This window comes from Phoxinus phoxinus (genome assembly GCF_949152265.1).
Source record: "Phoxinus phoxinus genome assembly, chromosome: 3".
Taxonomy (NCBI): Eukaryota; Metazoa; Chordata; class Actinopteri; order Cypriniformes; family Leuciscidae; genus Phoxinus; species Phoxinus phoxinus.
In genome coordinates this window covers 4,968,602-5,208,071 of record NC_136878.1, presented here as the reverse complement: position 1 = coordinate 5,208,071, position 239,470 = coordinate 4,968,602, and the positions used below count along the sequence as shown (strand labels likewise).

Sequence of the window (239,470 nt, the reverse complement as noted above, 5' to 3'; positions counted from 1 at the left end):
GAAGAGGCCGCAGTTGAGTTTCTAGTTTGGGCAGTAAATGTAGAAGTCCTTCACAACTAAACTAACCATTGACCATTTGGATGTTTCGAGATATGCCTACTTTATTTGCGGGTTTGTTTATCATACTACAGTGTACAGTATACATAGGTGTGATTTGGTAGCACTTCTTAATATTTGTCATTAACAAACATTGGGCAGATCCGTAGCTGATGTGTGAGGGTCATTCCTGGGATTTGGTAGGCTAATATTTCAGTCCCCCAGACAATTTAAAGTGTTGGTTCACCAAAATGAAATGTTAAAAGCTTTTCACAACACTTTGGTATAACAAATAAACATAATTATTACATTTAAATCTTTTTATTATCATAAAATAATGCATTTTGTCATGTCATGTCACAAGGCACGTCACTGAATTTGTTAATATTTAACAAAATGTGCTAAGTGTCTATAATTTATGGCAATATTGTAAGTATTTATTTGTGTATTCATATGTTCATATTTTTGAGACGTATTATAGTCAGGGAGGGTAATGCCAAGCTTGACAACTCAACCCCATCACATACAATTAAGTTGGAAAATGGTTATTTTTCACATTTTTATTTTAATCCATAAGTAGCCTATATGTTTCATTTCTGCCATATATGGTCTTACCTACACTACGAGAGGAGCAGTGGCCATTTTGAGCAAAAAACTCATTGTTTCGGGGTTGTAGGCTACTGTAAATTTGTGACAGACAGGGTTGAGTTTTTCCACTTTTAATGGTTATGGTTTCAGTAAAGATAAACTTACCAAAATCATGACAACTCGTAATTTTGATATAAATAGAATATTTGATGCAATCAGTAGGATATTTGAATCTCAGGAATGACCCATCTTCCAACATGAATAAGTAGGGCAAAAATATATTTGAATCAGAGTAAAATGGCATTTTTAGTACTTGAATTACAATTTACAACTAATCGTCTGTTAAGTTATAGGCTATATCATGTAATATTTTTATTTTATAAAGTGCTACTGCTATATGTTCTAAGACTGTTTTGCTAATGTACCCATAAAGTGATTAGCCTACATTTGTTTCTGACATTCAAATCGTCAAGTTTTTTTAAAGAACGTTTTTACTTGGTTATGTGAACGTTGTATCAATTTTATCAAACGTTTTGCAAACGTTACGTTAATGTTCCCTGAAAATCTAAACGGTTCATCTATAATAATTTCAGAAGAATGTTCCGTTAACAATGTATAAATAAAGTTTTTGTGCTAACATTTTGATAATGTTATTAAAGAGAGACCACGTAACGTTGAATGAACGTTCTATTAACGTTACTAAGACAGTTTGTCCATAGGAGATCCTTGCTAGAACGTTAGCCAAAGTTTTGAGAACGTTCCCTATTCGCACGTCAAGACTTTACAGTGATTGAGCTCTGCGTAATTAGCTCTACGTTTAGTGGTCGCACCATTCAGTCATGCGGCTTCTCCTCCTGGTTTGGGCCTGTACACCAAAGAGAGCCGAGCGGATCAAACAATCTCACTTCCAAAATGATCTGCTTTTATTTTTGTACTATATTATCTTCCATTAAGTTATGAAACATCAGCTCTCATAAGGATTAAGGATGATTGGGGGAAAGAAATTGCAGGGAGAGGCGCTCGAGACTCCTCCTGAGCGGGCTTAAGGCACTAACAATGACTGCGTCGGATGTCTGCTTTCATCTGTTAATTAATACTTATTGACATAAGACATTTCTCTTCACTTCTTTGACATAATGGCCCGGATTCACAGACAGGGCTTATATTATGCCAGGATTAGGCCTTAGTTCAATTAGACAATTAAGTAGCTTTTATAAACCTGCATTAGAAAAAAATTAAATAAATACTGGTGTGCATATTCAGACAAAACAATGCACTGACATATTTTAAGATATGCTTTCAGTTAAAACAGATCAAACATGCATTTTAGTCTGGGACTGTATGTCTGTGTAACCGTTGGTTCATGTTTTATATAATAACCTCACAGAAAGAGAAAAAGAAGGGAAGACGACTGAAAGAAAGAAACATACACATCTTATGAGAGTGTCCTTTATTTCATGTGTACATAAATATCGCATATCAAATAAACATTACTTTATTATCAAAATATACACAAATACTAAGGAAATTATATTTGTTAATAAATAGGTAAAAACAATAAGTTACAACAGGGTTTATTATGTTATTCTAGTTGCGTACCAAATGACGCACTATACACTAAGCACTTATACACTATGTACTTGTGCACTCATATACTCAACCAAGTAGTGTATGGATTTTATATGGTTATTTTATCATTCAACATCTCAGTCTGATGCCCCTCTGCTACGTAATTAAAGCTTCGACACGTCCACACGTCGTTTTTTGGGGGTTAATTAAGTGCTTTTTTTTCAGTGCATGCATGCTACTCGCACTGTTTATACTACAAAACGGCATAGTGTATAAGTGTGCGAATTGAGACGCACCTTCTGTGCAATATATCTGTAGTGCTATCCACACCAGTGACATCAGTGTGACTTCTACCTGAAACAAAAACAATTTTCCATAAACAACACACCGATCAAAATAAATAACGTGAAATTGGGGTTTGTAGATGTTTTAATTGTAGCCTACTACACTTGAAATGAAAAAATGAAAATTCTGTCATCATTTGCTCGCCCTAAAGTTTTATCAAACCTGTATGAGTTTCTTTCTTCTGCTGAACACAAAGAAAGATATTTTGAAGAATGTTGATAATTAAACAGTTGACGGTAGCCATTGACTTACATGGTATATTTGTTTCCAACTATGGAACTCAATGGGATCCATCAACTGTTTGATTACCAACATTCTTCAAAATATCTTTCTTTGTGTTCAACAGAAGAAAGAAACTCATACAGGTTTGAAACAAGTTGAGGGCGAGTAAATTAAATGAAAACTGAATTTTCATTTTTAGGTGAACTATCCCTTTAAAGGAACACTACACTTTTTTTTGGAAATAGGCTCATTTTTCAACTCCCCTAGAGTTAAACAGTTTTACCGTTTTCGAATCCATTCAGCCGATCTCCGGGTCTGGCGGTAGCACTTTTAGCATAGCTTAGCATAGATCTTTGAATCTGATTAGACCGTTAGCATCTCTCTCAAAAAAATTACCAAAGAGTTTAGATATTTTTCCTATTTAAAACTTGACTCTTCTGTAGTTACATCGTGTACTAAGACCGACAGAGTTGTGATTTTCTAGGCCAGTATGACTAGGAACTATATTCTGCTGGTACGCCTGCACAGTTCCTTGATTATTACGCAGGAATGAGAGTATAGTTCCTAGTCATACTGGCCTAGAAAATCACAACTTAAAATTTTCTGTCGGTCTTAGTACACGATGTAACTACAGAAGAGTCAAGGTTTAAATAGGAAAAATATCGAAACTCTTTGTTCATTTTTTTGAGAGAGACGCTAATGGTCTAATCAGATTCAATGATCTATGCTAAGCTATGCTAAAAGTGCTACCGCCAGACCCGGAGATCGGCTGAATGGATTCGAAAACGGTAAAACTGTTTAACTCTAGGGGAGTAGGAAAATGAGCCTATTTCCAAAAAAAAGTGGAATGTTCCTTTAAGAAGGGACTACAGCCATAACTAGAGACATGAATATAAATAGAGAAATCATAACATTGTGTCTTGAGTCTATTTTACATTAAAAAAACTTACTTTCTCTTCACACCATAATGTTCTTCTTCTCTAGTTTCTCTCTCTCGTTAGTGGAGCTCAGGAAAGCTGCCTGAAAGCGATGGTGTGTTCTGTAACTGGAATATAAAAACAAAACAACACTAAATACATGTACAGTTCTCCAGAATACTCAAATCTACTTACTTCTTAGCTCTTATATAATAATAATGTAATTGCTTCCCAATGTACTTGAAGAAAGTTGAATCTGACTGGTCAATCAATCACAGAATCATTCAGGAACGTAAATTGCACACAGTCACACCCCAAAGCCCAAACTGTCTTATCTAGTAACTTATTAGAAACATACGTTTTAAAAAATAAACATAACTGCAATTTGCGTTTTCAGTATTGGTGTGTGTAATTTACGTTGTAAAACAAAACGTCCATATATCGTCAACCTATGTTTACCACAGGCTTTATTTTACTCATAAATTGAAAAACCCCATAGGAAAATCTCTAGAGAAGCATCATTCATCTTCAGAACACAAAATCTTTTTGATGAAATATGAAATATGGAAATCCCTCCATTGACAGCTATACACAACTACCACTTTCCAGCCCCAGAAAGATATCAATATAATTAAAGTAATCCATGTGACTCCAGGGGTTTAACCTCAATTTTACGAAGCAACGCAAGTGGTTTGTTTTTACAAAAAAAGCATTTTAATTTACCACATTATTTACAAAATATTAATCTCCAATGCGCGTGCGTTCATGCAACAAAGTCTGCTGATGATTGACAGCTACACAACTACCACTTTGACACTTCAAAAAGTTCATAAAGAGATCGAAAAATTAATCCGTATGAATTGAAATTTTCCACATTTTCTGAAGAGACTGTTGAACAGACTGAATTAAGGCTTTTATCACATATACACAATATAGTTTTACAATCTCTTTATGAACTTTTGGAAGTGTCAAAGTGGTAGTTGCGTAGCTGTCAATGGAGGGGCAGAAAGCTCTCAGATTACATCAAAAAGATCGTCATTTGTGTTCTGAAGATGAACGAAAGTCTTACTGGTTTGGAACGACATGAGGATGAGTACTGACAGTACTCGGGTAATTAATGACAGAATAATCACTTTTGGGTGAACTATCTCTTTAATGAGCGCATACATCTAGTGCCATCAAGCATCTCAATTGTAACGTAGTGAAAATGACCTCACAGGACTTCATCACTGTAATAAGCCGCGTTTCCACCGCGGGAACTTTCCCCAGGAACTAGGAACTTTGGGGTGGGAACTTTGGGGTGGTACTCGGTGTGTTTACACCGCAGGAACCAGGGTCTAAATGAAGTTCCAGGTAAATATTTCCCCCTCCGAAAGTCCCTGCTGGCGAGGTAGTTCAAGAACTTTCGGGGGCGGGACTTGTGCGCTGAAGATGCTGATTGGTTGTGTTCACGCCGTATTTTGATTGGATGACTCCACGCAGCATTCTATTTTAACCGGCATTTTTAAAAATCTATTGCGGTTCGTGGCTTCATGCAGTAAGAGTTGTCTGTCTGCAAATATGGAATTTAATAAAAAATAAAAAAAAATAAACACAGCTGGACCGACGGCGAGGTTCAGGCTTTATTAAGCGTATTTGTGTAACAGGAAATTTTCTGCGCGTTCGTCCTAGCCGTCTCACGGTCAATGTCCGCATCGTCTAATTTTATAGCATTACAAGCTTTCTGAACACGCTTTAGTATCAGTGCTCGTCTCTTTTCTGCCGTTTTGTTAATTACCTCGTTAGTAAACCAATACATCACAAACAACTGCAGCAGAGTTTGAATCTCCTCCATACTTATTATAAATGTGGCGCTCAAAACTGATTACTGTCCGTCGCGACTGGGAGGAGTTGCGCGCAGTTTACATAATTTTCAAACAAAACAAAAAAAGTTCCTGGGAAAAAAGTTCCTGGGACAAATTGTTCCGGGTAAATTCGGTGGAAACGCTTGTCATGTTGGGGTCCTGGTCTTAATAGTAACGTCACTGCATTCCTCACATATAAAAACCTTTTGATGCACAGGCTTTTGCGTAAATGCTTGAAATTAAAAAGTGCTTGCTTACATTACTTATGAATTTTTCTCACAAAACTTAAATTTAATTGGAATGATTTAAAAAAAAATGGATACTGGACAGTGGAGAAAGAAATGCATGTGAACTCCTTCAAACGCCTCCGAAGATACACCTTGCTTTATGAATATCCAGTGTGAGACTGGAAGCTCAAACCGGCTAAGAGAGTTTTGTTTCCCACGTTTTGGTCTCTACATTATTTCCATACTTCCATTTGTGTTATCTCATAGTTTTGTTGGCTTAGTATGATTTACAATAATAATGATATAGAATGGGTAGGTGTGTCCAAACTGGCGGTGTATAAATCTGTCACAATAGGTGCCTATTATATCCCAGGCGTGTTTTGTGAGTGAAAGATGATTGAGTGTGTGTGTGTGTGTGTGGGTGTACTGAATATTTAGCAAGCGTACTCTGAATGGAGTGCGTACTTACTGCACGCAGACCATAAGCAGGATAGCTAGACAGCTGATGATTGACAGGACGACAGCCATGATGACGAGTGCGGTGTGTGTTGTTTCAGTGCTGCTCTCGTCCCGGGACGTCCCAAGGAGCTGGATCCCACAGCGTTCTCCGTCATAACCTCGCTTACATCTGAAACAATCATGCATTCAATACTTTGCACAAACTAATTTACCGTAAACTCTTTATTTGAACCCTCTGAGTGCACGTGTGTGAGGAGATGTGTGTGTCACTCACACACAGACGGGCTCTCTCAGGCCGTGCAGGTACGTGCAGTGGCCGTGGATGCAGTAGTCCACGTGAGAGGTCAGGCAGGGGTCAGCGGTGGTGCTGTGACTCGATGTGTGATTCGGCTGAAAAGGAGTGATATTTTTAATCTTTTTTCGTCCTTTGTTCTTTTTGCGCCCGGACCGCTTTTGATTCTGCTCGTCTCTGCTGACTTGGGCTACTGAAAGACATAAGACACATGAGAGACTTTGATGAGTGTGAGAATATTTGCTTTATATACTTTTATTTATTTAATTAAAAGATTTTCATGTCATTCTTTTTCACCTAATATCTCTACGCTTGCTGCTTGATCAATTTATTGAAGCTAGTGAAGCACAATTGAACCTTCGCAGGGAGCTTGATTGACAGGTGATCTGACCAATCATACTTCGCCATCCGCCATTTTGTCCGACAAAGCAGTCAGGAGAGTTAGTAAATTAACATGGGAGGATTTGAACTTGAGAAGCGGAGTGTACTGACGCCTTTCCACGGTTAAAACAACATTCCTTCTGATGTTCATTCATGTTTATTTGATGCTATAAATGAACTAGAAGAAGAGATGATCGGTTCACGAGCAGTTTTAACTGAGGCGACACAGCGATCTGTCACGACACATTAAAGAGCCACAAAACGGTATTTATTGTTTAAATTTCTTTTTTTTTTAATTACCAAACTTGAAAGGTGAGACTTTGTTTAATATGTTTAATATCAAAAGTATCCGAAAAGTAACCTGGTCTGTCCTGTCAGTGTCCTCTCTGCTCCGCGATGTGTTTTTCACTGCGTGAGAACATGGTGTGGCGTGAGAGCGGCGTAGCTTGTCGGGCATAGCGACAGTAACTAAGGGGGGCGAGTCTTTGCGAACGGTAGAATAAAATATAGATTGCACACTCCCTTTATCAATTTCAGCAATAATGCAATTAATTTAAGTTTCTATTATAGAAGTTTACTTTTCTCATTTGCATTGGAAATAAATGAATTTATTAAAAAAATTGCCATTAAATGCAGTATTGCTGAAATTGATAAAGGGACAGGCACTAAGTGTGCAATCTATATTTTCCTTTTTTTCTTTTTTGAGTAAAATATGAACTGATCACACTTTTAGTGAGATTCACCAGTTGTTATTATTATAAAACTGTGTATGTGTACCTTTGTGGTTTATAGATGATGCATGTAATGTCCTTATTAAAATCCCAAAAGGTGTTAGTTTGGGTAGTAATTATAATTAGCTTCATTTAAGAATAATTGATGTCTGTGTGGAGATTTTCACAAGTAAATTGACCTTTAGGTACAAAATGTAACTTTTGGCCCGCTAGCAGTTGAAAACATGGATTGGTTTTGCGGAAGAACATTGATTTGGTTGTGTTTCGTCTCTGTGTGACTGTGTGAATGAATATGGTTATCTGACTGCTCATAAAACATTCACAGGCTTAACCCCTTATATTGGCCACAGCCATTACATATTTAAAACAGTAATATCCTATACTAAACCTAAACTAATCTTGACAAACTATATATCTTTTGAAAGATTATAATCTCTAGTTTACATATTTTTGTATTTTCAAAATAAATTACAGAGGAGCCGTAATTTAACAATTTGCAACAATAATATGTTCATACTCCTAAGGCGTGTTCAGACCTTTATGTGATGAACATGAAAAATCATGAAAGAATGGTAGAAACCTCAGTTTTTTTTCATTGATAAAGAGTTCAAAAGATAGCATCCATTTAATTATTTTAGAAAAAAAGCTCTGAAAATGTTTTGAATATAAAGAAACAAATAATAGATTCAGCATTTGTGATGTGGCAGCGAGCAATAATGCACATACGGGATCTTTATGTGTTTCTTAGAGGTTGAATTAATTTCAAAATATGCCAAACTTCCAATACTACTTCTTAATAGGATGTATACTTCATATATTTGTATGAAAATTGTAAAAATAATGGTTCAGATCACTCAAACAACATATGGAAATGGAGGCGCCCTTATATGGGCAGTAATGTCAACTAGTGGAGAAGTGTGGTACTGTGCCCAAACAAAATCTTACCGAAAGCTTATTTTTTGAGATATCAAACTAAAATTTGAAACACAACTTGTTCAGATTTTTGGCTTTGATTTTTTAGCATTTTCTGTTTCTGTTAACTTTTTTTCTGTTTAACTTTCTTAACTTCTACAAAAATCTGCCAAATGTCTTCTTTAAAACAAGACCAATCTTACATCTATATTCCAAAGCATTCTTAATTACAGCCATTTAAGTTCGGAATGTGCATTTTCATGTCTATTAAAAAAAGGGGGTGCCGCTTAAGGGGTTAAGAGATATAACCAGTTTAGATGGAAAGGATCTCAAGCTGTCTAGCTAAAGATGTTACTGTATCTTCACCCGTTAATAGACACGCTACTTCCTTGGAAATAAATTCCAGCACAGCTACACCAACCATAATGAAATAAGCCTTCACAATAGATAATGCTTTACAATGAACTCTTGCTAGAGATCTACATGTGGCAATATATCTCTTCAATAAAATACCTTACTCACCTGTTGAGTAATAAAAACACCATCTTCACAACTCTTTTAATATTTAAAAATCCCCCAGTTCTCTATAACTACTGTTCTGTTTTTTTTTTTAAACGAGTAATTCCCCAGAGGTTCGAGATTTAGCGGTAGCACTCCATGTGTCAAAGTAGCCTGAGCAACTTTTCTCTATTTATGGGTATGACGAGACACACACGGGCAAGTGACGTATGTACTGTAGGCTTCCGTATTTTCCGGAAGACTTGACAAAATGTCCACAAAACTTGAAAATGTAAAAACACTTATACAAATATAAACACTTATGTGTGGTATAAACACTTGGTTTGTAGGGAATTACAAACCTGCGCACATATATTCAAATGCGCATAACTATATAATTAATTCTTAATGCGCACGTGAGCGTCATCAGCATTTCTCACAGGTTCGCGTTTAAAGTCTGTGTAAGAGAGAACGGTGTCATCTTAGCGGCCTCTAGTTTAATAACTAATGATCGTTGCGACGGAGGTTAATCATTTAAAACTAACTTTAGCTGGAGAATATCTTTATTCAAGAACCGTTATAAAGACAAAAGAATCTCCGTTACCTTAAATTATACGTTTATCACGGTATAATGCCACTTTTGAAGAATCTACATTGTTAAAAGCGCTATATAAATGAAGATGACTTGACTTGACTTATAATAGGCCTACCATAGTGAATCAGGGTAAGTCAGCGTACGTTTTTTTTTTTTTTAACAAAAAAGTTACATAGTGTACCTTTAAACAAAGATGGATCATTGAACATTCCTGATGGATCCTGATCATCATCAGATTCCAAATCTTCACCCACGGCACTCTGAAGCCCCTCCCCTGATGATGACATCACGGTCACATGATCCAGCGCAGATGTGTGAGTGGCTGCTGTTCTTATAGTGAAAACTGCACTGCAAGCTGCACACAGACACACACAAAATGAATCAGTCTGTTATATCACATTAGAAGTGTAGTAACTTCGTTTTTTTTGTGTGTGTGAGGAATGCTGTTTCGGCCCAGTTTGCAAATAATAACAGGATCAAACACTTCATTATATTACAATGACACATTAACCTCAATTAGGGTTTTTAAATTGAGGTTAATCTTCTAATGTTGCGGTTAAGGTTGAGTCATCCTGTAAACACCCCATGTATATTGTACTGAGCAAACTAGCTGTGTATGTGTGTGTGAGAGAGAAAATGAGAGTGAAAGACATAAGCGAGTGGAAATGTTGAGGTTATATGAGGGAACATTGCACCTGCTGCAACTACAATACAAAATAAGAGTCCTTTATGTCTCCTTTTCTTGTTTGGGCACCTTTTACCTGGTTCTTTTTACAAAATACATAGTTTAGGAACTGATCTAATTAATATAGCATTCCATTCATGCTAAAATGTACAATATAATAACATGTATTATGTGGGGAAAACTGGTGGTCTTGTTGGTGTGAGTTGTTCTACATGCACATTATGTGGGTTTGAATATGTGTCATGTTCATTTCTACACTGAAAAAAAATGGTGTAAACCATTTTCACTCGGAAATCGCAAGTGCATATCACAATTAATCACAAAAAAACAGCAAACACAGTGAATTAAATGTGAAGTTTTGAAGACTGACATAGTATTTTCATGTAAAATGGCTACTCCAATAATGGTTTAGTTAAAGATTCAAAAATATATTTTTTTACAGTGACAGTCAGTTAAAAAAGGGCAAAAATGCAGCAATTTTTTATTTATTTGACGTCAACATCGAAAGGTTGCTATATTGATCTCTGCATGGAGCAAGCAATGATCCATTACTACTGAAGTCTTCATTTAATGTCAGATTATTTTAGAGAAATAAATTACGACAACATACAACTAAGCCATTACTAAGCTGTCCGCAACCTCTTCTGTAGTGTTTTATTAATTCAAGATACTCAGCCAGAAAAAATGTAGGCCGGAACTTGGATTTATCCATCAGGAACTAATTGGGATCAAGTGGGCGTTATCATGCAGAATGGAGTCAGACCTGATGTGAACATGGAGGACTACTCCCTGAAACACAGCCAGCATCTGTTGGCTGAAACTAAAGCCATGGTAATGTTGTAGCATAGGTGGGGTAGTTTTGATGAAAAGATTAAGACAGGCATGTTTTTGTTTGGAATAACATGCAAAAAGATGAGGAACAAGTAGGATCTATTAGATGTCCTCTTAGCTTAGTAATCTAAGGTGCCATTGTCTGAAAATTGCAGGAACAAATTCCACCTGCCCTGGGTGTGTGGCAATAATTCATAATAAATTGATCTAGTCTATCGAACAATAATTGTATTTTTTGCATGCTATTTTATACCGCACATATTCTGTTCTCCATCACATTAACTATTAGCATATTCCTTTAATATGCAACTATTAAAGGTAGTGTAGGCAATTTCGGAGAAGCTAGCAATAGCAAGCTAGCTTTGAGAGCATAAGATCCCACCCTCCCTTCAAAACACATCATGCAAAGCATCACGAGAGACGGTGTTAAGTTAACTCGTCTTCAACAAAAGCACATAACATTGCAATACTAATGAACGTAAACATCTTACAGAGCTCTTAATCGTACGACCTGACGGCTGCAGATTCGTTTCGGCGTTGATAGTGTTGACATAGAAACGCATAAATCCGAGTCTGAGGACGTGAACGGGTTGCCATCTCGAATTACGGTTATGACATGCTGTGAACGCAGCATGAGCTTTTGTTTTGGTTCAGGAGGAGTCTGTCTGTCTACGGGTGTTTCTCAAATGGAAGGCTGCATATCTCGGCTGTCACGTCATCAAATGTTGCTGAAGGGCATCTCAATTTGAAGGATCCTTGAAAGCCAGCCTTCATTTCACGTCCTTCAGTCGGCCTGTTTTGAAGGATGCATCGGATGTATCCTTCGCTGCCTTAAATCACCCACAATCCTTTGCACAAATTCCAATTCACAGAAATAAACGGAAAAGGAGTCGGTACTGAGCTTATAATGAAATATAAGACAAAATTAATGTTTTCAGGCATGAAAGCATAGATGTTATCTTTTTTTTTTGCTGTAAATTAATCACTAACGCTAAACTGACAATAATGTAAGCCACTGGGAGACCGCAGTCGGCTGTCATTCACTGTATTGCATTAATAAAAAAAATTGTAATACAAACTATATATTTCCAAAATGAAGGTGGCGGGAACATGTGTGAAGTAGCCATGCACTCTTACTAGACCGTCTCATTCTAGTGTTTATTTGCTGAGGCGGACTCTAGCCTACAAGCCTCAGAATGACTGGACTAGGACGGACGCAGCCTCACTATTCAGCTTTCCGTTTGAGAAACACCCAAAAACTCTGCATAGTCTCATGGAAAGCACTGATGACGTGTGATGTCTGTGCGAGCAGGAGTTCAGGGGAACAGGCATTCAAATGCAATGATTGGAACAACATTTTTTGGTCCTGAGACTTCCACAGAAGATATGTGTAAAAAAAAGAAAGAAGATATTTTTAGAAGGGCATGAAGTGTATTATATATAGGTCTATATATTTTTAGACCACTTCTATTATTGATCACTATCAGGATGTTAAGAGAGTCTCAACCAGTATAACCAGTATATATATATTATATATTGTATTATATATATATATATTTTTAGACCACTTCTATTATTGATCACTATCAGGATGTTAAGAGAGTCTCAACCAGTACAACAAAAAGACAATTTAACAATTGAAACTTTGTCGTCAAATATTTCGCATTCTTTCTAATGAATACTTTGCTATTTGGTAATTCAATGACATTCAGACATTTTAAAGTTGCGTATGTGCCCTTTTATCACAGGCATGATCTGGCGACTGCTGCAGTCAAACAAGTCTGCGCCGAGAATGTGAGTAAATCTGTACACTCCTACAGACTGGAATCCTACGTTTAATTGTCAAAGAAATTCCTCACCTAGAAACACACACACACACACACCTATTATTGTGTACCGGGATGACCTTTTAAACGTTATTTCAGAAAGCTAAATATATATATTTAACACAGCAGTGTGACGCCCTAATCCTCCGTCCTTTGCAGTGAACAATAAGCGCTTTGTGACGTTGAACATGACAACAGACAGCCGAGATTTAAAATGTGTGGCATTTTGGCATACACCTATATGGGAAAAGCCAGAGCTCACAGCTATTCAGAGGCATGTTACTACAAGCCGAATCAATTTCTCACAGCCCAGCCTGTCTGGAGACATAAACACACTATCTATACTTCACTCAGCTAGAGAGTTCATGCTAAATTTGGAGGAAGTTTACTATCCTAGAGTCAAGTCAAAGTGAAATTCAAATACAGTAAGTAACTAAATGCCAAAAAATTACACTGAGCATGGAAGAGAATATGTTGTAGTTTTACACACTTTCTCATAATTTTACTTTTGGGGATTTTAAAATTAATTCATAGGATTTGCAATCAAAAGGAATAATTTTAAGCAAACTAAATACTTCACCACAAAGCATAATTTAGACACATATTCACACACACACACACACACAAACAAAACATTTATGATTTAATACATTTTTAAGGACTGAAGTTTTCAGGACTGGAAAGCACAAATGAAATTTTTTTTTGTGTAATTTTTTCCAGTACCGAGTCAACACTTCGACACAGGCTGACAGGTCAAGAATAGGATGGAGAAAAGCAAACTCACCGACACAGAGCAGCAGAGAGGAGAGGCGCTGTAGGTTCATGGCAGCTGACAGCTGAGTTCCGTGTTGAGTTTCTGTTTGTCATGTACTTATCGTTCAGGAGGAGCTTTTATAGGGAGGTTTCCCTTCACACAATTCAGAGATAATGTGTGTGTTTGTGTAAGTGCGTGTTTGTAGGAGCCTTTTGTAATGTAAATGATTGACGAGAGTCCATCTGTAGAATTCAGAATGGTCAAGTCATTATTTTCCATTCATTTTCCGTTTCACGTCACTGATGCTGAATGTTTATAATACTGTATTATGCTGTTGAGATTCGAATGGGATATAACAATTCTTCTAAATAAGTAAACATGCAAATTATTCGTGTTTATTTTTTATTTGTATCAAAAACGTGATAATGACTTTACATGCGGTTTTGGGACACAGAGTCACTGGAATTGAATTTGGCCATGGAATATTTGGGATGGAATATGAGATGCATCACGTCTGGAATAAAAAGAATGAAAAGAATGAGACATTTGGGAAAAATGCAATGAACCGATAGAGAGAAGCCAAAATACTACCAGTACACATACTTGGTTTAGTGGAAGTAATGCCTGTGATGTGTGAACACGGCTTCATGGGTCATTAATTATGATTACAGTCCCTGTAATTTTAGGCCAAATTTTTATTACGGAGGTACGGAAGCTGTAGGAACGACCCGTTTCTTTGAGATTGCCATTATTAAACGTGTTTGTGCATCTTAAATTCTGTTTCGGCCGCCTGCCGCGCAACATGTCCCTCACATCTGCATGGTAATGAGTTTCTGAAGAGCTCAAAAGGAAGAGAAATAGCTAATGACCCTGAACCGTTAACACATGCAGAACAAACTTAGCACTAAAGACCTCATTAAATGCTAACCAGAATTTAAATAAGAGTAAAAGACGTTTTGAGGCACTATTGGATTCATAAAGCAGACGTTTCCCTCCGTTCAACTGTCAACTAAAAGCAATGCATTTAAATGGTAAATTGACTGCATTTATATAGCGCTTTAACAGACCATTGGCCACCAAAGTGCTTTACATATTGCCTCACATTCACCCATTCATTCACTCATTCATACACCGACATTGTATGAATGAGGCTTCAAATATCAAATATCAAGCAATGCGTTTACTACTGCACTGTGCTAGATATACACTGCCCGGTCCAAAGAAAAAAAGTCGCTGTTTGGATTTAAATAGGCAAATTGCTTAAGAGTCTATGATTGGAGTGTGTAGCTTTTCATTTTTTAAACAAACATGCATGAAGACACATCATGGCCATATTCCAGGATGATAATGTCAAGATTCATCCGGCTCAAACTGTGAAAGAATGGTTGTGAGGAGCATGAAGAATCATTTCCACACATGAATCGGCTCCTCTGAGTAAACTCATTGAAAGTGTTTGGGAAGTGCTGGAGGAGACTTTACAGAGTGCTGGACTCTTGCGTTGACAATACAAGACCTTGAGCAAAAACTGATGCACCTCTTGATGGAAACAAATGTTGTGATGTTATTTTCATCAATTGAGGAGCATTTTTTAAATGAACATGTTATGCGTTCATGAAATATGTGTACAATTTCACAAAGGTAAGTTCGCATTCTGATAATTTTGAAGACGGCTTAAATTTCTATGTACTGATAGCTGATCGTAAGTGTTCAATGTCATCAAACATCTGTTTTTGGCTCAAAATACAGACAGGTCTGCTATGGGTAATGGATGTAATGCTATCATTTTTAAAACAGAAATGAGCAACAGAAGGAGACATACTACACATGACATGCTCCTTAAAAATTGCCTGCAATGTAAACCAACTGCTGCACTGTTATGTGTGTCCTCAAATATGACACACAAGTCTAGAGGATTAGAGCATAGAGGCCAATGTAAATGTACCACAAAAAAAGTTATAAAAATAAAAGAATAAAATGTATTTATATTATTTACTTGTGTGTGTCTGGGCAAATTGTTTTTCAGAGCCTTTTTCTGTCAACTTTTTTCAGCTATTTTTAAGCATATAAGGGTAAGATGCCATGCATCATCATCCTGCACATGCTAAATTACTGTATATCTAAATATGTTACAACTGAAAGATAAATCCTGATTGTCTTCAAGGGGGGCATATTCCCACATCTTATACCGTTTTTTTTTTTTTTTTTTTACTTTATATGACCACTATTGAGCCATGTAGTCTCAAAAAGGCAAGTTGTGTTAAATCCATCTTTTTACTTGGCAATATTGTTGTTTTATTGTCTATACGTATGTTAATGTTTATTGTGTAAGTGGTTACTGTTTGTTAATTTTATTAATAAAGTCTTATAAAGTGTAACTAATGTTTAGGTTAATCCCCAAAAAATAAGACTTTCATCATCAAACCCCATTCAGTCATTTAAATAATTACACAACTAAAGCAATAGACATGTGGTTGGTGACAACAAAACTGAGTTTTTCCGTATTGCGACAACAGAAAATGAAACAATTATTTCCTTATGTTTGCAGTTTTGTGAGTATTTTTAGTCCTGGACAACAAAAATCATTATTGAAATTATAAATATTATAATAGGTCTGCTGTTGGAATACCTATCACTGCCAAATGGTTTTTAAATTTGTAGCAAATAAATTTATATCGAAGTTTGAGATCATTTTAGATGCATTTTATTTCCTGAATCCATAAAAGTAACTTGTTTTGGGCAAGCAACATGGCATTTCGTGGTTACCATGGTAGTACACTTTTCGTAAGGTCGTAGATCAGTGGGCAGTAGCCTGCGGAATTTCAGACGACTTGACAGCGCGCATGCGCAGTGCGACTTTTCCGCATTGGTCTCCTTCACGCTTCCTCATTGACAGCGCCTAAAGGAAGAAAGCAGCGTTCCCCTGTTTCATTTGCAGTTTTATACCGCTTTTACGCACTATTGACATCTTAGATAACTCGGGAGACTTCTTTAAAAGTCTTGGAAAGTTCAGAAATGTCAAAGCCTCCCCCCAAACCAGCTAAACCAGGTAAGAGGTGCGCGTGGAGGAAAACGCCTCGGCAAACCTACTAAAGTTTCATTATATATTCACATAGTTTTGCGTTGTTTCGTTGTTTGATAGATATACAAACACTCGGATATTCGATGTCATACAATGAAATCTATATAAGAGCATGCAATTCTGTGTCTTAGTGAACTTTCTCCTGCGGGTGGAGTTTGGCGTTTCTCCAAGCGCAAAGCAAGGCAACTTTCTTTTCGCTTTTAGAAGCTTTTCAAACGATTGTTAACATGCGTAAAACCACCACCACATCTTAGCTTAATTGTTCAATGAACAAGTCATAAAGAGTGAAACGACTTTCCACAGATGGCAGGATTGAGTTTGGAAAGAGAAAATCACTCACGCCAGCCATTATCTGTGTTTCAAAACTAGTGATCCGCCTACCAAGACAAGACAGTGCATTTGGTCAACGTAGACGCACTCACGCACACTGCATTTTTGTGCGTAATCGGTGCTTTCTGAGTGAAAAATGATGCCCAAAATAGTTTGCTCAACGATTTTGAGTCACTGACTTCCAGTGACCAGTTACTTCCCTAAATGAAAGAGCAGCTTCACTCTGCTTAGTGTGCAAAATAGCACGACATTTGGACTGGTGATTTAAGCTGATGTTGTGCACACTGTCAGTCAGAGATATGTGCTGTAGGAAGAGGTAAACTAACATAGTTCACAATTGATACAAACCATATTTTGACTACAAAATTTAAATACGAGGTGCATTATGACTATTATTTGTATTATTAAGAATGCAGTTATTTTATTGGAAATCATTTGAATGGTCTTAGTAGCCAAATATATTTGTATTTAAGTTGAAAACTGAATATTTAGATGCTTAATGGTCTCTAGCTGTACAGTAGGATGTCCTCTTAGTAGTTTACTCCATATGTGGGTCTGCGACGTCCACCATGCAAATTTTACCATTTGCATAGCATGGAATATTTAACATATGATGTTTAGAAGTGGCCAAGGCTGCCAGAGTGTTTCCATGTCTGAGCCTGATCTTTAGGGAGTTTGTGAGGGGCCGGTTGGATCCCACAACTTTAGGTTGTTACAGGCCGAATGGAAACACCTCTGCAGCCAGGAAATGCCCTTTGTTGGGCTTATAATGGTTTGTTTATTTATATATTTTGGCCTCAGGGCTTGGGTTCCTCTGGCTCCGAGGCATACATACGTTTCTGTGTCATGTGGTTTGCCCTGCATTTGAGCTAGTTTCTGAATCTGACACTACCTGGATGTAGATGTGATGGTGTTTTGCATATGGATGGGATGATAGGTGAAGATAAGGATTTAACAGATGAAGACTGTTTAAGCAACACTGGACCTAAAATGTGTATATAATGCTTCAGTGTACAATTATCAGATTTCCTGTACCCTATATTATCATTTTACATATAGAATAACATCTATATGTTATGTGTTTTAAACAGGTCAGATCAAGGTGTTCAGGGCTTTATTCACCTTTGACCCAAGGACGGTGAGTGTTATATTTCAACCTTAATTTGACCCATTTCCCTTTTTTTTTCTTTTTTTTCCGCTAGACTGGATTGAGCTCATGTATATTTTCCTCTTTTTCAGCCAGATGAACTATTCTTTGAGGAAGGAGACATTCTGTACATCACAGATACCGTACGTTTATAATCTCTCTTGCTACTGTTTGGAAGTACTGATACTTCCTCCTGTTATTATGAATATGCAGATATTCATGACTTCCACGATTTTCTATCTATTTCTGTGTTTATTTCCAGAGTGACAGTAACTGGTGGAAAGGGACATGCAAGGGAAGGTCTGGTCTTATTCCCAGTAATTACGGTAAGGAAAGCAAGTGGCAAACTAAAACCTGTGCAAACCATCAATCCTTAACTAGTACACCTAAAATAATTTGTAGCTTTTGTTAAACAAAATGTGTATAATATGTGATTTTTACAGACTTTTATGATGTCGGGAAAGTTTTATTAGAGATAATCAGTGGTGTAACTATTACTAAACTATTGCACATATATTGGGGTTTGGATTGGAACGAATCCCAGCCTTAAGTATCAAATCTTTTCATGTGTTATTATTATTTATAAGTGAACAGACTTTTGCCTGGCAGAAAATAAAATGGGTAAAAATATGTAGTCGTCTCAAGGCATTGCCATTAGTGTACATGCATCTTTCAGAGTATCTTTTTTGTGTTGATGGGATTTGTCTTTTCTCAGTGGCTGAGCAAGCAGAGTCCATAGACAACCCAATGCATGAAGCAGCCAAGCGAGGTACTCCAATACAGACCCATCTAGCATGTTGTTTGTTTGTTAACATGGCGAAACAATCAAATGTTTTGTGTGTGAATGCAGGTAATCTGAGTTGGCTCAGAGAGTGTTTGGATAATAAGGTTGGCATCAACGGACTGGACAAAGCAGGGAACACCGCTCTCTACTGGGCCTGTCACGGAGGGCATAAAGGTAAAAGATGCACACATTGGTAAAAAAAAAATGCTTTGACTATTTTCAAATGCTAATGTGTGAGGCGCAGCAGTAGCGCCATGGCTCCAGACTGCAACCAAACCTGCCGGTGCAACTCAATTGTGTTAGAGGTCGCACTGGTGCCACCACCACGTTGCCCAACTGACAAGAGCTGCCTTTTATGTTGAATATGAGAAACGGCAAACAAAACTGCGCTACTCGTTTAAGGTGCGCGGACGGTTTATCAGCTCGGAGCAATAATAACGCAGCGCGAGTTCAGAACAGGTATTCGTGCGCTGATCTGGATCACATGACACTGTTACTAATGCTAAAAATGAACAACATTGCAGCAAGATTTAGTGGGAAGCATTTCAATTCAGCACAAAATTCTCTGTTAAAAACCCCAGGTATCATATCAAACAGCGCTGATGTGGAAACCAAAAGAAAAATTGTGCCAGGAATGAAAAAGTTATAGAAGTCTTTTCAATCAACAAATAGCCAACATCTGCCGTAGAGTTAATGTAGAAATACTTTCTAGAAATAGACAAATGTTTTTTTTACGTTATTCATCTCAGGATACGTACTACCTTTTAAGAGTGAAATTCAAGGGCTTCACACTTTTTCCAGCACTTCAAAGCTCTAAATATGATTTTTTGTTGTTGTTTTTAATGTGATGATTTGTAAAACTAAAAGTTTAAAGTTGTAGGAAAACTAAAACTTTGTGGCAAACAAACACTTATCTAAAAAATAAATAAAAAATAAAGACATGAAATTACCACTCTAACCAGTAGATGGCGGCAGAGGAGCACTTATCAACTTGACTACCGGTAATTAGAAAACAAAAGTAAGAGTAGAATAGTTAAATTATCCCTATAACTGTTGTTAATAAATGTTGCTACTGCTCTCAAATGTTAGTCTGGAGCCCTGAGCGCACAAGTTTACCCCAAATAGGAATAACTTTTTGTCTAATAATGGCACATAAAAGCACCATAGATACATGTTATGCAAACAAATGAGTAAAATGAATAAAAACGTTTGTTCTTAGATGTGGTGGAGATTCTGCTGAGTCAGCCGAACTGTGAGCTCAATCAGCAGGTACGTCTCATGTTGGTTCAAATGTTTGACAAATCACTGCTCTTGAGATCAATGTCATTTCATTTGAATGAGTTAAAATGCACAATGAGATCAGCTTACAAAAGGTGTGTATGCAAAAGTGATGGCGCAATTTTTTTTTTTCCGTAAATGGAACCAATGCTGAAAGTTTGTTTCTTTTTCTTTTTTTTTGACTCGATGTATTAATTAAATGACGTGTTCATTTCCACAACAGAATAAACTGGGAGACACGCCTCTACACGCGGCTGCCTGGAAGGGTTATTCAGATATAGTTGAGATGTTGCTCAATAAAAGTAAGTAAATACGATTTTCCTCATAAACGCATTCATTTGTGATCCAAGTGTATATAAGTGTAGGTTGGTAAACTTATTCATACGTCAAAAATCGTACTACAAGTGATCTAGTTTTGTTGCGACACACGTTTGTGATGTTTTTTTCTGCAGCTGCATGTTCAATATTGTTTATATTGCGTCTGTGTTCATATTGTAGATGCCGGGACAGATGTCCTCAACAACGAGAAAAAGACCGCTCTGGAAATGGCCACCAATGCACAATGTGCCTCTCTGCTGAAGAGGAAACTGGGAGGAGGTGAGTCAAAAGGCGTCTCCTTTCAGTTACCTCCTTAAAATATCACTTCCTGTGAGAACGATTCCCTCACACTCTGTCTGTCTGCTGGTTTTACAGTGATTCTGCGCACCCACAGTAACGCAGAGGAGTATCTCGACGACGAAGACTCCGACTGAGAGAAGAGCAGCACTAATGAAGTCCATTCATTCCAGCACAAACCATCACATCATGTATATAGTTCAGATATCTGTGCGAGAAACATTACTAACAAAGGTTGGGAGGATATGAAAACTGGTTGTTGTCTGATTGTCTCAGCTTTCTTCTTTATTCCAGTTCATTGTTAAAGTATTGCAGTACTTGTCTGTTCAGTACACGTTTAGGATGGACACAGTGAACATTTGTTCTTCTATTTGCTGCTCCTCTCTTAACTGTATTTATTCTGTAGAACTGTCTTTATGATTTTAAAATGCCTTCTTTAACAGGGAGATCGCCCAGAACATCTCAAGCCCTGGGTCTTTTTATTCCAATAGTTTTATGTACGTGTATGTGGGTAAGCGTGTGTGCCCCTGAGCATTTTACCTTTTTAATTGTGTTTGTGTATCGAGATGTTCTTGATGATAGAGTGGCAGGTAAATCTAAACATTACAACTATGCAAATAAATCAGTGGCCTTTGCTTGATATACAAGACTCAAGCTTGGAGCTTGAATACATAGTTATTTGAAACTGTCCTCTTTTGACCTTGAGTGCATTCATCTAGCCTTATTTTCTCAGGTTAAAAAAAGGTAGTTGACTTGAACAAGCTTTTTTTCAATAAAGTTTTTTTTAACAAGTTTAGATGCTGCCATTTCAAAATATTTCACCACTTTTAATATAAAAATCATGTATAAAGGGAGGCATACCAGGGAAGAATTAATGTCAGTCTTACTCTCCAAATTGCATGATGAAACTGAGGATGTTGAATGATAATAAAAAATTCAATTGGGAGGAAAATTAAGACATGAAGTTAGTTTCAATTAAAGTCATTCAAATACCTTAAAAACAAGAGTGTTTTTGCTATGGCCCCTTTTACTAAAATAATAAAGCGTAAAATTAGCATATAGCTAACTGCTAGTTGGTTTTTAGAACGGTTGTATTTGAGATTCATGCCAATAAATATATTAGGGGAGAGCAGGGGCGAAAGTACCATTTTTCAGAAAAACATAATTTTAAAAGATGATGGTTTAGACATATATTTTTGCTGTGGTCAGTCACTCACAAGTGTGGTCTATCAATGCAAGGTGGTATTTTGTAGAACGACTTCAGTATAATTTCACTTTGAACTTAAGACTGTTCATGTTACTTTCGACCCCGTCAGTTGGGACGAAAGTAACACAACAATATACAAGGTAGATTTTTTGTGTTACACAGCAAAATCCCCAGTGTTAAATTTACACTGCTCAGTGTTTATATGAGTCCACACTCAGAGAGTGTTAAATGAACACTGAAGCAGTGTTAAAGTTAATGAGATAATTAAGTGATTAATTGAGTGATGATTGAGCATTATTGAAGTCACCTGATGATTACAAGCAGAATCACTGAAGGAGAAAATTAATGTAATAGGAACATTGTTTTGTTTAGTTGGGGTCTTGACCCTTATTTTATTAACTTACAGTTTGTTTGGGTGCTGTAATTCAGTTATAACAGCCAGTTGAACAAAGAGATTAAGTGATCAGATGGTTATGTATTTTAATGTAATCAATAGTTGCCCTGAAGCCCTGAACTCATTGAGAGCATAGTCTTGTTATCATCAGGTGTCTTCAATAATGATCAATCATAACTCAATTAATCACTTAATTATCTCTTTCACTTTAACACTGCTTCAGTGTTAATTTAACACTGGGGATTTTGCTGTGTACGCTTGTTTTTTTTTTTTATTAGCCTAAATATACTTGAGTACGACCTTGTTAACATGTAACTGTTAACATATTTTGGCCTTTATCTTTGCAAAAAAAATTCAATTTAAAATGAAAATGTAAATTAACAGTTTCATCAAATGTTTCAAAAGTAACCCAACAGTACAAACTTGAATTGTTTAGAATATATTTGTATTGGCAATGTCAATCCATTTTATAAAATGTTTTTTCAACATGAAAAATATCTACATTAAATTAGCATAATATAAATTCTCAACATAACAATAGTCATGTTTCCATCCAGCTGTTTGTATGCATAAATTGAAAATGTGCATACAGATATCTGGATGGAAACCCTGCAAATTCATAGGTGGAGGTGGAAAAGCTATAAGGTAAGGCTATGTGTAAAACCTAAATGGGACTATAGGGTAAATGGATACAGATTGAGTGAAAAAAAAATGGTGACAGAAATCAGCTGATTTAAATGTGACTTAAGCTTTAAACGCCCTCTCATAAACATCTGCCATATTCTGTTGGTATAATATGACATAAACATGTTTTAATGAATGCTGCAACACACAGAAAGTCACCACATTAGCAGAGGGACAAAAGAAACACTTTTCACTGTAGCGGGACAAAAATAACAAGTGTTACTAACATTTAAACCTAATTTACTTTTATACTGAAAAACTCTGACAAGGCAAACTTCAGGATGTGTTACAGCACTAAATCCTGTAGATTGATCATTACTGTGTGACACATGAAACGAAAAACACAACTTGTAGTTAGAAAAAAAAGTAGGCCTACGGCTTCAGTGTTAGTCTACCTTATCGTACTCGAAAAGAGCTTTCCGGACCTAACCACGGGAAACGATGACGGAATCACGGGTTGCGTACTGGACGTGCTGTCATAGCTTGAAATACTAATATAGTCAGGGTGAGAAAATCGCTTTTACTTTACTACTTTCGTCCCGCGTTACTTTCGCCCCGGTTCTCCCCTACAATCGCCCTACTACTTAGTTTATTTATCCAGCTTAACTTGTTAAAGTCCATCTTAATTCAATGTTATTAATCAATTTGCTTTAATTTTTTAAAGAAGAAATTATTTCATTTGTCGTGAAAAGACTCACCTCAGACTCAAGCCATTTTGCTGTTTGACTCACGTCGCTGCTGGAGACAAAGCTTGCGCATTTAAACATTAATTAGCAATTTACTTAAATAAAATTATAAGGAAGTGTTGAAAATAACCTAACTATAAAATTCAACTGCACAGCTCTCACAGAAAAACTTCGTATGAAACTATTTGTGATATAAGCTAGAGCTAGATTAATCGATTTGAACTAAATGCTTGCGTGACTTTCTTCTTTACAAATCTTTTAATGGAGGAGTTGGAGATGAAAGCATCAGCAAGAGTTCAACATTTATGCATGGATTTTTACTGGTTAGGCTATTTAGTCTACATAATTCTTACATAAATTTACATTGGTGTTATTTAATAGTTTTGATGGCTTTACTATTATTCTATAAACGTGCAAGATAATAGTAAATAATCTAGGTGTCTCCAGTCTTTTGAATGGTTTTGTGATTTTGGATTCAGAGAATGGGTTGAATCTGAAGTTTTAGTTTTTTCAACTAGCAGCTATCAGAAGGTCATTGACCCTGCTGACCTAAAAACAAATTCAACATAACTGTTCAGTTATGCCTAGTCTTGTTACAATTTACAAATTCAACAAGTTAGTTCTGAAATAATTAGCTGACTTTCCTTTTTGTTCTACCAATCTCAACTGCTGAACGTGCAGTTTCGATTATGATACTGAGCGATACTCTAATGAATGACACAATGTCAAATCAAGTTTTAATGTGTATTAATTATAACCACAGGCCTGAGCTCAGACATACAGTAATATTTAATACATATATTAACAAAGGGCTTTAAATTTAGCCATACGGTGGCGCAACAGAGCCAGACAACAGGCAGTTGCTCTCAAAATTTTAGTAAATTACAAATTCGACATCTGAATGTATCCTGTAAGCTTAGAAGGATGAGTCTTACCCCTTAGCAAAAGCAAAAAAATCATATATGAATGGTCTTTAGCATACTATAAAATGTAATTCTGACCATTTTTAGTAGGCTACATTTATGTTTTTGGCAGACACCTTTATCCAAGGTGACAAGGTGAATACATATCAGTTTATGCATACAATATGAATTTATCTACAGCATGACTTTAATACAGATAGAAAACATTGCATTGAAGTCCTATTAACAGCTGACAAAATGTAAATAAATCACATGAATCAAGGAAGCATAAATCAGTTAATGAGATTCTGGTGTTTATTCAATGCATTTTACATTTGTCCATTTAAACCCCATGTTTTAAATACAATGTGCATGTCATCATTCAATTTAAAATAAAATATGACATCACCCTGAAGAAGAAAAACATTAAATTACTAAAACGGGGGAAAAAAAGTTAAAGCTTTTGCCATCAATTATAATTCAATAAGACTTCAATATATTTACTTGCATACAGTAGGAAATCTGATGAATGGAAAAGAGGAGAAATGTCTATCACAAAATTATTAAAACTTATTACAAACGAGAACTTAAGACAAAAAAACATTGTAAGAAAATCGCACATTATGCCCGGTGGCAATAGGCACATTGTGGAACGCCACATACTCAAGGAAATGGGCATCAGGGCCCACACTGGTATCTTTAAGAAGGCTTTTTATAAGAATAAAATAAGTATTATAACAGCAGAAGTGATTCGGTTCCACAGTCAAACTCTCGTAAAGGCATAAGGATGGAAGTTAAAACCATTCCAGCCATCCAGAAAAACAGAAACAACCCATTAATATAAAAATAGAAACAATCAAAATAAAAAAATGCATGCACAATAGGGTCAGGGCTGAACAAACTCTCGAGTACCAAAAATTATAAAAATACACAGAATATGGCATTAAGATTTTGATGATTTCAAGCTGTTATTGCACCTTTAAGAAATGCCAATGGAGAAAAGACGCTAAATAAAATAGTGTGCTGTTATCCTAGAAAGCAGCGAAACAGAACAGGGTTTTGCCTGAAATGTGCAAAGAGATGTGTACACAGTTACGTTCAAGTTAAGCTCAATGTGTGTGTAACAAGTACAAAAATAGATCTTGATTTGTCCGATGCAGTCGATAATATCGAAAATAGCTCCACGCAATTTAAAGACCTAGTCTCTGATAACATCTGGATCCAGGGGAAGCGTTTAAAAAGGCTGTGAAAAATCGTAATGGCCTCCCTGAAGATCTACACTTGTCTGACAGTGCTTTGGCACAGGAACAAGCTGGTGTAATGCTCACTATCACCACAAGATGACACAATTTTAAAACTCGACCCTTGGGCCTCTGATATTGGCGTGTGATCGCACACACACTTGAACACCGTCAGATTCTAGCTGAAGAGCTTGACGAAGCAGCCTTGGCAGTAGGGTTTGTCGTTCTGCTCTTTGAACGTGCCCTTGTTCAGCTGTTTCAGGCAGAAGGCGCAGACGAAATGCTCGGGGTGAAACTTCTTGCCCATGGCAGTGATGCAGCGGCCGGTAATGGGTTTCTGACAGCCGGAGCAGAGAGAGCCGCGGTGCTCGTGGTAATGAGCCTCACAGTACGGCTGCCCTTCGTGCTCGAAGAAACTACCGTTCACAAATGGAGTGAAACACTCCTGTGGAGGAGAGAGAGAAGACAGAAATCAGTCAGTTATACACACGATTCAAATAATGCTACACATAACAGCACGGATAGTACATGCAGCAATATAGACACATCTGATATCAAAATGAGCTAGTGTATAAATCCAAAACACACAGACAGCAACCTAAACACCCACATTTTTATTTATACACACACACACACACACGATACAACTGTTTGTTGTGACATTCCTCCCGTAACCATCATTGACATTTTCTGTGACTTGTGCCACAATAGACCTTCAGTCATGTTCGAACTTCGGACCAGACTTTGTTGTCCTTTTACATCAATGTCGCCGATTTGTGGTTTGTTTCTCCTCGGACAATGTTGGTAAATTCTCACCACTGCTGACCGGGAGCAACTAGATACTCTTAAAGGTGCAGAGTTTGCGTTGGTGTTTGAAATGAACTACAAGCAGGTCTCTTACAATCCATCTTCTACGGAGAATGCCGGCGAATACACAAACCTGCCAGACATAGCTATGTGAGCGTGCCGTGAACGCGCATGACGTCACGCCCAGTCTCAAATTCCGGCCCGAATCCCTCTTATTTATTCTACTTTACAGGATTATAGAGACAATCTCAGTGATCAGAGAAGGGCTTATTCAGCCCATCAGGCAATTGTTTAAGCATGTATGGGTTAGAAAACGGGTATTTTTAACATGAAAAGTTGCTTAATGCCTTTAAGGCCTCATCCACACTACTGCGTTTTAGTTTAGAAATGGAGAATTAAAACGAATACGATCTCTGTCCACACCAGCGTTTTAGCTGCGTATTAGAATTGATCTCCGTCCACATTAAAACGACTGAAAACGCGGATCACGTGACCACTCACCAACACTGGGCATGCGTGTGCCGGTGTAACCAGCTGCATGTAGGCAGTGATAGCATTGTAAAATGCAGAATTTACTTGCACAACAGCTGCTAGCAAAGACATCAACGTCAGTAATGCTTGTAATTCGTTATCTATGTTGCAGTCACTAACGTTACGTAGTCCAGGCTGTTTTTTGTATGTTTTCTTCCCGGGGACGGGTCATATGATGGGTGGCTGACGAATCAGGCAAGGATACGCCATGACTGATGACACCCAATCATAGAGCCGAGCGTGAGCCTCTGCGTCAGCGTTTCTAAAGTCCTCCGTTTTGACCGTCTTCACTAAAACGCCCTCCGGATATTCAAAACGCAAAACGGGGTCGGCAGCGTTTCTAAACTTCTCCGTTTTAGGTCTTCGTTTTTGCCGTTGTAGTCTGGACGGGAGGTGCAGACGTAGCGAAAGGTCTCCGTTTCTAAACGAAAACGCAGTTGTGTGGATGGGGCCTAAACCAGTCGCCTTGCCATAACAATTCCTGCACAGTTCTCCTGCATCAAACACATTGATTACGAGAACTGATTGTTCCCTTACCATCTGATCTACCCAGACAATAATGTGTGGCCTTGTTAAGAGATAATCAACTTTTTTCGCTTGTGTAACTTTTAATTTCTTAAACATGTATGAAGAAACATCATGGCCATATTCCAGGATGACAATGTCATGATTCATCCGGCTCAAACTGTGAAAGAATGGTTGTGAGGATCATGAAGACTCATTTCCACACATGAATCGACTACACAACATTTAACACACAACACACAACATTTACTTCCATCAAGAGGTGCATCAGTTTTTTCTCAAGATCTTCTTAAAGGTCCTGTTCTTCGTGATCCCATTTTTTAAACTTTAGCTAGTGTGTAATGTTACTTTAATAATACCTGTAAAATTATAAAGCTCAAAGTTCAATGCCAAGCGATATATTTGATTTAACAGAAGTCTCATTTCAAAGCCTACAGCGAACGGCCGGTTTGGACTACATCCCTCTACTTCCTGCTTTAATGACGTCACTAGAACAGTTTTTTGACTAACCTCCGCCCAGGAATACACAAAAAAAGGGCGCGTGGTCTTGTTGCGCTTCTACAGAGAAGAGGAAGAGTTGCGTTTGTAGAGTGTGTTTGTCACCATGTCGTCGAGACGCTGTTATTTTCATCCCAGAGTCAAATCACCTTTACAATAACACTGAGCGCATGCATCTCCACGTTATGGTAAGAGGCGTGACCTTTCCGGGCAACGTGCGCTAAGCTGCTGTCCAATCACAACACAGGAACCGCTGGCACAATCAGAACTCGTTACGTATTTCTGAAGGAGGGACTTCATAGAACAAGGAAGTCATCAGCCCGTTTTTAGGACAGTGAAAACAGCGGTATACAGATAAGTAAATTTTGTGAAAAATACTGTTTTTTTTTACATGCGAAACATGAACACGTTATATTGCACACTGTAAACACAATCAAAGCTTCAAAAACACAGGAAAAACGGGACCTTTAAAACAATTAAAAAATATATAATTCATTTAATTTACTTAAATCGCATGTCAAATACTTCAATATTCACTGGCCTAGCTGATTTAATCACCCTATCATCAGGCACACACACGCCTCCATCAATGGCATGCTTACACAGACACCAACAAACACACATACACATACTGACCCTGCAGACAAAACACTCAGGGTGCCAGAGAGAGTTGAGGGCCGAAATGTAGTTCTCCAGGATAGCACGGGCACAGCCGCCACATTTAGGGGCAAACATGTCAAAGTAGTCCTTCCTACAGTACGCCTTTCCCTCCTTCTCATGGAAACCTGCAGGAAATAGAGACAAACAGAAAAAGGTTGCCAAAGGCTTCAAACCTTTTAAAGAAAAAATAGCTTGGTAGAAAAGAAGGAAAGGCCAGCTAAAGAGAAGAAAAGAGGTTGAACTTGAGGAGAGAGGAAGCAGCTTACCCTCAGGCCCAAAGAATGACCCGCACTGGGCACAAAAGAAATGCTCTGGATGCCAAGTCTTGTCTAATGCGGTCACCACCCTCTGCAGGACGAAAGAAAAGCAAATGTACAATTCATTACAATGACCTGATGGCGAAACATGCAAAATTGTATGCAATGTATGCACAATTAAGATAAAAAACAAAGAATAAGACCATTACTAATTGTAATTACTATTTATTAGTAATAGTGTTAATTTCCCACTACATAAACAAACATGTGAATCACATACTTCTGTTTTAGCAATGTTAACTACTCCAATCCTAACTACATGCTAAACTAAACATTAATTTTGCAATATATCTATGGAAAACGAAATTCCATTATGGAGAATATTGTGCCAATGTGTATATTTATCTATATGTTATCATATAAACGTACAGTCATAAGTGAGTTGTTAATGTTAATGCAGTAATTCATGACTGATTAAAACTAATATAATTAACAACTTCTCATGAGAATCAAGCATGCAGCCAGCAAATACATCAAATTAATATTAAAGGGCACCTATTATGGAATTTAGAAATGTACCTTTCATGTAGTGTGTAACATAGATCTAAGTGAACAAAAACATCCTGCAAAGTTTGAAATATGAAAGTGCACCGTATATAAAGTTATTGTCTTTCAAAAGTAAGAGCCGACTCTGAGTCATTTTTATGAATCGTTAGAAGACCGAAGCTTTTTCTCTGACTAGATGACGTCAACTTGTCAAGTTATTTGAATACGATACGCCCACTTATTGCGCTCCAAGGCCAGGGAAAATATCATGGCGACGAGACGCTGTGTTCTGAAGTGCGACTCAAAAGCAAACTTTTTTCATCTGCCCAAGGAGGAGCATTTGAAGACTAAGTGGCTACAATTCATATAACTATACCACAGAAGTATAGTCCGAGCCTTGTGCTTTGTTCGTGCCATTTTGAAGACGATTGCTTTTTAAATGCAATCAAACTGGGATTCGCGAGCCGGCTGATATTGAAGGAAGGTTCAGTTCCAAGTGTATTTGCATCAGCTTCCTCCTCCGTATCACAACCTGTAAGTGTTATTAATAATTGTCGCTTTTATATTTTATGTAGCATGCTTAATAATTATTTTGTTTGTTGTGTAAGCACCGTTTAGCTTCTAGGTCTTCAATGGCAATTGTATTGAGATATAGGAAGTGTTTGTCGTTGTTTTCGGAGTTGTCTTAAAGAATAGAATAATACCTCGTAGTAACGTAACTGCATTTTTTTTTGTAAAAACGTTATGTTTATGCATCGGGCTAATGCAAATAAAGACTGATTGTGCTTTTACAATATGAACTCTGGGCTATGCTCGCTAACATAACATTAAATTATTTATCTTATTTTTCGTTTTTTACTACAAACTATAAAGCAGTGGACTATAATCATTATTATAATACAATTTAATTGATAAAAGCATCATTGTACTCCGTGTTAAAAATAAGTATTATCTCTGTAAACACTGCTGGGTCATCTGACCAATCGCAGATTAGCGTCGCGCAAAGGAGGGGTTTGGAAAAATGAGTCGTTGAACGATTCATTTGGGAGTCGGTGAGCAAATCAGGTAAAAATAAATGCATATTATACGACAACAAAAGTGTTTTTTGTCATTGCATGCATGTAAAACTGTTGTTGGGGACTCCCACAACAACATTAGGAACATTTTAAATGTCATAATAGGTGCCCTTTAATATGGAGAATAGTGTGCTAATGTGTATATTTGTCATATAAACGTACAGTCATAAGTGAGTTGTTAATGTTAATCCAGTAAGTCATGACTGATTCAAACTAATATAATTTTCAACCGACTCAATAAAAATAAAAAAACCTTCTAATAAGAATCATTAGTCAATCAGACAAAAATCATGTTTTTGCATGCAGCCAGCAAATACATCGAATTCTAAATAAAATAAAATAAAATGAAAATGTGTGTATTTATTGCCTTTGTATTATGCTATGGTAGATCATTTTGTATCTTGTTTTAAGGATGCCTAGTCATTTTATTCAAAAAGACTATCTACATGCATGTGTTGAGTTTGACTGCAAAGACCGATTTAGACAGTATTTAAGTGACTGTTTATGTTTACAGGAAACCTGAAGCCAGAGGTAAAGTGTGAGCAGCTATAGTAAGCACCATCACGTCTGGCTGGTGACATACGAGACACACACAGGCCTGTGAATGCCCCGTCTGTGGTGATAGGAAGCATAATCCTCCTTACGTCCAGAATGGGTCCGTTGCAGTAGTAACAGCGTGGAGAGAAGAGGCTGTGGTAGTCCTTTTCACAGTACGGCTGGCCGTCTCGCTCAAAGAAGTTTTTGGAGCCTATCTCCTCCTGACAGTGAGTACACACGAAATGTTCTGGATGCCACGTCCGGCCCATTGCTGTCACCACCTGAATGAATCAAAGAAAACGAGGATGGAAGTGTTCTGCTTCACTAACAACAAAAGACATAACTGAATACCAGTGTCTTATGATGCTATACAAGCCACAATATTTTTTATTTTATCATAATATTAATATTTTTTCACAATGTATTTTAAATGTTCTTAAAAGTCTGCATTTATTTCATCAAAAATACAGTGAAAACCAGAAATATTGTGAAATATTACAATTAAAAATAACCGTTTCTTTATAAAGATTTGTTTAAAATGTAATTTATTCATGTGTAGAAAGTAGGGCTGTCAAAAGATTAATTGCGATTAATCGCATCCAAAATAAAAGTTTGTGTTTACATAATATATGTGTGTGTACTGTGTATAATCATTTATATATATATATATATATATAAAAACACACACAATCATGTATATATTTAAGAAAAAATTTTGTTATATTTATATATAAAATATTTATATAGTATATAAATGCAAATATTTCTTAAAATATATACATGAATGTGTGTGCATTTATACATAATAATTATACACAGTTACAATGCACTGAATTATTAGCTGAATTATGAAACATTTTTTAGATTTATATCTATACCTATCTATAAAATGACTTGAAGATGATGTCAAGATACTATACAAAAAATATTAACATAACCTTTTATTTTTCCCCTTTTTTAGTCATTACAGTCTGATGGCTGAAAAGAAAACCACCCCCTTATGGCAGCGCTTCACCCAGCCAACACCAGAGAAGGCCAAATGCAATATAACAGAAGTTTGATAAATGCTGCTAAGTGCACTAAACTTAATTTTTTTCATTGAAAAGTTTATTTGACAGCTTATTTTCTTCTTACCTGTTTCGTTTATTTAATATATTTGTTATACATTATTTATACGATGTTTTTACATTATACATTTTTAATTTAAGTGTACAAGTTCAGATTGGTGTGTTAAATAAAGGTTTTTGTTGAGAAATGTTGTCTATCTTAGTAATTATTTGTGTACTTAAATTATATCTTTCAAATAGAGGTTAAAAACAAGCAAAAATAAACATATCGGCCAAAATAAATCGGCAGCATTTATCGGCCATCGGACGACCTGGATTTTTAAAAAATCGGCATCGGGCTGAAAAAACTCATATCGGTCGACCTCTACACAGTACACACACATATATTATGCAAACACAAACTTTTATTTTGGATGTGATTAATCACGATTAATCTTTTGACAGCCCTTGTAGAAAGTAATAATTTTTTTCCCAGGATGCTTTCATGAATAAAAAGTTCAAAATAACAGCGTTTTCAACATCGATAACAACAAGAAATGGTTCTTGAGCAGCAAATCATCATATTATAATAATTTCTGAAGGATCATGTGACACTGAAGACTGGAGGAATGATGCTGAAAATTCAGCTTTGATCACAGGAATAAATTACATTTTACAGGAATATATTCAAATAGAATATAGTTATTTTACATTGTAAGAATATTTCACAATATTACATGCATTTTTGATAATAAATGCAGCCTTAGTGAGCATAGGAGACAAAAACATTTTAAAAAACACTGACATAAAAATATACCATTGGTGTTTTTTTGTTTTGTTTTGAAACAGAGCTTCTGTACTAGGGCATAATATCCTAAAAATCCAAATGGGATGTATGTCAGGATAATGATTTGGCCAGTAAATGAGCTCCTCCGCAGATCTCTTACCTGGCCAGCGATTGGTTTCTTGCAGGCTCCACAAACGCCTTTGGCTACGGTCTGGACACCCAGGCGGTTGAGGTCTGACTGCAGGCTGCCTAACATGTTGTCCAGTTTATTCCCCTGCTTGGAAACGCTGGTGGGGGAACTCTTGCCCTGAGCCATAATCTACAGCAAAAGGAAAATCATTTTCATGTTTTAAAGTCATAAAGCAAAGAATATGTGGATGCAAATCCCACTCTGCAGACGCAGACACAAAACAAGCAGCTTTGTTTAGGGCTGTAAACGATTAATCGAATACAAAATAAAAGATTGTTTACATAATATATGTGTGTGTATTGTGTATAATTATTTTGTATATACAAATACACACGCATGCATGTATATATTTAAGAAAAATGTGTTATTTATATATAAAATAGTTCTACTTATATATAATATAAATCATATAAAAATATATATATATATGCAGTATATAAATGCAAATATTGCTCAAATATATACATGCATGTGTGTGTATTTATATATACAAAATAATTATACACAATACACGTATATTATGTAAACACAAACTTTTATTTTGGATTCGATTAATCGTTTACAGCCCCATAAATAATTACTTCCAATTAATCATTTAGCAAATGCATTTATCCAAAGCGACTTTCAATACACTTTACCAGGTCAATCTCCCTGGAGAAACAGGAGAGTTAGTGCCTTGATCAATGGCACAATGTTGATAATTCATGGCTAAACACATGCAGGATTTGAAGCCACACCAATCCACTGACACTTAACTTGTTTTGGAGAACTCAACAACACTGAGAAGTGCAATATAAATGTCCCCTTATATGGAGTGTAGTTGTTCAGATATTTTTGTGTGCTCAACAAACTTTGTACCACGAGTATGCTCTAGTCTCCCTTGGCTGAAAACGCTCTCAATATAACCGTTGCGACCTGAAAAAGTTATTTTCAAACTCTTAAAGCATGTACATCAAGAGCTTCTTTCTTCAAACAAACAGGACTGGAGATGTTGAATTGCACACATTTACTTGCAACATTTATTAGTCAACCCATTACAGGATGTTAGTGGTTTATAAACTACACAATTCACAACACTTAAAGTAGTTCTCAGCTTCCCTGAAACACTTATTTTGAATCAACGGAATTAACAGCAATGCATGGATGGAAATGTTTACTGCATTCGTCTTATTTCACAGCCTTGAAAGTAAACGGCGAATCGACAGCCAGCAGAGATACTTGATCCTGCACAAGCATGCAATAGTTATTATATTTAAACACCAAATCTGGTTAGATATTATGCAAAATTGGCAATTTTATATTTTAATTTATTTCACATAAATGGAAAGGTTGTGAATCATGTCTGTTTTACTAATCTAAGGAAACCAATCTCATGCTCCCTGCGTAACCTTCCCTAAATACAACAGGACCAAGAAGGTGTTAAATACATAATCAGATGACAGACCAAAGAAGGCTATGGGTCAAGAAGTTCTGGTGTAACAGTAACCCCATCTCTGTGCTCGCAGTTCAAAGAACCGTGACACAGAAGCATTATTCACAAAGCAAAATTAGCAACCTATTAATCCTCTGTTATTTCTGCTTATGATCTCACACTTAAACAAGCTACTCCTGACGTACTGCAGCGCAGCCCTGGAGTCAATTCAGGCAAAAAAACAGGAAGTGGAAATGAGGCAGTCAGTCAGACTCAAGTTATATTATTTAGTAAATGTGAGTTTGTGAGTTTACATCTCGCAATTCTGAATTTATTTCTTTATTTATTGCGTGAAATAAAGTCGCAATTGTGTGTTATAAAGTCATTATTGCGAGATATAAAGTCAGAATTGCATGAAATAGAGTTTATATCTCTCAATTCTGACATCTTTTCTCAGAATTGTGAGAGGTAAACTCGCAATTGCGAATTAAGTCCAATTCTAAGGGAAAAAGGACTGACTTTTTTTTTTTTTTTTACCTCAGAAGAATAGTTTATATCTCATAATTCTGACTTTATAACATGCAATTCTGACTTTATATCTCACAATTGCATATTATAAAGTCAGAATTGTGAAATATAAACATGCAACCCTGAGAAAAAAATCTGAATTTCAAGTATATTTCTCGCAATTGCGACTTTATATCACGCAATTCTGAGATAAAAAGTCAGAATTGCGAGATGTAAACTAGCAATTGTGAGGAAAAAAAAGTCAGAATTGTGAGATAAAAAGTCGCAATTACTTTTTTTATTTTTCACTCTGTGGCGGAAACAAGCTTCCATAAATATTAGATCAACACAATAAACTTAACTATTTAAAAGAAAAACAATGTTATGTTATAGATTATTTTGCATGGGTGCCGCAGTCTTGTAGTACTACAACCTGTGACGTCAAGGGGTTGGTTGCCTTCCCGGAGTTCAACAGATACAACGGTAGAGAGACAGTTAAAGACAGACAGTGGAGGACAGAGACAGTGAAAGATGGAAACTGGAAAGCCGCAGGGCATCAGAAGACAAAAGGAAGACCACTATTGCATTGCTCCTGGATGCAAGAAATAATTTTACAGTGTTAAAAGCAAAGGACAAGTGCAACAGCCACTGAAACAGAGAAGAGTTCGGCTTCACTTCCAGAAACAAAGTCCCACTGCCTCAAGATTTCCATAGTTAAACTTGGATATTCATTTAATTGACTGTCAGAAATTAAAATGAACCACAACCATTATAAACACATGCAGAGCTCAAAGCTGATGCAAACCGCAAAATAAATCTTTCTTTACCAAGCAGGACTCCAAATGTTGGATAATCTCCAAACATTATCCATAATCCTGTCGTCTTCCTTGCCATTATCTTTTTGTGCACTCTGTCAAAGATTTTAACCAACTTTTCCTTCATTGCTGGATTCCTGAATTATTTTTGTATGCCAATTTTATAATCAGCCCATAATTGCCTTGCAAATAGAACTTGAGTCCTATATTGGCCGTTTACTTGGTGACAGACATTATGAGTTTATCTATTACTAGTAATGATTACAGCAACTAGGCAGAAAAATCAAAGACCAAAATCAAAACTATAATAATCTTTGTTAATCCAATGCAGCCAACCAACCAACTCTGTGAAGTTACAGGTACTACTGCAAGATGGCGGCACCCTTGCTACAAAAGCTATAATAAAAAATAGCCATGTTATATAATTTTTTTTATTAGAGTGGGAATCCATTTACTAAATAATGTTACCTTGACCGACTGCTTCATTTTCAACTGTAATTGATAACCAACAGAATTTGCTCACGTACCAGGAATCCAGAGGAAAAACAAGGGAAAACAGACTGTCTTCATGGGACATGTTGGTACCAGCAAACTATTTAATAAATGCTGAGACACTCCTAGTGTGAGCGCTGTTTGGAGGTCAATCACATAACGGCATATGCTCAATAACCCCCTGAGGTCGGCAAACGCGCGGGCGCGTTTTGCTCGTTTTTTTTTACATAGCAGCAAAATAGACCTAAAATACTCAGTCAGTTTTGGTCATACAGCCTTAAGAAATATGAGAAAATAAGCTGTTAAATGTCTACTTTTTTATGTGTCCACTTACAATCGAAATAAAACATTGTGCTTTTGTAAAATAAAGAAAGTAAACAGGGAGTGCTTTATGCCTCTCCATCTCCGTGAACTTTTTTTCTGAAGCACGTTTCTAAATTTAAACAAATCTCAGCGAATACTATTCACTCAGACATGAGCTATATATCTCTATAATCATTTAAGTGTGTAGTTTTAAATTATCTAATTCAAAACTAAAACAAATATTCTCTGTTTATGTAATCTATATAAAAAGAGCGAGAGATCAGCTGTGCTCATTATCTTTCTGCCACCTCATTACTCCGCTAATGTGACACGCCCATCGAGAGCGCGCTGCTATTCAAACGCAGATTATCTGAAGCAACACATGCAAACCAGTCAACGCCCACAACAGCTGGACAACACGCTCGCTGTGAGGAATAATAATATCGTGATAATTCTGGAAATTTTACCTCAAACGTGCTGGAGTAGCCGAACAACGGATCCAGCTGCAGATCATCAGTAAGTGCTTTGTTCTAATCGCGATATGAAATGGTGTCTGTAAACCGCAAAAGACTGTTTAAATTTGAATCGCGTTTCTGTGTTTGAATGAATGAACGGCACAGACGCATGTTGTTTACTACAGCTCGCGCGAGTTTCGCTTTTAGCAAACTATCTATATTGCCTACTGAGATGAGTAAAAATCAACTGAATACGTTGAAATAAAATGTATTTGTATAAGCAACATATTAAACTGCAAATTAACATTTATGCCCTAATATATATTATAAAAGACCATATGTTACAGACGAAATATGAAAGACAAAATTTCGTTTTGGATAGATTATTTATAAAGCTTTTACTGCCACATCAAAACCTAATTTACAAGGTGCAAACAAAATCTTAAAAGGTCAATATAAGCCTTCTCTATAAATTATTTTTGTGTTTTATTAGTGACAAATTTGGGGAGAGGATAGCCTACATAATCCAAAACTTTCTGAAAATACGAATGAGAATTAACTGCACAATTACTAGAAATGTTTACCTTGGATATTATACAATTTGCAAGCATACAGTTTGTGGAAAAATACACTTTTTTCAAGATGTTTCCAACTCTGAACCAATTCTGTAGTAATATATATATATATATATATATATATATATATATATATATATATATATATATATATATATATATATATACCGGTATATATATGTATGTATGTATATATGTATGTATATATGTGTGTGTGTTGTCTTTGCATTTTTTCTTGTAGCCACAGTGACACCTAAGGCTCATTAGTATGCACTGCAGCATTAGCAGGTCTTTGTCTTCAGGTGTGAATGAGGACATTATTCATGACCTTGTTGGATCATTCACGCCCACCTGCATATTGCCTTTCCAAACAAAAAGTGTCTTACAAAATTTAAATCAATCTATTGTTTAATGTGAACGATTAGCCCGGATGATTTTCAGATCATTTTGAAGTAAATACTCTAGCCGACAAGATCCATTAGTCAAAAGTATTGTGGGAATATGTGAAGTTGGTCGTTTGTGGTCTTATATCAGACAATTTAAGTTTGAGTTTTTTGAATAACCACGCATAAATAATATTCTCTCAAAAATGCAAACATGTACATATATGTTGCTCACATATTATGATAGCCATGTTCGTGCTAAATAGAGTGTAATTACACCTTTGCCATTAATGTTTATAAGCAACTGAAAAAAATACAAATATCAGGGCATTTCAAAACATCTCAAGGACCCCAAAAACACCTTAGACTCCAGAGGGATAAGCAACATGCTAGAAACCATGAAAGAATGGATAGAAAAGGCACAGGGTCCCCCCAACACTATCTGACCAATGAATTTTCAAAATGTCTTTCATGAGCTTTCCAGTAGTTTGTGATGACTGGGTGGGAATCATTCCCATTTACATTCATATTCTAAATGATTCACTAAAGATTCATTCAGACTGATTTGTTCAACAGATTAACTTGAGAAGAATCCACTCGTTCATTTAGGTTTTCTCCACTACGGTCACCTGGTGGAGTTTGCTTGCTCAGTTGGGGTTTAAAAAAACCCAGTTAATATTCAATAATATTATCGATTTAACTGCACCGACGCTATAAGATGAGAACGAAATTTGAACTGAACAAGCACTAACTTTGTAATATCGACACTGTTAATAAACTAAACTGACTTAATGAAATAATGACACTTGTCTTTTTAGAGCTCCTTTACACCTGAAATTGAATTAGTTTAATAATTTATGACTTCTGCATCATTAACACTTTCCTGTTAATTAATCTGAAGATGCTTTGCCACAATCTGTATTATATAGCTCGAACGTTCATTGTGTTCGGTCTTCCGGTTTGTATTTCCACAGCATGAAGGTAAGATCTTACAGATTTATGAATAAACCGCTCGTTTTAAAATCTTCTGACATCCGCTTCAAACATTACAATGCTCATGATAACTTCCGTTAACTCTACAATAAGTACTTTACCAGCTACTCTTCGGCAGCGATGCCATAGAAATATACAGAGCTACCGCAAAAACTAAAGTTCAAACACAAATTCGAAAGATGGCTGCGCGCTTGTCTATAAAGTGCTATACAAATAAATGTGACTTGTCTTGAATGGTTCACTATGGCTTGTGAACCAGTTTTACACCAACCCAATATACAATCAGCTTCCTATGACTTTTGTTATTAATTTCCATGACTTTTCCACTTTTGCCAAACAAATTCCCTGATATTTCCATGCTTTTCATGACCGTGCGGGACCCTTATGACAGACACAAATGCAAGCTCGGATCAGATGCAGATAAACAGAGAGAGCAAGTTCATGCCTGTACCGGTGGAAAAAGAGGTTCGTATTCCGTTTGGCAGCCCACAGATGATAAAACCTTTGGTGGAGGGGGTGGGGTCGCAGGTTTGGGTGGAGGGGATGGAGGAGGGGTGGGGTCTTTAGGTGGAGGCGGAGTCGGAAGTGGAGGAGGAGGAGGGGGAGGAGGAGGAGGAGGGGGAGGAGAGGGCTCTCTAGGAGGTGGAGGAGGTGGTGGGGGGAGAGGAGCGGGCATCTGTACCACAGCCACTGGCTTTTTTGGGACAGGATGGGTTAGGACTTTTTTTGGAGGACTGGGCAAGTCTGGAGGAATGATGATCTGATGGACAAAGAAATGTGAAACACAACACAAAATGCAAAATGCATAATATTGTGTAACAGTTCCAGAAGTAAAAAAATCACATTTATTTTCTCCATAGGAAGATTATTGTAAAAACAAAACTCACAACAGGTCTGTCTTTACAGTTGTAAACTTAACAGTTGTTAAACAATGGTAAATGCTTTAGCTGAAGCCATCAGTTTGCATTATTTCAACGAACTGTTTAAAGAATCGTGTTTAACAGCAGAATTCATGGTGAAAAACTACCTTACCCATGATGCTGTACAGAAAATAATCCACCAATCAGAGAATTGCGTCGAGTAAGTCGTGTCAAAAAGAGCTATAAAACACTCCAAATACTTAAATGTTTGTGCGTGTGTGTGTGTATATATGCATAATTTGCAATAAACTTAAAATATATTGTTTATATATATATATATATATATATATATATAATAAATTTTAAATGAACCATAATATATCTCCATAGTTTTTCATCCGATTATCGTTCATAATGGTTCATGGGATTGAAGTTGTTTCCCTCAGTAAAGTCGTTAAGTAGTCTTGAACCTGATTTTAAAATACTTTTTTTGCTTTAAATAAAAGTTTGTAATGTTGTGATTCACCTCTGTTTGGTTTGGTTCAAGGCTTTAACAGACTTTTTAAAAGTCCATGTGGAAAAATTCATGGAAAAATTTCTTCCTGAACTAACGCCATGGCAAAAGTGGACACGCACTGTTGCACTCTATTTGAAAATGCTTTATAAAGGGTTAAAAGCCAATTTTATATAACAAACCAATTCTAGAAATGTTTTTATGCAAGCTTTTGTTAGTGCCACCAGTAATCTTGTGACTTACACTACCTTATCAACCGTTGGTGATACACCACCTTCCTCTCTTAACCGCTGTGGGTTGGAACAGACAATGACCCCTTCCGTAAGCCAATCATCCGGCCGTTTTTGTGGCCGCCCAGTGCGACCGATTCCCAGTTTCCCTTGCAGCTCTTCAATGAGTAGATCTTGCGAGTTACTCTTGTTGAGAATGAGCGGGCCCAATTTTCTGTGCATATGGCCATCACGAAACATTGGGTGAACATTGGACGTTTCCTTTGTGCGTCTGATGACCGATTTAAGCTGCGGAGAGGCAGCATTAATGAAGTCACCACTTTAAATTTGTAGATAATGCCATGCTTTCTTTGCAAACGCCATTCAAGATCTCAGATATCCAGTCCAAAGGCCTTTAAAAAGCAGGCAGCAGGATAAAAATCAGCACTGTAACCTCACACCAATCAAATTTGGGCCAATGCAAAGCGTAGCTGGAAGCATCCTCTTCGTGACTCACAGAAAGAACAACTATAACCTTCTACAAACAATCTGAAATGATGCAAGAGCAGGTATAAAGACTACGAAGCAAACACAACATGCCAAAGCAATGCAAAATTGTCAAAACAAATATTTAATTGGACTAAAAGGCTAAAATTGCTATTACTACTAAAAATTTGAATTATTTTTTTTAAATTTGAAATTTGATTCAAAACTCTCTTTTTTTTCAAATTCAGAGTGAATAAATTTAATTTAAACAAAAAATGTATTTGATTAACAACAAATACATGCAATATATTTGTAAATGAATTTATATTATTATTAAAATACTTCCCTTTATAGGCAAGAAAAAGACAGACAAGCTAGTTTGGAAAAAGTTTTGCTGACAGTTCAAATGGAATCGATATCCCCCCAGATGTTGTACATTATTTCAACAAACTGCAATTCTTTCAATTTTAATCATTTTAATCTAGTTACTGGCGAACACAAATAATTAATAATTTAAAAGCTATACTTCATGATTGATGCATGTGAATCTGCATGATTTGAATGTATTGAGTAAATGACTCAACTGTCACACCCTTTAAACATCAAATTTAGCAACTGCAAATAATTTGCATCATGCAAGACCATCAGAGTATGGGACCACAGTAAATAACCACTTTGCAGAACATCTCCTGCAGCTATCTAAAAAGCATCACGTGCCCTGATGAAAGAAAGAAGTGAAGATGGAATGCAATTGCACAATGAAACCACTGCAAAACTGCAAAGAAACAAGCAAGCCTAGCCTTGTTGTCCTTTTAACGCCATACGCCTCATTGAGGAAGCGCGTCAGGGCATGCATTTGAACATCCCAAAGACTCCTTCCACAGAATCTTATCCATTTCATGCACCACACATACTTTGGATTCCTCAATTCTCAACCTTTCCAAAAACACGATACAAAGCAATGCAGCTGAATAGAGCAGCTACAAACCAAAAGAAATTAAATGACTAGCCCTCCAATTTTAGGAGCACTAAGTGACATTTGTACATAGGTATCGGGTTTTTGAGAGGCATATTTAACTTGCTAATGGTTGGTGCTTCTATCTGAGCAGGATGGAAAGGTTCAGATTGGATATCAACAGGCCCCTTGGCATAAGGATCAGGCTTGTGTATTTGAGAAAGCATAAACAGTCGTACGTGGTGCCGCATGCTTCTCAATCATGCTCGCTAAATTTAGGGGTGCAAATTGGAGACAGTCTAATAGAGTTGGTGTGCCTCATACTTGTCCAGAAGTGGAGAGCCTTTCAACCGCTGATGGCTGAAGAAGTGGAAGGTCCAGAGAAACATCTGACGCTCCAGGGTATAAGGAGTCGTCTGTCCAACTGATATCAGTTAAGGGGGTTTGTGTGTCTTTATAGCCACCCTGTGGCATCGATTGATGAAAAAGTGAGAGAATGTCATCGTTCATTTCTGGTGAGCCAGGATCTCCTTCAAGCAGTTTCACTGCCTCTGGTTGGGAAAGACTAGACGTCAACAGCTCGTCCAGAGCTTCCTCCAGAAGAGGCTTGGGGCAAGGAAGACTTTTATCCAATATGCCAGGTCCAGAGTTATCCGGTTTCTCTTTGGAAGGCTTGGGAGTTAATGTTAGGGTTGAAACTGGAGGAGCAGGTAGTGCAATGAGAGTTGGCACTGGGCTCTTGCTAGTAATCCCTGGATCAGGATTTGGGCTCTTGGCAAGGACTCCAGGGAAAGGACTTTTGGTTGCTCTAACAGCTGTAATAGGGCTTGGGCTCTTTCTGACCACAACTGGACTCGAGGTTTTAGCAATTGTTAGAGGACTAGAACTTCTCACGTCGACAATTCGATTTGAGATTTTCATAACCTCTGGTGGACTGGGGCTTTTAGCCACTGGGCTAGAAATCCTTCGATTTATAACTGGGGAGAAGGCCTTTGCTACCACGGGTGGACTGTTTTTGGAAACCAAAATCGGACCTGAGGTTTTCACGTTGAAGATCTTGGGTGAATTGACTTCACGTTTGTTTAAACTTGATGGCGGAAGGCTTGAAGTTTTTGCAGATGGTTCTGGTGATAAACGAGACTCGGGGACTGGACTCGTTGCGCTAGAATCTACCAGTAGTTTATCCGAATGGCTCTTGGAGGAAGTGAAGCGCACCGTGGAGCTGGACACTGGAGCTTTGGTTGTTGATTCCTCAACTATGTGGAGTTCCAGCAGAAACGATGCGCAATTAGAGGAAGGAAAGCTGTGGTCAGATACCTCTGCTTCTGGGACTGGGACAGAAGGGACTGTGAGGCTCTCAGTCACCACAAGATTGGGAAGTTCAGACCCTTTAGTGGATAATAAGTCCTCCTTAACGGACACAGAGCCAGACTAGACAACCAACAGTAAGACGACAACAATCAAAGAGAAAGGGAGGAAAGCATTTGAGTAGAATCACGAAGGCATGCTGGGAATGATCCATTATCTTATTCTCAAATAAAAATGCAAATAGTGGCTTAATGCAATGAGTTATGTAATCTTGCAAAGTTTGGCTTATTTAGTCAATAAAAAAAAGTATTCCAAGAACGCAACAAAGTACAAGTCGGATATTTGGTTTACCAACCTGAAAGCAAATATGATCACCAGAATTTCCAGATATAAACATGACACCACAACCACAGCATTCCAGATTCTCTCTTTTCAACCGCAGTGTGGCTCACGTCCAAGACAGATATGCTAACAAGACCTTTATAATGGACCCATGAGAGCTTGCCCTCATACAAGGCATATAAACCTTTATTCATTTCAAAGGCCTTGATTGATAATAATCTACTGTTTACTATCTGATTATCATTATCAGCACTCACAGACATGCATATAATAATAAATCACAAAATTAAAACACTAAACCAATGACAACTCATTCAAACAGCTCTTGTAATGCTACAGGCCGATAAATAAGATTTTTCTCATTAACCCTTATGTGCTGTTGTGGCTGTTTTCAGCCACTATGGGGTATTTTTGAGTCTTATTTTGGCCATAACTTTTCCCGTGTTTCAGCAAATGGAATGATTTTTGGTGACAAAGCTTATTTTTACACATATTTTAGGAAAATGCTTTGAAAATTTTCAAAAACTCAACAGTACACTCTGGGCAAATTCACTACCCTTTCGTTATGTTCGTGGCTGAAAACAGCCACTACTTTAAACTGCTGTAAAAATTGATCAGATAAATATTTTTTTGCCATTTTTTTTGCATAAATCTATTAATCAACCTCAGTCCTGTTCAAAACTACTAAATGTTTTTAAAAAAATCAAGATTTTAACTCTTTAATTGCCAAATTCATAAATTATGTAACTGATTTGGGAGGGGAAAAAACACAAAATTACTTATTTTCAATATAAAATGTGATTGTGGACTGGATTTTTTTTTACCTTTTATCACAGTCTTGGACATGTCAAATATTAGAAACAACATTGGTTTTGATGCATTGTTAGTTTTTGTGCAGCATTAGATTTTAACTTTTTCTCCCTCATTTACTGTTCGTGGCTGTTTTTGCCCCATTGACTTCCATTATAACCACATTTTTTGATTGCAAAGCCATGACACCATAAAATCATGCATTTTTGATTGTTGGTGGTTTTCCCTGTTGGGAAGAGGTAAAAATTTAAATTTTTACTGTTGATAACCAGGTGGCATCATTAACCCTTTAGATAGGCCTGTGCAAAAAAAAGCTTAGTTTCTGGCTTTTACATGGAGTTATATGGAGTATAATAGCATAATAAAGTGTGTGTGTGTGTGTGTGTGTGTGTGTGTGTGTGTGTGTGTGTGTGTGTGTGAGAGAGTGAGAGAGAACTCACCTTGATGCGTCTGAGAAAATCAAAATATGCACATCAGCTCTCAGAACTACATGGAGTAAACAAAAACAAAGTAAGTGTATTTATGCATCTGCCTTTTGATAATGAGAAATGCAGACTAAACAAAAACTAAGCAAGTGGATTTGAACACTTGCATGCAAGCCTGCTGGTCATTTGATGGTGAGAAGAGCAGCAAGCAACATGAGAAAGGGCTTGACTTGTAGTGAAGTTTTAGAGATGATTCTGCAGCCGGACCCCTCCAGCGAGCGGCAGGATGTATTGTCTTCTCCCTCTGACACCACAGACTCAGGAGAGGCAGATCCTGATTTGGATGTGGCACCCTCATCATCCTCTCTAGCTTCCACTGAAGGCGAGGGGGATTCGGAGGATCCTGGGTCTGGGTGGATTGGGAGAAACGGCGAAGTGTGGTTTTCCAACGCGGAGACAACTCCCTTTCTTCAGCCTGCCAGAGGCGTGACTCCAGGGCCGACGAGATGATTGACCTCATTGTCAGCATGACCAACCTCCAAAACGCAGAGCTCTGGTGATTTCTTGAATCTTGAGAGGGACATGGTGGCTCTAAAAATCGCACGACCACTGTGATCATCCCACAGGCAACGTGTGGACTCCCCTCTGGACCTGTAGACGCCGGCCAAAATCAGTAGCCCCATGTAGGCACGGAGATCTGTGGAGTCCACCCCGGTCCAGTTTCTCATTGTGCGGCGCCCGTAAAAAACAGATTGAACACAGAATCAATGTTCTGGACCCTTGCGATGGCATAGCGCGTCGGCCATGAAGTCACGCCTCTGGCAGGCTGAAGAAAGGGAGTTGTCTCCGCGTTGGTGGAAAACCAAACTTCACCGTTTCTCACAATCCACCCAGACCCAGGATCTTCCGAATCCTCCTCGCCTTCAGTGGAAGCTAGAGAGGATGATGAGGGTGCCACATCCAAATAATGGTCTGCCTCTCCTGAGTCTGTGGTGTCAGAGGGAGAAGACAATACATCCTGCCGCTCGCTGGAGGGGTCAGGCTGCATGATCATCTCTAAAACTTCACTACAAGTCAAGCCCTTTCTCATGTTGCTTGCTGCTCTTCTCACCATCAAATGACCAGCAGGCTTGCATGCAAGTGTTCAAATCCACTTGCTTAGTTTTTGTTTAGTCTGCATTTCTCATTATCAAAAGGCAGCAGATGCATAAATACACTTACTTTGTTTTTGTTTACTCCATGTAGTTCTGAGAGCTGAGGTGCATATTTTGATTTTCTCAGACGCATCAAGTTCTCTCTCACACACACACACACACACACACACACACACACACACTTTATTATGCTATTATACTCCATATAACTCCATGTAAAAGCCAGAAACTAAGCTTTTTTTTGCACAGGCCTATCTAAAGGGTTAATGATGCCACCTGGTTATCAACAGTAAAAATTACAAATTTTACCTCTTCCCAACAGGGAAAACCACCAACAATCAAAAATGCATGATTTTATGGTGTCATGGCTTTGCAATCAAAAAATGTGGTTATAATGGAAGTCAATGGGGCAAAAACAGCCACGAACAGTAAATGAGGGAGAAAAAGTTAAAATCTGATGCTGCACAAAAACTATCAATGCATCAAAACCAATGTTGTTTCTAATCTTTGACATGTCCAAGACTGTGATAAAAGGTAAAAAAAAATCCAGTCCACAATCACATTTTATATTGAAAATAAGTAATTTTGTGTTTTTTTCCCTCCCAAATCAGTGACATAATTTATGAATTTGGCAATTAAAGAGTTAAAATCTTGATTTTTTTAAAAACATTTAGTAGTTTTGAACAGGACTGAGGTTGATTAATAGATTTATGCAAAAAAAATGGCAAAAAAATATTTATCTGATCAATTTTTACAGCAGTTTAAAGTAGTGGCTGTTTTCAGCCACGAACATAACGAAAGGATGGGAATTTGAACAATGCACAAGGGTTAAAAGCATATTCAAAAATAAACACTTTTTTTATAAGACTCATATTCTACTGTGTGGCAAAGTAATGGATCATTGTTTAGGAAGTTTGTTTGTAAGGAACATTTAAATGAAACGTAAAAAAACAACAGTAAATATAATTTGTCTCTCTTGCGTCAAGACTTACATTGCTCTGAACTTTGAAGTCAGACAGTGAAGCCATGAGTTCGTCGAGTTCTCGTGTAGCGGAGGAGGCTGAGATTCGGGCCTGCTGCTGGGTGGGAGTCTCTTCCTGAACTTGTCTCAACTCAGGAACCATCGGCACTGATGGGGCGGGTCTATACATTGTACAATATTAAAAATGGGATGTAAGAAAAGGTCTAGCGCACAGATAAGGCACCTGGTCAAGTCTTCACTTCTTACAACATTCTGCTCATTTAAACATCAATGTTTACTACAGTGGAGTCCAAAAGACCATAAAGAAAATCTGGGATTTAAAGTCTTATTTAAACTCAAAACAGATTTTGAACTTATATTAGGGGTTGGCAAGATACAGAAATATAAGTCTCTCAGCAACAGTAGGTTTAATTTAATACGTAGTAAAGAATACTGCCTAAATTGAATAATCAAACTCTGCATTGTCTGAGAGGTGGCTTTCTGCTCGTGCATTAAGGCTTATTGCGTTTAACTCTTTTTTTTAACATCATGTACGCTCTTTATTTTCTCATTCATGCATGTTTTTTTATCACTGGAGTCTAAAGTGTCAATATCTTTAAGTCATACTGAGATATGCGGATATATTTACTTAATGATATAGGAAAATCTATAACAATAGACAATTTTTAATAATTTCCATGTTATATTTCCAGCCCTACAACATATCAACTTTTGTCAAGTTATTACCAAAAACGTTTGTAAAACAAATATTAAATATTTAAATGATAAAATACAAATATTCAATATTATGAAATAATAAAATGTATACAGATATTTATAAAAATTACATTAATCAAGTGTTTTCAGCAGTGTGTAAGCTTACGCAGGGGCCGGCACTGAGCTCTCCAAATCGTTCAACAGACTCTCCACACTGGGTCTGACGTCTTCTACCCCCCGACCGGCTGCACTGCGTTTGGGTTTCTCTAACTTTGCAGGCGGCGCTTTCACTACTGATGAAACACCGTTTTCTGGGACATAGCGCTGGGCGTTGCTGGCTGGTTTAGTTGGGTAGGTCTCTGTGAAATATAAAATAAAACATCCATATTTGTGCATGTTTTAACAACATGCAGTAATAATTTATTACATTTATATAGTGCTTTTCTCAACACAAAGTGCTTCACACATGGAAGGGGGAATCTCCTCAACCACCACCAATGTGATGCAATGATGCAACGGCAGCCATATTGCCACCATACACCAGCTTATTGATGGAGAGGAGACCGTGATGAAGCCAATCAGTATTTATGGGGATGATGAGACCATGATGGAGAAAAGCCAAAGGGTAAATTTGGCCAGGATGCCAGGGTTACACCCCTACTCTTTAATTCAAGGACATCCTGGGATTTTTATTTACCACTGAGAGTCAGGACCTCAGTTTAAAGGGATAGTTCACTTTGAAATAAAATTTTGGTATGTTTTAGCTTACCTCAAGGGCATCCAAGATGTAGGTGTCTTTTTTTCAGCAGTATTTTCAATTTTGATATTTTTAGGTCAAACCGTTTTTGTCCGACAGTCATATCATGCAGATCTATGGTCACTGTCTCAAAGAGCATACACAGAGTCCAAATTAAAACAATTCCCCATCGTCCAAATTAAACAATTCCCCATCGTAAGTACACATTGATGGCCTAAGACACGAAACGAGCGGTTTGTGTGAGAAAACGAACGGTATTTATATAGTTTTTACCTCTTGTAACACAGCCAGGTCCAAGTGATCTGAGGGCGCGAGCGCTTCCTTCTGTGTGACGTGTGCGCAGACTGGTGCATAGATATATACACACTAGATTTCGCATTAAAGACATTCGTTCCAATGAACTGCCGTAGCCAAGGCAACATCTAGCGTATACATCTATGCACCAGTCTGCGCACACGTCACACACCAGGATGTGCCCGCGCCCTCAGATCACTTGGACCTGGCTGTGTTACAAGAGGTAAAAACTATATAAATACCGTTCGTTTTCTCACACAAACCGCTCGTTTCGTGTCTTAGGCCATCAATGTGTACTTACGATGGGGAATTGTTTAATTTGGACGATGGGGAATTGTTTTAATTTGGACTCTGTGTATGCTCTTTGAGACAATGACCATAGACCTGCATGATATGACTGTCAGAAAAAAAATATCAAAATTGAAACTACTGAAAGACACCTACATCTTGGATGCCCTTGAGGTAAGCTAAAACATACCAAAATTTAATTTCAAAGTGAACTATCCCTTTAATGTTTCATCCGAAGGTAGTGCTGAGTTTTGAAGCGCTCACCTTCAGTAGCGAAGGAGGGTGTGCTGTGCTGTACGGCGTTGAGCTCCAGCAGCAGACGGTCCAGCTCCGACAGGTTACTGCCCAGTGATGAGCTCATGGCGGCAGTGGGAGAGTCAGTAGTCTTCTGCTTGTTGGGGAAACTATAGACGTGCTCTTCGTCAGACTGAGACACGCGAGGACTGGCGCTTTTCGGAGCCGAGCTGAAAGACTTGAGGAAAGAAAATAGTCGTTTAACATTTAAGCACTTTTACTTTACAAGTGGGAGCAGAAAGAGCAAATATACACATGTGAAACTCGAAAAATTAGAATATGGTGCAAAAGGTCATTTATTTCAGTAATTCAACTTAAAAGGTGAAACTAATATATTATATAGACTCATTACATGCAAAGTGATATATTTCAAGCCTTTATTGGTTATAATTTTGATGATTATGGCTTATTATCATAAGCTGTAAGCCATCATCATCAAAATAATAACAAATATAGGCTTGAAATATCTCACTTTGCATGTAATGAGTCTATATAATATATTCATTATATTAATATACATCATATATTCAAATTTTTTGTTTCACCTGTAATATAAAAAAAAAAAACTATGATACACCTGGGGTCTCAAGGACCCGCTTAATGGTAGCCTGGGAAAACCCAGACCACTTCCGGCAAATTTAGATTTGCTCTGCAAGTGGGTCTGGCAAAGAGCCCATTGAAACCCATTTCCAATCCGTCGAAATCGCGGCACCAATCAGAAACGTTGGGGCGGGCTTTACACGATGACGACAGAGCAGAGACGGTGACGCAGATTTTGTACATTACAGAGATGGATGCCGCCGTGGAACATCACAACATCACTCGTTCGAATCAGCTATCGCGTCTGTTTCAAGCGATTTAAAATGGTCATTTTCGTTAACACAAACAGAGAATTGCTGAGAGTCTCAGATGTTTCTCCGTCGCTCTGCATACGTCATGTCATTCATCGCTCTGATTGGTTTTAGATCTATCCGACGCCCGTTGGTGATGCCCCTGTGGAAATGAATTGTCTATGGAGCTTTGCCAGACCCTAACTCAGTTACAACTGAGAGTGGTCTGGGTTTTCCCAGGCTAGCTTAATGGTGTAAAAGACAATTAATAATCAGTAATACCGGTATTATGGTTAAACTGAACTGACACTATCAGATGAGAACAAAATTTGAAGTGGATAATGACACTAACTTTGCAACATTGGCACTTTTATTGAACTGTATCGAATCAACACTGAACTGACTTGAGCTGAATAATAACACTATAGTCTTTTGTAAAGCTGCTTTACAGCTGAAATTGAACTTGTTTTATAATTGATCAATCGTACAACATTAACACTTATTTTTCCGTTTATTAATGTGAAGCTGCTTTGAATAAAGCGCTATAGAAATAAATGTAACCTGACCTAACCTAATGCTGTCTCTCAAACGTTTTTTTTCTCAAAACTCAGAGTTGCAAGAGGATTTCACTCTAGGATTTTCACTACCTTGGGATACCTTTAATAATTCCTGCTTTTTGATTTGAACTCTATATTCGACCCCAAAGGGTGAAAACATGCATTTTAACATCCAAATGTAGTCTGTGTGACATAAAAAAAAAATGTATGTCCAGAAGGTTTACTGAAACTAAGCTACAAATACAACTGTGAGCTCAATAACATGAACACCTGCATTCACATATCAAATAATGATGCAACTGAAATTTTGCCATCCAAAATGTTCAGTTGACAGCAATTTTTGGTTTCGGTCTAAATGGTTTTGGAGCTGAAATAATTGACCAAAACAGTGATATATTTATTTACAGATTATCCGAGCAATAAGCTTTGTGCTTTGTTACCTTTAATATGACGTCTCAGCTTTTAAATTCTGTCAATTGTATCACATAATTCAAACAATAAATGTGGTTTGACGCACTTGAAAAAAAACTGCTTGTAAACAACATGCCACATAACATTACATTTACCCCGGGGACCCCAGGAACATAGACATAACTCTAGAGAGGAGAATTTATTGAAATATATGCAGTATATATATAATTTATTATATATTTACTTAACCTGCTGTCTTCATTATTTAATGTGTGTTTGAATAAATATGTCATGAAAATAAGTTATTATTACAGGCACTGTTTAAATGTTTATATTTCAACAACAAATTGGAGTAGAAACAGAATTTGGTTATTAAAAACTGCCTTTATGTACAATTTAAATGTGTAAATCAGTTTTTATTTTAGTTAATTATTAAAAAAGTATTTTAGATTTCAGTTTTTGGCATCAATTTATGCATTTTGGTTAAAAAATAATATTTTGATGAATTAGTAATAATATCAATGCATATTCATTATGGTCTTAAAGTTACAGCAGCATAAACAGTCTGGTTCATTTTTAGGACCATTGAGAGGGTGTAAAATGGCCATAAAACAAGACTACACTTCTACTGTTTTAGTCCCAAGTAAGCTTGACTAAATATGGACCCATTAAAGAAACCATGGACCCATTGCGCCATGAACAAGTTTCTGGAGCAACTGAAGCTTTGCTCAAGGGCACAACAGGCAGAAAGTGGAACAGGACGGCATCTGGTGTTTGTTGAAAGGTTAAAGGATAACCGAGTAGACTCATATAAAGACCAACACGAACCCTGTGGAATAAAGAAACCCTTCAGGAAGTAATGGTGCATTTTACCTGGGTTGAAGAGTGCTTTGATTCTGGCTGTTCTACCCAAGATCCATTCAGTGTTTCAGCAGGAGGGGAAGTTACTCGAGGTGGGGGGGACACGTCCTGATAAGAGTCACTTCCTGTGGGGTAGGAATATGGCGTCTCTTCTGGCAGAAAAACAGCTTGCTTGGAAATGTGGGAGGTTGTGGACTCCAAATCCGCAAGAAGAGCATCTGTAAAAAAAGAAAAGAAAAACACAGATTGGTTTCATTCTCAAGGAACGTGTACTGATAAAACTTTTGGATATAATACAAATCTAAAGCTATGGATATGCAGGTCTGTTCAAATCCATAACCTCAAGTGTTTGCTTCAGATTCACATTGCCAGGAGTTGTTCTGCGCATGAAGAACATAAATCTATTAGAAATCAAACGGGTTGTTGTTGTTGTTGAATAACCCGGTTTCAACGTGACTTTGTCAAGTCTGTTCAAAACACGTCTCTCTCGGCTGGAGTGAGTGGTTGTTATGAATCACATGACCGGGATGGTGAAATCACTGCAGGCTTCACTCATATGGGGTGTGGTGAGAGTGACAACCTCACATGTAAAGACTGCTCGAAAACGGCATGCCTACAGGGATAGATTCAGCAGGAAGTGCAAAATAAACGGACACACCTCTTAATGCACGCACAAATCAATATTCAAAAGCCATACGCTCAGGAACAGAACAGAAAGCACTTCCACACACACACACACACACAACTAAGTAAGGTTGTAAAACATGCTCTTGAGTGAACACTTTTCTGACCATCTCTGGTTTAAAACTCCTTTATATAGCAATTACTTCAGTGACATGCACCTTTGGATCTCGGTTGCATCACAGTCCGTCGTGTCAACACAGGAAGTGAATGATGATGATGTCACATTGCAGCATGACAGATGACACCACAAGGTTCTCGATACTTAAAGCAGCATATCGTCTTCATTTATTTGGTAAACTATGAGAAATGCGTTGTTAAAACATTTCTAGATAATTGAAATCTATTTAGTATAAAAATGGATTTTGCATGGGTTTTTGCAGAATAGCAAATTCATTTTATAGATAATATGCTCATATGTTTAGAATAATATATATATATATATATATATATATATATATATATATATATATATATTTTTTTTTTTTTTTTTTTTTTTTTTTTGGGAGCATTCACATATATAGCTTGTAAAATTCAGAGCAAACTAATTCATAAATATAAAATGCATACAATTCAGCACAGATTAATATATAAACATAACATAAAATTGAACAAATGAATTAATAAATATGTATCGCATAAAATCGCAGAGTAAATTCATTCATAAATATATAACATAATATTCAGAGAATATTAAAACATTAAAACATTTTTTAAACATAATTAATCAAATTCAAAAGACGATTAATTATTGAACAAAATTCAGAGCATAATAATAATAAAAATCTAAGGAAATTAATATATATATATATATTATTCAGAGCAAATTAATTCAAACATTTAATTAAATTCTGAGGAAATTAATTAATGAAAATAATTCTAAACTAAGAGCAATGAATTCATACATAAATCTAAATGATAAATAAAATCATTTCATTCCAGACAAATGGTAAAAATAAATATATCTAGAATAGCCATGCACCATATAAATAATATAAATGTCAAATGAAGCTTCATTAGTCAAGTGTTTGTGATTTGATTATAAGTGGAGTGATATAGTTTCTCAGACGCTTCTCAACAAGCCGGTATAGATGTCAGACATATGCTTTATCGAGTACCATATATGTTATAATATTCACTCTATATCTCACACAAGACACACGAGTGCAACAAAACACCAAACTTAAGCTGAAGATACATTTTCAGGAACAAACAAACACCACATTGTTAAATCACACAATATCAAGCGCCAATAACAACAGCACAGCAGATTTCAAAAATCCCCATTACAGGCACAAATCCCCAAAAGACACTTTCCCAAGAAACAACCAACTAACACCAAAGAACAGCCAGTTACTTACACTGTGAACGGGACAGACAGTAACGCCCTGCTGATCCGTGTCTTTACCTTCACACTTTATCTCAGACAGGAGGAGCTACGACAAGGAGTGGGGGAAAAACAGATAGGATAAGAGTGGAAAAGGAAAGAGAGATCTAGAAAGAAGAGAGAGAGAGAGAGAGAGAGAGAGAAGAACTTCAAGACAGGACAAGTATTGTAAACTCTGCCGTGTTCAGTGGCAGTCGTCCGAGGGGAGGGCGGGCTGTTTTTCGGCAGGTGCTAACTTTAACTACCCCTCCAAATACCAGATACTAAAAAGGTTGCAGAATATAACTGTGTACAGGTCACTAATCTGGACAAGTGCTATACCATTAGACAAACTTTCTAAATGAACTCAATATTCAGTCAAGAATCATAATTATGTCAGTTGCTAAATAAATGTGAGTATTACTACAGAAAGGAAAGCGGGCAGGAAGACTTTGAGGCTGGTCTCTGATGGTATCTGGACTGTTTGTTCAGCACTCGGCCTGATGAGGGAGTGGCAGAGGAAACATTAACCCATATTCTCTCTCTCCGCGGCTTCTTTATCACATACACTATATTCAATAGAAATCACTCTCCCACATGTTGAAATCAAGCATCTTTTGGCCTAATTTAAAAAAATCTGACATAAAAAAGCAGTATCACACTCTTTTTAACCAAAAGACAGCAATAAAAAAAAAATCGGATAAAAACACTTTATAGAGATTGCACAATTTTTTTTAATTAATATTCATTGAAATAAATTAGAGTAAATACTCTAAATTAATTTATTGTAACATACATCTGAGTGAAACAGCTTCTGGAACATGAACAAATGTAGGGCGTTTTTTTTTTTTGGTTGGTTTTGTTCAAAGAGAATTGATTGGATGGTTGTGGTTAGCTATTGTTTACCCCGCGCCCGCGCCAGTAAACACATCATAAGATGATGCTGCAAGAGGGAAGAGAAGTTATGTTGATTAAAGATTACGAGGATGCATGAATAAAAAAATTAAATAAAAGATTTTCACGGATAAATCCAGTAAATTCCAGTTGCATGGCTGGAAATCACAAGCCGACTGCGTTTTGTGACACTTCTGGTTTGTGTAAATTCCATTCAAAAACACTGAAACGAATCATTTCAAAATATAAACTTGCACTACAATTAATCATTATTTATCAGTTTGACTGAATGAGCTGTAAATTTCCCTTCATGCTCTATTTTCAGGCGTCAGTACGTAATAATGGTATTTTAATGTGACATGGTATCAAAAGAATATCTGCGAAGAGCTCTTTTGCGACTCTGCATTCTTTTCCTCCTGATTATTTTTATTTTTTACCCTTTGTATTCTGCTGTAACGGTATGAAAATAAGACAACATAACATACTGTGCAATTATGGTCTGTTCTACCGATTTTATTTACGATATGTCCCATTAATAATTCACTGGAATGCAGGATTCTCCCCAAATCCTCTTTTTCCAAGTTAGTTTTCACACAGATGCTTTAAAATGTAATCGTCTCATCTTTTCACTTTTAATAACAGCATTTACTGAAATGCTGTAAAGCAGGTAAATAAAAATGTTGTCAAAATGACCGAAAGCACTTCACACATTGCTAAAGTTAATGAACATTTTTGATTAAGGTAACGTATGTTACAAAATACAGATATTACCACGACCGTAATATTGCTGAGGAAAGAATCGTGCTTTTGGGGTTATTCATGGTCTGTTGAATGTACTTTGTTGATGCTTTATTACACATTTAAATTTCGATTGTTGAACAGTGGTGAGAAGAATATGTTAATTGTGACCAGTTAAAAAAAAAAAAAAAAGTGTAATATTGCGCTCATATAGTGAACACATCATTCACGCAAGGCTCATGGGGCGTAGGAAAAAGGAGGATATATTCCCTTTTTTTCCTGGTTTTCATGACTGTGGAAGACTGGCAATATTTCTGCACAAACATCTGATAAACATGTTAAAATGAGCACATTGTAAACAATAAATGTCACAAAACACTGTTCTCACATCCACAAGTGGAAGTTTAAAGGGGTGGTTGATTATGATTTAACTTTTCTAACTTTAGTTAGTGTGTAATGTTGCTGTTTGAGCATAAACAACATCTGCAAAGTTGCAATGCTTAAAGTTCAAAGCAAAGGAAGAGATTTGCTTTTAAAGAAATCACTTTTTATGGACTACAACAAACGGCTGGTAAGGAGGACTACACGACTTATAGATTATCATGTCAGAATATGCTAATCAATTGGTGCTTTCAAGTCATCTCGTATAGATCGTATTTACGAGTTGAACACCACCACCACATAGTCGTAAATACCAGTGGGAAGCTCGGGATTTTCTCTAAGCCCCGATCTTTACGAGTTGTGGGCGTGTCACTGAGAAACATGGCAGAATACCACAATACAAGGTATTTAGCTTGTCAGGCTTTTCTATTTACAGCGCAGGAAGCTAATCAACTGCACATAATATGATAGCATTATAAAATAACAATGTAATATGTAACAATAAAGTTTGCAGTGGCTTCATAAATTAACTAAAAACATAAAAAACCAAAGCACACCGTATGCAAATCTTTGTTCTTCATTTTCTAGAACTAGAGTTTAAGAACCTCGCTGTATTTTTGTGTAATTAACTAAGAGTAAGTACTCCGCCATCTTACTTGAACGCACCGGCCGTCGTAAACATGACTTCCCACATCGTGTGTACGAACTTCCCAGGAGGACTTGAACGCACCAAATGACTAGAAGATAGTTAACTCCTCATCAACTAAATTCAGAAATGTCCTGTTGCTTCTACATGTTGTCACTTCTTGAGTCGCTCCATCATTGTCTGACTCCAGTTTGAACATAAAAGGCTAAAAGTTTTTTATATTTTCAGTGCATGTGTGTGAGGTAAAATGACACGAGCTCTTGAAGCTCCGCCCCCTGTGCCGGGAGCAGCAGCTCATTTGCATTTAAAGGGACAGACACGAAACGGTGCGTTTTTGCTCGCCCTCTAAAAGTGACAACTTTAACATGCTATATAAACATATCTGTGGGGTATTTTGAGCTAAAACTTCACACACACACTCTGGGGACATCAGAGACTTATTTTACATCTTGTGAAAGGGCATTATACCACCGCTTTAAGTGTTGTTCTGCAGGCGAGCAAATTACACTGTCTAAATGAAACCAAACACACTGAATGGACACTGCAGTAGACATGGAGCAAATAAACTTCCACAATAAGATGCTGAGATGTGCAAAACTATATGGAAGAATGCCAAAATATATTACCCAAGCATGCTAACATCCTCTCTGAATCTATATTCGTCCTCTTTAATTCATTGCTACTAAAATATTAATGCTAATACAAAAAGAAACTAAAAGAAACCTTGATAGTCAACCACACTTGGAGGTTGGATTGTGAACTATTTTAATTGCTGCAGTGTATTTACGGTATGTTTTTGGTACATTAGATGTCTGCTGCCAAATTAGGCCACAAATTACTGCTGTATATGATTAACAAAAATATATAAATCTACATATCTAAATGTGCAACTGTGGAAGTTAAGGAAAAAGGAAGCATAACTGCATTTATGCTTCCTTTTTTCATACTGTTGTACTTGACCTGTACTTGCCACGAATCAACTAATCAAACATTGAAAATGCTAAATCGGGATACACTGATCAAGATTTTCCATGGTTTTTACAATCAAATGGGCCGATTCCGATACCAGTTGCCAATTTTTTTTCTTGTCATTGTTTCAGAGGATGCGTTTACAGACGTTGTTATATTTCCACACAAACGACACTTTGGGAAATTATTGTAATGCAGTTTGTGTGCAAGTTCTTAACAGAGATCGGCCAAATCGACCGGTGCATCCCTAATGCTAAACTTTGATTGTTGTGAAATGTCTAAAAGCTAATAGAAACCTCAGGTCATATAATCATCGCATTTTCACACTAAGTCTGAATAGTCAGGTACTTGTGCCCATCTTCATCGCAGATAAGCAAAAACTCAAGATCAAACAGACTGATCTGCAAGCACATGGAGGCTTTTGGGAAATAAATATGCACATTAACTTAACTGCACCGTGTCAAGACAATAAGAGCCAACCCTACCTCTCTCTGTCACCCAATCTGGATCTGGGATCATGTAAGTCCCATCTGAATCAGACATGCTGGTGGATTGAACAACAGAACCTGACATTGGGTCTCCAGCATGCGCTCCCTCAGTCTCCAGAGCGGTGTGTGTCTCTGACGCCTCCACCAGAGCTGAATCTGGGGCTGAATGTGGGTCACGAGCAGATGCTAATGATGGAGCCACTGAATCCATCTCTACATTTGAAACTGAAACAGATTCAGTGGCTAAATCAGAAACGGTCTCCTTTTCTAACATATCTTCGATGGCATCTGCCACAGAAGCCGAGTCGGGTACGAAATCATCAACCACGGTTAAATCTGGTGATGTCTTCTCTGCCGAAGTTGATATATTGGTCTCCGGCACCTCAGACTTTTGGGACTCTCCCGCTTCTGGTGTGAAATCCTGCATTTCGAATTCCAATAAAACCTTTTCAAACTCCTCAACAGCAAATGCTGAAGCAGTTTCTTCATCCATCGGGGGAACAACTAAAGGAACCGCGCCCGGAGGAATCGGGCACAGGATCCGGAAAAGTCTGGACTCAAGAGCGGGATGAAGAAAGGAAGGGTCGTTCCCGTTCCAAAGCATTCAAAACATTCCACAGGGCTCGATTATGTATACAGCCGGCAGTGCGCTAGATAACGGTCTCTCTCAGGGGGATTTGCTTACGTAAGCTATGGACACTACACAAACCCATATATGAGCACGTTTTAGGGTCTACGAAAACATATTACGGGGCTAAACATTCCCAGACGTTATCTAGAAAGAAAGTTATTCAGAAAATCCCTAGAAAACCCTGCAAGAACCTTCATTCCTTTGAAAGACTGTACAGGATGCCACTTATTTAAACATCGTTTATCTCTGACAACTCGTCAGACAATCTCTGGTTAGCTTCAAAAGGGGGACGGTCCACTCAAAATCAGTTATGAGAGTAAAAATCAAGTCAATCATGTCTAACTGTCCCCCCCACATAATCATATTCCCTTCTCAATGCATGCTTAAAGTCCACATGAAACAGAGGTTGTGGTAGTCTTTTTTTCCTATTGTAACATACATCTGAGTGGACAAAGTACACAACTTCCTTACTTGAGTAAAAGTACAGATACTACTGGTCAAATATTACTCCGTTACAAGTAAAAGTAGTAAAGACCGATTTTTACTTAAGTAAAAGTACAGAAGTACTCATTTTTAAAAGTACTTAAGTATAAAAGTAAATGTCAATGCATTGTTTTATTATTGTTGCATTGTTGCATGTAATAGCCAATTTACAGTACCTTATGCTTCTGAATCTCTGCCTGTCTATCTACCCTCATATCAATATCACATTTATTTCTAGAACACAGTTCCAGTAGTGGGATTGAGTAAGTCACTCAATAACGTCCACAATGGTTTCGGACACACAAATGGCTGTTCCCAGTTTTAGCCTTGTTATCTATAAGCTAGTGTGCTCCAAAACAATGACAAAATTCGCATTTGAAGACCAAACCCAACGTTGCAAATTAAAATCATGTTGATGTCAGAATCCAATGTCAGATTGACGTTAATCTCCAACGTTGGACAGACGTTGTATTGTGGCTGAAAATCGGTTGACGTCAGAAACCAACATCGGTTGAGTTCTGACGTCAACCAGACTTTCATTTCCAACCAAAAATGCAACCCAAATCATCCCTGACGTTACTACTTTCTACTCAAGGACCTTGACAGAAATGTAGTGGAGTAAAAAGTACGATATTTGTCTTTCAAATGTAGTGAAGTTAAAGTTTCCAGAAAAAATAATACTCAAGTACAGTTACTGTCCACCTCTGAGTGAAGCGGCTTCTGAAACATGAACAAATGTAGGACTTTTTTTTTTTTTTTTTGGTTGGTTGGTTGGTTGGTTTTAGGGGTGTAACGATACTCTCATATCACGATTTGATACAGATCACGATACTGAACTCAAGATACAATATTATTCCGATACTCCAAGAAATATGATAAAAGGTTAACAAAAATGTTGCTGTTATTATTTGTTTTGATATTACATTGTGGGTGTAAATGAATAGGCTTTGACTTGGTGACACCAGAATAAAAATATTCATGATTTTGAAGCTTAAAATACATAATTATTTTAGACGAATATGCTTGCACTCTGTCACTGACATATTTAAAATAACATAGGCCACTTTTTACTGGTAAGTTAACATATGACATTTGGCATTATTATACATTTGGCATTATTATACACTATATTCAACATTATATATAGTAGTTTAATGTAGTACTGACACTAAAACTCTGAAAACGTGAATTTTTTATATTCTATACACAATACATATCACTATCCACGATAAATATTGTTGGATTTTTGTAGTGCGATATTTTGTGACACGATTTATTGTTACACCCCTAGTTGGTTTTGTTCAAAGAGAATTGATTGGATGGTTGTGGTTAGCTATTGTTTACCCCGCGCCAGTAAACACATCATAAGAGAAGAGATGAGATGATGCTGCAAGAGGGAAGAGAAGTTGTTGATTAAAAGATTACGAGGATGCATGAATAAAAAAATAAAATAAAAGATTTTTATGGATAAATCGTTCATAATAAACAGTGCAATATTCCATAAATAATATTGAATTGTCCATTTTTATTTTCTAGCATGTTCTTCATCAAAAAAAGTATTTCTTTACCTGTTAGCTCTATGCTAAGCGAGATTGTTAACCGAAGACATTTTTAATTTGACGATTTCTATAGCTTCTATGGCAATATGATGTAGGGTGGTTTTCACACACACACAGAAAGCCGTGCCTAAGACTTTAAGTCTTGCGCTTGAACGGACAAATTTACACAAAAAAATATGGCTGCTGTCTGTATGTGTTTTTAATGTTAATCAAACAACAAAAGACAAGGAAATCAATCACTGCTCTTCCTTGAATAGCTTTAATAATGATTAGGGTAATCTTTATTTCACTTATACAATGAAGATTATATGCAATGTTGTTTTACATTTGATTAGGCTACTTTGTTCAATTTCTGTTCCTGAAAATTACCGTTAGATACCTAAATAACCTGGTAAGCACTCTTTATGTTATTTATAGCTTTGCTCGGTTATATTTTTGTTGTGCTGTTGCTTGTAGTTTGATTATTTGTTCTTATTTTCTTGATTTAACAGTAGTCATTTTCCCCCTGAATAGCACATAGGCTATAGAAACATACCAAAACATCCCATAATGAACCGTGGAGACCCTATTCAAACAGTGGTAGGAAAGAGCTTGACCAAAATTCAACCACTAGGATTATTAGTGGAAAAGCAGCGATTACATATCATAAAAAAGGCATTTCATAACACACCATTTCACCATGCACCACATTTATATGCTGTAGGTCAGTACATCATAACGGGAATAAACAAAGCTGGAAATACGAGTAGGGTGCCAAGACTTTGCCTTAAAGTTTCATAATTAATGCCCATTTCATAATTAATTCATCTCCACTCTCACATGTTTACTTATACGCCCCCATCTGGTCAATGAGTGGAAGTGCAGATAACACTTTCTTCGCATAAACACACACAATAATAAAACTCGAGCTGAGAAACAAGTCTCCAATGACTCCAACTGTTTACTTCAGTCTTACGTGCAGAAAACTCAATCTACACAGAGAGGTCAAACCTGATAGATAAAGTGTCTAAATTTGGCCACTTGGCATCTTGGCCACAAGACGACTCATTTATGACAGTAAAATATAAAGTTCTCAACCCCAAAGTTCTTCCTACGCTCTGACCTTCAGAGATTTGAGACCAGGGTGGTCAGCCAAGGAGGGAGACCCAAGACCCCTGGACTAAAATAAGAAGCCTCCAGTCCTAAACCTGCCACAGAGAGACGATGAAATACATCCCACGCTGTAAAACCTGATAGATCCGAGGGAGTTAAGCATTAATAACCCTGAATTCTTGAGCGTTTGGTTATTGACATGTGACACAGATGTCAACCCAGCAAGAATGAGGGAGAGAATTGCATTAAGGAAATGCCACTGTCTGATTTTTTACAACAGAGACAAAGTGACAGTTTGCACAACTTCAGATATTTAGCACAATGTCTAAGCTGTTTATATTTTATTTATTTTATTTATTTATTTATTATTACAGGGACAGTGCATATTAATAAACATTTCTGCCAATATGCCAGAAGGCTATTTTTAATCTGCAGTCCCCGGACAGATGTTAAAAGAGAATAAAATAACATATAAAACACCAAAAAAAATAAAAAAAAATAATAATAATATATATATATATATATATATATACAAATATTATGCTTCTTTGCACAAATAATGTATGTTGATTAATATTATATTAACCATATGAATTACTGCTCCAGTAATCAATTAAATTATTATTGTAAATTTTTTACACACACACACACACACACACACACACACACACACACACACACACACACACACACACACACACAATAATTTAAATAAAACAGCAATCAAATATTAATTATCAACGTATTGAAGAGTAAAAACTATTTCTCAAGATTTACCAAACCAACAATGTATTGCTCCACTTATAATATGCGGCAGTTTAAATAAGCAACCATTCAGCATAGGCCTGTTAATTACTTAAGACTGTGGAGATTGCATCCTCTATATTTAAGTCTGTGTGTTTTTAATTATTATTTAGTCAGAGTGACGCCATGTGGGACCAATTACCATCTCGGAGTGAATAACACACAAATAATTACAAATAATAAAGAGAATCTGCTGCAGTCTACAATGCATGTGTGTAACGTGGTCAAAAGATCTTGAAATTAACCATAAGCCAACGATGAAGCAATGCAGATGATGACACAGAAGCACAAATGATCCATCTTGAACATCGCCAGACAATAACAGCAAAAGCATGACTAAGGTATTACTGGCCCCTGTGATTGTGATTTTCACTCTTTAAATGTGAACATGGAAAGGTATTCAGGCTATTTTAATTCCAAAAGTAAATATATATATATATATATTTGATTAAAAATATATATATATTTGATAAAAAATAAAAAAAAAAATTAAAATACAAAAACACAAAATAATAAAACAATACATAAAAAAAAAAGGAAATATAAATAAAAAAGGAAGTTAAAAGAGTGAAGTTCTCTTTAGATGGGAAGTCAAAGCACACATGTAGTAGTGATTGTTCCAGCTGCCATCTACAGGTTTATCCGAGTGAACACAAGAGCACACGCCCAAACTCTCTCAATCGAAACGGCTCCATGGGAAAAACTGAAAGCACAGAAGCACATGCATTTTTTAACCCACCCAATCTTGGTCACGATATGCCTGGGATTCAAGGCCTATTCCAACAGAGAAGACAAGAGGCATCATCCAGACACGTGACCTGAGAGTTATTGTACTTTTTCAATAAAAAAAAAAGCACAAGATAAAAGTGCAAGTCTCTACTTAACATTCCTGCATCCAGCAGTTCTCCCATGAGATCTCCCACCCTCCCAATCCCTCCATCTCCCTATCTGATGGGCAGAAAGGTGTGCTGGGAATTCCTCGAATGCTTCGGCCTGTTTAAACTCGTGCAGATCGTCTCTGAACGTCCTGCCAAATGCATCACTTAAGATTCAGACTGAGAAAATGCAAGGCTAATTCTGGGCATATAGAAAGAGTTCACGGAGTCCTTACAGGAGGACTTGTCAGAGGCACGTTACATTTATCTAACTAGGTTAAACGAGATATCCACCTTTGCATGTCAGTCATGCTGTAATTTTACTTTGGATGATGAGATGCATTTAAAAAGACCTTCAATCTTCCTTTCTTTTTAAGCAATTTAAATGACTAACAGAAATGTGGTCAGCTGAAACTACTGGAAAAAACATTTGTTCACCAAAGAAAGCATTTCCAACTACATTCTGCACAGACCAGATCATATTATTGCCACAAATAATACACATGTATCTACACAATACATTTATTGATCACTATACAAAATAAATTTAATATTTTAGGAGAAAAATCAATATAATTCTGTTGTAGAATGCGGTTATGACTCTCGTAAATTACAATACTGTGTGTGTACAGAACAGGTTTAAACCCTAAAAGATGAATTGACGACCGAATTTAGCTGCAGTGTACGAGGCCTTAGATGTCATTAACGGGTTCATCTCCCCCAAAAGGATAAAAATTAAGCCTCTCAGGCACCATCAAAGCAATGAAAGTGGATCCGTCAATCACTTCCCAGCTCAACCAATAGCGAGAGTTTGGGGCGTGGCTACTTCACACTCACTGCTTCAGACCTTAGAGATGAATCAGGCCACGAACACATCAAAGCGAACAAGGAATTGTGATGGAAACACTTCAGTACCACACAGCATCATCATGCACCCGCTCAGAAAGACAAATGTACCCTTTTATAATGTTTACTTTGTGTCCAGTGTAGACAGCCTCAAACAGTTGTGGTGTGTCGTGTCAAAAAATGCAGATACAGGTGAAACATCGTGAAATATCGTGCAAAAGTTCATTTATTTCAGTAATTCAACTTAAAAGGTGAAAGTAATATATTATATAGACTCATTACATGCAAAGTGAGATATTTCAAGCCTTTATTTGTTATAATTTTTATGATTATGGCTTACAGCTGAAAACCTTTTTACAATATTCTAATATTGAATTTGGGGTTTTCATAGCCATAATCATCAAAATGATGACAAAATAAAGGCTTGAAATATCTCACTTTGCATGTAATGAGTCTATATATAATATATTAGTTTCACCTTTTGGTAACACTTTACAATAAGGTTCATTTATTAAACATTATTTAATGTATTAACTAACATGAACAATACATTTGTAACAGTATTTATGAATCTTTGTTAATGTTAGTTAATATGAATAAAGCTGTTCATTGTTTGTTCATGTTAGTTCACAGTGCATTAACTCATGTTAACAAGATTTTAATAAAGTATTAGTAAATGTCGAAATTAACATTAACAAAGATGAATAAATGCTGTATAAGTGCAGTTCATTATTAGTTAACGTTAACTAATGTAGTTAACTAATGTTAACTAATGAACCTTATTGTAAAGTGTTACCCACCTTTTAAGATGAATTACTTACCACCTTTTAAGATGAATTACCACCCCTGGCCGACTCCTGGCCACCCCACTGGCCACCCCAATGGCCAGTAAAAAATTTAGTAGCATCAGTTATGCATTTCATCCCTAATGCACAGCCAGGCAGGCAAGCTGATCTAGACTTTCGATCGCACACAGTAGCCCGCCCCTCCCCCGCCCCTCCGTACATGCCGCTGTTGCGCGCTCAGACAGCAACAGCTCAGCGCGTGCCCGTCGGTCAACAATTTTAAAAGAAGTTAAGAAAGAAGACGAAGACTACCGGTAAGTAAATAAGTAAAAAATATTCTTTAGTAAAAGAAGACGGGGAATTATGTGTCGTGACGTGCTTTTTAAGTGCCAAATGGTTACAGTATACTGTTACAGCAGCTTTTTGATGCGTCTTTGACATGTTTTGACAAGAGTTACCTAGCTAACGTCGTTAGCTGGTGCATGTATATGTGTAACAGAGTTAAAATAATGCTGTTAAATTCATGCATTAATTGGGAAAACTCGACATTGGCTGTTGCATCACTCGCATTTGTGTGCGTGATATTGCGGGCGGAGCTACGTCACCACCAGCAGAGTCTCACATCTCTCGTGCTGGGAAGTCGCATCAATAAGAGCTGCGTCATAAAAACAGAGTTTAGATTGTTTTCAACAAGTGCAAGGTTGGACTTTATAAACTACACACAAGTTTACTTCATGTGTCTGTTAGTTCCTAGTTTTGTCAGTCGAGTCATAGGCTATGTGTTATTTGCAATGATGAAATGGAGTGTGTGTATTATTATTAACCTGCTTGTGAACTCTGTTTATTTCATTTAAGAAATTCATGCAACGTGATGCACTGTCCGTTAAATATAACACAATAAACCAAAGTATATCAGTAGGAGTTTCCTTAAGTCTTTCTGATAGTTTTCTTCAGGCCGGTTTACCCATACGGAAATGTAATATATGTACATAGCCTAAGCCTAGGTATATGAAATATACATATATGAAATATATCCACATATATAAAATATATATACCCATATATATGCCCATATATAAAACCTATTAGAAAATGGAACAATTGACATATAAAACCAGCCCATATATTTGATGCATGTATAATAGTGTTTTTTTACATACATGTCACATATATAATTATCAGTTTTCAAATAGAATTTGTGTAGTATTTGTTTTGTTTTTATGAGCTGGTCAAGAAGAGGTAAAATAATAATAAATAATACATTTTATTTATAAAAGATTCGAAAATGAGATAGAAATTGAAATGAAATGTGGATATGTAGACTTGATCTGTAGACTTGAAATAAATAGTAAATAGTTTGGCATATATAAATTATACATATCGGTGACATATATGGTCAAAACATACAGTATTATATAAATAATAATCATATACATCATATTAATATATGTCAATATACTCATTTAATATGGCAAATTTATATATGTTAAAAACCTATATCAACATATATGTAGAGATATGTATATGTGATAGCAATATATTGTCTTATATTTAACATATATGACGGCGTCACTAGCGATATAGGGATATGTCATATATTACATTTCCGTATGGGTTACTACAACAGTAGAATACAATTCTGAAATTATGGTTTATAGTTTTGGTGTGCCACCCCAAGATTTTAAGTGGCCCCATCTGGCCACCCCTATGAAAAATTTCTGGAGGCGCCACTGCTGTACGTTGGATGGGTTTGTTAGAAGCGAGACGCTCACGTTCATTCTCTAGATAGATAGTGTGTTATCCTGCTCAGTTGCTTACTCAAGACACACATGCAGCTAAAAGTATTCCTAATATGCAGGACCTTTTACTGGCTTCACAAGCGCCCGTTGGAGATGTGTTAGAGATGTTTGAGTCGGGGGAGGCGTGATGTGTGAAAGGGGCATTTGCAACGTTGTTTCAAAACATGCTTCATTTTTGTAATTTCGCTAAGTGCCACTAGTGTCGCAGGAACTAAATACTTCACCTTTAAGAAAATAAATGTATATATATAACATTAAATAATGTCAAGGTCCTGATCATTTTTACTTTGCAATAATGAGTGCATAATAATAATTGTGTTAATAATACTAATTGTTTAGTATTTTATCTCAAACACAAAACCTATTGTTTATCATAACAGCATAGTATGTGGTATCAAGAAAGACAAGATCAGCATTCAGCCGTGAGAAACATGTGGCCTATGTGTTGAATATGATATGTGACTGTATCTGCCCTGCAAAAGGTGATGCTCTTGATAAATTCAAGTTAATCTGAGTCTGAAAGTCAGTTAAAAAAAACTAAAACTCTGCTACATGAAAAAGATTAGTGTACTTTTTTTACAAGAAAATACATTAAAGTCTTTCTACTTCACATTTCAAGTTTATTTCAATGTCTCACTTCCGGTTTCTTTGTAATTATTTGTGAAAATTGCTTCTCCAGCATATAGACAGGCCCTTTTTCTTGCTTTTTATCACCAAAATACATTAAAAAAACATCACAGTTTGACCATTTACATTTCACCATAAAGCCTGTGTGTGTGTGTGTGTGTGTTGAGGTTGGAGTGTTTCACCATTCACCAAACACTCTGTGTTTACACATCACAACCAAACGCTCTTTCCCAGAAAAGGAACCGTTGCGAGAGCATTTGCATTGTGACTAAGAATCACCAAGGGATGTTCATACAGTCATTTTTACTCATCCAGACAGACGAGCGTTAGTTTACTTTAAAACAATAGTTATATACATGATAAAAATGATTCACATAATACAACAAAAACAAACGGTGCTTTATATATACACGGTCGGCCACAAGTCAAAAAGTACAAATGATTTTTTTAAATATAAAAAGTGAAGTCATACAATAGCTTTGTGAGAGGAACATTGTGAAATTTAAAAGGTTAGTTCATCCACAAATTAAACTTCTTTCAACAATTATTCACCCTATCGTTGTTCCAAATCCAGAAGACTTTCATTAATGAACGAGACTTACTATTACATTACTGTCCAATGGCTCTAATGGCAATATATAAGAAATTCAGTAATTCAGTCATTTTCTAATGGCAAGTTAATTGTTTAATGGCAAGTTTCATTACTGAACAAGAATGAACCCTTATTGGTTCTTGCAGAAGCTCAAACGTGATGCGTAACACGAGAATGAACCTCATTGGTTCTTGCAGAAGCTCAAACGTGATGCGTAACACGAGAATGAACCTCATTGGTTCTTGCAGAAGCTCAAACGTGATGCGTAACACGAGAATGAACCTCATTGGTTCTTGCAGAAGCTCAAACGTGATGCGTAACACGAGAATGAACCTCATTGGTTCTTGCTGAAGCTCAAACGTGATGCGTAACACGAGAATGAACCTCATTGGTTCTTGCTGAAGCTCAAACGTGATGCGTAACACGAGAATGAACCTCATTGGTTCTTGCAGAAGCTCAAACGTGATCAGTAACACGAGAATGAACCTCATGTTTGAGCTTCTGTTTACCAAAATTTGAGTGCTATGTGAATATGTGGAGGGACAGAAATCTCTCAGATTTCATGAAAAATATCTACATTTGTGTTCCAAATATGAAAAAAAGTCTTATGGTTTTGGCGAGGGCAAATAATTATTGACAGGATTTTCATTTTTGAGTGAACTATCCCTTTAAGCCTCTGTTCATTGAAAACCTCCAAGTGACTTCAGAACACCTGAGACATCATGTAAGAGTTATATGGACTATTTTTATGTTACTTTCATGTATTTTTGTCCTAATATTCAGAGTCTGACAGTACAAAATAACCATGTACTTTCATCATATTGAAACAAGATATTCAGAAATTCTGCTAGACAACATTTCTCATTTTGTCTTTCACAAAAGAAAGACAACTATACAAGTTTGGAATAATATAACCGAGTAAATGAGGAACTTGCATTTTTGGGTGAGCTATTCCTGTCTCAAATATCAGACCGTCAAACCACAGTGTTGCATTTTAATGCAAGCAGCAAACACAATTGTATGCGTCTTCACACACCAATGATATGTGTCTTTTGAGACACAACCACAATTTCACACTTCACACATCAGAATAGTGCAGCAAATGTCTGCAAACTCACAAGATGGTTTAGATCAGACACAAAATAAAGCTGAATTACACACAAGCCTTTCTTATTCTCAGCGGATAATCGAGTTAAACGTCATGTTGCGCACACATGGTTAAACATCGCAGGCCTCATTATACAGACCATCATCATCATCATCATCATCATCATCAAGTTTGGACTTACGGACAGATCGCTCTTTAACCCGGGTGACTGGACCATTACAAATTCAGTGTACGACAACAGACGTCATTCAACAGTTGCTGGGTACATTAGGACAAATACTGTGCTATAATTCATGATAGGGCTGGGAAATGTATTCAATATTTTTTTTAAGTTGGCATGAAATCAAAATGGACCCTATTTACTTTGTTAGCGGATATTACTAGTCTTGTGGTGAACAATTAATCCGTGCAAGTTAATACACAGAAAAAAATTGTTTGCCGTGGTTATCTTTAATCAAAGTCTGAAAAGTTACTTCCGGTCTGGAATGGTTCTTTTTCTGATGACGTAGGTTTGACGGCTTGGGTTAAACGCTTAACCACTCCCCTCAAACCGTTACTCTGCTATGGGCGAGAGATGGAGAGGAGGAGCGCTGAAGTAAAACCCTCTGTTCAATATTCCGCTTCACTCGGAAATGCGTCACAACACTTGAGAAAAGTCGTTTGCAACTTCCGGTTCACGCGGACTTTAAGATTTTTTTTATTTTTTATGTTTTTGATAAAAAGTCTCTTCAAGCTCACCAAGGCTGTATTTATTTGACCAAAAATACAGTAAAGTAATATTGCGATTAGAATTTATGGTGTTTTCCATTTGAATATATTTTTCACGTGTAATTTATTCCTGTGATCAAAGCTGAATTTTCAGCATCATTACTCCAGTCTTCAGTGTCACATGATCCTTCAGAAATCACTCTAATATGATGATTTGCTGCTCAAGAAACATTTCTAATTATTATCAATGTTGAAAACAGTTGTGCTGCTTCATATTTTTGTGGAAACCATGAATAATATCAGGATACTTGGATGAATAGAAAGATCAAAAGAACAGCATTTAATTTAAATAGAAATCAAAATGCGCATAAATTACGTATGCGTTTGTTTGAGAAGGATACATTTAAAAAAAACATGCGTATAAACTATGATGGAAACACATTTCAATCATTCGATGTGCATCAAAAATAAATCATGTGACTGCGTGATGGGACGACATAACCATAACCAGCGGACCGATCTTTTTGTTCTCTTCAGCTCACTGGATGAAACGCTGCTTTATTCACAAATGTTTTATGCGATATTCCCATTTTGCGCAAAAGTTAAATTTGAAACTTTGGATGGAAACATAGCTGAAGACTGGAGTTATGATGCTGAAAACTCAGCTTTGATCACAGGAATAAATTATATCTTTAAATATTTAACTATAGAAATCAGTTGTTTTAAATAGTAATAATATTTCACAATATTACTGTTTTTACTGTATTCTTGATCAAATAAATGCAGCCTTGGTGAGCAGAAGCCTCACTGAACCCACACTAGGGATGGGTAACGATTAATCGCATCCCAAAAAAAATGTGTTTACATAATATGTGTGTGTACTGTGTATAATTATTTGTATATATAAATACACACACACATGCATACATTTACGGTTTTTTTTTACTATATAATATCAATTATATATTAATATATAAACAGTACATGCAAATATTTCTTAAATATATACATGCATGTGTAATGTATTATATAAACAAAATAATTATACACAGTACACATATATTATGTAAACACAAACTTTTTTTTTGGATGCGATTAATCGTTGCCCATTCCTAACCCACACACAGTGATTTGCTACAGTGAATCGCTTCTCTTCTTCATGAGACATACATGGACATATTTGTTTGTTACATCAAGTGTCAGGACACAATACTCCATCACTGAAAAGAGCGCTGACGTACAGGTCTTTTAGGTTCACACACAGTCGTCCACGGCCCACAATGCAGCAGGTTTTCGTTCACAGGAGAATGACCTGGCAGAAAGAAACGCTCACACCTGCCTCGATCTACGCTTCACTGCTGAGGATAAAGCCATCACTGTTTGCAGGCCTCAAGACAACATGAGCATATTCACTTTCTTCATGCACGCTCTTGGTCTTATTTGTGCACAATTTGCACAGAACTCTAATTAATAATAATTGTGCAGAGATGCACTGAATCAGACTGTGATGCCTTTATTCAAACCGCATTTTCAAGTGCACTTTAAGCTATTTCTAGAGGCCTGTTTCATGCTAACATTTATTGCACATCTCTTGGTGACACCTACCAAACCTCTCTTTATCATCCATGACAATCTGTGTCTAATGACCAGAAAACCAGCAGACAACATCAATGGAGCAAATGCATAATTAAGTTTCAGAATAGTCTTGCGGTGTAAAGACACTCAAGATGCCCCATTTATGCCAATCTGCATTACAGAGTTTTAAATGTGCCTGTGATCAGCAAGCGAACAGATGTTCAGAACGGGACAGATAAGTGTGACGGACATGGACACTAAAGCGCTGTCAGTATGACACTGCCATATGCTAAAAATACATTTTTGCATTCGAAAGACTGAAGCTTTGCACAGCATCCTGAGTCATTTTTGGTGACAATATTTTCTCTCCTGTTTATAATCACATGACGAACAGCTCATGCAAGACTCTGTAGTCGCAATACGACACCTAAAGTAGTTTAGTTGCTTTCATTTTGCCATTTTAGTGCGGTTAAAGGGATAGTTCACCAAAAAATAGTGTCATTTACTCACCCTCAAGTTGTTCGAAACTTGTAGAAGTTTCTTTCTTCTGTTGAACACAAAGATATTTGAACCAGAAAGCATTGACTTCCATACTTTTTTCCTACTGTGGAAGTCAATGGCTACCGGTGGCGTCAACTATGTGATTACAAACGTTCTTCAAAATATCTTTGTGTTCAACAGAGGAAAGAAACTGGAACAACATGAGGGTGAGTAAATTTCCATTTTTGGGTGAACTATCCCTTTAATTTCTGACCCTCGCTTGTTCCATGTTAATGTCTAAACTCTCTGAGCCAAACAAACGCTTGTTGTTCGTCCTCACAGGTTTACGAAAATAACTTTACTAAACAGCATGTCACTCATGAAGACTCAACTCAACAGCCTCAAGCCACTAATATTGAGATTAGTTAGATTAGGCAGTGCTGCTCTTTTTCTCATTGCCCTGGGCAACAAGTCAACAAGTTACAACACCAAGCTGTAGTTTATGGGATCAACTGTCTTACAGTAAGTGAACAACAACTACTAGCAGTTTTTGAAATATTAGCGTCTTGCCAACTCCTGCATTTAAGCCAATGCAATCATTAATGCACGCTATCAAGACCAACACCAGCAAGTTTTGGGCAATATTTGTGAAGTTTGGAGGTCGGGTGCGAAATAACACATTGTTGTTTTGTTGACACATTGCAGAAGTTGTAAAGACAGGAACTATAAATGCAAATAAATTAGCAATAACTATAATGTACACTTCTGCATTTAGGGACAAATAAGTTGTTTTGCACTAGTAGCAAGGGTCTGATATTAATCACTCAATGTTGCAAGAACAGCAGCTGTAAAGAATGGATCAATCTGACTCTTGCAACACTGCAGCATCAACGCAGAACACCAAACACTATGAAGATACGTGAATATAGCGTGTAAAAGCAGCTTTAAACAGGCATCCAGGCGCGCGAGCATGTGTTTTTCAGCATGTTGCTGCAGTCAAGCATCGGCGCGCGCTGACGTTGGCAACAGCACCGCGCACCATCCGCTCCTACAGCGTCAATTCAGCGCTCTAGCGTCGCGTCAAACTTCTCCTTTCACGGTTATCCGATGTAAAACGTCAAAGCAGCTCGTACTTACCTAAATCGTCCATGTTTTGATCCGGCAACGGGAGCAGGAGCCCGTGATTTACCGCTCGACTCTGTTTCGGGTCTCGTGTGCGCTCCGCGACCGCACGCGGAGAAGTTTTCAACTCAAGTGCACGAGCTGCGCGAGCCCGTGATTAGTCAAGCACACGCCGCGCCCGCTCACTGTCCTGTTGACCGAAAGCAAAGCGTTTAGAAACACGTCTAAAACTATATAAAAAGAATACAGAATGAACAAAAGCCAATAATGTTCAAAATAACACGAATAAATATAATGGGTGCAAATATTTAATAAAATAGTACAAGTATTCAAACAATTCATGTAAATAAAATAATAATATATATAAAATGTTCTTTATAGCTATATATGTACATATTCAAGCAATACAAAATTAAGAAATACATTTTAATAAATCATTATAATATATATATAGAATTTAATTATAACACAAATAATTATAATAGGTGTTAATATTTAATGCAATAATACAATTGCATAAATTACAATAAAATAATAATATATAATCATTAAAAAATATTATAACATGTTTACATGTAGTCATACAATTTAAGAGATATTTTCAAATAATAATAATGGGTGCTAATATTCAAACAATAAATTGTAGTAAAACAATACACCTATATAATAATATAACATTTATTATATACAACACAGCTGAATAATACTACAATTTAATAATAATAAAATTAACAAAAATGGGTTCATTTTTATCCTAATATTTCATTTAATAATTACAATTATAATTAAACAATACATACAATGTATCATATACAAAGAAAAATAATATATTATAATACTTAAATGGAAAATAAAATAACATACAATTTATGATAGAAATATATATAAACTAATATTAAGTACACCTAAAACAAAATGTAAAATTATAAAATAAATACAACTTTGTTACAAATACAAAAGTGTACAGACTATCAAAATAGTAATAAATATCTTATACATTTCAATTTAGCATTTTTCATATATATGTCCTATATATGGTCAGAAACACAATTTGATTAAAGTTATGTATATATGAACAGTATCTTCATGGGAATCTCATGCTTCTCTGCAGGTGTTTATCTCATTTGAACAGCTGTAATCGCCCTCAGATGAAATGTCACCCCATATTTCATGCAACACCACGTCAACTTATACATTACACAGTGATCAAGTCATCAGAGGATTATTGCACAACAGCTTACACATGCAGTTATGGATTCTGCAGAATTCCAGCAATGACAACAGATATGAAATGAATTTCCTTTAATCATCATTCTGTTATGTTGGTCATGTGCTGGTGTGCTGGCCCGTAATGGGGAGCTGTTGGCTATCATTAGACACTGGGATATCCCATCAACAGCTGTGAACGGGCTGCTGAAAGCTTCGGGATCTTTGGGAATCTTCTAAATTCACATGTTCATTTCCATCTCTGAAGTGAGCGGCGGTCACAGATGTGCTATTCCTGTACTCCAAAACAAACATTTTAATACTCAATTAAGACATGGTTTCCTACTTGTTCCATAACTGGTTTCTTTTATATAATGAATTATCAAACATTGTAAGAAAATGGCATATTTGTAATGATAATATAAATATGTGCTGTACACATTTAAAGGGGTCATGACATGAGAAACCAAATTTGCCTTGATCTTTTGGTATATAAGAGGTCTTTGTACCATTAAAACGTCCTGCAAGTTTCATAGCTTAAGACGTCCTCCCCATTATAAACGAATCATTTATTTAATCAAGCTCTAAATACAGCTCGTTCTGGATCCATGGTAAGAAGTGACGTCACGGTACGAAGTGACGTACCAGCGTTTGCATAATGACCGCCTCCAGCACAAGACAACTACGCTTAAAGCGCAAGACAACTACGCTCATTTCGTATCAACGTGCGCGCCTCACAAGTGTTCAGTCGACGGACAGCGAGTGGGTCTGTGTACAGGGAAATTACGATGCCACGCAGATGTGCTGTTCCTGGCTGTGGACAAACAACATCTTTGAATACGCTGCGAAAGATCCAGTCGTCAGGGAAAAATGGATGCACTTTATTTTTTGCGGACGTCTCAGTCACGGCAGTGTTAGTTTAAGGGTTTGTTCTATGCATTTGAAGGATGACTGTTTTGAGAACAAATCCCAAAATGATGCTGGCTTTGCCAGAAAACTGTTGCTCAAAGATAAGTCCGTGCCGACTATTCTGGGCTCAACAACGACGACGCAAACTGTAAGTAATGTATTTAAAACTTTAAACTACTTTTTTAATACGCTGAATCCGCAAATGTTCTGGCTGGGGGCATTAATAATTGATGTATAGGCACTGACGTTAGCCAATCATAACAGTGGGCGTTAACACTGAACTCTTAAAGGGGAAACACCCCCAAAACAGACTGTTTGAATCAGAGGATAAGAAACAGGGTGGGAAAAGGTCATAAATCACTACATTTTAAAAGTTTTTTGTAAAAAAAACTATAGTAATACTATAATTGCACCTAAGGGAACATAATAATAAAATTAAAAAAAACATGTCATGACCCCTTTAAAAGTTTCAGATCAGTAAGATTTTTTTTCAGAGTGCCATCTGAAATTTTCTTCTAGAATGATCATTTTTTATCAAGGTTGTATGTTTGTGTTCAGTAATTTCACTTTCATGACAGTGAACATCACCTATTAATTGTCATTAAAGTGAAATTACTGAACTTGAATAACGAGCTTGATAAAAATGCTAACTTTAGAAGAAAATTTCAGATGGCACAGATGCTTTTGCATCTGAAGTCTTCTTTTATTCATGCTTTACATTAATCAAAAGTGACATTTATAATGTAGCCTGAAAAATAAAATGTATCATGGCACAACATATATGATAATATGTTATCAGAATGATTTCTGAAGGATCATGTGACACTGAAGAACAAGAAACATACACTTATAAAATAAACATGTCAATCATTCTCTGAAAACATGTTCCTGTTCTTCTGCTGTTTTTAGCAACTGCATGTCAGTTCACGGAAAAACTCTTCTTCCTCTTAAAACCAGCGACTGAGCCGACACATCAGGCTAGAAGAAAACATTTATTTAAAAACTCATTTGAATAAATGTCACACATCTGTTCTCTTTTGCACAGAGGTTGTTTGCGGCACCATCTACAAACCACTTCAGAGAGAAAATAACGTTCTCAGTCATTTACAAGATAATACAGCAAAATATAAGAATAGAAAATGTGGATGTTTTATATAATAATCAGATATTTAGTTCTGGTGTATGTATGTATAACGTAACATTTAGCAGATTCACTCAGATATTACCAAACTAAACCCCAGCTTTGGTTTATTAAATTTTTATTTGAATTAATATTATTGAAACTAAATGTTATATATATATGTATATATATATATATATATATATATATACACTCTAAAAAATGCTGGGTTGTTTCAACCCAATTTTGGGTAAAATATGGACAAACCCAAACGTTGGGTTAAAAATGTAATGTAAAAATTTAACCCAACGGCTGGGTTTGTCCATATTTTACCCAAAATTGGGTTGAAACAACTCAGCATTTTTTAGAGTGTAACATTTCGTTTTAAAGGGGTGGTAAAATGCCATTTTCAAGATGTAAAATAAATCTCTGATGTCCCCAGAGTGTGTGTGTGACGTGTGTGTGTGTGTGTGTGTGTGTGAAGTTTTAGCACAAAATACCCCACAGATATTTTTATACAGCATGTTAAAGTTGTCACTTTTTGAGGGTTTGCAAAAACGCACGGTTTTGTGCCTGGCCCTTTAAATGCAAATGAGCTGCTGCAGAGGGCGGGGTTTCAAGAGCTCATGTGTCTGTGTTAGCAGCTGCGATTACCTCACGCAGACACACTAACATAAATTACAGAAACTGTTCTGCCTTTAAAGGTGCAATGTGTATTATTTCTGAGGATCTATTGACAGAAATGCAATATAAGATCCATAACTATGTTTTCAGTGGATTACTTAATGAACCGTTATGTTTTTATTACCTTAAAAATGAGTCATTTATATCTACATAACAAGCGCGGGCACCCCCTTAAATAGGGTTGCCAACCGTTCTGTATAATACGGAATCGTCCCGTATTTGACACATAAAAGTCTTGTTCCGTATTGAACCGATACGGAACGCACTTTGTTCCGTATTTTTGAGAATCAATTCAGTGCAAATCCGTGACAGACACACACATAGCTTCTAATATATGTCAGACTATGAACGAAGACATTTGTAGGCTATGATAAGAAAAAAAACAGACGGTGCGTGCGGTAGATACTAATTTCTCCCCGTTTGTCTATGATCAGCGTCGCGTTTTTAACATCTTGGAACATCATCAGAGAATGCCCTTTTAATTGGTCGTTTCAGTCATTGTGAGTCATGTATCGTAGCAACGATGATGACAAGTGACAACAGCGGGAAATGTAAAAATGACTTTACTTCCAAGCAGCCGGCGAAAAAGAGCACAAAAATATAGAATTGAATGGGAAATAGCTGCACAATGTGCTTAGTCTGGAGGTTTATTTGTTTCTGTGAGATTTTCCTTGTGCATATATATAATATTTGCTTCTCTTGAACCCCTCAACCTGCATCATTTCAACTTAATTGTGTTTAACAGCAGAATTTGTGGTGAAAAACTACATTAGCCATTTTCCTTGTGCATATACAGGTGTTGTATTGCTTGAATGCATTATTTGAGTGCAATATTTCCTTTCCAGTGCAAAACAACAATACATAAAAAAACAGGTAATATATATAAAATATATATTTTATATTTTCTTTATTAGCTGTTTTTTATGTACTATTGTTTTGCACTGGAAAGAAAGTTAACTAAAATGGAAGTATAATTATATAATATAAAGATATTTGCACTACACATCCTTAAAATGTTGTCAAATTAAATGTCACATGCTTTCTGTTTACAATTCGCAAACCTCACCACTAGATGCTGCTAACAATCACACACCGCACCTTTAATGTTAAAACGGAGTCAGACAAAGATGGAGAGACTCAAGAAGAAGTGACAACATGTAGAAGCAACAGGACGTCTCTGAAAGGTTAGTTGATGAATTTATGTTGCTGATGTGGAGTTAACTATCTTCAGTTAGGATATTCTGTCATGATAATATATAAATCGCTCGTATAGGAACTGTTGTGAGATGCACACAGAGTGACTTTCTATTGCATGTGAAAAGATGGATGCTAAAGTTTGAGCGGACTCACAAATATACTCGACTACAACAACTCTTCCTCTTCTCAACATGGACCGTGTGTTCCCGGGGGCGGGGCTTATGGACATGTTAGGGTTGGTGATGTCACTAACCCGTGAGGAATGTCGTGTAGTTTCTACCAGCCGTTTGTTGTAGTCCTTTTCTTTAAAGCAAATCTCTTCCTTTGCTTTGAACTTTGAGCGTTGTAACTTTGCAGATGTTGTTTATGCTCAAACAGCAACATTACTAACTAAAGTTAGAAAAGTGAAATCATACTTTACCACCCCTTTAATCATAAATAATATAAAATAATAATAATTAATTAATTAAAATAACAATGTAATAAACCAAAGCTGGGGTTTAGTTTGTTAATATTTTAGTGAATCTGCAAAATGTTACGTTTTATCAATAATGGTCTGTTGCACAATAATGTGAGGTTCACAATAGCTTGCAAAATATTTAGTTCAACATTTACAGTGAATATAGCAGAGTCTCATCTGTCAATTTCTTACCAAAATCTGCCTGTAGGCCTATAGTTTCACAAGGCCGTCTGGTTTGGTAACCTCATAGGTATGCCATGGATAGGCAATTTGGGCCGGCAGTGGAAGCTTGCCAGATTTTTTTCATCATCAGCCGTGATAGCAATGCCAAACCATGCCAAGCCCTGGCCACATCAGACTGGAGTTATTTCATTAGTTGTCGTTTTTGGAGGCTGCCACGCTTTGTTCTCCGTTCACATGACTCAGCTGAACTCCTGCCAAGAGCGAATGACTTACAAAGAGACAGGAGAGACATAAACACGATGAAAGGAAACGAAGAGAAATACTCACACAAGCACACCAATATGGACAATAGCTGGCCTATTCATTGATTTGAGAAATATAGACAACGTGAAGTCAACACAAAGAGCCATTCGCAACTCGTTTACCTTCATAATCAGATGTATTCATATCCTGAAACACAGAGAGCAATATGTCAATGCAATCCGTTTGATTACTGAAGCCAGGTGACTCTACACTACACCTGAGCTGGTAAGATGGCAGGTTCACATGTACCTGGTCATGTGCCAGGCGGCAACAGTGCATATTATGGCATTATAATATCATATGAGCGTATATCATATGTGAATAGCAATTAAAGAGACCACTCACCAGTTCTCCAGTGTAACAATTCCACGATAAGACCAGAACACAACTGTGTAGCACAAGCAGTTTGCTAACAAATCCTGCAGTGTCCATGTTTTTCCAGTGTTGAGAAACGGGAAGCTTATCCCCCCCGGTGACCGACATTTGAACTGCCTCCTCTCGATGAGCTCACATAGAGCATCACATTATGAGCATGATCTCACGTGTTGACTGGGTCTGCGGGGTTCATTTTAGTTACCTAAAACCATAGACATTTTCATTACTTGAAATAAAATGTATATAAACTTGATAATAATAAGCTATGTTTCTTGAGAAGCAAATCATCATATTAGAATGATTTCTGAAGGATCATGTGACACTGAAGACTGGAGTAGTGATGCTGAAAATTCAGCTTTGATCACAGGAATAAATTACATTTTACAATATATTGAAATAGAAAATAGTTCTTTTAAACTGCAATAATATTTTTACAATATTGTTTTTATTGTGTTTTTTTAATAAAGTAAATGCAACCTAGGTGAGCAGAACAGACTTCTTTTTAAAAGCATTAAAAAATCTACTTTTGAGCACTGATAACAATGTTAATGTGTACCTTGAAATGCAATGTAAGTCACTTTGAATAAAAGCGTCTGCTAAATGCGTAAATGTAAATGTGAGCAGTAGCGTATTATCAGTCTAGCAGAGCTAATATAAAAGCAGACACGAGCCAAAGGTCAGAGATCAAACCATGGGGCCGAGGCCTTTATTTCCAATGATAGACACACAAGAGGCAAGGCAGTCACTTTTGCTTTCGAGCTTTCTTCGCGGCCCTCTGAGCAGGAGCGGGGCAGAGGTCATCGGTGACGGGGCGGGACGCCCTCCTTCAGCTGGCGGATGGGGCAGGGGGAGCGGGGTTGGGGACGGGGTTGGGCGCGGGATTGGGACCAGGATTGGGGTTGGGATTGGGTTTGGGTTTGGGAGCCGGGTCGGGGACGGGGAAGCAGCCCCGTTTGTGCCACTGCATGTCGCGTACACGTCGGATGGACTGCAGCTGTGGTTCTGTGGCTCCCCATTCGTTCCAGTGTTTGTAGTCACCGTGTTCAAACACGAACTGCCGGCCGCGGTAGCCGGGGTACATGTAGCCCACCCACCTGAGAAAACAGATCGCAGTGATGCTTGAGTTTGACAAGCAATCCAGGATCTGATCCAGTCAGTGCAATGCCAGACAAAGGTCACTATAGCAATTAAGTAGCAAAAATGATATCTTGAGGAAATATATCATTCCAAAAGCAAGTTCTGCACAGTGATGCCATGGACTGTTTTCTTTGGCCCTGTTCACATCAGATATTAAGATGCGTTTTAATCGATCGGATCACAAGTGGACGACGCTAGATACAGGAGTAAACGGGTCTAAAGCGCTTTGAGCTTGTCCACATTTGACCTCTTCCAGAGATTGCTTTCATAGTGTGTAAACACTCATGTGGTCAAGTGTGTTCAAACAAACAGACACAAAAGGCCGTCTACTCTCCGTCTACTGACCTAATGAGTAACATTATGAGAAGAGCGCTAGCCAGACGGGATTTAAACTGTCGGCTGAAGACCCAAGTTTGGTTTGAAGATGAAAAACGCACCAAGCACAATGTTCTCTCACCATTCCTGATTTCTAACACACACTCACAGTGTTCGGCTGGTCTTGTGGCTGTCAGAGCAGAAACATAACTGATGTTCTCCGTGTTTTTCCCTGTTCATATGTAAATTCAGCTTTTTCATCCATTAGATCGAAAGATCTGAATAAGGCCATACATTTACCTGCTCATAGACTCTCTCCTCGAAGAAATCAGGACAGAAGTGTTTGAAAGTGGACAAAAGAGACGGATTAAAACACCAGGTGTAAACGGGAATGTGTCTCCTCGTCCACTTGTGATCCAATCGACCAAAACGCATCTTAATAACAGGTGTAAACAGGGCCACAGTATGAAGAACATTTTAATAATCTAAAGACACTTGACTTTTTCCACTATAAAGAGCCTTTTGTGCCAAGGAAAGATACCATGAATATTAAAGGTTCTTCATGAGACCACTGATGCCAAAAAAGAAAAAAATGTAAGAGTGTATTTAAAAGTGATAAACTTTTAATTAATAGGAATAAAGATTTCATGTAAGAATGGAGTAAGATTTTAGTTGTCTGTGGATTGTGGGGGAACTACCAGCGCACACTTTTATTGTGGAAACCGTGATACATTTTTTCAGGATTATTTGATGATAAAAAAGAACAGCATTTATTTGAAATAGGATTCTTTTGTAACATTATAAACGTCTTTACTGTCAACTTTTGACCAATCTAATGCATTCTTACACAATAACAAATTTCTGAATACAAACATCAAAGATCAAGACCATCTTGAAAAATGAAGGGTTCATAAGTTAACAACTCACGTTCCATTGACAGCTTTCGCACTGGCCACACGGTCCTGGAAGCCATGGACCCACAGGCTGGGAATGTCATCATCCACAATTTCCATCTTTCTGCCGGCAAAGCTGCTGTTCTCGAACAGATATAGCTTGTGGTCGCCGCTGTCCTGGGAATGGACCACAAACACAAGACTCAGTGGAGCGTGACAGCATCTCAGATCTATAGGAGTGTGTGAATGTGAACGCGTCTCTCTCCACTCTCAGGGGTTTGATGGACAGGAGACAGTAGCTCAGATCTATAGGAGTGTGTGAATGTGAACGTGTCTCTCTCCACTCTCAGGGGTTTGATGGACAGGAGACAGAAGCTCAGATCTATAGGAGTGTGTGAATGTGAACGTGTCTCTCTCCACTCTCAGGGGTTTGATGGACAGGAGACAGAAGCTCAGATCTATAGGAGTGTGTGAATGTGAACGTGTCTCTCTCCACTCTCAGGGGTTTGATGGACAGGAGACAGAAGCTCAGATCTATAGGAGTGTGTGAATGTGAACGTGTCTCTCTCCACTCTCAGGGGTTTGATGGACAGGAGACAGAAGCTCAGATCTATAGGAGTGTGTGAATGTGAACGTGTCTCTCTCCACTCTCAGGGGTTAGATGGACAGGAGACAGAAGCTCAGATCTATAGGAGTGTGTGAATGTGAACGTGTCTCTCACCACTCTCAGGGGTTTGATGGACAGGAGACAGTAGCTCAGATCTATAGGAGTGTGTGAATGTGAACGTGTCTCTCACCACTCTCAGGGGTTTGATGGACAGGAGACAGAAGCTCAGATCTATAGGTGTGTGTGAATGTGAACGCGTCTCTCTCCACTCTCAGGGGTTTGATGGACAGGAGACAGTAGCTCAGATCTATAGGAGTGTGTGAATGTGAACGTGTCTCTCTCCACTCTCAGGGGTCTGATGGACAGGAGACAGAAGCTCAGATCTATAGGAGTGTGTGAATGTGAACGGGTCTCTCTCCACTCTCAGGGGTTTGATGGACAGGAGACAGTAGCTCAGATCTATAGGTGTGTGTGAATGTGAACGTGTCTCTCTCCACTCTCAGGGGTTTGATGGACAGGAGACAGAAGCTCAGATCTATAGGAGTGTGTGAATGTGAATGTCTCTCTCCACTCTCAGGGGTTTGATGGACAGGAGACAGAAGCTCAGATCTATAGGAGTGTGTGAATGTGAACGTGTCTCTCTCCACTCTCAGGGGTTTGATGGACAGGAGACAGAAGCTCAGATCTATAGGAGTGTGTGAATGTGAACGTGTCTCTCTCCACTCTCAGGGGTTTGATGGACAGGAGACAGAAGCTCAGATCTATAGGAGTGTGTGAATGTGAACGTGTCTCTCTCCACTCTCAGGGGTTAGATGGACAGGAGACAGAAGCTCAGATCTATAGGAGTGTGTGAATGTGAACGTGTCTCTCACCACTCTCAGGGGTTTGATGGACAGGAGACAGAAGCTCAGATCTATAGGAGTGTGTGAATGTGAACGCGTCTCTCTCCACTCTCAGGGGTTTGATGGACAGGAGACAGTAGCTCAGATCTATAGGAGTGTGTGAATGTGAACGTGTCTCTCTCCACTCTCAGGGGTCTGATGGACAGGAGACAGAAGCTCAGATCTATAGGAGTGTGTGAATGTGAACGGGTCTCTCTCCACTCTCAGGGGTTTGATGGACAGGAGACAGTAGCTCAGATCTATAGGTGTGTGTGAATGTGAACGTGTCTCTCTCCACTCTCAGGGGTTTGATGGACAGGAGACAGAAGCTCAGATCTATAGGAGTGTGTGAATGTGAACGTGTCTCTCTCCACTCTCAGGGGTTTGATGGACAGGAGACAGAAGCTCAGATCTATAGGAGTGTGTGAATGTGAATGTGAACGTGTCTCTCTCCACTCTCAGGGGTTTGATGGACAGGAGACAGTAGCTCAGATCTATAGGTGTGTGTGAATGTGAACGTGTCTCTCACCACTCTCAGGGGTTTGATGGACAGGAGACAGAAGCTCAGATCTATAGGAGTGTGTGAATGTGAATGTGTCTCTCTCCACTCTCAGGGGTCTGATGGACAGGAGACAGAAGCTCAGATCTATAGGAGTGTGTGAATGTGAACGTGTCTCTCTCCACTTTCAGGGGTTTGATGGACAGGAGACAGAAGCTCAGATCTATAGGAGTGTGTGAATGTGAACGTGTCTCTCTCCACTCTCAGGGGTCTGATGGACAGGAGACAGCATCTCAGATCTATAGGTGTGTGTGAATGTGAACGGGTCTCACCACTTTCAGGGGTTTGATGGACAGGAGACAGTAGCTCAGATCTATAGGTGTGTGTGAATGTGAACGTGTCTCTCTCCACTCTCAGGGGTTTGATGGACAGGAGACAGAAGCTCAGATCTATAGGAGTGTGTGAATGTGAATGTGTCTCTCTCCACTCTCAGGGGTCTGATGGACAGGAGACAGAAGCTCAGATCTATAGGAGTGTGTGAATGTGAACGTGTCTCTCTCCACTCTCAGGGGTCTGATGGACAGGAGACAGCATCTCAGATCTATAGGTGTGTGTGAATGTGAACGGGTCTCTCACCACTTTCAGGGGTTTGATGGACAGGAGACAGTAGCTCAGATCTATAGGTGTGTGTGAATGTGAACGGGTCTCTCACCACTTTCAGGGGTTTGATGGACAGGAGACAGAAGCTCAGATCTATAGGAGTGTGTGAATGTGAACGTGTCTCTCACCACTTTCAGGGGTTTGATGGACAGGAGACAGAAGCTCAGATCTATAGGAGTGTGTGAATGTGAACGTGTCTCTCACCACTTTCAGGGGTTTGATGGACAGGAGACAGAAGCTCAGATCTATAGGAGTGTGTGAATGTGAACGTGTCTCTCTCCACTCTCAGGGGTTTGATGGACAGGAGACAGAAGCTCAGATCTATAGGAGTGTGTGAATGTGAACGTGTCTCTCTCCACTCTCAGGGGTTTGATGGACAGGAGACAGAAGCTCAGATCTATAGGAGTGTGTGAATGTGAACGTGTCTCTCTACACTCTCAGGGGTTTGATGGACAGGAGACAGAAGCTCAGATCTATAGGAGTGTGTGAATGTGAATGTGTCTCTCTACACTCTCAGGGGTCTGATGGACAGGAGACAGAAGCTCAGATCTATAGGAGTGTGTGAATGTGAACGTGTCTCTCTACACTCTCAGGGGTTTGATGGACAGGAGACAGAAGCTCAGATCTATAGGAGTGTGTGAATGTGAACGTGTCTCTCTACACTCTCAGGGGTTTGATGGACAGGAGACAGAAGCTCAGATCTATAGGAGTGTGTGAATGTGAACGTGTCTCTCTACACTCTCAGGGGTTTGATGGACAGGAGACAGAAGCTCAGATCTATAGGAGTGTGTGAATGTGAATGTGAACGTGTCTCTCTCCACTTTCAGGGGTTTGATGGACAGGAGACAGAAGCTCAGATCTATAGGAGTGTGTGAATGTGAATGTGAACGTGTCTCTCTCCACTTTCAGGGGTTTGATGGACAGGAGACAGAAGCTCAGATCTATAGGAGTGTGTGAATGTGAATGTGAACGCGTCGCTCTCCACTTTCAGGGGTTTGATGGACAGGAGACAGAAGCTCAGATCTATAGGAGTGTGTGAATGTGAACGTGTCTCTCTCCACTCTCAGGGGTTTGATGGACAGGAGACAGAAGCTCAGATCTATAGGAGTGTGTGAATGTGAACGTGTCTCTCTCCACTCTCAGGGGTTTGATGGACAGGAGACAGAAGCTCAGATCTATAGGAGTGTGTGAATGTGAATGTGAACGCGTCTCTCTCCACTCTCAGGGGTTTGATGGACAGGAGACAGAAGCTCATATCTATAGGAGTGTGTGAATGTGAACGTGTCTCTCTCCACTCTCAGGGGTTTGATGGACAGGAGACAGAAGCTCAGATCTATAGGAGTGTGTGAATGTGAACGTGTCTCTCTCCACTCTCAGGGGTTTGATGGACAGGAGACAGAAGCTCAGATCTATAGGAGTGTGTGAATGTGAACGTGTCTCTCTCCACTTTCAGGGGTTTGATGGACAGGAGACAGAAGCTCAGATCTATAGGAGTGTGTGAATGTGAATGTGAACGCGTCTCTCTCCACTTTCAGGGGTTTGATGGACAGGAGACAGAAGCTCAGATCTATAGGAGTGTGTGAATGTGAACGTGTCTCTCTCCACTCTCAGGGGTTTGATGGACAGGAGACAGAAGCTCAGATCTATAGGAGTGTGTGAATGTGAACGTGTCTCTCTCCACTCTCAGGGGTTTGATGGACAGGAGACAGAAGCTCAGATCTATAGGAGTGTGTGAATGTGAACGTGTCTCTCTCCACTCTCAGGGGTTTGATGGACAGGAGACAGAAGCTCAGATCTATAGGAGTGTGTGAATGTGAATGTGAACGCGTCTCTCTCCACTCTCAGGGGTTTGATGGACAGGAGACAGAAGCTCATATCTATAGGAGTGTGTGAATGTGAACGTGTCTCTCTCCACTCTCAGGGGTTTGATGGACAGGAGACAGAAGCTCAGATCTATAGGAGTGTGTGAATGTGAACGCGTCTCTCTCCACTCTCAGGGGTTTGATGGACAGGAGACAGAAGCTCAGATCTATAGGAGTGTGTGAATGTGAACGTGTCTCTCTCCACTCTCAGGGGTTTGATGGACAGGAGACAGTAGCTCAGATCTATAGGAGTGTGTGAATGTGAACGTGTCTCTCTCCACTCTCAGGGGTTTGATGGACAGGAGACAGAAGCTCAGATCTATAGGAGTGTGTGAATGTGAATGTGAACGTGTCTCTCTACACTCTCAGGGGTTTGATGGACAGGTGACAGTAGCTCAGATCTATAGGAGTGTGTGAATGTGAACGTGTCTCTCACCACTTTCAGGGGTTTGATGGACAGGAGACAGTAGCTCAGATCTATAGGAGTGTGTGAACGTGAACGTGTCTCTCTCCACTCTCAGGGGTTTGATGGACAGGAGACAGAAGCTCAGATCTATAGGAGTGTGTGAACGTGAACGTGTCTCTCACCACTCTCAGGGGTTTGATGGACAGGAGACAGAAGCTCAGATCTATAGGAGTGTGTGAATGTGAACGTGTCTCTCACCACTTTCAGGGGTCTGATGGACAGGAGACAGAAGCTCCTCTGGCTGTTGGTCCAGGTGGTCCAGCGAGGATATTCTCCTTTCTCCAAAACAAACTGCTCTCCCAGAAAGCCTTTCTGCTCAAAAGCGACCCATCTATGACAAGAACACATTCACAGACAAGCTCATATCATGATGGATAAATGGACGATTCCTATTGATTAAGCCGAACCCGTTTGACCTAAAATATATACTTGAAGTAGATTTTTGATTAATTTCGATAATTTAACAACACGTTCGCATGTTCACAATTCTCAGATCACATGACATGCAAGTAAACCAATGTTATTTTAGTATCATTGATATATTTTGAATTAGATATTTTAATATTGTCTGCTTTCATTTTAATTTGAGTTAAAGTCTTAGTAATTTTGTTGTGTGTTATATGTCTAGAGTATAGTTTTTTTTTTTTTTCTGTTTTAGGTTTTTCATTGCTAAAAACTATATTTTGTCTTGTTTTCAGTGCAAATATCTAAACATTCTTAAATCAACATTTACATGAGAAGGCAAAATTACTTGAGATATCAAGTCTTGTTTTCTGAAAAATGTATCAAAGTTAAGTGAGATTTTGAAAACAAGAAACAAATATGGGGTCAGAAATGTGAACTTAATGCAAAGGGAAAACAGGATTATTTTTCTGACCTCATTGGCATTTATTTTTTATCCTGTTTTAAGCATAAACTCACATCATTTTCATGCATTTTTCATTAAACAAGACAAGTAAGTTTGCTTCTCATGTAAATGTATCTTGATTCAAGGATGTTTAGATATTTACTGTAAAACACAACAAAAATACTGAGAAATAACTTTTTTTGCAATGTAGTTATTTAGTCCTTTTTTTAGTTGTAACTAAATGAAAATGAGAAATATTGCCATGGAAACTGGCTTTTTTAGCCAGGTTTTTTTACATTTTCTTTTTCAAGTAATGAAAATGTTTTTAGTTTAGTTAACAATAATAACCCAGAGGTAGACAAATAATATATATATATAATTATAACAGTGGTAATGTAATGTAATGTAATATTAACAGAACAATAACTATATATTATATTCAGAAACTGGCAGTTTATAGTTAGGTAAATTAAATATTGACATTTTGTGATTCCAGAATTTGAAGGAACTGTATGTTCTTAAGAAAAAACAACAGTAATAGCAAAAAATATGATTTCACTTTACACCTTTAGATTGTTTTAATATATTGTTTATAATATTAATTTACATTATATTAATAATAATAATCTATTTTATATTTAAATTATTTGAATTTTATATTTTAATTAAAACATAACAATGATATTTTAAGTCATTCTACAGTCCTGTTGAAAGTTTGCTGAGGCCTGCATGAGAAGCACTGATATCAGTAGTTTATTTGAGTCGTATGATATAATCATACCTTCTGAATCCATATGCTATCATTTGCAGACTGAAACTTGAACGTGTGCTGTGCACTGAAAACCCTGTCTTCCACCTTCTGAATATTTGCATATATTACACTTTTGCTTTCAAGAACCGTGAAAAATGTACATTTTCTTTTGGTGACCTGTACCTTTAAGAACTGTAGAGGTTCAAGAGGAGCAAGAGATCCACTTCCCCTGATCAAACTCACCTGACTGGAGCTGGATTCGCTTGTTCATGTGAGTTTGATCAGGGTTGCAGCAGAAACTTTGCAGGAAAGTGGATCTCTGGAGCCAGAGTTAGACAGACAACAGAGAACATGTACTGTACTCACGGGCAAGACTCGACTATGATCGATCCAACTTTTTCCAAGTTCTTCTCAATCAAGTCCTTGCATTCTGCTGACAGATCGACCTTTTTCCCTCGGAAGTTCTCAAATTCAAACAGTGAGACCTGTTAACAAAATTCAATACATTTAAATATTTTTTAAAGTTTGGGTTTCAGCATTTATATATATCCAAAAATAATAATAATATAGGACCCTCTTGAAAATTAGATGTTGCATCTCAAAAGGGCTATCCTATTAATAAATAAACAAAATATTTACATGTAAAACCATTTATACAAATTTTCACAATCACAAAGAAATAGGTTATTATCTGGCTCCATGAATGAGGCCCTTTTGCCATTTTTTTAATAGCCTCAGTTCAATATTTTAGAGTATGCAGGCTGACCAATAGATCACGGATCTGATCAAATCCTAAATATTTGCATCATTACAGGGAAGATCTTCCAAAAAAACAGACATTGCTGCATTAGATCGGTAACACTTTACAATCGGGGTCCAATTGTTAACAAGTAACAACTTTAGCACATATAATACATACTGTAACAAATGTATTGCTCATTGTTAGTTAATGTTAGATAAAGCATTTACGTTAACTAATGGAAAAGATACAGTTTTCGTAGGACAAACAACTCACAAATGAGATCTCTTTAACAACTCAATTGTTTCTCCAAGGCAGCCATGAGATACAATATAAACCAAATGGAGACGTTTGCTTAAAGGAACACGCCGACTTTTTGGGACTTGAGCTTATTCACCGTATCCCCCAGTTAGAGTTAGATAAGTCCATACATACCCTTCTCATCTCTGAGCGTGCCGTAACTCTGTCTGACGCACTCACCGCTAACTCTGGGGGATACGGTGAATGAGCTCAAAGAGTCAGCGTGTTCCTTTAAGTCTCCAGCTTCTCAGAACTTTCTTCACAAGAAGTAATCTCACATGTCTCCTCTAGCATGTCAGAAGAGATCTCAATAATGTCCCCAATTATTGGTGTGCAATCACAAAGTTAAAGATCTCATTATAAACTAAAATATTTCCTATCAAATTGTTCAAATTCAAATTATGTGAGATGCTCCACATTCATTTATATCACAATAATGAGTGCAAGTTGATACATAATGCTAACTGAGAATCCAGCAAGTCTCATAAGATTTAAAAGAGCAATTTCTGAGCAAAATATCCTCTGTGAATATTAACGGTATAAATGTGTATATTTGGACCTTGTAAACTGCTCCTGCTCCTCCTTGGCTCTTCCCAGCGACTTGCTGATTTGGGACTCCCTGCTGATCCGACATCTCTCTGCCTGTCAAACACACAAAAACACGGAGACAGAAAGAACCATACGCATGAGCACTGAATATATGAGAACAGCAAGTCAATCAAACCAGATGTTATATAGAGAAAATATAAGAGACCTGAACGGCATTGCATAACATCGAAAAAATAATAATATCAAATATCAAAACGAGTGGCATTTATTTTGAAGAAAGATGTATAAGCATTCTAGTAATGCAAAAAATAATAATAAAAAAATAAAAATATCTAATTGATAAGAACAATAATTTTTATAAAGCACAATTCCTATTGCCCAACATTAAATAGGTAAACATTTTTCTTGGCTGAGGTTTAATAAACATTGAAAAATGACTGAACACCATCCAAAAGGAACACGATTAAACACCGATAATTATGTTCATTGCAATGCACGCATTTGTGTTTGCAAAAGTGTTCTTAACAAAACAAAACTAAGATGATAAAACATCAAAACAAGTGGCATTTTTTTTTAACAAAGAAGCACAAGCTGAGGTTTAACAAACATTGAGAAATGACTGAAAAACATCCAAAACTAATTCAATTAAACACGATGATTATGTTAATTGCACGGATGTTTGCTAAACAAAACGGGGAAAAAAAGCATCAAAAGATCATACAACATCAAAACATGTGCCATTTATTTTGAAGAAAGATGCATAAGCATGCTTTTAATGCATAACATTTTTTTGGTTTTAAACTATGACACTATATATCTCGGGTTTAAAATGAAGTCAAAAAGGATTTTGGACACTTTCTTGTTTTAGCAATAAAAGTTCTAGAAGATCAAGAAAGAAGACCACATCCCTGTTTCTGATAAAGAAAAATCTATAAATCGTGCTCTCGGGAAAAAAAAAACGTTAAGAAATTCTAGGACAATTCATTAGATATTCAAACAATAAACACAATAATATATACATATGAAAAGTAAATCTTCACCTGTTTCTCCTGTCCGTGACCTTCAGCAGTTCTTCTCACCCCTCCAGTCTGTCTCTCTCTCTCAGCGCGAGTGCGAGTGTGTGTGTGTGAGTGTGAGCGTGTGTGGAGGTGAGGGTGTGTGTCGGGCGAGTGGAGGGGACCCGGGGGGTATTTATGGTTTAATTCCGTCCACAGCAGCAGAAATGGGTTGGCCGTGGATTGCTGTTGATGCAGCAAGTCTGTCGTTCTCATTTGTGTCCGTCAGACTGCCTCTCAATAGGCCGAGAGTTGGCAGGAGTTGCCCACAGCACCAGCCTGCTCTGCTGCCAGCGTGGGTACAGCGGGCACCCACAGGGAGCGAGCCAAGAGGATTCAGACAGGATCAGCTGCTGTCATCACAACCCTCTCTCTCTCTCTCTCTCTCTCTCTGGTCACTGCAGTCCCGTGAGCCGCCTCTGTGCCTTAACCCACTCCACCGTCCACACATTTGGGGCACTGATCCTTAGTTGAAGAATTTTCAAACTTTGTGATTTATTAATTAAAGTGTTTGCCCCAAAAAAGCATGAGTGGAAGACTATCCCCCGGTTTCACAGACTAGGTTTAAGTCTAGTCCCAGACTAAAAAGCATGTTTGAGCTGTTTTAACTGAAAGCAACTGGTATACCTTTAAATACGTCAGTGCCATTGTTTTTGTCTCAAGATGCACACCAGTAGTGTTTTTTTTTAAGATACGTTTATAAAAGCTACTTAAATGTCCTAATTGAACTAAGGCCTAATCCTGGCTTAATCTAAGCTCTGTCTGTGAAACCAGGCGTACAGGTGCCACTTAAATAAATAAATAAATTAAAAAATAAAATAAAAATCACTTCTCAAATTGACAAATAAATAGTAAAAGTTTTCATGTAAATTTAACAGAAGATTTTTATTTATTTGCATGACAAAATATTTGCCATTTTACTTTGAAATTATAATTTTTTACTCAAATTGACAAGTAGGCCTAATCATTTCACGACCGTTAAAAAGTTTGGGTTCAGTAAGAAAATTATAATATTACAAAAGACTTCTGCTTCCAATAAATGCTGTTATTTTTAACTTTCTATTCATCAAATAATATATATATTTTTAAATATAGGCTATCAGTTTCCACAAAAATATTAAGCAGCACAACTGTTTTCAACAGTAATAATAATCAAAAATGTTTCTTGAGCAGTAAATCAACAACATAAATTCTTAAGGTAAGAATACACTTTTTCAGTGCATGATCTTGTTATATTTTGCTGGAAGATTCTTACTTGAATGGCTTGTTAAAAAGCAAATAAAACAAAATAAAGTAGTAGACCTACACCATGGTAAAAACAAAACAAAACAAAAAAACACTGCATGCATTTTGCTGAAGAACATTGTTTTGGTTGTGCTTAGGCTCTATGACTGTGTGAATATGGTTATCCGACTGCTCATAAAACATTCACAGGCTGGGAAGGATCACAAACTGACTAACTGAATAAGTAATTTACCCGTAGGCTACTTCATTGAAAATAAATTCCAGCACAGCGCTACACCAACCATAATGAAATGATCTTCACAATAGATAATGCTTTATAGTGAATACAAATGTATATGTTCAATAAAACAACTTTCTCACCTGTTGAGTAATAAAAACACCATCTCCCCATCTCCGAAAAGCAAAGCCAAAGTTGATTATCGTTTTGAGCTCTGTCGCTTCTCTTTTTGCCGGCAGACTCACTCTCCCTATCCTCTGTTCAGTGCTTGATTCCCCAGAGTTTCGAGATAATTAATCTTACTCTCACACCAGACACACGTCGAAATTGCCGGTGCAACTTTACTCTGTTTACGGATATGACGAGACATAGGCCTACACGGGCGACGCAATTTCCCGCGAAAACCATCCCGACACAGGTCTAATGAAAGAGCGTATCTATACGACGAATGTTATTTCTCGTGCCATTTATACGCCAAAAATAGTTTTTTGCGTGCATATACGCACTTTATGGCGTGTGATACGCACGCACTCCCCACTAATCCTACCCAAGAGTTTTCAGTGCGTAGAATGCACGCAGAAACCATTTTTGGCGTATAAATAGTAGCCTACGAGAAATAACATTAGATACGCACTTTCATGAGATCGTGTTGCAATAAACACTTATAACAGCATAGTGAACCAGGATAAGACAAAAAACAAACAAACAAAAAACACGTTTTGGAATTAGGATTCAAGAGTTATATTGACTTATTATTTACACATTGTTAATTTTGAACAAAAGAAGTAGCCTATATAGAGTAGGCTAGCCTACATTTAAATAAATAAAAATGAACATAAATAAGCTGTACAGATCTCCATAGAACTGTATAACAACATCTAATCTTCCTGCTACTTGTATTTAATTTAAATTAAACTGAAGTTTGTGCTAAAACTCTAGCTTTACTGAAAAAGTAGATTTGAATGTATGGTTCTCGCACTGTAGCCTACATTAAAATGATAAAGTGTTTATTAGACATCTTGCAGCTCACTAGGCCTAAAAGTGTTCATAAACTTTTTTTTTTACAGCTATTTTCCACAAAAATATTATCCAGAGTGAGTGAAAATATATCAATGAATGACGGCCCATGATGGGACTTCACTACTTTTTCCATCTAACTGCGGTTTCCAAACAAGAACCTCTCTTTCGATCACTGACTTACTGAAAATTCACTTTTAGAAAGCTTTTCAAACCCCTGTGCTTGATCTACTGATATCTCAGTCCTGGCATACACAAGTAAATGGTACAGTATACAAAGACAAACGTGCTTCCCATTTAGAAAAATATTTAATGAAGATATCCCCTAATTGTAATTCATAATTCTTTTTTTTTATTTTATAAAATACAACTCCCGTTGCCCAACAGTAAACATTTTTCTCTAGCAGCAATTTACACAGCTGAAGTGAATAAACAAACATTGAAAAATATTCAAAAGGAACACAACTAAAAACACAGCTTATTATAACTTTTATAAGATTTGTGTTTTGTAAAAGTGTTCTTGGCCGGATTGTAAGGACATGGGCAAAATAAAACATCATAAATGATAATCAGCCCAATTATTAGCTGATGCTTCTCTGCTTATAGCTTTAATTCAAGTAGAAATACAGAGAATAAAATAATTATAATAAAAGTAAACAAGATCAAATTACCATCAAATGATGTTTAGAAATAGGTTGGAATGGCACAATGTAAACAGAACAAAAACAATTAAGAGAAAGAAAAGGGATGTTTTATATAGCAATGCCATAGTGAATATCTTCAGACTTTTAGAAACACAATATCTAAAATATGATTTAAAGAAAAATCGAGATCAAATGCAAAGTAATGCCTAAGACCTCAAGGCACAATTTCCAGTGGTGTGACTCATTTAAAGTGCATTGTAGCATGAAGCTATACTGATATCTGCTTTCTCCATGATCAGAGATGGTTGAACAAGCGCTGCTTGAACTGAGGAAACGTCTTTCAGATCAATTGCTTGTTTTACCATCCTGCTAAATTAATAAATGTAAACAGAATCAAAATGAGCTTGGGTAGACTGATAGTAAACAGCTCCTGCTTTTCAAAGATTATGATGCTGCAGACTTTCATGTTAACAAGTAAAAAGGTGCATGACAGGACATCATCTTGGCAAAGCCCACAAACATTTTAGTCCAGGGACACATATTTGAATCAGTCAGTATGAGAATGAAAGGCTCATTTACGCATGTCAGTTCCTTTGGCATCTTAGTTGCATCAAACTTCCTTCCAGATTTCCTCTCAACAAACTGCATCAGACCTGTGAGGAAAGACGGCAGAGTAAACGCCCGTCTAAAACTGGAACAAGTGACATTTGCAACCAAATTACTAAATCAAAGTGATATAAAAGTGGATTTTGTCTCCCTCTACTGGGGATGAAGGAGCAACATGCAAATGTCCCACCCTGATGAATGGACTGAACTTATGTAAAATATTGCTAGTTATGAACGTGTGATATTTAGAGCCTCAGGACGTCATGATTTGTTTATGAAAATATGGGGTCCATTTCTCTCCCTAACTGAGGATGTATTATAAGAAGAGAAAAAACTCTTCCAAATATGTCTTGTACCTCTGTGTTGTAACCTACTAGTCCTGTAAAGTCTAAACATTATTTATTTTTTTTCTTTTCTGAGACCTAACTCTTTATTGATCTGTGTAATTATTAATTATTTTCCCTTTTATCTGTGCTATTCTGTACTTTGGGGGGCATTAAGCTGGGATAAGGGGTAAAAAACTAAAACATGTCACTGTTAACACTTAATTTCTGACTATGTTCATGTAAAAAAAAAAAAAGTCCCTACACTCTTAGAAGAAAAGGTTCCACAGGGTTCTATATAGAAACGTAGGGTTCTTGACTCAATTTTAAGGAGAAATGACTGCATAATACTTTCATGTTTAACGGATTATTTCAACGCCTTTTCTAGCGATAAAGTATGTTTACAAGCTGTTTAATTCAAAACATTTAATTAAAGTTAAAAAAGAATGTCACAAAATGTATTAATTAAACCTAAATCCATAAATTGACTCCGGAACCCCCTTAAAGGTTCTATATATGAAACACCTGACAGAACCCTTTAAGGTTCTATATAGAGCCTTTTCTTCTAAGAGTGTGTGCTCTCTAATCATAATGAACATTGAAGCAAATATTATGTGAAAGATTTCAGGAAAACCCTCATCAGAAAGTCAGGACACTTCATAATTGAGGGAGGAGTCAGGAGTGGACGGGGTGATTTCTGGACACACACTCACCTGAGCTACACACGTTCATGCTTCACTATCAGGTTGATTCATTTTCTTCTTGGATTTGAGCTCAAGCAGCCATGAGGGTGAAGAGCCGGACCTGGATTTACATAAATCACAATTATTACAAATAACTAAAACTTAACAACATATCTATCTATCTATCTATCTATCTATCTATCTATCTATCTATCTATCTATCTATCTATCTATCTATCTATCTATCTATCTATCTATCTGCAGTGCGTTTCTGTATGTGCCTGCGGTCCCTAATAAAAATAAGTATACTTAAAGTTGTTAATTAAGTATACTTAAGTAAAGTTTAAGCATATGTTTAAGTATACTTTATGTCATAAGTATACTAATATCAATGTACGGTATTAGTAGTATACTTTTAAGTGTAGCTACTTTTTCAATACTAATTGGGAATAAACTGGCCCATTTTTTAGCGTATAAAAGCATACTTTTAAGTGTAACAGTAGTAGACTAGAGTACACAACTAGTTTACAACTACATTTTTTATTTCTGACCTTGGACCACAAAACCAGTCACATGTCGCACAGGTATATTTGTGGCAATAGCCAACAATACTATTGTTGATGTGTATATGTTTTGACCCATATAATATGGGTCAAAATTATAGATTTTTATTTTTTGCGAAAAATCATAAGAATATTAAATAAAGATCATGATCCATGAACATATTTTGTAAATTTCCTACTGTAAATATATAAAACATTTATTTTTGTGAGTGAATGCAACATAAATGCACAACTTTAAAGGACATTTTCTCAATGTTTCGATTTTTTTGCACCCTCAGATTCCAGATTTTCATATAGTTGTATCTCGCCCAAATATTGTCCTATCCTAACAAAGAAAATCAGAAAATGGACTGTTTGCGGCCGCACTCACGCGCTGCCCTTGGCATCCACAGGGGGCAGCACTCTGGGGCCGAGGGTCCTGGTGGGTATGCGGGGAGAGCGAGCGGGAACAGACGGAGGCGTCTGGGCTTCTGTTGGACTTTCTTTTTCCACCACTCCACTTCTCCGCTTTAGCTGTGCCTGAAGAGAAAGACGAGACAACCTTGTTAAAACCACTGAGACTAGAGATGTATGCTAGTTGAGGCTGATTTATGCTGGTTAGTGCTGGTCTTGTTGGTTTACCACCACACCCTCAAACCAATATTAAAAATATTGGTAACACTTTACAATAAGGTCTCATTTGTTAGCATGAATTAATGAATTAGCTAACACGAGTTAACAATAAGCAATATGTGTTTTACAGGATTTATTCATCTTTGTTGTTAAAAACATACTATTATTTATAGGCCCCATTGACTTCCATAGTTTTTTTTTTTCATACTATGGAAGCCAATGGGGTCCATCAACTGTTTGTTTACCCATATATTCTTCAAAATATCTTCTTTTGTGTTTAACAGAAGAATTTTTTTTTTTTTTTTCCAGGTTTGGAACAACTTGAGGGTGAGTAAATGATGACAGAATTGTTATTTTTGGTTGAACTATCCCTTTAAGGTCAAGCCTCCTAATGGAGAAACCAGCATCCAGAACCTGACATATACAATACAAGCAATACTGGTCCCAGCAGGCACATATAGTGTTTGATGCTCTACCATGAAGGCTAAAGGGTTCTTCATCCCAGGAAACATAGAGACTCTCTTCGGCTGGGAGGGGGCTGGAGAGCACACGGCGTCCCGGGACGGCTCTTCTTCTGATTCTGAGTCCCCTCCATTGGAACACTGATTTTTTGCATCTGTAATAGATTGATACATCACTGTTCAAAAGTTTGGGGTCAATGCTGCTCTTTTAAACTTTTTATTCAAAGGTTTCCACCTAAATAATCAGACATGTTTCTTGAGCAGCAAATCAACATATTAGAATGATTTCTGACTCTGAAAACTGTAGTAATGATGCTGAAAATTCAGAAGAGACTTCTTTAAAAACATTTGAATTATAGTGTCTATAATGATCCCACCTGTGGAGTCGCAGAACCTCCAGTCAGGGTTCGTTCCCTCGGCCAGCGTGGGCAGGGCGGCTCTCTGTCGGACGGCACGCGTCGGCCTGGAGCGCTTTATGCTTCGTTTCTTTGACAGATCAACCTTCGAACGTAAAACGCTGGAGTCCAGCAGAGGAGCTGCAGACTGATCATGCAGAAATATACACACATACACATTGAGACAGGTGCACAAGGAGCTTATACAATACAATACAATAATATATATATATATAGTGGTAACACTTTACAATAAGGTTCATTAGTTAACATTAGTTAACTACATTAGTTAACGTTAACTAATAATGAACTACACTTATACAGCATTTATTCATCTTTGTTAATGTTAACTTCAACATTTACTAATACTTTATTAAAATCTTGTTAACATGAGTTAATGCACTGTGAACTAACATGAACAAACAATGAACAGCTTTATTCATATTAACTAACATTAACAAAGATTAATAAATACTGTAATAAATGTATTGCTCATTGTTAGTTCATGTTAGTTAATACATTAACTAATGTTTAATAAATGAACCTTATTGTAAAGTGTTACCTATATAGTTAACACAGTCAAGTCACCTTTATTTATATAGCGCTTTTTACAATACAGATTGTATTAAAGCAGCTTCATATTGATAACATGTATAATATATATATACACACACACACAGAGATAATGTAATGATGCATTATGCATTGCATTACATTACTGTAATATATAATAAAGTGAACTGAGGCGGAAATGCACCTCGAGAACAGGTAGTGCCGTGGACTCCTCCTCATCCGGGACGTCTGGCGTGTCTGAACCAGTAGATGTGTTTCTCCGTCTAACCCGGGTCAGCCTCTGTAGGGCTTGACCGATTGTGCTCTCTGTGCCAGGACTGGACAGAAGAACACATGAAAACAAGCCGCACATAACTCTACAGTGAGAGAACTAAACTTTGATGCATTTCATTAGGAGACAGCCTGAGCAAAACTGACATCCACAAAACTCCTCTCATCAAATGAGCGATCATTGACATGAATGTTGAGTGAATATACGCTACCGTTCAAAAATGCTGCAAATCAAATCAGTAATAATGTGAAATAGTATTACAATTTAAAATAACTTTATTTATTCCTGAAATGTATTCCTGTGATCAAAGCTGAATTTTCAGCATCATTACTCCAGTCTTCAGTGTCACATGATCCTTCAGAAATCATTATAATATGATTTGCTGCTCAATAAATATTTTTGATTGTTATCAATGTTGATTTTCTTTGATGAATAGCGAGTACAAAAGAACAGTGTGTATGTGAAATAGAAATCATGTAACATTATGTATTGACTGACTGATTACAAATGTATTTACTGTCACTTTTGATCAATTGAATGCATCCTTACTGAATAATTATATTATATTATCTTCTTAATTTCTAATTCAAAACCCCCAAACTTTTGAACGGTAGTGTAATGGTTAGTCTAAGGGTAACAACAAACTATATTGTAACTTTGAAGTTATGTAAAAAAAATGTATGTGGCACAAAAACAATGTGTTTGTTTTTAAGGTGACAAACCATTAAGGTGACTATACGTCAAACTTGAACATGTAAATGTACATTAATAAAACTATAAAAGCCTAATTTCTGCAATTTAAATGTAAACATGTAGATAAACAGCAGTTTTTACCAAAATAATACATTTTCTACTATAGAGGATATGAAGTACTACTGAATGAATTAGTGAATACATTTTTTTAAACTCATTAATTGAAATTAATCTTTGCAGAAAAGAGTTCAAATGTTAGTTGAGGGCATTTCCAGAGACTTGAGACTTTTAGCACATTTACTCATTCGGCTGTGAGACTTTGTACACCATGTGTAAAAACACATAAACAGTGATTTTGTCACCCGATACCAGTGAAAATGAAAATAGCTTGTTACTGGAAAAGCAACATTGTTTTGAGAACAGCTCAGACACTGAAAATGTCAGCAGCATTGCTTTGTATTTTCGTAATGTCACCAAAACTGCTCTAACGCTGAAAGAGCGCACATGATACATTCTGCTTGCCGTCCTCAGATGTTCATAAGACAACTGAAGGTTTGTTGCTGCAGTGAACACGATGATACGAGTCATTTCTTACCCATCAACATCGTCGTTGTTTTCACTTTGTTCATCGGTTTCCCCGACCAGATTCTCAGTGTCCTGTTCCGCGACTCCGTCTTCCTCGGGTTCACAGTCCTTCAGCTGACCCTGACAGCAAAGAAAGACAGAAGGACTTCAATGCTCAGATTACAGTAAAGTCCTGCCATCTGGCGAGTGAAATGGTCAGCTGACCGCTGCAGTTTTTTGAAATTGTAACACAATACAAAATTAAATCACATTGTAGGAAAATCAGCCAAAAGCTACACGACAGTCAAACTTCCGATTAAAGAAGAATATCAGTGACACAAATAAAAGGTTAAAACAAAACACTTGCTAAAATAAAACGCTTTTATTTATGTGCATGTTATGTGATTATTAACAGACATTAGAGAACCATGAACCTTTGATTGTGTTGTTAAATTATTGAAATATTAACTTAAAATTTCAGGGGTACTTTAGGTCAAAGGGGATCATCTATCTATCCATCTATCCATCCATCCATCCATCCATCCATCCATCCATGTATCTATCTATCTATCTAGAAAATTCTCAATTCACATGCTATTAGAAAAAAATACAGCTTTCCTGAGCATTGGTGCTTGCAACGCCAAAGTCATGGGTTTGATTCCCAGGGAAAGCAAGAACTGATAAGAATGTAAAATGTGTACCTTGAAATGCAATGTAAGTTGCTTTGGATAAAGGCATCTGTCAAATGCATAAATGTTAAGAAATACAAAAAGTTAACCTATCATTGTGGTGCAGCATCACACAAAAGTGATTATTTCCAATGCAACACACAAATGACAATTCGAGCATGAATGTTTTAATGAGCTGGCATGGTCACAAGGGCGAAACTGTCCTTTACAAACACAACAAAGTGCACACACGCACACGCACACACGCACGCGCACGCGCACGCACACGCACACGCACACACGCGCACACACACACACACACACACACACACACGCACACACACGTTTTTGAACACAGAACAGATACTTTGCATTTCACATTATTACTCTGCTGCCCAAAACATGCTGGCGTACAAGAATCGTTCCTAGGAAACAAAACACTCCTCGTAAACAGACTCTCTGTGACACTGCGCAAATGTCCATCACGAGACAAGTATATATACGGTAAAAATGACTTCTGGACTATATCTTTGATCAGAATAAACAATTCTCTTCTATATTACCGACAGAGATGGAGGCTCTTAGGTTCTGTGTGTAATGCTTTTAATGTTTGAAGTAATGGAAACTAGGGGCAAACAGATATATATATATACACATGTTTTTTATACCAAAAAAAAAATAATAATAATATATATATATATATATATATAATTATTATTATTATTATTTTTTGGTATAAAAAACATGTTAAAAGTGTCAAAGTATAATGACAAAGACTAGATCAAAATATGAGGTCCCACTTTATATTAAGTGGCTTTAACTACTATGTACTAACATTGAAATTAATAATTTGATACAATGGACTTATTGTGTACATATATGTTTTTACATTGTACTTATATTTTAAAAATACCTGCTTGTAATTACAGCGGTAATTAATTTATGTAATTACATTTGTAATTACACTGTTGACATGTCCCTTACACCTTAAAGGATTAGTTCACTTTTAAAATGAAAATTCTGTCATCATATACTCACCCTTAAGTTGTTTCAAACCTGTATGAATTTCTTTCCTCTGCTGAACACAAAGGAAGATATTTAGAAGAATGTCAGTAACCAGACAGTTTTTGGTTCCCAATGACTGCCATAGTATATTTTTTTCCTACTATGGCAGTCATTGGGAACCAAAAACTGTCTGGTTACTGACATTTTACTAATTTGGTCATATTCCAATTATGTATACCTCTATTAAAGTCACCATGAAATCACAGTTGACACATCTTATTTTTGTAATGGAATATTGCAGTATTTATTATTAATTATTTAATTAGTTTTTTTTAAATGTAATCTTTTATCAAAATCACTTCCCCTCCCTCTTGCAGCGTCATCTCTTCTCTTCTCTGATGACGAGGCGGGAAAGCTGTCACTCACACAAGACCCACCAATAGCAAACCACAACCATCCAATCCATTTCCCGTGGACGAAATCAAGCCCCGCCTACATTTGTTCATGTTCCAGAAGCCGTTTCCCGCGGATTTACATAACAATGGGGAAGAAAAGATGATCACGACATCCTTTTCATGCCGACTTCAAATACACTAAACCATGTTCTGGTTTTTAGGAATCCAAATAAGACAACTGGAATTACAGTTTTTCGCAATTGTTTACACACAAATACTGCTACTTGAGACACAATGACCACAACATGTAACTCATTGACCAACCCTCTGAACCAGTTCTGCTAAACTACAAGCACAATTCCTGCTTTACACTCAAACTGCAGCTCTAAAACACACTTTTCTCAAAACACTACACACAATTCTCTGCGGTTGGCACAATTTTCATGCAGAAAATCTCTTGTTTTCACAAGCAACACACTGCCATTCAAATATGCACACTGACTCATCACATGATCAAACACCGTCACACAGTTTTACAGTCAGCAATCAGAGCTTTAGCATTAAAAGGGCATCAGGTGAGCTCTTCAATGGAGCAATGGATGCCAACATTGGATTTTTTTTTTTACTGTAAGTGTATACAGTTACTGTAATTCTTCTGTTGTTTTGTATGTGTAGACCCCTGTATGTACAACTATGTGTTGGGAAGTACACTGTGTACATTGTTTTTTGTGGGAAAAATAAAATATATTTGTTACCGTGTATTTGTGTGTTCTGAGTATAGAAACAATATTCTCAAATATTTTACAACACACTTATGTATGTACTGTCTGTAGTAAGTGTAACACTGAACAAAAAAAAGGCCCAAGTCATTATAATGAATGGAGAAGAAGTGTTTTACATTGAGCACATCAGTGTTCAACTGGTTCTTATAAATGTCTATTCATATGATGGTGTGGCGAGCAGGACGAGCTCGAGGGACGTGAGAGAGCGGCGTGAGACCGGTGGCGTGATTAATGGTGAACGACACCTGCACCGGTCTCCCACGTCCCTCGACCTCGTCCTGCTCCCCACAGATGGTTTGTGTGTGTCATTTGAAAACAAAATACCATTTTGAGAAGAAATAACATTGTTTTGAATGTAAAGTTTCATTTTGCAGGAAAATTGAGGGGTTTTGCCCATTGTGTGTGTTTTTTGATTAGAGTTCTGAGAATATGAGGCATGCTTTCAGAAAATGTGTGTAAACAATCGAGAAAAACTGCAACTGTCATGTAAAAACCTTATATGTAAAAGTCTTTAGCAATGAAATAATAATTGATATAAACTCATGTCCAAACACAAATGAACAAAAAAAAGTTTAAGAAATACTGTTTCATACAATACAATACTGTGCAGAATTGATAACATGCTGTATATTACTGTATATGGCTTAACAAAAATGTGCATACATCAGAACACACAAGGTCAATGTGCAGCTTTAGTTTGTGTAGTTACTCACTATGAGGACTACATTTCTGCTCTACTGTTCCAGGAGCAACAGAGGGCCGTCCCGTGATATTTTACTACCCATGAGTCATGCAGCAACTAGTGACTTAAAACACACCGTCAAAACCTCTTTTCCTGGAATTACACAAACATTAAAAGACACTTATATAGCCATCCGCTATCATACTCATATACAACTGTTGAAAAGTATGGGTCAAGAAATTAATACTTTTATTCAGGAAGAACGCATTACATCGGTCGAAAGTGAGAGTGAAGACATTTATAATGTTACATAAGATTTCTTCTCTTCTTTTGAACTTTATATTTCTATTCAGTTTCCACACAAATATAAAGCAGCACAGTCGTTTTCAACATTAGTTAGAAATGTTTCTTGAGCAGAAAATCATCATATTAGAATTATTTCTGAAGGATCACTGAAGACTGGAGTAATGATGCTGAAAATTCAGCTTTGATCACAGAAATAAATTACATTTTACAATATATTCCAATAGAAAACCATTCTTTTAGATCGTACAAATATTTCACAATATTACTGATTTTACTGTATTTTTAATCAAATAAACACAGTCTTGGTGAGCAAAAGAGTCTTTTTTCAATAACATTAAAAAAATCATATCAACCCCAAACTTTTCAACAGTCCACCTTAAACCTCTCTAGACATGCGCACGGCTGTGGATTGGGTGCCAAATTAAGGAAGTCCAATTAAATGTTTGGGTGGATCAAGACCTGTCATGACTGATAGAGATGCATATAGTCTAGAGAAACAGAAGACCCAGCATGAGAGGATGAGCAAATATACAAGTGAGTAAAAACAAGCCTAGACAGCTCGAGAATCCAAGCAGAAATTACATCCTGTTTAACAGTATTTCATGTGAACACACTGACTCATGCATGTGCGCTGACAGGAATTGTACTCAGATAATAATAATCAAAACCAATTAAATTCATTTAAAGTCCCCATGAAATCCATTTTTTGGGGCTTTTAGTATGAATATGTTAGCCATTAGTAGCTAGTTTGCTCCAAAACAACACTGTAAAAAATGTTACTGCTATTTAATTAAAAAAATCATACACAATATTACACATTATATTTTTGAGTAGTTAAGGCTTGGTTTATTTCATGGAATCTACCTGAATAAATCATGTAAAATCACCTTAATTATTTAGTCTATGATACAAGAATTTAATATATTTAGTGAAATATGCTTTTTTTATTTTAAGTTGACGCTCAAAAGTGTGTGAATTAGAGTGACTTTGAGTTATATTGCATTATTAAAAGACTGCATGCTGCTAGCACAGCACAGGACCAAACTTGTTACTGCACTAGCATTATAGCAAAGTTGTTACTCAACGAACTAAGCAACACACTCAGAGTATCAATACATGCAGTTATTCACAACCTAACTATAAGCCCTATTCTTTTGCACAATGGTAACGGTCAAAACTTTAACATAATCTTTCAAATGTCAAAATAACTGAACATTAAACATTAACAGATGTTTCCCTTTACTCAAAAACACATACATGTAAATGACACTTAGTTTCAATATTTCCTCTCCATTTCCAGCCATGTGCTAAGCATGCTGGGAACTAACAATGGTGTCTCTAAATAAAGCCGCATAATTGAGCTAATTCTCTTCAAATAAATAGGTAGCCTTTTTTTCCTTCATTTTATCCGCCTAATCGGTTCCTCAATTCAAGCCTCAAAATTGTGTATGTTTCATTAAAAAAATTAGGAAAATGTATGTCTTGGTTTTATTAGTGGAATGTTCTTAATATTTTCTATACAACACTGAACCACAATTTTCTTAATAAAATATGACAAAATTCGTATTTAGAAGATATAAGAGTTCAAAACTTAGTCTCTCACTTCTGCCTATATGGATCAATGATTTTGAGGACATCACTCTGCACTTCAACTTCTCATCAGATTTTCTGTCCAATCAAATGCTCTCTAGTATCTGAAGCTCCGCCCCCTACATTATAAATAGACGCTGAAGCTGCAGCTAAAATTACATTTACTATTTTCTACACAGTGAACAGCACACAGTGCGATAAATAGGGGATAGGGAACGATTCAGACAGTGATCTATCGGGGCGAATGAAGTCTGGTTTCACGTTAGTGTCACGCGAACCACCGCAGCTCCGGTCCAGAGACACGATATAACAGAGCGGATCATGTGATCCGAGTCGACACAGTCCAGAAAACATATCGGACTCATTTGAATTCTGCACAGAATGTTGTGTTTTAAAGCGATATGAAGGAGATTAAGAAGAGAAACGGTTAGACATACTCGGCATTAGCACTGACGAGTAGAAGAGATAACACCAACACTATAAACTTTTCAAACTACACATGCATTCTGGAAGCATGATCATGTTCACTGTTTTGCTTTAACATTAACAGTAACATTAAATCTAAAAGAGAAATCTATTACACTATGGCTGCCATAAGCTGTGAAATGCAACTTTACTGAGCTAAACGGCTCTGGCCGAGCTGTGAAACGCTATTGGCTATTTTAAAAAGGGGAGGAGCTGCTCGATATGTCCCGCCCTGTCTTCCTGTTTCAATGGAAATTACGTCAACACATTGAATAACGCTGCACGTTTCAAGGCACTTCGGTGGGCTTTAAATTATAATTAATAATAATTCATATTAATACCAAGTTCTGGCACGAAACACTAGATGACGCAGGTCCTCATTTAATAGAAATCGCATCATCATCTGCATAACGCAGCTGATTGGTTGCTGTTGCATCAGCGGCCAATGAGCTTCGGCTCAACATTCAAATACCGGTAGAGTTGCCGTTAGCAGTCTGAAGCATGCTTTCAGAAACCCTCCACCATCCCCAGCTCCACCTGTATAGATCTGCTGTGCTACGGGGGTTAAATCATGCATGTTACATGTGCAGCATCAGCAGTGTGTCTTACATGCTCACATGCTGTGAATGTATTGGCAGTAGCAAGTCTTACTAGCCTTTCTATTTTGACTAAGACCAAATACATTAACATTACCATATCCATTACCATTACTATGCCAATCTTTCCGAGAGTTGTCATGACAAAAATAATAATAATAATAATAATAATAATAATAACTAAAAATTCTAATTTTGGCCTCAAGGTCCAACCTTTCACAAAGAAAATCGCAAAAGCGACTTTCTAAATAACTGAGCATGCAGTAAAAAAATCATGATTGTTTTGGAACAGACTCAGTGTATTGAAGACCTGTCAAAGAAAGCACAATACCTTAAATATTGTCTAAAAAAAAAGCGAGAACGAGAAAGAGAGAGAGAGCAGAGTACACACACTCTTACATTATTTGAGTTTGGCGTAGTCGTGCGTTTGCGCAGGGAAAAACGCTGCCGGCTTTGCTGAGACAGAATCCGAAGGGACTGTCGACCACGAGAAGCGAAACTTCTCAGCGGTGAGACGGCCCTCTCAAACCTTCCCACTCGTTCTTCGTCCTCCTCCTCTTCGTCTACTACTCCCTCACGCTCCAGAGTGCCTGAAACCAACTCCACCGCCTCCTGCAATGAGCGACGCATGTTGCCCATCCAACCCGACACTTGTGTCTGCACCTCGGAGAGTTTCTCACCCAGGAACTGCATCTTGATTTACCCCCCAAATGACAAAGTATGTTAGGAAAGTCAGTGGTATCTGGTGGTAACGCGACTCTTTCAGTGTGTTATTGGGAATAAATCCCAGATGTGAGGTCTAGGGGGCGTTATAGCCAAAACACACTGGCATCTCTGTAGGCATCTTGACCTGTAAACCGAACTGGACCAGAGTTCATGCCGATCACACAAAAACACTTCAGGTTGTCTATCAATCCTTGACGCTCTTCCGGCACTTTCCTCCACAGAGCACATGTAACGTGTCAATCCATTCTGCGGTTGATCTCCTGTGAAATCTTCCTGTTTGGATGCAGTAGAAATACAAATCAGAGGAAAAAAATCTTCAGACATCCAATATTGAAGTCCAGTGAGCACTTGTTCTTGTGCACTTCTCCCAGATGCCAATGGAAAAACATAGCAGAACTCCGGCAAGCCCACCTCTAATACCTGTCCCGCTGCAGGTACGAACAGGTACCGGAAACAGGCACAGCCCTCAAATGAGTGACAACATCCCAGCTCGGAGAAACGGAGAGAAAAGGGGGAAGGGATGAAAGCTGATCGAGGAAAATCACGTGCCACTTGTAAATAATAAAAGGTAGGAGGACACAGAGAGAGAAAACAGGAAAGAGTTTTATGTGGGAACCTTTCTGTACCTGTGAACTTTGGGAGAGAAATGCTAAACCACAAAGCCCTTATGCAAACTACTGCTGAATCAGGTGCTTTGTGCTTCACTGTGCATTAGTTTGACTATTTGCCATGACTAACATGTTGTGTTTGTCTAATTTGAGCCATGGATTGCGTGTGCATTAGACTATACTCGACACCAGCTGTCACCCCGAGGAGACGAAACTTTGTAGTAGCCATTCATAAGTATAAAGTTAAATTGATTCACAACACATATTGCTATATATATATATAGTTTTAGGTCAGTAAGACTGTTTTGAGTATATTTATTCAGCAAGGATGCATCAAATTTTTAAACAATTTTTTTTTAATGTTACAAAAGATTTCTATTTTTAAATAAATGCTATTCTTTTGAAAAATATCATGGTTTCCACAAAAATATTAAGCAGCACAACTTTTTTTAACATTGATAATAATAAGAAATGGTTCTTGAGCAGCAACTCATCATATCCGAATTATTTCTGAAGGATCATGTGACACTGAAGACTGGAGTAATGACACACACACACACACACACACACACACACACACACACACACACACACACACGTCAGTTGTGATTTCATGGAAACTTGAGGAGCATGAATAATTTAAATAAGAACCAAATTCAAAATATAAAAAAAATGTTTGTGAAACCTCATAAGTGCAAAAGCGCCTTGATTTAAGCAATTGTGTTTTTGAAGCTGTATTGACCCCCGGTGGTTTAGAAAAGCACATCGCAATCCAAGTATTCTTCAACAAAAACACTCAGGAGTCACAACATCTATTCACACTACACTTCAGCATACTACAGGATAGAGTCGAACAGTATTAGTGAACTAACACAACATATCATGACTGAACACTGTTCAATAGAAGAGAAATTACAGACGTTTCTCCAGGCAAATGAAACAGATCCACGTGACATTACTGAGAATCATATTTCATAACCATTTACTGCTGAACAGCTCAAACAGCGTCTTTAGAATTACATGTGATTAAATCATTCCACAACAGCTTATTTACACTATAATCACAGTGAATTTCAGAGCAATCAAGACCAGGATCCAGGAAAACATTATGTTATGGTTTAATAGCCCACATTCAGGTGGATGTTTCAAACTTATTATTTTTAAAGAACAGATTTATTAAAAAGTTAACAAGAGTACATAAACCAAAGGAGGAGGAGGAGGTATCGCCACCTTGGAATTATAAGGTTCTATCTTCTAACTGGTTTTGAGATATTGAGCTTTAAAGTTTTTGCATTCCATTCGACTGTGTAGAAATAACCTTTTTATTTTCTAAATAAAAAGTTCCAAAATGTATACAACTTAAAAAACAACATCACATAATGTAAATAAGTTGTCACAGAATAAGAATATGTGAATAACTCAATTTTGACAAAAATGTCAGATAGAACCTTATAATTCCAAGGGGACGGTATGTCAAAAATTCCACACATGCACACATTTTCTCTTCTTTTCCTGGTGTAAACCATGATGAACTCTCAGTAAGACCCGAATCGGTGCACTAAAAGTTTTTCCTTTGCGTTTTTCACGTAGGCCTACAGACAACAACGTTTTCAAAACGATCTGTGAAAACAACTAAACTGCTACTATTCTGCTGTCAGGCCAGTAGTTGGCGATGTCACTTAGTAAAAAAAGAAACACTATGCTAGCCTGGTTCTACCAGACTCTCGTACATTTCATTTGTACAGAGACTCTGGCCTCTCTCCATTGACAAGCGTTAACTTGCTTGAAGGCGAGTCCTCTGTTGAAGTTTAAAACTATTGGATCTGCCCAGAGTCACTCTGGATCTGCCATAACCAATCGCTAACGTTTGGTCGCGACGTATGCCGACTCAAACTAGCGCACGCATCAGCGAACACATCAGACGATTTCTGTTTTTAGTTGAAAATGGCATTGTGTAAACGGCCTCTAAGTCTGTAGCTCATTAGATTCAGAAAGTGACAACCAAAATTTTTTATAAAATAAAATATATGGCAAATATATTTTAATCATTCTGCATCACTGCACATTTGCTATTTGTTTCAAACATTTTGAAGATTAAACTTTAGGATTATTTTTGACAACCCCCTTTACCTCTCTGCTTTGCATATGAAAGGAATACACGTCTAAACCTATAAGGCTTTGCAAATCATTTACATGAAGATCGGAGAAGAAAAAATCCCGTATGTTCCCATTTCACAGGAATCAATGCAAGTTCAACTCTCTAAACCATAACTAGTGGTGCTTTCTAAACTCAGTTGAACTGTAGCTCATACTTTCTGCTTGATCAAATCCAGGGCATTCTGTCATCATTTACTCACCCTCAAGTTGTTCAAACCTGTATGAATTTCACACAAAAGAAGATATTTTGAAGAATGCTTGTAACCAAATAGTTGACGGTATAGCCATAGACTTGCATAGTATGAAAAAAAAAAAAAATACTATGAAAGTCAATGGCTACCATAAACTGCCTGGTTGGTAAATGATGACAGAATTTTCATTTTTGGGTGAACTATCCCTTTAAGGAAGTGTAATGTTGCTGTGATTACATTACTGTGTATGTAATCAGAATATTGTGAATAATGTCATTCTGATCATAATTAGAGTAACCACAATCACAGTCACTGTGGTTTACTGCACTATACATTGAGTCAAGTAAATTCAATTGCATTTCTGCCACTCAAGAACCAGGGGATATTTTGCATTTGAAGCAGACAAATAATAAAACAGCAGCAACAAACAGGCCTACTGCATTTTAATTGAACATTAATGTTTCTGTGTACATGCGAATAGCGACAAAATGGCAGTAAAACAACTCACTGTAAAAAAATATTGTTGGTTTAACTTAAAAAAGTAAGTTACGTGGTTGCCTTAAAAAATTGAGTTAATTGAAATTAAACAATTGAGTTAATGCAATGATTGGATTAATTAATAGAAACTCAAAATAGTATGTTATCTGAACTACATTAATTATCTAAGTTGATTTGACACAAGATAAAAAGTTGTGATTACAAATAATGAAACATTTTTTTTTACAGTGTTACTTCTTAGTGAATAATGGCAAGGAGCATGTCATGTAAACATCCTAATAATAATAATAATTAAATTAGATTTAACTTCATTAAAATGACTCATTAATGTATTATTATATTTGAATTGAACATTTTGTGTTGCAGTGCAGCGAGTGGCTGTAAAACAACTATATATCTCAGGGAATAATCAAAATAACGGCATGGAGCATGTTAATACAATTGAAGAGATTTGCCCATATCATGTAGACATCCTCAGGATTATTGAATCAGGATTAATTGTGCAAGAATCAATCATAACATATTAGTGTGTATTTAATCAAAGGCAATGTCTGTATAATCTGTTGCGCAAATGCAAAATGTTACGGTACACTTTGACAGTCGATAGGTGTTCTTTAGAGAATTCCACAGGCCTAACTCAAAGACAAGTGTCGTGTAAGAATAAACACATCTACACCCACAAACACACACACACTGTGACACACACACCCAACACAAAACCATCTACTGCGGTGACATCACTCTGCCATCATTAAACATCAATGGGAAATTCCAACATGCGAATCAATGGGAAACAAAGGCCCTGCCCTGAAGACACTGGTCAACCCTACAGGAGCAACAGCAACAGAACAAGGCTTCTTACCCAGCCTGTTATCACAGAAGATTTTGTTTGTTGTCACTAATAAAATCATGCCATTCTCTATATGTAATATTAAAAGCAAGAACTTTTTGGCTTTGCGTGCCATTGTGTTCTTTTATTAAAACACAATGCAAAGTTTTGCAAATCCAGGTAGCTACTATCTTTTCCTCTGGAGAACTAGTCCATTTAACAGCTTGATAACTTCCAAGCAAACAAACACACAAATATCCACTGAGCAAATGGCATAAATGTGTCTTCATATTAGGCTATGCCATCACACGGAAGTACATTTTCAAGGATTCATTCACCCGTAACTAAGACTGAGTTGAACATTACTGCTAACAGATAAGATCTCATTTCAACAACAGGACAAAGTTTATCTTGTTATCAGCCAAACGAAAACAAAATCTACTCTAATATAAACATTTTATTGATCCAAGTTTCGCTAACAAATAATTGTAAAGTACATTTGAATGGCTGTGAATCAAGGCAGGTGTTGTTTGCACACAAAAAAACAAAAACATAATTTACCACTTTGTTTACAACGCACGTTCACAAAACTACATCTGCTCTTGCGTCAACACAACACGCATGCGTTGTCGGGGTGCTCTCATGAACGGTCGTTCGAGATACACATTTAGTAAATAAAGTGGTCATTTTTGTTTTTGCGCAAACAAAGCACTCGCGTCGCTTCATAAACACATGAACACAGTCACTACCTTTCTGGAGCCTGAAAGTGGTGGTTGCAGGATTTGTGTTGCAGTGGTAATGACGGGATTGTCATTTTTGGGTGAACTAACCATGGAACTAACCCTTTAACTGCTAAAGCTAACAAGCATGTGTGCATTGAACTACTGAAAGCCAAAAGGGACAAAATTAATGATTGTCTTTAAACAGAGTTTACCACCAGCTCAGACTAAGGTTAGTGGGGCCTATTTAGTTTTTGTTCTATTAAAATGTAAACATTTTCTTCATAAAAATGAATTTTACCAAATGTATAAAGTAAAACAAATACTTCTGAACTCTGATTGCATCAGCCATGTTTGAAATGCAGTTAAACACTGTGAATTTTTGCCTCGGATATTTAACATCTTGAAAATTGGTGCATTTTATAATATTGATCTTGGCACCATTTGATAAAAGCAATAAGTTATGCATTACAGTGATTATGGTTAAGGGAGTTTGGACTGTTTTACCTCATAAGAACACCATTTTACATTATATAAAATCAATGTAATGAAAAGTCCCTTATTAAAGCAACACTAAATAACTTTTCCTCTTCGGTCGCCCTACAGGTTGGAAGCGGAATTGACCCTTCGCAGGGAGCTTGATTGACAGGTGATCTGACCAATCATACTTTGCCGTCCGCCATTTTGTCCGACAAAGCAGTCAGGAGAGTGAGTAGATTAACACGGGAGGATTTGAACTTGAGAAGTGGAGTGTATTGACGTCTTTCCGCGGTTAAAACAACATTCCTTCTGATGTTCATTCATGTTTATTTGATGCTATAAATGAACTAGAAGGAAGAGATGATCGGTTCACGAGCAGCTTTAACTGAGGCGACACAGCGATCTGTCCGACACATTAAAGAGCCACAAAACGGTAGCCTATTTATTGTTTAAATTTCTTTTAAAAAATTACCAAATTTGAAAGGTGAGACTTTATTATGTTTAATATGGTTAATATGTTTAATTACAAAAGTAACTGAAAAGTAACCCGGTCTGCCCTGTCTGTCAGTGTGTTGTCAGTCTCCTCTCTGCTCCGTGATGTGTTTTTCACTGCGTGAGAACAGGGTGTGTGTGTGAGAGCGGCGTAGCTTGTCGGACATAGCGACAGTAACTAAGGGGGGCGGGTCTTTGCGAACGGTCAATTGTCCATTACCGCTGTCATCAATAATTTAGCCTAGCGCAGCTACTGTCGCACGCACGCTCGCTGTTTATCCAGCGCCGGCTTTGGAATGAACGATGTCCACAGACAAGGTAGAGTGTGTTGCATGACTTCATGAAAGTATGATGTATTGCGACATCAGAAACGAAGAAAAACTAAATGAGGACTATTGTAACGCTTGACGTAAAGCAAGCCAAATTCTCGAACATTCGACGAAACACGACCTGATCTGGCAAACTTATATAGTGCGGTTATAGCAGATAAAGGACCACAAAGCGGAGGCAGAAGTGCCTTTCACCGTTACGACTTGATGAACTGCTCATGCGATTTTGGAAACATTATTTTAAGATAAAAAAATATTTTTTAGTGTTGCTTTAAACCATATATCACAATATTCCAATATTATGGTCTCACCTCGTCAGATTCTGCTTCCGGCACCAGCAGATCCTCTGGTTTAGACTCAGATAAAGATGTGTGTTTCCAGGAAGAGTTCTGTGGACTGGAAGCTCCAGGCTCAAATCCCATCAGGTCCTCCACATTTCCCCGTTCTCCACATGGTTCTTGGGATCCAGGATCTTTGGACTCTGGTTCTGGCTGGAGACTCTGCTCAGGTTCTCTGGATGGAGACGGTGTTGAGGAACGTCTCGCTCCGGTTCCCCATCTCCGTGGTTTCACTGAGAAGTCGTCGTAAAGCACTTGGTTGAGTTGGGGAGAGACTGAGGACACGGGAGTCTGAGACGCTGCCGGTTCCGACGCATCAAACGATATTAAATCGAAACTCGTAGGAACTTCCTCTCGCAGAATCTCCACGGATTTACACCTCTCCATCTCCATCTCGTTCTTCAGTCTGTCACTCTCTCTTTCCTGTCTCAGCTTTTCTTCTTCTTTCTTTAGTCTCTCTTTTTCTCTCTCTCTTGCCTGCCCCAGTCTTTCTTCTTCCATTCTTTTGCTTTCCTCAATTTCTCTCTCTTTTTTAATTCTCTCCGTTTCTCGTTCTTCTTTCAGTCTTTCCATCTCCTGAAGTCTTCGTCTCTCTTCTTCCATTTCTTTTTCTTTCCTTATTCTCTCCATTTCTCGTTCATTTCTCAGTATTTCCTCTTCTTTCAGTCTCTCCATCTCCTGGAGTCTCCGTCTCTCTTCTTCCATTTCTTTTTCTTTTTTCAGTCTCTCTTTTTCTCGTTCTTGTTTCAATCTTTCCTCCTCTTTCAGTCTCTCTTCTTCCATTTCTTTTTTTAGTCTCTCTTTTTCCATTTCTCTCTCTTTCTTTAACTGCTCTTCTTTTTCTCTTTCCTGTCTCAGTCTTTCCTTTTCTTTCTGTCTCTCAATCTCCTGAATTCTTTGTCTCTCTTCTTCCATTTCTTTTTCTTTCTTTATTCTCTCCATTTCTCGTGCTTTTTTCAGTTTTTCTTCTTCTTTCTGTCTTTCCATCTCCTGAACTCTTCGTCTCTCTTCTTCCATTTCTTTTTCTTTTTTCAGTCTCTCTTTTTCTCGTTCTTGTCTCAATCTTTCCTCCTCTTTCAGTCTCTCCTCTTCCATTTCTCTCTCTTTTTTTAAGCGCTCTTCTTTTTCTCTTTCCTGTCTCAGTCTTTCCTCTTCTTTCTGTCTCTCAATCTCCTGAATTCTTCGTCTCTCTTGTTCGATCTCTTTTTCTTTTTTTAGTCTCTCTGTTTCTCGTTCTTGTCTCAATCTTTCCTCCTCTTTCAGCCTCTCTTTCTCCATTTCTTTTTCTTTCCTTATTCTCTCCATGTCTCGCTCTTTTCTCAGTCTTTCCTCTTCTTTCTGTCTCTCAATCTCCTGAATTCTTCGTCTCTCTTCTTCCACCTCTTTTTCTTTTTTCAGTCTCTCTTTTTCTCGTTCTTGTTTCAATCTTTCCTCCTCTTTCAGCCTCTCTTCTTCCATTTCTTTTTCTTTCTTTATTCTCTCAATTTCTTGTTCTTGTCTCAATCTTTCCTCCTCTTTCAGCCTCTCTTTCTCCATTTCTTTTTCTTTCCTTATTCTCTCCATTTCTCGTTCTTTTCTCAGTTTTTCTTCTTCTTTCTGTCTTTCCATCTCCTGGACTCTTCGTCTCTCTTCTTCCATTTCTCTCTCTTTCTTTAACTGCTCTTCTTTTTCTCTTTCCTGTCTCAGTCTTTCATTTTCTTTCTGTCTCTCCTCTTCCATTTCTCTCTCTTTCTTTAACTGCTCTTCTTTTTCTCTTTCCTGTCTCAGTCTTTCCTCTTCTTTCTGTCTCTCCATCTCCTGAATTCTTCTCCTCTCTTCTTCCATTTCTCTCTCTTTCTTTAGTTTCTCCTGTCTCAGTCGTTCCTCCTCATCCTGTCTCTCTTTTTCTTCTTCAGTCCTCCTTTTCTCCTCTTCAATCTGCCTCTCTCTTTCTAATCTCTCCTGCTCTTGTTGTCTCTCCCTCTCCTTTTCGGCCTGCCTCTTCCTCTCCTCCTCTTTTCTTTCTTCTTCAATTTTTCTCTTCCATTCTTCCTCTTGCTTTCTCCTTTCTTCCATCTGCCTTTGCTTCTCCTCTTCTTGTTTTCTCTCTTCCTCTTGCTGTCTCTCGATTTCTTTTGCCTTCCTCTCCTCCTCCAAAAGTCTTCCCCTTTCCTGCTGCTTCTGTCGTTCTTTCTCTAACTGCTCATCTTTTCTCTGTTTTTCTTCTTCTTCCTTTTGCTTTTTCTCCGCATCTATGCTCATCCTAACCCTTCGGTAAACAGGAACAGCGACATAGTTCTCCTTGTCCTCTTTAACTTTATCGTCTTCCTCTTCTTCTGCGTTCTCCAGACTAGCAGCAGAGTTCTTGATTTCTGGTGTATTTGGTGGTTTGTCAACAGGAACCTTCTCAGTTTCTCTGTCAGATGATCTCTCATTCATCTTCTCATATGGTGGACTGCAAATAGAAGAGTTTGGAAATATGTTACAGCTTTGAAAGTAAGGACAAAATAAGGCCAGAAACATATAAAGTTAAACATACATACTTGACAATATCCTGCCAATATTTTCATTGCCCACACCACAAAATAATGATCCATTTTTATCTTTAGCTATATGCATTCAATGATAAAAGTGATTCTGTGGGGAAGTAAATACTAGAGAAACCTGAATAAGTTAGTTCAGGCAAGAATTTAAAAAACAAATTAAATTCTATAATAATACTCAATTTAAGCTTTTTTGCAAAACCTTGCAAAAGAAAAATTACTTAAAAATTACTGTAGGATGTTATTAAAAAAAAAAAAAATTACATTTAAAATTTCACATCTAGATTATTCATAAATAGCAAAAATTCATAAACACACTAGTTAAATGATAGAATATGATGGAACATGTTACAGATTGGTTTATAGTTTTTTGAAAAACATTATTGCTGTGTTAGTCAGCTGTTATAGATGATAACGTAGAAAACATCAGTAAACATCACAGAAAACCAAACGTTTGACTTTGCAAAAGTGATAACCTGTGATAGTTAGGCTACTAAATAAAATAACATGTAATTTACTAGCGGTTCTGACAAAATGTTCTTTGCTTCAGAGTCAGACTAATTTAAGTATGTAAACAAAAAGTAGGAAGTATGTGAAACAAAATATGGAAATATGCATGGAAAAATGTAAATTGACATTCGAAACACTAGGCTACCGATGTGTCAAGTGTTTACATGCAAATATGATAATTACAAAAAAAAAGATAACATCGTGACCTTCTGTAAAGCTGCTTTGAAACAATGTGTATTGTGACAAGCACTATATAAGTAAATCTGACTTGATGAGTAATCATGCTTTAGTATGCAAGACATAAAATTTGATGAGCAAGATCAATTGACAGTTCAAGTATTAGTTCTATCAATTGAGCCTTGATATCTGTTAAAGGTACAATATGTAAGAATTTTGTAATAAAATATCCAAAAATCACTTGCACAGTGTGATATATTTCCTGCAGTTGTGTACTTACAATATCCCAAAAGTTCCCAAAGATTTTTAATTTCAGAGAAATTCCAATTTGAAATAATTGGCCGTCCCGGAATCCCTGTTCACTTGTCAATGAAGTAATATCCGCGTTATCCCTGGTTTCCCCTCGTTCTGCCATAGTAACCATGGCGACAGACGTGGACAACTGCGTAGTGTAACGTCTAGCTGCACGCTGTTGTTGTTTCATTCAAACACTATGGACCATGCACTGTAAAAAATGTGGCTGCGATTAGTTAAAATTTGTTGAGATAACTTAAATATCCAACTTAACCAAACTAAACTTAAGTTAACTAAACTTAATATTTTAAGTCAAGCTTGAACACATACTTTTTAAAGTTGAAACAATGTTGGATTTTAAGTTGTGCTAAATAATCGCAGCAATTTTTTTTACAGTGTGGCAAGCAGACTTTGGGACAAAAGGAGAACTAAACCGAGGATCAATATCAGTGTGGCGTTTTCGAGATGCCGAGAGCTCCACGTCCGCGACATACCTCGACTTGACAGAGCTCTTGCATGTACTTTATTAGACAGGTGAGCAAATGTACATGAAACTAATCAATGTTATATAGCTCAACATGATGAAATATGAGCAGTATGTTATTCTAATGTTAATCTAGCGTACTGCTAGTCTCATACAGCCAACAAACGAACACATAGAATAACATTATAACTTTCAACACACTCAAATGCAGTTTAGTGTGATAGTGTAGAGCGAGTGAACAGCACTGCGTTACCACACAAGTTTCATTCGTCTAATAAACTGACCTTTGTGAGTAGTAATTCTGCACTTGCGTGTAGTTCGGTAGAATTAAATGTCCTTATTCCTTTATATCTGCGGGACTCGCGTGTGACGCTGATGTGTCTCATATTAGCAAACGCGCCCTGCTTCATACCACAAACATCAATGTATTCACTCATCCATAAACATTATTAGATCCATCGGCTTGACGACAAGTTCCATAATTCCGCAGGAATTTTTGCGTCATCAACGTACGCCTTTGTTAATGTAAGAGGTTAGCGACCCCTAGCGGCGAAAAAAATAACATATTGTATCTTTAATGTCCTTGCATAGAGAATGTTTTGTGCTTAGAAAACACAGATATTATGAAATACTTATTGAGGGTCAAAAGGAGAAAGAGAGAATGCAGGCTTCACTAACCTTTTAGGAGCACTAGTGGACGGCAAGCTCAGATTCTGGATTCTCTGTTTAATGTCAATAGATATCTCAGCAGGTGTGATGTCTCTTTTGTTCAAGGTGTCCCTGCGCTGAGATGCTGCAGATCGATCAAAGAGGCTGATCCGTCTTTGAATGCTGGATCCCTCCTCTTCGTTCTCCTCCACCGGAGACTTGGGCTCAGACACTGCTGAAGGAGAAAGTGGTGGCTTCTCTTTCTCCGTCTTGCTGCTTTCAGCATCTCTCCCCACAGTATCGGGCTGAGACGGTGCCTGGAACTTGGAGGTCAGATCCGCGGAGAGACGGTTTCGAGCTGGCCAGCATCGTGAAGGCACTTTGACGTCTGCATCAGTGTCGCCGGCTGCTCCTTGTTCCTTCTGGTTGGGGATCTTTTGATCCCGAGAACCCAATGATTTTGCTCTGCTCCTGGGCTGATCGTTCTTCATATCTTCAGCGGTTACATCAAGCTTTGAGTTTGGAACAGTTTGGTCACTAGAACCAGTTGTGTCAGGACTCTTAGTAGGTTCTGGTTTAGGCTTAACCTGTAAATCAGGTTTTGGGCGGAGCGGGACGGGCTTAGGAGCTGCACTTTGATCAGACCCATTTACAGTGCCATTTGAGTCTGATGTTTCTAGACCACCAGCATGAGTGCCTGTGGCATTCAGAAGTGTTTCAGAAGAGGCGGCTCGATGGAGCTGTTTGCTGAAGTTGGTTTTGGGGGCCCGGATCGGGCGGACGGTTGCATTCCTTTGCAGGGAAAATGGTTTGGCTGTGAGGTGGGGTTTCGGGTTCAACGCTGGCTTCTCTGTGTCTCCTGGGACTGAAACTGAAGGTTTGTCTGGGTTAATGAGCGATTGGCCCATTTCCCTTGTGGTCGCCTCCACCCATGCAGCCATGGCTACACAGTACACCTGGAAGGGAAAACAAAAGAGAAACACCTTTGTGGGATCTCAGTGGTATAAATATACTTCTTTAGGATGTTATTACAAACACGCTTGGAAGAGATTGACATGTTTGAAAATGTGTGAACCAATGATTCAACGGCCCATTCATAAAGAGAGCCGTTAGGTGTGTTTGACTTGCGCAGAATGAATGGTGTATGACATCAAAGTCCATAAAAAATATTATTTCGTATCATCAGTGCAACGCTGCTTCAAGTTGAACACACCTATTTACTTAATTTCTGAATGAATCGGCCGTTTGAACTAATCAAATTATTAATGTTTCAATGATATTCCCATTTAGACATTTACCGCCACCTACCGGCAGTTTTAGTTTCTTATTTAGAGTATAATTTCATTTAAATAATAATGTAATATTTTGGGAATAGTTTGTCCAAAACATGAAAATTCAAGTTATTTACATTTACTCACCCTTGTGTCGATTCACACCTGTGTGACTTTCAGAAACTTAACATAACATAAACCAAGATATTTTGAAGAGTGTTGTTTAGAAATGCACGATATATCGGCCACCATATCGGTATCGAACATATATGTTAATTTTTTTAAGTTATCGATATCGGCCTAATTAGAAAATTTGGCCAATATATTAAAGCCGATAAATATTGGATTATTTCCTTCAGCTGCACACTGTTGTGATGGTTTTAAATTGCTTGAAATTCGATTGGAATCACTTCAAAAAAGGAAAATACAGTTAAGTGCAACATGTGCGGTGCAAGTCTGTCATATAGGCTACATACAATTATAATGAGAATTAAGAACATTATAATTGTGTGCTTGGGACGTGGCTTTGAGACTTTTTGCTTTTGTAATCAGGCTCTCAAAAATTATATAAAAATTCGGATTTAGATTTATCGGTCAAAATGTTCATATCAGTCAGTGCATCCCTAATGTTGGTAACCAAACTAATTTGGTCTGTAAATATATCTAAATACCAATTCAGATGCAGCTTCTGAAAAAAATCATGGCTATTGTAGCCTACAATTTTATGTGTAGTAAATTCTATGTCGAATCAAATAAATAATTCATTTCTAAAGCTACTTTTTGTAATGTCTATTTAATGCTTTTCTCATTTAACACAATAATGACTTTAAATCCGCTTTTGGGGGTAATTTCTCAGCCAAATTTGATGTGCGATTAATTTGCAATTAGTTCGATTAATTAATCGGCACATCATGTAATTCATTCAATTCATATATACAGTATATGTTAATTTACATGAGAAGCAAATTTGGATGATATATCAAGATTTTAGACGATTTAATTGACAAGTCATGTCAAGTGATATACATGTTGCTTGCAAAATTATTTATTTTAGTCACATGGCTACTTTTTCACTGTCAAATGGAGAAAGATGCTTCCAGATGATGCAGTTACAACATCTACGAGCACGGGTTTATGGGGCCATGCTAACCAGATCAACTTTTGATCTTTAGTAGCCCATAAAGTATACAGTACATGGATGCACACTTTGAAAATCCAGTGAAAATTACATACCATCCTGACACTTTTGGTGTACTATTTTAGGACACACTAAAGGATTTACTTGAAAATTTTAGGCAAGTGTGTAATAGGATTGTAGGTTAAATGTGACAGCCATATATAATAACAGTTTTTTTAATAAGAGAGTTTTCTATTCCTGTGTTTGGCCTTTTTCAAATTAGGTGAATTTATGTTTCTCCCTAAAGCTTCTTTCTCCCACACATTGTGTTTTTCACTTCAGTAGCTAGCTAGAAAAAAAAAAAAGCCCAGAACTATGAGGAAACATCTGAGCATCAATATAAACGCAGTACAAGTGAGATAAGGAAAGTGTTATGTAATGCACATGAAGTGGTCGAAGGTTTTTTGGATTGTTTAATCAATGTGCACTCTGGGAAATTTAGTTTGTATGTTCTGCTGTTCTGATTTAGTAAGTAAATAAATAGTCACTTAGCCGACAGTTTTATGTGTCATTCAGCATTTTCGCTTTCAATATGAACAAAAGAGTAGCTTGTTCTGAAAACTTGTCACATAGCACCTGTTAGGACTTTAGTTGAAACTTGGAAGATGTGCTTTATAAAGCCACCGCAATGGTTTGCCTGGTTAGTTTTACCAGTTTGTCAGTATCGGTGGATGCCGTAACAACCTTATATAAGGATAAACCTTGTTCATAAGATCAATACGTCTTAGTATTTAAACAGAATACAAGCTCGCTTAAGATAAAATGTATATTTACTTGAGAAGCAAAATCGTGTTTTCAGAGAATATAGCCTACTGTTTATATTTCTCACCCCATATTGGCAAGCATAAAACCCTCACTAAATATAGTTATAGATTTATGCTTAAAATAAGAAAAAAAATTTGCTAATAGAATAAAAATATATATTATAAATACATTTCATTCACAATGTAAAATAAGAAAAATATTAGAAATACTATTCATCAAAATAATTGAATTCAAGATATAGCATATTCTAATGTTTTTTTTTTTTTTACATGTTGTGCTATATGTTAAACAAGACAAAATGTTGATTAAGAAATTTAGTTTTTACAGTGTATATAGAATAAAAAATCTTTTTTCACCAGCGACACACCAGTAAAGCAAAGATGGCAGCAAGCAGGTTGTGTATTTCTGTTGCTGCATGTGCCGATGGATATGCTATGCATGCTAACAGAGATCTGAATAAATGAATGAACACTTCAAGGCAGCCATAAACTCATAAAATCAGTGCATTCTGGGAAAGACACAAAGGCCAATGCAGTTGGTTTAGCTCTGTGAGGCCATGCTACTCTGGTTGGGTTAGATTTTTAAGTTTTCCCATCCAACAAGAGTTACTCAAACAAGAAGCGACTAGACGTTTCTCTGCAGGCTATTTATCACACACCCTGCGTGACCCACAATAAATGACCAGTATCATGTTTGACTCTGAAATCATATCAAATGCCATCCACATGGAGACATTTCTCATTTGCAACAAGCTGCAATAGTCTGAAGTGAACTGGAGCAATCTGAATGTTGACATTTCGAAACCGTTGCCTATGTTCTCTTATCATTGTGCAAAACAAGTGGTTAGAGACTGGCTTGTTGTGAGTGTTTAGGACAAAATCCCTACGCAGACTGTAAGCCAAGTTAGGCAAAGATGAGTTCTTTCTGACTTTCAATGGCCACAAGCAACAAAAAATCCTTCAAAACGAAAACATTGAAACATTATCCACATGTGGAAAAAAATGCTCACTGGTTCACTTTGGCTTGACATAAATCTGTCTTCGTTGAACAAACCGGTCCAACAGCAAGCCAGTATTGTCAGATGAGATGTGTAGCTGGAGAAAATTATACTCAGATTATATTGTAATGCTAATGGCTGACAGATGTTTTGTTAGCAGCACAACAGGGTTATCAGACGATTCCTTATCGGCATTGGAGTTGCCACTATGCAATATGTTTATAATTATAGCTGCTAAATTCTTGAAAAACATGTTCACCTCATGGAGACACTTTAAATAAATTTGATTATTAAAATGCATACAAGCCGTTCTCCGCTTAATGAGATCCAATCATTTTGACACTCTAATAAAAGACCTGGTGGTCAAAGGACAGAGTTAATGTTCAAAGTAAGTAGGTTCAAAGCATATCCAGTTTACACTCACCAGGAACATATGCAAATTATTATGCACAGATTTGCATGCAGAGCTTATAACATCCCAGTGAGGATCCAGAGAGGAGCTTTCTTTTTTCATCAGTCAGGTTAAATATTATTTATATACCTGCGTTTCTATCATGCTTATCTGAATTTAAAATATATGTACACCTCAAAATAGCTTTTTATTTTAACATTTTACACTTTACCAATAAAGTGTCATTGTTGAATGAATTAAATGTACATTTAAATATAAATTACATTAAACTTGAATTTATATGTTTTCATATATGCATGAATGTAGCTAAATGAGCTAACTATTCAACTACATTGAATAGTAAGCATAGGCTATATAAAGTCATTGTCTTATTATTAATGATTTTGCATAGGCCTATATTATAAAATAAAAATAAAAGCTTATATAACAGGGGCACAGTAGGCTAATCTACACCTGTTGGTAATAAGTAACGTATTAATAAGTGTCTCATACAATGAACCATCTGTCTTTGAACCCTGTATAATTTCCAGCGGTGGAAAATATACACTATTTTTGCAGTTTATACAGAATAATTAACAAAATAAATATAACAACTTATTAACAAAAAAGTATAACCTACGATTTACTTACATTTGAGACAGAATGAATGTTATCATTTAGCATATTACATCCGCAAATAAACAACTTCAAACAATGTCCATTTACCTGTAGAGTGATATAAATTATTCCATAAGATTGTACATATGTATATTCCAAGCTCAAATACACGTCTGCGTCCTTTAGGGTTATAGGTGTGCAGTTCAAACTTTAAAGAAAGGAGGGCGGGTTGCACATTTACAAATCCTACTGCGACTGCTTATCTCATGAATATTAATTTGACGTTCCTTGGTAACCTTCCGGGAGTGTCCACTCACGCAAACTAATTAATATTAATAAGCAAGACGTGATTCGTTTATTTGATAACTGCGCTGCCTTTCGGCCAATCAGCTGAGCAAACGGCACATTGCGTAATTAATATTCATGAGCCAGGCCGGTACTGACGTTTCCTGTCATCAACACTCGCAGAGCCGCGGTCTCGAGGTGTTGCGCGCGGCCACTCCTCTAATAAACGTGCTTCTTCAACCGGAAAAACCAGTAGAGCTGAACGAAAGAAAGACACGGGGTGTGTAGTAGAAAACACTGTATAAGGTGGGAGACAGAAATATAGGAACATGTTCCATTGTTAACCGCGTGGAATCTACTTAATTGGCTTGACAACAGCATGTTGTTCAAACATTCATTCATCTGACAACTTTATGACTGTAGAGTTTCCGCCAAACTTTGCGCAGACCTGTAGACACCAATTATTTTTTTCTACATGATTGACAAACGATTTTTCCCACGGTGTAAAATCAGGTATTCCTCAAATCAATCGACTTCCATTGACAGGTTATACATTGTCTATACATTGAATACTTTTAAAACTTTACAATTCGAGACAGTACTTTGTCAGCCAACTTCAGTGCTTGTCTTTATGAACTTTAAAAACTTATGAAGTTAGTTATTGTTTTCATCTACTGTTTTGAGGATTTCAGATGAAATATGGCCTGTCATCTGTCCATATTTTGAATTCACCCATATTTCAATTAGAGTAGAGAAGCATTGTTTATTTCACTGTTGTTATTAAAGGCAGGGTAGGTAATTTGTTCCAGAAAGATTTTTTGTTATGCTGGTTGAAAGTCTACATCTTGATAGCAATCACTAAGTTAAGTAGTCTAAATGTGTGTATATATATATATATATATATATATACATACAATACACACACACACACACACACACACACACACACACACACACATATATGTGCGGGTTGAGTGCGCGGTACCCCATTTCACATATTATTATTTTTAACTTTGCGTACGGCTTCGCTGCCGAGCAGGTACGTTTATTCCGGCATCTTACCGGCACCCGGTTTGCGCTAGTCTAAATTAATCGCTTACATTTACAAAATGAGCCGACAATAACAATAATAAGCCTTTTTAATGAAAATAAGGTTCCACGTTTAATAAAAATGTTCATGATTATAAATTAAAATGTTGAATGAAATTAGAAAATATTTAATAGATTGTTGTTTAATTTAGTTTTATTCTTGTATCATATCCATATATTTTGTTCTATTGTCACAAGTAATAATCTCAAGGCTTACTGGGTTTTACAAGATTTCTTGTTCTTTTGTAGTGTGTAATAAAAACAAACATTGTTACATATGTACCTTACTTCTCACAGCTGATGGTTTGGACATTTACTCCAAATTGCCTCATCATTTCAAAGAAAAGTGCAACGGCGAACACGTCAAGTATAAACGGCCATAACTACTTTTGGAATACCCGTGACCTTATACTCGAAGCGGTTGTGACTCGAATGAATGCGTTTCAGTGCCAACACTATCAACGCTGAAATGAATCTGCAGCAGTCATGTGGTACAGGTCAGTGCTCTTTAAGTTGTTTATGTTCATTGTTATTATAATTTTATGTTTTTTTAAGACATGAGGTAGTTTAATGGTGACTCTTGTTACGCTTTTGTTTGCTCCCTGCTGTACGTGTTCATGTTTTAGAGGAGGCGTGGCTTTGTAGACGGCGCTCTGAAGGGAGGGTGGGATCGTATGCTTAAAGCTAGCTCGCTATTGATAGCCTCTCCGAAAATTACCTACCCTGCCTTTAATTTAACCATGCATTTATAAGGGATATTGTCAACGTCTAAATTTAGTGTGACAACACTCAGATAGTTAGACTTTGGTCATATACTTTTTATAGGTTAATATCTTACTAGAGTACAATGATTACTGTTAACCCTTACAGTTGGCACATTTAGCCTAAATGAGCAAATCGTTAATGTGGCCAAAGGGAATTATATGATTTATACACAATCCCAGTGAATCAGACTAATTTAAAACTATAAGCCTATGAAACTATCTCAAATTCACGTTTATAGTCCAGTGCATGTTCAATATATTTACCCCTTCGTTGCAGCCGTGTATTGATTGACAGATGATTTTTCCCCTTGTTGACAGAAGTCAGGGAAATGAAACCAATAACGAGTCAGGAATGTTAACACAACAGGAAACACAAAGGGACTAATGCACTTTAACAAAGGTTGATTTCACTAAATCCATATATGCATCAAATAAATGTAGCACTGTCATGTCAAACCTATAGATTCATGATCAATGGGTGCGCATGCGAGTTACATATTGCTGCTGTGTTGTGTCCGTGAGGCAGTGTTCAAGATACTATTGTAGATTGTTATTAATATTTTGAATTAGTTTTGATTTTTGCATTTTAATTTTTTAGCGACTTTAGTTTTAGGTAACTATAATAACCCATGCTGTAAGGTTCTGAAAACTGTCATTTGAAATCAGTCATTTAAAGGAATAGTTTGCATATGATTTTGCACTACATCACATATATTCTGAAGTCATATGATAGCTTTTTGTGAGGAACAGAACATAGGTTAAGTCATTATTTGCTGAAGGTCTTATCCATCACAGTTTTTTAAATCTCATTAGTGCTCATTTAATTTTTTTTTGTTTTACTTCAAATGCATACTTTTATTTTGCCGAAACCCCATGGTTCCATGTAGAACCTTTTTTTGGTTTTCCGTCGAGAAAGATTGTTAAGTTTGTCAAGTTCAACGTCTCTTCCATAGTGCGGTGCAATCTTGATATACCATGTTTAAATGAAATGTGAATGAGATTTAAGAACTATGATGGAGCGGAAGATTTTCAGTGCGTAACACCTTAAGTTTCATTCTGTTCCTCGGTCAAAGCGAAGTTCAGGAGACTTGGAATATAGCACACAAGCTCAACAGTTTATTTTCTGTTGTGTTCCACAGAAGAAAGTCATTGTGTTTGGAATTACACTTCTTTAATGCAGCATAAACATATGTATAGTAGGTTTAACGCGTGTTATTCACTCTCACTGAACCGAATACAGGAGAGAAACACTCTTTGCTTTGTTTGAAGAGAAACACATTCTGGTGAATCATTGTTTTCACAACAACAGGATGAAAATAAGGATAATACTGTAAGGACAAAGTTTCAGATGCCAAGGGTGCTATACACTGAGTGCTGTGACTAATCAAAATGATTCCACTTCCTGACAAAAGGGTTATTATCTTAATCACATACTTGCTGTTATCACGTAAAGTGAACATGACTCGGCCTGTGAAAGGGCATTTCAGGAGCAGTATAGCTATTCAGAGGCTGCATCCTTCGAAGGCCGATACCGTCACAGCCGCGTCACGGAGGCTGTCCCAATTTGAAGGCTCCTTCAAATGCAGCCTCCAAATTAGAGATGCACCGATTGATCAGACGGTGACCGGAATTGGCCGATTTTCACGTGATCGGCATGACCGACGACCGGTCAGTCAGTCTGACATGTCGCTTTTATTTCGGATGCACTCGGGCACCGCATGAATATGTAGGAAACCTCGTGAATTACATCCGTTTAACAACGCAAGCGTGAGCAGCGCGTATTTTTTTGGCGTGCATGTTAGCAATGAGTGCATTCACACCTGGAGCGCGAGCCGGAGTAGCACCTGAGCGTCAAGCAGGAGCGTCGCGTGAGAAGCAGTGAAAAATAAATATGATTTCACTCAAAAAGTGCCCAAAATGCACAGAATTTGCATGTCTAGTGCGTATTAACAAGAACTGGAGTAGGCTATGTCAGAAAAGAAAATGAAGACTCAAAAATATTTCTAGAAAATGTGCCTATTTAAACTTGTTTTTATTAATCAGTTTGGGTAAAAGTATATGGTGTTTTATAAAACAAATGTATAGAAAATAAATATTTGTGTGTGCTGTAAAGTGGTTAGAAAAAATTTAATCGGAATCGGCTAAAATCGGTATCGGCAGATCAACCTCAAACTCAATGAAAAATCGGAATTGGCCTAGAAAATTGTAATCGGTTCATCTCTACTGCAATTTCCAGTGCTATTTAGGAGACAACCGATGGATCCTTCGCAGCCTAGCTAACCCCAGATATCATTGCATGCTGATGACAGGATTTTTTTTGAAAGATTTTGCCTGATTACACTTTTAAATGCATGTATTGGATTTCAACTTACTTGTTTAATTCGTTTAATTAAAGCAACACCAAGTAGCTTTTGCTCTCGGGGTCCCCCTACAGTTAGGAAACAGTATTGTCTTCTACTATTGTCGCAAAATCTGTCATTTGTTGACAAGCCGATACCCCCGAACTCTGCAGAAGGAGTTCTCACGTCTTGGGCCTGTGTTGCGTGTGAAATGTCTTCATCCCAGGTACAGTGTCAGCATGTCATATGAATATAATTTCATGGGTTTTATTTTTTTCAAAGCCAAAAGATCGCGTAGCTCACGTTTACAAGCCAGCATCTTTATAGTAGCCTATTGGCTACTGTTTTACATAATGGATATGCTAATTCAATTCAATGTTTGTGTGGTAGCAGGTAATAGCCATATATCGTCAACATTATAATATCAAGCAACCATAGATGAATCTGCAAATTTCAAAAATCGATTTGCATTATAGCCTGAGGCAAGACACTTTCACCAGAAAAATAAATAAATGAACAAACATGACTATCAGCCTGCAGTCATTAGGATAGTTATCCTAAAAGATGATTTTGTCCGTCTAATCATGTAGCTATTACTAGTCCGGCCAAGTCAGCATCGGTCGGGCACCCCTCCTCCTCCTTTAGCTCACGCCTTTGCCTCCTTCGGTTTAGTTGCTGCTTCGGCCGTGACAACAACATACAGACGCTATACCAGCCGGCAAAGTCAAGTCAAGTCATCTTTATTTATATAGCGCTTTTTACAATACAGATTGTATCAAAGCAGCTTCACAGTGATAACATGAAAATAATACAAAAAAAACAATTTCATCATCATCCACCTTTAAGGCAGATCTATAATATTGTTGAATATTAAATGTCCCCAACTAAGCAAGCCAGAAGGTAAGGCAACAGCGGCAAGGAACCAAAACTCCATCAGGTGACAGAATGGAGAAAAAAACCTTGGGAGAACCCAGGCTCAGTCGGGGGCCAGTTCTCCTCTGGCCAATGAGTGAACAGTGTATGAAGTTCAGAATGAATCAGAGTATTTGTCCAGTTCCGGTTGGTTGAAGTCGGAGTGGAGAGGAGGAGAGACTGGTTGACACTTCAGGTCAGCGTCGTCGTCGTGTCCTGGCGCTGGTCCTTCATCAGATCTGGATACGGCCTGGTTCCGGTGGACAGCAGTAAACCTCGGGATAGACAGAGAGACTAATATTAGCGTAGACGCCATCCTTCTTATGATGTACCAAGTACATCAGGATTTACGGGAAGTGTTCCCGGTCCCGGCTGTTCTAAACTATGCAGCCTAATTATATAAGTCTATAATGTGTTATGTGTATGCTAGGCCGAAGAGATGTGTTTTTAGTCTAGATTTGAACTGACAGAGTGTGTCTGCTTCCCGGACAATGGTAGGAAGACTGTTCCAAAGTTTTGGTGCTAAGTAGGAAAAGGATCTACCGCCAGCAGTCGATTTTGATATTCTAGGTATTATTAACTGGCCGGAATTTTGAGATCGCAGTAGACGTGAAGGACGATAATGCGTTAAGAGCTCGCTCTTAAGTACTGCGGAGCTAAACCATTTAGTGCTTTGTAAGTGATCAGCAATATTTTAAAATTTATACGATGTTTAATAGGCAGCCAATGCAGTGTTGACAGAACGGGGCTAATATGGTCATACTTCCTGGTTCTAGTAAGAACTCGAGCTGCTGCGTTTTGAACTAGCTGTAGTTTGTTTATTAAGCGTGCAGGGCAGCCACCCAGTAGAGCATTACAATAATCTAGCCTTGAGGTCATAAACGCATGAACTAATTGTTCTGCATTATTCATTGAGAGCATATGACGTAATTTAGATATATTTTTAAGATGGAAGAAAGCGGTTTTACAGATACTAGACACATGACTTTCAAATGAAAGATTGGTATCAAAGAGCACACCCAGGTTCCTAACCGACGACGAAGACTTAACAGAGCAGCCATCAAGTGTTAGACAGTACTCTAGGTTATTACGTGTGGAAGTTTTTTGTCCAATAATTAGAATCTCTGTTTTTTCTGAATTTAGTAGTAGGAAATTACTAGTCATCCAATTTTTTATATCAGCTATGCATTCCGTTAATTTTGTGAATTGGTAGGTTTCGTTAGGTTTTGAAGAAATATACAGCTGAGTATCGTCGGCATAACAGTGAAAGCTAATTCCATGTTTCCTAATGATATCTCCTAATGGTAGCATATACAGAGTGAACAGCAGCGGTCCTAGTACTGAGCCTTGTGGTACGCCATACTGAACTTGTGATTGATAAGACATCTCTTCATTTACTGCTACAAACTGATAACGGTCAGATAAGTATGATTTAAACCATGCTAGTGCAATTCCACTAATGCCAACATAATGTTCGAGTCTATTTAAAAGGATGTTGTGGTCAATGGTGTCAAATGCAGCACTAAGATCCAGTAATACTAATAGAGAGATACAACCACGATCGGATGATAAGAGCAAATCATTTGTGACTCTAACGAGAGCTGTTTCGGTACTATGGTACGGTCTAAATCCGGACTGAAAATCCTCGCAGATATCATTTCTTTCAAGAAAGGAACACAGTTGTGAGGATACTGCTTTTTCTAATATCTTTGACAGAAATGGCAGATTAGAGATCGGCCTGTAATTGACTAGTTTTGTAGGATCAAGTTGCTGTTTTTTAAAAAGCGGTTTAATCATAGCTAGCTTAAAGGTTTTTGGTACGTATCCTAGAGACAAAGATGAATTAATGATATTAAGAAGAGGATCTATGACATCTGGAAGCATCTCTTTCAGCAGCTTAGTCGGTATAGGGTCTAACATACACGTTGTCGATTTAGATGATTTGACGAGTTCGCAAAATTCTTCCTCTCCTATAGCAATGAATGAATCAAATTTTCCCTCAGGGAGACTACAATGCTCTCGCTGATGTGATACTGTATTAGACGGTTGCATAGTTATAATTTTGTCCCTGATATTATCGATCTTATAAGTGAAGAAGTTCATAAAGTCATTACTGCTGTGTTTCTTGGAAGCTTCTGGGCTTGAAGCTTTCTTTTTCGTTAGTTTAGCCACTGTTTCAAATAAATACCTAGGATTATGTTTATTTTCTTCTAATAGGGTTGAAAAATAAGCAGATCTAGCAGCTTTTAAAGCCTCTCTGTAAGCAATCGAGCTCTCCTTCCATGAAATCCGAAACACCTCTAGTTTTGTTTTCTTCCAGTTGCGCTCCATTTTTCTGGCTGCTCTCTTAAGGGCCTGAGTGTGCTCGTTGTGCCACGGCGTTGGACTATGTTCAGCGTTGGACTAAACAAACGCTGGGCTCTCATGTACGAATTTGAGGAAGTGGGGGGTGGTGGGGGAAGTCAGGTATGCCGTAAAGCAGTCGAATATTGTAGTTATTTTTGTGCTTGGGTTACTACCCGAACCCCGAAGTTCTGTAGTGCCAGTAAAAGCGATACAGAACCCGTCAGGCTATGGCAGACGTATCATTCAACCAGTTGTAAGTCGATGTACCATCACAAGGGTCTTGGAAATGTATTATGAAGGTTGAAAAACTACTTAGTGTTGCTTTAAAGATGGATGAAGTTACAAAACAAAACACACAAAAAAAGAGAAAAATATATAGGACCACGTGGAACGTAACAATATCGAATGATACAAATGATAAGATGCAATTTTATTTAGTTTATACTCTTTATTATGTACAGAAATGGACCAGATTGTAAACCCTTTATTTGTTTGTCTTCACACTCTAAAAAATGTTGGGTTGTTTCAACCCAATTTTGGGTAAAATATGGACAAACCCAAATGTTGGTTTAAAAATGTAATTAAAAATGTAACCCAACGGCTGGGTTTGTCCATATTTTACCCAAAATTGGGTTGAAACAACCCAGCATTGTTTAGAGTGCAGACAGTTGAATATAACTTTTAAAAAAGTCTAGTACAAACTGTTACTGCTGCTCGTCAATGGCACAGTTGTTAGGCGACAAGAGCAGTCATCTGTAGGCTAGACCGTCCCGTTTAACAATACAGACCTTTGTAGACTTCGAAAGCGTGGTTTTTGAAGTAGACGTCCTTCGAAGGATGCAGCCTCTGAATTGGGACACAGCTTATGTGTGGGGTTACATGAGGATATGGACTTCACTGCCTTTTTCTTCTGCTGATTTCTTTTGCATTCTTGCTGACATCTGGTGGAAAGTGTTTGTTATTGCGGTTGAGTTTTTCTCTACAGGTAGGAGTCTTTAAAGTCCCACTCCGATCATATTTTGAGCTATTTTTAAACATTCCCAGTGGTCTATAAATTATGATTATACCATTTTTAGCCAAAATCTCAAAACCTGTGCCGTTTTCTGGGACTTCGCTTCAGCAGAGCGGCAGTAGCTCATTAGCAATTCGCCTCTGCGTTGTGGGCGGAGCCGTTGGCACGGAGAAGCATTACAGTATTATATATAGCCTACACGTTAATTATTATTATCCGAAGTTAATCAAAGTTATCACCGATCATTATTTCACTCCGAGACGTCGCGGTAAAAAACAGCTCGACTTCGCCTCAATATTTCATCCCTCCCACAGTGATCAATCAGGACACATTTAGTATCAGTGGATTGCTCTGAATTTCGGGATTATTATGATGCTAATGTCACCGCTCTATCTGAAAAACTGACTGACTCTCTCACGAGTGATGGGCTTGACACACGAGGGGACAAACGACTGCGACAGGTGAAACTCGTCGCCACCCGGCGTGTGCAAGTCTACTTGGACGAGCGCGGAATATTACATGCACAAATGTCGCCTGTTGCTTGGCTGGAGGAGGCTGGCTGCCCTCTCTCTTTGATGTAATTACTGACGGGATCAGTCTGTGCTCTCCAAACTTTAGTTTTGACGATTGATAGACGGTGAAAAGTGACTTATTTGTTACAGTAAGTGTTCCAATTTGAGTATGAGCTCGTGGCCCCGCCCAGTGGAGTTACTACGTCATAACTCCAGTCTATTTTAAACGGCATTTTAGCGTCTGCTACTGATTCACAGACATTTGAATGTAGAAATACTCAGGAATACAACTTTGAGCTTATTTTTTTCAAGATATGTCCTCTAACACCAGAAAAATGCCACAAGAACATGTTAACACCTAGAAAAACATGATTTTCATCGGAGTGGGTCTTTAAACTTTTTACTTGAAAACTGGAAACAGAGCAGGATCCTGTTAAAGTCCCCCTGTAGTCGATAATTGTATCCCTTACAACTAATCTTTGATCACCAAAATTACATATTTAAATGTTTTTCCCTTGAAAAAAAAATATTCATGCCTTAAAATAGCTTGATTGTAACTCTAAACCCTTGCCTCATTTAGTATGCAGTTCTATGAGTATGCAAGTTAGCCCCGTCTCCACTCACTCACACCAACTCAGAGATCCACTCGGTGACGATCACACGTTGGTTACAAAGTAGTTTGTGACGTCAGAAACACCAGCGATTTTAAACCGTGTTTGGTTCACTGCAGTTTCCGTCCGCCACACCCCGAGATCACAACTCCATTATTTGTTTGATCCTTTTTTATTTATAACATCCTGACAAAGGTCAAAGGAGTCTTATGATCCATGGCAGGGCACGCATTTACTGTTGCTTTTTGTGTGGATCCTATTGTGTGCTCGCCCATTGTTGCTGATACAAATAAATGAGGCATTGTTTGGAGAACAGTATATATAGGGCATTCAATTAGGCAACATTTCCAATACTTTTCGTCCAATAAATTAAATATTAAAAAAAATATTTTTACATTTTCTGAAGATCGTGTGAGTGGTGCGTGTGAAATTCAGGGTGTTGTCAGCCAGGGCATTACTAAGTGGTCGAAAAGGTTTTCTAAGTGGTTGCTAGGGTGTTGAAGTCAAAAAAGCCCAGTCTACACACCAAACCACTTTGGCCACATGGCAGATCCTTCTGGATAAAAGCGTCTGCTAAATAAATAACTGTAGATGTACCTGGAGCACTTCTGCCTTTGGTCAAATGAGGGCGCCAGAGGAGAAGAGACTCCATTGATCCAACTCTACATCCAGTGATTCCTCTGTGAATGAATCCAAATTGCACATGTACATTTAAGACGTGTTATAACTATGTGTAAACATATGCAAACATACTCTAAAAAATAGAACAGTTTATTGAACCTTTAGACAAAATCTAAAAGTTTTTGTTGAATATCATATTTGATACATCAGGCTGTTGTTTGATATAGTGAGTAGATGGAGCTCACAGCAAGTAAAAAAAAAATAGCTTAATTTTATTTAAAGGCCAAAACTGAGAAAAATATGCAATTTTGTTTGCAAAAATTAAAGCCAAAAGGTAAAATTAAATTCTGATGCTTGTAATGTAAATCAATGAGATCTTTAACAGTACAGCAGAAACTTACATAAAATGCATATAAATATCAGTCGTCGTCACTCTATATTATCTATATTATACCGTCTATATTATCTACCAATAATATGTCTTAGTAAGATGATATTTAAAGGCTTAGTTTTATGACCAAAGCTCAGTTGTTTTTATTGTAAGGGGAAAACGCATAATGCAATGACAACTATTGAGAGATGAACAAATACACGTTCCTCAAAAGCCTGGTGATCATATATACGTTATTCTTATGTTTACTTAAAATCAGTAAAGATTTCACAGCAAAAAGACACGTGAACCATGAGCTAGAGAAGAGAGTTTTTACAATTATACCAAAAGGCCTTTTACTTGCTAAAAAAACTATAAACTGTCATTCAGAGGACAAAAGGCAGGATTGTGAGCAACAGGTTTTTCAGTAAAGTTTTGATCATTTAAAAGCTTTAGAAATGTACTTATCAAATATGATGCAGTAAGCATCATATGATAAAAATGATTCAGGTTATGCCTTTCATTAGCAAATATCTCTGCGCAAACCCCTCCCTGTTCTCAGAAGGCTACTAAATCACTCATTCATACAGCGGTGATCCCGTCTTTATGTTAACAATTCGTCCTGTCTTCCTCTTCCCTACTCTCCCGTTTCTCTCTCTCGGCACCTTTGCGCCCCTCCCTCGCTCCGTCGTTGTGTTTTTCTTCCTTTCTTCCACTCTCACCAGGTAACCAGACCTCCTGTGGGGGGTGTTGAGTTTCCACTTTCCCAGAGAAGGAGACAATTTGAGCCTCACAAAGCCCACAAAAGCTGTTCGGCATCGTCCCTCCTCTCTCGCTCTCGGCCCTTTCTCCCTCTAATTCGCCACTGTCCCTGTGCCTTCCTCGCTATTCCCTTGGCATTTTATTTCTTTGCACTCTTTCTCTCTCTGTCTGTCTCTTTCTTTCAGTACGGATCAGATAAACAGACAAAAAGTAATTGCACGGCAAACTGTGAAACACATCCACACATTCACAAACATCACATCAGAACTCAAGTTGCTTGCAAGAGACTGGAAAGAAATCAAATGAAATAAACAATGATTGGTATCTTCTCTTCTGAGCAGTCCTGCTTCGCTCAATGCAAAACTCTGGTGTGTATGTGTGTATCTGTGTGCAGCTGGTCAGCAAAGAACAAGTGTAACTGAGTCGATGTGGCAGGCGGGTGGGGGGGGATCTATATGAGTGTTGGTTTACAGTGTGCTATGATGACAGCAGTGGCACCGTGAGAGACAAGCCGAGATTCACCCTGTGACCTCTCATGCTGTCATTCACTGAGTCAAAAACACGCGTCATTATGGCCATTTGCTCCCGCTGCAGGAGTAATTCACTCGGAAATCAAACTTACCATCATGACTTTATTTCTTCTGTGTAACACAAAAGGAGATGTTTTGTTGCACGTGTGCACTGCACTTTTCACTACAAGTGAAATACTTTAATTTTGGTCCGTGACTCTCAAAAGCTATATCTAAAACCGAAAAAGTTTTTTTTTTTTACTTCATGGTACAAAATGTGGTTAAGTTTTTTGCCACTTTCTGTGTGAATACACACACACACACACACACACACACACACACTTGAGCCACGTTTCCACCAAAATGACCCGGAACAATTTGTTCCAGGAACTTTTTCCCCCTGACCTGTTGCTTTCTGTGTTTCCACCGCGGTCTAAAGAACCTTGAAGATTAGGCAAAGTAGTCCGGTGACGTAGGACTGCACGTGACTTTCCCGTTCCCGCTGGATTCCGTATATAAGCTTAAAGGGATACTTCACCGCTGGAAAAAAGATGAATGTGTATTTAAATTTGGGTCATTTATGTAGTAGAAATGTGAAATTATTTAAGAAGTTGGTGCCTTCTAGACTGAGAAAAGCTAGAAAATTTTGTTTTGGCTCATGTGGACTCCCAGAATGCACTTGCTTCGCTGCCCTACAAGGCCACTCCCAAGCCACGCCTACACTCTAAAAAATGCTGGGTTGTTTTAACCCAATTTTGGGTCAAATATGGACAAACCCAAATGTTGGATTAAAAATGCATTATAAAAATGTAACCCAACGGCTGGGTTTGTCCATTTTTGACCCAAAATTGGGTTAAAACAACCCAGCATTTTTTAGAGTGTACCAGGGTAACAGAGGGCAGTATCGGAAGTACTAGTTGACTTGAAACTGAAAAGACACCTTTTTATCGTGAGTCTCGAAACAACAATATCGTGCGCTTGCCGCTAGCCGTAACGCAGTTGTCCACGTCTGTCGCCATGGTTATTATGGCAGTACGAGGGGAAACCAGAAATAACGCGGATATTACGTCATTGACAGGCGACAAGTGAACAGGGAGTCCGGGACGAGACATTATTTAAAATTGGCATTTCTCTGAAATTAAAAACATTTGGGAACATTTGGGATATTGTAACAAAACTGAAGGAAATATATCACACTGTGCAAATTATTTTTTGATATTTTATTACAAAATTCGTACATATTGTAGCTTTAAAATAAAATACTGCGTGGAGTAAACCAATCTTGCCACGTTTCCACCGCAGGAACTTTTCCCAGGAACAAGGGAACTAGGGACTAAATGAAATTCCGAGTAAAAAAATTCCCCATCAGAAAGTCTCGGAACTTTTGGGGGTGGGACTTGGGTGCTGAACATGCTGATTGGTCGAGTGGAAATGTTTGGTACTGCACTCAAACAAAGTCTTACGGAAAGCTAATTTTTTGAGACCTCAACCTCAAATTTGGAACACAACACAACACTATTGATTTTCTCACAGTTATAGATTAAAACTTGTTTTGGAAAACATATTTCATATAAAATTGTTTTAATTGCATTTACTTGGCATTGGAGTAATGATGCTGAAAATTCACCTTTGATCACAGGAATAAATTACTTTTTTAACATATATTGACATAGAAAAGTTAGATTTAAATAATAATATTATTATTTACTGTATTCTTGATCAAATAAATGCTGCCTTGGTGAGCATAAGATTTCTTTAAAAAACAAAAACAAACTTTTTAACAGTAGTGTGCATTGATCTTTTTTTAAGATGTTGTTTCTTTAGGATTTTTTAATGTGTTTTTACAGCTCAACGGCCCCTCATTCCATACTTCACTTTATGGAGGTAAAAAAAACAGCTCAGCATTCTGCCTGTGTCGTTTTGTGTTCAATGGAAGAAAGAACGGTGAGTAATTGCTAATTTAGTAATTTACTTTTAATAGTAATTTAGTGACCTAAACAATCTTTTTAGAGTTTGAGTTGTGGTTGATGTAAAAGTGTATTGGGAGGCTGTATTGAAGTAGTGGCTTTTCAAAAATAAAAAAAGTTTAGTTTTGGTTGAATAAGTCTGGGCTTTTTCAGCAGCCATGGCAAAAATAAACAGTCTGTTAAAACAGTCTCTCTGTAGATGAAGGGCACAAACTGCTTGAAGAAACTGGGGAAGAATACATATTCAGATTCAAATAATTATCAAGTTTTTGCATCTCCTGGAGGAGATGAATACATGAGTGCGTCCCAATGCAAACCTCACTGCCACAATAGAGTACATGTGGTACCAAGGTGTACTTTGCGGTTGGTTTGATGTTCTAGGATGTTGCTTTCTGGCCCAAGTCAAAAGAAGTCTGATATTTTGATATGATATATGCTATTTTGGTCTAGATATGACTCTAGGTCCCTCCTTCACGGTGTATATAGAAGCATGTGTTCACATACTTAGATACGTTTTGGGCCTTGGAATGAGCAATAGTTGTTTTCAAACATTAGCTGGGCTGAAAAAGGGAAATCTCAATAGTTTTTATTATACTAAAGATGGAAGAAAGGGGCCCTATTATAACCTGTCTGCGTCAATCATTTCTTAAAATTCTGGAAGATATATTTGTAGTATTATTGAAATTTTTCAATATCTGCAGTATAGAGCTATAGCCATTTGTTGAAATGTATTTGTTGATATGATTAGGGTTCTGAAGCCATGCAAGGAATAGTCTGAAATATTATTCATCATTAAACTAGTCATTATTATAAGACTTTCAGTGAATAATGACTTTTAATAATAATTGCATTTATGTTGTCTTTTCAGCCTTTTTGTATTTTGACAGCTCTTAAGCTTTCGTTATGTTATGCTTATATACGTTCTCTGTATACATGTCTTTTTATGTTCCACAGATGAAAGAAATTGATATGGAAGTCAGCAAGCAATGCCAGAATTTTCATTTCTGGGTGAACTGTCCCTTTAAGAGCACACCAAACTGATCCACCTGATCGGATGTTAAACAAATAAAAAAGTAAAAATAGATGTGCTTTGGTCAGTAGGGGGTTCCCATGTCCTCCGTCCTGACCCCCATCACTAACCCATTCACTAACCAGGCAGGGTGACGCTCCAAATGAACCCCCCCCTCTTCATCCCACAGAGAGAGGGAACGCTGTGACCCTATAAATAGAGAAGAGGAATGGTGGTGATATGTTGAAGGAAGGAGGGGGGCATGGAAAAAGGATTAAGAGAGATATTCGGCGGGTGGTCGGGCTGTGCAGCCCGCGGATCTCTGACTCAGGTAATCCGGATAGGAGGGATGTCACATGGGAGTTTCGTGCGATCTTGATGACCGTGAAATGGGCGTTGATGCACTCGTTCTCTCCTTCTGTTTACCTCTCTTCCTTTTGACAGTGCTGCGGCTTCCCCTGAGGATGGGAAGTGTTTTCATGATTGGAGGTAAAGGTGTGATGGCGGAGGAGAGACTGCATCGTGTTCAGGTGATTTATGTGCTGATTGGAAGTATCCTAACTTTCTGATTGTCTCATTGAACTAAATTGAACATTTTGAGGTATATAATCACTACTGCAATCACTCAAACAAACAGATACACGTTCAACTGTCTGAGTCAGAGAAGGTTTACTGGCATAACTGTAAACATTTACATTAAGGGCCTTAAATGAACACTCGCCAAGCTCCAAATGCGAGTAAAAAGCGGCGTTGGCGAGTATATAACCGTGTCACTCGCCAGTTGGCCGGTAACATTTTTCTGAATTCTAGCAATGCATGAACATGAACAAACGTGAACGCCGCTCGGGACAGTTGACGACGGGCCAGCGCTGCATCATCACGAAAGTTTAAAACCTTGCCTGACAATTTATTCAAGTGCAAGAAGACGCGAAAGGGAGCTTAGTCTGTTACTCGCACACTGTGTGGGAAGTTTTGTGCGCACATCTGAAGCGCACGCTCAGAAAGCCGCTTCTCATACAGTGCGCGAATACTAAACTAAGTTTTCTTGGACTTGAGCGGAATAATTTACACAAAATGATGTAAAAAATACAGAGTATCCTAGAAAACATAGTCGGTTATGTCTTAAGTGAACGTAAACATTTGAGAAAGTAAACGCATGTGTACAGTGTCAGTATATTGGATCTGTGCATTCGCTCTTAAAGTGACCGCAGCCTAATATTCCTGCTGTGTTTTTAATGTTAATAGAAAACATCACTCACACAACTTTTGCAACTTTAATAAGGATGTTTAATTTATAGATGACTATGCAGTGTTATTTTATATTTACTTTGGCTACTTTATTACATTTCTGTACCTTGGAAACTAATGTTAGAAAAACCTGAAAAGCACTGTTAATTTAGTTTGTGTCTTTGCTTTATTATATTTAATTGTGCTGTTGCTTGTAGTTTGATTATTTGTTCATATTATATTACTGACGGTTTACTTTCTTTAATAATAATAAGAATATATATATATATTAGTTCAAAAGTTTGATAAGCAAATCAGCATATTAGAATGATTTCGGATCATGTGACACTAAAGACTGGAGTAATAATACTGACAATTCAGCTTTGATCACAGGTATAAATTATGTTTTACATGAAATAAAAACCGGTTATGGTAAATTGTAATATTTCACAATTGTACGTTTTTTTCTGTCGTTTTTTTATATGCAACCTCAGTGAGCAGAAGATACTTCTTTTAAAAACATTTTAAAAATTCATACTTATTGCAAACTTATGAACAGTAGCATATCTTTAGCCATAATAGTGACTTTACTCTCTTTTGGTTTTGCAGTTTGTCAAAGTAGACAAGGGAGGAAAAGACAAAGAGGTCAAAAGTTAGGCCTCCTTCCCTACTTAACAAACTGAGGGAGGAGATCTCAGGGTTGAGCGAGGTTAGAGCGCAACAATAGCATGTGAGAACCTCAGTCAGAAGAGCCACAGGAGTGATGAATGACCAAGAAAATCACACTAGTTTTGGCCAAGTATGGAGCAAAACATTTCGTCATCATGTTTCATAGGACTTTTTTTATGATATAGTAAACTTTTATAATGCAAAGCTAAATCAATCAACATTTATTGTGGAAAAAAAGCATAGGCTAGTTGTGGCTCTTTTATTTAACATGCATTGCATGTTGTCACAATATACGGGGTAAGTTGTCACATTGGGTTGGCAAATGTAATATTATATCATGGGATATAGCTAATAATATAAAAGGTAAAATGTTTTAGCCAACAGAAAATATAATGAATAAATTGGAAAACAAATTTCAGGCTTCATTATATAGTTTACGCTGGCCTGAATGTCAGTGTGGCTTTATAATGTTTACTTGTTGTTAAACAAAAGCTACAGCAATATAGAATTCACAAAATCCAATCCTGTCCTTCTGACAGTTTTGAAGTCGATGTTTGAAACCAACATACAAAAGCACCGCTAGAGAAAACAAGCATTTGTGTATTTAAACTTCTGACTCAAAATGGTATAGTTACTGTCCCTGTGATAACCAGCCACATTCCCCCTATTAAAAATGGCTCTGTTGATCTTTTCTGTGCATAACTTCTTATTGAGCTTTTTCATCTCTTTTGTACCGTTCCAGTGCCTGCTTCATTAACCAACTTCAGTGTTTGAGACGCCAGCCAAGTGCAACAGAATAAAAGTTGCATATGAGAACAAATGCACGTCAGTCGTGTTCTCCCATTCAGGAACATGTCCTGCGCACTTCTCACAATGAGGCCTGTGCGAGGCTAGTCCAGATTCGTCATAAATGCATCTTGTCTCATCTTTTCTCTCATTCTGTTTTCAACCTCTTCTCAACCCCCTTTTCAAACTAATTCCTCCCCCTCCCCCTCTCTCTCGTTCTCTTTATTCAAAGCCATTGATCATGCATGCAGAAATTTAGCACGCCCATAGCTCCAGTCGGGAGCGCTGGGGCGCTGTCCTACATACTGCTTTCTACACACACTCATCCTGAGACCACAATCAAATACACACACACACACACACACAGGGCAACCGCGCTGACAAACCCTTGAGCCGTGATACATAAGCACGCAAATTTTTTACAAATTGTGGCATGTATTCTACCAGATCGGCCTATGAACTGCTCTCAAAACTTTTGGTGCAAGTTTTATTTTGGATCTGATCATTCAGTTTTGTTTCGCTTCACTTTGCATTATTGCATTTTTTTTAAAACTAAAATTATACCCTTTATATATCTTCCTTGTTCCCTTTAGATTCCTTTAGCAGGTGCACTTCTGCTCTTTTTTTATTTTCTTAAAATAAAAGTTTGCGTTTTTCTATCATTTAATATAAATCTAGTACAGATGCATGTTTTTTTGCATACAGTTGTCTTGTGTGTTACTCAAATAAGCAAACTGGGAAACATACAATCAACATTTTATTTTCCACATTTTAGATGCATTGTACAACAGATAGTTGTTTATGGGATCATCTTTTAAATTCTATTTCAAGTCCAGAGGAATATGTTCATCTCCTTGTCAAGCCGAGCCTCTGAACGTCAGTATACACTCATTCAACAAATAACGAAACATAAAAACGACAACAATACCACGTGAGATGCTGTTGTTTACGAGGAACAATGCACACCCCTCTGAGGACTACTGATGGTTGTGGTCACTCTGCCGGCCCCACCCACTCATGCAAGCCACCAATCACCTGCTCTTGACTTCGTGCCAATTCAGGCCGACTGGAATCAGACTACCAATCACCAAACTCACCCTGATGCTGAATGATACTGGCTAATGCTTGGCTATAGACGGCGCTGGCTTGGTTTGGTTGATGGTACACACAATAGATCAAGTCCAGTCACTTAGAAGTCATGAATATGCTAGACAGACACACATCTATCTATCTATCTATCTATCTATCTATCTATCTATCTATCTATCTATCTATCTTTCTGTCTGTCTGTGTTTATAAATGTATACTTTCAGTCAGTTTGACTATCTATCTATCTATCTATCTGTCTGTCTGTCTGTCTGTCTGTGTGTTATACATGTATATTTTTTATTATCTATCTGTCTGTCAGTTATACATGTATATTTCTTATTCTCTATCTATCTATCTGTCTGTCTGTCTGTCTATGTGTTATACATGTATATTTTTTATCTATCTATCTATCTATCTATCTATCTATCTATCTATCTATCTATCTATCTATCAGTCTATCTGTCTGTCAGTTATACATGTATATTTCTTATTCTCTATCTATCTATCTATCTATCTATCTATCTATCTATCTATCTATCTATCTATCTATCTATCTATCTATCTATCTATCTATCTATCTATCTATCTATCTATCTCTGTCTGTCTATATCTGTCTGTCTGTCTATATCTATTTATCTGTCTGTTTATAAATTTATAGTTTGTATTCAGTCTGTTTGACTGCTTTTCTTCCTGTCTAATTAATGCTATACATCTATCTGTCTGTCTGTCTATCTGTATCATTCATCCATCCATCTGTCTGTCTCTTTCTTCAGACTGACCACGTTTCGACTATGCTTCTGCTACTGTACAAGAGCACATGAAAGCAGGAGGGGGCGGGGCCAGGGAGAGCGAGAGGGCGGAGCCGACAACTAGAGTCCGGGAAAAGTCAAACGGGAGGCGGGGCCTCAGTGTCTGAGCAAACCCCGCTTGGGCCGTCCTCCTCCAGACGGGCCCCTCCCTCCCCCACCCCCTCGGGCCACCCGCTCTTGAGTTGGAGACTCCTGGCTCCCGTTCGGCTCAGTCCGGGCAACAGAGGGACACGGGAATGGACACAGAAGGGAGTCAGAGCAGCCTGTCGTCCTCCACGCAGGACTCCCCGCACGACCCCTGGTAAAGCTCCTTTCTGCGCGCTCCGTTTGACTTTTCCTTGCGAACGGGAGATCTATATACTATATATAAAGCTGAGAGTTTTGGGACCTGGAGGGAAGAGACCACCGGAGACAAAAGACAGAAGCGCGGGTCCCTTCACGAAAGAGCGAAAATGGAAACAATGTAACAGCCAGGAGCCTCACTGTTACATTGTTTCCATGTTCCCTCTTTCCAGGACGCGCGCTGTTACATTGTTTCCATCTATTACATTTGGAACTATTACATTGTTTCCAGCCTGTTATATTTTTACATTCCATTTCGCATTTTCAAAAGGGGATGATCGAACTTGTTACTTTTTAGAGGAGAGGAAATTATTAATTCTGCGTTTTCATTGGAAATAACGGCACACATCCATCATGGCCGAATTTCACTTTTCCACTTGATGTATTGTTATTCTAGCGGGTTGGTTACTGTATGTGCACATGCATCAGCAATCAATCGCGTTTCAGAAGACTTGCAGATGTCTGATCTGCCTCTCTTTTTCACCTTTCAGCAAAATGTTCATCGGCGGGCTGAGCTGGCAGACGACGCAAGGTGAGACACGCGTGATCTTCTGTCCTGCCTGATACTTCCACGAAAAACTCTCATGCATGGGTTGCTGTGAGCTCACACGAGCTTATAGGAGCATGTTTTCTTTCATAATGTTTGTTTGGCTAGAAACAGAAAGCAAATAGTTCACACACCGTAAAATCAAAGCATGCATTCAACGCACGAGCCTAGATATCCTTTACGTAGAATATGATTTATAGATCAATAGGTGACATGTTTTGTCGGAAAACTTCCTCGAAAGCTACAGATGATCTATATAATGAGCTCGTGGAGATTTGAGGTGAAAGCAAGGGCGCTAGCGAGGAAGCACTGATGTTCTTGAATATATGCAACATGCAGAGTGGAAAATCTCTCTGAGAGCAAGCGCACTATGTGTACCTGCGTTGTTATTCAAATACCCAGCTTAACTTAGAACATTATAATGAGAATGCTTACCAGAGCTTTATAATGAGCGCTATTGTTGAGATGCAAAGTGGTCACAGATGAGCAGTCTCAATGCTGAACTAGCAGCGAGCTTTTTGTTTAAGGTACATCAAACACGACCTGTGTCACTAAACTGCTGCTGTGAAAGAAATGCATTGTATTTTTTCTTTCTCCAGAGGGACTGAAGGAATACTTTTGTAAATTCGGCGAGGTGAAGGAGTGTATGGTGATGCGGGATCCGGTTACGAAGCGGTCGAGGTGAGGGGGAGGCGCGCGCACATCCACTGCTGACTTGTTGTTTGTGTGTTTGTAACTTAACTCTTATGCGTAATGTGTGTGCATGCACTGCTTTTGCGCAGGGGCTTTGGATTTGTCACCTATGTAGACCAGACCGGTGTGGATAAAGTTTTGGCCCAAAACAGACACGAGTTGGATTCAAAAACAGTGAGTTTTTTTTAAATATAATAATTCTTATTATGCTGTATATCAGTCATTTGTTTACTTAATATAGACTAAATGCGCGCACATTGCATGAAAATAATAATCCAGCAGTGTGACCTGTGGTTTTACTGGCTTATTCGTTTGTTTTTGAAGCAGTTCGCCTTATATTCTTTCGTTTGTTCCCTTGTAAGACTTAAGCACTTCAATGGTTTGAATGCTTTGCGGTGGTTTTCGCTTCCTAAGATCACTTTAAGTCCACATGCACGAGGTCCGTTCCAGCAGGTCTGACTGACGCAGAGCGCGCCACATGAAAGCGTTCTTTCTCGCTTTTCATCGTCATGGCAACCAGGGGAGCGAAACGGGGCAGAATTAAACTTTTCAAAAACTTCTAGGATTCGATCAACATTCCAAAAGTGTTGTTGTGTAGGCGCATGCATGTTCTTTAAGAACTTCGAGGATTTCGTTTTATTATTACTAAAACTATGCCATGCCCATGGTAATAATAAGATGTTATTATTTGATTATATCTATCAAAATAAAACTTTATTACCATCATTAAACCATGACACTGCCACAGAATTAGAATACGTTTTGTCCGTTTGTAGTCACGTTTGACAGCTGTATTGTTTTTTATTGTAAATATTATTATCGTTATACATTAAGAAGGTTTAGATACTAGCCACAATCTAGAAAAATTGTGAATTTAATTTGCATCAGTGTTTCTCAACTGGGTTTTCTTCAGGGGCCAGACTTTACATCAGACATCACTGTACCCAAATTGTTTACAATTTTTATTAAAATCAACCATTCACTGTAAAAAATTATATGATCAGTAAGTCATGCCAACTTAAATTTTTGCATTACTTTAACTTGTCAAAATAATTTAAGCAGTTAGGGTTGTTTGAGTTTCACTAAGACTGGTGGTACAGCTAATTTGATAATACTTAAAAACTGAAGAAATCCACTGACACTTGTAAGTTGAAATAGGTGGACATTTTTTACAGTGTTGAAATATATTAAATTAAGTGGATAGGTTAAACAAAATGCAAAAATTTTTAACATGTGTGTGCTGGATAGGAAAACTGACAATTTTGCAAATGCATAAACAACAGAAGTGATTTACCAGCCAAACTAACATATTGCTAAAAGTTATATATTAGTATTAGCCATAGTGAAAGCGATTTTATAGTGCTATAAAGTAAAGTTTGATTTGTCAAACAGCCTTTGATGTCAAATATAGAGCTTTTTGTCCTCCATTTTAACAGCTTAGCTTGTACATTTCACAATTACGATGAATATGCATGTTTGCATTTTATTATATTCATTTATTGTTTCATCCCTGATGTCTGTGACCCGATCAGAACATATTTTTGGGATGCAACCCACCAGTTGAGATCCATGACTACTATGGTAATGGCAGAGTATTCTTTGAAGACCTTTACAGTTGTTATGATATGTATTTGGTGATGTTTTAATATGTTTACCGTGATGGTTTTAAATGACATGAAAGTGGCCTATAATGCTATGAAACCTAATCCATTTTGAATTCGCTCCAGAACTTTTTGTCCACTTTTGACCACATTATCGTGCTAGCTAGCAGCTCTATTTGAATAAGCTCCCAGGTCGTGTTTGAATATGTGAGTCCTGGGACGTCATTGATGGTCCTTTGTCAGAACTGTGGGTGTGTCAGCAGACAAAACCAGCCAGAGCTTTACAACAGAGATGGGACAGACCATGTGTAAATGGGGTTGTATTTGTTTGTTGTAAAATTTGGGCTGTGTTGTGGCCTGTTCCTAGTCTTTTGACATTAAAGAATGAGGCTAGCCGAATCATGTTTCGACGCATTTATTTGCAGCAAGAGTATTTACAACTATTAATGGTGACTTAAACACCACTGCGCAGAGAGACTCAGCCTGGCAACACTTCAGTCTCTTGGGTTTGGTCGCCATGTGGGACTATCATCACCATAACAACTTTGTTGGTTATATCCGAGAGTGTCACACACTTAACCACGGCTATTAACCACTGTGGCCCTGCATAAAGGCCCTGTATACTCACATAGAAGTTCTTTTGGTTCTTTGCTTAGGGGTAAACCGGTTGAAAAACTGGCGGTGTTTAATGAATATGTAAATATGCGCTGCGCTCTTTCCTCTCAATAACAAAATAAACACACCATTAAAATGACAGTGGTAAGAAAACAGCAGTTAATAAAGAGCATCCGATCACAGCGATGTGGATGTTTGCACACGAGCTCTGCAATTCAGCACTCACGTAATTCACCTTTATTTAAATAGCATTTTCTACAATGGATTGCTTTAGCAAAGCAGCTTTACAGTATTAAACATAAAAAAATACGCCATTGACGTGTCAGTGTCCCTTTCAATTGGAATTACAACTTTAGTGTTCACTATAAATCAGCTCTCCAGTGTTCATGTTTCACATCTGACCTTGACGGACTGAACTGAAGAAATTAATACATATCCACGACAAAGAAGGCGGAGCCTCTGAGCCACACCCACCTATTACATAATCGCCACGGACCAATTGTAGTTTGAGTAACGCTTGATGGTGTAGAATTAAGTATATAAATCTCTTTATTTTCTGTTTTGAAAAATGGATGGCATCATAGTTGCATCCAGGGCTTGGTACACAAACCCGCCTCTCCTCACTCACTCGTTTCATTTGCTCCGGATTAATATTGTTGCTGTTACAGGGCTTGAGTTTCGGTGTGGGATTGTGCGTATTGTGCATAATTTTACTCATTCCCACAGATTTTGTGCTTTAACACCCAAAGTGCAGCACTAAAGCCGCATCTCAGTACTAAATTAAGGTATTTTTCTCTGTGTATTGCGCTTAAACAGTCAAATACTCACAAAATGATGTCAAAATGCCGGCCTTGGCGAGTATTCATGTAAACACAGCTAGTTATGTTTTAAAACGCATGTGTAACGGTATACTAGATCTGTGCATCAGCTCTTAAAGTGACAGCAGCTTAATATACCTGCTGCCAAATTATGAGATAGTAAAATATCTGTATGGCAGTTTTCCCCATGGTGTCAAATCGATATTTCCTCAATATTGATGTCAAAATTGTGGCCAGTGAAAATGCCGAGTGGCTAGTAACTTTGGAAAATCATTAGCAGCCACAATGACTGGTGAGCAAAAAAGTTAATGTCAAGCCCTGGTTGCTTCATATCAAGCAAATGTATGTTGTGAAGTTAAGTAATTTTTTGCATTAATTCAGTAAGGAATTAGGACAGATTGACACTTAGAGACACTGTTTTTTTTTTAATGCTCGAGAGCAATTCTGCTCTACACTTATAAAAATGATTTTGTGGTGAAGTAAATACTACAGAAAATGTAATTTACATGAAAAAGTTAGTTCAGGCAAGAATAAAAAAAACGAAGTAAATTCTATATTAGGACTCAATTCAAGCGTGTAGAAATGAAAGCGCAAATATCAACGTTATAAAATTATACTCAACTTTTCTGATACTGGTGTTCCCATCATGCACTGGGCCTTGAATAAATAATGAGGTTAATTTTTTCACTGTTTTCCAGCTGTATGTACACTGTTTTATCATTGCTTTTGTTGTTAGGATTAGTAACTTGCCATTTTGTGACATTTGGAGTTCATTTTCTACTCAAAATGACATATTCAAACACAAAAACGATCCATCAAATGTTACCGTCATTGTTTATTGTCGTCTCTGCGTTCACGTCATGCCCATTGCGCAACTTTTGATATGTAGATATGGTATCTCTCACAATATCTATTGTATTAATTACTTAAACGTTTTAAGCAAAGCATATACTTTAAAAGTGTGGTTTAATTCAATGTTATATTGTCTGAGTGAAATGTACTGCAAAGGAAACTTCAACTAAATCGATATTACTCAACGTTCTACTAGCCAAGTTCAGATGACTTATTATCTTTGTTACTTTCACTTAACTAAGTTAAGTAGAGTTTACTTAATTAATTCCATATGTGAAATTTACTTAGGCAAGTTTTTGCACAAATATTTTTCAAGTAAATTTTACTTGTTTTTTTTTATTTTATTTCAGTGTAGAATATATTACTTTGTGGCTACATAAAGTGGACATGAAGCGACGTTCACATCTATTTTCTTTTCGGAATGTGATGTACTGATAAGTGAAGCAGAATATTCAGTGGGAGAAAATGTAGGCTAGGACTTATCCTTCAGGAAATTGAGATAACTTACAACTAGAAAAAAGTATCTAAAAGAGAGCGATTCAAAAGAGTTTTAGGGTGACACTTTTTTCCTGTGGTATAACATTAATGTTAATCACATGTAATTTATCTATGAAAGTCTATCAATTATTTTTTTAATGCTTTTATTTAGCAATGATGGATTCAACTGATCAAAAGTGACAGTAAAATAACATTACAAATGATTTCTATTTCAAATAAATGCTGTTCTTTTGAACTTTATTAATCAAAGAGTCCTGAAAAAAAAACAGTATTACACATTTCACAAAAATATCAAGCAGCAAATCAACATAACAAGAATGATTTCTGAAGGATCATGTGACAGTGAAGACTGGAGTAATGATGCTGAAAATTCAGCTTTGCAATCGCATAAATAAATAAAATTAGTTATTTTAAATCGTAATAATAATTCACATGCATTTATTTTCGATCAAATATCATATCAATGCAAAAGTTGCAAATGAGCCGGATGATTCTGATAGCTGTGATGTACATCTCCACTACAGGTACTGTTAAGTAAAGCATGATTTTTGTGTGCTGTGATGCAAAGGCTAATCAGTGTGTTGATTGTGTATTGACGGGCTTGAATGAGCCTTTGGCGTGGTATTTGAGCCTCTGTTGTGGTAATGTTGCGGTGGGGGTTATTAGGTCACTGCAGTGGGGTCTGAAAGGCTTCGTGGGGAGGGATCCACAATAACAGGAAGCAATTTTGATAGATAAGACTATTGTGAAAACAGCTCCTCGTCTCAGCTGTGTTTTGAGATTCCAGAGGAACTGCAGAAGAATCGGCAACAGTCTGTAACACAGATGGCAGTATGCGCGTGTTTTATTTGATATTTGATGTGGTGCTTGTAGAGAACTGTAAAGTTGTGCATGTAACAGTAAAGCGTTTCCAGGCTGTCCGTCATTATTCAACATTTTCCATCCTTCTGTTGAGCGTTTTCCTGTTTCTTGGTTTCGCAGTCCACGCGAGGACATGAAAAAAAGATATTGTGAGAGTCTGTGTTGAAAACAGAAAGAATGTGCCATGCTGAGAGCGTTTTTTTTCATGCGATCGGCCCTCAGAAGAAAGAATGAAAGAGGATAGGTTGGTAGAGGGGTGTCTTGAGTGCTGGAAACGAGAGGTCATACGGTCAAATCTCGTAAAAATAAGGCTGAATTAAAACAGACATGACAGAATGTGAGTTAGTTAAGAGGCAACAACCGTGTGTCTGATTTGTGTGTTTTAAAACAAGGTGTGTGTTTGTGTACGTAGTCAAATATTTATAAACTAAAAAAAAAATTCAGGGCCGTATCTTAAAAAACGACTGGACGTCAAGTACATTGTCTTGAAATTTATAATATTTATATATTTTAAAAATGTCTTACCACCATTATGCTAAGGTATTATTGGTGGTTGCTAAAGTGTTGTTACTGTACATGGTATGCTAAGGCTTTCTAAAGCTGTGTTCCTAATGACACACTATACTTGTGCTCTATGTACTCAACCGTTTAATGTATAAATGTAATAATAAGGTTATTTTTGTCATTCAGCCTCAGAGCCTGACAGCCCCGTCCCAAATGTTATGTAATTAAAGCTGCGACAGTGCATGAAGTGCCCAACATTACATATTTATCAAGCATTATCCAGATATTTAAAGTACACCTTTTCTATTTTGGATTATTTTCTGTGTGAACCCTAAAACAGGATAGATTAGTGCATTAGTATGCGAATTGGGACGCACCTTATATAAAAATTAGGTAACACTTTATTTTACAGTGTCCTTGTTACATATGTTACATGTACTTACAATAGTAATAACGATAAGTTATGCATAATTACATGTAACTAACCCTCAACCAAATCCTAATCCTACCCTAACCCTATAGTATGGAGCTAATATTCTGACAAAATGATTTGAATTTGAATTGTGTAAATCTGAATTATTTGCAAGTGTAATCTAACAAAATTGAATTTTAGGTGGTAGTTTAAATAGTTCTGAATTTGAATTTTTTTAAACGAATATTGAACATTTGAAATTTAACAAATTGAAATGTTTTTATGGCTGAATTTTATAGACATGTATTTTCAAACAGTAATATTCAGTTTAAAAAAATTCAGATTCAAGTTTTCAAGATGAAGAAATTCAGAACTTCAAATTCAGTTTTCTAAAATTCAATGTCAAAAATTCAAGTTAAAAAATTCAGATCTGACAGAAAGTAGGTCACAGGTCATCCACAGGGAAGAGTAGATGATCTCAGAAAAGTCGAACAGAGCATTTTGGCCAATTGGGGACTGCGGAAGTTTTCCAGCGCGAACGTGGTGGTGGTTCAAGAGGTTGCCACTCTCTGACTCTTGTCATGAATCGCCCGGAGGTCTATTACATGTACGACGCAGTCTAGACCGGACGCGAACGGTGCGACGCGACCCGTGAAATCCCCAACAGCACACGGATTCCCCATCCTATTTCTGACCTAGTCCCAGCTCTTTGCAACAGTCGCTTCAAGCTGTGTTGCGTCGCGCCGCTCGCGTCCTGTCTGTGTAACTGAGGTCTAGTAGACAAGGTGGCGTTCTAATCAATTTTACACAAAATGTAGGCTACTTTAAAACAAACACCAGAGACCGCTTAGACAAATGTCCCACGTGCTGAGAACGCTAACCTAACATATAAACACAAAATCATTCATGTTTAAGAATCACTTACCTCCGGGCGATTCATGACAAGAGTGGACATTCTAAAACGCTTCCGTGAAAAACGCTTAACGTGGCTCACTGTACGAAGACAATATTAAAGGACCAAACTCAGTACAAATCATATTAATAAACCATACTTTGTATAAAAAATCAGATGAGCCCAGAATACCTACGCAACGCGTTTAATTGTGCGTTAAGCATTTCCTTACCATAGAAAACCGTTATAAGAAAACGCTTAACGTGGCTCACTGTACAAAGACAGTGATATAAGGACCATACACATCATATTAATAAACCATACTATGTATAAAAATCAGATGAGCCCAGAATATGAACGCAACGCGTTAAGCATTTCCTTACCATAGAAAACCGATAAGAAAACGCTTAACGTGGCTTACTGTACAAAGACAAGGACCAAACTCAGTAGCCTACGCATCATAATAATAAACCATGTATAAAAAATCAGATGAGCCCAGAATATGAACGCAACGCGTTTCATTACGCGTTAAGCAAATTCCTTAATAGAAAACCGATATGAAAACGCTTAACGTGGCTTACTGTATGAAGACAGTGATAGTAAAGGACCAAACTCAGTACAAATCATATTAATAAACCACTTTGTATAAAAAATCAGATGAGCCCAGAATATGAACGCAACGCGTTTAATTAAGCATGTTCTAATCATAGAAAACTGTTATAAGAAAACGCTTAACGTGGCTTAATAAACCTTAAATGGTCCTTAATAAACCATAGGCCTACTATGTATAAAAAATCAGGTTTAAGGTTTATTAAGCCACGTTAAGTGTTTTCTTATAACGGTTTTCTATGGTAAGAACATGCTTAACGCGTAATAATACGCATTGCGTTCATATTCTGGGCTCATCTGATTTTTTATACATGGTTTATTATTATGCTGCGTAGGCTACTGAGTTTGGTCCTTGTCTTTGTACAGTAAGCCACGTTAAGCGTTTTCTTATGGTTCTATGGTTTCTTTCTTTCTATGGTAAGGAAATGCTTAACGCGTTGCGTTCATATTCTGGGCTCATCTGATTTTTTTTTACATAGTATGGTTTATTAATATGATGTGTACGGTCCTTATATCACTGTCTTTGTACAGTGAGCCACGTTAAGCGTTTTCTTATAACGGTTTTCTATGGTAAGGAAATGCTTAACGCACAATTAAACGCGTTGCGTAGGTATTCTGGGCTCATCTGATTTTTTATACAAAGTATGGTTTATTAATATGATTTGTACTGAGTTTGGTCCTTTAATATCACTGTCTTCGTACAGTAAGCCACGTTAAGCGTTTTTCACGGAAGCGTTTTAGAATGTCCCTCAGAGAGTGGCAACTGGGCAAAATGCTCTGTTCGACTTTTCTGAGATCATCTACTCTTCCCTGTGGATGACCTGTGACCTACTTTCTGTCAGATCTGAATTTTTTTACTTGAATTTTTGACATTGAATTTTAGAAAACTGAATTTGATGTTCTGAATTTCTTCATCTTGAAAACTTGAATCTGAATTTTTTTTAACTGAATATTACTGTTTGAAAATACATGTCTATAAAATTCAGCCATAAAAACATTTCAATTTGTTAAATTTCAAATGTTCAATATTTGTTTTATAAAATTCAAATTCAGAACTATTTAAACTACCACCTAAAATTCAATTTTGTTAGATTACACTTGCAAATAATTCAGATTTACACAATTCAAATTCAAATCATTTTGTCATAATATAAGCTCCATACTATAGTAAGTACATGTAGTTAATTAATATTACTCAGTACTTGCATGTATAATTACACTGTAACACAGACACCTTAAAATAAAGTGCGACCTAAAATTATTCTTTTATTATATATATTATGTCATATTGATATATGTGATCCAATTGGCAAATAAGCACAGAAAACCTGGATTTAAAATTTTTTTTATTTTATTTATTTCTCAATGGTCTGCACATTCATTCATGAATCATTCAGAATGAGTTACACAGCTAATTTTAATATTTAGTGTTAGGAGTTTGTTCAAATTTAAATTAGAGGTCGACCGATAGTGGATTTTACCGATAACGATAGCTAGGTTGGGCCATATTGCCGATAACCGATTAATGAACCGATAGTTTTTAAAATTGATACGGGATAAAAACAAACATAACACTCCAAGTAAAACAGTGCTGAACTTTATTTAAAAAAATAAAAAACTGTATTGAACCATGAAAACATGCTAAATGAAATAAATATATAAATGTGAATAAATATTTCAGTCAATAAAAGACATTCATTCAAACTGAAACAAAAAGTAATACTCTAAATAACAAATAAAACCAGTTACATTCAAAATGTAACTATTTAACTGTTCTTTTCAAGCCAACTTAATTAATAAAAAAGTAACAAAATTTGTATTAAAGTGAAGATGGAAAAAAAAATTATAACCGAAATCGAATGCTTTTCTGATTCGTTTATGTTTCTGTCGGCTGTATGAACATATCAGTTTGCTTACGTCTCTAGCTTTAAATATGCAACTTCTCTGCATATTTAATGCATAAAAGTGACCAGCTGGATATGAACTAATGCAAATAGAGGTAACAATTGTGACATTAAACATTCGGGTCGGACTTACGTTTATGTTTGTCAGTGTTTTAACCGCTTGAGGTACTACTAATGTTAGGTCCTGTCAGCGTCGAAGGCAAACAAACATACAGTTGTGCTGTTCTTTCTCTACTAATGCAGCATTTAGTCAACAAATTAATCACTTTATAATGATATGACAAAATGTACTGTATACATACATTTGAGCTGTCGGTGCTTTAAACGCGCATCTGATGTCAGCGCTCTCCACGCAGCATGTGCTCTCAGTGCAGCACGCAGAATCACGTGTCGAGATAAACAACACGAGGCACGAGTTTTTATTACACCTCTAGAGGCCGCTCTTGTACTGCATGATGCCAGCAGACCCTTCTCAGCTCTTACACTGTGTAATGAATGACAGCGTGCGCTTCTCAGCCGCTCCAGCAATGGACGCAACCAGGAAAAACTATCGGTATATATTTTTGCCGATAACGATAGTTCCACCAGTCAACTATCGGTGCCGATTAATCGGCAAAACCGATGAATCGGTCGACCTCTAATTTAAATTATTAAACAAGATTGTATCAATGCTGCTTAAAAAGACAAACTGCAAATATCAAACCTGAACAAGTGCAAATGGGAACAATGTGGCTGAGAAATCTGCATCTGCATTTGTCAAATGAGGTTAGTTTGGCCGTGTGCCCACCAAAGCGTTTTTTCACGCGGCTGGCGTATTTTTTCAATTGTTTTCAGTGGGAGCGCTGCTTTTTTAAAAGGCCATGAGCGTAACGAGGTGCTGAGCGTATTTTTTCACGCTGAGCGCTCTACGTTTTTTACAGGCCGCTGAGAGTTGAAGAATGTTCAACTTTGGGTTAAACGCAGCGCTCATCACTGTCACTATTTACCCAACCGTCCAATCACAGTGGAGGAGGGGCGGGACTAATACCACACCGACTAACCGCCACATTCTGCTTGTACAACGTCAACGGATGACAACAACAACAAGCATAATAACGGAACAAAATAATTTTAAACAAGAGCCAGAGAAAATACGTTACATTGTATTGACGTTTTAATATAGACTCAACACAGAAACAAAATATGTGTGAAATGAGACACTTTCGCGGATATTCTGCATCATAACAAGCAAAGCGTCTCAATTGAAAACAATTCTGCGCTGCCAAAATGCTCTCAAGCGCCCATAGCTAAGCGCTTTCAGCAGAGCGCCTAGCGTTTTTAGCTAGCTGTGGTGGACACACGGCCTTAGGCTCAATATTTGCATAAGAACTTCAATTAAACGTATTCGTGTAGCAAAAGAGATTAACTCTTTCCCTGCCATTGACGTGATATTCGGTCATTTATGACACAACGCTTCCCCGCCATTGACAAGTTTTCCCGGCAATCATTTTTCTAAGGTAGGCGGCGCTATTACGCATCTTCTGAACTAGCACAATATCTCCAGATCCAAAAACAATACAGAGATGAAGATCTGTGTACAGCTTATAAACAGCATCAAAATCAAAACTGACTAATGTTACGGAGAACAATGTCGACCCAGGACGAGGACGGGGACGTTGATGTACTCGATCTACTCCATCTATGTTTTGAACATCGTTCTGAATCTGATCTGGACTACGTCTTTATGACAAAAATTAGATTTTCTCAGCTATTTGTTCAAAATGTTGCTTTTTTTAATGAAACACCCACTTTTAAGTGTTGATTAAAAAATAGTTTAAAAGCAGTCTCTGTTATTTTATTTATATTTACATATTGATTGTTCAGATATTCATACAGCTAAATATTCTGGGGGCCATAAATGCTTTGCGAAAATAATCAGAACATCCAGTTTTGCATTAAACGCATAAGAAATGTGTCTGTTCATTCATTCCTGAAATTGCTTTTTCAATTGTATTGTACATTAAGCTCAGAATGCTTGTTTAGCACGTACTACAAGTTGTATTGATGTGATCAAATCTTCTAGACTCAACGGCGTTTGGTGGAAATGAACTGCTATTATTCTAGCAGTTGACACACAAATGAAAAAATGTGTCTCTGATAGTTTGGGGCTCTGCGTTTATGCATTGACTTCATCATGCAATGTTTGTGCTTAATATGGCCTAAAATCTAAACCTTTTTTCTGGACAATTTCAGCTTAAAAAAAAAAAAACACATTTAAGTTCGGATTTCAAGCCCAGAGACATTCCCGTGTTGTGTGTTGCGCAGAACTGGTACAAGGACACTTGAAATGATTTGGATGAGAGTCCCGTTGGAGGCCTTGAGTGTGTCATTGACGTGCAGGAGTGTGTATGATGGTTTAGCGGTAGATTCTGAAGATTAGATCTGAAATGCTGACGGCATGAGGAGGTTCGGGCCGTGAGAGAGAGAGAGGGAGAGAGAGAGAGAATTCCCTGTCCGTAATTAGTATGGATCGCAAAGCAAGTAATCGGATTGAGGGAAACAAACTGGATTGCATTTCCGAGGTAGCTACGTGGCTGAAGCCAAAGCCTCTCCTGAGATTTTGCATCGTGTCAGCACACACACTCTCACCTTTGTTCCGTCTTGGTCACGGTGTGGGGTTGTTGAGCCTCATTAACGAGCATCGTTAGCTAATTGCTTTGCCATTGTTCACTCATGCACAGTGACCTTGATGGCCCAGGCCCATATACAGCAGCAGATCTTCCTCCTCCAGCAGCACACGTTCAGTCTCCAACACCTTTGGTTTTAATGCAGTCTGTATATTAATGATGCACTGGTGTAGAAATATTGGCCTGAACTGATAATAACCGTATTTATGTAAGCTTTGTATAAAATGGTTCAAATATGCGTGAGCTTGAGCACGAGGGCTTCCCCAGTTGAGTCTTGATTTAGCTTTCTTTCACAATTCACATTTATAGTGTTCACTAATCATTACCAATGTTCTTGGTAAAGCAGCTTAGGAAACTAACAGACAACTATCTGTCTGTCTATCATTTATGTAATATATTATAATACAAATATATATTGGCTGTGTATATGTATATATATATATATATATATATATATATATATATATATATATATATATAATGAACTTTATTTGCAAAGAGTGTATACTATATATGGATGCTATATGTGAAATAAAAATTATATCAAATTATTTAAAATGAATTATATATATATATATATATATATATATATATATATATATATATATATATATATATAATTTATATTAGTGCTGGGCAACAATTAATCACATCCAAAATAAAAGTTTGTGTTTACATAATATATGTGTGTGTACTATGTATAATTATTTTGTATATATAAATACACACATATGCTTGTATATATTTAAGAAATATTTGCCTGTGTATGTATATATATATACATAATTTAAATTATAAACACAAACTTTTGTGATTAATCACTGCCCAGCACTATATATGTAATTTTTATATTTCACATATTGAATCATATCTATGGTATACACTCTTTAAAACTCTTGCAAATAAAGTTCCGTTTAGTGGGCTTCAATATATAAATCTAGAGTTCTTGACTCTAATATAATATAAAATATTCTATATGTCTAAGGAGAAATGTCTTGCATGATTGCATATTAATATACTGTCATGTTTAATGTGTTCATTAAATCATTTTTTTCCCTGCTGATAAAGTATGTTTACAAGCTGTTTAATTCATGCAAATTTAATGAAAATTAAAAATTAATGAAAGAAAAATTAATTAAAACTGATCCCATGATGGGAACCCTTAAAAGGTTATGAAACGCCTGATAGAACCCTTTAAGATTCTATATAGAACCTTTTTTCTAAGAGTGTAACATTATAAATCTAACAGTTTCCCTCATAATTATTCATTTATTTTTTAGTGTATTTTTTTAAGTCCAATAAAGGGTTTAGCAAAGTAACAGAACACCTTGAGAAATCATTCATGTCTGTAGCACAAATGCTGCCGGATGAGGTGTACGCACAGAAGTTGACTTGTTATAGGTTTGTTCAAATATACTACAGTGTACTTACACTAACTACATGAGTGGCAATAGTGATGCTTAACTTGGCATGGAGGAACTTTAAAGAGTGTATGAGCTCTTGGGTGTAAAATGAGGTAGAAGCTGAGAAAAGAGTGAATAGGAAATATACTTGTGTAGTTTGGTTTGATTTGTTGATGGTTGTGTGGAGTGAGAGGCAAGCTGTGTGTGTGTGTGTGTGTGTGTGTGTGTGTGTGTGTGTGTGTGTGTGTGTGTGTGTGTGTGTGTGTGTGTGTGTGTGTGTGTGTGTGTGTGTGTGTGTGTGTGCTCGCTCATGAGGGGGTGGACCTCTCTCCGTCCCATCTGTTTGGGGTTCATCTTTGTCCTTATAATTAATGAAAGCAGAGGGGGCTTCATGACACACACACACACACACACACACACACACACACACACACACACACACACACACACACACACACACACACACACACACACACACACACACACACAATCAACACCCTGAGCTTTTCACTAGCAGGTTTTGTTTTAGCTGAATTGCGCCTTCTCTCTCTTCCTTCTCTTTTGTTGTTTTCATTTACTTTTTTTTGTTTTTGCTGTTTCGTGCTGATTAATTTGCCCTCACCCCTTCCTGCCTCTCTCTCTCTCTCTCTCTCTCTCTCTCTCTCTCTCTCTCTCTCTCTCTCTCCCCGTATCTCCTCCCTCTCAGCTCCGAGCAGAGATTGGATGGTGGGATAGGCTTTGCCTGCCCTCAGGCCTGAAAAGAGGATTGTTTGGAAACAGATCTGTTCCAGTAACCTGTAAAAGGAGTAGCCTTCGTCAAAACACACACACACACTTGTGTTTCTATCAGTTTGTTCTTTCTGTCTGATACTAAAAACTGTATCAATTTCATTTCTGACCTCATGTTGGATTCCGTAAAGCTTTAGATGTTACAACATATTTGAAGGAATATGCTCAGCTAAAACAACAATGTTCAGATATTTTTAGGAACTTATGATTTTCAGTAGTTAGGGCTACACATTTTTACAAATCCCTAACCCTACACTCTTAAAAATAAAGTGTCTTTATTGGCATTTATGGTTCCATGAAGACACTTTAACATCCACAGAACCTTTCCATTGCACTTTATAGTGGAAAAAGGTTCTTCAGATTCGTCACGCTAAGAGTTATTTTGAGAACCGTTGACTGGTTCTTTGGGGAACCAAAAATGGTTCTTCCATTGCTTCGCTGCGAATACACACTTTTGGAAACACACTTTTATTTTCACCTTTTTCACCATTGTGAATGATTCCTCAAATCATGCAGCTTGTTAAGAAGAGATGTGCTATTAAAATGACTGCACATTGCACTAAAAACACCACATAAGCATCCACAACATCACAGTATCACAGTGGACTTTCCCTGGGGCAAACTTCAGAAAATGTTAAAATATTAATAAAAATAAAAAGATAAAATTAAAAAGTAGTATTGTAATCTTGCACACTCAAATATAATGTGCTAACATACACTATATTGTTCAAAAGTTTGGGGTCAGTAAAATTTAAAATAAATAAATAAATACTTTAACCCTCTGGGTTACACAACCTGCACTGGCCAGAACTGACCCCAAAAATATACGTTTTTAATTTTTAGCTTTTTCGGAATGGGATGACACTTAGTGACTTTTGTCGCATTAGTGAATACACACATAAAAAAATCATGGACGGTCGAAATAAATATAAAGTGACACTTGGTACCTTCACGGTCAATAATGACCGATATATTGGAAATTAATGGGAAAATACGAAAAAATACGAAAACTCAGAGAATCTTTTGGTGGTACAAAGTACAAATCAGCCGTGATGTATCAAAACAAAAACAAACAACAAAGCAATTAAGGGGTTAATTTTCAAAACACGCATTTAAACTACCGTAGTATAATCGTAACAGAGCAAGATCTTGCAAATGTGTGAAGAAAAAACCCCAATGCAGAATGCACAGACAAAAATTACATTTTAATTGCAAAATGTGTGTATTAAGTGTTTTAAATGATCACTAACCATTCCTTATTTTGCTAGAATTTTTAATTATCAATCAAATACTGAGTAACAAAAATGCTATCCATGCTTTCTATCAAAATTGTAATGTTTGATTATAATCAATGCGAAACCCCTGATACTTATCTAACCAAAAATTTCTAAACTTTAACAAAAAAGTATAGTCTTTTAGAATGTTTAAATGTACATCTAAATGCAAAACCTAATAAAAGTAAGAAATTATGTCTAAAAAAACAACTAGGGAATCCAAAAGCCTCTCTATATATTTATATAGGGAGCTATACAGGTGGTTACACCATGACATTGCACAGGTTTCTATTTTTAATGTTTCCAGATGGCACTATTCTCAATTTTAAAGGCCTTCACTCTATTTTAATCTTAAATATTGCATTTATTGAAATTAAATATTATTTGAAAAAAATATTATATCAATTTTAGAGAACAAAATAGCTCTTAAAAATCATAGTATCATAAAATCCCCTCAACATTCTACATAACAATCGTAAAATAATATTGAATAAAAATATATGAAATCGATTCCCCCCCCCCAAAAAAAGAGACTTTTCACTGTGTGTGACTAAAAAATGAAGGGGCTCAGAATTGATCAAAAGTGCTTGTAACGATATGTGTATAATGTTACAAAAGATTGAACAGTAGTGCAAAAAAAAAAACATAACTATTACATAACGGTACATCAAAAATCACTTAAGGATGATCAATGCTTTACAGAATCCTGTGAAATGAGTCTAAAATGATGGTGGTCTACGAGTGACGTTTGCATTCGGTTGAACTGATTCACACTCGTATATCTGACGTGATGTTTTGTATTTCTCGTGCACAGGTTGGGACGAGGTTTGGGATCGAAAGGTGACTATGAGTGTAGTCTAGAGATTCTGAGCTGAAATCATAGCACTAAAACTGTAGACACTGCTAGAGTCTTGCTGGAGCGCACGCTGCTGTATGCTTCACGTATATGTGAATCTAGCTGGGGTAGAAGGCAGTGCATGGGGTGTCTAGAGATGGTTTCTAGAATTAGGATGGAGATAGTGGGACTAGTTGTGCTCATGGTGCTGAGTTTTGTTGATTAACAAATCTATACCTTCTATATTGCCCGGATACTGATCTATATTTTACTTTACAGGCTCTATTCTCATACAGTCTGCTGTAGGCATCTGGTCAAGTATGGTTTACTAATCAAATATTGCTCTTTTCTATTGATTTTAAGTTGTATCTTTTTTGGAATCAATATATTATGATCCTAAAACTATTAGTAACTTCATTTTAATTGCTCTAGTCTGCATTTTTTTGCAAATATATATATATATATATATATATATATATATATATATATATATATATTCTGCAAGGTTAATTTTCCCCCCTAATTGATTTCATTGTGCACAAATAAGCCAATAGTTTTGGGTAGCAGATATTTATCCAACTTTTTCATATTACTATTGTATCGCAATATATCCCAACAAATAGCATCAGTGCTCACAAACAATTCGAATGTCATTATTTTCAAAATGTATTGATTTAATTTTATTTCGCAGGATGTTTACAAAAGAGTGAATTTTTGGTATAAGTTCTAGTTAAATAGTGATAGTTTAGTAAATAGTTATGAAAATATAGGTGATCATATGTTAATGAGCTTATGATTGTTGTGATGTCATAGCATGATGATTTGCATATTAGTTTCTATAAAAGTACAACTTTTAAAGGAACCAGAAAAAAAAGAAAGAAATTGTGATATGTCTGTAATATCACCAAATAATGTGCTCTTGATATTGACATTTTCAACAACAAAAAGGATATGTAGGACATTTAAATAAATATGAAAATCTTTAAAAAAAAATTACTGACCCCAAACTTTCGAATTGTACAGATACAGATTTGAAAAAAAAAAATCATTATTTTATTATAATAATTAATAATACAATTATTATGTTATTTATAATTTTTTATAGTTGTATATTTTTCAAATAAATGCAGCCTTGGTAAAAAACTTTATTTTTATTCTTTAATTTTGCAGGATATTTGCAAAGGATTACATATTTTTTATTTATTTTTATTAACTTTTTTTTTTTTAAACAAGTTTTTAAATGCAATTATTTGCCACAATAGATATTAAAAAACATGGGCAAGTAAAAGCTTTAAGCAGAAGTTTTCTTTCCGTGTTTCTTGTGTTCCTCACATGACTTGCAGTGGTCAGATGATTCTGCCCTGAAACATGGTGGGAATTTAATGTAATTCCCTTTGAAATATTTCAGAGGATTTGTCTGTTGCGAAAGCTTTCATATTCTGCCAGGTCCTGCTTGCAAGACTGTGAATATTGTTCAAGTAAAACATTTTGTTGAAGTATTGAATGTTTTATGGCTTTCATCAATAAATGAAATTTAACAAATATAGTAACTTACATTGTCATGGTGTGGATTGCTTAAAGACAACACTGACTGAGATGATCTAGTTGACTTCACATGCACAGTTCAGTTTGATTTGTTTAATGTTTATTTTTCATATAATGATTACATTATGTTAACATCGGTAAATCTTTGGGAAACACTGACTGGTCTGTTTGTTGAACAGCTGTGATTGGACTTTGAGAATATTAATGAACTACTATCTTTGTCTTTCAAACGGATAACTGGCCATCTCTGCCATTACATGACGTTTCTTCTCACTCATTCCTCTCATTCCCTCTCAAGATCCAAAGAAGCTTAATCCACATGCTAAACAAATCTCTCTCTCTCTCTCTCTCTCTCTCTCTCTCTCTCTCTCTCTCTCTCTCTCTCTCTCTCTCTCTCTCTCTCTCTCTCTCTCTCTCTCTCTCTCTCTCTCTCTCTCTCTCCCTCTCCCCCCCCCCCCTCTCTCTCTCAGATTGACCCTAAGGTGGCCTTCCCACGTAGAGCTCAGCCGAAGGTGAGTGCGAAGTCTCAGTTCAGGTTAACATCACAGGTGTTGTGATGTCACACGTCACTTCTCATTAAGGACATGTGGGTTCTGTTCTGAAACCTGTGAGTGTTTTAAAGCATCATTGGTGTTTTCTCCACGTGACGGCTCTTCTATACCTTCTTTTCGGCCATATTGCATAGAAGTGGCTTTGAAGCATGGATATCCTGTAAAACTTTCCTAAGCCAAACAGAACATTTAGTATGACAAGTAAATAGAGACTAAACATGTTTATAAAAATTCTAAAGACACTTTCTTTTTGACCGCATCGCACATACTCTACTGTTCAAATGGTCGATAAGATTTGTCATGTTTTTAAAAGAAGTAATATTTTGAGATATTATTAAAATATAAAATATTTGTTTTGATATATTGTAATATGTAATTGTGGTCAAAAGCTGAATTTTCAGCATCATTACTCCAGTCTTCAGTGTCACATGATCCTTCAGGAATCACTCTAATATGATGATTGGCTTGCTCTTTATTATCAGCTTAAAGGGATAGTTCACTTTGAAATTTAATTTTGGTATGTTTTAGCTTACCTCAAGGGCATCCAAGATGTAGGTGTCTTTTTTTCCGCAGTAGTTTCAATTTTGATTTTTTGATTTTATTTTATTTTATTATTGTCTGACAGTCATATCATGCAGGTCTATGGTCATTGTCTCAAAGAGCATGCACAGAGTCCAAATTAAAACAATTCCCCATCGTCCAAATTAAACAATTCCCCATCGTAAGTACACATTGATGGCCTAAGACACGAAACAAGCGGTTTGTGTGAGAAAACGAACGGTATTTATATAGTTTTTACCTCTTGTTGTAACACAGCCACGACCAAGTGATCTGAGGGCGCGGGCGCATCCTTCTGTGTGACGTGTGCGTTTAATTTGGACTCTGTGTATGCTCTTTGAGACAATGACCATAGACCTGCATGATATGACTGTCAGACAATAACGGTTTGACCTAAACATATCAAAATTGAAACTACTGCGTAAAAAAAGACACCTACATCTTGGATGCCCTTGAGGTAAGCTAAAACATACCAAAATTTAATTTCAAAGTGAACTATCCCTTTAATACTTAGAACATTTTTGAAAACTTTTTTTTTCCTGGATCAGTTCAAAAGAACAACTTTTGTAACATTATACATGTCACTTTTGATCAATTTAATGCGTCCTTGCTGAATTAAAGTATAATTTGTTTTGGTAAAAATCCAAACTTTTGAATTGTAGTAGCTATATATCCTTCAAAGATAAGGTAAGCCCCAGAATGCATTGTGATGGACTCAGTGAAATTTCTTCCAAGATGGCGTAAAGAGAAAGAAAGTCAAATTAAAATAAAAATTAAGTAAAATTCCTGTCTAGACTGGACTGTCCTATAAAAATATTGTGGAAAAAAACCTCCAAGAATAAAATAGATATTGGTGCGGTGTATTTTTATGCTTTATGCTCCCCTGCGTGTCATGAGAAGTGTTACTTGTGTATCTGTCAGACAGAGTCTTCCAAATTCCAAATCCGAGTCCATTAAATTCCATTTCGGAGGTTCCATTTTTAGTTAGTATGTTCCCTTAGAAGGCAGCTGCGCACACTTTAAAGAAGCTCATAGGTTTTGGAACAGTCGTACATTACTCCTACTTGTGTAATAGACGCACACATTATTTTTTTATAACAAAAAATATGAATAAATGTTCAAATTAGCATGTCAATGCTGTTAACCAATGTCAACAAATAAAACCTTATTGTAAAGTTTGACCAAATACTTATTAAAATGGCACCCTAGTTTTCCTGTAGAACGTCCTGTAGTCTCATTATTTGTCTTGTCTCTGGTGTTCTCAGCTGGTAACAAGAACAAAGAAGATCTTTGTTGGAGGGCTGTCTGTCAACACCACCATCGAAGATGTGAAACAGTATTTCGATCAGTTCGGAAAGGTGAGTTCAAGGGCTCTTTTCTACTTTCTTATTTCTGCCATAATTTAGTTTAGTTTCTCATGAGCATCCCCCTTCCCCCCTCTCTCTGATCCTTAATAAACCGGCTGTATTTAGTACTGTAATTTAAGACTTCTGTTTGACAATCATACTTTTGCTAATCAGGGCAGGTCAAGCTTTTTAATACCATTTTAAGTTAATGGTTATGTAAATGTAGGTGGTTATATGTTAATGAGCTAGTGGTTGTGATGTCATGATGTCACATGATGAGTTGGATCTTAGTTTCTATAAATGGTTGTAAATATATTAGAGTATGTCTACATAGTACAACTTTATAGATGTATATGTAGACACACACACACCCGTGTTTACTTACCGGTAGCTATCTAAATATATTCCATAGACGTAATGGATTTTATACTGTACAAACTGTATATTATCTCCCCTTACACTAACCCTACCCCTAAACCTACCCATCACACAAAACTTTCTGGATTTCTACATTAAAAAACAAACAAACAAACTTGAATTACTTTATTTTTATACCAGATTTATTAATGAGGAGGTCCCTAAAGGGAGGTTTTTGGAGATTTTGTCAGGTTTTGGTCACTTCTGGGTTCAAATTTGTCCCCAAAATATAGTTAAGTAGGCACACACACACACACACACACACACACACACACACACACACACACACACACACACACACACACACACACACACACACACCAAAACCAGTTTTAAAAGAACCAGAAAAACAGTTTTCTGAATATGCCTGTAATATCACCCAATAATGTGTTCTTGATATTGGTCCTTTCTTTGACATTTCCAATAACAAAAAGGTCAGGTATATTTGTCTCTGTTTTGATGCACACAGAACACATGATATCTCTTTTATGCTCCATCTGTCTCCACTTGTTCCATTTGTTACTGTCATATTCGATGTCAGCGGTAAAGAATTGGTGTCCCAGTTGGAGTCCTTGTGTTGCTGCTTTTTCTTTGGTGCGAGAGCGGCCCGCTGAGTTGAATAGTGGACAACAGGGTCTAAAGAAAGAGAAGAGCATATGAGTCGAGGCAGGAGACGAGTGAGGGAGAGCGAGAGGAGGAGGAGGAGAAAGAGTAAGACACGCACTACAAAGGGAAGCTTTAAAAGTGGGTGTCCAAAATGGTCCTAAACTAGCCAGAACGATTAGAGTAAAAGGGACACTAAATAGACACAAAACAACTGGTCATGATCATGTTTATGGGGATTCTTTAATTGGGAAAACCTTCTGACCTTCAAATGTTGTAAACTACCCTTTAAAAGTGTAATGTTTATGTAAGAAGTCTCTTCTGCTCACTAAGGCTGCATTTGTTTGATCAAAAATGCAGTAAAAACAGTGAAATATTTGTACAATTTAAAGTAATGATTTTCTATGTGAATATATTTTAAAATGTAATTTGTTCCAGCGATCAAAGCTGAATTTTCAGCATCATTACTGCAGTCTTCAGGGTCACATGATCACTCAGAAATCAGTCTAATTAGAGCTGCACGATTCTGGATAAATTGAGAATCATGATTTTTAGTTTTTTTGTTTCAAACTGAGATCGGGATTCTCCCACGATTCTGAACTGACAACTTATTCAGAGCAGCTGCTTCTGAGCAGTCTATTCAAAAATTTGTATAATTTGAATGAACTATTTGAAACTAAAAATCAGTTTGAGTGAATGATTCAATGACTCACTCTTAAAGACTTGTTTCATTATTGGATGAATCAGCGTGTTTTAACGAATCTCGAATCGATGATTCAATGATTCAATGACAAACGTTTTTTTTTTTAACGGTGCTCTAACTAACTTTTTTTACCTTAACTGAACAGCTTCGGAGTCATTGGAATAGTTATATGACTTTTTTCGGGTTGAATGGTGGTCGTCTCGCACCCCCCAAGCGCCTGTGAGCGGAAAAAACGCACTTGCAACTTTGAGCCGGCGGGCCGCCGGACGCGGAGTCAGGAAGTATCGCGTGATATCAGGTCTCGCGATGTAAACAATTGCTTTACGGCAAAAAGAAATCTGCTAAAATTCTATCATTATTGCACTCCCTCACGCTGTTCGAACCCGAATGAAGACAACGTTGTAAAGAATGTCCCGTCTGCTCTGATTTCGTTGATCTACTAGCATCTGGTATCTGAGAGTCGACAGCGAGTTTTTCGACAGTGTTGTCAAATAACTATTCCGAAGCTGTAGGGGGCGCTCTATAGAGAAACCTGCGAGCAAAAAGCGACAATATAGCGAAGAAATTTGCGAACCTGCTTAGCCCTGCTTTAACAGTCACTTGTCGCCACCTACTGGTGTAAACGATGTAATTGATACAATCGTTATTTGAAACGAGATGACATAATTTTGGTGAACAGACAGAGGTGAAATTAACGTTTTTGAATCAAGATAATAATTTTTAAATTATTTAAAGTCCACTTGTGGTGAAAATCAAGCTTTTAATGTTGTTTATATACTGTGGTGTTTTTAATATGCTTTAAGACAAGCCACAAATTCATGTCAACAAAATTGCTGAGCATTTTCTCCTTAAAACTGCAGTGAACCAAAGTCTAAAAACGCTGATGTTTTTGACGTCACAAACTTGCAACCAATCAGGTCAACGTATGATCGTGGATTTTTGAGCTGGTGCGAGTGAGTGGAGGCGGGGCTCATTTGCATATTCATAGAGCCACGTATACTAAATGTATATGTGTAGAGTTACATTCAAGCTATTTTAAGGCATGAATAATTTTTTTTAAAGGAAAAAACTTTGAAATATGTCATTTTGGTGATCAAAGATGAGTTTTAAGGGATAAAATTATCGACAACAGGGATTTTAAACGTGCAGCTCTAAATCTGATATGTTGATTTGATGCTCAAGAAACATTTTTTATGTGTGTATTTATGAATAAAACAGGATATTCGATGAGGCAGGACTTAATTGTATGATTGGTTTGTGAAACATACCAGGTGTCATGTGATTGGAAGGGAAGGCCAATAACTTTTATATGTTGTATTTACCGTATATAAATAGGGTCAATTTTATGAGTTCACCTTTAAGAAAAATTATTTTGACTTTGATCATTCCACTCGTGTTTACCAAGACCATAATTCGATCATGACGTGTGGTAATGTTTATATGAAACATACCCTGAAGACATTTCAAGTAGTCCCTCACTACAGAATCACACTCATATAAAGTGACACTTACTGTAGTAAAGTGTGTGAAGGTAGGAGCGGGAGAACGGAGCGAGGGTGTGAAGGTGCTGTTGGTAAAGGGGGAGGGTCTCCGAATCTTAACTGATGCAACAGCTGCTGCCCCCCCACCCTCTCAAGCTTGTTTCCACGGTGACCTGCTGGGCCTATTGTCTCCGCACATCTCACTGTGACACCGGGTGCATGTGGGCTCTTTTTTCCCCCAAATATGTAAATGCACGTGTGGATTCAGTGGTGTACACTCTCACAAATGCGTATCAGTGGGTGTCAGCACCTCGTGCACCTGTTGGGCTGCTGGGAGTTTAAAGACAACATAAAATCAGTATTGCCCCTATTTAAACTATCGTTCAAAGGTTTGGAATAATTACCATGTTTTACTGTTTTTGAAAGTAGTCTCTTATGCTCATCAAGGCTGCATGATCACATGATCCTTCAGAACTCATTCTAATATGCTGATTTAAACAACCATAACTGAATGATACTACCAGAATCCAAGCTAACACAAATATTAACATTATTTATGAATGTTCTCTGAATGATTTTTAAACTTTTTCTTGGTTTTGCAAAGTAGTAACATTTAAAAATTGTTAGCCAAACGTCCAAAACATTTCAGAAAAAAACATTCCATGAACAATGTTTAAATAATGTTTTTATTAAAAGACCAGATAACTTTGAAGTTTCTTTCAAAAACATAACAAAATCGTAATAATTTCAAACTTTTGACTGGTAGACCGTACATAATGTCCCACTGAATGTTTTGTTTCTCTCATAAATGCATCAATATACAGAAGTTAAACGTGTTTCAAATTCCATTTTGGGAATTCAAGCACGGGGAAAGTATGTGAAAGCAATCTCGCTTCATCTTAGGCAAGGTTAAAGTTGACAAAGAAGGGATTTTTCTACATTTAATCTGTGAAAATATTGTGCTTCGTCTCCACACTCCTCTCACTCAGCGGTTGGATCGGTATCAAAAACCACGGTGCACATGCACTAGCGTATGTATCTGTTCGCAGTGTTTGGTGGGAGAAGCCCTTGTTGCCGTGAACACAATCTGGCCGGCCGAGCCCGTCCGGGAAAACTCACTGCCCTCCATTGTCCCGATCTGTTAGGCACAATCCAAAATGGTTGGAATATGATCAGCCTCACAAAAGCGAAGTACAGTGAGAGTCCAAGCGCTCCGACCCACAACAATGGATATAATGAAACGCTGAGAGGGAGAGGGCCAGTGGAACGGACAGACTGGAAAAGTTAGTCTCCAGTCAGCCATGAGAGGTGTCGATTAGAGAGCTTCACTGGACCTTTTGTCCGCTGGCCTGTTTAAAGGGAAAACGAGTGATGAGGAAGGCATAAAAATCAAGTTTTATCTGGAGATCTTATACCTTCTGCTTGTTTAATAAAACAGAAATGTGACACTTGGCGGGTTTTGGAGAGGACAGAGAGTGTGTGTTTTGTTTGTGAGATTTGATATGGAAAATGATTTTAGGTTGTGTTGGAGCAATAGTAGCTGTCATCTTTGAAGGACTGTCTTCTTAAACTTTTGCATTTCAATTTTTTCTTCCTTATCTTTTTTTATAAAATTTGTATTTCTATTTTGACAGTTCCTAAACCTTTTATTCTGTTTAGGTATGTTATATTTTTTAGTCCTTTTAGTCATATCGATTAATCGTATCTAACATAAAAGTTTGTGTTTATATAATATAATACATATATTATGTAAACCAAAACTTTTATGTTAGATGCGATTTAATTTTATATTAGCAATTTTCTTTGTTTTAAATTTTTTTTGGCATCAGTCTGATTAGAATGATTTTGTAATCATATATCAGTTTTTTTTTTTTTTGACGATTAAGATAAACTAACTAATTATAATTAAGTAAACTTTTTTACATGCCAGTTTACAAAAGTACAAAACAACTAAATATTAACTTTTTCAGAAAGCAAACACGAGTGTCTGTGTAAAACTCACTGTAACGAAGGAGGAGGAGGGAACTGGCGCAAGTTCAACGTTAAACTTTAATCATAACACACAAGTTGTTTGGGTGTTTTGGGTTCTTTCTTACTGGATCAAATCTAAAGAAACTCAATGAAGATATTCTAGTCTCTAGGGCCCTGTTTACACCTGGTATTAAGATGCGTTTTGGTCGATCAGATCACAGGAAGACAATGGAGACACATTCCCGTTTACACCTGGTGTTTTAATCCGTCTCTTTTGTCCACTTTCAAACTCTTCTGTCCTGATTTCTTCGAGGGGAGGGTCTGTGGGCGGGTAAATGTAGGGGCTTTTTCAGATCTTTTGATCTAATGGACGAAATAAGCTGAATTTCTGTTTGAACACACTCGACCACATGAGCGTTTACACTACGAAAGCAATCCGGTCGAATGTGTTTTCATCTTCCTCTGGAAGTGGTGGAATGTGGACAAGCTCAAAGCGCTTTAGACCCTTTACTCCTGTATTTAGCGTCGTCCTCTTGTGATCCGATCGTCCAAAACGCATCCTAATACCAGGTGTAAACAGGGCCTGTGTGGCTCGGGTCACTCTTCAGTCTAAATCCATGGGATTTTTCAGTCGTTTTATCGTCCGCCAGGTAAATCTAATTGCTTAGTAAAGTAACAACACACCTCTACTCAACAAGCCTCACAATTTGAGGTATGATTCATGTTCATAGAACAAACAGCGCAGGATTATATGTGCGCTAAAGTCTAATACTCACGGTTAGTGGTTTGTTGAAATCACTAACCTCAAGTCTGATCAATAGAGAGCCTAAGTCCCTCCCCTCCGCTTCCGGCTCATGGGACCTTATTTCGGGAAAAATATGTATGGTAGTCAATGGCGAGAGACAACTTATCTTTTTATTCCGTCCGAACTGTGCCCTGAATTACACACATGTCGTTTGTCAATTTAAAAGATAATTATGAAAGTCAAGAAAGTCGTAGTTTGTCATAAAACAGAAGAGTAACGTTTAGTTTTATGTGACAATCGCTCAATGAACTACATCTCTCGTCTATACGTCACCGTTGCACGTGTGTGTGCAGTCTGGTACAACACACTCAGGCATGACGGCATAACGTTACGATTATAACGTAAGACTATATAAAGAATTACAGACGTCAGCTTCAGTAAAGTTAGCTTCAGTAAAGTTAGCTTCATTCATTGAGAGAAAAGGTATGACGTGACATGTGCGCCTTTTCGGTTTGTAGTCTTTGTAATGACGTATTTTCACAGTCTTACACCTCAACAGTTTTACATCAAACTGCAACTTTCTTGACTTTAAAATGTATCTTTTAAATTGACAAACATCATATGTGTAATTCAGGGCACAATTCAAACGAGATCAAAATATTTGTTGTCTCTCGCCATTGACTACCATACAATATTTTTCCGAAATAAGGTCCCATTGGTGCTCCACCGGAAGGGGAGGGACTTAGGCTCTCTATAATAATAGTAATGTTCACCTTTTCAAACACCACACCACATTCAGTTCTCAAACTTTTAATTTTGATATGCAGATCTTTTAGGGATACACAATATATTGGTGACACCAATATATCATTTGTAATTTGGCATATCTGCAAAAAAGTTTTTTTTTAATGCCCAATTTAAAAAATTTAGGCTGTACATATATTTAAATAAAAAATATGAAGTTTTGATGCCTGGTTTCATGTCAGATTCTAGTTTGGAGCTCTAGTGTGAATGTTTTTAGGGACGAAAACATCTGAATCATCCAAAAATTCGACTGCCGGTATCGGTTTATCTGTTATTGTAATGGTTAATAGAACAAGTTTTCCATCTCGTTCACCTATTTTTACTGTGTCAGTAACTCATAAACACAAACATCACATTGATCATTTCTCACATCAATGCTAACGCTCACAGCAGCTGTCGGTCCGCGCTCTTCTCCTGACTTTGCAGTGTCATTGGATTTGGAGGATGGGGAGGGGGTGTTTGTGGGATTGACTCAATGAAGGGAAGGGTACGACCAGGTTTCAATAGGAGGGGGCAGGAGAGGGTTATAGTTAAATGTCAAGTCTAAGTGTGTGTGTTTGACAGCGGCCTATCTGGGCTGAGAGTGTCTGACCTTTCCCATGGTCATTTAACCAGGTGGCACTGAAAAGAGCTACTCGGTCACATAAATGTTGGCATGTCATGTGACTCTCGAGCGCTTCGGCTGGTGCCGTCCCGCCGACAGCTCTCGCACAGACTGAAGCGACGTGTAATCCTGAAGAAGACGCCAGCAGTCAGTAAATAATAAGGCCTCAGATCTGGACGTGAGACAGTTAACAGTCGCTTCACGATGCTCGTGTTACAGGTTGTGTTGAGTTTCATCGAAGGATCAAAAGCAGGATGTTACTGTGAACAAATTCACACAGTCATTATCAAGTCGCTGTTGCTCTGTGTACCATGGTGAAGGTGTGGTGTTACGCTAGGTGCAATTACATCAATATTGAGTTATTAATATTACTATAATCAATATGAATGTTGTAATGTTTAGGATATATATATAAAATGTAAATTGCGGGAAAATCTAATGAAATATTTTTTCTCTAGTGACGTTGTGACGTTGGCCATAATTATTGGCACCAAATTATTACACCCAAATATTGTCCTTTTCCCAAGATAACAGCTCTGAGTTTTCTCCTATAATGCCGGATGAGTTTGGAGAACACCTGACGAGATCAGATACCATTCATCCATACATAATCTCTCCAGATTCCCACATCCATGTTTGTGCTTCTCCTCTTCAGTTTTTTCTGTAGGGTTTAGGTCAGGGAACTGGGACGGTCAGGGCAGAAGCTTCATTTTGTGTTGATTTTGATGTTTGTTTTGGATCGTCCACGGCCCATTATAAGATTTCTAGCACAGGCCATCAGGTTTTGATTTTTTTTATCTGTTGGTATTTGATAGAATCCATGATGCCATGTATCTGAACAAGATGTCCAGGACCTCCAGCTAAAAAGAAAAGAAAAAGGCCCACAACATTTAAGATCCGGGCAGTATATTTAACTGTAGGCATGGGGTACTTTTTATCCCAGCGTGCACCATTTTTTTTTTAGGATTTCTGAGCCCAAGAACCCAAGAAAATCTCTGCAAGTGTCCATCTACGATCCTTGGAGACTCTTTGGCCACTCAAACTCTCCTCCTCGCCGTGCATTAAGACAATATAGACACACGTTTTTTTCCAGATAGATTTGTAACATCTTTAGTTGAATGGAACTTCTTAATTATTGGAATTGGTGGAAATGTGAATTTGCAATGCTTTAGCTATTTTCTAACAGCCACTTTCTATTATGAGGCTGAGTATTTTGTATTTTGCTGCACATCAGAACTATATTCTTTGGATTTACTTGTTGTGATGGATTATTAAGGGAATTTGGCCTTTGTTTCCTCATATTTATACTTGTGGAACAGGAAGTCATGGCTGGGTAATTTCATGCTCTAGTCACCCTGGTTTGCTAAAAAACTAAAAAAACATAAATATGAATGGGAATATACTTAAGAAATATTTTTCTAAGAGAAGTCCAATAATTGTGGCCAACATACATTGGAGAAAAACATTTATTTCATAATGTGATTCATAATTCCCCTCACTTTCAATTTTTTTAATGAAAGATCAATATATATATATATTTAATTTAATTTAAATAATAAACATATCTACATTATCTAACATAGAGCTTCAGTTTAGTGAAAGCGATGCTTATAAGCAAATGTTTGACAAAGTATTAATATTGTTTATTAGCCTAACTGTAGGCTGTTTATGGTTGCAACATTATGATCAAAGATTATTCTGTAAATGAATGACTGAAGCAGTAATATATCATTTATCTGATGTACAGTCACAGGTGAGCTTTAAATACAGCCAATCCAAACTGATTTTAAATCTATTCATAACTGTTTTTTTATTGTGGCGGTTGATTAACGTTTAATCAGTTCTGTCTACAGCAAATGTTATTATGCAGATGATATTGTGCCTGTTGATGGGTAGGACGGAGAGTTATAGATTTTTATACGGCAAACTGAATTTAAAGTTCTCTTTTCATTTGTTATCCTGACCGTTGCTTCATCACTGAAAACATATTCCTCTCTCTTGTCAAAGTTTATTCTTCCAGCACTATTCATAACGGCCATTATCCAGCTCCTCGTCTCTCTCTCTCTCTCTCTCTCTGTTCTATTCATGAAAGGAGAAGCGAGGGAGGGGGTCAATTCTTCTAATTGAAATTCTTTGCAGTCTCCATGGGAATAGTAAACTTTGGAGAGGGTTTGAAGAGAAAGGGGGGAACAGGACAGAGAGAGTTATTGAAAAGATTTACCCCCAAACTGTGAAGTCGGGAGGGAGCGGGACTGAGAGATTCAGGGAATCCGGCTGTTCGGCCGGTGGACACCGATGTGTTTAATGAGAGAGAGAGAGAGAGAGAGATATGTGTGTTTGCACCTTCGTTTTGTGTCTGAGCCGGTTTCACTGTTTATTCTCCACAAACAGTTTCTAGGGTTACTACAGTCATTAAAACCTAGAAATGTCAGGGGATTTTAAGACCTGGAAAAATCATATCGTGAATATAAATTTGTCAAGTTATGCTTCGCTCTAAAATATTTTACCAGCTTGAGTTGCTTCTTGTGGAATCTTTTTTTTTTTTTTTTTTTTTTAATGGGAATTTTAAGACTTGGAAAAGTCATGGAAATAAATATCTCTAGTTATATTTCACTCTAAAATATTTTATCAGCCTGAATTGCTTCTTGTGTGTGCAATCTGTAATTATTATATATTTTTTATTTAAATCACACAAAACAGGATTTTGGGAAACTTTAACACCTTGAAAAGTCATGGAAATTTTGTTAATCTTATCAATATATTTGTCTAGGTATATTTCATTCTGAAATATTTGCTTCTTGTGTATGTAAAACATTTTTTTTTAAAAACAAATTATTTTTTTTCATGAAAATCGTTGAAATGAATGGGATAACATGACGCTGATTTCTACTTCAGCATAGGTTCCTGCACCGTTAAAAATGAAGGTGCAAACTAAATTAAGCTTGATAGAAACTTTGAAGTTCAACGAAAGACTTTTATTTTGTACCCCAGACAGCCGTGGCACTCTTCTAGTTAGTTATTTGATGTCCAGTGTAACATCTGGGTTGTGAACCGCTGGTCTTATAGAAGCGTATACACTGAAAAAACTGCTCTGGATATAAACAGCGTTGTTTGCTTAACCTAAGGTGCTTTAAAGTATTCAAAGTCCCCTCTTTTATTTCACCCCCTTTATTTTCCTTCCATCCATATTGTCTTTCTTCTCTTTCTCTCTGTCCATCTCTCTCTCTCTCTCTCTGTTCCCTCCTCCCTCTCGACCCCTCCATCTGCTGCCCCTCTCTGTTTCTTCAGAGCTTCACAATAGAGCCTCATGCTGGGTAATGGCTTAGTGTGTCTCATCCCTCTCTTTTGTGTGTGTGTGTGTGTGTGTGTGTGTTTTGTCTGCAGGTTGATGACGCGATGCTAATGTTTGACAAAACCACCAACAGGCACAGAGGTAAGGCGGCATTCAGGCACACACACACGCAAATGCACACGCTCGCGTTCAAAGCCTTGTTGAGTCATATAATTATACAACAACAGTCAAGTGTGTACATGCTTCTGCAGCCAGTCGGGAGCTGATGTTACTCTTCCTTCTCTTCTCTTCTCTTTCTTCTTTTCTCTTCTCTTCTCTTCTCCTCTCTTCTCTTCTCTTCTCTTTCTTCTCTTCTTCTCTTCTCTTCTCTTCTCCTCTTTCTTCTCTTCTCTTTCTTCTCTTTCTTCTCTTCCTTCTCTTCTCTTTCTTCTCTTCTCTTCTCTTCTCTTCCTTCTCTTCTCTTCTCTTCTCTTCCTTCTCTTCCTTCTCTTCCTTCTCTTATCTTCTCTTCTCCTCTCTTCTCTTTCTTCTCTTTCTTCTCTTCTCTTCTCTTATCTTCTCTTCTCCTCTCTTCTCTTTCTTCTCTTTCTTCTCTTCTCTTCTTTTCTCTTCTCTTCTCTTCCTTCTCTTCCTTCTCTTCTCTTCTCTTCTCTTCTCTTCTCTTCTCTTCTCTTCTCTTATCTTCTCTTATCTTCTCTTATCTTCTCTTCTCTTATCTTCTCTTCTCCTCTCTTCTCTTTCTTCTCTTTCTTCTCTTCTCTTCTTTTCTCTTCTCTTCTCTTCCTTCTCTTCTCTTCTCTTCTCTTCTCTTCCTTCTCTTATCTTCTCTTATCTTCTCTTCTCCTCTCTTCTCTTTCTTCTCTTTCTTCTCTTCTCTTCTCTTATCTTCTCTTCTCCTCTCTTCTCTTTCTTCTCTTTCTTCTCTTCTCTTCTTTTCTCTTCTCTTCTCTTCCTTCTCTTCTCTTCTCTTCTCTTCTCTTCTCTTCTCTTATCTTCTCTTATCTTCTCTTATCTTCTCTTCTCTTCTCTTCTCTTATCTTCTCTTCTCCTCTCTTCTCTTTCTTCTCTTTCTTCTCTTCTCTTCTTTTCTCTTCTCTTCTCTTCCTTCTCTTCTCTTCTCTTCTCTTCTCTTCTCTTCTCTTCTCTTCTCTTCTCTTCTCTTCTCTTCTCTTCTCTTCCTTCTCTTCCTTCTCTTATCTTCTCTTATCTTCTCTTCTCCTCTTCTCTTCTCTTCTTTTCTCTTCTCCTCTCTATTCGTCTGGTCTCTTCTCGTCTCTTCTCTCTATTTGTCTGGTCTGGTCTCGTCTCGTCTCTCCTCCTCTCTATTCATCTGGTCTCTTCTCCTCTCTTCTCCTCTCTATTCATCTGGACTGGTCTCTTCTCCTCTCTATTCGTCTGGTCTGGTCTCTTCTCCTCTCTATTCGTCTGGTCTGGTCTCTTCTCATCTCGTCTCTATTCGTCTGATCTGGTCTCGTCTTGTCTCCTCTCTTCCGTCTGGTCTGGTCTCTTCTCCTCTCTATTCATCTGGTCTGGTCTCTTCTCCTCTCTATTTGTCTGGTCTGGTCTCGTCTCTCCTCCTCTCTATTCGTCTGGTCTGGTCTCGTCTCTCCTCCTCTCTATTCGTCTGGTCTGGTCTCTTCTCTCTATTCGTCTGGTCTGGTCTGGTCTGGTCTCTTCTCTCTATTCATCTGGTCTGGTCTCTTCTCATCTCTTCTCCTCTCTATTCGTCTGGTCTGGTCTCGTCTCTTCTCCTCTCTATTCGTCTGGTCTGGTCTCGTCTCTTCTCCTCTCTATTCGTCTGGTCTGGTCTCTTCTTGTTTCATCATCTCATCTCTTGTATTTGAGGAATAATTTAATGCTCAAAAGTTGCTCATTTACAACTCAGGAGATGTAATGAAGTTCTTATTTATACTTATTCTTCAGTATCAACTTCATCTCAGACATTTCTCTGAAAACTCTTTATTTTAAGAGAATTAATAATCAAGACTCAAATTTTTTAAATAAAAGTCAAATAAATTCTCATTTAATTGATCAATAGTTGCTCTTTCACAGCTCATAGTTCAGTAGACTTTATGGTCTTCTATTGCGTTTATATTTCAAGTATCAACTCAGTCTCAGATGCTTAAATAACTAGAAACGCTTATTTGTGATCAAAAGTTGCTTAACTTGCTCCATTTGTTGCTCAGCTTGCTCAAAGTTATGCTTCATTTAAGCTTTCTTTTGGAGAAATAAAAATAAAGGCAGATCAAACAGGTTCTCCTATTAAAGAAAAAAAAAGATCAAAAGATGCTTTTTCATAACTTGATGTGATATTTGAGATCTTGTCTCTTTTCTCGTCTCTTCTCATTGTCTCATGTCTATTGGCTCAGAGGCATTGCTCAAGTTCATGTCGGGTAATAGGGCTTTGGTGTTGGTGAGCTGGTTAGCAGTTCAGAGGTTAAACCGTCATGTCTGATAGACAGAAGGGGCAGTGGGCGGAGTCTGAGTGTGAGTGACAGATGAGTGGGCGGGGTCGAGTATAGGACAGGTGAGTGCAGCAGGTGAAGAGGTAATCTCTGGAGAGAATGGGCTGAATATATGAACAGATGTAAACAGAACAAAAGAGGGAGAACAGCTAATGAGAAAGTAAAGGGGAACATTGATGCCAGGATTGGACTGGGCAAAATAAACATGCTCTATGTTTAGATTCTGTGAAAGCAGCGTCATGTTTGTGATTCGTGTGTACTTGCTCTGCAGGTTTTGGCTTTGTGACCTTTGAGAATGAAGACGTGGTGGAAAAGGTCTGCGAGATCCACTTTCATGAGATCAACAACAAGATGGTGAGTGTGTGCTGCTATGACAAACTGTGTGAAAACACCTTTTTGTAAAGGTTTAAAAGACACTTCATATTCAGTAATAATGTCGAATTGACTAAACCGACTCTATCAGATTAGACCAAAACTTGAACAGGATAATGAACCTCTTGTTCTCTATAAAGCTGCTTTACTGCTGAATCAAATTTGTTTCATTATTGATGAATTTTGCGACATTGACACTGACGTTGAACCGAATTGAATCATCATTGAACTGACTCACGCTGAATAATGACACTGTTGTCTTCTGTAGAGCTGCTATTGAGCACATTTCATTAAACGAACATCGAACTAAATTGTGCTGAATAATGATTAATTATTCTCATATTTGTTCAAGTTTGCATCATCGATTCTTTTATTTGCTTGTGAAGTTGCCTTGAAACAATCTGTGTTGTGTAAAGCGCTATAGAAATAAAGGAGACTTGACTTATTTCTGTGTGTGACGACTGTCTTCGGCTCTGTTTGAAGGTGGAGTGTAAGAAGGCGCAGCCGAAGGAAGTGATGTCACCGACGGGTACGGCGCGAGGCCGCTCCAGGGTGATGCCCTACGGCATGGACGCCTTCATGCTGGGGATCGGCATGCTGGGTGAGTCGAAAGATGGAAAACGCAAATCATTTCAGTGAACTCGCGCACACGTGAGTAAATCAAGCGTTCAGTCTTGTCTGATGAGAGCTTGGCGCCACCTGCTGTTTACAACAGGGAACTGCACTGTGTGGTTGCCACAAATCAGAGCAACAAATGTCACATTACGCAAGATTTTATTATAGTTTATTGTGAAAATTAAGCTGCAATTGTGGCTGTGTGTGGGCTGGGTTACAAAATAAACTTTGTAAATTACATCAAATGTTATTTCACAACAGTTAAACCGGGGGTTTATTCAGAACATTCATTCACAGTTAATAATTTAGCAGACTCTAAAACAAATACACAACATTGCAAATTTCTTCATAAATTAGTGAAAGTAAATAAATAGAGAATTAAATTCTGAATTGGTAACAAATATTGTAGTAAAATATGAGACTAATTTAACACATCCACTAAAAACACTACTTGCTTAAAAGACATTGAGCAAAAATGACTTTTTTAACTTAATTGTCATTTTCATTAGTAACTATGGAAGAAAAGATAACCTATTCTTCCTCTTTGTTTGTAATACATTTGATTTTTAATCTTACTTTTTATTATTTTAATATTTTCTCCTTTATAAATGCTTTACAAGGCATAACTAGTCCTCACTTTAGATGAACTCACACAAATAGTTAACTGACCACTACTGAATACTTTATAACTACCTGAATTTACTACATTTACTTAAAATTATTTCTAAGTGATCTTATGAATCACTGACAACTCTTAAATAACTGTTTGTAAATAATGCTATACTTCATTTAGAAATTAGAAATTGATCATTAATAAAGTATGACAATACAATTATTAAACACATTATAGATATGCTTTTAAATCAAGAATCAAGCATTTATAGCTGTATTTATAGACTGCTTATTAATGTCTATTAAAGGACAATTCCGGTGAAAAATGAACCTGGGGTAGTTAACACATGGTTACCGAGTCGATCGTTCTCTGAGATGCGTTTTCAAGATAACCGAATGAAAAGAGTTTTATCTCTAAAAACAGATTAGCTTATAATTATAATTTTTTTAATAAGAAGATACTTTATAAAGACGTCACGTATACAGGCAGGAGCCATCTTGGAAAACAGTCTCGACTAGTCGAACCACAAACGCCGTGCTAGGTCGATAGGAATTACGTTTGTGAAATCTAACGTAGCACGGCGTTCGTGGCTCAACTAGTCGAGACTGTTTTCCAAGATGGCTCCTGCCTGTATACGCGTAATGTACTGTCTTTATAAAGTATCTTCTTATTAAACTGTCTGTACACTTACAAAGTTCTCAATGCTTCGGTTTGCATGTAGGGACCCTCATTATGCTACTGTGTTAGTGTGAGGCTATTTTGAGCCGTGTTAGTGGTATTAACTAGCGATTTACTTTTACCTATTCTATGCCCCATACACTAGCGTTATAAGCTAATCTGTTTTTAGAGATAAAACTCTTTACATTCGATTATCATGAAAAGACTCGGTAACCATGTGTTATTAATGCTTTATAAATTATGAACTAACTGTTTACTAATGCTCAATTAATGATTAATAGTTGTTCAGTTATTATAAAGTGTTACCAGTATTTTTTATTGTTATTCGTTTAGTTACCTAATGTTAACAAATGGAACCGTATTGTAAATGTGCTTTAAAAATAAACCTGGTCTCTGTTGATTTCCAGGTTACCCAGGGTTCCAGGCGGCCACCTACGCCAGCCGTGGCTACACAGGAATCACACCGGGATACACATACCAGTTCCCAGGTGAGTCCACCTTCCCTCGTTTCTATCTGTGCAGAACATCCACAGTCAGTCATCCGCTGCAGTGTCAAAATGCATCATTTAATACATTACAAACCCTGAGAAATTAACTATCTTATCTGATAATTGTGATGGATTTGATCAAACACACTCACACACACAGTAGTTTTTAAAGCTGCTTGTAGATTTCAGCAGTAGATTGTGCTTTTTCTGCCATGCTATCCCACAAGACATGTCCTCTGATTAAACAGGAACAGCAGAAATCACACTTGATCAGTAACATGACCTTTTCCCAAATGGCATTAACAATAATTGACAATTGTCGACTACTTGTCGCTGCCAATAAAATGATCCTTTGCCTCTTGTGGGTTCATTTATTAAACAATTTGATTGACTATTAAACTAGTTTGATAGCACTTTCAGCTATAACCTGTAATATATAATATACATACATACATATATATATATATATATATATATACACATCATATGTATGTACCAACAAAATATTAGTAACTGATTATGTTGTAGTCAACGTATTATTTTTCCTGCAAGTGTTTTGTTTTTCAATGGATTCTTTTTTTGCGTTGCATAAAATAAAAGTTGTAGATGTTTTTTTTTTCTGTCAAATAATTTATATATAATATATAAATATAATAATACATAATAAACTAATGAATAATAAAAATACCCAGACATAATTTTTGGCCACTACTATATTTATATATAATACAGTGAATTAAATACTTTCCAAATGAAAGGAACTTCTCATTTGATTATTTTGGTTATCTTGATGCATGCAAACCAAAAAATTATCCATAACAAATTAATGATCAGCGTAAGATCAGTGCAAAAACAGCTTCAAATTATGAATCAAAAGTCTCAAAAAAAGTCAAATTAATATCATAAAACCAATGATACAGAATCTAAACTATGTGACATCGCACCTGTAAACAACTACACTTATTCTTTAAATACTCATCGACTTGTGTGGGATGTGTCCCTCTCTGTTATTTTATATTCTTAGTCATTCTCACATGTAAATATCTGTGCAAATGTTTCTAACCTTGGCATCGCAAACTCTGTATCGTTGCATGGTGCCGTCACACTGCCCAGCTCTAATAACTTCAAGTTTTTCGCTCCATGTCTAACACTCCATACCTTAAGATCAGCGATCTAACGCCATCCTCCCGTTTCTCTCTCTTCCTTGTGCTTCTGTGTCCCTCGTGTTCCTCTGCACCTCAATCTGTCCCCTTCCTTTCCTCCTGTGTGTCAGCTGCACCTGGCTGTAAGTGTCTTCTGTGTGCATAGACTGTCCTCTGAAAACCTCCTTTCATGGTGAACGTCAGTGTGTTTGTGTAAATAGGACTACATGTGCACTGCAAAAAAATGTTCTTCCTCAGGATTTTTATCTCGTTTTCCAGTGCAAATATCTAAACATTTATAAATCAGGATACATTTACTTGAGAAGCAAAATTAAATAAGTCTTGTTTTTTTGTGAAATGTTTCAAAATTAAGTGAGTTTTTGCTGAAAACAAGAGAAAAAAAAATGCCAACAGGGTAAGAAATATAACCTTGTTTTCTCCCTTTGAATTAAGTTTCTATTTCTTACCGCACTGGCAGATAACTTAAAGTGAGACTTAAACCCGCTTCGTATTGTTGTAGTGTCGGTAGTCTATGTAAATGAGCAATATTCACTCGTTCTCTGTGATACCTGGCCCGAGAAATTCACGTTTATTTGTCAGGAAAAGTCTTTCGACGGCTCCGGGTCTTTCGTCAAAACTACATTTCTGTACCCACGGACGGTCGGATCATCAGAGGGTTATTAACTGAACTCCATGTGACTCCGGTGGTTTAACCTTAGCTTTATAAAGCGACATGATTGCTTTGTTTGCGAAAAAAAAGAAAAAATGTTTTACAAAATATTAGTCTCCAACCCATGCATGTTTTGTTGACGCGAGAGCAGACGTTGATGTGTGAACGCGTGTTATATATGAATATTTTGTAAATAAAGTGGTAAATTATTTGCGCAAACAAAGCACTCAAGTTAAATCACTGGAGGGACAATTAATTAATTGACAAATTATTAATTAATTACATAATTTTCATTTTTGTGTGAAATAACCCTTTGAGCGTAGGATGAATTCAGGGTGATTGCCATATGACTTGGAAAAAGTATAAGGTAACTTGCCCAATGCATTATGGGTGTTGAAGTTTTCCTTTCTAATTGGCGGAGGTAGCAGTGATTTCAAAAATGTATTTTGCCTTTCTGCTGCATAGGCAACCAAGTTTTATTGAAAACCCATTGTGCCAGCAGTGAAGGACACCTTTAATTTTCAAATATTTTTCAGAAAACAAGTCTTAATATCTTATGTCATTATGCATCCAAAGTAACTTTATCTTGATTTAAGAATTTTTTATATTTCTACTGGAAAACAAAAATGTATTTACTGGACAAAATACTAAGTAAGACAATATTTTTTTTGCTGTGTGTGTGCGTGTGTGTTGGTGTTTTAGCTCTGAGCTTGTTTACGCTTGTTTACGAGTTTATTCACAAACCACTTTTTTGCCGTTTGTGTTCTAGAATTCCATTTAGAACGGACACCGCTTCTGACCTCCTCTCACCCCCAAGAGATCACAGGTTAGTCCTCATCTGACACACACACACACACACACACACACACACGTCAGCCCAAGACAGAGCTGCTGGTTTTCATTTCTGCACTGCCACCAAATAAGGCAAAAATAATCCAAAAACAATCCTGTTTGAAAACCTGTGTTTCCTCAAACTAACGCCATTGGTTGAGCCAGAGGTTAACATGCCGTAATGCCTAAACAGAGAAACATTTAAAAGTGTTAGTCAGCGTACAAATTGTGCATATACAGGTGAAACAGGTGCAAAAGTTCATTTATTTCAGTAATTCAACTTAAAAGGTGAAACTAATATATTATATAGACTCATTACATGCAAAGTGAGATATTTCAAGCCTTTATTTGTTATCATTTTGATGATTATGGCTTACAGCTTATTACAACCTTTTCATAATATTCTAATATTGAATTTGTGGTTTTCATAAGCTGTAAGCCATAATCATCAAAATAATATCAAATAAAGGCTTGAAATATCTAACTTTGCATGTAATGAGTCTATATAATATATTAGTTTCACCTTTTAAGTTTATAAAATTATTTTCACCTGTACAGTACCGTTCAAAACTTGGGCAACTTAATACCAAGTGCATTAAATTGATAAAAAACTGACAGTTAAGACATTTATCATGTCATAAAAGATTTCTGTTTTAAATAAATGCTGATCTTTTGAACTTTTTAATCATCAAAGAATCCTGAAAAAAAAGATGCATCACGCTTTCTGTTTTCAACATTGATCATAAATAATCAGAGTTGTTTCTTGAGCATGAAATCAGCATGTCGTTAGCCTCATAGCATTGTCATTAACATTGAAATATGACTTAGGCAATTATGCTATGAGGCTAACGATATTATAATGATTTCTGAAGGATCATGTGACACTGAAGACTGCAGTAATGATGCTGAAAACTCAGCTTTGATCACAGGAATAAATTACAGTTTAAAATAGAAAACAGTTCTTTTAAAAGTCAATAATACTTCACAATATTACAGTTTTACTGTATGTTTGATCAAATAATATATATAACTCCTGTAATGTATGTGAATATTCAGTGTTTCATAATACATAATGTTAGGCAGGACTTGATTTTAGCCATTGGGATTTGATTAGATCATGACAAATTATATTATTAGTTCCTGTCCATGTGACAATGGTTACATCAGCAGAATAGTCTGAAATGAAGAAAGTTATTTATTACATTATTTAACTTTTTGGTCCCACTTTATATTAAGTGGCTTTAAGTACTATGTACTTGCATTGAAATTAATAATTTGATACAATGGACTTTTTGTGTACATACATGTTTTTACATTGTACTTATATTTTTTTAAATACCTGCATGTAATTACAGCGGTAATTAATGTAATTACATTTACAATTACACTGTTGACCCTTCCCTTACACCTTAAACCACCCTTAAACTTAACCATACCAGCACACCTGTCCCTAACCTTACCCGTATCACACCGCAATAGCAGCAAAAGTGTTTTACAATAAAACATGAACACAATAAGTACATTGTACTTATTTTTCGATGTAAGTACATAGTACTTAAAGCCACTTAATATAAAGTGGGACCAAATTTTTTTATTACATTTTGATGCATTTGGAAGTAAACCAGGATATTGTTGTAGGCTGTGACTGTGTGGTTTCTAGTCACCTGAATGAAGTGTCTCTGTGTCCTTCAGCCATTCCACTGACTGCCTATGGACCAATGGCAGCGGCCGCAGCGGCAGCGGTGGTCAGAGGTGCGCAAAATCAGCTCTATTATGGTTGTTGTATTATCTTTTACTTTCAGATTTTACGATTTGTTAAATTCTTTCCACTTGTAATGTACCTTGTGGGCGTTTGAGACATCTGCCTGTTGTCTGTTTTCTGTTGCCGTAGGTTCCACCCCGTCACGTGCCACTGGGTTCCTGGGCACCAGCAGCCCTGGGCCAATGGCAGACCTTTATGCAGCAGCCAATCAGGACTCAGTCAGCAGCTACATCAGTGCGGCAAGCCCCGCCCCCAGCACTGGGTTCGGACATGGACTTGGGGTAGGTACACAAACATTTAGAAATATAACTTACACAAGCATCATAAAAAGTAGTTTATGTGACTTGAGCTGTAAATTCTAAGACTTCTGAAGTTTTATTTTTAAAAAAGTACATAAATACTTTATTAATTTATGTGCCCTGTTAAAAGTGCATTATTATTTATTTTGGCAACTATTATATTGCAATTTATTATTTGCATTTATCATTGTTTTTGCCCTGCTATTATTTTAGTTTATTTATATACTATTGTAGTATTTAAAAATTATTTATCAATTAATATTTTAATTTTTGTTCAAGTTGTAGACGTTTTTTCTTTTTAAATATTTCTATTTAGCATTATTTGATTTTTTTCATTTAAACTTATCAGCTAAACTTAGATGCCATGGCAACATTTCAGATTTTGTTACTCAAAATAAAATAAAATATTTTTAAATAAAATCTTACTTTTTATTTTAGTTAGTTGTTAGGAAACATTTTTCATTTTCATTTAATTTAACTTGATTTACTAAAATAAAATTAAATAAAAATGTATAAAAGTATATGCACATATTTAAAAAAAAATTATGAAAATGACAAAAACAACAAAATTACTAAAACTTTAAATAAAATCAAAATGAAAAGGAAAAATGTAAAAATAAAAACTAATTCAAACTATCAATACAAACTATAATCTTAATGATACTAAAATATCACTGAACCCGCTGCTAAGAACAGACATATCATCAAAATTTTGGGTCACATCGCACTAGTACAACTTTACATCCCAAATAACACATTTTGTACAGAAGAATTACAAAATGTGATGAGGAATGTCTTGCCACAAAGACTTTCAAGTGCATTACGCTCTATAAAACCACTGGGTTAAAAACAAATATTAGAAGTAAACAAATAAAAATTCAACTTTTAGAAGCAATTAACGTGTAATCGACGACCGGTCTCTGTTATATCCGGTCGAATGCATGTTCGACTACCTCTGGAAGCGGACAAGCTCAAAATGTTTTAGACCCTGTTTACACCTGTATTTAAAGGAGCACTCCACTTTTTTTGGAAATAGGCTCATTTTCCAGCTCCCCTAGAGTTAAACAGTTTTACCGTTTTCGAATCCATTCAGCCGATCTCCGGGTCTGGCGGTAGCACTTTTAGCATAGCTTAGCATAGATCATTGAATCTGATTAGACCGTTAGCATCTCTCTCAAAAACATGACCAAAGAGTTTCGATATTTTACCAATTTAAAACTTGACTCTTCTGTAGTTACATCGTGTACTAAGACCGACAGAAAATGAAAAGTTGCGATTTTCTAGGCCAATATGACTAGGAACTATATTCTCATTCCTGTGTAATAATCAAGGAACTGTGCAGCCGTACCAGCAGCGCAATGATATTACACAGCGCCTGAAAATAGTCCCCAGGTCGGTAACTTCCAACGTGACGGGCACTAAGTTTGTAATATCATTGCGCTGCTGGTACGGCTGCAGTTCCTTGATTATTACGCAGGATTGAGAGTATAGTTCCTAGTCATATTGGTCTAGAAAATCGCAACTTTTAATTTTCTGTCGGTCTTAGTACACGATGTAACTACAGAAGAGTCAAGTTTTAAATAGGAAAAATATCTAAACTCTTTGGTAATTTTTTTGAGAGAGATGCTAACGGTCTAATCAGATTCAATGATCTATGCTAAGCTATGCTAAAAGTGCTACCGCCAGACCCGGAGATCGGCTGAATGGATTCGAAAACGGTAAAACTGTTTAACTCTAGGGGAGTTGGAAAATTAGCCTATTTCCAAAAAAAGTGGAGTGCTCCTTTAAATACAGGTGTAAACGGGGTCTAAAACATTTTGATCCACTTATGATACGATCGACCAAAACGCATCTCAATACCAGGTGTGAACAGGGCCACAGGAGTCTTGTATTGTACCGGAACATTCCTTTAAAATCCCTCTTTCTCTCCTCCAAGGGCCCTTTGATTGCAACTGCCTTTACCAACGGCTACCACTGAGGGTGTCCCATCAGCATCCGGCACGGGATGAAGAAACTCACGAGCTTGTGAAGCACGAGCGCCGCTGACCACGTGACGTGCTTACGGGACGCTCCCTCCTGACTCCACTCTGGAGTTCCCATCTTTTCTTTTCCCTCCCTTCTCTACTAACATCACTTTCCTTTTTCCTCATCCCCTATTTTCTTCCTGACGTATCCTGTTTATCAGCGACTCGTGTATGATATGCTGCCGTCTGTCTTTTGAAAGAAAAAAAAAAATGAAGAAAAAAAAAACATATTGTTTGATTGTACGTGCGGAAACACGCGAGGGATTCCGTTTCTCCGGATTTTTATTTGACAAGTTTTTTTTCTGCATTTGTTACGATGTCTTTGCTGACTGTGTTTTGATGTTTTTACTGTACTCATGCTGTAACGGATGATGTCCAGAGAGAGAGAGAGAGAGAGAGAGAGAGAGAGAGAGCAACGAAACTGGAAAAAAAAAAGTTCAGGATTTGTCTTCCTTGATGTTTATTAAGCATTACAAATCTAAACAACACCGAACAAAGACACGAGAATGAATCAAATTTACGGCAAAAACAAAACGACAGGACAAAAATGTATATTTTGGTAGTTTATACACAGCATTTGTAATGTTGTACGCTGAATCGGTTTGATATTTTTTCCGTAAAATTGGTTTTTATATGAGAAGCAATGGGCCTCGTTTAGGAACTTCCTGCGTGAATCGCTGGTTAATCCATTCTACATGTTCAGATTCACACGGGGGTTCGTTCTGCTCGTGCCGAGGCTCACTCTCCAGCTTCTTTTTGTAGATACTGTATATATTGCATGTGTTTTGGGAGGGTTGAGATGATGACGGACTGGGGGGGGGGCGTGCGGGAGGGTGCGGGTCCTTTGTGGGGTTTTTAACATGCAAACGTCTTTTCTTCACATTGAATCTTGTACTTCTGAGATTAGCGTCATGACCGAGTTGGACTGATGTGGGTCTCCGGTTGTGCTCCTCTCACTTTCGACTCCGTTTATACTGACAATTTCTCTAAGATAAATGTTTTGATGCGCTTTCGGAACAACATTTTTCCTTTCGGTTGCACAAAGTGCTTCAGTTTTTGCGTGAATTCGGAAGCCGCGTTTATGTTTGCCGTCACGTGACGAGGCGTCGAACCACATCCCTGAAAAACCAGTTTGGTTTTCCAAAAAAGAGCAAATGATTCGGTCCCATTTTAGGGAAGAGGAAGGTCGTAACCAGTTTAGTAGCCTCATTCGGAAGGGCACGGCTGCTAGGCTTCTTCATGCTGTTTTTGGAAATATATATTATATATATAATTTTGTTGCGCGGTGTACTTCTTTCAGTGTACTTTCCCTCTCCTTTCTCTTTGTTTTTTGACGGTACACTGCTGTTTTTAAAGAAATGAAGGACACATTTACAAAGCAAAGGAGTCTGAGCGCTGTTACATCTCCATCTCGTGGTTGTGCGTGTGTGACGGAGAGAGAGTGTGTGCACAGCGTAGACTGAAGTATGGATGGACACGTAGCTAGTTTACATGCGTTCAACTGCCACCTTTGAAACTGTCTCGTCTCTGCCGGTAATGGAGGAGGACGTCTGTGACATCACGGCTCTAACGGAGGCCTTCTGGGAAGAAAAATACATGAATAATACACATCCAGAGTGATTTAACAGTTCATTTAAGTTTGCAACATTGGATTTGATCATTGATTTCTCGACCTATTCGCAATAACATTGAGTCTTCCGTTTGACATGTGTAGCCTCTTTTTGGAGCAGTGGTCACCGTGACGATCCACAAACTCCAGCTGACAGGGACGCCTCACAAAACTACTGCACGGCACACACTGTAACTATTTAACCAACAAAAAAGCAATAAGTTATTTTTAAACTCAAGTAATAACGAACGCCGCTCGCGGTGGTACGAATACGGCGGCGATTATGTGGCATTAAGAATTATTTTTCAGAAAGAAAAAAAAAGCTATATTTTTCAAGATCCGTTTTAACCCCTTTGAAAGTTTCTGGGATTTTTACAGTATGTGTTTTGTTTGGATGATTTGTAAAAGGGGCGGGGCTTGGGGATCAGCAGCAGAACTGGAAAGCAACACTGTGACCTGATGCTCGATTACGCTGCTCCGCTGTCCCTTTACTGTATTTTTTTAATTTTCACCTCTGGAAATTTTCAAATAAAAAGATCCTAATAAATTATTTTAAAACATTCCATTTGATGGCATCTGTATTCATGTTTTTCTTTGTGGATTTGCAGAAAGTTTTGGCAGAGATTGTCATGTTTTGGTCGTATGCAGAACGTGCTCTTATGAATCTCACTTTATAATTAATTGTAATCTAAATCTAAAATATCATGTTTACAGTTAAATTGTGCATGTAGTTTTTCACAACACTCATATAATGTTCCCTTTATTCTTCAATATTGTAAACCCTGAACATTAAAATATTTCATAAATAAAAATGTAACTTGAAATAATACTACTAATATTATTATTTTAGAAAGCGTTTTAGTCAACACAATTTGGGAATTATGGAGAAAATATATACTTAACTATCCAGTCCAATCCAGAAATAAAATAAAATAAAAAATACATTTAGTTTGTTATATTAACAGAACATGAACAAAGATGTGTTCACAGCCACAATTAATATATATATATATATATATATATATATATACTGTATATATATATATATATATATATATATATATATATATATATATATATATATATATATAATTTTAGAATATTAGTAAAGTCATCAAAATTAAAGAATTATTAATCTTATTAATTAATTATTAAGCTTTTACCTAACTATCCAGTCCAATTCAATTTCAGAAATCACAAATATTTATATATATATATAGAATGTGTTACATTTATATTTTCTGGGTACTCAAAGCACTTTACATGGTAGGGGAATCTCTTCAATATATATTATATATTATAATTTCTTATTTTTAAATATTAGTAATTAAGGAATTATTAATAAAATGTTGGCTGCTTTTCCCAAACTACTAGTTAAATTCCATTTCATAAATAAAAATAGAGTCCAAACCTTTGCGTTCTAGTCTATAAATTACAAACGTCTTTAACATTTGTTGTGAATATTCAACTTCTGTATAGCTTTTAAAATTGGTTTATACAAATTAGCAGGAACATACAAAGCACTAAAATTCTGAATATGTTTCATAACCACATTTTTATGCTGTTTCTGGTGTACTCATTTTCAATGAAAAATATAAATGTAGATATTTCACATCGCCAAAATGTTTTCTATAACATGTCAGCCAAAACTGTGTGTGTTTCTCAGCTGGTTTGCAACATTTAACATTCACAGTAGATTTCAACCATTTCATAACTATCAGATCGAAATACTGCTCAAGTCGTTGTCCATGAAGCAAACAAGTGAGACGCCAAGATTTGGAGGCATGGGAACAGACGTGTTTGACCTGCACCCCCCCACTCTGATATGTCCATCTCTGTCCCATAACACACACCTGATACCCTGTGACCCCAATACCACACGCCCACCCATGTGGAACTGCACACACACACACACACCAGTTTCATCAGCATTTCTGCATTTGACCCTATTATTAGTTTAGTTTTACGAGACCGTCCTGGTGTCATTTTACAGATTGATTTGCCAATCTATTAGAGAGAAATGCCAGTACAACCGTGGAAAATCAGAGAATAACACACACACACATGCTGACCTGGAATCTGTCCATGGGAAAGTGTCGCCCATATTTTTGTCTCATCTCCCCTGCGATCCCGTTACTCACAGGTTCTTCTTGCGCAAACACCCTCCCACCGAATACACTCCTCACTTCATCTCGAGTCTGGACAGCCCACACAGCTCTGCTGGATTTATTCCTCTCCGTTAACTCTGTTTTTAACTGCTTTCTCTGTAAAAGTGTGTGTTTTGGTGGACATTTGCCCGCTGTCAGGAGTGTTGGCCTGCCATCATGGCTCCGGCCGGCTCACAGACCGATGTGAAAGGCTCTCTGAACGGGAGTCTGGATTTGTATCACCAATGGTTCGGTCCTACGACCCCACGACCTCCTCTGAGAAATTACCTGGTCCTGACCATCCTCACCTGCTTCTGTCCCGCTTACCCCGTCAACATCTTAGCCCTGGTGTTCTCCGTCATGGTGAGCTCACCATCAGATCCTCATATTGCACCATCAAGAAGTTATGACAACACATGTTTTTACATCGCTTTAACTCATCAAAATAAGACTTTTTCCACTTTGTGTTATAACTTATATTTTATAAGGCAGTTTGATGTAATTTAAGTTGAAATGACTTAATCATCCAAGTTGATTGTACTTAAAAATGTATTGTAGCAACTTTTTTACAGTTAATGTCAAGTATTACTATTATTATTGATCATACTTAATCAGTAATGATTGTAAATAATAAACTTAACTCATTATCTCTTTTAGTGAGTTATTATTCCTTAAATGCTGGGGTTTGTTGAGGATAAGTTTGCTTGTTGATTACTTGTTTAAGGATTCAGACGATTAGGATAAAATAGGCAAAAAACTAATATCCCAAATATTTATATTTAAAAGGGCCGACCCATAGACCAGAATATCACAGAGATTTAAGAAGGCCAAGTTTTCTAAAGAAGAGGCTGTAGTTTTGGTCTCTTAATTCAGTTTGAATGTATATCAATAATATTAATATTCACATATGATTATGATTATTATGAATATTGAAGTAAACTGTGTGTACATGAAACTAAAACCCAGAATGAGGATGGATTTGGGTTTGACTGCTGCAGATGTTAGTTTGGCTGGATGAGTTGGCACATTTAAAAACATAATCACAAAGGCAACAACTTGTGTCTCATAAGTGTCATAATTGTGTCTTCTCTCTTTTATAGTCCAGAAACAGTTATGATCAGGGAGATTATGACGGTTCGAGGCGTTTAGGGAAGATGGCGCTCTATGTGTCGATCGCCTCCATCATCATCGGCATCCTCATCATCACCGTCTTCTGCGCTGTGCATTTCAGCACGGTAACACACTGTGACATACTACACACACTGTGGCATACTACACACACTGTTAATATTACTGTTAATACTACACACACTGTTAATATTACTGTTAATACTACACACATTGTGACATATGCAGGTGAAACTCAAAAAATTTGAATATCGTGCAAAAGTAAATTTATTTCAGTAATTCAACTTAAAAGGTGAAACTAATATATTATATAGACACATTACATGCAAAGTAATCAAGCCTTTATTTGTTATAATTTTGATGATTATGGCTTTGTCATGATTAGTGTTCCCTGTCTTGTCTATTAGTTTTCCCAGGTGTCTCTTATTTTCCCACGCCCCCTTGTTATCCTGTTTAGCTCGTTTGTCTCTGATTATTTAAGACCTGTGTTTCTGTCCTGTCCTTGTGAGTTCTTGTTTAATGTTTAACGTTGATGTTGGTTGTTCTCGTTCCCGAGTCCCGTTATCCTGTTTTCTAGTGTGTTAATAAAACGTGTGCTGCATCTGGATCCTGCCTCTTCTCTGCTTCAGCCGCACCGGCGTTACAGAAGAACTCACCGTTGCCTTTTCTTTGCGTGTAGATAGTTGAGGACAGTGCTGACGGAAATGACCAGTTCCTCCACAATACATGCACAGTTTCATAGTCCTCCGACGTTCACGTTCCTCCTCAGATAACCGGGAAGTGTTAATTTGCATAGGCTCACCGGCTTCCGTAGCCACGTGACTCGGAGAGTGTGGGGTGGAGACGTTGCGTGAGAGAGTCGAGGATCGGATGCTGGCACGGCGTGAACTAATGAGGTTGTCAATCTGTATGGAGAGATGAATAAACTGGTCCAGATTCCTTCCCTCATCGCGACAGGCCAGTTCAGCTTGAAGCTCGTGGTTGAGACCCCGTCGATAAACCACCTTAAGAGCGTTATCCGTCCAGTCAGTCTGCGCTGCAAGAGTACGAAACTTGAGTGCGTACTCCGAGGCGGGAATCCGTCCCTGAGCGAGCTCCAGCAAGCGGTCCTCCGCTCCTTTTCACTCCACTGCATGCTCGAAGACGGCTTGAAAGCGCTCCAGGAATTCGTTGTACGAAGCGAAAGCTGATCCATCTGTTCTCCAGACCGCGGTGATCCATTCCAGTGCACGTCCAGTGAGTAATGAACAGATGAATGTAATCTTGTCCATGTCCGTAGCGTGCTGAGCGGTCTGCTGGGCGAGATACAAAGAACATTGAAGTAAAAAGCCCTTGCATTTACCTGGGTCTCCCTCGTACTTTTCAGGGAGTGAGAGGCGAGCGCTGAAGCTTGAGGAGTCAGACGCGAGCACAGGTGCATGAATGGACGCGGCGTGCGCTGAGGATTCCACCGTGGGCTTTTGCATGTTCTGAACCGCTTTCACTAATTCCTCCGTCACAGAAGTTAGACGGGACAGCTGATGATGGTGAGTAGCGATTTGTGAGGCTTGTGCGGTGAAAGCGGCTGACAAGGTTGACATCGTTGCTGGATCTTCGTTTGGCGAAGTATTCTGTTGTGAACCAGGAGGCAGAGACAGATCCATGTGCAACAATTTATTAATAACATAAAAGTAGTAATAAGGGAACTCAAAACAGCAGCAAGCAGTGTAGAAGTAAACCAGGCGTGAGTCCGGGGTTGGCAGCAAGCATACAGGTCAGAGTTAGGCAGAAGTTCAGGGCTGGCGGAGAGTATCAGAGTCAGGTCACAGGCGGGGGTTCAAAAGGCAGGCTGCACACAATCAGAGAGGTTAGTTCAAATCCAGGATCAGTATATCAGAATAACAGCGGTATATCCAGAGAAGGCTCAGACATGTAACAAGGGAATGAGACAATACTTCGCAAAGAGCGCTGAATTAACAAGCTAGATATAGGCTTGAGCTCAGAGTTCATTACACACAGGTGGAAGGTGATCAGAGCACCAATGATGCATACGAGGAGGCTAGTATGCATAATTAGTACTCAGGGGAAGGGGCTCGAGGCTGAGTACTGGGGATCTCACTAGACGCCGTAACAGAGCCCCCCCCCTGGGAGCGACTCCTGGCGCGAGAAAACTGACGGCGACGGGGTCTGCCACGGGGACGAGGAGCAGGCTTGTCAGGGTGTTCACGATGGAAGTCTTGAACTAGAAGGGGGTCCAGAATGTCACTAGAGTTCACCCAGGAATGCTCCTCAGGACCAAAGCCCTCCCAGTCCACAAGATACTGTAAATGCCCTCCACGACGTCTAGAGTCCAGCAGATGGCGCACACGGTACGCCTCTTCGCCCTCTACAAGGATGGGTTGAGAAGCAAGATCTTCAGACTCCACATTCCTAGTTTCAGAGGGAGCAGTGGCCGGTTTCAACAGTGAGACGTGGAAAGTGGGAGAGATGCGGAGATGACTGGGCAGAGCAAGACGGAAGGATACTGGAGTGATTTGACGAATTATCTTGTAGGGACCCATGTACTTGGGACTGAGCTTCTTACATGGCAGATTGAGCCGGAGGTCCCGGGTGGAAAGCCACACCCACTGGCCGGGTTGATAGACGGGACCGGAGCGGCGGTGGCGATCAGCCTGCCTCTTACTGCGGTTGACAGCATGTAGAAGGTGAGTGTGAGCCAGGTTCCAAGTTTCCTCACTGCGTTTAAGCCAGTCATCCACAGCAGGAACATTAGACGGCTCGCCGGACCAGGGGAACAAGGGTGGTTGGAAACCCAGAATGCACTTGAAAGGGGTGAGACCTGTAGAGTGTTTGCGAATAGAATTCTGAGCATATTCAGCCCACATGAGATACCGGCTCCAATCCTCTCTCTTGTGTCTCTGTACCACTGGAATTCACTAAGAATGATCAGTCTTTCTCTACATCTGCATTAATTGATTCTGGGGCGGCAGGAAATTTTATGTCACAAGATTTTGCTAAACAGCACAAGATAGCTCTAATCCCCTGCACTTCCCCTCTCACAGTCGAAGCCGTTGACGGACGGCCCCTTGGTGCGGGGCGAATTACTCACGTGACGCAAGAGCTTCAGATGCGCACAGGACTGTTGCACTGTGAGAATATTCATTTTTACGTTCTGCATGCTCCACACACTCCTGTCATACTGGGTCTACCCTGGCTAAGAAGTCACAATCCTCACCTGCAATGGACTACAGGTCAAATTATCCGCTGGGGTGAAGATTGCTTCTCCAAGTGCCTAAGTCCCGTTAAGCCGCTACCTGTTCGAAGCATCTCAGAGCCCTGTGAAAATTCCGCTCTTACCAGTCTGCCTATGGAATATCGCGACCTGGCTGAAGCCTTCAGTAAAGCCAAGGCTATCCAGTTACCTCCTCATCGAGAATATGACTGTGCCATCGATCTCATCCCAGGTTCCAAGCCATCCAGGGGACGCATTTTTCCCCTTTCTCAGCCCGAAACTGAAGCTATGGAGAAGTACATTGAGGAAGAACTGGCCAAAGGATTCATTCGTTCTTCCACCTCTCCTGTGTCCGCTGGCTTCTTCTTTGTCAAGAAAAAGGATGGCGGTTTACGTCCATGCATCGATTACAGAGCCCTCAATGACTGCACTGTGAAGTTTCGTTATCCCCTACCACTGGTTCCTGCCGCTCTTGAGCTTCTCCGCAAAGCGAAATTCTACACCAAACTGGACCTTCGCTCAGCCTACAACCTGGTTCGTATTCGTGAGGGAGACGAGTGGAAGACGGCTTTCTCCACGAGCACTGGCCACTATGAATATTTGGTTATGCCCTTCGGGCTTTCTAACAGTCCAGCTGTTTTCCAGTCTTTCATAAATGACGTATTCCGAGACATGCTTCAGCGCTGTGTGATCGTCTACATCGACGATATACTGGTTTATTCAGATACCTTCGAGGACCATGTACAGCATGTACGAGCCGTGCTCCGAAGAACTCACCGCAACGTGATCCAGCAGCCATGCCTTCCTGGAATCCAGACGTGCAGATTCTCCGTCTCCATCAGGAGAATCGCTCCATAGAAGAGTACGTCGCGGAGTTCATGAAACTGGCGCCTCTCGCGCAAATGAGCACCCAGTGCTTGAAGATATTCTTCCACGGGGGATTATCAGAACCACTTCGGTCACAGATGCCCGGACCTGATCCTTCCGTGACTCTGATCCAGTATGTCGAGTGGGCTCTTTCTATGAGTGGTTCATCGTTTGCTGTGGGCTTAGCGGAGGAGGTAAAAGTGCTTCACGTGGGCTTCATTCAACCTGTGCTTCTCCCGTACTCGGCCGAGCCCGCGCTCCCCGTCTGCCCAGCCGAGCCCGCGCTCCACGTCTGCCCAGCCGAGCCCGCGCTCCACGTCTGCCCAGCCGAGACCGCGCTCCACGTCTGCCCAGCCGAGACCGCGCTCGACGCACCTGAACCTCACGTCAGCCTCGACGAACCAAGTGAGCCGAGTGAATCGAGTGAGCCGAGTGAATCGAGTGAGCCGAGTGAATCGAGTGAGCCGAGTGAGCCGAGTGAGCCGAGTGAATCGAGTGAGCCGAGTGAATCGAGTGAGCCGAGTGAATCGAGTGAGCCGAGTGAATCGAGTGAGCCGAGTGCATCCTGTGAGTCAAGTGCATCCTGTGAATCTAGTGCATCCTGTGAGTCAAGTGCATCCTGTAATGAATCAAGCCCAGTGAAGCGCCGTCGCAGGAGAAGGAGAAGGACTCGTTGGGCTCGCCAGGCTCCGGAGGGCGTTCCCAGACTCCTCGCCCTGCCGGCCCCGCCTCTGCGCCTCGCCCTGCCGGCCCCGCCTCTGCGCCTCGCCCTGCCGGCCCCGCCTCTGCGCCTCGCCCTGCCGGCCCCGCCTCTGCGCCTCGCCCTGCCGGCCCCGCCTCTGCGCCTCGCCCTGCCGGCCCCGCCTCTGCATCTTGCCTTACCTGCGCCTCTCGGGCTTCGGGAGCCTTTTCCGGTGGCGGTTCCCAGCCTGGAGGTCTTGGATTTCCCCAAGTATTTTTTTGGGGGGGGCAGGAGGTGCCCTGTGAGGGCCATGAAGGATGCTCCGCCCTGGCCGCCGTCACGTCATGCTCCGCCCTGGCCGCCGTCACGTCTTGCTCCGCCCTGGCCGCCGTCACGTCTTGCTCCGCCCTGGCCGCCGTCACGTCTTGCTCCGCCCTGGCCGCCGTCACGTCTTGCTCCGCCCTGGCCGCCGTCACGTCATGCTCCGCCCTGGCCGCCGTCACATCATGCTCCGCCCTGGCCGCCGTCACGTCATGCTCCGCCCTGGCCGCCGTCACGTCATGCTCCGCCCTGGCCGCCGTCACGTCCGGCTCCGCCCTGGTCCCCGTCATGTCCTGCTCCGCCCTGGTCTCCCACGCTCCATGGCCCAGGCCCGCCTTGCCTGTGTCCTGGTCCCGTTCCCCTGCACGGGCCTGGCCCTCCGTCCCTCCCCCAGGATCGCCTTCGCTCTGCCCCCCGCCTGATTCGTGTTTGGAGCGTCTGGAAGCCGCTCCTTTGTGGGGGGGCTATGTCATGATTAGTGTTCCCTGTCTTGTCTATTAGTTTTCCCAGGTGTCTCTTATTTTCCCACGCCCCCTTGTTATCCTGTTTAGCTCGTTTGTCTCTGATTATTTAAGACCTGTGTTTCTGTCCTGTCCTTGTGAGTTCTTGTTTAATGTTTAACGTTGATGTTGGTTGTTCTCGTTCCCGAGTCCCGTTATCCTGTTTTCTAGTGTGTTAATAAAACGTGTGCTGCATCTGGATCCTGCCTCTTCTCTGCTTCAGCCGCACCGGCGTTACAGGCTTACAGCTTATGAAAACCCCAAATTCAAAATTAGAATATTGTGAAAAGGTTTTCATAATCTATAAACCATAATCCTCAAAATTATAACAAATAAAGGCTTGAAATATCTCACTTTGCATGTAATGAGTCTATATAATATATTAGTTTCACCTTTTAAGTTGAATTACTGAAATAAATGAACTTTTGCACAATATTCTAATTTTTCGAGTTTCACCATGTATAGTAGTGCTGTCAAATCTCAAAACTTTGTATTTATATTTATACTAATATATATTAGTTATATTCCATAGTTATATTTAATAAAAAATTATAGTATGATTTAAAAAACATTTCATATATCCTTATTTATTAAAAAAACATTAAAAAGTATAGTTCACCCAAAAATTATATCATTATTAACTCACTCATGGCTTTTGAAGCCTAAAAGTTTATGTGTAATTATATATATATATATATATATATATTTTTTTTTTATTATTATTTTTTCCTAAAGCTACTTTTTGTAATGTCTATTTTTATGATTTTCTAATTTAACACAATAATGACTTTTAAATCATTTGTTTGGGAGTAATTTCTCATCCAAGTTTGATGTGCGATTAATTAATGTAATTAAGTAGATTCAAAATTGTAATCGCTTGACAGCCAAATGGATGAAATTCAAAAGAAATAACCCTATGCTATAGTAACAGATTTTAAAAATCATTATTTTATACTCTTTAGAAACATGTTTGAGATGAGGGCTTTCTGTCCTGCTGTCCTCTGGAGGATGGACGTCCACTGGGTCAGTGTGTTTGATGAACTCAACAGATGAAACCAGGACCAGGACAGATTCAGACTGACATCAGTTCTCCTCCGTCGGCATGAACATGGACATTATACGATATCAAAGAGAGCGGTAGATGGCAGGGCTTGAACATGTTTTACAGACAATCACATTCAATGTATGCACCTTCAAATCACTGAATACAATGCATCCGCGCACATGCTGAATATGTACATACTTTTGAAACCAATGCATGTCTATTCCTTTTCAAGATTATTTTTGTGCTGTTGAAATATATAACTAAAGATTTCAGGGCTGAATGTCTCTGCAAAGAATGGTTAATAATGACACTATGAATCTCATTAGAGCGCATCACACTGTTTACAGTCTTCAAGTCTTAACTGGTCCTATACAACTCATCACTGGACATACTGAACATGTAAATATGAATCATTTTTGGTGCTTAGTGTTTTCCTCTGCAAGTAGATCATGAAAACAATGATAAAGGTCTTAATTTTTATAACAACTTTTGGAGTTTTTTATTTAAAATAGTGATTATGTATTTATGTGTTGTCAAATGTTTTACAAATTCAAAGGACACTAATTTGGAATTAAATGTTTTGATGTTTTGAACTTGTCCTAATTAAATAATAAACTGCATTTATAAAGCACCATTCATAAAAGTGTCTCAATGTGTTTTACATTTTTGCACCAATAGCGTCACCGAATGGAACTGCAAAACTAACCAATATTTTCCCACCCCAACATTGAGTAATAATAATAATAATAAAGTAGTACTTTTTTTGTGAAAGCTAAAAAAGTATGTTCTGTGTTAATACAATTGAACAAAAAATGTAAAGTTACAATTAGATTTTAATAAAACCATATTTATGTAATTTAATAAAAAGTCATAACTTGCTCTTCTATTGGCCAATCCATTCTTCACTTTTCAAAAATCCAACCATATATTTTTTTACACTTAATTTTACAGAAACGCATAAGATTATGGAAGTAAAATGAGGTTTCACATTGACTTTTAAAGTTATACTTATGCTTTATAGACCGAACAAGATATGGGTATCAGAGGATATTGAGATTAAAGCTCATAAATGTTTCTCCCTTCGACCCCCTTAATCTTCAGGCCAGAGAGATGATGTATTTGGATATGTGCTATATATAGTGCGGGGTCTCAATCCCACGGCGGTGTCAGGGGCCTCTTGTTATCCAGTGTGTTCTGGCCAGCGGGGTCACATGACACGGGATCGCTGGATCAGCACTGCTGAAAAACACGAGCTGGACCCCACGCTCCACAGGACCCCATCATGCTTACAGAAACACCTCAGCCCAGTAAACAGAAGACCAATGTGTCCTGGGACATGAGTCCAACACTCATCATTATATGCGTTTATTCTTAATATTAGGATTATCAGCAACAGCAAAGAAATGTGACACTATTTTCATGACAATTAACTAGTTTTTTTTTTTTTTTAGCATTACAATAATTCTTTTTTTTATTAAATTAAATAAATCAAGTACAATAAAAACTATCATTATGATTTCAGACTGTACATGATTTTTCAAATTTGTAAATAAAACAGATTATTGGAGTACATTTTGCAAGACAATATTATCTAGTTCAAGATTTCAAGAGTTTCTTGCCGTTTCTTTGTAATTATCTGTGAAATTTGCTTGTTTTGAAGTAAATCCTAAATTTTTTCCCCAGTGTGCTTGACACAGTCCACTACATTTGGTCTGGTTGATTTTTACATGTGAAAAATAAAATAAATAAATAAAATAAAAGTTCAACAATGTTCTAAATAGAACCTTCTGGGTCTTGACTCAATTTCAAATATGCCAAAAAGGTTCTATATAAGGAGAAATGTCTAAATGATTGCATAATACTTTCATGTTTAACAGGTTATTTCTACTTTTTTTCTATTGATAAAGTTGTTTGCGAGCTGCTTAATTCATAAAATGTACTTGATCCCGTTAGATACCCCTAAAATGTTTTATTGAGCGCCTTTAAAACCCTTTTTCTAAGAGAATGGGAACTGAAAAAGCGGGTGCAGAAGAGAGGTCAGCTTTTACCAGCTGCCGTCAGCAAACAACTAATAATCATCTCAGCTCCTCATGCACATTTGCCTCGAGGGCAGAGCAACACGATCCACAGTTGAACAGTCCTGGGGTCAAAAGGCCCGTTGTGTTCGGCCGCCTGATGATGCAGGTGTTCTTTAGATGGACAGATGGATGTTTCCTTTTCATCCTTCAGTAAACACACAGACAGACACATGAGACCTTCAGAACGGCCAGACCTCTTCCTGACCAGCAGTGTTTCAAATGATTTACGTTCACGCATCTGGCAAATGTTTTGATCTGAAACATTGCATTGTTGAACGCATACACTGCATTCATTAGTTAATGCATTCTCGAGGAATCAAACGCATGACCTTGCCAAACGTTAATCATAATCATGCAAATAATCTAAGGTCATGTTACTTTGTGTGTTGCAGGGTCCATCCTGAAGTCTTCACATGCTTTTGAATGTCTCCCTCTGGTGCTGACATGTTAAACAACCATCCAATGATGTCAGAACGGCATGATATCACTCATAAAACAGGAGAAATCAATACACAGTTAAAATGAACAATAACAAAAATCTTATAATAAGACTTGATCTTCATTTTATAAATATTAGATTGCAATATTGCTTTTCTGGTTGTCACTGTATATGATATCAGGGTGTGGTGAAATGAGCCAAAATGAGCTATAAAGTCAAACAAAATACATTTGTCATTGACTTTAAATATTTTGAAGCATGTAGGGGAGACCGGGGATGGTTGTAACACGGGTCAGTTGTAACCAATCTGTCCGATCAGGAACTAGTTACAAATCACCTGATTCACTTCGCACATGCTCAGTTTAGTTCTTATTCCACATGTGATAAAGTAGAGCCAGACACAGCACATGTTAGAGTGGAAAAAAACATTTTGAGGTAAGAAAGTAACTTTTTTTGTTTTTGTTATGGGAATTTCTGTTTTATAGTTAAAGTCATCAAACTTTTATTATGTTTATTGTGTGTCTGTGTAGATATTATAAGTTGTTAGTGCTAATGTTTTGCCTGTTAGCTGTAAGGTGAGCTAGTTCATGGCTACATGACTCTGGGTTAGTTGTAACAACACACACACACACACACACACACACACACACACACACACACACACACACACACACACACACACACACACACACACACACACACACACACACACACACACACACACACACACACACACACACACACACACACACACACACACACACACACACACACACACACACACACACACACACACACACACACACACACACACACACACACACACACACACACACACACACACACACACAGTTCTATTATGGCCAATACTAACACTGGCTGTAACAAATATGCTTACAAACAAACAATGTTTGTGTTCAAGTTCAATTTATAATGAACTTTATAATGAACTTAAATTACTATGACTGAGAGTGACAAACACACTGAGACTAAGAGTGACACACACACACACACATCAGTTATATTGAAAAGTCAGTGTTGAATAAAAACCTTTCAAAATAATTTTTTTGTCAAAATCCTTATTTCATTATGTTACATATCACCCCGGTGGATATCATAATGTTACATCTCACCCCAGGGTATGTTACTAACCCAGACTATGGGGTGAATTGTAACATTTCACTCCTCGTGTTTGAAACTAAACCATGCTTTTTCTGTTTGTGTTGCAAAGATAATAGCTATGTCATTTAATAGCAGACACTTGTAACTAGTTTGGATCACATTTTAAACACACTGACTTCAAAGTACTACAAGATATAGACCGAAAGGTCAAAATTGTTACAACCATCCCCGGTCTCCTCTATACATTAACGTACAGGCAAGGTGTTATTGCATAACCTTAAAGGGATAGTTCACCCAAAAATGAAAATTGAAAATGAAAATTAGGCTAGCCTACTCACCCTCATGTCGTTCCAAACCCGTAATACTTTCATTCATATTCAAACCACACATGACATCTGAGAGAAGTATGTCCCTCACTAAGGAGTATACAGAATAATCTTCATTCTAATATAGAAAACTAAACACAGGAGATCGTTGGAAACCCAAGTCTTAAATGCATGGAACAAACAAACAATGGGAACCAGATGAACACGTGAACTGAATGTAATGATCAGTGATTATAACAACAAACTAGCGAGAATGAGGAACTAATATGAACACTATTCACTAGCCTACAAGATTTCTGAAAGGTTCTGCTGGCAGAAAATACCAGTCGGGTCTGAAGATGTTTATCAGTGTTCATAAAATATTGTGAGTGGCTATACACTGCATTTAAATGATCACAGTTGACATGCAACACTTAAAACTGCGAAAATACAGTATACAGTACTTTTTTTGTCAGTGAAAGACGGATTAGATGGTGTGTGTGTGTGTGTGTGTGTGTGTGTGGATCAGAAGAGATTATCATGTTATTAAAAGTTTATTTACAGGAGTGAATCACGCACATCTTATTTATGTTACGGGTGCTGGATCACAAATATGATCATGTAGTAGAAAGTGACAGATCCGCACACCGAATAAGCTCCCATTCAAACAAAATTTATTGGTGACGTTTCGGGCCTACATGGCCCTTCCTCAGACTAACAGGACTACATGGCCCTTCCCCCCTCCTGTTAGTCTGAGGAAGGGCCATGTAGGCCCGAAACGTCACCAATAAATTTTGTTTGAATGGGAGCTTATTCGGTGTGCGGATCTGTCACTTTCTATTAAAAGTTTATTTGACTGTAAATGGTAACAACACATGGTGGATGTTTTGTTTTGTCATGTAAGTTATTTTGAGACACTCAGTGTTGTTCTCAGTTGTCGTTATCAAAGAAAAAACATCTAATACTGACCCTTTAAAATAGTTGTATACATCATTTAGCCTATGTGTCATATCTGGACTTGGGTGATTTGGAATATTAAATAAACAAATCTTTAATTTGCTGAGTTTTTGTTGTTTTCCAGTTTGTACCAAAGATAGGCACATGTTTAGGCCTATTTATGGAAAAGAAGGGAAAGATGCCAATATTTACCTCCTGCTGAAACACGTGGGGAGAAAGAGAGATTACCGCATTTACGTCATAAAAATAGAACAAGTGAAGAGAATGGCATAACTGTGGAACGGAGGGCGGGGCTTGCAGTCTCGCAAGTTGTCTGTGATTGGTCAGAAACGATGGGTTGTAAACCATTATTATGCTATTTTACATATTGACCAGTTATTTAAAATACAATGTCTATTTATTATTTTCAGTGTCACTATTCAGGTGCCCGCTAAACAATTAGACTAGACCGCACTCCTCATGGTCATCTGTTACAGTTGATAAATATCTAATTTACTATCTGATTTTTTTCATTATTTAGCATTATCCTATTTTTATGTATATCAGTACTTTACATAAAAATAAAGAAATCAATTAACGAATAAATAAAAAACGTGTTTTGAATGTGATTCAATGGAGGTTTCTGTTTTATGAGCCATTGAGCGCCCCCTGGAGGAAAGAGAGTAAACGTCCTCTAAGAAACGGAGATCATCAGCGAGCATTAGCCACTCAAACACACCCACAAAAGTGTTGTCAACAAACGCAGAGGACGGTTAAACACGGGCAAAGAAAGCCGATAGGAGTTGAAGTCAGTGCATCATCTCCTGAACTCTTCTGTCACATCATGTCTCTGTCAGGATCGCAAACACCGGACGATGCTCTGCACGGTAAGACTGGATGTTTACATAACACTGCTTCATTGTTATAACCTGTGATGTGCAGCCTATATGGAAAGGCTTATTTATAACCTGTGACATATGTGATATTGATATGTATGTATATTATTATTATTTTTTTTTAAATTGCAAAGTTATCATTTTGTTTTCACATAGCCTAGTACATAGGCTACATTATTTTCAATTTAGAAATAAAATAAAATAAATGCATATAAATACGATTTAAAATACATTTTGACTCAATTCTATAAAAAATAACTTGATGAAATGAATTACAATTAATTAAAAATAAATGAATTATATTTTAAAATAACACAATCACTTTTGTTCAAAGTGTGTGACCACTAAGGTTGGTGTTACAGTGTACATATAACCTTATAGCTGTACTGCCTGTGTGTTTTTCTTTTGCAGTGCCATTGTTTTGTCTGTATTGTTATGTAAATAGATTCCATGACTCGCCTTTTCTAAGCCAATTACTGTGAAGAGGGTTAACAACTCATAATTTGATCAGTGGCTTAAACAGTCCGCGGGGGAAATGTGAGAACAATAGTGTGTTTGCAGAACACAAGTTCTTCATAAAACCGAATCCCTCTCAGGGAATATGTTATCATTCATAAAACACACAAATACATTCTCTCATTCATGCACAAATAGACATGCACACACTCACAGCTTGATGTTATGCTTGTTATGCGTAACACACGGCCCTCGCCTCGTCTGTGGTTATGTCACAGTTCCACATGCTGGAGAATCTGGAGCAATGGCACAATCCCTCCTCTCTCCACTGCAAAACCCCTGTCTATGAAAAATAACCACAAAATGAATGACCAGGAAGGGCGGATAGAGAAGAAAGATGCTTGACACATGAGGAAAGATGACGAAGGTCAGGATTAGATGAGAGAGAGAGAGAGAGAGAGAGAGAGAGAGAGAGAGAGAGAGACTGGCTAATCTCTGACAGAAATAAAATGCTTATGTAAGCAAGCTTTTGTGTTCATGTCAACAATCAGAGAGATACAACAATAGAATGATAGACAGACAGACAGACAGACAGATAGATAGATAGATAGATAGATAGATAGATAGATAGATCACATTCATTGGAGGGATGGGACTGGGGGGTTAGATCATCCAGCTGAGAGGGACACCCCCCTGTGCACGTCCATGCCTGGAAATATGTCACAATGCGGATGTATTCATGATGTATTCATGTTGACGTTCAAGTGAACATCATGCAAACAGATTCCACTGTCTTACAGCACAGCAATAGTCAAGTCAAGTTACCTTTATTTATATAGCGCTTTTTACAACACCGATTGTATCAAAGCAGCTTCACAGTGATAACATGAAAATAATACAACAAAGTTTGTTTCCTGGATAAAATTTCGTCATCGATCACCTAAGACAGATCAATAATTTTTTTTAATATTAAATGTCTCCAACTAAGCAAGCCAAAAGCCAAGGCAACAGTGGCAAGGAACCAAAACTAAATTTTTGGTTGAATCCATTTTATTAATCCAAAAGTAACCAGAAGTCCACCGGTTCATTTGTCCGTCAGGTTCTTGGGTGGAGCTGGAGGGTCTGGTGGGATCTGCAGGTCAAACAGAAGGAGAATTGGGAGCGCAGGACACCACAGCCTCCTTCCTGCAGGGGGAGCTGGAGAGGATTCTGCTGGAGGCTCAGCTGGAGTGTGAGAGGAGTAGTCAAACAGAGAGGTGTGTGTCTGAAGGCCGATTTAAGCTTCTTTGGGGAATTATGAATGTTGAGCCAGTTCACTTGGAAGTAAATTAATCAGACATTACTGCAAACATGTTTGGAGCACATGTAGTTATTTTAGTAAAGTGTTTGACTAGCAGTGTTTTATTTCAGTGTTTAGTGATTGATGAGTGATTACATAGTGAAAAGTAACAGCCTACACAGTTTTTGTGTTATATGAATGGAACATGGGCTTTAGTGGTTAACTTTTTTTCAGTATTATTTACACCAGGGGTGCAAATCCTGTTCCTGGAGATCTACTTTCCTGCAAAGTTCAGCTCCAAACCTGATCCAAGGCCCTGTTTACACCTGGTATTCAGATGCTTTAGGTCGATCGGATCACAAGTGGACGATGTTAAATACAGGTGTAAACGCGGTCTATAACGGTTTGAGCTTGTCCACTTTTGACCACTTCCAGAGGTACCACCTACTGACCTAATGCATAAACATAACGGGAGGAGCTCTACCCAGACGGGGTTTAAACTTTGGCGGCTGAAGACCCAAGTTTGGTTTGAAGATGAAAAACATACCAAGCACAATGTTCTCTCACCATTCCTGATTTCTAACACACACTCACAGTGTTCGGCTGGTCTTGTGTCTGTCAGAGCAGAAATGAAAGCTGATGATCTCTGTATGTTTTTTTGCGTTCATATGTAAATTGCGCAAGCTTATTTGGTCCTTTAAGATCGAAAGATCTGGAAAAAAACATACATTTACCCGCCCATCGAAGAAGTCAGGGCAGAAGTGGTTGGAAGAGGACAAAACGTGCTGTTTTTATAACACAAGTTTCGTCTCTGATTTCAGTCCTCCACAGGTCGTGACCCCGAGAACATCTGGATCTCCTAAACCAGCCAGTGAGGGCAGCAGCAGCAGCAGCACAGACTGTGTTACTATACAGGTAACAGCACTGTTCAGTCTACAGTATGTTCATCGCCAGAAAATGTACAACCAGTTACCTGAACCAATCACAACCTGAATAGTTATGAGGATTACAATCATGATGACTGATTGAGACAGACTTTGCAATGGTAATTAATTGGTTTCATGGATTTATGTATGCTCATAAGTCTTTAATTAGTCACTCAATCGTCAAGCTGAAAAAACCCTCCCTTAAAGGTGCCATGTGTAAAAATTGAGGTAAAAATATCCAAAAAATGAGCTACACGCATCAAAAGAATGAGAAGAAATAAGGGCAATGATGTCATTAAAAAAATGTCAAGTTATAGTGCTGCAGAGATATCAACCTTAATTAGCATTAGCATTACTAGCCACGGCCCGACAGGTGTCGTAATACCAGTTTCGGCCATGGGAGGCGGTATGCGGGCAACATAACCACCAGCCAACCTGCAATACACGACACGAATAACTCGCACGGCTTGTGGGCGTACTTGAACCTGATGTCTATCGTGTGTGTACAGCCCACTACTTCATTTCAATTCAGGGAAGAGAGCGGAAGGATGGCTGAAGCCTTTGGCAAGAGACCCCTACAACCACCGCGCTCTGAAGCACAAATCAGATCAGATAAGAAAAGGACCGCTCGTCACGGTCCGGGCTCGAAAGCGCGGGGGACGGCGAGCGAACTGCAGCGCATAGCCCCGTTTTACAACGTTCAGCACCCATTCTGACACGCCCGGGATCGCTCCCCATGCTTTCGCACGCATAGCTCGGGGCAGAATGGTCTCCGTGTTCTGACCGCCGCACTGCGCGGGTTCGAGAAACTGAAACGGAGGTATCAGCGCGGCGCGCGCGCCCTCGTTGTCTGAAGAGTGCTGCTCGCTGACGACAGCAGCCGCTGTTTCACATTCAATGACTCGGTCGCTTAGGACGGAGAACAATTTGTGGCGCGAACAGGTCATTTGTAGCCTACTGTATCTTTCAACAGTGTTCGTGTTTTTTTTACTATAGTAGAGATGATCGGTTCATGTGCGCTGTCTGATGTTTACTGCATCACTCGACATGGAGAGGTTGGGTAAAGTAATAATTACAAGAGCTTCACGGTTATCAGATACAAGCATTCAACGGCCCTGTAGTATATATATATATATATAAATAGTTATTTGTGTTTGCGCACGTGATATCAGGAAGCAATGTAATAACGTTACCTGTAATACACACATGATGGCAATGCGCAAATCGTGTGTGTGTGTGTCACAAATCATTATTGTTTCTTCAACTTATTAAAATATCTTACTTTACTGCAACTATCTGTTTCTGCTTCTTTATCATATTTATAGTGTATGATTTATAAAATACCATATCCTACATCACATATTTTGATATGTGAGGTAGACTGCCCCCATCTGGTATGGAATGTGGAGTATGACTTGATTTTTTTTTGCCAGACAATTACACATGGCACCTTTAATGTGTTGCATTTATATGGCTGTAACAATGTCAACTGGTGACCAGAGGCGGCCTTTGCAATACGAAGGTCAGTTTCAAAGAAACAGTCGGAGATCCCCCCCGGAGAATTGTTGTATGAAAACAATATCACATTTGCAAATGTGCTGATATTCAGGAAAACAGCACTTTGGCTCATGTGAAATTGCTTATAAATATTAAAAACAAGAGCTTATACAGGGACTTTTTTTGCACCATATCTTGGTTTTTGGAAGCATTTTTATTAATTTTGGTGGCATTTTTGCCCCGAGCCCTCGTTGATTCCCAACCCTGCTGTTTGTGCGCTGCGTGTTGACGGGGACGGGCTCTTTTTTCGAGTGCAAGCGAAGGCCCCTTCTGTTGTGAGGTCCGGGTGAAACATAGCAAAGGCTGATACTGCTGGTGAACCACAAATGTGTTGCATTTCTGTTTTTTTGCGATAAACAACAAGGATGAATGCAAACGCAACTGTATAATCATGCATGATAGGATAGAAATACAAATAGGCTAATGAACTTGAATGAGTTCCTAATAAAAAGAAATACGACCCAGACTACATTAAATACAGGTTCACTTGCAGTAAGGACAAAGCTGGTTGTATCAGGTGACCACTTGATGTCCACTGTACCACGGACTGGTTCCTGAAGCAAAGCCAGTTGAGAAGCACTGATTTAATGCATGTATTTGATCCGCTCTTTCTCTTTCAGTCGGATGAGAATGACAGGCAAGTGAGCGCTGAATGGGTGTGGGATTGGTCCAGTCGGCCAGAAAACCTCCCGCCCAAGTAAGATTTACCTTTAATTCATACTTTGATTCAGTTGTAGCTGTAGTTCTTAAATCATGTTTGTCTCTTCAGTTCACCTTCTAAAGTGATATAGGCGTTTGATGGTTAGGAATTAATAAATGTATTGTATAAATGTAGTTTTGTGTGCAGGGTTTGTTTGTTAGACTGTTGGAAATTGTTTTTTAATCCAAACCCTTTCCTCTGGTCTTATACAAAAGTGAGTATTAATGTATATACAAATATGTATTGAAATTCATACTTTACCCCAAAATCTTTTTTGCATAAAAAAACTATTTATGAGACCATTAAGATTTTTTTGTTGTTGCATTGAGTTGTTTGCATTACTTTCCATTAATTAAAATCTGCATTTAAAAAAATCACATTACTATTATAATATATGCAAACAATTGTTTTTTTTTTACTAAGAAACATTTATTCACTAAGGATGCATTAAATGGATCAAAAGTGCCAGTAAAGACATTTATAATCTTACAAAATATTGTTATGTTGTTCTTTTGAAATCTATATTAATCAATCAAGGAATCCTCAGAAACGCATCACAGTTTTCACCAAAATATGAAGCAGCACAACCGTTTTCAACATTGATGATAATCAGAAATTATTCTTGAGCAGCAAATCAGCATATTATAATGATTTCTGAAGGATCATGTGACACCGAAGACTGGGGTAATGATGCAGAAAATTCAGCTTTGTTCACAGGAATAAATATTTCACAATATTACTGTTTTTACTGCATTTTTGATCAAATAAATGCAGCCTTGTAAGAGACATTTTTAAAAATCTCACCGACCCCAAATGTTTGAATGGTAGACAGATAAGAATAGGCTACTTAAAATTTCAGAGGATAGTTCATGCAATTAATTTGAGTTTTATAGGTTCAGCTTACCAAAAAACAGCCAGAAAGCCCTGGAATAGATAGAATAATAAAGTTGAAACTTTTTTTTTGCACATGATGCCATTTACAGTCCTAGAAAGTATGCTTATTAGGACATAAAAACGTAATTTTGGAAGAAAATAAATGAGGCGTTCGTGTCCTTTCAGATTAACAGAGCGCTTCACAGATTGCCAGTTGTTGCAGTGGAGCGTGTGACCTGCGTTAACCCTGCATACCTCCGCTTAAATCTCAGAGAGGATCATTTAGTCGCCACACAAAAATAGCTTGTGCGCCACACACCATGAGTCAGCGAATCTGAGTTGGCTCTCTAGAGGAGAAAGTTCATAATGCACATATCATTACAGATAAAAAATACAACTTTGCAACAAAAACTTTTTGGATTGCAGCGTTTAATGATGTAGGATTGCAGATTTTAGGAATGGAGACTGCTCCGATATCATGAGGCTATTAAAAGCAAAAACCTTTGAGAAAGCACAAAAAGCTTTACTTTGTCATTGTCAATTTTCATGGCGGTGCATATACGCACTGTGCAAAAATAAATCTTCCTGCGCAAATGTTTCAAAGGTTATTTGAAATTAGTCTTTAGAAATAGAGCTAATGTAGAGTCATTTAATTAAAAGGTTCACATTAAATTTGATCGTTTTATCGATAAGTCATTGCAGCTCTTCTAAAAAAAAAAAAACGTATATTTTTTAACATGCACTATCTACTCCATTTTCTTGCAACCAATGCAGTTTTTATTTTCAATTTGAGTTTTATCTTGGTTGCATTGAGCTGTGATGTCAGTCTGTGATGTTTAAATGTCAAGTGGCTTTTCATCAAAAGACAAAACTTCTTTGCATATTCTTGCGTTCCTGCTCTCCCACATTTGCATGTGTATGAGGTCCAGTCTGACTTCATTATAGCAACAAGCTTTATATGATAGGATTGACAAGATTTAAACTGGGATTACAATGCTGAATTTGGCTTAATCTGTTTCAGAGAAATTAAGCTTAAAACACCTTCAGGGTCACATGGTGCACGCTTGTTAAATTCTCCAGCCTGACGTGATTTTTGTTTCAAAAGCTTTTGCTTTTGGGGTGTCCAAACTCGGTCCAGGAGAGTCCTGCATGGTTTAGCTCAAGCTTCTAGTATGCCTAGTCAGAGAAGGTCATTATTGGGAGATATGAGGGTCCGTGGCTCTACCATTAGAGAAAGCGTAACGGCTAGTTTGATCACGTGTGCCTTGATAACCAATCACATTACAGCCTCGACATCATTGAATTTTGACAGTCAATCTCTGTTTGTGGATACCATAGAAATGAATGCTGCTCAATGCGCCTGCTGCCGTACCAGCAGCGCATTGATATTACAAACTTAGTGCCGGTCACGTTGGAAGTTACCGAGCTGAGGACTATTTTCAGGCGCTGCGTAATATCATTGCGCTGCTGGTACGGCAGCAGTTCCTTGATTATTACGCAGGAATGAGAATATAGTTCCTAGTCATATTGGTCTAGAAAATCGCAACTTTTCATTTTCTGTTGGTCTTAGTACACGATGTAACTACAGAAGAGTCAAGTTTTAAATAGGAAAAATATTGAAACTCTTTGGTCATTTTTTTGAGAGAGATGCTAACGGTCTAATCAGATTCAATGATCTATGCTAAGCTATGCTAAAAGTGCTAACGCCAGACCCGGAGATCGGCTGAATGGATTCGAAAACGGTAAAACTGTTTAACTCTAGGGGAGTTGGAAAATGAGCCTATTTCCAAAAAAAAGTGGAGTGCTCCTTTAAACTGAATCAGACCTGTGGTGAAATTGTCCGTGACTTCTCTTGTAAAACAGCTTTTTTTGGTCCAGTCGGCTAGAAAACCTCCCGCCCATGTAAGATTTACCATTAATTCAAACAGCATTCAGTTTTCAGTGTAAACTCTGAAAATAGATCAATCCAAAACAGATGTTTATGAGCAAACATGTTGAAGATTAGCCGATGGACTGACGATTAATTCAATGATAAGCTATTTCCTCACAAAAGCGGTTTATTCAGCAGAGGGAAGCTTCTCCTCCATTGACATTCAAGCAGCTTTGGCCTAGTAGGACTTTGATTCGCTGGTTCAGGTGTGTTTAATTGGGGTTGGCGCTAAACTTTGCAGGACAGTGGTCCTCCAGGGGCAGGATTGGACTATAAGGGCTTTTCACACCTTAATCCTGGGTATTAATAAACTGACGTTTCAGTTTGTACATTCCTAAACCCTTAGCGTTCATATTAGCATATTTTGCTGTGTCAGTCAGTGTCATTGATTGGACGAGCGCAGCCCGCGACCTGTTTATACTAAAGCGCTAGCATTGCGCCTACTCATATATTGCCGACTTTTTGTAAAATAAAGGTAAGAATGAAATGATCTAGTCTTGTCAATCCAGTTGACACGTTTTCCTCAGCCATTTGATCATCAGGTTTTGTTCATGTTGCTCCAGTGCTGCTGTCATTAAAGCAAAAGAGAGATGCACCAAATACTGAGACATTCGCAGACATTCGCAGATTCATGTGCATTTTTCAAAACAGTTTCTCACTGAAATTATGTTGATAAAACTGTAATTTATAATGAGAATAAAAAAATAAGCTCACGAGCAGATACATTTCCTCTCTAGAGAAGCGTTCAGTCTTTCCGCTTGCGAATTCCATCATGTAAATACTAGCGAATCCGCCATGGCGCGAGCGCAGCTGGCTTTTAAAGGGAATAGGATATTACACTCTGATTGGTTTATTGCACGTTACGTCCAAAACACACCCATCACTCATTAAGAGAATAGGGACAACCCTTTTAGACCATGCACCGGGCGCGCTGATCATTTTTCCCGTTGGTAAACTAGCAAAAGTGGATTCGGACACACTCTAAGTGCACTTGCAGTTTTTTAAAAACTCTGGTCTGAGTGGAGATTTTGGAAAACTTAGTTTGCACGTTTGCATGTAAACTGAGAAAGACAGAGATTAAGGCAGCCGACGTCACAGTATGTGACTCTGTTCGGGATTCTGATTGGCTAACGTGGGCTTGAGCTTCTTGTTACACTTTCACCTACAGGTCTGGCATGTACACAGGTAAACAAACACTTTTCTGAAAACTGACGTGTGCACGATGTTATTTTTGAAAACGGAGAGGGGTGAAATGGCCGTTTATGAAAATAGCCGTCCACGTGTAACCGTAGCCTTAGACCACACGCTTACACTGTTCAAATATGGCCCCTTATTGAATATATTATATTCTGTATACATATCTAGATTGTATTGCTGAATGACCCTGATCTCTCTCTCTCTCTCTCTCTCTCTCTCTCTCTCTCTCTCTCTCTCTCTCTCTCTCTCTCTCTCTCTCTCTCTCTCTCTCTCTCTCTCTCTCTCTCTCTCTCTCTCTCTCTCTCTCTCTCTCTTTCTTTAGGGAGTTTGTGTTTCATCACCCAAAGCAGTCCGGCTCTCTGAGCGTGAGGAAGACTGAGGTGATGAAGAGGGGTTTGTTTTCCTCAGACGTGCTCCTCATCCTCCTGCCCTCTCTGCTCGCCTCACATGCTCTGACGCTGGGTCTGGGGTGAGGCAGTTTCTCAGATCATATTTCATATCATATCCTAGCTTCTAATATTTTCATTTTAATATCATTGCAAATCAGCGATAGCTTTAAGACAGTTTTTCATAAAAACTGCGGCAATGAGATTAATCTATGTTCAAACAGGCCATATATATTTACCTTTGTGCATTTTAATATTTTACAGAATTAAAGCACTGTTTATCTGCATTAAAAAAAGTTTAGGATTCTGCGGACGTTCATCTCATCCCCATATAACCCCATTGAACTCTTGCGAGTCTATGGCTGGTTTTAATGCAAAATATGATTGATGTTGATTGGGAAAGAGCCTTAAACATGCCGTTTTCAATCCCATCATAAGCCTTATTTGCATTGAAAGTCACGAGTCAGCACTTGGAATTTAAATACACCATTGTACACACATGCTCAAATATCAGAGTGTGCGTCCATTAGTGATGGCAATCTGTGTTTATTTGTTTCTGATTGGGAGTGTTTATGCATTTAAATGCAAGAGTGAATCCGCAAAATTATCGTATCTTAGTATTGCTAATTGAGACGCTTCTCTTCACTTTTCTTCACCTATCAACATTTGTTTTCCTCTTCTTTACTCTTCACTTTAACCTCGCTGAATACAAGTATGAATTGCTTTTATCATACTGTTCTCAAACTTTTGACCATTAGTGCTTCGATGAGGCTTCTCTGCCATCTTGACTTTGTAAAAAAGACTGTAGATCAAATATATTTGGCTCATAACGCTGTGAGTGTTTCCCTGCACAAGCCCCCGAGTCCCATATGTCTGTGTTTGCAATAAACCAGAAACAAATCAAAATGTTTGTGCTCAGACTCTCTAAAATGTATTGAGCTGAACAAATTGAATTTTTTGTGACTTCCATTTTCATTATAGGCATTGATGTTGCATAAGAAAGAACACAAATAAGAACAAATAAGAGATGAGAAACGATTATCTCTTTCTGTCTTTCTGTTTTCTATCTTTCTCAGAATATACATAGGGAAACGGCTGGCATCCTCCTCCACCAGCACGCTGTGACATGTGACATTTGGCAGCTCACCGATTGGCTTAGACCGCTGCCGCTAGCACTGTAGCCCAATCACGCCTCTCTTCTCCTCTTGTGATGGGCAACTGCCTCTTCTGTCTCTGTCTGTCCCACCACAAAACAAGTCTGTCTGTCTCCAAAGGGGTCATAACGTGACAAATCCATTTTCAGATAAAAGAGCCTGATGAATTATGACAACATACTGTTTCAGAATGATATACATTTCACAACTCAAAGTTTTCTTCCCAATAAGAGCATTTATTTAAACAAAGCTACAAAAACAACTTGTTCTGAACTCCTCGCTAAAAAAGAGATTTAAATTACAAACTGTTAAACTTAATGATGCATAATGTTAAAACTTCAAATGGATGAACATTGTATATGCAATTCAAATATTCAATTCAAATGTCTTAAATTTGTGCCTAAATATTTCTGATGTTAAACTGATTAATATACGTTATCACATGACTGACAAAATTTAGATATTATTTTTTTGTTTGATCAGAACAGGTTGAAAATTTTCAGGCAAAAAACTTTGTTTTTCTTGCAAAACAATGAATCCAATAAACTTTAGCATTATATATGTGGACCTAAGTGAAAAAATGTATGTATGATATGATATTACCATAAATTATGTATGATATGACTCCCTGTGCATCTTTTTAGGACTAAACTGTCCCTCTAAATCTTTTTGTAGTTGTTTCTCTTATTATTGTTCACATGTGTGTGTCAGGTGTAATACAGATAAAGACTAGATCAAATGCAAAACATGCATTCAGCTTGACGGTGTTTGTTCTGAGTATTTATGGAGCAAGTAATATGATAAATCTTGTGTTGCACTATTGTGTTTGCGATATAGACCCGTTTCGTGTTGAAATGTGAAGGCAACTGGAGCTCATTAGGTTTTCTGCTCAGAATAATCTCGTTTGTAACGACTCGACCTCAATAAATGTCACTCTTACCACCTTCTGCTTCGTATGGTATTTTACTTCAAAATAGATTTGAGGCTTTCACCTTTAATACAATATAGAAAATACCTTTTATTGAGCTTGTGCTCTATTGGAATACAATGTAAATGAATAACTCTAATATGTACTTGACTTGCTTCTAATCAATGTCAAGTGTTTAGGTAGAAATATAAAGGGAGTTGTATAATTTGCCTATTTCATGTGGTCACCATTTTGGTAATTTTTTTCACAATATTTAGTCACTTTTTCTTCTGTGTCATTTCAAAGGTCATGTGATGTGAAGATTTAATTTTTTTTAAATATTCTATTTATTCAAAGTCAGGTTTCTAGAAGTATTTTATATCAGCTACCCTATAGTATTTATATCTGATACCTTTACTATATTTATAAAACGCAATACAAAGACAACACACATTTAAGATGCGTTGCAGGAACAAAAAGTCCTAATACTTCTAATAAAAAATAGTTTTACTTCTCAGACATGTAACTTTAATGATGTTTAAATATACAACAAGACAAAGACACTGATAATTTTTGTGACATGTAATGCAGGAATTATAATTAATTTTTAGAAAAAATTAGTGTTTTTTTGTTCTAGCAAAGTCATCGTTTGCTTTTATCGCATAAAAACAGCAGCTTGTCAGTCCGATAAACTCCTTTTTGTGTTTGACAGAAGATAGAAAGTCAAACAGGTTTGAATCAACGTAAGGTTTGAGCATTACATTCCCTTCCTTAACTTGCATGCCCTCTCATATGCTTAATAAAAATAATGTTTATAAGAGGCACATTAAATATGCAGACAAATATAGGAAAGGGAATGAATGGAAAGCTATTGTTCATATATCACAAACGTGTGTTTCCCTGAATATGCAGCAGAGGTCAGAAGTGCTCTAGTGTGCACTGCGGTGCATTTAGAGACACCAGCGGTTCATAGCATGGTTCATGGGTTATTGTGAGTTATGGCGAGGCTCTACAATTACATTCTTATTCTTACATTTTTCATTTGAAAAATTTAGGAGCATAATCAAAAATTTAGGAGCACCTTCTGATCGATGACAGAAATAAACTTTCCCATTTACGGGCCAATATTATATTATAATGAAATAAAATCAGTATCAATAAAATGCATATGCAGAGTTTAATTATTATTACAGCTACAGACTGTTTAATGTAGCTTATGGTGACATTAATGAATGTACATTGCAATTACAATTGCATAATGTTATGAGATTAATGTTTTAAATCTAACATTTTGAATACAGAAATATGAAATGATAAAAAAAATGAAGTTATACTTTATATTTGGCTGTACGTCACAGTCTCATTGAATTATTAATTCAATCGATTCGTTCAAAACGGAACGGCGCAGTTTTGCTCTGAGATGCACAACCGTTCTGTTCTGGCTTTGTCTGGAACTAAATAGAGCAAAAACAGACAATATTGTGTCTAAAATTTATAGCCTGATATTAAATTTTCAATATCACATTTGCAATTGTGCTCATATTCGGGAAAACATCTCTTTTGCTCATGATAGATTGCTGAACATTATCATATATTATAAATATTAAAACAAGAACTTATAGGCTACAGAGGCACATTTTGCCCACATACGTATATAAAATTTTAAAAGGACTTTGTAAACTTAAATCAATGTTTTTTGACCGTTTAATGTTATTTCTCGCCATTTATACGTAAAAAATAGTTTTTGCGTGCATATGATACGCAGTTTTCACGTGCATGACGCACTTATGGCGTGTAGGCTATACGCACGCGCTCCCCACCCCTAATCCTACCCAAGGGTTTTCAGTGCGTAGCATATACACGCAAAAACATTTTTGGCATATTTTGGCACGAGAAATAACATTTGTGGTATAGATACGCACTTTCATGAGATCGTGTTGGTCAACCACAGTGCGAAACGTTACTGTTCTGCATGTAGATGCATTATGGGAGTTGTAGTTTGTAACTCTGACAGCATTATTGACAGTATTTATTTTCTCACAAGCCAGCATTTTCCAGCATGGTACTGTTTTCCTTCTCTCTTTCTTTACTTTTTTTTCTTCCCCTTGAACTTCTCACTTGTGATGGAAGAGTGGCGGAATTCAATTTGGTGCAGTAAAAATTAAGACAAAGAGGCCGGAGTTTGTCTTGTCATTTTTAGCAGAGGCACAGATTTAGATAAAGAGGGACGGGAAACAACAGTGACGTATTGATCAAAGCCTGTCGGCCTCTTGTTCAGGAAATTGATGGTCAGGAATGAAAGCTCTGGGAGATGACGGATCTTGGCATGGCCAGCGTCTGCCTGCCTTCAAAGCCGATATCTTCAGAAAGATCAGTTTGAGAAACTGCAGAACCTGTTGCAACGAGTGCTAGTTACTTTAAGAAACTCATTGTGGATGAATCTCATGAGGTTTTCACACCACGTTTTGTTTTGCATAGAAAAATTACATTTTATCGCATTGTGATATTATTTTTACTATAATGCATCCAGATATTTTACATGTGGTTTCCCAAATCAGTTGAATTCATTATGATGTATAAATACATTTATTTAATTATTTATTGAAATGACATTAGAAAGAGATTTTCTAGATTTTTTTTTCATAATGCAAATAATGTCAATGGTTCTAAAATATAGTCTTTATTGGATTTATGCTAATCTAATTTCTATTTATGATTAAATATATGGTTCTTATGCATGTTATTGCGTTCATAAAGCTGAGGTCTGCTGAATGTACGCGTGTCTGAAGGAGGAGGGGTTTTGTAGTTTGTGTGTCTATACTGTATGTTTGTGTGTGTATTTTCTTAGACTTCGGTTCTCTTTGTTCTTTGTGTCAGAACACATTACCTGTTCTCTAACCATGTGTTCACATCTATAACCATCACTAGGGGTGTGAAGTCCACACACACACACACACACACACACACACACACACACACACACACACACACACACACACACACACACACACACACACACACACACACACACACACACACGCACACACACACACACACACACTTCACATTTTCAGCTGTACTGAACATAGATTATAACACAAAGGGATTTGAGGGTGAATCTCACAGAACCTGTCATTGAATGTGTCCAGGATATATTTATATATATGTATATAGTTTGTTATTTTTCCATTATCGATTCCATTATTGAAATTAGACCTGGACATGCGTTCATTAGATAAACCCATTAAAGGAACAACATTTCACACTATTAAAGCATTTTTGTCCTGTTAGTCAAGATTTCTTGCAGTCATATTTAGTTTTTTTCCCACTCTAAGAAGTTTAAACTACTGTACCTTTAAGACATCTTGTGAATATGTCAGTGACCACACAATTTTTTTTTTTTTTTTTTACTGTTTTTTTGACCACACAATCTCTGTGTTCTAGTTTAGTTCACATTGTACTTAATGAGAATGAGTTAGGTTCACTGAATGGGTGTTGATATGCAAATATAGCTGGTCATATGTTAATGAGCGCATGGCTGTGACGCCGTAACATTTATTTCTGAACGACCATTATTGCAGTTTATTTTTTGTTAATGCATAAAAAGTACATCAAGTCAAGTCACCTATAGCACGTTATCCAATACAGATTGTTTCAAAGCAGCTTTTCAATTCTTCTGTAAAGCAGCTCTAAAAAGACAATAATTATAGTCATTATTCAGGTGAAATCAGTTCAGTGTTGATTGAAGTCAGTTTAATAACTGTGTAAAGTTAAAGGGGTGGTATAATGCCCTTTTCACAAGATGTAAAATAAATCTCTGATGTCCCCAGAGTGTGTATGTGAAGTTTTAGCTCAAAATACCCCACAGATATTTTTATATAGCATGTTGAAGTTGTCACGTTTTGAAGGTGAGCAAAAACGCCTAGTTTTGTGTCTGTCCCTTTAAATGCAAATGAGCTGCTGCTCCCGGCACAGGGGGCGGAGCTTCAAGACCTCGTGTCATTTTACCTCACACGTATGCACTGGAAATTTCAAAAACTTTTAGCCTCTTATGTTCAAACTGGAGTCAGAAAGATGGAGAGACTCAAGAAGAAGTGACAACATGTAGACAACATTCCTGAATGGTTAGTTGATGAATGTATGTAGTTTATGTGTAGTTATGTAAGTAATCTAGTCATTGATTAGCATATTCTGTCTTGATAATCTATAAATCGTGTTCCGGGGGCGGGGTTTATGTACATTTTAGGGTTGCTGATGTCTAACTTTGTCACTAAAGTTAGAAAATTTAAATAATAATCAACCACCCCTTTAATAACTTAGTTCAATTCAGTTATACAGCAGCTCTGCAGAAAACAGTGATCTCATCATCCAGCTCAGTTCAGTTCTATATTATACTTGCTATATTTATACTTGGAAAAATGTTATCTGAATAGAATGAATAGCAGCTCACGTATGTGTCTAGTCATTCTTTCTTCTCATCCATCACAGTTAGTGTCCAGATGTGACCTAGTGATACAGAGCCGTCGTACACACACTGAGATGATTGATTGGTCGACCTCTGTCCACGATAAAGGTGATATTTAGGATCTTTTCTGTTACCGAGGCAAAAGCATTCAATATGATTTATGAAAGATGCTTCTTTGACTATAAACTGCGTCATTATCATGGCCACCATGAGACACTATCTATGGAATTATTGCTGTAGTTTGTGAGGATGTTTTGAGTAATATGTTAGTGTTGTATAAAGTTGGAAGTCATACTGTACTTGAGTAAACGTAAAGATACCTTTTTGGAAAGCGACTTAAATAAAAGTTTAAAGAAGAATAAAGAAATGCATACAGGTTTTGAATGACAGAACCAAATATAAGCAAGTCTAGAACATCCCTTCCTGTTTGAGGAAAGTCCACAAATTAGTATCAAGCCCACATTTTAAAAGATGGTTAAAAAAATATCAAAATTATATGATAACTTGAGAACATGTTGACCTTCAAGTTTAAATTTCCCAGGCTGGGTTATTCTGCAAAACATATCATGAATGTTCGCTGCAGTAGATGTGTGTTGTTTTAGCTGACACAGCCAATGGTGTCCTATTGAAGGGTTTGAACTTGTGCGTGTCCTCTCAGGAGTGATGTACAGAAAAGAAGTCTCTTAAAATCACTGTTTTGTTCCTCAGATCTCTGAAGAGCCGTAATGGTGTGTGACGTAAATCAAGTCTTCTGGCCCGAGGCTGGTGTGTATCAGCTCAATGCAGCAGGTGAGAGTTCTTCACGCAGAAATGAGGTTGTCTGAGTTACATCAGATAAGAGAACGATAGAGCTAATGCTTTCATCAGGAGAAAAGATGACAGGGATGCTTTGGCTTCGGAGGTGCGGAAGAAAGCGAGTCGGGACAGAATAAAGGCATCGCACTTTATGATCCCTCAGATGGGCTGACAGAGACAAAGTCAAAAGTTCTTCATTCTGTAGTAAAAACAAAAATAAACTTTAATCAATGCTTGTTGTGAGTCACAAGAAGGGCTCAAATGGGCTTTAATAGGGAAATGTAGTGATATAACCAGTTTTTTTTATTTATTTTTGTTAACTGAATTTAATTCCTTTTTGAATAATTTATTTTTAAAATGATAAAACCTTTCAAAAGTGTTTTTTTAAAATGTTTTTTATTTATTTAGCAAGGACGCATTAAATTGATCAAAAGTGATCAAAAGAATGTTAAAAAACAATTTCTATTTCAATTAAAGTCATGGAAATGTTTCTCGGGCAGCAAATCAGCATATTACAATGATTTCTGAAGGATTTCTGAGGAATGATGCTGAAAATTCAGCTTTGCACCACAGGAATAAGTTACATTAAAAAATATATTAGCTCGAAAAGTTATTTTAAATTGTAGTAATATTTCACATTATTACAGTTTTTACTGTTGAAAAAATTAAAAATAAAATGGCAGCCTTGGTGAGCATAAGATAAAAAAAATCCTATTATTGCCAAACTTTTGAACAGTGTATATAGATGAATTGTACATATTATGACTGTTTATTACCATAAATGAAGTCTGTACTTCTCCGCTATATATACTACGGAGCCCTAAAGGGACACGGTGATGAAAAGAAAAATATTTCAATTGCGTTCTATCAGTAAAGTTTTGCTTCCCCAAGAAACTTTGCATACGCTTGCAAAGAACTCAAAAGTTTTACGAGCGAACCCAGTTTCTCGGGGGAACACAAACATTTAGCAAGAGAACGCAAAAGCACTGACATTATTTTTCCTATTTTCATTGACATTATCTCATATTTCTTTGCCATCACCAATATTCTCTGTCACCTGAAGTCAAATGATAGCTTAGTGTGAGAAACAGACTGAAATGTAATTCATTATTCCCCTCCATCCACGGCAGGTTTCATATCTCGTGGTTGTTAGTATGCTATTATTGGCTTATGTGAAAACATTTCATCAGGCTTGACGTTAGTGATGACATAACTGATCTCGCGAGTTTGAAATTGTGATAAGAATGAGGTGGTTGGATGGGAAGGTTTTCAGTGAACTTGAAAGACTAATTCATGAGTCATACGGACTGATATTAGTATTCTGTTGTGGCCTTTTTTTAGAGCTTAGCTGCATCTATATTCATTGACTTCCAGTGTATGAAAAAGAGAAGCATAAATGTTCTGCCTTTTGGTCATACAATTTCAGAGCGACAAGAGGGTGATGTAAATGATGCCAGAATTGTCATTTTTGGGAACACAATCCCTTTGTATATAATCTGCCCTCACTTGGCCAAGATAGGAACTTCACCTTATGTTCTGCAACCTCAACACATCTTATACATATGCCACAGCTTTCTTCTTCATACCTTTATGCAGTCCTTCATTTACCCTTCATCCATTCCTCCTGCTCTACTGATTCCTGGTGGCTTTTTTCCTGCACAACCACATGGTCCCATCTGATGACCCCTGATATCCTCCTGTCTGACCATCCTCACCTCCCTCCCTCCCCGTTCCTCTCTGCTCATCTTCATCATCATCATCTTCATCATCATCAGCCGTCTGCCGTGTCTCTCCCTGTCCCTCCTGTGCATCTCCGGCATCCTCTGCTTTAATTAAATGGCCAGGCACGCACACACACACACACACACACACACACACACACACACACACACCCTCAAGCGCTGCTGCTGATGATATACCCAGCTTAAAGGGATAGTTCACCAAATTCTGTCATTTACGTGCACCACAAAAGGAGAAATCCTCAAGCAAGTTCATGCATGTATATGAATACCGGTAGTCTTCGTGACTGTTAAAAAAATGATGTACTTTATAGTATAAATGTAATCTGGACTGGACATACTACATACATTCATCATGTTGTCATGTGACCTACAGCGTCAGTTGCATCACTTCACTGCCATTTACACATCCTTCCCCATGGGATAGTGTAGTGTCCACTGGATGCGCACTTCACAGTCTCGCCAGAAGTTGTAGGTCACCCGGGTACATTTCGCATAGTGTTTTTGTGAATTCAGCCATCGTTCTCTTTTCACATACGGTGCGTCCCAATTCACATAATTATGCACTATTCTATGACATTTTGTAGTATAAATAGTGCGAGTAGTGTGTTTACTCTGCAAAATTTATTCCCAGATGATACACTTAATTAACCGAAAAAATGAAGTGAGGAATGTTGGACACTTCATGCTCTCAACTGTCACAGCTTTAATTACCTAGCGAAGGGACATCAGACTCAGATGTTGAATGATCAAATAACCAAAGTTATATTAATTAAATCACGAACACAGAACTAATCTAAACAAACACACAAATCACACTTAGGAAACGGGAAAGTGATGTTACTGGAAGAGTACAGAGTAATGAAGCCATGAAAAGAGTAATTTAACCACCTTAAAGAACCATCAGTTTCTTATTTCAAAGCACCTCACTATGAGGGGTTTACCGCTCATCCTGTTGAAGCAGTCGGTGAAGTCTCTGAAGAAGGTTTTTTGAGTCGATGGTGTTGAAGTTGCAATCGATTTCTTCCAATTTTCCAGAGGGGGAAAAAGTTCTTGTGTTTGGAAGATGACTCATTTGCATGTGTAGCTAGATTGTTGATACAGAAACTATTAAAAATTCTTGTAATACTAACATGTTGCATAGGTATCAACATAAACTACTCACAATCATTTAAATAATCAAAATACAAATTCGTAGATACCAAATAGGGTATAGGTCAGGTTACATTAACTGGTGGTTCTATCATAAAGCATGCATAAAACGTTATACAATCTAAAAGACACTATGGAGGACAGTAATTATCATACACACAATGTTCTGGAGATATGCATGTTCATTTATAGAACAGTTCATCTATAAATTGATGCAGAGGAGTCTGTTTTACGGGCTTTGTGTGTCTTTCCTATGGCTTGATTCAAAGTGAGTTTAGAGCAAAGCTCTGCATTATTTTCGGTCTTCTCCTGCCGGTTAGTTGCAGTTTTGGGGGATGGTCTAACACAACTCTAACAGTTTGCTGGCAGAGTGGGTTTGACTGATTGTTCATTTAATATAATGAATAATTTGTGTCTGATTGGTCCATCCATTACAAAAATTTAATTAATTTTAAAATATTATATCTAAATATTATATGAATAATACTAAAACGAAATAATACTACAGCTTCAGAAGACAGAATATAGCGTACCAGTCATATGGTGCTTTTTGTCCCTTTTGGACAGATGATCTGTTGTTGTGTGAAAAAGGGTGATGAGTGTGTTCTAGGGCTGGGTATCGATTCAGATGTTCCAATTCGATTTGATTTCGATTCACAAGCTCTCGATTCGATTTCGATTCGATTTCGATTCGGATTTTGATTCTCGATTTGGATTTCGATTTGGATTTCGATTTGGATTTCGATTTGGATTCTCGATTCGGATTCTCGATTCGGATTTCGATTCTCGATTCGGATTTCGATTCTCGATTCGGATTTCGATTCTCGATTCGGATTTCGATTCTCGATTCGGATTTCGATTCGGATTTCAATTTCGATTCTCGATTCGGATTTCAATTCTCGATTCGGATTTCGATTTGGATTCTCGATTCGGATTCTCGATTCGGATTTCGATTCTCGATTCGGATTTCGATTCTCGATTCGGATTTCGATTCTCGATTCGGATTTCGATTCTCGATTCGGATTTCGATTCGGATTTCAATTTCGATTCTCGATTCGGATTTCAATTCTCGATTCGGATTTCGATTCTCGATTCGGATTTCGATTCTCGATTCGGATTTCGATTCTCGATTCGGATTTCAATTCGTATTCCGATTCGGATTCCGATTCCGATTCTCGATTCGGATTTCGTTTCTCAATTCGGATTTCGATTCTCGATTCCTTGATTCTCGATTCGATTTTCAATTTCGATTCTCAATTCGGTTTTCGATTCGACTCAATGAATATAGATTTAATACAAATCCTATATTTTTAAAAAAGAACAGTAAACATAAGTTTACAAGTGGTCAATTAATAAAAAAGAAATAAAGAGCCACAAACCTGTATATTAAACTCTTCTTATTTTCCTGTAGGTACACTTGGGTACATTAAAACAGAACCCAACTCTATATTTCAAATGCATACAATGAATAGACAGGATTTTGAAAAATTGAAAAATTGATGCTGAAATTTGGACAAGTCAGAACAGTCGCAAGCCTTGATCAAACAGGATCAGGTTATTTTATGTTGAAGATAAAACAAACATAAAATCTCACAGCGTTAGCTGTAACGTGGAGGGTACAAGCCTACTGTGTAGGAAAACTAATACTGGCTTTGGGTGATGGATAAATAAATATGGGAAAATATTGATTCTTGGCCTTTGAGAATCGATTTTGAGTCGACCACATTTTAAAAAACGATTAATCGAAAAATAGATTTTTTGCCCAGCCCTAGTGTGTTCTTTAAATTTTCTTAATTTGTGCTCCAGTGAAAAATCAAAGCATCCAGGTTTGGAACAACATGAGGGTGAGTAAATAATGAGCATTTCTTTTAATCCGAAACAGTGGATGGAGAGGAGAGAGGATTCTTCTAACCCTTCTGTTTATTCGCTGCCTTTAGGTCTGTGCGTGTGCTTACTCCCATCACTCCCTCCCTTTCCCATTGGCTGCTTCCTTCTCCCACACACGGATATGGACACACACACTCACTCACACACACACGCACTGCCTCTGAGCTCAGACACTAGAGTTGACGTTCTTGAGCGGAGGTCGAGAGAGGGACAGATGGGATCCACACACACACGCGGCGCTCCGTGCTGCACTGATCGCGACTGAGACCTCGGGAAGAGACTCTCTTGCATGGAAAAGAGAAGAGAGTAAAAATCAGTGACGGTGAGACGGAGGAAAGAAGATGCCGTGGAATGAGCAGGATGGGATTGGGAAGCCTGGGCATCACACAAGCTTCCTGAAGACAACAAGAAGATCTTTTTCTCTTCGCCAGCGCTTCTGAAACGGACCATCTCGAGTGTTTTCAGGGCACTCGTGCTCGGGTCGAACCGGAAGTTTCTGGTGAGTAACTTTCACTCATGTGTAAAGGGCAGTTTCTGAACACCCTGCACGGATTGGTCAGGTCTTTTAGTCTCCGAAGAGAAGGTGTGCTGTGCTTTATGTTTTGATTGTCCTCATATGCAGAAGTCAGAGAAGGAATGTAAGCGTTCAGAGATGATCCGGCTAGATCTGAGCAGCTGTGCTCCACTAAAATGATGAGATCGCACGAATGGGAAGACAAAATAGCACTGTCAGATCTTCACACACACACACACACACACACACACACACACACACACACACACACACACACACACACACACACACACACACACGCACGCACGCACGCACGCACGCACGCACGCACGCACGCATTCATGCTGACACAAACTATAATAAACATAAAAGCACACATTTTTTGAGATCGTTCTGTTGGGTCTGATGAGAAACAACATGAAAGTCAGGCTTCTTTGAGGAAAACCCGGTCTCCAATTGTACTAAATTTGCCATATTCAAAGGACAGTGAGTCACTGTGTGTCCGCGTGTGTGTATGTGCGCGTGCGTGTGTGTGATGAATAACAGAATGAAAGTGCAAAGCTGAGAAATGTAGAGGTCATTGCAGATTCACAACTGTATAGGGAGCTGGCCAATTGTGTTGGTTTAGGTAAACTGATATGTTGACTTTCATGTTAAAGAGTCAATGACAGGGGAATTGAGGAATTACCCGGCCATAAATAACGTTTACTGGCGATGAAACTGTATTTTGCTTTATGCACCGGTCAAAAGTTTGAGGTTTGTATCATTTAAAAAAATAATAATAATATTTTTATTTACCAAGGAGACATAAAATATATAAAAAGTGTGTGACTGTAAAGACATTAATAATGTTAAAAAATATATATTTCTAATTAAGGCTGTTTTATTTTACTTTCTATTCATCAAAGGTTCTTTAAAAAAATTATCACAGTATTCGCAAAAATTTTAAGCAGCACAACTGTTTTCAAAATGTTTCTTGAGCAGCAAATCATCATTTTAGAATGATTTCTGATGGATCATGTGACACTAAAGACACTGATAATTCTGCTTTGATCACAGGAATAAATTACATTCAAATAGAAAACACTTATTTCAAATATTTCACCCTTTTACTGTATTTTTGATCAAATTAAAAATACAGTTTTTGTTTTCTTTTTTTTTGTTTTCTTTGTGAGCAGAAGAGACTTCTTTCAAAAACATAAAAAAATGCTGATCCCAAACTTGTCCTTATAAATTTGTCTCAAAACTGTTTAGCTGTTTTTCCACATAGGTCATCGTGTCACTCACAGCATTAGCTAGTCTCTTGATGTCTGTCACAATAATAAATAAAAAAAAGTTCAAGTACAATGAAATTATTACTTTGCTTTTCACCATTAAAAAGAATAAGAATACATAAATAAGTAGAAAAAACACATAAACCATGCATCACGCAAAAAGATTTCCTGACTTGATTTTATCCATTGGGATTTGATTGGAATAGTAGGCATGACAGCAAGTGGCTGGAGGGGAAGACTCGAACATGTATTATGTCATCCAAATAAGAAAGTCATTTCAGAGGGAGGCCAAGTTCTTACATTTCGAAAAGACAATACAAAGACAAACATTTAATTTATTTGTAATAACATGCACCAATGAATCATGCACAAAAAGACCTGGAAAGGTTAAGGTCTTAAGAAATGAAATGTGGTTAATGCTTAATTAATTAATTTCCATGCTGAATGTAATTTTGCACAGTTTTTTAATCTTCATGTTGTGCTTGCAAAAACGGCACTGAGATTCACAATCTAGTTTTTCCATTAGCCATTAAGCCGGTGTAATGCATGCGCTGTCAGATGCTGTTTGTGTCACTCATTCACGTTCTGTCCGCTCTGTCACTCCTTCTCCGCATTCATTTTCATCTCGCCGCGAAGTTCATATCACATCAGCGCTCGGGATGCACTTTTGGCTTCCAACCAGACACTTAACCTTCCTTATCCTCCTCAAACCTTCCACCCCAATTATGGTTTTCTCACTCTGTTTCATCGCTTCCACGCTTCTAGACTTAGCCCAAACTGTGGGGTTTCACTCGAGGGTCCTCATTTGAATGAGCTCTGGAGTTGATGGTTTAGAGTTGATTATGGTCATTTAAAAAAGAGATTCCCAGTAATTAGCCAGCTGGGCTGCGCTCGCGCTGGACGCTGGTCATCACTGTCTGCGGCCCAATGGGTGGAACCAGCTCGTTTTTAGGTGCCAAATGAAGCATTTGGGAAGAGTATGCTCATCTAATCCCACCAATCAAAACATTAAGGATACGCAAACAGCCGTTTACCTAATGGTCAGGGTTTGACTGTTTAGTATGGTCCAATTAGACCCTGCTGGTAGATCTTCACTTCAAAAAATCTTTGTTTTCCAGGACAAATATATATAAAAAAATATTTTTATGTTTTTCTTTAGAAGCAACATTTTGTAAGATAAAACTTTTCGGCAACACTTTACAATAAGGTCTCAATTGTTAACATTATTAATGTAATGTATTAACTACATTTGTTACAGTATTTATTCATCTTTGTTAATGTTAGTTATTAAAAAATACAGTCGTTTATTGTTTGTTCATATGTTAGTTCACAGTGCATGAACTAATCTTAACAAATACAACTTTTGATTTTAGTAATGTATTATTTGATGTTGAAATTGACATGGAATAATAAATGCTGTAGAAGTATTCATTCTTAGTTCATGCTACTAATGTTAACTAATGAAACCTTATTGTAAAGTGGTTTTTAAAAACATATTGTTTTAGGTACATTACATTTTTACATGGAAAACAAGACAAATATTTATATATATATTTAACATATTATATTTAAAAAAATTTTTTAAAGATAAATTATGTTTTTTATTTGTAAAAGATTTGAGCACCTTTCTCTTGGTTAAATGTGACAATTTGTCAATGAGGCAGCATTTATTTTTTCCAGGCTTGGTCACAGTAAAATGCGCATTTGAAATGCCCACCTGTAATTGATAGCACTGTTGATAGCACTGTTGTTTTGACGTAGGTCTGAGCATTTAGCCAACCAATGCATTTTTAATTATTTGTGCATGATGTTTTCATCCTTAATCTTTAATGCTTCTGCAATCCTGCTGAGTGACAGATCTGTTCGCACATGCACATCAAGGAGATTCTGTGTGCTTGCTTTCATCTGGAGCACAACAACTCTGAGAGGTTTCCTGGCAGATGTTAGAATGACATTCAGAAGGTGTTTTATGATGCTCATGATTAAGATCGTGAATTGGCTGTTTTTCTAATGTTTGTCCACAGAACACACCTGAGATGTGTGTTGCTTTGAAGTTCACAGTGGTCTCATTGCTGCATGCATGCTTACTGCGACTCTTTTGCAGTGCAAGGATGGTCAGAATAGATTTTCTAAAGGCATTTGCGGGGTTTTAAACACTTTGCAGCTTGTCAGGCTGTGAGAGTATTCTGGTCAGTGTTAGTATTATTAATATACTATTATAATATAATATTATAACATTTTCTATAATATTTTGTCAAATTTTTATATTTTCATTTGATTGTTTTAGTTTAGTAGTTTTATGTGCTTTCATTTTTATGTTTTTTTTTTAGCATTCATATTTCTTGTTTCAGTTTTAGTAATTTTAGTACTTCAACTTTAAACTTATTTTATTTAAGTTAGTTGCCAATGCAACATTTCTAATATATATATATTTTTTAAGTTTAGGCTTTTCATCTAAAACTATTTTTTATTTTATCTCAGCTTTATTCCAATTAACAAATTTATTTTTGAAATAGTTTTAGTTTTAGTTAACAGTAACAACACTGGTGCTGGTTTAATTATTATCTTGCCGTTTTTCCTCATACATAACATTTGCAGAACCTATAAGAATTGCTTGTTATTTAATTGTATTTTTATCAACACTGTTCCGATAAAGCTGTTTGGCATAACAGATATTTCAGAAGACAAAATAACTGAATTTACAAAACTTATCCCCACACACCCTTGCTTCTTAATATCATGTGTTTCCTTCTTGAACATCAATGACCGTTCGTCCTTTTGTGATAATCAAGTCCTCATTTCTTCTGCCCACTGTTCTTGGCAAATACCCTGCAATTTTGTTGGTTTCTCTTCTTGCTCTTCATATTCAAATTCTAAACCATAGTGGCTCAGTTATGTCAAGATCCTGCTTTGCCACTCCAGACATCTGAGGGTTTCATTCACTACAACCACAAAAGACTGCCAGCAACCGCTGATGCTCCAAGAAGCATGATTGGTTTAAAAAAAAAAAAAAAAAAAAAAAAAAAAACAGGACAAATTGTGTACATTTTTATTTTGTCTTGTATATATAATATTTTTGTAATATCTAATGTTTAGATCAGCTTCCCTAGGGCAGCACTAAAACAACAACAACACATTATCAAATTTTTTACAGATTCTGCAAGGAATATGTAAACTGAGCTGGTAAAGCAGGTTAACCTTGTCTTTTCGCCAGGGATGACATTTCCTTAAGCAGTGAGATATGTAGTGAGTTCTCCATCTCCATCAGTTTGACATCAGCACTAGAATTTACAGCTTCCTCAGAATCATGTCCATTTCCTGTGAATAAACCCTTGAGATCATAGACGACAAACAGCCAGCGAGACAATATCATGCATCAGCAGTTTAACATCATAAAAAAGTGGGCCCAATACTAATTCAACCAGGCAGTGTTTATGGATTATGTAACTTCATGCATTTGCTAACATGCCATGACATAGCACATTAACAGATGAACTGCGCTGGGTGAGAAGACTGCTGAAGAATTAGCTTGTGCATTTCTTCAGAAACATTATTGCTTTAAATGGTCTTTTAGGGAATTTGACTACAGTAATGACGTTTTATTGAGATTTATTATTTTATCGATCATGTTGGGGTGCACAAACTCTACTTTCTGACAGCTGATCTTTAGTGACAAATCAGCAGTGCGTCTTTGTGCTCAATTGTCAGTCTATAAGTCTTGTATTTTCATGTTTTTAAAGCGAACATCAGCTCAACCGTACTTGATTGAAGTGCGTGAATGAACCTCATTGGTTCTTGCTGAAGCTCAAATGTGTTGCGTAACACGAGAATGATCCTCATTGGTTCTTGCTGAAGCTCAAACGTGATGCGTAACAAGAATGAACCTCATTGGTTCTTACAGAAGCTCAAACGTGCTGCGTAACACAAGATTGAACCTCATTGGTTCTTACAGAAGCTCAAACGTGATGCGTAACAAGAATGAACCTCATTGGTTCTTACAGAAGCTCAAACGTGCTGCGTAACACAAGATTGAATCTCATTGGTTCTTACAGAAGCTCAAACGTGTTGCGTAACACGAGAATGAACCTCATTGGTTCTTGCTGAAGCTCAAACGTGCTGCGTAACATGGGAATGAACCTCATTGGTTCTTGCAGAAGCTCAAACGTGATGCGTAACACAAGAATGAACCTCATTGGTTCTTGCAGAAGCTCAAAGGTGATGCGTAACACGAGAATTAACCTCATTGGTTCTTGCTGAAGCTCAAACGTGCCCAAATTTGAATGCAGTAAACATTGTTTGCTGATCAAAGTTTATATGGGAATAAAAGCCTACATTAAATCTATGTGTCTCTTCAGAAAACTTGGCCATATCCCAAATATCAAAATATGAAATATCAAATACGAAAACACTAAAATACATATTTTGCAGTCACTGTTATGCAAAATGACTACCACCATCGTAAAACTAGTGATCACACTTTCAATACAACCATTTCAGTCAAATATAATTTATGCAATATGTCAAACTTGTAACCTGGAGTGGAAAAAATCCACGCGGCACCAGTTTAAAAGGAAAACCTCGGACTTGGCAACCCTGCTCTTTATAAACGTTTGGAACCGTCAGACTTTAGTGTGAATAGACTTTCAATGGAGGGACAGAAATCTCTTTCAAAATCATTTGCGTTTTGAAGATGAATTGGTTTGGAACGATATGAGGGCGAGTAAATGATGACAGAACTTTCCTTTTTTCACTTTAAGTTGTTACATGGTTGAGCATTACAGTAGATGCGACTATAAAGGCGGCTTTGTTTTGTTGTGCTTTGTTATGCGTTTTTTCAAATCAAGCTCAATTTCAAGTGACACTGCTACCACAAACTATCCAAGTCTCACTTCCACCTTCTCTCGCTGTGCCTATCAAGTCTTTAATACGTTTTCTCTATAGTATAGTGTTTTCTGAGAGGTAGCTGATATAAATGAGTGTTAGTCCGGCTGGTTCACGCTTTCTTCTTCTCCCTCTATCATTCTTGCAGCACATAAACACATAAAGTATGTGTAGGAACCCGCCATCAAACCTGTGCAAATAATCATGACCTTGGCTGACACTGATTCAAACCTCTCACTTCACCGGCATTACTTCTGCAGACGGGAAATTGAGGCTGGGATTTTATGAAAGGGAAGGTTTCAGGTTCAGTAGAACTTTAAGTTGGCGTAAAATCAAACGGCACCTTATTTATTTTTTCACACGCGTTCAGTATACGTCCCTGGTCCTGTCGTGCATGATTCATTCTGCTGGTTATTTCAAAGAAGAAGAAAAAAATTGTCTTCATAGAAACAATGCTCCTTTTAGGCTATTTTTCATCTCTTTCTACATCGTAGCTCAATTCTGTTACAAAACCGAGGTTCTAACCAAAGATTTAAGATTTCAGGGAGACTAAAGGGAAACCTTTTATGTTTGCCATTGAAAAATCCATTTTGACCGATCACTTATTCTAAATATAGTTAATGGGCTAAATTTGTCCTCTTTATTATTTATTCCTGCAGCTCAAACTACCGCACACTACTAAAAATACTAAAAACTTGAAGTTCGTCCCATTTGGACAGCTTTACAGCTCATATAACACATTTTCTCTTATGCTCACCAATGGTGCATTTACTTAATCAAGTATAGGCCTACAGTAAACTAAAAAACTGTAATATTGTGAAATATTATTAGAATTTAAAATAGCCATTTCTATTTGCATGCATTAATTTATTCCTGTGATCAAAGCTGAATTTTCAGCATCATTCCTCCAGTCTTCAGTGTCACACGATCCTTCAGAAATCACTCTAATATGATGATTTGCTGCTCAAGAAAAATTTCTGATTATTATAAATGTTGAAAACAGCTGTGCTGCTTTATATTTTTGTGGAAACTGATAGAAAGAGAACAACATTTATTTAAAATAGGACTCTTTTGTAACATTGTAAGTCTTTACTGTCACTTTTGGGGTTCAACATTTTCAACTAATAGGCTACCGTAAAACTTTTTATGCGTTTTGGCCGTTCATTTACACAACAACAACGTTTTAGGGGACTATAAAAAACATACATTTGTGAAACCGGTGACGTCGCATGCGTATTACGTGTTCAGCCTATAGGTGCGTAGTGTTTCTTTACAAAGTGACATCGCCATCTACTGGCCTGGCAGCAGAATACCATGTCTTTAGTCGCTTTCACGGATCCGTGTGTACGGGGATCATTCTGACAACTTTGTTGTATGTACGCGAAAAATGCAGAGGAAAAACTTTCCCGTTTATAGTACATCGTTGTCGTGTAAACGTACCATTAGTGCGTCTTTATTTAATCCAAACTTTTGAATATTCATTAAGAAGCAAAGAAAATGTTCATTAAAGTCCGCATGAAACGGGAAAAAATAAGGAGACTCAAAGTGGGATCTTTAAACCCTCTGTAATGCCTCGCATCATTGACTTTAAGGGCCCTATTTTAACGATCTGAAACGCAAGTATCAAACGCGAAACGCAAGTAACTTTGTGGGCGGATCTCGCAAATCTAAAAGGGGTTGGTCTGAAGTAGCTTCATTATTCATAGGTGTGGTTTGGGCGTAACGTGAAATAAACCAATCAGAGCGTCCCCTCACATTCCCTTTAAGAGCAGGCGCGCTTGTTCCATGGCGGATCGCTATTATAACGGCGGATTTGCCGGCACACACCAGGAGCGGTTCACAGCCGAGGAGACCGACGCTCTCGTCAGGGCCGTAAAACACAGAGAAGTAACATTGTGGGGATGGGAGAAACACACACAAATAAGCTTCAGTTAAACAGGCGTATAATAATTTGGGTAAATGTAAGCTAGATTTATGCCTATTTTTTCACATCTTCATAAACACAACAATGATTTCCCTCGTGTTAATATTTTTCCTTGTAATAATGTATGATTTGCAAAAGTGAAAACTGCTGCGTCCGTTTAGATTAGAGAATCAAAGTGTATGCACGTTGTTAACACGCTACATTATGGCCAAGCACGCGCCCTTAAAATAGCATCTGACTATCGCGCAACGTGCCACTGTCTTTAGACTAGGCAAAATAGGAATGATACATGCGTCGGTGTACAAAGTCAATTGCGCTGGGTGCAAGATAGGGCCCTAATGTAAATCTGTTACTGTAAACATGAGCATATAGATGTTTGCAATAGACTTTAGGTTGTACTGAACCCAGAGCATTTCTTTAAGCCTTTCCGCATCATCTCCTCGGCTGGGTCACACTGATGACATCTGCTGCTCATGCTGGCAAAATAGCGATCTTAATGAAATGAAAAGAGAAGCTTCCAAAAATACTTGGGTAATGAGGTTCTTTGAAACGTGACACTGTGTGACCAAATCCTCTTTTTTTCTCAGTCATGATGATAGACACATTTGATTCATGTTGATGTCTTTTAGTGCCACAGAAAAGCAAAATAATCAGGTAAACAAAAAAACCCCAAAAAGTTTGATTAGTGCTTCCAGCATCTTTTCAGCATTAAACGCAACCTCCCTAGTCACTATGAGGGGCGTATGTTTCTTATTTCTTCATTTTTCTGAAGTTCCCCATTTCCACAGCCTTTGTTATGCAAATAGTCTCTCGCTCATGAGTGCGAGTAGGTGTTGGTAAGAGTTTCTTTGTGCTGTAGAGTTAAAGCTGGCAGAGGTGGTTTCTCTGCAGAATTATTTAGCATGTAGATAATAAGATCTCATTGTCATAAGATCCATCTCAGTGACTGTGAAAGTTTTAGCACATTGTACATCATCTTTTGCAGCTCTCGGGAGAGCTTTTGTTCTTCTCAAAACAAATCTAAATTCAAGATTTCATTCAGGCCAAGTGTCCGCCACTTGAATCAGCAGTTTCGACTGTGATATTGCTTTCTTGGGCAATAAATGAAATGCAATACAATGGCAAGACGTTTGCCTTGAGCGCTGGGACAAAAATGTAACGCTGAATACTTTTTCAATTAATCCGAGAGATTGCTGAATCATGTCTCATTAGCAGAAGGTTTGTGGCTGTATAAGGCGACTTAGTCTTGTGACTGCAAAATCATTGCAAAGAACCATTTATAATTGGGTTTTTAGCTTTGTTATGACCCTGGGATTCATATCTTTTTCTCTGCGCAGTTGAGATGTTGTTATTTACACCTGGTATTAAACAGTGGTGTAAAGTAAATATAATGTATGTATACTGTAATACTGTACTTAAAGGGTTAGTTCACCCAAAAATGAAAATAATGTCATTAATGACTCACCCTCATGTCGTTCTAAGCCCGTAAGACCTCCGTTCATCTTCGGAACACAGTTTAAGATATTTTAGATTTAGTCCGAGAGCATTCTGTCCCTCCATTGAAACTGTATATACAGTATACTGGCCATGTCCATAAAGGTAATAAAAAGATCATCAAAGTAGTCCATGTGACATCAGTGGGTTAGTTAAAAGTTTTTGAAGCATCGAAAATACTTTTTGGTCCAAAAATAACACAAAATAAGACTTTATTTAGCATTAAATTCTCTCCCGGGTCTGTTGTCAATCTGCGTTCAGGACTCCGCAGTGACGCTGCTGACGGAAGACGCTGATGACGTGTTATCTGGTGCGCCCGAGTAGGGCTGAACGATTTTGGAAAATAATCTAATTGCGATTATTTTTACCAATATTGCGATTGCGATTTAATATGCGATTATTTTTTAAGCTCTTTATCTTTTATATTATTCAACAAACACAAGCAATAAATCATTGTAAAATATGGATGGGAATCTTTTTTTTATTATTATTAATCTTATTAATAAAACTTTTAATATTTATTTAATGACATATGTAATTATAAGTAGGCTACTTTTAAAAATAATTACACATTACAAAAACTAAATTAATACAATTACATGTTAAGAATTTTAAATAGGCTATATAAGCGAATAGCTTCAAAACATAAAAGCTATCAATAACAGAGGGGAAAAAACATTACAAGCAATAAACAAAGAGTGCTTTCAGTATTTAAGAGTAGTCTGAATGTTTTCCACTCGAGCTGTGATGTTTCTTTCTCAGTTTAGATACGATAAGCTGCTTCACACTAATGCACAGATCTCTTTTGAAATATAAGATGTGGTTTGTCCTGTCTGTTTAATACAGACATAATTGACTGTTTAATTAATTTCGCGTCATAAACGCATTTTGAGATGCAGTACATTTACGTAGACAGAGTCGCTCACAGCCGCATGAGAGCGCTCTTCATGAAAGCGGCCGTGAGTATTTGAAATTGAAAGCAGCTTTTGTCGATGGTTTTCATATTTTTATTTTTAATTAATGCCAACTGCATTCCAAAAGACATATGATGCCTTTATAGAGCATTTGTAAGGAAAATACAGGCGGGCGGGACCGCGCACTACTAGAGTAACATCAAGTGCGCGTATTTTACAGCGAGTGCCATATGATCTTCTAGTCAGTGCAATGAAGCCCGCGAATGTCCAATTCGCTTCAACTTTTCCGAACTGTATGAAAGACTATTTTTCGGAAGGTTCGAATGTGTGTGAGTGACAGAGGAATTAGAAGCCAGCAGAATATTGTGTATAAAGCACACGCAGCGTCATCACGCATCTGTGTTTAAAACTAAGCTCAGACTCGATTCTGAAATTATCTGAATCCATGCAGAATCGTTGAAGAGAATCTATAACACAATCACATAAATTAAACAAACTGTTCTTTCCTGTAGCCTATGGCAGGCCTATTTGCGTAGCGTGCCAAGTTGATGCTTCATCTGCAGTGCAGACTGCTTTACTATCGCGTGTCACGTGACCAGTGTAATCGCAGCTTCTGCGATTACAAAATCGCGTTTCATCATATCGCGATATTATCGCAAATGCAATTAATCGTTCAGCCCTACGCCCGAGCTTCGTTTACAGTCTGAGGGAGACGCACGCTATATTCAAGCTATTCTACATTGTTTGCGTGCATATCATTTTTTTAATGGTGTGTAAATGTGCATGTCGCGGATAAGACACTTTTACAGCGTGCGTTTCCCTCAGTCTATAAATGAAGCTCGGGCACACCAGATAACACGTCATCAGCGTCTTACGCCATCAGCGTAACTGTGAAGGATTGACAACAGACCCGGGAGAGAATACAATGCGGAATAAAGTCTTATTTTGTGTTATTTTTGGACCAAAAAGTATTTTCGATGCTTCAAAAACTTCTAACTAACCCACTGATGTCACATGGACTACACTGTAAAAAATATTTTTATTATTTGTAATCACAACTTATTTTCCTTTGTCAAATCAACTTAGAT

General features: G+C 37.5%; 9 protein-coding genes and 2 long non-coding RNA genes across 44 annotated transcripts in view; 6 read left to right on the top strand and 5 right to left on the bottom strand.

Annotated features, from left to right (window-relative positions):
• Positions 1-2,053: 2,053 nt before the first annotated feature.
• Positions 2,054-24,191, bottom strand: areg (amphiregulin). Of its 4 annotated transcripts, none has more exons than XM_079608279.1 (8): positions 23,626-23,798; positions 14,148-14,226; positions 13,743-13,954; positions 9,798-9,971; positions 6,482-6,692; positions 6,218-6,376; positions 3,711-3,805; positions 2,054-2,547 (listed from the first exon to the last, which is right to left on the bottom strand). In XM_079608279.1, exons 3-7 carry the CDS (start codon positions 13,780-13,782, stop codon positions 3,718-3,720), a joined length of 672 nt encoding a protein of 223 aa, XP_079464405.1. In that variant the 5' UTR covers positions 13,783-13,954; positions 14,148-14,226; positions 23,626-23,798; the 3' UTR covers positions 2,054-2,547; positions 3,711-3,717. The 4 variants fall into 4 exon arrangements, with proteins under 4 accessions (XP_079464405.1, XP_079464403.1, XP_079464404.1 ...); XM_079608277.1 differs by lacking the exon at positions 23,626-23,798 and adding an exon at positions 23,929-24,191 and having other exon boundaries at positions 2,062-2,547; XM_079608278.1 differs by lacking the exon at positions 23,626-23,798 and adding an exon at positions 17,132-17,199 and having other exon boundaries at positions 2,062-2,547.
• On the top strand, positions 16,458-21,592 carry ostf1 (osteoclast stimulating factor 1). Its single transcript, XM_079608281.1, has 10 exons — positions 16,458-16,758; positions 18,213-18,259; positions 18,361-18,411; positions 18,531-18,594; positions 18,984-19,037; positions 19,119-19,226; positions 20,272-20,321; positions 20,554-20,632; positions 20,829-20,927; positions 21,024-21,592. The coding sequence occupies exons 1-10, from the start codon at positions 16,725-16,727 to the stop codon at positions 21,080-21,082; spliced, it is 645 nt and encodes a 214-aa protein (XP_079464407.1). The 5' UTR covers positions 16,458-16,724; the 3' UTR covers positions 21,083-21,592.
• Positions 24,192-25,110: 919 nt separating the features above from the next.
• On the bottom strand, positions 25,111-73,945 carry pxna (paxillin a). Of its 10 annotated transcripts, none has more exons than XM_079608244.1 (14): positions 73,751-73,919; positions 54,529-54,603; positions 52,499-52,704; positions 49,798-50,005; positions 48,361-48,553; positions 47,509-47,659; positions 42,802-43,908; positions 41,076-41,345; positions 39,899-40,213; positions 33,490-33,648; positions 31,604-31,777; positions 29,347-29,428; positions 29,057-29,205; positions 25,111-26,504 (listed from the first exon to the last, which is right to left on the bottom strand). In XM_079608244.1, exons 4-14 carry the CDS (start codon positions 49,892-49,894, stop codon positions 26,238-26,240), a joined length of 2,964 nt encoding a protein of 987 aa, XP_079464370.1. In that variant the 5' UTR covers positions 49,895-50,005; positions 52,499-52,704; positions 54,529-54,603; positions 73,751-73,919; the 3' UTR covers positions 25,111-26,237. The 10 variants fall into 10 exon arrangements, with proteins under 10 accessions (XP_079464370.1, XP_079464372.1, XP_079464373.1 ...); XM_079608246.1 differs by having other exon boundaries at positions 39,905-40,213; XM_079608247.1 differs by lacking the exon at positions 39,899-40,213.
• Positions 73,946-79,632: 5,687 nt separating this feature from the next.
• On the bottom strand, positions 79,633-80,228 carry LOC306996122. Its single transcript, XR_013797019.1, has 3 exons — positions 80,143-80,228; positions 79,920-79,944; positions 79,633-79,762 (listed from the first exon to the last, which is right to left on the bottom strand). It is a non-coding gene; the product is annotated as an uncharacterized lncRNA (long non-coding RNA).
• A 621-nt stretch (positions 80,229-80,849) lies between these two features.
• Positions 80,850-91,858, bottom strand: crybb3 (crystallin, beta B3). The gene is given in 7 exon segments (XM_079608276.1): positions 80,850-81,010; positions 81,012-81,266; positions 82,552-82,694; positions 87,691-87,823; positions 89,457-89,575; positions 90,689-90,771; positions 91,719-91,858. Coding segments are annotated over 6 exon segments (879 nt in total). The 5' UTR covers positions 90,764-90,771; positions 91,719-91,858; the 3' UTR covers positions 80,850-80,856.
• A 2,696-nt stretch (positions 91,859-94,554) lies between these two features.
• Positions 94,555-124,567, bottom strand: tnks1bp1 (tankyrase 1 binding protein 1). The gene is made up of 10 exons (XM_079608238.1): positions 124,419-124,567; positions 119,122-120,047; positions 114,430-116,890; positions 100,632-100,741; positions 99,257-99,389; positions 98,482-98,647; positions 98,120-98,259; positions 97,402-97,550; positions 96,499-96,589; positions 94,555-95,509 (listed from the first exon to the last, which is right to left on the bottom strand). Exons 2-9 carry the CDS (start codon positions 120,030-120,032, stop codon positions 96,514-96,516), a joined length of 4,146 nt encoding a protein of 1,381 aa, XP_079464364.1. The 5' UTR covers positions 120,033-120,047; positions 124,419-124,567; the 3' UTR covers positions 94,555-95,509; positions 96,499-96,513.
• A 184-nt stretch (positions 124,568-124,751) lies between these two features.
• Positions 124,752-190,869, top strand: msi1a (musashi RNA binding protein 1a). Of its 20 annotated transcripts, XM_079608268.1 has the most exons (21): positions 124,762-124,875; positions 125,982-126,181; positions 138,290-138,386; positions 139,364-139,482; positions 139,609-139,749; positions 139,863-139,948; positions 142,057-142,203; positions 143,963-144,299; positions 144,832-144,872; positions 145,487-145,568; positions 145,670-145,754; positions 164,129-164,170; positions 166,033-166,125; positions 176,826-176,874; positions 179,470-179,552; positions 180,054-180,171; positions 181,884-181,964; positions 184,546-184,602; positions 186,300-186,383; positions 186,499-186,650; positions 188,605-190,869. In XM_079608268.1, the coding sequence occupies exons 8-21, from the start codon at positions 144,235-144,237 to the stop codon at positions 188,644-188,646; spliced, it is 1,074 nt and encodes a 357-aa protein (XP_079464394.1). In that variant the 5' UTR covers positions 124,762-124,875; positions 125,982-126,181; positions 138,290-138,386; positions 139,364-139,482; positions 139,609-139,749; positions 139,863-139,948; positions 142,057-142,203; positions 143,963-144,234; the 3' UTR covers positions 188,647-190,869. The 20 variants fall into 20 exon arrangements, with proteins under 20 accessions (XP_079464388.1, XP_079464387.1, XP_079464390.1 ...); XM_079608262.1 differs by having other exon boundaries at positions 124,752-124,875; positions 139,364-139,749; positions 186,300-186,359; XM_079608261.1 differs by having other exon boundaries at positions 124,752-124,901; positions 139,364-139,749; positions 186,300-186,359.
• A 1,457-nt stretch (positions 190,870-192,326) lies between these two features.
• On the top strand, positions 192,327-200,833 carry LOC306996120 (transmembrane protein 233). The gene is made up of 3 exons (XM_079608284.1): positions 192,327-192,811; positions 193,549-193,683; positions 200,120-200,833. Exons 1-3 carry the CDS (start codon positions 192,626-192,628, stop codon positions 200,129-200,131), a joined length of 333 nt encoding a protein of 110 aa, XP_079464410.1. The 5' UTR covers positions 192,327-192,625; the 3' UTR covers positions 200,132-200,833.
• A 2,249-nt stretch (positions 200,834-203,082) lies between these two features.
• On the top strand, positions 203,083-217,378 carry LOC306996119 (BCL2/adenovirus E1B 19 kDa protein-interacting protein 3). 2 transcript variants are annotated; one of them, XM_079608282.1, is made up of 7 exons: positions 203,083-203,154; positions 205,722-205,969; positions 207,534-207,690; positions 208,535-208,628; positions 210,817-210,893; positions 215,219-215,365; positions 216,359-217,378. In XM_079608282.1, exons 2-7 carry the CDS (start codon positions 205,927-205,929, stop codon positions 216,405-216,407), a joined length of 567 nt encoding a protein of 188 aa, XP_079464408.1. In that variant the 5' UTR covers positions 203,083-203,154; positions 205,722-205,926; the 3' UTR covers positions 216,408-217,378. The 2 variants fall into 2 exon arrangements, with proteins under 2 accessions (XP_079464408.1, XP_079464409.1); XM_079608283.1 differs by lacking the exon at positions 203,083-203,154 and having other exon boundaries at positions 205,813-205,969; positions 216,359-216,416; positions 216,472-216,555.
• Positions 217,379-221,351: 3,973 nt separating this feature from the next.
• On the top strand, positions 221,352-227,546 carry LOC306996121. Its single transcript, XR_013797018.1, has 5 exons — positions 221,352-221,467; positions 221,832-221,916; positions 222,517-222,597; positions 227,301-227,338; positions 227,432-227,546. It is a non-coding gene; the product is annotated as an uncharacterized lncRNA (long non-coding RNA).
• Positions 227,535-239,470, top strand: part of LOC306996112 (uncharacterized protein) — a 111,900-nt gene continuing 99,964 nt past the window's right edge. Inside the window, exon 1 of one of the 2 annotated variants that reach the window (XM_079608251.1) lies at positions 227,535-227,880. The gene's annotated coding sequence lies outside the window, so the exon portion shown is untranslated. The remainder of the gene's footprint in view (positions 227,881-239,470) is intronic. The other variant, XM_079608252.1, reaches the window with a different exon arrangement.

What these genes read in the sequence shown, in the direction of transcription:
- LOC306996120 (XM_079608284.1), top strand. Translation starts at nt 192,626, where the DNA reads ATGGCTCCGGCCGGCTCACAGACCGATGTGAAAGGCTCTCTGAACGGG. An exon ending in CCCTGGTGTTCTCCGTCATG is followed by an intron (nt 192,812 to 193,548) that starts GTGAGCTCACCA and finishes TCTCTTTTATAG; the next exon opens with TCCAGAAACAGTTATGATCA.
- ostf1 (XM_079608281.1), top strand. Translation starts at nt 16,725, where the DNA reads ATGTCAAAGCCTCCCCCCAAACCAGCTAAACCAG. An exon ending in TCACCTTTGACCCAAGGACG is followed by an intron (nt 18,260 to 18,360) that starts GTGAGTGTTATA and finishes CCTCTTTTTCAG; the next exon opens with CCAGATGAACTATTCTTTGA. An exon ending in TCTTATTCCCAGTAATTACG is followed by an intron (nt 18,595 to 18,983) that starts GTAAGGAAAGCA and finishes GTCTTTTCTCAG; the next exon opens with TGGCTGAGCAAGCAGAGTCC.
- LOC306996119 (XM_079608282.1), top strand. Translation starts at nt 205,927, where the DNA reads ATGTCTCTGTCAGGATCGCAAACACCGGACGATGCTCTGCACG. An exon ending in ACCGGACGATGCTCTGCACG is followed by an intron (nt 205,970 to 207,533) that starts GTAAGACTGGAT and finishes TTTGTCCGTCAG; the next exon opens with GTTCTTGGGTGGAGCTGGAG. An exon ending in CCAGAAAACCTCCCGCCCAA is followed by an intron (nt 210,894 to 215,218) that starts GTAAGATTTACC and finishes CTCTTTCTTTAG; the next exon opens with GGAGTTTGTGTTTCATCACC.
- msi1a (XM_079608254.1), top strand. Translation starts at nt 144,235, where the DNA reads ATGGACACAGAAGGGAGTCAGAGCAGCCTGTCGTCCTCCACGCAGGAC. An exon ending in ATTTCGATCAGTTCGGAAAG is followed by an intron (nt 166,126 to 176,825) that starts GTGAGTTCAAGG and finishes TTTTGTCTGCAG; the next exon opens with GTTGATGACGCGATGCTAAT. An exon ending in TCAGCTCTATTATGGTTGTT is followed by an intron (nt 186,390 to 186,498) that starts GTATTATCTTTT and finishes CTGTTGCCGTAG; the next exon opens with GTTCCACCCCGTCACGTGCC.
- tnks1bp1 (XM_079608238.1), bottom strand. Translation starts at nt 120,032, where the DNA reads ATGGCTGCATGGGTGGAGGCGACCACAAGGGAAATGGGCCAATCGCTC. An exon ending in CGGCACTACCTGTTCTCGAG is followed by an intron (nt 98,648 to 99,256) that starts GTGCATTTCCGC and finishes CTGCATGATCAG; the next exon opens with TCTGCAGCTCCTCTGCTGGA. An exon ending in GAGGTTCTGCGACTCCACAG is followed by an intron (nt 98,260 to 98,481) that starts GTGGGATCATTA and finishes AATCTATTACAG; the next exon opens with ATGCAAAAAATCAGTGTTCC.
- areg (XM_079608277.1), bottom strand. Translation starts at nt 13,782, where the DNA reads ATGAACCTACAGCGCCTCTCCTCTCTGCTGCTCTGTGTCG. An exon ending in CTCTCTGCTGCTCTGTGTCG is followed by an intron (nt 9,972 to 13,742) that starts GTGAGTTTGCTT and finishes GTCTGTGTGCAG; the next exon opens with CTTGCAGTGCAGTTTTCACT. An exon ending in TGATCCATCTTTGTTTAAAG is followed by an intron (nt 6,693 to 9,797) that starts GTACACTATGTA and finishes TATGTCTTTCAG; the next exon opens with TAGCCCAAGTCAGCAGAGAC.
- pxna (XM_079608239.1), bottom strand. Translation starts at nt 59,142, where the DNA reads ATGGATGAAGAAACTGCTTCAGCATTTGCTGTTGAGGAGTTTGAAAAG. An exon ending in CAAAGCACTCTTCAACCCAG is followed by an intron (nt 50,006 to 52,498) that starts GTAAAATGCACC and finishes TCTTTCCTCAAG; the next exon opens with TCTTTCAGCTCGGCTCCGAA. An exon ending in CTGAGTGTTTTGTCTGCAGG is followed by an intron (nt 26,505 to 29,056) that starts GTCAGTATGTGT and finishes TCTCCTCCACAG; the next exon opens with GAGTGTTTCACTCCATTTGT.